This window comes from Sylvia atricapilla, chromosome 1, assembly GCF_009819655.1.
Source record: "Sylvia atricapilla isolate bSylAtr1 chromosome 1, bSylAtr1.pri, whole genome shotgun sequence".
In the NCBI taxonomy this organism is placed as follows: domain Eukaryota; kingdom Metazoa; phylum Chordata; class Aves; order Passeriformes; family Sylviidae; genus Sylvia; species Sylvia atricapilla.
Window position 1 is genome coordinate 70,245,743 of NC_089140.1, and position 288,358 is coordinate 70,534,100.

The window sequence follows — 288,358 nt, forward strand, 5'->3', positions numbered from 1 at the left end:
AATTAGAGGTGATAGAGAGGACACTTCCTATTGGAACAAGCACTGGATCCACCAAAGGACTAATGGGGCTGTTGAGGTAACAGAGAACATACAGATGAGAAAGGGAGCTGGAAAATATGGAGAATGACATTAGTATGTAAGAAAATCTTCAGTTTCACATGTTGCAGGAGTTCACACAAGATGGTCTGAAAATAACTGTTGACTAAAAGCAGCTACAAACGTGTGCACTACATGGCTACGATTTTTAAAAATTTGCAATTTCAAAATAACATGTAAATTATTATAAAATTATCTAGTCTAAAAAAGTTCATCAGTTTGCAGTTATGATTGGGGATTATATAGCCAGAGTAGTTTTGCACTAAGAAGGAACAATTATGGAAAAAAGAAGTCTGAAACCAGGTTTGCAAAGGCAACATGAAGGTGATGCAGTTCAAAGAACACAGTCCCAGTCCCCCCAGTCCACCCAGTCTCCCCAGCTGAGGCAGCAAGAGGCTGGACTGCATGCTTTGACCCTGAAGCATGACACTGCTTAGCTGTGCACCTGCACTCCAATTCACAAACCTATTGATTAAAAGTATCGTGAAGTAGCATGTTTAAAGCCTTTCTTCTTTTTCCTCTCTCCATCTCTGAACAAACTAGCAAAATTATTCATTTCTATTATGAGTTTACGGCTCAGTACTATATGAAAAATTTTACATATTTTAATTTATGGGTATAAAATTTTTTTTTTTCATTGCAAGAGCCTGGCTTTATTTTTCATTCCTATCTTTCTTTCCAACAAGGCTAAATACAAGGAAGACAAAAGAGCTAATTTAATCTGTATTTGGTTTAAATCTCACTTCCATACTAAGTTAATGCAGCTTCATCACACAATGAAATTATCTTCAAAAAGTAATACAGCATTAAGAGTTCCACACAAAAACTATATATTTTTATAATTTAAATAGCGTTTTTTTTCTTTTTCTTCTGAATATTTGAATTTTAATTATCACCAGCATAAATGTACATAAGCAGATATTGTTTATCCAGTATCTTTGGATGATATATGTATGGTAATGTAGTTTGTCAGTTTATCATCATTTAATATGATTATGTTGTTCTTTGTCTTTAAAATGTTATAAGAACATGCTGTCATTAAACTTTCCATGTCTGTCTAGTTTATATTGTGAAAAAATAATAAAAGCACACTGTGAGATACTTGTGCATTTGCATTGTTTAGGATTTGTCGATAAAAAGCTACACAAACATTTTGAGTGTAATCCCCTAAATGAGACATAATGTTTCCTTCCTGATAGTTCTATTCACCTGTTGTGCTCAGCAGTGGCCAGTACTCACAGCCTTGTTCATGAAGATGCAGTGACCCAGGTCTGAGTAGCTGCTGCTGTTTGAAATACAGTCCCCAGGTGTAGCCTGCATTTTGGGACCCAAGGACAGTGTCACCCTTTCCCATTCATTTGATGCCTTGCAGAAAGCACAGCAAGGCTCTTCTATTTGTTTACCAAAACTGGTTTTCATTCTTGCAAACAGAAGCTGGAAATGCACATAAGCAAGTTTCAACAGGAGCAGAAGAAATATTTTTGTTTCTCCTGAAGGTTTCCTATGGTTATGACTGGTTTCCAAAAAGTGTTTCGGTATTTTGCTTCTTACAGGCTCATGTTAACTAGCCCTTGGTTCACAGGGGTTGCCTCTTACCTTCTGTGGCTTTAACTCAAGTAGAACACAGCTAAATGTGCTCAGGTAATGAGTATTTAACTGCTTAAGAATTTATCCAACTTCTTGAGTGGATTTTGCAGGCAAATGTGTGCACTGTGCTGTCATAGATGCACTTTTTATGAGTACCTGAAGTTCACAGTTTAATGCTTTTCAAGCACAATTCAGACACATGTGAAAAAATCTACCCTCTGTCTGCATCCATGAAGACAGAGAAGGTGAAGGAAGTCAGCCTGAAACTGAAAGAAGCAGCAACAGAATGCAATCCATGGTCTCTGTCCTCTGAGCTCTGGGATTCAACTGTCCAGCAGAGAGCAAGGTTACCCAACTTTTGCAAGGTAGAAGGTAAACCACATTGCAGTAGGGCAAGTACTACAGTTTGTCTCTGCCATTATTTTTGAAAAAAGATGACAAGGACTTGGAAGAGGGCAGCCTCAGAACTGCCTTTTTTCTAGCTAAAACCTAACAAAGGAAGATGGGATTAAGTTTCCACAGGGAGTTTTGAGCATCCACAGGATGTTTGAAAATGAGGTAGGTGCACCCAAAAAAAAAGAAGTTTTGTGGGGTCAAAACCAGAAAGCTCCCTTGTCAAAACATTCCCGAGTGGTTTCAAGCACAGTAAGTCTCCACTGAAGCTGCACGAGCAGCAGCATACAGTTGTCCCTCTGCAGCAGTAGGCTCTCCATCCCATAGTACCTATAGCTCCTGCCTTTGTCCTCAATTGTCAAATATTTACTGTAAGTCTACAAGTGGTAGAAAGTGATGGTCATTCCACTCCGAATGGCTGGGTAACAGCTGCATGGCATTTAAATTCATCTAACAACTGACCCTAGGAGGAGCTAGCCTTCTGCTTGGAACTAACTTTCTGATATCCAAAACTGCCTCTGAGGGCATGTTACTCTGGGCAAAAGGCAATGGAGTTAAGATTTGTGCACTGCAAGAAACTGATTAGCACAGATGGACAAAGCAACTCTTGAAGCATCCCATCATAGGCTGTAGTTCACTGCTCTCCACTACAATTGAGCACAAGTACTGAAAATGTTCAGAATGGATCCCTAAAATCTCATGGGGATAAATACGTCAGTTAAAAACATGCCTATCTTTCTTTCTTTCTTTTTTAAGACTTCTAAAGGTGCAGACACACTCCTTGCTACCCTGCAATATGCTGAAGAGTGTTTCTGGATTAGTTCACCTGGAAGATGCCTCTTCCTCTCCAGTGGGAGTACCTTTACCATAGGTACTGACCTATGAAACTCATATTAAATGTACTGAGTTGCCTCTTGGATATCCTGCAGAAACACATCGGCCTGCCCTCTTCTGCGTGTGTCCTCCAGAACTCTTATTATAAGCACAACCACAATAGTGGGAATGCAATGCCTTGATTGTGGTGGAGATTTTGCCTCAAAAATGGTCCTGGTCATACAGCTGAAAGTGCCCATTTGAAGCAGATGGTACTGATGCAAACCTTTATAAAGCCACAGGTGTCAGAGACAAAAGTCAGCCAATCTGTTTATTTGGGGATGAGATTTGGGGATTCCATTTCTTTGTCTACCTGATAAGCTACAGGCACTTCTCCACCTGTGTGGTCAGAGATGCTGTCCAATGCCCTAGTTAATTATACCCTTGAGTTTTGTGCCTGATTAGATCTCTCATCACTGGTACACTCCCACTCAAAAAAAATCTGCTGATCCTTAATATATCTGGTAAGTAAACTTTTCCCTTTCCTACCTGTGACTTCTAGATTATTACTCTTCTTACCCCTCTGGTAACACGAAAGACCCTTTGAGAGGTAAGGTGCAATATATGTGGATGACACTGCTCATGGATTATTTACAATAATATCCAAAGTGCATGTTTCAGGCTGTGCTACTGTGAGCGTAAGCACCGTGGAGGTCTCTGCACTGGTAAACTGCTGGGACGGAGAGACATTTCTGTCAAAGCAGCCACAGAGCATGCCAAGGGGCTGTAGGGGGATGAATGACACCTGATCCAGCACCATCTAGTTAGAATAGCACAGCTTTATCCCACTGTATCATGTTTGCATGGCAAGGTTTTGGTAGCTGTGAGGCTACAGGGGTGTTTATGTGAGAGCTGCCAGAAGCTCCCACCATGTTCACTGCTGGCCAAGGCTGAGCCCATCAGCAATGATGGCACCGCCTCTGGGATAACTTATTTAAGGAGATGAGACCACACAATTGCATCTGGAGAGAGGAGTGAGAACATGTGAGAGAAACAGCCCTGCAGACACCAACGTCTGTGAAGAAGGGAAGGACTCCAGATACTCCAGGCACCAGAGCAGAGATTCCCTTGCAGCCCATGGTGCAGACCATGGTGAAGCAGAGGTACTCCTGCAGCCCACGGAGGTCTATGGTGGGGCAGAGATTGACCTCCAGACCATTGAGAGCCCCACATCAGAGCAGATGGATGCACAAAGGAGTCTGTGACACCATGGGAAACCTGTGCTGGGGCAGGCTCCTGGCAGAACCTGCAGACCCATAGAGAGAGGGGTCCACGAGGTTTGCTGGAAAGACTTGTGACCCCCTGGGGGACCTCACGCTAGAGTAGCCTGTTCCTCAAGGACTGCATCCCATGGAAGGGACCCACGCTGGAGCAGTTCGTGAAAAACTGCAGCTCATGGGAAGAACCTGCATTGGAGAAGTTTGTGGAGGACTGTCTCCTGTGGGAATGACCCCATACAGGAGCAGGGGAAGAGTGTGAGGATTCCTCCATCTGAGGATGAGGAAGTGAAAGAGACAACATGTGATGAATTGACTACAACTCCTAATAGCAGTTTGTCTACACTGCTCAGGGGGAAGAAGGTAGAGAAAATCAGGAGTGAAGTTGAGCCCAGGAAGAAGGGGAGTGGGGGGGAAATGCTTTTAAGGTTTGGTTTTATCACTCATTATCCTAACCTGATTTGATTGGCGATAAATTGAACTAATTTCCCCATGGGACGTCTGTTTTGCATGATGGTAATTGGTAAGTGATCTCTACCTGCCCTTAATCTCAACCCAGGAACCTTTCGTGATATTTTCTCTCTGCTGCCTAGCTGAGGACAGTGATAGAGTGGCTTTGGTGGGCACCAGGCATCCAGCCAGGGTCAATCCACTATATCCATTCACCAAAAAGCCCTGTTGCAGGAAGTTTACTTACAGTAGTAAGGAAAACATTTGGTCAGTTTGACCCAGCAGGGGAGAGTTTACACTGGAGAAGCACTTTGTGTAATGAAATTACATAAATGTATGCCATAGAACTACTTCATAATCTTTCAAAAAACACTGTTTTAGTCAAGTATAATGAGTCCCAGAATTGGATTTATTGTTCCACTGACCCACAATAATCATTCTTATGAACTGATGAGCATATCTGATGCAAACACATAAAAAGTCAAGGCAATAGCTTTGATAGACCCTTAATCTTTGTCTTTGTTGGGGCAACTACATCAGAAATTGTGAAAAGAGAAAAAGCTGTGTTCAGAGTAAAGAACAGACAAAAAAAACTAGACTCTACATTACTGCTGCAGTGGAAGCAATCACCCATGATTTACTAAAAGTTTACTCAAAAAACCCCTGAAAACAAGTCACTTGTCACTTGCTCTCTTCTGGGTTCAACCCTCCAGGTCACTAGAGTGACAACACACACCTCCAGTTACCTGAGCATGAATGCTTAGCATTCAAACTGCACAGCCTTTCACAGAATAACAGAATGATTTGGGTAGGGAGGGACCTTCAAAGATCTTCTGGTCCACCCCCCTGCTACAGGCAGGGACACCATTCGCTAGATGAGATTCCACATAGCCTCTGGCCTCAAACATTTCCAGGGATGGGATATCCACATATGCTTGGATAGTTTGAAAAGAAAGCAAAAGAAAACAGCAAAATATTGGAAAGTGAATCCACAAGTCAAATAAAACACCCCAACAGGCATCAAGGCACTTTGGAGATGCACTTCTATTAAGACAGGATGGCTGGAAAAAGCTGAGAGGCATCACACACATGCTGTGCTGTCACCCCACAGCACTGCCAATGGCAAACCAAAGAGACTTTGGCTAAACAGCTCCTCTTCCCGGCCTGCACCACCTCATTGCCCTCCTCCCAGCAACAACCAGGGAACCCACTGGCAGGGCCCAGCAATGCCAAACACGTCAGCCAACCTCAGACGCGAGTTTTGGCAAGGCCACTTCCACAGCGTAAAGATGCCAGCACCCTGTAATCCAGCAGGCGGGCGGCGCAGAGCCACGGGGCTGCGGGGTAATTAATGCTGCCTTTCAGCGGGGAGCCGGGGCACAGACATGCTCTGCAATGTTTGCATCGGAGCCCGGCCAGGAGCCTGGGCTGTCTGCTCCAGTGGCCAGATGCTGTGGCCTGAAAGGGACCTGCGCTGCTCCGTCCTCCGACAGTTCTGCTTGAAGTCAAAACTGGCAGCAAACCAAAGTGTTCTCTCATGAGACTGTAAATTAATGTTGCTGAAGGAAGCTGGCTAGTAGTTCATGTGGCGCTGGGTTTGCTTTACATCTGGTGTCAAACTTTGAATTCCCTCTACAGCTAGGAATAAAACAGGTGAGGTGCCTGGGCCACTCAGCACCCCCTACACATTACTAATTTCCTTTCATCTAGGCCTTAAAAAAAAAAATCCCCAATCAGACTACAGTTTTGAAATGTTATAGAGTGGGGGGTTTTGGGGTTTTTTTTTGGTTTTGGGTTTGGTTTTTTTTTTTACTTAAAAAAGCAGCTGTTATTTCTCTCCCGGCTTTGCAAACATTCTTCCCATTAAGTAATTCATTTACTGCTAACAGCAGGCACAGCTTCCTCCAACTTGCAACTCTAAAAGAAGCTGATACCTTTTACACTTGAAAAACGTGACCATGGAAAAGAAACAGATGCATTTTAAACAAAGATGCTCATTTTCAGGTCCTCCTCACTCCTTTGCCTCACAGACCAGGTACCTAACAAGGCCTTCACTCCAGCTGCCTACCATCTAAATCAGCATCATTCCTTATCCCTGTATTTTCATTAGGGACACAAAATCAATCTTTAACCAAGGACAAATAGCACTGCTTCCAGTTACATCCAAATAGCAGCTTCCAGTTCTGGAATTAGAAGTCAGTGCTGTTACTTTGTAGCTGCTCCTTGCTTTCTGCCAAGATGAAGAGGGAAAGGAAGGGCAGTCCAGAGGTCATAAAAGATACTCAAGAAGTATAAAAAGAAAAATTTATACAATTACCTCCAACAAGAGATGAGACAGCATCCCAGGTTTAGATAGGCCTAACCTCCTCTTCACATCACGTGCTTTTCCAAGCATGCTACCCACTTGAGAACTACTCCAATCATCATCTACTGGGAAACTCCCATCAATATTAACTGGAGCTAGGAAGAGATATTTTAGTACTTGCACTAGAAGTGGAGTCACTGATAGCTGCAGAACAACTTGAACTTAAGGAAATAAAATTGAGGAAGGATCCCGGCTTTTCTCAGGGAGTTGAATAACCTTGTGCAGAAGTTAAAGTTGATTGTGATGGGAAGCTATGTGGCAGGGGAAAAGATCAGCCAGCCATCCCAAATATTGCTCATCCTTTATGAGGAGAAACCCCAGCTGTCCCTTGCAAGCCCCTTTGAAAGCAACATCAAAATCCATAGTACAGTCAGAAAGGTATTAGGAAAATGGACTGTGACACACAGTTGCAATGTGTGTTACAAGTGAGCATGGCACCTGCAAGCAGAGATGTGCCCTGGACTAAGCAGCATCCTTTGCTTTGCTTATTTTGCATGCTTGACAAGTGATGTTTTAGCTCATGCTTTCCCAAGTCTTTCTGGAAGTAATTTTTCTATGCATCTCCAGAATGCCACCAACAAGGATATGACCAAAAAAGCCTCCATTTGCTTGCCTTAAAATGTTCAAGTTCCACTCCTACTGCAGAAATTGTATTTAAAAAAAAAATTAAGTCAAATAATTTTTCTTTTAGTAGATACTTGGAAAGAATTAGCTAGTCAAAAAGATATGTCACTTTTGGCAAACAGAAGTATACACACCCACATAAAAAAAAAAAATCATTCTGTCCTTCATTTTCAACTGTATGTCCACTGCTGATTCATCCTTTAATTACAGCTGACAATTGCACAGATGTCTCCAATGCAGTTTGCTCATAAAGACACATTCATTGCAATGAGATACATGACAGACTTCACACTTAACAGTTGTCAACATAACTTCATTAATGTGTCTTGAGTATCCACTTGCCCACTCCCACCCACTTCAAAACCAAAATTAAAACCCGCTTGTCTTCTGTCATCACATCCTCCAACAACTATCACCACTCACTCAAGTGTTAGGAAAATAAGTCACTGCTTTTTCCATAATCCCCATCAAAAATTGCTACTTCCAACAAAAGCAGTGTACAAACAAACTCAGTCACAAATGAAAGAAGCCATTTTCATTTCCCAAAGACCACAACTATTTATCTTCTTGACCCATCCAATTAAGCGGTATGATTCACCGATGACTAGTAGCACAAACATACATTGATGTGTTAAGTTCTGTCAAAACATTACAAAATTAGCAGAGAGCAGCTACTGTTGTAAATTTAATGATGTACCTATGATGACTGTAGCTGGCAAAACAAATGTTCCAGCATTTTTAGAGCCCTTTTAATACACAAATATTTCCTCTAAAAATAAGCTTGCACACTTAGAAGACATTATCTTTATGGGGTAGAAAAGACCTAAATGTTCTCACTTACAACAGTTGGACAAACTTATCTTATGTATGTGTGGGGCAGCAGGCCCAGTGGAGACAAAATGGGATTCTAAACAAGAAGAATGGCCATGTTTTGTATTTGTCTACACAGGGACTGAGACTATGATGGAGCATGTCTACAGATGGAGCCAATTATCTGAAAACAAGATGTTTACAGATTTCAGTTTTTGATTAGAGACATTTATCAGTCATAACTACTTGTGTCTCATGCCAAGATTAAGTTTTATATTATAACAAAGAATTGAACTACCTCTTGGTGTCATTATTGAGGAGACTGATATTCAACCTCCACTCCTGAATTTTACTAACTTTGCCATTAAGGTCTCTTGACTAGGACTTGGTTACAACACCTCAGTTTTCTTATGCTCACAGGAGCAGAAACAAAATGTTCAACTCTAGTACCTTTTTATGAGTACTTGAACTGAGGGAAGACTTTAAGGGAGAGGAAGTAGGGTCCTCCCTCTTCATACTGGCCTTTGGATTTTGCCAGATGTTTGCATCTTTAGATGCTAGACAAAGCTAAGGGTGTTGTGAACCTTGTAAGGGTCAAGCCTTTGGTGACCTTCAGAGGCAGGAGAGCAGTACAACCTGAAGGGAATAACGATGCTAGGAGCTGGAGAACCAACAGAGGGAAATTTCCCTTCACATTCAGTTTAGGCTTAGGAGGGAGTCCCTTTGAGTCCCTCCACTGATCTCTCACTTTGCTTCTTTGCTGTCTCCCCTCTTTTGCACTGCAGATGTGTGCACATACACAGCTGTAACATCAGTCCACAGTGCCAAAGAATGTCATCCTTATTGTCACCCATGTCTCCCCATCACCACTTATCTGAGCAAGAGCATTTATCATCACAGATACATGTCCTCATGAAACAATCAATGCTGTGAGAAAACTTCTTCCCTGAGTTTCCCTCTCTCCTACAGCCTCCCTTGTTTGGTGGGAAGATGGAACACAGTAAGGAAAGGAAATTATACCACTGAAAGTTCCACAGTAAACCTTGGAATAATTCTTCAGTGGAAAAAAAAAATCCATAGGAGTTACAAAATCACTCTAATACTAATGATATACTAATGATATATCTGTATTGCTGGAAGTGTGTGGTAAACACTTCTTTGTAAATGTGATTTGAATGTATGTAGGCAGTACTGGAAGAAAAATTTGAATTCTGGCAAATGAAGACTTTCTATTACTCTGTATACTCAGCTAAGTAGAAATTCAAAAATACCCACAGCAACATGAGAAAAAAAGGAGTCAGACTGACAAAAGTGGTGGGGGGTGTTGTTCGGTTTAAAATGTATTCATTTTGCCAAAAATTCCATCTAAATGAAAAACCTTAATATGTTAACTATGATGCTGCTATTCTACCTGTATAATCAGTTTAATGTCTCTGAAGATTTAAAGAATAGTGTAGCAATTATGTGATTTCATCTTAATGCCAGCTTTAAAATGAAGGGGAAAAATCACTTCTGTATGCCTCACAGAAACAAATAATTGCTTTAAATCCATCTTCCTTGAAAGCAAGCTGTAAACTCCCCTGTTTCAAAACAGACAGATCAATCTTATGCAATTTGTCTGGTTTCTAATTATTAATATAATTCATAATAAAAAGCTGGAGGGGGGTAGAATTAGGTGCTAGGAAAAGATGTTTGGGCACACACATCAACCACCAAAATGGATTAAGATCAGATGAAAAAGAGAGAACAGAACAGCTATTAAACTTCTGCCTCGTCTTCACAGGGGCTCTTGTTAGAATCTTGGAGTACAGCTGCACTTAATGAGTTTGTGTAAAAGCAGACATTATACAAATGGGAGAAAGTAGGAACTTCATCCAATTAGATAAGAGAATTGGCCAGCAGCCTCCAATGAACTGAATAGCTCTTCCAACTTTAGGGATGAGAGCTAATTATAACTCTGTTTTTGTGTGTGTACAATGCCACTAAATTATTAAGAAATATTGTTCTGTCAAAAAACTATGTCGTATGTACTGATTCGATTATTACAGATAGAGGATTTGCCAGAGACAGGGCTGGAAAGTGATTAGCCTTGATAAAAAAGAGAAGTCATTTTGCCATCAGACTTCAGGGTTCAAACAGCTTTTTTTCTCGAGTTTCTCCCAAAATTTGGGCAATCGGATGGAATGGCAAAAATTTTTATTTCTTCTTCTTGGTACTTACGATGCAAGGAAGAGAGGCTGACATAGGTAATTAGTGCCTGTTAAGAAAGGTAGCTCAAGAGATAGTCACTTGAAGCTAACACACAACCCCAGGTACTGTTTCCTTTTTTTCCTTTTTCTTTTAAACCTTCAATAAGAAAAATCAGAAATAAGCTAGATATAAATGGGCACATAGGTTTTCACTTTTGCTTGATAACAATTAAATACCTTGTTCAGAGAGTAGACTGAGGTACAGAGAAAACAAGGAAATGATGTTCCATCTCCTCCTTCGTCACTCCCAAACATGCCTCCTTAACACACAATATAACAAGTACTAAGGGTGTGCAACTCCCAGTAGCCACGGCCCAAACACCTTTTTGGACTCCATGGCCAATTAAGTCTTCGAAGCCAGCTCCAGACTGTCCATCAGCTTGGGCAATTTTCAAGAAAGAAGTGACATTTTACATGAGGGAAGAAAATGTTTGAGAGGGCATGTGCTCATTCTTCCCTGCATGCCAAGGACAGCAGAGAGGGAAAGTGAAATGAGGGAATTTATTAACTTAGAAAACAAGTTCAAACCCTGGACCCTGCTATTTCACTTCACTCATGTCTCCTTTGGAATAAAGACTACCAACAACTGCCAAACAATGTCACTCCTTATAGTAAGCACACCCAGGTCCTGTGCTTACTGACAATCTGTGCACACTGTCCTTATGAGCATGAAATGTAGTTTAGTTTTTTTTTTCAGGACAAGGCTGAGCCACTAGTCTCCTTGAAAGAAGCCAGAAGAACAAGACAGAAAAATCTCAGAGCAGACAGAGCACACTGGAAGACTGAGACTGCTAATGGGACAGCTGTAAACAAGGATGAAAGACTCAAATTCAGCATTAAAAAGGGCAGTGGGAAGAGTCCAGAAGAGCACTGTGTAATATATTTTACTTCAATTATCCTTGAAGCAAAAAAAGAAATTAACTTAGATTTAAATCTTTAGCAAGACAAGCTCTCAAGAGACTTTCCACAATCTTTTGGACTTTGAAGGAAGACTACCAGTGCTGGTCCTAAAACTAACAGAGGCACGAGAGAGGTTTAAGGCTCCTAAACGCAGATTCAGCATGTTGATTCTGAAATGCTAAATAAAAGCACTGGTGTCTTATTAAACAAAAAACAAATCACCAAGAAATCAGCTTTCAGGGATGTACTGAACTGCCGCATTGTACTTGCTCAGAAAATTACCCAGCAGTTTTTTCTGAACGAAGAAATACAAATCAGTTTTGCTTAGCAAATGCAGGAGCCAAACTCTTCTATTGTGAGGGTTTCAATAGACACTCAAATAACTTTGACAGCAGCATGGAGGGGGAAGGGTGTCTCTGACCCAGTTTCTGTATTACAGCATCGCTTGGGTGATGGTGGTACGAGTGTTCACAGCAGAACCTCTTTTCTTCAATTTTCCTCTCCTCCTTGCCCACCATCACTTTGTTTAAATAATCCACAGATGTTATCATGGGCACAAGAATATGGTTAATTGAGCTTAATGATTGCTGGCAGCTTCTTATATGCATTCAGCTGGTGATTCTTCAGCAGAGAGCCCTTTATACAGTGTGAGAGGAAAATTTGTTTTTTTCTTTGGCTTTCTCATTTCATGGCCGTTCTGAAAGCAAAGTTCTCATTTTTTCCTGAGATCTCTGCCCAAATCCTCTTAACATGCTGTGGGAAATTTTGAAGATCAGGCCCACTTCACCCAGTGGAACCTAAATGATTTTTTTCCAGGCTCTTCAAGAAGTTTCTCGCTACATCTCACACCACTGATTCAGGAGAAGTTTCAATTGCTCCTTTTCGTAGAGCAACAAAAGCCTGGAAAGGCAGGGAAGTGAAATACTGAACAAGTGGATAAATACATGAAAGAAAGGCCTCACCTACCCAGGCAGCAGGGAAATGGGGACTCCACATGTGCAGACACCTAAGGCCAGTATCCCTGCCAGGAAGCCAGGCAGGGATAAATGAACTGGGATGAAAACTCTGAAAATCTGAGCAAGAGAGGCAAAATTCAAAGGATGCCCATAAAGCTAAAACCACAAGTATTTTTCCCACAGCAAGGCTGAAATACACTTCTGAGTCTGAATATACACAATGAAAATTTTCTCTTAAAAAGCCTCTCACTGCTAGCTATGTTTCAATATGGTTTTCAACAGATCTTGAATTATTATGAACCTTTGCTTGTCTGCTTTTGTGTCACAAGCCATCACTAGCCTGACAGCTGTCTGGCAGTCTTTCAAGCATCTTCAAAAACACAAAACTAATCTTGCTTTTAGTGTTACTTCCAGCTCCTAAACCAAAATCGAACTCAGAGATTTGAAAAGAGCAGAATCAGAAATAGATTTTTCACAAATGTCCTGATAAAGAAAGCTGAAAGGAAAGAGTTACACTGTCAAAAGCAATGGTATATTGGCAGAAGAAAAGCAGGAACAATTTTATGTCAGACTGTACGCCGCACAGTGTCCTGTGTACACCACAGCCAGGGGTATGCAGCCTTTTAGAAGCCCACAGATAATTCTGCTATACATAGACTGGGATTATACCAGGGGGATCCCAGCAGAGGTGCACAAATCGGGAGGCTACTGCACAATGAGAACCCAGGCGATGGAAGGAGGTGAGCCAGCAAAAATTGCTAAAGAGATCCCTGTTCTACTGGACAGTAAAGCAGCCAAAGTCACAAGGAGCCACTGTCATCAGCCATAAGACCTTTTCCCAGCTCACTCTCTCTCAATTTCCTTGGCTAATGAGTGCTCTTCAAAGAGACGGTGCAAATTTATTAGGGTCAAGGAGATTGGTCTCCCTTGCACTAGTCAGTTAAAAAGAAAAGACTAAAACTGGAGAGAGGAAAGCCTAAAAAAAGATGTACTTTCAATTTTCCACAAACAATACATTAGCATTCTCATTTCATTGGAGAAAGCAGGTTTCTTTTTTTGCTTTCTTTCCAGGTTTTCTTTTTGTTTGTTTTGTTTTGCTTTGCAGTTTTGTTTGTTTGGGGTTTTGGTTTTTGTTTACACTAGAGAAAAAGACCAATCAGAACATTTACATTATAAACCTTATAAACCTAACTCATTCTTGTTCAAATCCAATAAATTTTACTTCACTTTCTCAAAATAAATACATTTTCTGCAAGCATCTTGTATCATTTGGAAATTCACATTTGTTAAGAAAATAGCGGTGGTAAAAACTTTCGACCATTTCTAGTGATTCCTTCCTTATGAGAATTGTGGCACTTCCCTGGAAAATGTCAGCTTGTACACTAACTTCAGTACTGCTAAGTTCCCTCAGGTGACAGAACCATAATTTCCTCTGCTGCCAGAGACTTCCCTCTTGACTTTGGGCTATTCACTTTGCCTTTGTGCTCTTCAAATCCAGCTATAAAATGGGTATAAAACTCGTACTTTACAGAAGCACCACGAGCATGAAACCATTCATTATTTGAAGCTTTTGCATACTCTTTAGGAAGAAGGTATAGAATACATAAAAACTCACTTGAATTAGGCTGTAGAAAGATGCTGGGAGTTTGATGGACCTGTCTGAATTACTGTGCTCAACTGAGCAAAGCAGTGTTGCTTCCTGAATAACTAAAGCCTTAAGATCCTCTTAAGCTTGCAAATAGCACTACAAAATCTCTAATGGGCTACAGATAGGCAGGACTGCTGTTTTATAACTCAGCCAAAAGACAAGAATTATTCTGCTGCTCAAAAGGCTACAAACATGCAGTGGCTCAAGCAGACCAAAAGGAAAAGTACCACAGAATAAAGACCAACGAAATAAACACCATCATTCTCAAAGCACTTTAATTTTATCTTCAGTGGAAAAGCCAGGTTCTGCTCTGCTTTGCCGATGGTATACGAAGAATTTGCTGCCTGATGCAGTGTGTCTGTGATGTCACTTCAACACTGGACATTTGTAGATCTACTCCTGCAACTTAGAACATGTTTTTTTTTCTGAACATAGCCTCAGCTAAAAAACCCTTTCTTGTCCAGAACTGATCTCATTCAGTTGCTGGTCTTTGATATCCCTCATCCAGATTCAGAATGGTCTGTTTGCCTTTCTCTGAAGGTGGAGGCACAGGTCAGAGTTGAGCTCGACATGGCAAGGTCGGTAGCATCCCACACAGACACGCTAACAGGGAACAGCCGAGAGCCCAGTGCCCTCCTCCGCCGCCAGTTATCAGCAGTACCTGGGATCGGAGCTAGCTGTGCAGGGGGAAAAGGGAGAAAAAACTGAGAAAAAGCGAAGCCGATGATTAAGGAGTAAAGAATGGCAGATGAAACTAAAAATAGTCCCCTCGGCAGTTGTAAAGGAAATTCGTTTGACAGGAGGCTGCTTCTTTTGTCGAGAGCGGTTTGTTATGCAAGAGACGATACCAACACCGGCTCTTCTTATCTGGCTTGTCAGTTTAACTGACAAAAAGGAGCGGGGTTAACATCTCTGGAGCCACTGCCAGTCTCAACATTTGTTTGTTTTTCATGCATGTCCGTGTTTTAAGAGGCAGCCCGGGGATTAATACCGTCCAGAAACTGTGGTGCAAGCTCGGTTAGGCAATTCCACAAAAATCTTCAGAGTACTGACTCGTTATTAAAGGCAACAATTGAGCCCCTGCCTGCTGCTGGTTTTGTTCCCTTGCCTCCTGCTTCAGGCATCACATGGCGATTTTCCTGCACAACAGAAAACTGAATGCCCACAGGTTTTTCCACGCACAGGCAGCAGAGGACAACTGCCTCTACTCTGCTTTTCCAGTTCTCAAGATAGATGACTCAAAATGTGCACAGCCTCCTGGATATGAGAAAATGAAAAACTAAACGAGAGAAAGTTGTTTCATTTTGCCCCCACTCCTTCCTGATTCTGAGCCTTCAACTAACACCTCTATGTGCAAAGGTAAGTAGGAAGGAAGAGGCTTAAAAGAAACAACCTTAACACCTCCTTTCTTACAGAAGAGAAGCCACCATAAAACCAGGGGGAGAAGAAGTAAAAGTGAGGCTATCAGCAGCTTGCTGGCCAATCGCCCACATGACTGCAGGTGAGTCTGTATGTTCCTCGTTAACGTGCCTTCTGGCATGCCTGAGAGCTTTTGGAGAGAGCCTGGTGGTCACGGCTGCCAATATCTGCTGGTGAGGAGGTAAGCAAATCACAGCCCGTCCAAGTTAAACAAGTTAAAGCCAAGACTTCCAAAAGCTCAAGTAACCCACATACCGTGTGCGGGAGTGAGCACTTGGGTATGATGTAGGTGCAAGGGAAAACAACTCTCATTTGTCTTCTTTTCATTGGACTTCCCTGAAACATTCATTTCTAGATCCAGGATGCTGCACTAAACGTGGGTTAATTAGAAACAGGAGTCTCTCCTCTATTCTTCATGTTCATCAGCAAAAAGACAGCAAAGTAGAAGTCCTGTCTCTTTGGTGAGTAACTGAAACCATCCTCTCTGTCCCAAACATCAACGTATTTGGCAAAAAAAATAAGCAGAATAAGATAAAGTGGTGGAAAATCCTGGTTGAAAAGTATATAGCAGCTTTTTACTTCAGGTTTTAAATGTGCACTGTGTTGAAATATTCTGGGCTTCTTCTGTAAACTAACTTAGAACCAACTCGATCCATTTCCCACTCAGTGAAGGAAGACCTTGGTGGCAGATTTTGCCCTAAACCAAACCCACCTGCCATGAACTGCTTGGGCCACAGGATGCCACTGTTGCATTTCTTTTTCAGGAGGTTGAAAGAGTGACAAATTGTTTGCATGAACAAGACACCTAAATTTAATACCCCTTTTCCTTCTTAACACATACAATTGCCAATGTTTAGAGCTCCAGACAAACCATCCAGATGTAAATAGCTCAGAGCTGCACAGGAATATGTGCTTTCTTCAGGAACAAAATGTTTGAATACTTTTTAAGGCTCGATTACTGAACCCAGCACCTCTGTACCTTCATAAATTTTCTATGCACAAGAAGTCTTTCCAATGACTGCCCAATGACTCCAATTCTGATAGTTTTATCCACAAAATAAATACCCTGTTATTGGATTTTATCTGTGTCCAGATGAGAAAAGAAAAAGACTAGATGGGAGAGTAGATTAAAACGGAGAAAAGGCAGGCTGTTCATAATTGCTACTTGTGAAAGAACAAGAGCCCCTATCATGTTAATAAAACTTCATAAATATTTTACTAATATAAAATGGAATGCAATGGATTCATGCCAAGAGACAGGGAAGTGGCCTGAGCTCCCAGATAGCTGCTCTTGCTGCAATTTTGTGCCATTTGCAAACTGGCAGGCAGAATCAGAAGCCCAGGACTACTGAGACCTCTGGGACAGTCAAGACAAAAAGCGCTGCACAAAGTTCCACCATGTGAATTTTACAGCATTCAAGATTGCAGAAATCTACACAAGGGTCTAAAAGTCCTCTGACAGCAAATTTCAGTCCCGACATATTTTCACATTGAAGAGGGAAAATTAGTACAAAAAACTAAGTATGGAGTTGCAGACAGTCTCCAAGATCTACACAGACAAGGGTTCCCCCAAGTTCAGCACAATACAGATTGGAATTTGTGAGAATGGGTTGTTAAGAAATGAGGGAGCAATTTTAATGCTAACAATTTCTCAGACTTCAAAAGCCATTTTGGTTTTGCTCAACATTTTAGAAGGGAAAAAAATGGCTTTAGCCTACTACAACTCCATTTAGGAACAGGGAAAAAGAAAATGAATGATAAGGTTTCAGATACATCTTGGGTGGCCAGCAACAGAAGAACTTGAGGAAAGCCAGCATGAAAGTGACAGCTGTGGTGATGCAGAGCATAACCGAGGCTGGTGTTACAGCTCTGTACTTCAAGCTGATGTAAATATGAAGGGGCCCACAGATAACAGCCTTTTAGGATTCAAGGCTTCAATAGAAACATCCTCACTGCCTTCAGCCTGTTTTGGATGAGTCCCAGAAACTGGCTATTCCCCAGTCAGGGTCTACATTCAGTGAGACAAAATCCCTCTCTTCAGAAAGCCGTGTTGTAAGATCTCTAAATCAGAACTAGACAGTTACTCAGAAGATGCTGGGAAGGACTTCTTGTAAGAGAAATAACTACCAACAAAACATTCACACATTTCCAAAGACAAAAATAAAAGAAGTCCAAGGACTGGTCCCATTGCTTTTAAAATTAAGTATTTATAACAGCACACACTAAGGATACAATATTAATATTAAATCAGTCGTGACTGTCTACATTTCTTTTCCTGAAGAAATTTTCAGTGTTGTGATTTTTTTGTCATTAGCACAGAAAAAAATTGACCACACATAACCAATTACTTAGTTCCCAAACTCAATTTACCTTCCATTCCAAAGACCATGGATTTCAAAATCTCCTTAAGAAAGAAAAACAAAAAAAAAGCCTTCAATCCAAATTCTTTTCTTGTTGTTTATAGCAATAAACAACAGATTTCATACAAAAGCAGCAGCACAAGGGTAGAAAATAGTGTTCCAAAGCTAATTTTAGTCCTGCTGATCTCAGGAGCTTAGTGTTCCTGTCAGACTGAACAGACTCCAGTGGTGCCCTGCCTGCCTGTCTGGATGGAGAAATCTGTCCCTGGAGATCTATTTATAGCACCTTGTACCCTGTACCTAGATTAGGTTTTAGGTTTTTTGTTTTGTTTTGTTTCATTGTGTTTTGTTTTGTTAGGCAGGAACATGTATCCAGGACTACATTGATCCAAGGCACAGATGTGACCTACTCGAGTAAATTACCAGGAAAAAAAAGAAAACAAACGAAACTGTTCACACTTCATTTTCTGCACATCAGTCCCTCTGGACTTCATCAGCTAGCCAAAATTCAATCCCAAAGGTTATTTCTATTACAAAGAGAATTTGATGACAGAATCGAGTGTATCTTTGATATAAACCCATCTGCTTACACACAACACAGCATCCTTTCACCTGCAATAACGTAAGAACAAATGATCTGATCTTTTTCCTTGGTGGTTGTCATTTAAATTTAGCCCATACAGTATCTAATCCCTTCATTATTTTCTCCTTATTAACACACTCTTACTCTTACATTTGAATGTTTTTCCCTAGTCAGCATGATTTTCTGTGGCTTGTTTCACTGGTTCTTATGTCATATATAGGCAACTCCAGCAGTCACTACCTATCTTGTATATTCTTTATGAGTTTCCAGGGAAAAACCCTTATGTCATAGAGTTAACGGGTTTTTTTTATGTAGATCTCACCTTGTAATTCTGGGTTGGTTGTGACTCTGTTATTCAGCTACCTGGTTCCATAATGACTTTAAAGTCTTCAAAATACTTACTTTGCCCACCAGCTTCATTGAATTTTACCCAGTTCATAACAGCATCCCTCCAGTTCCACCCAGTCTTCCAAACCAAAATGGCCACACCTGAACCCTTTCAGCCTAGGAAAAAAAATGCTTTAACAAAACTCTCCTCTCCTCTCCTCTCCTCTCCTCTCCTCTCCTCTCCTCTCCTCTCCTCTCCTCTCCTCTCCTCTCCTCTCCTCTCCCCTCCCTGCAAACAGTGTCAAGAATGCTCTTATATTTCAGCCCCTCCAAAAAAAGTCTCTTTCTAGCCCTGACTCCTCGTGATTTTCCAGCTGTTTGTATGAAACCTGCCCATCAGAAGGGAGATTTAATTCCTCATGCCCTCCATCAAGAGCAGATATCCTCTGCTGGATTCAAATGCTGAATCAATTTCCCAAAAATTTGTTATCTAGACAGGAGAACAGAGTTCATGCAGGCACCCTAATCTTTGGGCTAAAATATGCCAAACTAGCTGAAACAACCTTTAAATAGAAACAGTAGGAATTAGAAACAAACAAAACTACAAAACAGTGAAACACTCCTGCTATTAAGCTGCCTTTGCTAGCCAGATGACTGCCCCAAAGTGAGAAGGCATAGCAACTGATGGGTAGTGGTGTCTCAAACTGCAACTTCTCATCAGGGCTTCAGTTTCAGTCACTCACTGCTGCCAAGAGAGGTAGCCCTCTTCCCCCATCCCTCCCTCAGTTTCTTCCCTGTGGGACATGTGCTTCTGCCAAGTCCTTGCTCCAGTGCACATTTGATTGCAGCACAAAGCCAATTCAACTCACTAAAACACCAGAAAGTAAATTGGTTTTGGCTGGAAAGCAAGCAGAACTGGATTATTATGTGATCAAGCAAGCACTAGGGTTGGTGCAAGACAGTGAGAGGGAGATGAAGTGTACAGCTGAAGGCAGGAACAGCAGAAGAGGTCCAGGCAAGGTGAGAATGGTAAACAGCAAAAGAAGCTGTTAACACAGTTCAGCCTGAGCAGGGAATCACACTTCTGCCACACTTCAAAACACGTGCTCTGAGCATTCAGTTCCTGTAGCTATCTCCTCATTTCAGGGACAGCAGCTCCTCTCTTACCTGCATGTTACAGGGGATTTTGGATTTACCTCTGCCATGGAACTGCACTAACAGCTACATTTCAAAAGCTCAAACTCACAAAGCACTGGTACCCCAAGCATGCTGCTGTGAAAGCCCTGGGAAGGAAAGGGATTTTCTACTCCCTGCTCTTTTGCAGGACACTGCCACAGCACAGGGAAGCTTTCCAAAGCTCAAGATTAACTGGGCACAGTGTCATGTTAACACCACCATCCTGTTTCCCAGGAACAGACTGCTTTTGTGTACAGGAGTGCACAACCAACAAGCTATTTGCTGCAATTCTGGTTCAAGAGCCTGTCCAGACTCTCTCCAAAAAGAGATTATAAACGCCAACAGAAGGCATCCTGAAGAGACCAGCACATTGTTCCTCTGTAAGAGAAACAGCACAGGCTGGCAGCAAGGCGACAAAGCCCCTGCAGATACACCACAGGGAGGGCTTTCAGCAGAGAACCAAGAAAGGAGACTGCATGCATTCCAATAGCTGATTATCCAAAACATGGCTCTGCACCAGGGGAGAGTTTATCTGCTTACCTCTCTGTGCAACCTGTCTAACACAGGCTGTTCCCACATACCTGCTTCTGGGCACAGGTCTGGCCCATTATCTTGTACCTCCTCCCCTTCGCCCCTCCCTGTTCTGTGGGACTTTCTGCCCTGAACACCGCCGGTCAATGGAGGTGGCTTTGGAAAAACAATAAGGCAACCTGTGGGGACCTTGAATTTCAACTTTATTGACCTTCAGGTATTATATCCTCTTGCAGTTACCAAATTCCTCCTCGGCACTGTAGGGCACAGGGACCTCTTTTATGAAAATAAACAAAGCCTGGGTTGTCTCACACTCCCAGACACCAGCCCATTCCCAGGGCCCTCGTTCCTTTTCACTGACCAGCAAAGGACAAGGAAGCTGGTGAAGGGTCTGGAGTGCACATCCCACGAGGAGCGGCTGAGGGAGCTGGGGCTGTTTAGCCTGGAGAAAAGGAGGCTCGAGGGTGATCTTATCACTCCCTACAGCTGCCTGGAAGGAGGGTGTAGCTGGGCGGACGGCATCTTCTCCCAGGGAACCAGTGACAGGACAAGAGGAGCCAGGCTCAAGCTGTGCCAGGTGAGGTTCAGGTTGGACATCAGGAATAATTTCTTCATTGAAAAAGTGATTAGACGTTTGAATGAGCTGCCCAGAGAGGAGGTGGACTCACCATCCTTGGCGGTATTTAAGGAAAGCCTGGACGCGGCACTCAGTGCCACTAGTTGACATGGTGGTGTTGGATCACAGACTGGACTTGAGCAGAGATCAGAGATCAGTAGGTCGTTTCCAACCGAGAGCACTCTGTGGTTTTGTGAGGGCAGGGGCAGGGAGGCAGGAGGGCAGGGCTGGCGGGGAAGGGCCGGCGGGGCAGGGAGGCAGGAGGGCGGCAGCAGGGCTGGCGGGGCAGGGAGGCAGGAGGGGCAGGGAGGCAGGAGGGCGGTGGCAGGGCTGGCGGGGCAGGGCTGGCGGGGCAGGGAGGCAGGAGGGCAGGGAGGCAGGAGGGCGGTGCCGGCGGCGCCGGGAGCTGCTGCGGGCGGCACGGAGCTCGGCGCTCCCTCAGGTGAGGGCCGGGGGTGCGGGGCCGGGCGCCGGGCCCGGGGGAGCCGGCGGTGGGGGGAAGCGAAGGCGGGAGGTGCCCGGCCGGCCCCAGGCCGCTCTCGGGGCGCTGAGGGGGCCGCATCAGGAAACCTTTCCCTGCGGAATGGCTCCTGCCCTCCGGGGAGGGCGCCGTCTCTTTCCCTCTTAGATGTAAACAAATAAACATTAATTTATTCCTTTATATTATATTTCTATATGTTTATATTTATTTAGTTTATAACGCCCGAGGGGAGTTATCAGGCCTGATCGGTCCAGATTAAACCGGCTGCAGGGGTGTTGAAGGGCTGTGAGGAAGGCGGATGAGTCTAAAGATCGCTCAGGTGTTTGAAGTCTGTGTTTCCCTGTTTTACAGGTTTGGGCTTAAACCGTATCGCGCTTGAAAAGATAAAGACACTTTCAGCAAATAACAACCTGGTAGTATTAAATACAGAATTGTCGGGCTGTAGCATCTTGGCAGCTTACTTTCAGCCCAGCGCGGCTTCGCCCGTGCCGAATGTTTATGCAAATCACAGACGGCGTTTGGTTCTGGCGCTGCTTACACCCACCTCTAGAAACTCCCTCCTCTAGAAACTCCCGGGACAAAGGTCACAGCCTGCTCTTCCAGACTTCCCTGTGCCGGTGGCAGCTGTGTGCACACTCATCAGTGCACTGGCACTTGCTGGGCTTAATGCTTTAGCTGAGACACAACATTGCAGAAGACAGGAGTCAGTTCTTGGTGGACACAATCCCTTGTCCTGGCAGCAAAAGCAGGGGAATCAGAGCAGACTTAGTAAATAAGCTAAGCGCAATAAATGTCAAGTATAGAAACGTTGCATTTACTTGATGAAAAGGAAAAGATAAAGAAAACCCTTCTTGCTCTAATGAAGTTACCTTGTCGTTTACAGGGGTTTACTTCCTTCACTTCTTAAAGAAGTCTGTACTAATTTTGAATCAGCATGAAATGAAAGTGAGTGCTGGTCAATGAATAACTTTTAAGTGGAGCAATAAAATGAACTGGTTTTGTTTCTCTGGCTCAGGAAGTTATTTTAGAAGGAGAGAATACATCTGAGAAACAAGATGTCTCATGCCGGGAGTCGATACCAAGATAAGCAATACAGGCACCATGAGAACCATAGATCTGATAGATACAAGGAAGACAGAAGACCAAGAAAACCGTACCCATACAATGCGAGGTACGTCTTTATCTCCTCAGAGAAATAGATCACAGCAGGTCTATAATGTCTGCCTTCTCTTTGCTTTCAAATAGGCTTAATTTACAATAGTAAAGAAAGCTTTTACTCAGCCTTGAAAACATGACCATACTGCATTTGGAGCTATTTTACACTTAGAAATTTAACCTTTTTTCTTTGTTTTGAGCTTGAGACAGGACAGAAAGATAGCCTGTGTAACACAGGCAGAGATGTGAATATCCTGGGATGATCTGAATCAGGTTGGGTGACAAGTAGGTGAAGTGTGACCGTGAGTCTCAGTACAGTTCTTGAAGATGCAGGTCAGCAGGTGACATCAAGCTGTGGCTTGCCAAATATGCACTGCTTAAACGTGAATGTTACATGACTGAGACCAGCACAGGGACTTGGTGAGCTCTCAGGTTCCTCTAGTTCAGCCGTGAACATGTTCCTATTAATCTGAAATAAGATAACTTTCAGTAGTCGCTGTCAATAGATGAGTGATTGTTGAAGCGTCTAAGGCTGTTGGCAGCACTTGAGAGTGGGTCAGCCCCTATCACCACAATGAGCAGATCAACTAATGGGTTTCCAGTGCCAAACAAACTCTTAGGAGTTTACACACTTCTCCTTCCAACCTGGCCAGGCTGCAGCACACCAGACGTGAGCTCAGGCTCTTTTCCTTTTAGGTCATGCCAGTGCATGGCTGCACTGTAGGAAAGAGGTCTGTAGATCAAAACACTACTGGCAAATTTGCCATGGCAGCAAGAGTGTTCATCTCTGCTGTTTAGACTCTGGGGAGGTGATTGTAGGGGAATTTAAGAATAAAGGCAAACAGGGAGAGGAGACAAATATAATGAAGATTATTGAAAAGCTGAAATACTGAAGTACTCCCTGATAATATGCATTTTAACAAGGAAAACAGGATGACAATAAAATGAGCAGAGAAGAGCACTGTATGGACCACAAGGAATACTTATGGCTAAGTATAAAACACTTGGATAGTGGTAAAACTTACCTCGTGGAAATAGCTAATGAATTTTTCTTCAGTCTCTCCTAAATTACAAAAAATTGAAGAGAAATGGGAACAAAGACCAGCATAAGAATCGTCCTCAGAGGCTGAATGCCTGTCCTTAGCAAAAGCAGAGAGTGTCAGGCAATATAACTAAATTATCTTGAACAGAAGTGGGAACAGCTAATGCCAGTAACATATTAATAGCACAGTGGAGAGAAAAAAAAAAACCAAAAACAACAAAAGAGTTGGAGGTTTGCTGTGGGCTTTTTTTTTTGTCTTTCATGTATAGCATAATATAAGCAATGTGTGAAAGGCTAGCTATAAATTAAACCACCACTTTTTAATAAAGCACTTCTCTGGATTTCTTGGGTTTGCTGTTAGTTTTATATGTCTGGACTCATAGATGGAAAATGGATGGATGGACCATAAAAGTTCACAGACATCCATGTATCCACCAGAGATTAGAGGAAGGGAAGCTGCAGTTGCAAATCTCTAACAACCATGAAGATAATTCTTAGAGTCAAGTCAAGCATCTGGGGGCCATCAGACCCCACTAAAACTAAGTGAAAAACTTTTCTGTCAGTTGTTTTGAAGGAGTTTGGCTTAACCTAACAGCACTTCCTCTGCTTGGTTCTCATGGAGTTCTCATGGGTTTTGGTGAAAACTTTGGCTGATTGATCAGAAGACCACCAGACCCTGTAATGAAATACATGGGAAGACTTTTGTGAAAGCTGCACTTTGGATGCCTAATACTTTTTTTCCGGATGAACTAGACTTTCTAGCCAGATTTCTCTTTCCAAATGCATTTCTGTCTGAAACTCCTACAACAACCTTCCTCCCACTGCTGAGGAGAATTACCTAGAATGGTAAAACCCTCAAGGAAAACAGCAGCAAAGGTGGCCAGAACAGGCCATAGTGAGGAAAAAAAGGCATCCAAAAAAAGGATTTCTTTTTTCCTAAATGTACTCTGTTGCTGAACATTCGGGGGGGTTGGTTTGATTTTTTTGTCTTGTTTTGTGTTCTGGCAAGTAACAGGAAACAATAGAGAAAAGCAGCTGCATCAGAAGTACCAAAGGGATTGCTTTCAAGTTACTGGAAGTCTTATAAATCACACAGCTTATTTAATTTATGTGACACAGCTGCACAGGATGCTTTGGTAGTTGCACAAGACATAGGACAGAGGTCAGAAAAATCAGAAATGTTTCAGCCAAATAGAGCTGTTGGCAGCTAAACACGGAGATGTTAGCATTGGTCTTGTTATTGAATGTCTTAATTAAAATGTAAAAACTACAAAGAACATGATTTAATGTGGATGAACGAGATAATATTGAGTCTAGAATTGGATGAAGATAAACCTTAGTGAAATGCAATGATACTAGGAGACAAAACTACAGTTGAAAATGCTGATCTGTGGATAAGAAATTCAAGATAAAAAAGGAATACAAAGAAGACTTTTAAAAATAATAATGCTGAATGAGACTTAGAATACCCTTTCATAACAAACTCACCCAGCTGTACCTTGAAGAAGGCAAGCTCCAATTCTTCTTCAAATGAGGGAGCAAATTTCAATTAAACCAAACACAAAAAAATTTGCATCCAATGTTTCTTTTAACTTGAGCGTTAGCTCAGTTTAAAAGGAAAATTGCACTTTTCCTATAAAATAACCTAAATCTCACCAGCTTTAAAAATCATCAGACTTCAGATATGGAGCTGTATGTCATTGTAGAAAATGACATTATATCAACAAAGGTATAATAGACCATTATATCAACAAAGAAACTAATTGGAGACAGGAGAAACTGATTTTTTTGCAGAGGAGGGTTGATTTTAGTTTCTTCTTCAAATATCCTCGAGGACCTAAAAAATTTGAATAGGCTATTTTTTCTCTTGTTTGAAATCTTTATCTGTTTATTTTAATAGCTTTTCTTCTTTCAAAAAGGCATCTTTTTAAGAGACACTAGTTGGAAATACAAACTTGACAAAACACCCGTGAAATACTTGTGCTACTTTGCACGTTTATTATGCCAAAATTTTTCTCATTTCTATTATCTGGCCTGATAGAGACCAGCTAAATTGTTTGGCTTTCATGAAAAAGCTGTTATTTCCTCTTTCTACCTTTTGCCAGTAAGCTAAACAGTTCAGCCAGCCTACCCAGTGAGTACACTGTTTTCCAAAATAAGGACCGTTGAATGTAAATATCTTTATGGACATGCATTTATGCAAGGGTTTGGGATATTTGCTTTCAAAACAGGCAAGCAAAAAAGGTCAAGATGCCTGTGAAGCAAACTAATTGCTTCCACTAAGAGGAGCATCTGAAAATTTCTCATGTTCTAATGTTCAGGAGAGACTGTGACCTAATTAGTAACCATCAGTCATTTACCCCATTGTAGAGACATCCAAGGTGGCCAGCACTCAAGGACTTCTACAGTTTGCTCTGACCCTTACTCTAAAACCTCAGGAGCAGCACAGGAATATTTTGGCCCACCACCAGAGTTTTATCCTCCCAAGGAAAGCTTCTCAATGAAGTGTTCAAAGGTATGCACAACAAGAGGTATGTGAGACTCTTATTGCCTGCCATCCACCCCTCTCCTTCCAAGAACTTCTCGTATTTGGTTTCTGTGTTTACAACAAAGTAAAGCTGGAGGAATATTAAAACAAAAGAAAACAAATGAGAAAAAAAAAGAACACACACACCCCAAAAAAGAAGGCCCACAAGGGCTGACAGAATTAGTAAATGGCATAAGTGAGGGTTATGCCATTTTAGATATCTAAAGGCAATATTTATACAGATATTTAGATACTTGAAAATGCATCTCTGGAATATACATCCAGAGCATGAGAGTGGGCCATGTGTGTAATCAGCCAGTCTGTACAACAAGAGTTAACCTTTGGGATTTAGTAGTAAAATAGACGTTTGCATCTGTGAGCAATTTAGAGATGGATGTTGAAGGTTTGATGCTACTTTATTTCTGAATCATTCTTCTCACACTTTTTATCAATTCTGAATTTAGTCCAGTTATCACTCATACATCTTTATAAAGCATCATTGCAGGAGACTATTTTTTTTTTTTCTGGACAATAAATACAGTTTTGGAGAAATAACTTGGATTTTTCTTAGGTAGAAAACAACTGCACCAAGGACAGAAATGAGCCTTAATGTGGGGGAAAATCAGCCTAAGTAAACTTATTCCTGTTAACTGAAAATAAGAAGTCACTAAAATACTTATTACCCCTTGAAAGTTTTCCCTCTTTCAGGGCACTGATCATTCTCACCTTGTCTGTCGGAAAGCTCCACTGCAGTGTGAGTTGAACTTGAAGCTAGGTGCAAAGTCTTTGGCTGATGTCTATAAATAGACTTTCAGTGTCCTCCAGCAGAGAGAAAAGTGAAGGGATTAGCTGTTGGAAGTAAATTAAAGCACATAATGTTAGATTATTTCTTCACTCCATGAAGCAAAGTTAAGGAGCACCATTATTTCGCTCTTAATATTTCTCTGTGTGTGACTATGTGAACTATTTTAAGAGTGAGATTAACTATTTTCTCTTACAAATATGTTCTGTGAATTAGTATGCAGTTTGTTTTTCATTTACAGTGTAACTGCAACCATTAGTAAAGATTTAGTGACATGGAGCCATACTGATACTTTATCCATGATAAAATTGTATCATCAGTTTCTTCTTCAACCATACTGAATTATTTTAAATTGTCTAAAAGCTGCAGAAAACTCCATACGCTATTTTATTAATCAGAGCTTTAGAAAAATTCAGTGGCAAGTTAGTTTTCAGTTTCACCGGTTGTTTAGACTTGTGGATAGCTTGATGTGAATTTCTGTGGGTTTTTTTCCCTGCATTTGCTTTTCATTATTTTGGTGCATTAAACAACATTAACATTTTTTAAATGTCCTAGTTTTGGATGCATCAGATGGCAATCATGATTTTACTCCCACCCCTCCCCCAGGTATTGCTCACTGTTTTCCAAAAATTTGATGTCTGAGCTTGCAGTGGAGGAGGGAAAAGAGATCATGCAGAAAAGAAACCCTTTTATTAGCATCCTTATTTAAAAAAAACGAAAACATATTGAAGGTTGATAAGATTATGAGAATGTTACTCCCCTGTTTAGTTTTTGGAAGTACCAAGATTTAGCAGACTTTACTAGAATTGTTTTGCAGAATTCTGTATTCCCTTCAGTCGTGGTAGATACTGTAAATGAACTACATGAATTGTTTACTAAGGAGTCAGTACATGGGAGCTGCAACACTTTAGAGCAAGAAAAGTTCCTGTAAATACTTCTTAACCATCTCTTTCTTTTGCCAATGATTTATCAGCACTCTGGTGAAATTCCCCCTTCCCAATCACCATAATTTTAAAATAAACTAGATTCAAACAAGTCTGGGAAATCAAGTGATGAAACACAATCTTTTCCAAAGCAACAACTGAAATGTGAACCTTAGTTTCTGCGGTCCACTGAGTAGTTGAGCTTTGAGTGTTTTTTTTTTCTTTTGTCTGGAACACCTAGATTATGTTCTTTATGCATTTTGGGCAGTTTAACTAACTAGAGAGGAATTCTATACAACCAGAGCTCTGGATAGTGTTTGCTTCACCAAGACAGTGCCCCCTTCATCTATGTTTTTTACCAGCTATATCCCAAAAAGACTAAAGCTGAATTTGAGAAATAAGCAGCTGGTTTTTAGAGATCTTTTAAACAGCTTAGGACCTTAGGACACTTTAGGACCTCATTCTCCCGTTTTTGTTATTCCTCCCTTCCCTCCCTATTCCCTGCCCCCTTTTTCTTCCCCCTACAACCACATTAGGACAAGAAACCCAACCCACATATAATGGAAGAAACAGCTGATACTGACCCCTTTTGCTGGTAGGAACATTTGATACCATCTAAGAAACTTCAAAACATTCTGCTCTTTTTTAATCCTTTTATCTTGAAATCAGAAGAGGGAAAGAGGTCTGTTAAAACATTGTATTAGGGATACCTATTCAAAGCCATTCAGGTGGAATCACATGGATAGCAGTGCTGAATCACACAAGGCACTTCATCACTCTTCCTCCCAAACAATGAACTAAAGTACAAACTTAGGAGGACCATCAAAGTTTGGACCAGTAGAGAGTAAGCTATCTTCTGGAATACCCTCCAGACTTTGGATTGGTGGAATTTCCTGAACTGGAAGACTGCACTCACATCTGTTGTGTTTAATACCTCTTTACAGACCTATCAAATTTGTTTAATTCTCTGCTGGATCGCTTTTTTAAATGTTTGACCTTCACATTACCTTAAGATAAGGAGTTTCAGAGTTTCACTTAAAGTACTACTGTTTCATTCCTTAAAATGTTTTAAAGAAGGTGTTTCTGATGATAATCTCATATATTCAGCTTCTCCATGAGATTTCTGGTTTTACAGTGAAGTCTTCTCTTTTTCCCTGTGCCCCTATTGCTTCTTCACAAATTGAACAATAGCCAGTTTTGGTCAGTTTTCCAGTCTTGTACCTTTTCCAGATCCACCACACCTTTTTGAGATAGGCTGACCAGAAATGCAGTAAAAATTCCAGATAAATTGCCAAAAGAATCAGACGTCTGCCTAAATGTAGGCTCTGCTTCTGTAATGCTATTCTAATGCTTCCCACCTTTTGTGTGGTGTTTGACATTCAGTGAACACTGGGCTGATGTCTCCAAAGAAAGCTACCTGAAATGGAAAATGCTTTGCTTAGAGCCCTTCTGTGTGCTCTGTTGACAGGGAGATTTGTGTTCGTGAGTATTTCTGTACAACCATAACGTGGAGGTTGCTTATTATACACTGATTTCATTAATTTCTCATTCAAGAGCATGAGCTCTTAGCAGCCTACCAATTTTACTGTTGGCAGGCATGAAGAAATTTTCAGTTTTCAATCTTTTTAATTCATTAATTCATTTAATTCATAGTAGACTAGTGCACCTACCATAGTATTTAGGTATGTAGTTTTGAGCTGAACCTGTTTGGAACCTCCCCTTACAGGTCTCTGGGCCATATTGCAGAGCAGACCCAGAGTGCACAAACTCTATTTTCTTTGAATAAAACTAAATGAGAGGGTGAGCTGTAACTACTAGCAGGCACTCTGCCCTTTGGACCAAACTACAGCCAAAATGAAGTACTTCTCTCTCTCCAGAAAATGCCTGTTCTGTAGCCCCTGTGTCTTCAACTCCACCAGTTTGACTCTGCAAATCCCCTCCCACTGGGCTGCCAACATGGGCATACTGGTGAGAGGCAACACAAACCAGAGATTACTCCCTTAACTCTAGTTGCCTGAAAACTGGCTGTTTCCTCTTTATTAGCCTTTAAGCACTGCTAACCAGTGAGAGGATTGTTTGTCTCACAGGAGCTTGTGTCATTTAAGAGCCCTACCTTTCTTCCTGTATCTGCTGATTCTTTGAAGTGACTCCCCTATAACAAACTCTTGACTATTCCCTGCTATGCTGTCTTTATGTCTAGTTTCTACATGTTGGGTTATTTTCAGTAGGAAAGCTACACTTGTGGGCCTGCAGATTACAGATCAAAAGGCAGTAGAAACAGAAGTCTGCCACCTTCTGTTTCTACAGTAGTGAAGGAGATTTAGGGAACAGCTTATAGACTGGTGTCAAACTGCCTAGAGGCACTATATAATTTATGGGAACTTGAAATAAAACTGTTTGTGATAAAGACAAACCTTCCATTAATTAAGGAACTGCTGTTTGCAATAGCCATTTCTTACTGCTTACATACAATATATTACACATGCCATTTAAAGCAGCACAATGTTGAAAACAAGAGTTTTTTGACCTGGGAATTCTTAGAGCTGAAATTCTGTTAGAAGTAAGCATTTGATTTGCTTTTCACAATGCAGGTAAAAATTCTGTAGCTCTCCCTTCTGTGTAGAAAACTTAAATTAGTGATCATTTTGCCTTTCAAATAACCCTCCTAGATATATTTGAAAATACAACCAGGTTCAGTGCTTTTGTTTAGCAGACAGAATGTAAAAAGTGTTCAAGGCTGGCTGATGGCAGACTTCACCTCAGTGAGAGGAAAATTTGAGTTGACCGCAAGAGTGAATTGCTGATCATAAATTGTTCTCTGATATTTGGTCACTTGACCTTAAAAACTTTTCATTTTCTTTCTATTATCTGTATTGGTGTGAAAGAGGTGGAGCAGTGCAGTTATTGGATAATGCCTCCTGCAGTTTTGCCTGAACAGTGAAGGTAAACTAAGTTTCTCCCATCTTTGGTCAGTATGTGACTCAGAAAATTACCTGTGCTTTTTGCCTTCTGTAGAATTGTACTGTGCTGGTCATGATTCCTGAGCAAATAACATTTTTGGGTTTTGGGTTGTTTCTTTTTTATTTTTCAACCCATTTGGCATGTAAGGGAGACAACACTGAAAAGGTTACAAAACAGTTTGTGGCAGAGCAACTATAATTGAATCCCTGTTCTTTGCTGCTATGAATACAGCTTTGCGCCTTTGAATAGTGTCAGATTTCTTAAGCATATTGTAGGCACTTCTAAACAATCATGCCTTTAGCCTAGATTCTAACATCCACAATTGTTAAAACCTTCAGACCAATTTCCTCTCAGAAAAAGACAGCATTATGGTTTGTAACAACATGAAAAGTCTCCAATTTCAAGCATAGCCAGGAGGAAATATCAAACTGAATTTATTTGGAGGAGGAAATAGAATTAGGGAGCAACAATGACTTTCTCCAGGATACATTCATGCACTAACAAGCCAGCATTAATTCAAATGTAAACATCTATAAGCTTTTGTTTTTACAAAACACAGTCAGTTTTTTCCCCCATAGCTATGCATGCTGGGAAATACTCATAGACTAGAAAAGAATACTGAGATGAAAAGTTAGCCAAGACACAGAGTTCACACTAATAGGGACTCTCTTTGAGTTATGCCATTGTTCTCAGCCATAATACTGCTGTCGTTTCTTTGCTGTCTTATGCTGTGATACGGTTCCTCCCGGAATCAGACATTGGAGCAGGAGGGGAGAAGCATTTTGCAGAGCACTCGTATCCCTTTCAGTGCTGCAGAGACATTGGGGGAGAATCGTGGTCTGCAAGAGGCATTGGACTGAAGTAAAAAAACCTCCTGTAGCTTCAGGTATGCACATTCAAAAACACTGAAGGGTCATTAAATGTGCATAGTGCAGGTAACTCTGTGTGTGAAAACAAGCATTTGACAATTACATTCGGCAGCACGTTGCATCTTTTTGTTAATGCAGGACACCGACTTTCCTGTGGGGGTACCCAACAGGATTAGAAACGGTTGTGTTTTATAGTCATCATCTTCACATTTTGCCCTCACAGTGTGCTGTGCTTAGTTCCTTTAAATTGTGCCCAAAACTGCTGTTCACTGTTCTGTGGCAGTTAATTTCCATGTATCCATAAATTCCAGATATATTCCTACCTAGGAAAGGAGCACTAGGGCCCCCTATAGTCTCATTGTAATTAGACGGGTTCCCCTTCTATCTGTTACAAAGTATGTGTTCAATACAGTGTGACTAACAGACTGAAATTGCCATCAAGTTTTTTAATCTTGTAATTGTGAAGACAGACGATTTTATACGGAACCTTAATGGGAATTGGCTGGAGCTGTGCAGATGAAAATAATCCCAGTTATTCAAAATGCTTAATTAATGTAGCAGAGTAACAAAATACAGTGGCAGAGCTGCAGGTAACCTTTATTCCTGTTCTGATGGTAAAGTATTTCATTTGGAGCTCAGTCTTCTTTGCTGTGAAATACAAACAGCCTTGAGCAGTTGGCTCTATAAAAACACACAGGGGAGCTACACTACTTGCAGATGCCAAATCCTACCTCTAGCAAACTGTTGCCTTGCCAACACACAGGACTTCACTCTGCCCACGTTTTCATCTGAAATTATTTTCATCCACCTTTTGGCATTGTGCTAACATGCACACAGTTGTTTTTAGAGAAGGGAGAACTGCCACTGAGAAGATTCACTAAAGTTGGCAGGGGAAGGTACTGCCAAAGTTGCTGATAGCTGTTAGGTGTGTGTTAGACTCCAGTCCATGTTTCCCGTACTGGCACATCTTAGGTTTGCTCCCTGCCATTTCAGAAGAAGAGTTACACCATCTTTCCTGTAAAAGAACCAGGTTTGTCTTCCCCACATCTGACCCAAATTATGTGAACAAAGGGAAACTCTTCTCTTTAAAAAGTGGCTCTCAAAGCCAGCTGATACAGCAGACAGACTATCTATTGAATGTAGCTCTGTTTCTTGAGCAGGTGATCCTAGCTCTCTTAAAGGAGAAAAATCCACCTAGACAGGAATGTTGCTCACCAGGTGTGACAACCCATGATTGGTAAAGTGAATAAGAAGCTCAGGTTCACAGGTGCCTCCAAGCTGACCCACCTTAAGCCAGACTGTGATTACTTAAAGAGCAATAACACCCCAATCTTTGTACTTTCTAAAGGTGGCTCAGTTTCAGTTCAAACTGAGGGAGTGGCCATGGAAAGTTGGCATACGGAACAAGAGCGTTTCATTGTTTTCTGAACTCTTTAAAAAAAACCCAAAACTCCTGCAAGCTGGTTTCAATACCAAGACACTTGTTTACTACTTGAAATAACTATTGGTACATTAAGAAAAAAAGGATAAGAAAGGCCATTTCCTGAAATCTAGAATGCGAGGTAACAATACAGAGACCTATCAGTGCTACAAATAGAATACAGCTTTTTACAGTTGTTACATTTAAGCCCTACTGTCAAATACTACAGTTAAATGCAAAATCTTTTGCTTCCCACCCTCTCCAAAATTAGGAAAGATGACTCATGCTCAATTAGCAGGAGAGAAATCAAGAACATTCTAGAAGCAATGCTTTAAAGAGCTACTGGGTACAAGTAAACCATAGCTGTTGTTCCCAGGCAAGGGCTGGGTTGTATTGAAACTGTGTCTTACAGTGCTGGGAAAATAGGGGAATAGAGGATGATGCAGTAATTCTACAATTTAAGTCCACCCTTTCCTGTGAAAATTGGACAGCACTGTTTAGAGGATGGGAGGGTATTAAGCAGAAAGAATAGAGCAGGTGGGATAGTTGTTCTTTAAGGGAAGAGGATACACAGAAAAAACAGGATAATACATTTGGATCTGAGCACTCTGTGAATGCAAGATTTCTCTGAGTCATTAAAACCAAGGCTGGTCATCCTTTGAGATTTCCTAACAGAGTGATTATCTTGACTAAAGAGAGACAACTTATTAAAAGGTAATAATAAAGTTGGTTTTTTTTCTAGAGCACATAAATCATTTAATTTTCCCAGTTTAAAACTTTTTTCAGTGATTTCCAGTAAGACGGATATCTCAAACAAGCACAAGTGTGTTGGGCACATCCGTGCAATTTAAATGCAGTTGGCTCTGAGTATGTGCATCCCTTGGGTCCTCTGAAAAGCCAAGATGTTGTTGGTGTTACATTGCCTAATTCTTGTGTTTTAGGGTTGGGTTGTTTTTTTTCCCTGCCTTTGGTTTTAGCCTGGATAAGTGAAAGCTAAATCCCACCACTGGCTGAAGAACAGAGACCTGCAAAAATGATAGTGGTGTGGGGGCTTGGGGGGCTTTTCTTTGTTTATGACAAAGCTGTGTATTGCCCTTATTCTGCTTTAGTGAAGCTGGTTAAATTCTTGTTACTGGTTTCAGTAAGATCTTGCTTTCTACATAAAGGGAATAATACTGTTAGAAAGGTATTAAAATATCTATCCAGATTTTATATTTTTGATCTCTTAAAACGGTTGTCTTTTCTCTTGTTCAGTTCTCCTCTGTTTTGGTTTCTCCCCATTTCTGTCCCATTTTATCGCCTTTCAAAAGCAGAGCCAAATCCTGCTTTACTTTGGCATTTTCTCCCCTTCACCTTAACTTTTTCCTCCTGCCACCAACTCAGTTTAGCAAAGAGGTGACCAAAGCTGCATTGATCTGTGCCTTCAGTCTCTGGGGAATGCCAAACGTGCACTGGCAAGAGATGTTTTCCATTTGAGATCTTTTTCAGGACTGGCTGCTGCTTTTGTAAGTCACTATACATGGTCAAAATACTTGTCTGTTCCTTTTGGGGGGGTAATAAAAATAAATAAAATGAAAGATTATCTCTGAAAAGCAGAAAGCTACCCAGATTGGGAGGGGGGAAGAACTAAATGACAACTTGCAGTGAAAAAGACTTAGAGAATAATTTTTCATGTGTGTTGTAGCTTCGAACTCCTCTCTTCCCTTCTCCTGGAGCGACCCCTAATGGGATGTGACATGGGCACCACTGACCTGTGTGTCACCAGCCCTGTCACTGGAGTCCAGGTGCCCAAGAGTGGCAGCCACACACCCCCAGGGCTGCCCCTGGGTGCTGCTGGTCCCAGTGGTATGTGGTCTGCAAAGGACGCAGAGGGAGAAGGCAAGCCAAAGCGGAGAATGGTAGATATAGAATATTCTGGAAGTGCACAATGATGTTCACTGAAGAGGAGGGAATGATACAAAAAGAGACAGGAGGAGGAGTCCATGTGCATTCAACAGGAGAAGAAGATTACTCCTATCCCAGATACAGTGGAGAGAGACTTTTTGAAGGCCTTTTCCATTAGTATGGGACTCATGGGGTCAGAGGAGTTCAACAGAAAGAGCCAGAACTGTCTGTCCTGCAAATTAATTTATGGCAGCTGCAGAAACAAAGGAACAAACAAGAACTGACCTTTTTACTTTATGTACATGTGTATACACACACCATGACCTCCACACCTGAGCATCAGAGCTGTCCTGCCACAGTGCCTGGATGGAAATTCCTCTTTTCAGCTTCTGACACAAGACTTGAGTGCATAGCTGAGTTACTGGGTACCACACATTCAGCAACAGTGTGGTTTTATGAGGCAGAGCATGCAGATTTAACAGTTTACCTCACCTGAGAAGGGGAGTTTCTGGTCCTTCTCTGCTATTGCCCTTGCTAAACTCATGCCAGCATGATTGCTCATCAGATATGCTGTGAGTCACCTCAAGTTGCTAAAGTTGCAGAACAAAACCAGCAGCACCAAAGAAAAGAGTTAAATTAAAATAGAAGGAAACTATTTATTTGAACAACTCTTAGAAGGGCCTAATGGGTAGTTAACAGAGAAAAGTAGTGACTGCTCAGCCAAGAGTTGGAGCTGTTAAAGTCAGCTGCCTGTGGGTCTGTACCCTTAACCAGTGCACCTGTCATCTTTGCTGGATGGTCAACCCCACCATTTGACAGAAGATAAAACCATTGTTCAGTGGGTTGATACCATGGAAATAGCCTAGGAAGGAAAAGAAAGGGAAATAAAAAGTGAACAGTAGATAAATAGTATAAAGGTGCTGTATTGTTCGTTATAGCAGGAAGGGTACTCACAGCAAAAGACAACTGCATTCAAGCAAAATTAACAAGTATGATACAGTGAAGCTACTGTCCACTGCAGATTTAGATTTTATGGAACGAATGAAACAATGCTCTAGAAAGCTCTGGCAACACTCACTTCTAGATTGCAGCCATTCTCCACACCTTCCATGCTGAAAAGTGGTGCAGGAAAGAAGCATGGGAAGAGAAATAGGAATCCGGGAGCCCTGACAGGAGTCCTGTAACTTGTTCAAAAGGAGAGGGTCAGTTCCTAAAGCCAGCTGTTGGATGTGCTGATTTTAATACAAATGAATAATATTTTAGGTAAATCCAAAGCTGTTGAACATGAGAAATAAGTAAACCAATTGAATTTAGAGCTGTTCAGACCTCCGGTCATTTTACACTTAAATCTTGGAATGCATTCGTTGTTGCATGGGATTAGGGAATTACTGTAGAGATAAGCAACTTCCCCATGGGAAGACCTTTTGGTTTCTGCAGGTATAACTCCAAGATGACATGGCTAACTGGCCAGTGAAAGCAGAAATGGCAGTGCAGACTCAGAAGTGTGGCTTGTAACTCAGTCTCTTCCACCAGCAGCACACTTCTTGACACAGGTCACTGCTAGGATGTGTGTGACCATACCTTGGCAGAGCTAAGATTCAAAACTTAACTGTCCTTTTATTCCTTACTTCTCAAATCTGTTTCTATCCTCTTTATACTAGTAGGATTTAGTATCAGTTGATAACTATCACAGATTAAGGCTGCAGAAGGCTTTTGGGGTTCCTGGGTTGGAAAATAGTGTAAGGTTTAATATTTCCACCAAAGCCCTGATGATTATACAAGGTTTTAGGCATTTCCACTAATTGTCTGCTACATTCAGCTGGCTGTCATCATGGACCTGTAATTCATTCTACATACTGCTTATCACTTTAGAATTGTCTTTAATACAGGAGGCTTTGTTCTTGCACTTTCTTTAAAAAAACAACAAATTAATGCAAATGATACAAGTGACTGGTGGAGTAGCTGCTGCTGAACCTCTCTCCATTGTTTAGTCACTCTTAATCAATTCTACAGCAGGCATGTGTTATAACTGTGCAGGTACATACAAAACCTGTCCAACCTGAATGCCTTGTCTAAGGAAAATTTTCAGGCATGCCTTTAAAGCATCTACTGCTGCAGTTAAAAATACAGTAGACCTGCACTGATGACATTTGTCATCCCATTATCGGTAAGCTCAGCAAAGTTAAAGGGTGGCATACAAAATGTGTGTGAACACATAGAAAGTTTTGGAGCAGCATCACTGAGGATTGGGGTAATTTATAAATGGGAGGAAGTTAGCAGCAGGCAGTGATTACTTTGAGAAAGTTGCCTTTTCCAAAGCTCAGCAAGGTGATGTAGACAAAAAATTGATACTGAGCCGGTCAGAGGGCCTCAGTACACAGAGGAAAAGGAAATTCTAAGTCAGCAGCTGACTGACCATGAATTCTCAACTACCAAGTAGCCAAACAAAATTTATGTTTCCCTTAATCAAATTATCTTTCCTCCATGTAGACTTGTAAGAACTGTTTCCCGCTGGAGCATCTGAAATCAGTATTCAGCCTTTAAAAAGGGAAGTGCCCTTCTGCATCCAACACTGTCACACTGTCTAAGGGCCCTGAGGATCTAAGTTGACTCCCTGTACTTGGAACACATAATGTACAATTCAGCCGAACAGACGAAAAAAACCCCACCTGACTGAGTTCCAGTTAAGGTTCTGCACAGCTACTTCTCTTTCAAAACACTATGAACAATCCTAGTAAAGTGATGACTCTTTACCTATTAAAAATGATGAGTCTTTTGGCTGCATTGTTTGAATTTGGTACAAGGAGTTCCAAATCCTAACTCCAGGGCCAAAAGTTAAATTTCTCTTTACATTTAGCTTCACAAATACCTCCTTTGAAATAACTGAAGCCTCCTCCTGAAGAGATTTGGTAACCAGCACAGTTATTGCCCTGCTTCACAGAAATGGTTGTGCAGAAGGGTCAAAGAAAAGGCAGGCTGTCATGCAGAAATCAGCATTGCCTGTAAGGAACACATACACAGAGCTGCTCACTTGGTTCCTCTTGAACAAGGGTAACAATTTTGTCTGCTCTAACTAACACTACCTTCCTATGCAGAGCAAATGGCAGCAGGAAAGGACTCATTACCTTAGCCTTCTGTGGAAGGGAGTAAGAAGGGGCAGAACAGGAATATCTGATAATCCTTCATTGTGGTTGTCACTGGCTTTCTTTGGTTAGAAGCATCTGGCAACACAAGAGAGGAATTTGTTTAATTCCCTTGTGTTCCTGCTTCAGCCCTTCCTTTTCAAGCCTATACAGCCTTGACAACAACTGAGCCATTGCTCAAGAGGGAAATGCTGTGCGGATCAGCGCTAGCAGGATAAAATGAAAGTCTGTGTGCAAACCACAGATCCTGCCCCACTTTAAAGACAAATATAGGACCACTGTGTCGAGCATCTTACATTCTTGGCTGTCAGACAGCAGTGGAATAATAAGATTTACAATTCTGTAATTAACTTCAGAACTTTGGAGCAACACTCCTGGCATGCTAAGGGTTTTCATTTCCCCAGCAGGCAACTCTAGCTGTGCCATGCTTCAACATCCGTCATGTTTACTAATCTTAGTCTGACCCCTAGTGAGCTGTCACAGAATAATCGGATTTATCAAACATGAGGCAGCTTCCTGAGAGGCAGCTACCACAAAAATAAGTAATTTCTCCCCTTTTCAGTTCTGGGGTTTGTTTGTATTTTTTCCCTTGAAAATGCTTGGTTATTATTACTTAGTAGCCTAACATAAGAAAAAAGTGAAGAGTCAACTCAGAAGTTGTAAGGCTTTCTTCTGAAGGTCAGGGTGTGAAAGAGCACACATGACCTAGCGTCAAATTAACTTATTTCTGCATATAAGGTGGGTTTTGCATATGTCTCCATTTTTTTTTTTTTGTGCAGTCAGAATCTGCTTCTTCAGAGTTATGAGGGATTTATGTCTCTGAAGGAGACAAAGTGCAAGTTGCATCTGGTTGGATAGTAAGTTTAAATTAAGAAATACCTTCACAGAAAAAAAAAAGTAAGTTAAAGCAGTAAACATGTTTTGAAGGACCTAAATAACTTGCACGATTTTTCAGGCTGTTAGAAGCTTCTAGGTTTTTGTCAGCTTCAACCTCAGCATTTTGTTCTTACTGGATATTTCTTGCTCAGTGTGTTTATGCCAAGTAGTTACAGGCCAAAATATAATCACTGTGCGCTTGCCTTGGCAGTAACACATGCACTGTAAAATTTTTATGGATTTTTTTTCACTGCATGAAGATCCATCCATCAAGCACACTGACAAATTAAAAAAAGTAATTTTCCCAACCTCCAAAATGTACCCGTGAGAGTTCAGGCTTCTATTTTTTTTTTTTTTTCCAAGTGCTTCTCTGTAGCTGTAGCCAAGAGGAATATCTCAGTATTACTACTCTGTCATGGTTTTGGTGCACTTCTGTCACCCACAGTTTGCACAGGATGTAGTTTTGACACCAATTCCCATCTTCCTACCCCTTGCAGGCATTTTGAAGTTTGTGGAAATCACGGTTAACCTCCTGGTGCTGATTTGCGTGGGCGCTTCCCAAGCCTCCGTTGCAGGCTTCACGTCCCTTGGAGGCCTCGGATCCTTTAACCTGAATTGGGCCTACAGCCCCTTTGAGGGCACGGAGCTGCAGGAGGTGAGGGAGCTGGACATGCAGTTCACCCAGATGAGAGCCCCTTGCGTGTATGGCGGAGTGGCCTTCAGCCTGACGGCGGCCACGCTCACCCTCGTCTTCCTCGTCGTTGGGGCAAAACCCATCCAGCAGCTCCGGACAGGGCTGCTGGTAGGCGAATGTGCCTTCAGCCTGCTGGCTGGCCTGGTGTACCTGGTGGCCGTGGGGCTCTACCTGCACTTTGTCATGCAGGTGAACGCCACCGAGGTGTGCAGGAGGCGCGAGCGGCTCTACGCGCGCCGCGGCTACACCTCCATGAACTGCGCCGTGCAGGGCGGCGATGCGGCCGTCGGCCTCTTCGGGGTCGTCGCCTCCTGCTTGTACTTTGCCAGTTTTGTGGTCTGCATCCTTGCTCTCCGCACCGTCCGTGCCTTCCAGAGCCACGCGGCCAAGGCTCAGCACAGCCCCCAGGGCAGCGTTAGAGACAGAAGCGTCAGAAACCACCACGCCGTGCACAGGACCTCTGGAAGCTCCCACAATGTCCAGGCCCTTGCCACATTAGTGTGAAATCAGCTCTGGGATTGTACCAGAGAACTGAGGCTTCAGCAAAGGATGGACACTGGCAAACAGGCAACCAGCCCACAGTATGTTTTCCTACAAGGTGCTGAAGCGTGTGTTGAACCACCAATTATAACCATGCTGCTCCAACATGACGTAATAAAATCGACATTGAGTGACTGTTTTAACAAGGATTTTTGCACCAGTCTCTCAGGCTGGACTCCTGCATTTAAAATGCCTTTGATTGTAATGTTTTCATCCTGCTCGGAGTAAGTCCAAACAGCAGTGGGCTTTTAACAGGTTATAGCTGCGTTGCTGCCAAACTTGTGCTAACAACCACTTCCTTTCCTCTTCCGTGACATAGGGAATTGAATGCACAGCTAGGATGGGCAGCTTTCGACAGATCCTGTGCCTGTTGTGTGTCCTGCTCCTTTATCCTACACTGCTTACAAAGCAAAGGACACCCGAGTGCCTCTCAGAATTGTGTCCAAAATTACACTTGTGACCTTTTTTGCCTGGACTAGTGAAGCGTTTTATCTTCTGAGTCACGGGGGTTGACACATGCCGATCATGTGCTCCCTGAGGAATGCCGCTGGGGGGAAGTAGCTGCAATGTCAAAGGCAGCATTCAGGGTCCTTATCCAGTTTCCTACTACATTCTCCCATCTCACTGAGCACAGATCAGAACCTGAGAGGCATCACACTGGTCAGGTATCAGCTTAGTAAAGATATCATTTGTTTCTGTAAGCACCTAAAGAAGGTTTGGCTTGCCGACTCAACAGCCACTGGTGGGGAGAGCTGGGAACGTGCTGCCTGCCCTGGGAATGCTGTAACAATGACATAAAGTTCACGTATCCTTCCAATATCTAAACAGGCAAAGCATGAGTGAACAGCAGTAATTGTATGCCCCAGGGCTGAGAAAATAAATTTAAGAGAACATCTTTCAAGAGTCCTTTGTTTGAGGCAAGTGAAATAGATCACTGGTCTTCAAAGATGAGGGAGTGAAAAAAAGAAAAGGCTGTTCTTGAAGTGCATAAGATCTGTCAGGTTGAGAGGAGGGAAAGCTCTGGCCATTTTCATTCTTTTCACTTTTGTCTGGCTCACAGTCATTGCTCAGATGAAGCTTTTTTGAACCACAGTAGAGCATATTTACTGCATACTTCATACATACACGTATGTATAGACACACAAACACACAGATCTCAAAGGATTGTGTTTGAGGCCAAAAAAGAAAATGTTGTAGTTCTGATTAGAAGTGACTACATGAGGCTTTACAATAAGTATCATTTATCTAATTTCTTAAACATCTCTTTAACACTTTGAACACCAACAAGCTCCACAGCATTATTATGCTTACGGAGGGACAGGAATAGAGTTTTTCCAAACTTGCCATGACTCACAATTGTCATAGAATCAGGAAATTAGGACTTTGATTTCTAGCTCTTTGCCAAAGCCCAGACCTTCTTTGGTATGCTGTAATCAGCTGTGAAGTCTGTTCCAAGGATGTCTGGCATGCAGCTAAAGCTGCAGCTGACCACTTGTTGGGCATCTCTGCCTGCACTCCTGTTCTGTGCTACCTCTACATCGTGCACAGTTTGAAAGAAGGCTTAGTTACACAATGACACACCATCATTAACTTATACAAACAACAAAAAGCAGCACCTTGAGGTGACAAATTCAAAATACTAGAAAATCTTGTAGGTAGGAATGCATGAATTTAAATTTGTCCTTAAATACATGCACAATATGAATTTTAATCTCAGGGCTTCTAACTCTGTCCCATTCATTTTTTGGATGCTTGCTTGCCATTGCTGTGTAAAAGCAACAGTCTTCTTGGGAGCATAGGGGTGGGGTTTTTGTTTTGTTTGTTTGTTTGGGGGGCTTTTTTGTTTGTTTGGGTTTTTATTTTTGTTTTTTTGTTTATTTGGGGTTTTTTGTTGTTGTTGTTGTCTCTTTTTTCCTTGTGTCTGTGGTAAAGGCGTCATTTGCTGCAAGGTAATTCAGTCTTTAGAAAATGGTGCACAGAGCTCCACTGTGGACTATTGCTGTCGTGTTCCTCCCTTGGACACCTGGGTCCCTCACAGTCCATCCATTTTGGGTCCCTTTCCTGTTAGCAGGAGCAATTTTCTGTGTTTTATGTAGAGAGTCAAAAAGTAGGTGCTGAATACAGGTCAGTCCCAGTCACATTCTCTCAGCTCCTCACCCAGTGGCTTCCCTGCACTCATAATCCCTCACATTTTTAACTTTTACAGCCTCAAGTTTATTCCTTATAACAAAACTAATTCTACTCTCTTTTAATTTAAAATGGTTCCCCCTTATCCTGTCACTATGGGCTCTAGTAAAAAGTCTATCTCACATTTATCAGTCCTCTTTTATATAGTGAAAGATAAAAGGGTTTTCCCAGAGCTGCCTTTTCTTCAGGCAAACAACCCCAACTTTCTCAGTCTGTCTTCACAGCCAGACTGATCATTGCCCTGGCCCTCCTGTGGACTTGTCCCAACAGGTCCATGTCCTTTCTGTGCTGGGACCCCCAAGCTGGATGCAGCACTCTGGGTGGGAGAGATCTCATCAGAGCAGAGGGGCAGAATCCCCCCCTTCACCCTGCTGGGCATGCTGCTTTTGATGCAGCCCAGTATGAGAGTTGCTTTCCAGGCTGCAGGAGCACACTGCCAGTTCAAATCCATTTTTTCACGCACCATTTTTCATCCCCCCTGTTCTCCACAGGGCTGCTCACCATCCCTTCACCATCCAGTCTGTACTGATACTGGTGATTGTCCCAACCCAGGTGCAGGACATTGCACTTGGCCTTGTTTGAACTTTGTGAGGTTCACATCAGCCCACTCCTTAAGGCTGGAGACCCGGACAGGTGGCTGTGGATGGCATCCCTTCCCTCAAGCATTCCAGCTGTCAGCTTGGTGTCATCAACAAACATCTGGAGGTCCTGCAACACTGCAAGCAGAAGGACCCCAAAGAAAGCCACAGCCCAGTGATTGAGAGTTTCTTGAAAATTTTGTGCCTTGAATTTGTTTCCTTCCCTGACACCATGAAAAAAAGATTATTAGGAAATATTTGTGCAGAGGAAATAAATAGTGCTGTTTCCTCCACTCACCTTCACAGAGGGAAGTGGAGGAGAGGAGAGGGGGAAATCCCAGAAATACTTCTCAGAGGACTAAGGCAGAAAGGAGCTACTTTCTTACCTGTTTAGGTGAAGGAGAACCCAAATACCACCAGAGCAATCCAAACCACTCTGTAACAACACCATGCTTGATGTCCTCTGCAAGACATTAAAGTCTTGACTGTGTGAGCTGGGAAGGTGTAATACAAGAGCAGAGATTTTCTAGCAGACACACATGACTAAGGCCACAACAGGCTGTCATCCTCAGCTGCCATTGCAGGTGGTCCTTTTTCCAGGGCAGATTAGCCTTCCCACTTTCTGCTGGAGATGGCTGTGCCTGATCATTACCTCTGAGCAGCAATTGCCAGTTGGTATGGGACAATAATCCACGTTTGGACCAGTGAACAAAGCCAGGGCAAATGGCTCCCATCAGCCATACCATTTCTTTGAGCCTTTCTCTGCTGCTTGCCCTGTGTATATGTGTGTGTGTGCATTGCCTGCCTGCAGCTCTCAAGGTCGGCACTAAAAAAAAGTTCAGCTGTTTCTCTATCACAGCTCCTGACAGCCTAATTCAGCCTGCAGCCAAAGGAGTGCACACAGCCGTCACCCTCAGTTCCTCTTTGGTAAGGGGGATCCTCAGGGTGTATCCAGCTTGGCCTCTGTGACCACCACAGCTCCTCACCTGCTGTGAAGGAAACAGGGATAGCAAAGGCCAAATCTGCCCTTTTCCAAGAGGCTGTCCTGTGGGTAAACAGCACAGCATCTCAACCTCACAGACTTGGGTACAGCAAGAAGTCTTCTGGCACACCAAGCCTTTGCTGAACCTTCACAAAGAGGATTAAAATGGCCATCCCTGGAGATGTGAGGAAATGGATGCAGGTTGCAGGCTGAACTGGAGCTGCCTGGCAGGAGAAAAGCCCCACTGCAGCTGACAGGTCACTAGTGAAAGGAGCTGGGCTGAGTAGCTCATTTATCTTAAGAGTTACCTGTGAGACTCCTGGCCAGCCCCTTTGGAATTTAAACCATCCATTTGCACCAGTCTGCTTCAATGTGTGAGCAAACAGCTTTAGTCAGTCAGAGAGAAAAGCCTCCAGCTGAGCCCCCCAGCATTAGCTACCCACAGAGAGACCCCCCCTTCCCCACAGAAGAGTCTCAAAGAAAAACAATCTGTCTTTGAAAAAAATGTGTCTCCATGCCCTAGTCTTGAGGAAGAAACAAAGGACATAAGAAATTTAGGCTGAGAAAGAAAGAAAAAAAAAAAGGGAAGTAGAGAGCAGGAAGGAGGGGAGGAAATCCTCTCCCCTGATCCTGCATCCCAACACTGAGTAAACTGCCAGCTTAACATAACCTTTACATTTTCCAAATAATTAATGTATCTGGATCTGGAAATCTGGTGCTGCTGGAAGATCTGCATGTATTAGGGCATTGCCATCCCGCTGCAGAGCAGCTGTAAGGGGGAAGGATCTTTGTACCCATCCGCAGAGAGGAAATTTTCAGGTAAGTGGAAACAAGAAGCTCTCCAATTTTCTTAATGACAAAAGATAATTAAAAGAAAATTCCCAGACTGTAATATATTTTATCCCAATTTAAGCTTTCTCCATGAGTCCTCCAGAAAAGAGTTTGAGTGTATCCAATGTGCAGAAACAGCTAGGGACATAAACCAGTTGTGCAACAGCAGAAACTGAATTCAAAGCTTAGCATTAAGAAGAATCAGGATCTCAGTTTACATGGGAAACTGCTTTAAATTGATGAGAATACATACAGGGATTAGAACACTAAAGAACAGTTTGAATGGAGTTTTTATTTCATAATCCATGTATTTTACTCCTAGTGCAGACCTGCCTTCATTTAAGTTACTCTTCTGGTAGTTTTCCACCACGACTTACATTCACCATAGAGTTAAGCAAAGCTACAGATACACCTTGAGAAACTCAGATCCCTCAATCACATTTGCCGAACGCGGACACCTCCTTTTCTTTTTCAAGACTCAGGTAAGTTATTGAAGGGCACTTTGAGTGCACTGTTTATGACAGCTGTGACATTTGTCATTATTCTTCTCCTTCAAATTGTCTGTCTCCCAGAAATGGTGGCGCTCAGTGTATTGCTGCAGCTTAATGCCAGCACAGCATAAAAACTGTCACAGATGCTCAGCATCACCCGTCATAAATAAAACATGAGACCCCTCACAAGGTCCACCAGTTGTCAAGGCGTTTGATGTAATTGGTTCGGGCATGTGACAGTGCAAAACGGGCAAGTCACAGGATGCCCTTCATCACCACAAATGGTCTATTGATTTCCGGGGATGCCTTTTGCACACAGACCTGCACCTGCTACTGGGCTCCCCAAAACTCTCAGGCCGTGCTGAAGGGCTCAAGCCTGGGAAATGCCTGCATGTGTTTTACAGGTAATTAGTTTTTCAGAAGGATATAGAAAGGCTCACGAGACAGATGCACACAGGGGCAAACAGGGTGTTTTCCTTGCTTCAGAGTGCAAAAGTAATTCCCCAACAAGATGGCCCTATCACAGAGTCATTAACGTTGGAAAAGACTTCTAAGATGATCAAGTCCAGCTGTTAACCCAGCACTGCTGTGTTCACCTCTAAACCATGTGCTCAAGTGCCCACAGCCACATCTTTCAAACACTTCCACTGATGGTGATGCCACCACTTCCCCGGGCAGCCTATTTCAGTCCTGAACATACTTACAGTGAAGAAACTTTTGTAAACCTCCCTTGGTCTAACCTGGGGCCATTACCTTTAATTTTGCTACTTAGGAGGAGAGGCAACCCCACCTGGCCTCCTTTCACCTACAACTCCTTTCATGCAGTTGTAGAGTGGTAACATCTCCTGAGTCTCCTTTTCTCCTGAACAACCTAAACAAAGCAGCTCGCTCAGCTGCTCCTCAGCAGACTTGAGCTCCAGACCTTCACCAGTTCCAGTGCTCTTCTCTGGACATGCTTCAGCACTTGTGCCAACATAAAGAAGATTCAGATTTTTGGACTGTTGTGAATCAGCTCTGAAGGTGAAGATTTGGCAGTTTATTGGTCCAAATAAGTAAGACATGCTGGGATCAAGTTCTCATTGCCAATGGTTTGCTAAGACTACGTGAGACGTTGCCAAGGCCCTGTCTTACCTGGCAGCACTGCAGGTCCTCTCCTGAGCAGTATCAGGTGTGGCTTTCCTTGGCTCCTTCAGCCCTCACATCCTTTTTCGGACCCACAGCAAACACTTGTAACACTCGGGAGGCTTCTGAGAGCCCTCAGTCTGTGCGAAGCAGACTCCTGCTATGTCAGTGTTGCTGCCTTCCTAGCTCATGTGAAGAAAGGCTGCTGCACGGCTCGCACCAGGGAGCACAAGGGTGCGGGATGCAGCCGCTCCCCGGCGCCGCCAAGGAGGATGCAGCGGTGCCGGTCCTGTCCCGCGGTAACACGAGGGGGAGCCCTTGCAGCTCCCAAGTAATACGGACAGCAGGAATACGCCTTTCCCCGCCCCACATATAAACGCTCGGTTCCTCATCAGAAAAAAACCAGCAGAAACAGGAAAGCCATCTCTGATCATCTTCACAAGGGCATTGCTCCTTCAAACACGTGCAAGCCACAGACCACTGGGAGTGGGGAAGGTCACTAGCTATGGATGGCCCTTCGTACACGTCCCTATTTCTGACGGTGCAGGATGGTCTGGGGACATCCTTCCCTATGTTCTTATTTCCAAAGCATTCAAAACATGCCAGGGAATGACTCTGCTGATACCTGAGCTGATTTTGAACGGCAAAACAACAAATTCTGAAAATTTGTGGTCAAATTTTGCCCAACACAAATGAGAGAACAGAAAAAAAATCTCTTTACCATAGATGACTTGGCAAAGTTTGCTTTCAGGAGGGCAGCTTTGGCCACTTTAAAAAAGACAAAGCAGCTTTTGCTTTTATTTGCCACCCGATTTTACATACATTTGAGCAGAGTACTTCACTATGGATTCTATGCACTATTCTGTGCACTATATGTCACTATATATTCATAATTTCAAGACCAAGGTAAGTACAAACTGCAAGTACACCTACTGCAGATTTTTTGTTGTTGTTGTTTTGGGTTTTTTTCCACAAAATGCTGGCATCTCTCTCCTTAAGAGGGATTAAAATGAAAAAGCATCTTACAAGTCATAGACTTCTGCTACACCAGTCTCTCTTCATAGTTCTGCATCCCAATTTCCTTTAAAGCATTCAACAGCATACATTTAATTAGCAAAACAATCCCATCTGTTCCACGAGTCAATACTGACAACTTTACAGTTAAAACACATTTATTTCTCTTGGTGCAGCTGTGCTGAATCTGACGAGGGGAGAACCTGCTGTGCTCAGAGCATTGTGTCTGGTGCCCAGGCTCTCATCACAGAGCTCCTGAAGTCCTCCAGAGCCCCATCCCTGCCCACTGATGGCCCCTGGGACACCTCTAAGTTACCTTTACATGCCCTAAACATAAACCTCCAACGACAGTTCTACAGAGCCACTGGTAAAAGATCCCTTTTCTGTCTGTTTCCTTAAATTTTAATGAGAGACACAGAAGAACAAGCTTAAACAAAAACACCAAACGTGCACCAGAGGCTGTGATGAGCAGCAGGGCATTGGAATTGAGACCCTAATGGCAACAGGGCAAGAAGAGCCAGCTGAACTTCAACCACCAGAAGGAACGACTTCCCAGCCTTGGGACTGCATACTTCATCCTCTTCCCCAAAGCCTGACGTGCAGGAATCCACACTCTGACTGTAAATCAGGCACCCTGAATCTCCTACAGCAGAAAGCCTCAGGGGATCACCTGCTCCTGCATCTCCCCTATGAGGGAACAGACCAGTCCTGCCTGTCCCAGGTCTGTCACACTGCAGTTATTATTCATCAGCTTCCTCATGCCATCATGCTTCTGGATGAGCTCTTGCAGTTTAAGTGTCTCTCTTTGTCTTACAATATTAAAAAAATATGGAAAAAGATGAGATAGTGTCTGCCTCGTTCAGATCCTGCCTCAGTCTCAACCTAGAGGGCAAGCTTAGCTCATGGCATGAGATAAAAGGTAGGACGAGGTATCCAAGTCAACCGCAGGTGAATCCAAACCTGTCAGCCTGAGAAAGGATGATCTAAAGGATGAACTGTTGACCTCAACAGGAATGGAAATACAAATAAAACGGTCTGGATAAAAGCAGGGACCAATCATTTAAACCAGGGACTTGGAGCAAACAAGGAACTTTTTCCGCACTGATGTCCTAGATAAATGGTACACTGATTCTGCCCTGGGGCTGCGGCTAATCTATTAAATATTTGGGGGTTTTCCACCCCCACCTTTTCATTGAAATGGCTGCAGAGAGTTACTTGCTCTCAGGCAGCAGCCAAATTTTAGTTTTCAGCTTTCCATAGAAGCAGCAGTCTTGTTAGGCAGGGCACTTGAACACTTAATGCATCAGTGTAATGCATAGGAAAATGCAAGCAATCAAGAAGAAACAGATTGGTTCATGCAGCACCCCATGAAACCCTCAGTGCAGCACGAAGGTAACAAATCTGTAAGACAAAGCAATTACTGCAACAATAGCCAACGTTAGCCCCAAACAAGTCAATTGAACTAACAAAGCAGGGCAGTAAAGCAGTTTAACAGAGGAAAGTAAACATAGAGTCATTTAACAGATGCCAAGACTGTCCTGGTTCCAGCTGAGCCCAGAAGATATTTTTACCAACTTCTGGCCATGTAGCTCCCCCCTGCAGCCAAAGCTCTGAGGGACCTGACCCAACAGCACTGCTGAGAACTGTTTGGCTTTCAGTGCCTTCTCCTCTTAGAAAAAGTGCATCTCTCCACCAAGGGCTGGCAGTGTCCAAGGAAATCAGGCGGATCAGGCTGAAGTTACTGCTCTGTTCACTCCTTTGAATCCTGCTGCTCTGTCTGAATTGATTCAAGCCCTCCTGCCCCCCATCCCAGCACACCCTTCACGGGGTTATCCCAACCAACCCACTCAAGCGCACACTTGCAATCCCAGGCCTGCAAGGCTGCACCCGAGAGGCACCATCCATGACTAGTGCAGTGATGCAGAAATTACCTTCAGAGCCAAGTGTGACATTTCATTAACACCCAGACCCACAGAGAAGCGCTTCCAAAGTAGCAAAGTTATGCTTAAAAAATAAATATGTACAATTTGCTGGAAAATTACGTGTATGAGTTGCAAACATGAGGGCTGATGATGAAGCTGAGTTTGCTACGGAGACATGATATAAAGCAAGACTTTTGGGGCACTACAGTAGCAGCACATTCTGTAGCCGTGAGGGAGACAACCCACATGGATGCAGCAGCACGCTCCGAGGCCAGTAAGCCAGAGGAAGGCGACGGCACCATGGCACTGGTCACCATCACAGAGGTGGTGGTGCCACACGCTGAATTGCACAGGCAGGATACCAATAGGCTACTCTGCACAACAAAATGCATTAAAGTAGAGCACTATGGGCAGAAAGCAAGAAAAAAGCTTTTATGGCTTTTAACAAAAGGCTTGTGTTTACAAGCACAGAAGCCACTCAGTTACTTCTCAGTAGTACCACAACTTTCTGTTTAAAATTATCTTTGAGGAAATAATGTGAATATGTTCACTTCTCTGCCATCAGCCATCTACCTCCTCCTATTCATGCATTTCTGCTTGTCTCAGATCCAGCTATCAGCAAGTTTCAAAGGACATGCAAGGTTTCATTATAAAGGTAATAAGGTTCTACATTTTCCATGGCTGAAAGCCGCCTTCTTTTTAGCTCCCAATCATTGTTCCCTGCTACAGCTATCAAGTTCTGCAAACAAATCCACATCTCTTTGAGTCAGATAGTTCCCAGTAGGTCAAAACTGTGCAAAATACTCTGTGAATATAACCCAAAAATCCTGTCCAGTATTAGTGCATGTAGATGTAATCAGTGACGTTAGCTTCAGCCCCCATGAAGTAAGAACACACTAACCCCCTTTTGTGAAACAGCCCGGCAATGTTCAGAAAAAATCATGAGTTGCAAACACTGTACCTTGTTTTTCAAGTCATAGTTTAAAGCCAGGACAAAATAAATGCTATTTACAAACTTGCCAAACCTACCAATCTAGCCCAACACGTGACACAAAGCCCAGTACAGGGATGAATGCATCAATCCTCCACATTATGACTTGCTAAGAGAGGCTACTATCACAGCTACCTTTTTCAAGGCAGAGCAAAAATCCAAAGGTACAGCTTCCTCCACCAAAATCCTGTCACTCTGCTGCTACAGAAGCCCTGACTCCAGGATGCTGCTGCTAACTTTACAGAAGGCACCAGGAAAGGGGCAGCCTCCAGTGGGCTGTCAGATTTAACCATCTACACTTCCAAGTAAGGGCATCAGGAGGGAAACCACAGCATCTGTAAGCAGTGAATGCCACAGGGGCTGGCAAGTTTTTGGGAGTCTGTCCTTCAAATGGAGGGAAGGGAAAATCTTTAGAGAGCCTACGTGCATATCCTCCTATTCACATGAGAGAAGGGGAGTATCATTTGTCAGCACTGAGCCAAAGTTTAGCTCACATGAAACGGTTCCCCTTCCACCCCAGTCCTGCCCTCTGCTCCTCTCTCTGGGATACCCCACATACAGCAGAGCAGAGACACCTCAGCACAACGACCACAGACGGCGGCAGCAAGGTTACTCCTCCACCAGTGGCAGGAAAATAAAGATAGTGTCTTTGCTTGTTATCACCTTCAGCCTCAAGCCTCACCAAAACAGAATAAAAGAGAACATTTTCCAAGGACAATGAATCGATTCAGCAAAATCTAAAATATACAAAATGATTACCAAAGAACCCTTTAAGAGTTACTGACCAATAAACCATAAAGCTTTTTTGTTTAAATACATTATTTAATGAGTTTTCTTTAAGAAAGAGATATTTTGAAGCTCAAATTACAATGAAGTACAGTCTTCTAGATCCACAGTAGACAGTGCTATAAACATTTATAAACCAGGTATTTTAATGTTTGCTCCTCTGTTATTATTATTAAGGGAAAGTAACCCAAAATCTTCTGTTAACAGCAATCCTGTTCTAACTTGGCTATTTCACCCTTGAACAGAATAAGGACAACAGCCTGTCACCACAGTCCTCTTCTCAAATACAGACCAAATGCCAAGAAGGGACAAGACACTGTCATGACTGCACACTAATTCAGCTTTTAAAGAATGAGAAGTAAAATGGAGCAGTTGGCTGAGGGCAATGCTGTGAAAGGACACTGCTCCTTTCCCACAGGAATCACAAGAAGATGCCCCTTTGCTACCGAAGTCTGATTGCCATCGAACTCATGTTCATGCAGCACACTGGAGCAAATTTACATAGGTAGTTTTAAATTCATTTTTCTGCCTTCTCTTCATAGTTTCTCTCTTCTCTCAGTATCCAATGCTTGCCTTCTACCTTTTGTTTTCCCTTCATCATTTCTATCTTCAGTCACTCAGTCCCAGTGGGACAGAGCCAGAGCACACCGCTCCTCTTCAGTCTTCTGGCATTGTCAATACTGTGGCAAAGGGCAAATCAATAGTGCTGAATTAGTACCGAGAAAGAAAAAAAGGAAGAGGTCAATTCCTCAGAGAGTTGGTTTGTATCTTTTAAAGGCCACTTTCCACAACCTTTGAATTCTGAAAGTACAAGTGAGCTTCTGCAGTTAGTGTAAAAGTGTGATCGAGCTGAAAAAATTTCAAGACTTCTTTGTTTAGCTGAGCAGCACACTAAGGAACCACAGCAAGCAGCTGTTTGAGAGCTGCTGCTCAGCTAGTCAGACATAAAAGCAGACATCAGGTGTAAATTTCATATTTATTATAACAAAAATTATGACATGTTCATTTGTGCATTCAGCTTTAATATAACTCTTGGTATGTAAATGTTCTACAGCAAATGAGCTCTATACAATCATGCTGGCTGTGGCAGCAGTAAGGAACACAAACAAAACGTGTCTGTAAAAGTAAGGAAAGAAAGAGACCGGAGGAAAAAGTGGGTTTCTTTGAACAGTCTACACCACCTGGGCTCTAGCTAACTTGTACACAGCCACACAGTCCATCACGCTTAATGACCATGGCCCAAAGAGTCGCTTAAGAAAAAAGGTCAGTTTTTCAGGTTGTGTCCTTAATGCCAAGGCTACAAAACATGTAAGCATCACTATACAACACTGAGCTATTTACAGGAATTTCCCAATCAACTGTTCTCTCAGAGAAAATTAGTGAATCTCAGTGACTTAAGTCACCTGAAAGAGTAAAGCAACTCCTAGGAGTTAGTCTCCATATTCTACAAATGTCTATCATTTTCAAGACCAAAAAAAGCCTTTTCTCTCAAAGAAATACAGTATTACAATATTACTTAAATCATTTAGCACTGGCTACTGCCCTGCTTTTCAAACAAAACAAACAAGCCATTTTAAAAAATATTACATCATCATCTGTTTCTCAGCAATATATTAAACTTTTTTCTTTTTTTTTAATTTTTTTTTTTTGTTTTCCTGTTTTTACATTTGATATGTTAAGGGAGGGTTAACTATTTTAAACTTTACCAGTCAAGCGTCTCTAGAAGAAAGTCAATGAATATTAAACCTAACAAACTGAAAAGCTGCAGTTATCTGTAGTGGCAGGATAAGGAAAATGAAGTATATAAAGGAAAAGTATAAGGAAAACCCCTGCTGTAATGCAAGCCCACTGGGTCTCACAGTCAAGTCTCCTTATTTGTTAGTTTATTTCTGAGCAGAAAATAGAGTGGGTCATAGTGGTGTGTCGTAATAGTCTGCCAGGTGGTCCATTGGATACTGCCTCTGCTGCTGCTGTTGCTGCTGTTGTTGTTGTTGTTGCTCCTGGTGCTGCTTCATAATCTCCTTGACTTCTTCTTCGAGCTCTGGTGGGATGATGAACTGGTCATCAGGATCAGGTTGTGCTGGAGCAGCAAAGTAGCCTCCGGTTTTTCTGAGCGGCGCATCCGTCGCAACTTCAATTAAGTTGTGGCTCCTCTCGTGCGGTGCCACAGAGCCGTTGCCCCGCCGGCGCCCTATTGTGCCCACGGCAGAATACTCAGCTTTCCTGGGAAGGCCGGGCTCATCTTCATTGGCACTGATGACGATACCTTCGTCACTGGCTTCCACTGGCACTTGGAGAAGGTGCTTCTCCTTCGCTCGGCTGCAGTGGATGTCCACCTCCACCTCCACGCGGCTGCCGTTGGTGAACACGCCCTCGATGGGCTCCTCGTCGTCGCTGTCAAGGCCGTTGTCGGAGAAGGCGCTGGAGAAGGTGGCACTGGAGAGCTGTCGCTGGAAGGAGTTGGACAGGCAGACGGGGTGCAGCATGCAGCGCTGCTCCCCCGGGTAGGCCGGGCTGCTCTCGTTCATGGCCACCTGGGGAGGCTCGTCCGAGGCCGTGGACCCCACCTCGCTGCTCATTTCCGAGGTGGAGATCTCGCTGCTGATCTCCGAAGCCATGCCGCTGCTTGAGGACGGCATCCCGAGCGCGTCTGTGGGCCTGTCCTTGATGACCACGTTGACGGACTGGGGAAAGATGCCTGGGCTGGGGGGCGGGACCCCATTGAGCTCACAGCAGCAGAAGCTGTCTTCTGTCACGTTGAGCTGAACCACAACAGTGCTGATGCTGTCGTTGCAGCCGTAACTCTGGGCCAAAGTGCAAAGCTTCTTGGCAGCCGCCAGGGCATCAGGCACGTTTCTGACGGCCTCAACTGCTTCATCCATCGAGAGACTGTCCCACAGCCCCTTGCTCCCCAGAATGAAGAACTCATCTTGTGGAGTTAAGGTGATGGACTGGACGTGAGGGCGCGGCACAACACTTGGGTGAAGGAAGGTGTACCCCAGGATTCTTGTTGAATCTGTCACACCATTCACTTTGCCATCCTGAAATTAGAAAGGACAGGACATTGGCAAAAAGACACACAAGGATATACAGTACTTGCCTCTCCTTGAACAGCCTTCTACTGATGGCTGTTTTTGCAGTACCCCCCCAACATTGCCGTTCACAGACAAGGAGACAGACAAGCAAAGTGACTTGCAAGGAGGTGACAGAGCTGGAATTAGAGTGCAGCAAGAGCTCTCTTGCAATCCTGTGCTGCACCTCCTACACCAAACTGATTTGTCATTGGCACCACCTATGCACAGACCAACAAAGCAGAAGGCTGCAACAAAGAGCCATCTATTCTGCTCCTGCAGCTGCAAGAGCCAACTGGACAAATCTTTAACCAGTGAGTCAGACTTATCCCTCCTCCACCCACGGTATCTGGCTTTAGACAGAGCAAAGCAACACACATTTGATATAGGGGCAGGTCATTCTCTGTCATCTCTTGCAGCTGTAACAATTGTAGGTTTCATCTTGGCTCATCACTTTAGAAACCAAGGTTCATTTTAAAAAACCCTTTAAACTAAGCATGCAAGGCAAATGTAGCAGAGACCAAGTCCACATTTCTCAGTCAGCTAAGTTGTAGTGAAATGTTTTACACGCCCCAATTACTTACTACATTTCCACTTAGATATGACATTTCCAAAGGGAGGAGGAGTAGTATCTGAAGGGATAACATCAGTAAAAACGGACGCATTTGGGAAAAGAATCCCATGCACGTCCAAATCCCAGAATCCTGTCCTGGTTAGAATCCAAGCTGCCAGAAGAAGCAGAGCAAGCGTCTGAAGCAGCAAGTCTGGCTATCTGTCAGCCTGCTGGGGATAGCTGCACCCTGCTAATTGCATATTCAAGAACAGCAGCAAAGGTGAAGATTTACACTCTTTGGGTCCAGCTAATAACTGTAGGGGTTATTATAAAGCAGATAACCACGAAAAAGCAAACCAAGACTAAAAAAGCTTCCTCTTTAAAATTACTCAAAAGAAAAGAAAAAAACCTCCCATGTCAGCTTGTTAACTTTCCCATTAGAAGGCTGACAGCAGTGATAAGCCATCAGTGTGCATGAAATCAGAGTGTCATCTGAAGATTCAGCCCAGAGATTCCCCTTTTTTTCTATGGAGCCACAGAATGAGCATGCCTCCATGAGGCACACTACATTTGAGTGATTCCCTTTCAACTTGTCATGTTTGAGATCCCAGCCCTCACCTTTCTCAGGCAAGATGAACAGGCACATGACTTACTCCACACACACATGCCCACTCTGCTCTCAGGCACACAGCAGGGAGGTTTCTGCCCTTTCCCTCACCATTAGGAGTAGTCGATATTTTTCTACTCCTCTGCATGTGTCACACAAGGCAAAGTAAAACTGACAGCAGTGGCTTCAAGCTTCTAAGAAAGGAACAAATAGTTTTCTCCTCTCTCATGGTTCAGCCGAGCACAGGGTGAGTTTTCCTTTTGGGCAAGTGCTCTCTTCAAAAGCAGCCTGTCAAAGGGCAGTTCTGGGAACATAGCTCAGACAGCAAAGTCAGCCTGCCAGGAGCAAGGAGTCTCCTAAGGGAAGGACGGCATTGCTCCAAGTGCTCTGCCCTCTCATCCTTTTTAATTAGAAAAGCTCTCCATGACAGTTCCAACACAGCAATTCCTCTCCCATTAGAAGGAGAGTATCTGCTTTCCTGTTTCAATGCAACATGCTCACAGCTGCTCACTCTTAAAAGCTAATCAAAATCCAGCATGGCAATGGAATGGAAAAGCAACTTGACTCCATGCTATGAATCACCTTGACAGGATAAGTGCAACTGAGGAACCCACACCATGAACACCACCTCCTAAAGGTTACTGATATCAACATGTCATTTCATGCACTGCTGTGCTCTTCAAAGAAGCTGCAAGTTGCAGCAGTCCCCAGCTGTTCTCTAACCTCTGTGATAATGGCCTTATGTTGCTTAATCCTCTTCAGCTCTTCTTCACAGCTCATCACGTAACACCTGGACAAAGGCAGAGGTTTCCCATTCCGGCAGAGAACGGTTTGGCACTTCCCCACGTTTGCTGAGGTTAGCGTGAAGCATCCACCAGGGTCCATGGGATCATGTTTTATATGGCAAAGGACAGCAGAGCCTCCAAGTTTCTGTCCAGCTGTTCCAAGTTTCCTGGAATTTAAACAAAACAGTGATTGTTCTTTAATTGGAAAACAAGTATTCGGGCACTACAGAGAAACAGCCCCTGTTCTACAACCAGAAACATCCAGGGCACTGCCTCTATTGAATCACTGGGACTGAAACAAAGTGTCCACTGAAGATTGACACTACAGCAGCAGCACTGCAGGGATCCCACCTGCAATTCTTATCCAGGGTGTTATTTTCACATATGCAGATACTCAAATATGCTCAATTTCAGAAAAAAAAAAAAAAATCTTTGTACTTCTGAGAGTTTTCCTTTACATCTAATAGATACTTGTTTTAAAGGCCAGATAGAGCTTTGGCTTCTGAAGCTACAGATCTTATTATAAAAAAGGAAATTCTGACTGTAAAAAACCTCTACTTTTGAGCAAAAGCAGAAGGCGGAGGTTTACTGTTTTGTGATATCTTCAGGATAATGCTCTTAAAAGTTATCAAATTATGACCAAAAAAAAAAAATCACAATGGCTGTGAATTCCACTGTAAGAAGGTAGATTTTTCATTTATACTGTCAGGTACTAACCTGTTCAAAATTCTTAAAAATGTTTGGGCCTGCTTTTTCGGCAGAAGCCACAAATAGAAAAAAGGGGGGAAAAATGGATAAAATTGAAGTTTTCAGAAGCTTGCATTAAAATGTAACTAATGTCAATATCAGACTGTGAAAAAAGACCCATTCTTTCCAGTATCTTGTATATCAGGATCCTGCTCCTACAAATAATTAGAAAGCTAATTACTAATATTTATGTTAAGGGTAGGTATAGCTAATAAGAACTTTAGATTCAAAATCCTGGGGACAGAATGGACAACTAAATTTGCAACCAAGTCTCAATGTGCTTTCTACATTATTATTTTACAAATACACTCTTGGAGTGCTACAGATCATCTGTGATCATCAGTGAATGGCTAAATGCAACTGGAATCAATATAATCTCTATTTCTCCAAAGAAGTGGTCAGCTGACTTTGCTTTGAGACCAAAAGGGGAAAAAAAAAAAAAAAAGCTTTTTGCAGGAATGCCACATTTCTCATAAATTGCATTAGTAACAAACAAAACCACTTAGTAGGTACTTTCAGTACTCAAGATTTGTTATTATCTTTGAATCTTTTAAGTATATAGCAACCACCTTCTCAGTTAGCAGTCTGAGGCACTGTAATAAGCAATTATGGGAAGGGAGTGTTTTCTCCCTTGTGTTTGTAAGATTCAATGCCACCCTACTGCTTCCCTATCTTCCCCAATACAAGAACTTCAGTATTTTTCCTTTCTGACGATGTAGCAATTCAACAATAAGCAATGCTACTTTTAATTTGATCCATTTACTCAGTCTCTAAGCTGCTTATTTGCTTTCCCCTCTCTTTCCCTGACCTCTTCACTCTCCTCTATTCAATTTCCTTCATACTCCTCCTTCATCCAGTGTCTCCCTAGGCACAATTTCTTCTTCTGTCCAGAACAACACAGTTTCCAAACCACTACACAGAACTACTATTACACTCACAGCTATTGTATCACAAGCTCTCTGGATGGGTCCTGCTCAAATAATATTCAAAGGCCAAAGGGATTTCTAAGAACTCAGACTACATGTTTTAAATATTTGTGTAGCCTTAAATAATCTGAATTGGTATGTAGAAACAGAAAGGATGAGTTCAGGCTTTGCAGGGAGTTGTAGCCACGAAGTTTAAAAATATGATCAAGACATTTATACCACTGACTTGGTTATGGCCAGTTATAAACCTTAAGACTTGGAGAGGACACCAAAAAGGAATAAACCTCCACCCACCACTTAATAATGTGCATTTTAGTAACTTTGCAGGTGGGTTGGAATTTTTTTCTTTGGCTGGAGAGGTGTTGGGGTTGTTCTCCCCACACCTGAAAGGAACTGAGGCAATATTCACGAAAACAAGCAATAAAACACTGTAGCTAGATACCAAAGCTTTTTTCTCCCTCTCGCATTTCTTTGAAGCAAGAGCAGGTGCCTGACCCAAAAGCAAAGAAACTGCACTGTAAGCACAGACAAGGTAAAAAAAAGCTTCAGATCCCAGACTCACCTCTGCATAACGATGAAAGTGTTGATCATGTATTCCTCCTCATTCTTTGTTTTCTGCAGCTCTTCAGCCAGGATGTCACTCATGGTGCACTGCAGCAGATAGGGCACCTCCACATTGCGGTCCCCATCAAACACACCGTAAAGGGCCTCGCGGTTGTCACAGAAGTTGTTGGCTGAAAGTGCTGCCACACACAGCCTAGGGAGCAAACAAAGCAGGAAAACATCAGAGGTTCTATCCCACTACTAGTTTCTCGTCATTTTGACCAGAGAGATGCAGCCTGGTCTGAGCGCCAGCTTTAACCACCTCTGGTCACAAGTGTTCCAGGACTGCTTTCTGAGCCGCATGGACAAGTCAGACCACCAACAGTGCTAAATCATGGACAGAACTATACTGCAAGTTCAAGCCAAGCCCTAAGGATTCTTCCTACTTCTCAGCACATGAGCAAGTCCCGCATTTGTAAAAATGGGAAGGAAAGCATCTCTGAAACACCACCACCTTAAACTGCTCTTGCTGCTCCAAAAGCCAGCCTGGGGATCTAGCATGCTGATGACCAAGTTGTGTGTTAAATCAGTTAAGAGTTAGGAAAGGCTTGCTGGCACTTGCTACAGAAACCTAGGTGCAGAAGATTTCTAAAAAGGTATTTGAGGAACAAAAAGATTCATCACATTGCCAGCAACACAGAGACTAGCAGACTCTTGGTACATTATTTGTCAGTGCTGCCTTAGTCACAGGAGCGCCACACACTATGAATATTCAGAGTTTTGGCCATTCTGTCTCTTCTTTAGTATCTCTGATTTGCTTGGTAAACATCCTTTGGTTGAAGATAAAGAAGCTTTGCAAAGAGGGAAATGCTTTTAAACACTCAGATCTTTTGCAAGGAGCAGAGTCTTGCAGAGACCAAATGTGTCGGCTACCCTTGTATCTTAGCAACTTCCCATAAAAAGACCTAGGGGGAGAGCCAGGCAGGAGAGCTCGGTACACAAATGGAGAGACGTGGCTTGGCCTCTGCCAGCCCTAAAACGTCCCCAGAACTTCCAGCGAGGAGAGGAGCCCTTTGTCTCGGCCCAGAGGCGCTCGCACAACCAAACCCGTGCCAGGCCGTACTTGTTCTTGACGCCGGACGCCTCCGTGTAGCCATGACTCCACACCGCCGGCGCTCCCGACGCGTCGCCCGCCGACGGCTGGTCGATCCTGAAGCACCGGATATTGCTGCAAGGAGAAAGGAGAGGGGAGACATGCAATAGATGGACTTGCTGACATGCTCCAACCAAAAATGTGAAAAGAACACTCTTTTCTCTCCCAGTTCTTAGTAACACATTTAATAGTAGAAAACGAAGCAGGACATCCAAAGTGGTTACCTTGATGTGCCTGTATACAAACAACAATAACTGAGCCTCTATGAGGGTGTCTAGCTGCACCACTTTGGTTAGCTGGCCTGTATTTCCCTGCCTTCACCCCTGAGCTATTTGGTTCAAACCTGGTCCTGTAGGAATACAATGCGAATTTGCCACTAGTTTGATTTTCATCAAACTTCGCCAGTACAGCAAAGTAACTTTTTAAACTTTTTTATTTCTCCCAGCCATTTTAACAAGTCTCTGTGCTCTTTTCATTGTATTCAAATGAAATCTGTATGACCCACAGCAACCCTTAAATGGAAAAAAAAATAATTGTTTAGAAAACAACATGTAGTAACATCCTTTCATGAAAACACCACAAAACAGCAATCAGCTCCATCATGATCCCGCACCAACCTGCAAGAACCAGTCTGTGGCCATGACAGCAGGCATAGCCCTTCTGCATTCCCCAATTGTGCAGTTCAATTTTCACACAGGCCCTTGATCCTCTACCCTGCAATTTACTACCAACATAGCCTTTAGCCTGAATTTCAAGTATCTCCTGGAGCACAGTAAAGACTTAAAAAGGGCCCAGCCCTCTCTGTTTATACTCTTCTCTTCGCAGCCCTGGTTTGCTGGGGAGAGATGACCTACCCCCTGCACCCTACTGCTCTCTTCCAAAGGCAGGAAAAGCGAGCTCCCCACATGCTGCAGACACTTCAAAGGCACCCAAACCTTTCATGCACCAAATGAAACATAAAAGGACACAAGCAGAAAGGTCTAACTGTTCACTCTGAGCATTCGTTTTTCCTCTAAATCTCCACCTGACCTGAACACACAGGAAAGTCTTTTCTGCATTGCAAAGCCCTCCTCAAATAACCTAAAGTACTGTCACATCCAGTTTGATTTCTTTTTACATTAATAGCCAGGATGTACATCAGTGAGGGCAGACTAAAAGCCAACAAATTACATCAATAATGTTGGAACCACTTGTGTTTTAAGTTCTTGGTTTTGCAGCCCTCTGTGTGACAAATAGGAGGCAAACATCTTGAATATTAAAAACATTTAACTAACCCCAAATCAAACTGGAAACCTGTATCTCTTCTCAAGTAGCAGATATTTTACTTCTGTTGCACCTGCAAAGCAGGGCACACATCAGCAAACACACTTTCTTTGCAGACTTCTCATACAAGGCATTTATCTCCAGGGCAGAGGAACCTGGGTCACAAAAGTTTGTTTGTTTCTTTTCTAACTGGGTTGACTGACCACTGGCTCCTGGGCAGGTCAAGGGCCAGAGTTGTCTCAAGGTCTCCCAGAAGTGGTAAAAAAAAAAGAAAAAAAAAAAAGCTACCTCAACACACTGGTTCCAGCCTCCTTAGGGGCACCATGATACCCAGCAGAACATCCTATGCTGGCAATACAGGCTAAGGCTTCTGGAGAGTCTGAATTTAAAATGAATGTTACAACTGAACTAGATGCTATCTCCTAAAAATCAGAGTAACAGCATTTTTTTTCTTTCTTCTTCTTTTTAATTTTAATTGCTAATGAAAATACTTACATCCAATAAATCACTTGGCAACATCCTCCCAAGTATGCAAGCTTCCTTTAAAATCTCCAAACATACTAAAAAAGCAAGCATGTATGACAGGACTCTTCTCACCAGCACTGAGAATACATATTAACCTACTACCTGCTTGAATTCTGCCAGGGCACAGATGGAGAGCTGCCTTTCACATGCAGAAGAAGGATATAAAAAGTACCAAGTGCACAAGTATTTTTGTGCCTGCCACAGAAATCAAGTGAAAGAAGCACCTCCTCCCTCACAGTCAATTATAGCAGTATACCATAAAAGTAAGGGTAGCATATCAAGACACTGAGAAACCCCTCAGGGGGCCTGAAACATCTGATTGTGCCTAATGAACACTAGTGAACAGAGCAGACCTGTGATTTTAAGAATAATTAATTTTAAAACCCAAAACTAAAAAAAAAAAAAAAAAAAAAAACAAAAAAAACCAAAAAAAACAAAAAAAAAACAAAAACAAAAAACCAAAAAAAAACAAAAAAAACACCCAAAACCAAAAACAAAACCACCCAAACCCAACAAACCCCACAACAACAACAAAAAAATCAATCAAAAAAACCTCCCAACCAATAAACAAACAAAAATGCCCAAAATCCCACGCACACTGCCAAGGCCAAAACAAGTAGCAAAGGAAAGGCACATGCAGGAGGGAAAAGTTTCCTGTGAATTAAGGACCACACATATGCCAGTGAGAGTATGTTGTATAACTGGGCTACACTACTCTTCAACTACTTAGAATTTACATTTGTACCAGAATGCTACCATGCATGATGCCTGAATACTAACATGGCAAGAGAACGTGTGCCCATCTTGTCTGCTGGGTTTTACACAAGAAAATCTCACCTTTCACTAGGTTTTGACACCATTCATTAACTCTATAAAACAGATATATCTTTTCCCCTATGAACCAGAGCAATACTACACAGTGCTTCTTCAGGAGGATTTCCTGAATGCAACAGAGCAACTCCTAAAATAGAGGCATGCCCCTTCTTTCATTGTCTGCTGCAGACCATGGACTCTTGTTTTTATCTGTAAGAAATCATCATTACTCAAATTTCCACCTATATTTTGAAAACGTGGTGATTCAAGCTAAAAATAAACTCGCGCTGTAAATTTCCCTTGCTTGCACAACAGATGAGGGTTAATACTCCAGCGTCCAATCTTAACCATTTAAAAGCAAACAACATGAAGTAACTGCTCAACCCCTAAAAAGTCAATCAATCCTCCATGGAACCACTTGATGTTTAAGAATATAAGAAATTTAGAAGGAAACATAGAGATGGTGCAGTTTCCTAGAGGACATGAGAAAAGTTCAAGGCAGCACCGCTGTCCACACATTATCGGGTTTACTCCTACAGCTCCTCATCACACTGCAGAAGAAGGGGCAAAGCACTTGGGGAATTTCAGTTATGGATGACACTTAAATCCCAGGGCAGGAAGCAAACAGGTAGACAGGAAGAAAACTGAGGGTCCCAAGGCAAAGGGAACAGTTTTTCTGCAAACAGAGTGCGAGATGCAAGTCTTTAGCAGTTTAAATATAAAAAACCCATATAATTTCTAGCACAGAAGCAAACAGATATGAAGGGGTACAAGAAACAGTATGTGAAGAGGTACAAAGCAGCACAATGGCAAAGACAGACCCAAGCAGGATGAATGCAACAGAAAGGTACAGCAAGCAGCTACTGGCATCTCACCAGTAGTATAAAATATGTCTTTTGGCTGAATCTAATGTCAGAAGTAAAATGGAATCAAACTAGCCCAACAGTGGTTACACCAGATTAGCAGACCCCTACAGGAGTTACAGCTGAAAGCAACTGTACCAAAATGGGTAAAGTCACCCTCTTCAATGAAGCAGCAATTTCTGACCTATTCACACAATCTGTTACTTTCTGATCCATTGGCAACAGGTAACCATGTTCCTTAAAAGAGATTCCACTTCTATGTATTGTGGTTTTCACATCTAGAATTGTTCTGCTCCTTGTCCACTCTGTAAGGAAACTTACTTCAGAAGCTCTAAGGTTTTGTGATCCAGGGCTAATCTGGGATTTCCAGTCAGGTCCAGCTCCTGCAGTTTTGGAGGCAGGTTTTCAGGCAATGTGACTTCACTCAGTTCATTGCAGCTTAGGTCCACACACTGCAAAAGGAAAGCAGCCAAAAAAGCAAGAGAATTCAGCTGTCATCAAGATCATACAAATTTTGACTAAACGTGGTAATGCGTGTTTCATGAACAATAAAGGCTGCAATCAAGACCTAAGACTATTCATTTAAGTAAGTGGTTCCTACAAAAGAAATTCTTACGTGGCATTTAGCCATCTAGCCAGATGTCTGGGACACCTAGAAATATGTTCCTTCCATTTCCATCCCTAGTCAGGTGTCATCTTGTTACAAAACCAGTAAATTTTGTCTGCTCTTCACAGAGATAGTCAGTGGATTTTCAAAGTAATTAAGAAAAAAAAATCTTATTAATGAAAACAGTCTCTTAATAGACAAAGGAAATAGAGATAAGTACAGCTGGGGCATCTAAGCCACTTGTATCAGGCTCCCAGGAATTCAGTATTTACTGAGGGACATGAAAATAAGCAGTTTTATTAATGCATGCGGAAGGGAGGAGTAGAGGGAGGAAATATTAGAGCAGTTTTAAACGTAGTTTTAATCAGTCATCTTAGATGGATTTGTATTTAAATACAAAATTAATTTTAAAAAGAGTGAAAAAAATAAACTTTAAACAAGTCAAAAATACAAAACACAAAGAAACAAGTGCACTAGAACGATAAAATCTCCAAACATTGTTTAAAGCTGCATATTCAAATGAAAGTCAATACACAGGGAAAAATATGGTATACAAGAACAAAATCAAATCTCCAAACTACTACAGGTTGACTAGTGTAGTATGTCCCAAAAACTGAAAAAAAAAAAAAAAAAGTAGTTCTGAGAGGACAGAGCAGACTGGTATTTAATTTAATAGATGACAGAAGAACTATCCACATCTCTCTGAAAGGCCATTTTCTACTTTGAAGTTGCAAAAGTGAAAGACTTCAGAAACTTTTAATAAAAGAGCTGAAAGGGGCAGAGGGAGATTTTTTTTCTAGCTGCACATTTTGACCATTATGTAATTTCCATCAATACAAGACAGACACTTTCATTTTTGTAGGTATATTCAAAGACATCAGCTCCTGAGCTGGAAGCAGATATAAGATAACCTAATAAATCCTGGAAAAGAACAGTCTCCAAACGCTTTATTAAATAAGCGCAATGAAAATAAAAAATTTCTGACCCAAATCTTGAATCCTGAGATTGTCTAATATGGAGCCTTTATTATCTATGAAGAACAAACTGCTGACGTTATCTAAGCCTGATAAGGAAATCAAAGTTTAAATCGGTCACGCAAATGAAATAGCAGACAGCTTAGCAGCAGTTATTCCAGCTTTTTCCCTCTGCAAAACTCCTTGCTGCTTCCAGAGAGCCAGTAATTGCTTTGCAGATTAAGGAAGCTGCCAGCAGGCCTTGCTGTGTTCAACACCTCCATGCCATTACATATTTGATGGAAGAGCATGCTGGAATGCAAAGTATAAATTCCAGTAATTTCATTGTTCTCCTTAAATGCCCAGTGTATCAAAGACAGCTACACTACAGCATATCCCTTGGCCCCTAGGCACTAGCAAAGATGGTTTATTTATCAGGTTGGAATTTCTTAGGTGTTACTTGTAGTCTTTGAAAAATAGGCTAAGAAGGACTTGCTGAGGGTCTGTGTTAAATTTAGTCCTTGTTCTACTCCACAGGCAAGCAGGAAAGCTTATTTCCTATCTTATCCCAATTTCCTCCTGTGTTATTTTAATGCAAGCTGGTTTCGCCCCACCCATGCAGCACCAGAAGAACTGCAACTGCATACAGGATTTTGCACTGGATGGGCCAGCTGGAAGACAGGGTTTAACAGGGAGCATCTGCTTAGGCTGCTGCTTTCACAGCTTTGTAATTGTTGTGCTCAAGGGTGAAAGAGACTTGGGTTATTTCCGCTTGTAGCTGAAGGTGGTCATACCAATACTATCCTATTTGGCTTTTTTCTTTTGTAAAGCAAGGAAATTGAAGTCACACAACAGCTGCAGGGAAGAGTCTGCTGGGGCACTGGCTCAGGTGTGAGTGCTTCTAGCTGCTCAGCTGTTCACAGAAGAAGACATTTTGGTGTGCACAGGGCAAACCTAACTCTGACAGTACAAACACCTGTGAGAAAAGACAATAAAACCCCTAAAAATGTATTGTGCAAGGTATTGCCAAGGTCTCACTGGGCTCTTTGAAAAAGAGGACAACACACAACTTCTGTAGCCTTGACTGTAGTGTGTAAAAAAGGCTGAGAGACAATTATATCTTTAAAATTACCTTGTGTCATTTTTTCCGGGAGTTACTGCAATTGTAAAAACATCATCATTTACACTAGTCTTCCTTCTGAAATCATTTCAGACAGCATAGTAACTGCTGCTACTAACTGTTTCAGTGACACTGACACTGCCACCAAAAACATAATACGTCAGCCTCAGGCTAATTAAATACAGAAGCAAAACAGCCATTACCTCAGGTAACAGAGTTTCTCCAGGAGTTTAGAGTGAATGCCACTTCAGTTAAAATTAATCATCAAATATGATACAATCACAGAGGTGACATTAGACTAGATGACTTTGTGTTTTGCAACAAACCAGCTTATTTCACCAAGTGACCCAATCCATAGTTAAAGAAATGAATTCTGCACTTTGGCATATTTTGAATGGCTAAGAAAGAGCAAGAAATGGATGCAGGCAGCACAAGCTCAACGTCCAGACTGATAAACACCAACCTTGACCCTGAGTTAAAGAAATCACTCAAAGGCCAGTATGTGCAACAAGGCACCTTCCTATCTGGCAACTATATGAACTCATCTCATGCAAGTCAAAACTAGGCTTGAGTACTGACCAGGCATTTGCCTTCCACAAAGGTGGAGTTAAAGAATACTTTGCCCTCCTAGATTAACCCACACTTTATCCCTGCATTCCCAAAAACACTTAGTGACTTCCATGTCTCTTTTTTCTGCTGAAGAGAACTAAACCATAGGGAACCAGGAGGAAGAAACTGCCAGCTCTTCCAAGAGCATTTTGCTGCCCAATCTGGCCAAGTAGCACTTTAAATATGACACTTCTTTAAAGCGTTCAGTTTTCCCCAAGACACACAAACAAAAGGAAAAAGGCAACTGTTCCCTGTCACTATGTTTAGATTATTTTTTTATGTTAACACCACCCTCATATTTTAAAGAAATGTTTACCATGCAGAGCCTTGCTCCCCCACCCCAATTCTTCCTCTAAGAAAAAAAGGCTTTATTTCTGATTGATTCTAAATGGCCCTCTGCTTCCTCTGGCCATTGTTCCAAAGAGGGAGGAGTATTCAAATACCCAGGAGTTTGTTTGAGATTTCCTGGCTGAAACCACAAAGCTCATCTTTACATATACTCACTTGTCCAACAGAATTATTGCTCCTGCTGCTTTCCATGACCCCAGACACTGAGGCACACACAGCAGGCTGGGAACTTAGCCTTTTGACTTCACAAAGTGCCAGAAGGACACTTAAGTTGTTTTGAGTCCCTGAATAGGTAATCAGTTCTCAGCCTCAGAGAAGGACAGATTTTTCTGCTGTATCACAAGATTTGTATGCTGTGAGACAACTGCCTCCCAGCTCTGTCCAGCAGAAAGGGCACACAGTGCAAACTTCTGCACTAGAGCCATGTGAGAAGCAGGAACTCGGCTCACAAAAGGTAAGGAGTAGTGCTCACAGTCTGGTCAAGTGAAGAATGCCTCCCTCGAAAAGAAGCGTTAGAAAAAGTAGAGAATTACTTCTGGAAACACAGATGGGAGACAGATTAGCTAATCTTCCCATTGTGTAAAATATGACTGCAATTAGGAAAATGAAAGTAGATTGCTTCAATACTCAAATCCTGTGTTCCCCAAATTTATCTCTGTCCCCAAGGCCTATCCTGTTCTGCAGCTTCAGCAGTTTTTCAAGACACACTCTAAACAAAGTCCATTCCTACAGAATCAACCAATTGCTAAGGCATCAAGAGTTAATTAGGCACAAGTTCTTGCCAAATGTTTAAGTTGTATCAAAACAGACTGAGGAAGACAACCCTTATCTGGCAGAAAAGATACAGTGTAACCAAGGTAAGTCTAAAATCAGATTTTGAGGCTCCTCTTCCTGGCACTCTGAGGCTGTACAAGGGCAAATATTTTGCCCATGACTTCAGAGGAGAAAGCAGTTGTCAGATCCCCATACTCTCTGAGAATATACTATCCCATAATATATGGGATAGAGAGACTCGAGGGAAGAGGAGAATTGGTAAAATTGCATTATGCTTGCTTTTTCCAAAGCACATTCATTCCTTACCTTTATTTCAGAAAGCTGCATGACTTCTGGGAAGACTTCAATGCAGTTGGAGTGAGCAATTACAGTATGCATACGTCTGCAGTTCATGATGGTTGTTGGAATGGCTTTCAGCTTGTTCCCACTAATATCGATTTCCTCCAACTCTTCCAGCTTGGCCATTTTGCTACGAAAACAAGAATTTGAGATTTTTTCTTTCAATAGACGTATATTTTATTTTGAAGCGGTGATAAGAGCAATGGTTTTTGTTACTTTAAGAGAACAAAATCACAGACTTTGATTCTTGTTCACAGCAGTGCCTGTCAGCTCTCCTCATGTCAGATGCTAACACAGTTGTGGAACGAAATGTGTACTTCTCCTGTCAGCGTTTGTTAATGCTACCTTTCAAATTACTTATTTTGCTTGCATCCTCTCTGCTCACCAGCTCACTTTGACTCTTTCCTCCTTTCTTCCCCTTTCTACCACCCCTAGTTTCTCACTACATCTCTCCACCTCACGTTTTCCCCTCCCCCTCCTAGCACCCCACTCAGCCCTTCCCCCTGAACTCATCTCTGTCCCTTCTCCTTGCTGCTGAAGCCCAGCTGCTCAGAATATCACACAAGGACAAAGATGCCTCTTCCATTATTTATCAACATCTCTTTTTCAAGGTTGTACCCCATCAGTTTTACAGCACATCTTACACTTGAAAGATTTCTGATTAAAACAGAGTGAACTGAAAAACACAGAAATTGCTGCCAAGGCAGAATCTCCTTCTGGAGTTGAGAGGATTTTTCTCTAGTGGAGTTTAGTCCACTTCCAGAGGACATTTCCAGCCGGCTGTGCTCACAAATCTCTTGTGAGAAGAAGCTCACCAGGTGTAAGAAAAGTTACCAAGCCAGGAAGAACAGAAGACCTCCTTGCCTGACTTCCGAAAGCAAAGAGTAACCATGCTGAACTAGTCCAGCTGAAAAGAGTTTCAAGCACCATGAAAATTCACCAAGTAACAAGCATCACCCACTTGTCTGTACTGCAAGAGAGGGTAGCAATGTGCAGGAGGGGCCTAAGTGGAGGAAATCCACCCACTGCTGTACCGCTATACCCAAAATGCAGCCTCTGCCACCACATTCTTGTGCAATTCAGTTCTTGCTATGAAAATACTTCATGATGCCCACCCATCCGTGGGCCAGAGGCAGTGAAACGAGTTCCTTACCTTGCAGGGAAGCTCTGTAGGCGATTGTAAGCCATGTGCAAGATTTTCAGGTGTGGGTGGCCTGTTAACAAGGGTACACATTTATCTGTGAGGTTGTTATTGGTCAAATACAACTCCTGCAAGATGCTATGGGTTTCTTCAGACAGGGTGGCTGGAGGAAGCATTTCCAGTTTGTTGGCAGAGGCATTAAGAAATCTCAAGCTGCAAAGAGAAGTTACATAAGGGAGTTCAGTCAAACATCCTGCAGGTTTTGTCTAGAAGTATAAATAAAAAGCTCTGTTTTTAAGAGTTAACTTAAGATCATCATAAGGTAAAGGTCAAAAGCAACAAGTTGGCGACTGACCAAAAGTCCAGCATTACATGAGCAAAATTTCTGATCATATTTTTAATGACCACATTTGTAAGAACAAAACATCAGCAAAAGGTGCAAAGTGCCTCTGTCTTGTTATCAAGAGTTCGGTATCTCCAATATCACTACAGCTGTAGCTACAGGTAAGAACAATAACAAACCACATCATTTCCATACTCATTACAGGTAAAAACGAGTTCGGTATTCATCATCAATGAACCATGAGAGTTGCCATTCAAGTGACTAAACAAGTCAATGGCAAAAAAAGCAAGTCAATTTTTCAGTGTTTTAAATATGTTCTAAGGTGCAGACATTATTTTGTTTAAACCTGCAGGCCTGAGAGCAACTACAAAATATGAAAAGTACTCTTTGACTATTTGGATAAAAAAAGATGCATCAATCACAACAAAAACCAAAACCTGAGAGCAAGCAGTAATCTGTTTTAGATTTTAAAGAGAGTGTGCTAGTAAAAACGAAATTTTAAAAGTTACATCCTTGCTTGCTGATGTGTGTAGCAAGAGAGAACCTTATCTCTGCATAGCTTTTCTGAGTGCCCTTCCCCTGCTCCCCAACACAGAAGCCCATGTTTTTGCAGTCCCATCACAAGGAATGGCTGAAGGAGCACAGAAATGGAGCTACTCTTTCTCCCCCAGAGGCCTTTTCCAGGGTGGGAATAAGACCTGCTGAGGTATATGCACTGCCCATTCCTGCCAGTGAAGTTCTGTGGGCAGAGGATTCATGTTTGTTAGGGGAGTGTGGTGACCACAGCAGCATTGTAGGTATCTTGATGGCTAGAACTCACACCAGCAATTCCAAACAAATGAAAAAATAAGGCTATTTATCCTTTAGTAACCAACTCTGGCATGACCATGCCTTTTCAACAGATATGGGACCTCTCTTCCTTCCTTCCTTTTTGAGAAAAGGCTGCCTTGGAACAACGCAGAACAAAGTGTCAGCTTGCCAGCCTGCAGTGACCACATTCAGACCAAGCTGTCCTGCTCCTACCAGCTAATGGGAACAGGCAGCTGCAGTGGGCAAAGCTGCATTCAAGAAAAAAAGACTCATAAATGTGCTATCTTCAAGCCTGTAATGCCCACTAATGAGGACATAAAAGGTAGGTTCGTTCCTGTCATCAATCTTAAGAGAAAGTGATAAAATATTGATGGCTGCTCCCATGCACGCAGGAGTCCACACTGACCTTTAAGGTCTATTAATGAATGAAGTGGATTTGCAGGAGGAGCAGCTGGTTCAAACTTGCTCAGCAGTAAATAAGGGTCAGACATGCTACAGGAGTCACGTGGAATGCCGAAGGATTGAAAAAACCCGGCTATTTCCATCAGAAGCAAAAGCCTCTCAGCACTGCACAGAACTGAAACCAGGTTAGCTGCTTCATACAGACAGAGGAGTCCACTTCAGAGAAACACAGTTTAATCCTCAGGCTCATTCATTATTCACAAGGGTGCTAAAAATCCAGAGGAGGAATGGAGGAGAGGAAGGATTAGTACAGAGAAGGAAATAAGCAGCTGAAAGAGGTTTTTAATTTATTTATTTATTCTAAAAAGATGCTCAGTTTCACCCTTTAGCTACAAACTAAAAATATGCTAAGCTCATTCAAGGCTAGATCATTAAACCAAAGCATACCGCATCAAGATCCTGTGCTTAATTAAACAGCAGCAAGTACAGCTATTACTAAAGCATAGACAGTTACTCCTTTGGCAACTTGAATTTAGTGTGCATGGTAGTCTTCCCTCTCCACACAATAAAGGCATTTTGATTAACATTAAAGCCACAGTATTTTTTGTACCATTCATAGTACAAAATGGTCACCTTCAGCTCAAGCTAGAAATGCTTAAGTAACAATTAGGTTTAAGGCTGCTGGGAGAAGTGAATTCTCGCAGGAAAGATGGGGATAATAGATGACAGCAAAACACACCCTGAGAAAAGTCATGCTCTTCTAAAGAAGAACCTTTATCTTAGTTTTGTTCTCGCAAGCTGCATGAGAATAACCTGGAGTGTTTCACAGGTACCAGCAGCCGAAGAGGTCATTTTAGAGAGCATCGTAGCCTATGGCTGTGAAGTCTGATCAAGAACAGCTAGAGCAAATTATAACTAAAAGCTTCAATTAAGAAAAGGTACATTACCCTAATACAGCTGAAATTAATACAGTGTACTATACTGTAGCCATTTTTTAATTCAAAAGAAAAATTAATCCTTCTTCTGTTTTTAATAAACTTTCAACATTGGTGAAATGTAACGAGGTTTCAATACCCTTACTGGTAATAAAAGTGAGTGGAATCTGTGTGTTACTGTCAGAAATAAGTTTTGATGCATTTATTTTCCAATGGGGAAGAGAGAGACGAGAGTTGATGCTCCACACACACAGACCATTCTCCTCACCCTGATCTTTTGCTAAATCTTCCAGGGAGTGATACAATGACACTGGAAATAAATTCCCATTATCCTAACCTACAGGCTAGTGCCTTGTTGTGAACAAGTTGACTAGCAAAAGTCTTGCTAACACCTCAGAACAGGAACCCTGCGGTAGCAGGGTGTCTCACTTGAAATAAATGACAGTCAGGGTCAAAACAGTCACACACTCATCTCTGTCTCTAGATGACATAATTGGAATTAAATCAGCTTTTGGAAATTAGTGTGTTGCTTGCTTACATGTTTTTAGACCAGCTGTTACAATAAAATGGCAAAAAACATTCTGAAATAATATTTCTTTCAAAGTATTGTCTAGCTATAAAAAAAATGAAGTAAAATAAAATAGTGACACTATTCTTTGGGCAGAGAGCAGAATGAGCCATCAGATTGCTAGTGTCAAAGACTTATCAATTCTGCACTATAATCTTATGTTAAAAACAAAAAAAGAAACAACACAAAGAAACCCCAGAACAAAAACCTAACAATAAAAAAACCCCAGCAAAACCTAAAATTGTAGTTGCCCATCATGTTTTCCCTTCTGCTGTTTTAACTCAGAAGTCTTCCTCCAGGTTATTTCCACTCCCCTGTTTCTTCATCCCTGTGCAATGTGCCAGCTGCTACCTTAGAAGGCACATCTCATAAATGCCCTCCAGAGGAGTGGAAATTTACTTGGGCACAACTGTTCCCATCTCTCTTGTGCATGGACTTAAACTGATTCATGTTCCTTGAAGATATCCCACTCATACTGCTTATCAGATGGAAGCAGAATGTCAAATATTAAAGCTCAGTCCAAAATTAATTGTTTCCCCTTTGCAATTCCACCCACACACTATACCACAAGCTCATGAAAAAAACTACAGCATCACTACAAAGACCTGACTTCAGCAGCCTGCACACATAGCAGAGCACAATACAGCCAGGAAAGCATGAATTAACAAGTACTAAAAGAGCGACGCAGATAAAGAAAGAAATGAAGGTGCTGGCAGGGAGATGTCTGAATTCTTCAGCTTTGACAAGATGAATATTCTCCTCTGGAATAATAACATAAACAGTAATCTCTGGCTGGAATAAGTTACCTTTGGTTTTTGGGGGTATTAAGTCCCTCGCTGGACTTAACGTCTCCAAGAGACAGAATAAGAAAAAAAGACTGTCCCAAAGAATAGGCTAGAATCAAGGACATGGATTTAACTCAACTGAAAACACCTAATATGCAGTCATGTCCATTCCCTATTCATAACCAGAAGATTCTATCTCAATTTGAACATCTAAAAGCAGAGGAAGAATATATTCTATAAAACTGCAAAAGGTTTGAACTTTGCCTATCAGTGCCTACCTCTAGCACATACAAAAGCTGAATACAGATAACTGGAAGACACAGCACCTCTGAATTCCTCACCATTTTGTTTACAGTGGGCTTGACAAATTTGCCTTGCTGGGTAAGACACAGCCATCACTGAAAAAATGTATGTTCTCCAAAAAGCTTAGGAGTGTTTGACACTAAGAAAAGGAACACAGACAACGGCATTCTTTGGTGAAGCAGCAGCAAATCAAAACCACTGTGTTTAGCTTGCAAGTACTGATAAGAGTTGGAAAGAACACTGCAGTTGCAAAAAGAGAATATGCAGAGAAATCAACATCTCCAGTTTAGCCCATGTCCCAAGATCTCCATCAGTACAGAACAATCAAAATACAAAATTTCTTCTTCAGTGCCTTCTGCAGAGACATGCCCTCAATTTCTGATTGCCTAAGACTGAAATAATTTATGAATGTGGTAGCAGGTGTGCGAGGAAAGAATCCTGTAAGCTAAGCATGTCTGGGAGGAAAAAGGGGGGGGGGAATCAAAGCTGTTCTGCCAGCCTGTGCAGAAGAGAGTATTTCTTCTTTAAAAAACAAATAAAATAAATTAAAAGATGGAAATACTCAAGTGAATCCCCTTCCTGTTGATAGACTGCCAAAAAAACACTTAAGTACTGCTCTCTTGTCAGCTCTTACTTTCTAACCTATGTTTAGCTATTTTATTAACTGGGATTTCCCCAGTTTCTCAAGTGACCTGCTTGCAATCCTTAACCTAGCAACAAAGAGACAAGTGCAGCTAAGCATTTCTGCAACACAAGCATGTGCATCCAACACTCAAAGAGCATTTGGCATTCATTTGATTTGGTTTCCTCCCTCACACTTCCCCTGCATCCAGGATAGGACTGAATCCTTGCATCACAAAGACGCAGCCACAGTGGGTGGAAATGGCAAATATCAAACGAGAGAGGATTTAACTGGGTCACCTTCCAGAACTCCAGCAAAAACCAAACACAAAACAAATAAAATAAATTCAAAACAAACAGAAAATAAAATGAGGTAAGAACAACTGAACAAAGCTGAAAACAAAAACCACGAAGAGTCTAGACAAGCTCTGAATAGCTGACACTGGCTTAACCACCACAACTGGCCATTACCAGACACTGCAAAACAAAGCCCAAGGTTTAAGCTGTGCATATCACAGCTACACATCTTCACCACACAACTGCTTTAAGAAGTCAGATGGCTATTTTGAGGGTTGACTCTGCAAACATTCATTCTAACCGGAAAGAACATTTAGGCATGAGACAAACCCTTGCCCATCTTACCACTGTGCTTCTCCAGTTTTAACTCTGCCCTGACACTATCACTGCTTTTCTACTGCACCTAGCTAAAGCCCTTGAAGACTCATTGGTCTCATCTGGAGAGCACTTAGTGCAACAGTTTCCGTGCCATTAAATGGTAGTTTGCTTGCAAGCTGCTCAAGGAAGGTGCTAAAAAGCCCGTAGGAGAATTGGACAGCAGAAAAGGCACCACAACAGATAGAGCAGAGGATAGAAATGAAAGGCTTCAGGAATGCAGGTGCATGAAAAAAGGTTCAGGATTCAGTTTGGGAGTTTTCCCCATCAGCTGCAGCACTTGCATGAATTCTCTGTTTTTCCAGCATATGGTAATGAGAAATGAAGAGATCATCTGGCGGCCTCTGCAGCACTGATCTTGCCAAGAAAATCCCCACCCCACAGGAGAAATCCTTGCTAACGTGATCAAGATGTGCATACTTCCAGTGCAATAAACAGAAACAAGTTTTATCTCGGTCAGAGAGATGTTTCATAGGCTAGTCCTTAATTTTTCCTCGACTAACAGTTTAAAGTAGAAAATTAATTAAAAAGCAGACGAAAATATATCGCTAATTACACTCTTCAGCAGAAAATAACAAGTTTTCATTGTTTTTTGAAGGATTAAGGAGAAAAAAAAAATCAATGTTCACAGATTCCTTTAGGAAGAGAACTCACGTTTTTCAGTATTTGGGTTTGGTGGGGTTTTTTTGTGGAAGTGATATTCTCTCTTTGTGCACCAGTGCACTGATTTCCTTCCCTTCCTCAGATGTTCTAGATGTCAAAGCCCACCAGTGCTTGTGCTGAAGTTTGCCCAAGGCAATTCACACCCACTTTGTCAAATATTCAGGATTGAGAAAGAGAAAGCGTTTACAATTCACAGCATGAGACTTCATATCCAGACAAGATATCATCTGTCAGTTGCACAGACCCGAGTACCTTTCAAAAAAACCAAACCAAAACAAACCCAAATCTTTTCGAGGCTGTAAAAGGCAAGTCATTTTATGCAGAGATAAAGGTTCTGTAAGGTAAAGTGATTTGTCCAATATTACACGCTGGGTAGAGACCATGGCACACCTCTCAGGAGAAGCAGTTCTCTTGGCACGTCTGGCAGTACAGATTGTGCTTCCCAGGGAATGCTTGGAGAAGAGAAGCATTTTACCTTTTTAAAAAGCAAAACAATCTCCTGAATGCCTTTCCAAACCCATTTCTGTTGACACTCAGCTGCTGATAGATGCAAGCATTTGAAAACAAAAGTGAAGAAATTTTATGTAGGAAATTCCAAACTTAACACTCTGACATTGTACACAAATATATTAACTTGTACTGCTGTTTTCCTTCAGAGTTCTCACTTTTGCAGCAGTCATAGGAGAACCACGATTTAAGATGGTATGGCTTGTCCAAGTTAAAGGGTAGGGACCAACAGGGAAAATGCTACCCAAGCTAAGTGCTTCTACTGTCATCACAGGCAGGGAAGGCTGCATTGCTGATGGGATGTCAGAATGGGTAAACTCTGTTTATCTCCTGTGATGGTGCATGACTTTGTTAAGACCTGTAGAAGACTTTGAAAACACGAACCTTCTACTGTTCAAAAGCTGCAGAGGAGAAAGGGGAAAAAAAATTCCCAAGCCTGAATCAGCCACTTAACACTGTTATTCAAAATATTCTACCTCTTTTCAGCATATTCCTAGTAAACTTCTTTGAATCTATCCCCAAGCCTTGTTTTAGCTTGTAGTTGTTCATTTTAGCATTACAAAAAACAAACAAAGAAACGCATCACAAAAAACAAAGAAACCCAACCAACCTCTCCCTACAGATGAGCTGCAGCACAAGAAAAGCCAGGTTTCCTCTCTGCCAAAATTGCACTACACTACATCCTAGACCTAAAATCTGGTTTTAATACATATTTTGCAAAATTATTTTTCTCGTTGCTTTCAAAATACCAGGAGCTCTCTGAAAATTACCTAAAGGTTTATTTTCTTTCCAAGTTAACAGATTCAACTTGGGACAGGTAAAGAGTTTATTTAGAAAGCATCTCAACCACCAACCTAATTCTCCAAGTCAATTCCAGGAAATTTAACCAGAGGCTCGTGACAAAATTAACAACAGTATAAAAGGAGAGGTTTTGCAATACTCTTAATTGGGAAAGGAGCTGTGCCAGCAAGATCACCACATCTTTTGCTTCTGCACCTCTCAAGAAAGCCAGGAGTTATGCATTCCTTTTGTCACAGTTAGGATCAGAAATAAAACCCCACAGCACACAATCTCACTGTCTGGTAAATTATACATGCATTGAGCACTCAGAAATCCCATGACTATATGTGGAAGTGAAGAGGTGCAAGGAATGCTGACACCAAGTGGGGCCAGCCCATCCACCATCCCCAGATGGCTACCAACCTCCTATATTCCAATCACAGTCACTTGAAGGATATATTCATATTCAGAAAAAAACCCAAAACCTTGAAGACTCTGATACTAAAACAGCAGCATAAAAATAAGAATCCAGAAAGCAGACCAAGTGGTGACACCAGCTAAATTAGTGACAAACATTTAAAAAGCGGAGAAAATAATTCAAAAAGCAGGGACAGGGAAATAACTGAATTATTCTGACAGCCTTATGCACAGATTTTGTTTTGTTTGACAGGTATAAATAAGTTCTAGCCTCTGACTGAAGGGGAAAAAAATAAAAAAGCTTTCACACTCCATCAAACAACCCTAACAAATATGTATTTAAAGAAACTGCCACTAAACCATTTCAGTATACGTTGTAGAAAATAGCATGTGCTTAACTCTACAGCTAGATTTCAAGAAGTAGGTGTTCAGCAGGAGCTTGGTGGGGAAAAAAGCAGCAACCATATAAGGAAACAAAACTAGAATAAAAAGAGTGTGTTTTGGTGAGTTGGGTAGACATCTGTTCTTACCACACAAGGCTTGGCAACTTCCAAATCACGGGAACCTCAGATTACCCTTTGAACCAGGAAGTAACAGACCAAGCAAGGTTCATCACACACAAGTCAAAAGGATCTCATTTCCTTATAATTTTACCTGTCTGCTTTCAACAGCAGATTAGATGGCAGTTCCAGGAGCTGGTTGTGCTGCACGTCCAGGACCTCCACCTGCGTTCGTTCGAGCCGATCTGGGAGCCTCCCTAACATGTTGTGTCCTGCCAGCAGCTTCCGCAAGCTACTGCTGTTAAACAACCTGAAGAGAAATCAGTAACACCAAAAATGAGAAAAATTTAAACTGAAGAGTTTCTTTGATAATTTAGGTATGGTATCATGCATGGTTCATTACAAGAAAGTGATTCAGCCAACTGATTAGCAGACATGGTATTAATTATGCACAGATCCAAGAATGTCTTCCCACTCTCCACCAACTTCTTCAAAAGGTTTTCAGAGACAGGGAAGGAGGTTCACAGATGATTCAGGAGTGAAAGTAGTGACAAAGGGTTATTTTATGGCACTGTATAAAACATGAATATAGAAGCACGACAGTGAAGGAGGTAATTACTAACAAAGGCTGCAGTAATCTGCACATGTGGGATCCCCCTAGTTAATGCAAACACTTCAAAAGTGGGGGTGAAATCACCAGTCACCCCACAAGCTTTACAGTGCTCTACTCATCATGTGCTGACTCATAATCCAATGCAATTCCCCACCCCCACAATTTTTCTTTTCTGTTAATACCAGACTTACATAAAGCCTCCTTTCCAGTTCTACGGCAAATGAAATTTATCTAATCGGCTTTACTTTCTTGAGCTTTTACAAGCAATAGATGACCTCGAGTCCCACTCCCCTGCTCCATTTTTTGTGGGGCTGGGGAGAAGAGGGCAACATAAAGAAAAAAATAGCTCTTCTGATCAAACAGTAAAGCTTAAATTCACACAATAAACAATGGAATGAGGGTATGCACCTAAAGACACTAAAAATAGAGCAACTCTCAATTTTGAACAGAAACCACTTTCAGCAAATTAGGAAAAAAGATTATTCTTCATCTGCCACATGTCTTACATCTGTCTTACATGCCTGCTACTGTACTGTTTCATCTGGTGAGCTCATGCAACATGCTGATCTGCTTCAACCAAATACTCTCGAATTATTCAGCATTAAAGCAAAAATCTTCCCTCTGTCACAATGACCCAAATACACATAACAAACCTCCCTGTCCCTTCCCTACAATGCAGCAGGTCATGGGATTATTGTGCCAGAATCATCAATCAAGTACGCTGAGTATTTTCCCCTTGACAGATACCGTCACTCCCGTTATCTGCATGCCAGTGTTAACAGTTATCTCACTTGGCTGGATTGTCTGAGTTATGAGCATGGATACAAGTCAACAGCCAGCCCTATCATCCCAGAAGGCTCAACAAGGGGTGCAAAGACTTACCAAAGTAATGAGCCTATCCATTATGGTATTTGTTATTTAACCATTTTTGGTTTACTCTCTTTTTACTCAAAAATCTCTCGGTTATGGATTGGCCTTTGTATTCTATTTCTTGAGATCAGCTAATACTGTCAAACACCAAATATCAGGGTAGAAAGCAGAACTGGTTGACAGCAAGAAAAAAAAATTCCCTTTGAGGTTTTTTTGGGATGGCTGAGGGCATTTTAAAATTAAAAAAAGTACAAATTGTGGCAAAGTCCTCAGAGATTGACATTATTCAGGAGGACTGAATAAATCTTTGGGTTGGTTTTTTTAAAATTTGCTTTCTCTTATTTTTCAAGTCACACAAGCACTGAAGGACCTGGGCTGGCTGAAAAGAGGTTGAAGAACGTTTAACTAAACAAGCTCCTGATGAGTTTGGGACACCTAATTCTCAAGCTGGGTGGGGAACCAAGATGCTGGGACTACTCTTCCATACAGGCAGCTTTCCCACTTGCCCAATTCCCACTGGAAGTTTTGGTGAAATCAATAAATTCTAAGGACAAGAACGTCATTCATCATCAGCATCTTCTCAGAACACATGGTTTGGTGTAAGCATTCTACCAATTCCTTTTGTAGGCAACTCTTCAAAAGAATACAATGTTGAATGCAAATAGATCTTTTTTTAAAAAACAGATAAAAAGGAACAAAACCAAATATCTATTCACTGATGATAACAAGGTCATTTTGGCAACTCCTAATTGAAATATTGCCTTTCTATTTGGCAGTATGATTTTTATGAATTTGACCTAGATAGCTAAGACAGAGTACTCTTTTTGTTATTTTTTCAGTACTTTGAAAGCTAAAGCAGTTGCATTGTAGTCCAGGGGACAGTTCACCTTTTTCCTTAATTGAGACAAATGCTAGTACAGAAACCTCTATCTCAACTGCTCCAACTATTTGTTTTCAAGGACTATTTTTCTGTTTCAAGAGGGAAACACACATCATCAAGTGGAGTTTGTTTAGATCAGATGCAACCTTCACCCTACCAGGAATATGCACTCAAGGCTTGAACATTTGTGTTTAGGTGTCACAAGCAGCCTCCTAGGAGAACCCTGCTGATTCACTTCATGGGTTTTCAGAATGTCATTCCATATAGAAAAAAAGAGTACACAGCAGTGCACCTGAACACACTTATTGAGCATTTACTTGATACTCAGGCATGTTGAGCCATTTGCATTTGAGTCCAGATTCAAATTTCCCCTAAAGTTTAACAGATATTCAAAGCCTGCCTTTTGAACAGAACAGGACCCCAAAACTGAACTGACTTATTAGGAGCTAAGCTATCTAGACATATACTACAAAGAGCTTTCAAAGATAAGCTGTTTCCTGGGGTTAATGATAAGATGGCAGCAGAGACAAGTGGGATGTTGACTGTACCTAATTTCAGCTAATCATTAATCTCCCAGAGATATCCGGTATGCCTTAAAAATCCTGGCTGTTATGAAGTGCAAATGAAAGAAAAGTGAACTTTTGCACTCCCACCTTCTGAGTAGGCACAACTTCATTTTTTTTTTGTGTGTGTATGTATGAAAAAAAGAGAGGGATTAACAGTCTGCCCATCGGCCTGTTATATTCTGCTTGGTAAATCTCTCTACATCCTCTTCTGCCTGTATTTCTGAAATCTATTCTCTTCCCATTTCTGACATTAAAACAGACAAGTTTACACCATCTTAAACATTCACCTGACCCAGAAATTAATCATCATTCTTGGGTTTTGATGCTTTTCTGTGCTGTACAGCTCCTTAAGGAAAATATTTGTACTTGATGATCCTTGTGGGTCCCTTCCAACTCAGCTTATTCTGTGATTTAGTAGCTCATGATACATCATCATCTTTCACAACATCTCTTTCAAAGTGCACAGAACAACCTAAAATGACAGCTCTCTTCCAGTGAAGGCAGGACTTTAAAAATGCCCAACATCACCACCTAAGCAGTATAACTCACCTGGAACAGACAGCTCTCTCTAGAACAAATAATAGCAAGATTCATTTATTATTTAAACTCAACGCCTATTTTGCTTCCTCTTGACTTCTTTTCTACCATGTATATTTATCAATTTTAAGTTTAGACTTCTGGAAAAGAGATCATCTTGGTAGTAAAGACAATTCCTCTCTTTGCAGGAGTTTACTTGCTTGATGAGGCTTTCCCTTCTTCAAACCCTTTTTGACTCAAACAGGGCTGTGAACTGGAGTCTCCAAGCACCACTGAAACTAAGTTACAAGCGCTGGATCTCTGAACTGTCATGCAAAGTTATGTCTATAAATATTTAATATTCAGTATTAAAAATGAAGGGCTTTCCTGCCTGAACAGCCACATGAACAGCTTTAAAGTTCAAAGGCACTACTTTCTCTGCATGAAAGTAAAAGAAGAAAGGCTGGGTGGAAGCTTGAGGCATGAGGACACTCCACAAGGTAAAAATAAAATCAAACAAAAGATAAAACAGCCCTGACAGTCACTGGAACAAGCCAAACACTGAGTCAGCAATTATTTTTGAATTGTTTATCCTGTTCCACATTGTGCAACTGGTCGGCAAGACTTACCGGGCAGGCAGCTCACGTATCTGATTGTGGCCAACATCCAACACTTCCAGTTTCCTGCTGTCACATACCCACTCAGGAAGGTTTTCCAGGTGATTTCTATGAATAAAGAACACCAAGAGGGGTAACTAAAGCAAAATTGAGATATAAAGGCTATTAAGAATACAGCTTCAAGAGAGATACAGATATCTGCAGGAAACAAATCTGCTACATAGTATGTTGCCTGTGAGATTGTATCATCCATCCTTCTGCAAGGGCATTACCGGTGCAGTCAAGCCCTGAGTGAGGGGGCAAGAAAGCTAACAGCAGTGTTATCTCCCTACATGTGCAGCCACTAAGCATATGGAACAAAACTGCTTCCAAATTATTAAGAGTATCGGAGTACCAAAGCTGAAATCTCTCCACGGAGAAGAAAATTTCTGAGATGCTCCTCAGAAGATATTCACACCTTACACAGTTGAAATAGCTCTTCAATCCCTCAAATTCACTGAAATCCACTCTACCACTCTTTGGCTACCTCACTGAACAGAGCAAAATGCTATCGAGTGTATCTTTCAAGCCAACTGTTTTGCTTTTCTTGCTTTTACCTTCACAGAAACAAACCCTTTTGGAAACTAACTTCTTGGAGGCAAGGTTTTCCAAATACTGCACCCAAAACATTCAAATCAGCATTGTAGGGCACTCCTGCATCCTGCCTTAAAGACAAAAATTAGCAGCACAAAACACATGGAGGAGATTGTGTGCAAATGTATGCACATAGTAACTACTTCAGTCAGAATATACAGATGCAAACTGGGTATCAAATAATAGGCACTTGCAGACATGAAGTTCAGGAATAGGATGCTTAAGAAGCATGAATATAAATCAATCATGTACTCATTTCCTTTTAGTTTATTCCTGCAATAGTCCTCAATCAAAATATGCAATGGCAACCCAACCCCTCTTCTCAGACAGCTTCCTTTATGATCTCAAACAAGTTTTCCAAATTCCAAGCAAATCAAAAAGCTTGACAACACCCTATCCATTTAGTTACAATGGCATCATCTCTGCAGTGAAGCACAAAAAGGGTTTATAATCAAAATCATGCATTCTGCACCAATTTCATTAACAAATAAATGGAGAACACAGCTTTACAAAGATTGCTTTTCAATAAGTCACTTATTTAGTCACACCAGTGTGTTACATTTAGGACAATGTGAGTACCTCAGGGCTGATGAAACTTCCAAGTTGATGGCTGCTAGCCCAGGTTAGCTCACTAATTGTTATGATCACCCTCAATAGCGTGAGTGCTTTAAGCAGGTTTTTTAATGAAAGAGATTATAATTTTAAATGCAGGTGAGTAATTTCTTAAATACGACAGCCATTAAGCACGTGTATAAATGTTTTCCTGAGTCATTCCTGGAACTGTACAACAAACTAAAACACCCCCTTTTCCATTTCTTCCCTTACCCCACCTCCGTCATTAAGGTGAAATTTACGTACGCATTCAAATGGCAACTGCAGACATCCCTGCAGCAGCCAGGGCTGCAAAGAGGAGCTGCAGGAGCTGCCAAACTGATGAGTAAACTATCAAACCATCACCTACGCTGGGCTTACGATGCAGACATATCCAGAAAGTAACTTCTGTACAAGTCTCAGATTGGTGTGCGTTTGAATCATCATGTTCTAACTCCATAAGACAGGAAATCTTTAAATCATGGAAATTCTTTAACTATAAAGTAATACAAATTTTGCTTTGGGCAGCAATTAAAAAAACAACAAAAAATGAAATCTATAAAAAGGAAATGGGCAAAAACTGACCAGCAGAAAAAAAAGCATCCTCTAACTCTGAAAATTAGTCTTTTCTTATCCCAAGGTCCAATCCCTACCCCCATTCCCACTCAGTGAGATGACAGTGAATGTCATTGTTCCAAAAGTCTATTTGATTTATATTTTACAGGTCCAAGAAAAAACACACTCTTACCTAGAAATATCCATATAAGCCAGGCAATTAGGAACAGGATACACATCAAGGTGAACAAGTTCTAGGGGGAAAAAATGAATATATATAAAGAAAAGTGGTGATAAAGATTTGCACTTAAATGACTGCTCCATAAGAACTATTTTAAGAGCTAACACCCAGAGATTTCAGGCCACATTAATAACCTAAAAGATTTCTGAAGATCTGGACCTTTGTGAACCTCTTGTGAGCTCTGTTTCTTTATTATGTCTTAGCACATTTGCTGTGTCACATTGTACTTGCTATGACTGACACTGCATAACTAATCAGAGACAAGAAACTGGAGGATTTTAAAAGTTTCATGGCAAATTCTCATTTTTTCCATTTTTGTTACAAGAGCTGCAATGTCACCTCCATTGCCCTCTGCCCGGAAGAGTCAGTCACAAAACTGCTCTACTTTTTTCTCACTGGTCACTTGAGATATAAGCATGGGATGGGAGCCTCCCCACTCTGGAACAGCAAGTTACAGAATACCAGAGTCCTTTAGGTCATGACAAGATCCAGAGTATTTGTCAACACATTACATAAGCCTTGGCATGCCTGTGGAGTTCACAGTTGCAGGCAGTCTTACAGTGCTTTCATAATGCAACTACAACCAGTAAAGTTGCTATTGAAGGAATCAACATATAGTTCATATCCTAAGGTTTCAGGTAGCTAGTGCTTAGTGTTAAGTTTGAAAAAAAAAACCCCAAATACCAGACAGACATTTATTTAAGCCTACCGAAAAATCAACTAAAGTGCAACTGCAACAAAGCAGTTTCTTTGGAAGATGGAATGAAAACAAGGTGGCCAAGGGTTCAATGAGAGGACAAGCCAGGAGAACAGCAAGACCAAATAGGCAGCTGGTTGCAAGACAGGGGTTGACTTGGATTCTCAGCCCACATTGAACAGCTTTGAACATACTCAGATTATGTTAACTTTCTCAGCTACAAAGATCCTGGTATGAATACTTAATGAAGGCACAGGCTTAGATATTGCTAAGATGACAGCCTTTTAAAGGCAGTTCAGACTGCTCATCAAATTCACAGTTCTCCGACTTTGCATTTTCTTTATTCCACACTAAACTACTCCAAATGATAAAAATGGTGGTGCAAACTGAGTATTTTAAGTAATAGCAGTTTACAGAGAAAGATCAAACATATCCTGTTCATGAAACACGGCAGTTATTCAACTGTAGAAGGCTGCATTATTTTTATTATCAAATAAGAGTAAATGAAGTTACCATTATGAATTTCATAGCTTTTTGGACAAGGTTAGCAGCTAGAGGGAGGAGCAAAAATTTATAGCTTTGGTTTGTCTCTCAAATGGCCACTTGTTCAAACTTTCTCAGTGCAGGGAAAAGCAGTAAATTCCCTACTGGTTTTAACAGAGCAACACATCAATGCAACCGAAACAAGTGACAAATTCAAGAACCCTCCCTATTGACACAGAGAAGAATTTTTAAGATTTTCACAGTTCTTAGACCTCCAAATTATGTTATTATTTCCAAGTCACTTCCAAAGCTCAGAACTGCCAGTAGCACGACACAGCACACGTGAAACCCTTTTATCTAGGACTGTGTCAAGAGCCTCCTGATGATGTGCACTACATTCCACAAGCATCTCACAGAGAACCAGGTACAATGACAATACCACAGCTGCCCTGAGGATGCACTTACCATTGCAGGAAGCGTACAGTGCTTTGAGAAAATAGCCACTGATTTTGAGGGTCACCAGCTGATTCCGTTCACAGTGTAACACTTCCACGTTGTTAAAGACTGTTGCATCCAGCTCCCCAAGTTTGTTGTCTCGCAGGTCCAGTTGGGTCACATGATGCAGAAAATCTATTTCATCAGCCTCCAATCTCCTAATTGAATTCAATCTTGCAGACAAAAAATGGAGATTAGGTGTAGTTATAAGGCAGGCTCCTGCTGATAAACCATTGCTCGCTCTACAGTCAAGCAGCTGCACTGGATTAAACTAGCATGCTTTCAGGCTCTGATCAAGGTGGATTTTTAATATTTTCCCCTTTTTTTATATTACGGTTTTCATCCTTTGAAAAGCAGGATGGATATGCTCTGTAGCTTTATCCATCATGACAAAGGAATGATGACACCAAGCTCCTTTCTAAACTACTTTGAAAACTACTGATGAAAAGCTCTGCAAGAAGCTAAGTATTACTGTTACTGTGCCTATAAAAATAAAAGATGATCTGGCTGTTATTTGTTCCCAATAGTCTGGAAAAGTACAAAACCTCTACAGTTCTTGCAGGCCTATCATCTGCTGGAAAAATCCAGCACATACAAGTAACCAGCACGTATTGAAGACCCTTGCTTTATTGGAAGACCAAATTAAGATGCATGAATTCCCATGTATTTGCTTCTTGCCTCTCCATGTTTCACAGCAAACAAATCCAGAGACCTGAAAATGTGTGTTGAAAGAAAACAAAGCAAAAATCCAAGACAACTGGGTCTGACAGATAAAGAGGACAGGTTTCACACATCTTCACTGCAGTGCATTGATGCTCTGATGCTCTTAATATTCAGCAACTTCTCCAGAAGTTATACCTGAATGAGATTATCTACACCTCAGCAATGTTTAAGACTGCAGAACACTCCAAAGAGTTCAGTTTCAAATTCCCAGCTCTGAGCAGAATGCTAAAACCAGTACAGTAACTTCTGCTGGCCCATTAGGCCAGCTGAGCCCCCTCTACAGCAGATAAAGACAAAACCTTGGAGTTCTGCTGCTGCTCCTGCTTTCCAAACACTGCCTTCTGTGTAAAAGTTCTGTTTTTAGAGTAGCTACATTTTCCAGTTAAAAGAATAAGAGCAATATGTCCCCTCCAACACCACCTTACCTTTTCTATTTTCAATTTGCAAGCAGTGCTTCTGTTTCATTTCACTGAAGCAAAGCACTTCATTGTACAGCAAGTACAATATTTACTGTTTCAGGTAGTGCCACAAAGAACCACTGTTCACTGCTAGGTGCAGAAAGGATGCAGAAGATGAGAGGGCTGGAACTGCACTGCTGGAACTCATGGCCAGGTCACCCACAAGATCCCTTCTCTGAGGCCAATTTATTTGCTTTTAATCTATGCACAAACCCTACCAGAAACACTTCAGAATTCACCCACCTATTTTAGCTAAACTTATGCCAGCCCTTCCTAGACTGCAAAGTCTGACAGCTACACGGCAGTAGAGTAAAATTAGTTTTATCTTTAGCTTAACCACATGGTTCCAAAATTCACTGTTACATGGCCCTCATGGTCCAGGCTCTGACTTGAGCCTTGACCAGCTGATTGCAGAATTTGTCTTCCCCAAAGACCAAAACAATAGAGAACCACCTCGTTCATACCAGAGCCATTTGTAACAAGGCCCTCTTTGGGCTCTTCAGAGGGTACCAATAAAATATCATTACTCATGCTGGACAAGGCCTTTTAATACACCAAGAAATATTAAAATATCTATTTTTGCCCTTTCACCTTCAATGCCTTTTTCTTCACCTCACAAATCTGTAACGTTTCAGATAAAAGCCTTTTGGGCCAGGGACTATCACATCTATTGCATTCATACTGCAGCAACAAGTACTGCAGGAATGGCAAGCATTCCAGGCTCTGTTTTGTTTGATCCTTTGGTGCAAACATTCACTTCCCCTAAAACTCATTTTCTACCTATTGATCCCCCTAAATACTCCAACCTCCTCAAAGAAGAGTGCTAAATCACAGCAAGTGCTGGCAGTTACATAACACCACCAGAAACATGGTTCAGTGGACAAACACAAGAGTTTTATACCCAGAGGCAATTCTGACAGCCAAGGAGAAGCCATTTCAACACAAATAATTTAGGCTCACTTATTCTTCCCCTTTTCTGACTACCTACCTTAGATCCACATGCTTAATATGAGGCATCCTTTTTAACACCTGTAGGTTCAGGGTATCCAGGCAGTTTCCTGACATACAGAGCTTATCCATGGCAGTCAGCTTCTCCAGCACTCCAGGAATGTCAGTGAACTCGTTGAAGGACAGACTCACATAGCTGAGTTGATGCATATGCTCCAATTCATCAGGAAGGGACTGGAGAAAGTTGCCATCCAGCAAAAATGTCTGCAAGCTATTAGAAGAGGGGAAGGGAGAGTGAAGAAAATGAGTGACCTGTTAAATCATATTTCCTTCCTATAAACACACTAATCTGCTGCAGTTACAGTGACATACAAAAGGGCAGCAGAGAGAAAAAATGCTAATGAATAATGCTGTAACATCTGCTACAGAAGATATCCACCAAATAATTTAAAGGTAGGCTGTTAGACAGTTCTATCTCCAGAACTACAGTTTGTATGACAACTGAAGAACATAAGCAAGAAGGGTTAAAAGATTTTTTTCACTGTGAAGGTGACCCTTGTGTCAAATGCTGGAAGAGCTCTGAGGCACAAAGTGTGCTTTCCCTCCATCCACAATTGCTTCCATATGGATCTACAAGCCAGTCTGCTTTGACAGTAAGTTTAAACTGTTTCTCATAGCAGGAGTATGCAGAGTAATGAAACTACTTGTTGCCTTTGTTATTTGTCAGGCTGTGCATGTGAAAGTTCTAAGGAAGTACTTGCTTGTGCATTTCGCCTACAACTGCTGGAATGCTTCTGAGGGCATTGCAGGACACGTTGAGTTCTGTCAGGGTTGGGATACTGCAGACTGCCAGTGGGAAGTCTCCTAAATTATTATTCGAAAGGTTAAGGCTCTTCAATTTGGTGAATCTAAAATGAGATAAGAAAAAAAAAAGGAAATAAATAAGTAATCCACACGAAGTTACCTCACAATGATTAATATAAGGCAAGTCTGATTATGTAAATAAAAATCACATGCATTTTTAGTTTATATGCTCAGAACCAGGGAAAACTACCAGACATTCAAATTCAACACCACTTGTAAGAGTTCACTCATGTTAAGCTGACAAAGAGAAACAGACCCTCCTGAATAACACATTAAATGTATCTTCCAATGAGTGTAACAAAAAACAAATCCCTCACCATCCTTATTATATATTTCACTTCTGTGGCATTTCACCCTGTACTAAAGCATTGCTGTTTTCCTGAACCCATTTTTTGGTAGTAAAACTACCCTCCTGACACAGGTTACAAGGTGCAGGAAATTCTCAGACTATCTGAACACTATTTTTTTTGTGGTGCTGCTGACCTGTGTGCTCAGGACCATTCATGTTTGCCTTTCAAACAAAAATTCTCATTAAAAGAGACTGTTTGGAATACAAGTAGGAAACGGGCTGAATTAAAACAGAATTTAGAAAGGCTTCTGTAGTGACAGAGGCAAAATTTTGTCCTTGACACATCACAGAACTCTTAAAAGCCCCTTGGTTTATTACATCAGCCAATAAAGCAACTTGCATGTGTTTGCCTTACTAAAAATGACCAAAACCATTTAAACAAAAAAACCAAGAAGGGGACAATCCAATTAGCCAGCCTGCATGTTCAGCAACATTATTATGGTTGCCTGACAACCACTGGGAGGTGTGCCTAAAGCCAAGTGAAAGGATGAATGAAAAGATCTGTGTCAGATTCCGATAGATGGGAGGAAGTTTCTTTTCTGGCACAGCTTATACCAGGACATTTTATCTGGATTTAATTTTCCCTTCATTAAGGATCAAGTCCTTTATTTGTGTGAACAGACTTTTATATAACTTGATGGTGGAAGCAAAACTGCACGAGTGCTGCTATTCCACGTAAAAGTAATCTCCAGCAGCATGCGCCAGTGTATCCATAGCCTCTGCACCAGCCCAATCCTACCTCAGAGAACTTTGTCCTCCTTCACTCAGAAAACATGGAGAGCCAATGCATCAAGCATTAAAAGGTTAAAGAGTTTTAATAACAAGACTTAAAAATCCCTAGCAGCTACTGCAATCAACTGACACACATTTAGTATTACCTAAATCAAACTCATGTCACTGACTAAAATTCAACTGCAAACGTAAACAACGCCTTTGTATGGTACTTCAGAGAGGGCTACTGAGCCCAAAAGGCAGGCTGTAAAAACACATAACATTCACAGAGGCTCACAGCAAGCAAAGGAATGCTGTACTCTCCAGTGGTATTTTGCTGCAATGATGGCAGGAGAAGAAAACCCAGAAACATCATCGCCAGAGTTATCACAAATTTTGAACACCTTGTGCCATGCTGGAGGCAGAAGTAGTTTGGCAAAAAGTTAGATGGAGACTAAAGGAAATCTTGCAATTAAATTAGTACTGCAGGAGAAAAAATGCTACTGTGCAGAAACAATGACTAGTCTACCTCTAAAGGGAGAACTGTAAATTAAAAAGGTGGCAAGGGTAAGTTAACAAGGGCAGCTAGCCAGAAAAATAAATACACACTTTTTAAACACTATACCTTCATATTCCTCTATTTTGAGAGAAAGGACTTAAAAATCTTGAACCTAGAACTGAAACACACAATCCTGCATTTATCTTGAAGATAACTGTAGATTTAGGCCACAGATAACTGCCTTGAAATTTGGGCTCTTTCTGTGGTAGAACAGCTGTCCCACATCATCCTCAAAGTTAGCTGCAAATAAAAACAAGAGTGCTCCAAGCACTGGACTCTGAGCCTCTAGAATATTTTTCCCAGTATTTAGGCAAGTACAAAAATAGTAAAAACGGGAAGATTAAGTCAAAATAACTAAGCTGCTGGAGAACATCAAAATGTAATCTTTCCAATTTTTAAGTCAACCATGAAAAGAGAATGAACTCCTTTAACAACCACACCAAGGCTACAGCATTCACCTGTGCTGCTCTTTAGTCTCAACAGGACAGTCTCAGGGCTTTTGTTCACTAAACAATCTATTGGAAGATCCCAAACACAACATTGAGATAAAATTACAGGAGATCAAACTGACAGAGGAAAGAGGACTGGGGCAGCAGGTGGTAAAGGAAGCTAAGAAATTCAATAACTCCAGTGTCATATTCAGCATCAAGGTTTTTCTGCATACATTCTTGTACATAACCGCCCTAGGTCAAAAAGGAGGAGGGGGAAAAAAGCTCCCCCTACCCAACATATCTGGATTACATCTCCATTACTCTAATGTATGCTGTAATGTGTGCTTATTAAAGGTCTTTGGTGAGTAATTTAACTACTCAAGACACAAACTGAACTGGTTAACTGGTCTATATAGTGTGTGAGTTTATCCAGTATTGGATTAACTCATACAAAATATACATAGAAGTGTACATCAAAAAATCCACAAATCAAAGTTCATTGTTGAATCACATTTATGGAAACACTGAAAGGCAGACACGATAGTCTTAAAGTTAAAAGACTAGTTTCAGACATCTGACCAGAAAGAAGTATTTTCTTCCTGCATTGCAAACATTCATTTAGAAAATGCTAAAGTAATATTTCTTCTCACTGAGCATTGTCAAAGCAGAACACTACTGAGACAAACTAGCAGGTGTTTGCTCAAAGTTAAGATCTAAGTCTACCTCTCATCTCTGGCCACTTCCCACTATCCACATCACAAACACGCCAGTGCACTTCCATTATGGAGTGCTGCCACGCTGCACATTTAAAATGCTGAATTGTTTATAGCACTTCTTATATAGACAGATTTACAGTCAGTCACAAGAGTATCACTTGTATATCACATCAATATAAATAAAGTAGGAGAGAAGTATTTTACAGACTCAAGATTTCTGTTGCGGCTGAGTTTGCAAAGCACCAGGTTTCCAATAGATTTTACAGAGCAATATCTTTGTTGTTTTCTCACATCCAAATCTTTACTCCTATCAGAAGCAGGCACACACATCAACGCTGCCCACATGACATTGCTAGAAAGAAAAAAAAGGCACAACACTGCTTGTTTGAGGCATGACAGTGTAATAATCTCAAGTCCATACATAAGCTTTTCATCCTCTTCTCCCTTCTTCCACAGTTCCAGACTTTGTTATCTCTGTCAACCTGAAGAACAGCATCTCTCAATACACTATGCTCAGTTAGCTTACTAAGCTTTTTATTGTAATGGCCAATACTTGAAACACTCACTTTGCTGAACAAAAATAGCCCTACTTTAAGCTAGTGCAAAATGTTGACATGTCAAGCCTTGGGTTTAAACATGCAATATGACTGAACACTAATTGCCCTAATTGAGCCAAAACCTGCCCACTTATTTAATCCTGAAGCTGCCACTTCAGGAAGGGCTTTCATTTGACATATGCAAAATAAGAAGAAGTACTAATAAGAGAAGTTTGTATCATGGCAAAGCAATGAACTGACTGCCATGCTAATTTCAAATCCAGATCTATCCAGTGTGAACAGCAGAGGAATTTCCATCACACAGTACAGCATTTGTTTTCCACTAGGTTTGGGGCAAGGGGAATAGTGTATTGCAACTGGTGGTCTTACACCATCACTGAAATCCAGCCATAACAGATTCATCTGACAAAACTGGTCTTACCCTACTCTCATCAAAAACAACTAAAAAGCAGTATTTTACTACACTTGCAAGGGAAGGCATGGCTTAACCAAGAACTCAGTTGAAGGAAAACAATCACTTTTACAAATCTATCTCCAGAACCTGGGCTTTCATAGCTGTGCTGTGGGTACAGCTCAGTATAATTTTCAAGCAGCAACGTAAGTGTCCCTCAGTTTCAGCACCATTTCTGAGCAGAAAAATGGCCTTTGCTTTGCAGTGCTGTCGCAAGCTTTAGAATCGAACTAAAACTTGCCACCTTCTTGAACATCTGCTACTTCGGCCACATAATTAATCATGAAGAGAATTTCCATAAAATTCTGCCACGGCGATTTCCTCCTTGGAAATAGAAGGTGCAATTTCTTCCCTTCCTGCAGTTGGGTTGGATGCCCTTACTATCTCAGGGAGCTGCTAGCCTAGTGCCAGAAATACTGTCATAGCATTTCCTTTCCAGAAAGGTGTCATTGCAAAAGTCTTAAATTAGTAAGACAATTCAAATGAATAAATAATCAGACATTAAGTCAAATTCAGACTATCTCCAAACTTAACAACAAGAAAGCTTTTATTATATTACATGGTTGGTAAGAGTACCATAAAGACAAGAGAACCAAGTGCATGTTTTGTTAGTGGAAATAACCTGAACCTACACTACTGCACAAGGTAGTGTTCAACCTCTGCACATACCTACCACACACTGCTTCATATGGGGAGAAAGACTCAGAGAAAGGACAAAATTCTTAGGAAAAAATAAGGAAAATATATATTCACTTCCTCTCTATTGAAAATTAATAGCTGAAATACAAAAGCATTAACTAGGGGTGGATTTCCAACTGAAACATGTTTAACTACATGAAAAGAAAACCCTTACTTTGGAAGCCATATCAAAAAAACCTAAACAAGTAAATTGAAGACTGATACACAATAACTGGATCCCATAAATGCGTTTGCTTGTTGAAACATCACTTGGAAGAGATACTGTTGTACTTAACTCTTACAGTTCACTGAAGTGAATCCAATTATTTGAAATGCAATTTCTACTTTTAAAATACACTATTTTAAAAAATGCTAATTTTATAGCATATATCTTACTGCCATTTATTTTTTTCATACCACTATTAAGCTCACTGTTCCACTTTAAAAAATAAAATTAAAAAAAGTCAATGTGTTTCAGGCATTAAACCGATTTTTCAACTGTTCTCACTTAGTCATTTGCAGAGACTTAATTTTATGACTTAATTTTTCTTTAATTAAATGTCATTGATTTTTGCTGGGTGTTCACGAGGGCACTTTCTTGAGATCACAAAGATACACAAGACTTAAGCACAACACAATCATGAAGGTTTGGAAAGATGCAATAACAAAAGCAAACTCTTTCTTCAACATCTTTACAAGTTGGATAAAAGAAAACAGTGAAATTACATAAACAACACACCAAGTGCCATCTTTAGCATTACAAATATTTTTCAAAAAATTTCCAAAGCTACATAGATGAGAAAATAAGTGTAGCATTAAAATATGGCAAGCACTGGATGGGGCTTGTTACTAGTAGATCTCCGGTTGTCAATACCATGCCAACCTTTCCTCTTGCCCTGCTGTTTAGATAGCTTTACTTCAGTGTTTGACTTCACTTGAAGGAGGAGAAACTGTATAAAAGTAAGGTTTCCTCCTCTCCAAGACCAACAGAGTTGTGAGAGGAAGCTCCCCACACCTTCACACATCACGGAGCAAGCAAAGTTAGCACGCTCCACATACTAGGATTCTTTGAATATAAAAAAAAAATCCCCATCCAACCAAAACCCAAACCACTAACTGCCCTTCCCCCAAAACCAAAACCAGAACAAGCCAAATAAAAACAACAAAAAGCAAACAACAACAAGAAAACGAAAACAAAACAACCCCAAACAAACCCAAACTCAAAACCCAAACATACACGCCCCAAAATAAAGGGGATGGGGCGGGAAGGACATAGCTCAAATTTTTTCCAGTGCATCTACTGGCAGTAGATGGGGCCTGACAAGGGGGAAGATGTATAATTAACGCTCATTAAACCATCCAACCCCCTCCACTAATCTCAGTTTCATACACTAATAGCAATAATCACAAGGAGCACCTCAATTCACTTTGAGGCCAACCAAGTGGCAGGCTGGTGACCTTCCGACCTGCTCTTCAATCTCTAGGTACAAGGTAAGCTCCAGCTGCACCTCACAGTGACTTGCAGCACCCTTGCCTGCTGGGTTCATACCAGTTAGGTTGGCAATACTGGTTCCCCCTCGCTTCCAAGTGTTCTCTGAACAAAGATTACATTTTAAATTACCTCCTAATTGCACAATCAATTTCTAAGGAGGGTTTAGCTTGAGGTTGCCTGAAATCCTGCGTTTTCAGAGAAAAATTGGAAATTGCAAGGGAGTTCAGAAACACTTGCATCAGTAATTCAGAGTGCTCTAGCCTTCTCATAACCTAGAGATGCATCTTCAAATTTGTGCCACTAGCTCCAAAGAGTTTTACCTGAGATGCCAGAGAAGAGAACTGGTTAATTTCTGTAAGGGCTCTGGGAGAGAAATGATACCAACTCATTTTAAGATAAAAATCCATATAATCACTGTCAACAGTTAACAACCACAATCAGAATAATCATTCATTCTTTAGATAAAACTAGCAAGCATAATTTTATCTATTTTGAAAACAACTTTGTGCCTTATTATATCTCCTTTTTCTTTTAAATCTGCAACAGTCTTATTTTAAAAATCCACATACTGGTTACTTACTTTTCACCATTAACAAGAATATTCTTGATGCCAACCACTTCTTCCAACACTACCAACTGAAACAATTACTTATAAAGTGTTCTCAGTCCAGTGAAGCAGAGCAACAGTAAATAAAGACTATGGTCTATTTTTTTGCCTCAAACCCAGAGCAACAGTACTCTGCAAAATTAGCAAGCCTGAACTCTTGTTAGCATTTCAACTGGGGAACCTCCTCTCTTCTCCAAAAGAGAAACATCCTTTCCCCGTAGTTTTAAAAAAGATTCGGTGAGGGGAGAACAAGTAGCATCATTTGCTACTTTTTTCAGCAGATGAATTTTCATACGGCATACTTGTATACACAGCATGAAATTTGCATTCCCTGATAAGTAGGGAAAAAATAAGAGGTAGCTGTATTTACCTTTCAATATTCAGAGAGTTTGGTTATGGAAGTTCACAGCTGCAGAGCATCTACAGCAACAAAAGGGGGTTGAGTGAACAGTAAAGCAAGTGAAAGTGCAGCTACTGGGAAAAAGTACATCTACACCTCTGTACACCTTCAGATGCCATGTACTAATAAGGACTGAACATTTTATTTATAAATGCAACAAATTATATTATTTTAACAACTGAAAGAAGCAACTGCATAAACAAAAACAGATATTCCTTTTTCCCAAATACATTCCTGACTGTACCTGCCATGTGAGTGCAGTAGTCAGCATGTCATTAATGTGACCCAGCTGCTTGCAAGTCTATTCAGTAGCTGGCTGAGAAGTTATTTTATTGTGTCTTTGGCACACTTGTTCTGAAATCCAGGATTCATTAAATTACCACCCAGAGTGATTTATTAAGAGGACTGCAGCATGAAGAACTGCTTATAGCAAGACAGATTTTCCCAGACTGAGTTGCTAACCAGGTTTTGCTTTAAAATTGTAGCAGAAAAGGTATGCATATAAATGCCAATGTGTTTTGTTCACAACATCCAAGCACATGGCTATTTTGGAGCCTTAAATACCTGTAGGCTTGATTCAGTGACTTTATGCCTCATGTGCAGCTCCAATTTAGCAACTGATAATTTTATAGAAAAGCCAACAGCACCAAAACAGCACAGATTCTGTACTTGCTTTCCTGTGATTTGAAAGAACACAGGTGAACCAAAAGAGACTGTTGGTTTATTCAGTGAAGTTTTACCTTGTGCAATCCAAATAAAACTGAAAATGGTTTTATGGGATTGGTTTAAAAAGAAAAAAAATAAATCAGACAACATGTGTCCAAAAGAACAATGAGCTTCTCGTTACACATGTTTTGATACTGGGTTTCACTAGTAATTTCAAAACATACGGTGCTCTCCTCTTTCTAGATATTGGTGCATTTACTCACTAGAGTAGAAATCAAGCTGGCTCAAAGCATTTTGGGAACACGAGTAAAACTCAGGTTTTCCCACCCGAAGGAGAAGCCACTTCTATGTTTCTTAGGGCAGGAAGGAGAATAGCTTGGGAATACACTCCAGGGTCAGGGTCATGCTTTTGCTGCAGTAGGGAGGCAAAAGACAACCAATGGGGGATACCACTTTTCCTAATCCTCAGCAGGAACTACCACTACTTCACAGAGCCCTTCCCACTGGCACAGCAATGGAAGCAGTGGCAACAGCTTCCTCCAGCTACTCACTGGCTGGGTGATGCCACCTGTGCTGGATGAAGATAAGGCTGGAGGACATCAAGCAGACAAAAATACCAAGGGCAGGAGTTCCTGATGAACAAACTCAGATACACCAAAACAGCAATGTGTAACCTCATTTTTTTTCCTCCAGAAGTTCCCTTGTGCCTTTTTGCCATGCTCAAAGCAATGGAAGCAGAGCAGACTATTACTTGCTTACAGAATAGGACCAGCTCACAGAAGAATGAGAATCAATTCTGTACCTCAGGTATATGCCACTTCTCCAGATTCTCCTCATCTCAGAAGAATCTCAGAAAACAGGAGAGTTATATCTTGTCACCTGAACTCTTTCAGTATTTTATGTTCAGGCTTATGTTAGTAAAAAAAGTGCAGTAGTTTATTAACTATCAGCAAGACTCATAAGCTGTTCCTACAACTGCAATACCAAGAGAATATTAAACAGAGAATGGACATTGCCCATCACATTAATTATCAATGCTTTTTAATCCCAAACAGAATTAGCTGTAGGTACATGGACAAAGCAAAATCAACTATGTCCTTCATGCTTTCTGATATTTTAAAAGAAAAAAACTGTAAGAAGTCATTAAAATTACAGACATAGATTATTTGTCCACATTCATAGTTAGCTTATGCTGAAATTCCACTCACTATCTGGACACCTATACTGGCATTCATAGTCTAGTCAGAATTCCTCTCCAGACTGTGTTTATAAGGCCTTGGAATAGCTGCCTGCTTTGTTTGTGAAGCAGATTTGCTGGGTTCATTCATCTTTCATTATGCCAAATTTTTTGTTTTTCCAAAATGAAATTGGAATGATATAAAAATACAACAGCCCGCATAATCCATCTTGTATTTTTCAGCTGCTTTTCGAAGAGGAAGGGATTTAGAAATGTGGTTTAAAACATTTTGTTTGAACAGGACCATCCAGAAATATCATCTTGAGGTATTCTGCAATTCAGTAACCAGTGAAATTAAAATCACAGCTTTATATTCAGTATGGGAACATTCATCTTTCTGAACACAGAAAGCCTGCTGATTCCACAGAACACATACATTAAATCACTCAGAGCACCAATCATGCTGCTGTCTACCCATTTGTTACATCCTCGGATGAGCTGCAGTGGAAAGAACTGGAAGGTCACAGATAGCAAGAAAGAAGAATTTGGACTGAGCAGAGCAGAAAGAGGACAGGAACCAGAATGAATTTATGAAATCAGGGCTTTCTTTGCTTGGCGGGGGTGGGTAACAAAAAACTTCTTCACCTGCTAACATGCAGTTCCTACTTCCCTACTGTTCCTACCTAGAATGGCTGCCTTTGATGGGCAGCTCACCAACTCATGCCCACTCACACAAGTCAAAGGCTGAAGAACTACACTCTGGCCTCAGTAGGTAGATAAAAAACACATTATGAAAATTGCATTTTGGGCTGAAAATATCCTCCTATTTACAAGAAAAACAGGAAGTTTCCTATGAAAGCCAGTCTGCTTCTAACACACAAAGTTAACCAATTTCTGAAGCATTACAGTCAGGCCAACGTTCCACAAGAGGAGGTAGTAATTTTTAGGAAAATTACTGCAGATCATGGCTCCAAGGACAGAAGAGGAATAGTAGAACCATACCACTTTACCTTTGTAATTCACTAAGCGCTCTGCTTGTGGATGGGCTGGGGTTTAGCCTCAGGAAGTTCTGCTTTAAATTGAGATGAGTGAGGTCTTGGCTATAAAACAGGTTGGCAGGCAGGTGCTCCAGGCTGCAGCATGAAAGATCCACTGAGCTGATGCGTTGTGATGCAATCTGGAAGTCAGGTACAACACCAATATATTAATACAGTAATAACAAAAAGAACATTTCCTTCACCCCTACCAGCACAAGATAAACTGTCCTTTAAGTACAGCAGAAGCTAGTGTTGGCATATACTGCTGATCTAACATAGTCTAGATAATTGCTGCAAGTTATGCCAGGATCTCTTTCTCAGCCTCAGTGGTTAAAGGTCCACAGACAGCTAGCAGAGAGAAAAGAGCAAAGGTTTCTCAAATAAATACATGAAATTAACCCATTTTCATTTATGAAGTTATGCAATAATAGCCAGTAAATAAGGTATTTGACATGAGCTTTGGTTTACTCCTTTGGGTAATGTTGCCTCCTTCAATTAAGTGGAAGCAAGGCATTAGCAGTCATCACCACTGTGTTGGTTTCATATGTCTAAGATAGGTATCAAATGACGAAGAGTTATCCCTTTTACACCTTACTGAAGAGAAAAAATAACTCCGCAGCAAAGCATCGAGCACTCATTTCTTCTCAATGAATAAGAAGACTGTCTAAAAGTGATTAAAAATATGACAAAAACAAAACTGAAATTTGGAGGCTTAACACTGTTTTCTAGAAAGAGGAAGGTAAAACAAACAATCTATAGAGGCTAAAAGAAATCATACCACCTAGGAATATATGTGTATAGCTAGCATCAGACCACATAGACCTATGAGCAACTTCTTCAAGTAATGACAACACTGTCTCTTTCCATATCTCCAGGATACATCTCACTGAACTACATCTTCCTGATTTACTTATTTACTAGACTTTACTAAAAAGAAATATAATATCACCAGCAAAATCAAAAACAAACCCAAGCAAACCCATGGCAAAGCACCACCACACAGTAATGCAAGGCAGTGGGGATGGTGGGCAAGGAAGAGGAGCCAAGTGCTAGAAGGAGGAGAGGCATTTTTGGAGCACGCATGGTTGAGAGAAGGAAGAGAAACAAACAACTTCACCACCATTTTAGACTTCTGGGACCACACCAACAGTGCTCAAATGGTTATGGTGTTCTGTCAGCTGTTCACACCAAAAGCAGCTATCCTTTCACTAGCCTTTTATGCTGGAATTCTGGAGGTACAAACACCACATCTAAGGGGCAAAAAGAGGAAAAGACCCAACAACTCCTCAATGCCCTGTGACATAAGAGCTTCTCAACTCCGATAAAGTACACACCACTCAACCTTCTGGGCACAGACAGAGTCCCTGCTACAAAGTACTCTAAAACTAGAGGCACCAGGTTTGGAGGAAGTAAGCAAAGTAGCTTGCCACTGAAAGAAAAGCCACAGAAATTCTTTTTCCTCTCCAACACAAGCTACACAGGCCTTAGGGTAAGTGGCTGCTATTATAAAAACACAGCCATAAGCTTCAAGGAGAATAGACAGTGCAGTGTTTTTCTCCAACACAACCGTTAATAATCCAGTCCTCCCACATCCATTAAAACACTTGAATTTTTGTTACTCAATTAGTTCAGTCCTTTTGTTACAGTAGCTAGTATTTTTCTTCCCTTTGTAGTATGAGACAAGAATTATTCATAGGCTATACTGAGCAGTCATCTCTGAATGCTGGGTATTCAGTCTGTTTATGCCCAGTACTGTATACTTCTGATCACACTGCAAACACAAGAGATGAAAAACTGCTGACACTCATTAAATTAAAAAGGAGAAATATTCAATTTCAGGTGTAACACTTGTATATACACTGTTGCTCCAACTACTTGTTTGGAATGCAATATGAACAGCAATAAGCAACCCAGCAGTGCTTAGCACGGCACATCACTCTAAAAATATCTTAAGAACCAGAAATGGCAACTCTGAGTGGGAATCATGATAATGCAGCCAAACAAAATCAAATATACAAATTCTACTGTTGCCTCAAAAAAGGATGCAAATCCTTCCTTAAAACTGTCAAACCCTGAGAAATAAATCTAGTTAAAAGTAAGTTTGGTTTTACAGGCTGTATGTACTGGTCATTGTTTGACTTTTTTAAAAAGGAACACTATTATACAAAGCACTTAATTCCTATTTTCATGCATTTGACAAATACTGAACGATGCTTCTACTAGACAGATAATTGTAAAAGTTAAAACCATATTTTAAAAGGTGTTAGTTTTGGAATCAATGGTAATTTTATCAGCCTTTCTGTTACCAAACAGTTCTCTAAGAATTAACTCCCAAATTGTTACAAGGAAGGATATGTTTATTCATATAAACACACATAGTTATTCTAACAGGCAGGGATAAGCCTTTTCTCTTTTCATTGCTCAATACTGTTCTATCACAAATTCCTACAGAATAGAGCAACAAGATTAAAAACAAGAGTAAAAAAAGAGAACAGCATCTTAATACTTTCTCTCATTCACCAAAAATTTTCACCAGTTATTTTTAAGTTGAATATCGAAATTCTGAAAACATATTGTTCTGAAATCAATCTGGCAAATGTCTACAATTGACTTTTGCGTAGCAAGACTGCTCATGCTTGAGTTTGCTACTGTTTATTAAAAGCAAAGAAATTTTTTCTAAAAGATTATACAGTTCTTTAATAAAGCACTGGGTTTCCCTGACTCACTGTGGGGAATCACTGCAGAGATAAGCTGATAAAGGGTGGGAAAATACTGAGTAGGAATATCCTTCATACCCAAAGAATAAAAAGCATCTGGAGAAAAGGACATTATCTGCAGAAAGTCCTGCTTCCACTGGAAGAAAACAAAAATCAAACTTTCCACTGTAAATAAATATCCAAACAAGTTCTCTGGGCTGTGTTGAACACATCCATGCTCCTACAAAAATGGTGAAGAGAGTTGGCATGGTAGCACTACTAGAGGGAAAGGCTTTTTGCATACACAGGGAACCTGCATTAAGTGCTTGTTACGGTTTGTTTGGTTGCAGAAAACTCAAGTATAGCTGTTTGATACGCTATATGTACACATATAAAAATAAAACCACAAGCAGCACAATTCAAAACTCCACAGGCAGAAACCACCATGGCCCAAAACAATCCCTCTCAAATACCTTATCATATCCCAAACTGCAGAGACCCTTCACACTTGCCCCCCCACCAATAACACCGAGGAAGTGGCTGGGGCAATGACCTTCTTGGAAGATGGTACATCACAAGCTCTCAATGATAAGAGCTACAGCAGGAGCTGTAGAGTCAATGCTTGTCTCTGCAAGACATGCAACATTTGACAGCAAGGCAGCTCAAACACAAAGCAAGATCTCACACTTCTTGAAGTCTGTGTTTTGGTTAGGATATTTAATCATCAAAAAATATAAATAAGCAATATGAAATATGCTGCTTTCTCCATTCCCTGGATACGATTTCTAAATACTTTACAGTCTGTCATTGTGTTGCAATGTCCCCCACTGTAATACCAGAGGAGTTGTGCTGGGATAAGGCCACGGTGATTTTTATACATCAAACCACAAAGTCCAATGGAAGAATTTTTTTCCAATTCCTGTTGCAACCTCAGTTATGCATCCGAAGCCTACACTGTTCTAATTTTTTCAGTCTTCACATGACTATGTCAAACCAGCTGTAGTTTTGAAGAAGCAATGTAGCACATGTACTACAAAAAGCCCTGGGTCTACCCACTGCAAACACCAAAAACCTGTCATTGTGCTTTTAATTTGCACACAGCAGCAACAAAATGTAGATTCATTCTGCAAATACTCACAAATAATGCTGCTGCAGAGTGCTCTCTCTACCCTGTGCAGTATGCCTCCTGCTCCTCCCCATCTGAGAGCTGCACACACACCAAAGAAATAGCAGATTCCCTAATATGAAAACTCACTCCTATACATGTGTTACTTGTGCCACAAGACACCTACAAATAAAAAAAACCCTATTCAAAAAATCCGGCAGTACCTCTGATGCCTAGATTCCCGGCAACAATTCAAATAAAAAAAAAGACTCGCCGAAGTGTTTTGATTTTAATTTTTTCTTTACTTACTATTTTTTTAAAGGAAACAGTATTTCAAGACTTGTGAAAATATGGTACGGGTTCACTGTAAATCTTTATCATCTGGCAACAAAAATACAGAAAAATATTTGCATCAACCCACATTCTTGCTGCTTCTTTGCTACACAGGGCTGAAAAACCACTTTGCTTTGTCCGTCAGAATAATGACACCTCTCACTGAGCTATGCAACAAGACTGATTATCGTCTTTGTTTTAAAGCCTTGGCTATACTACAAAAATGATCTGTTGCTGACAATGGATGTCAGCAATAGGCACAGCTGAACCCAGCTGTATGAACATGAGTCTTGTTTACACAAGGACATCTTTTGGTGTGACCTGTGGTGTGAATTTAAACCAATGTAATTATGTCTTTTTCCTGTTTACCCTCATCCCATTTCTTATAGCTCTGCTCAGATAGGAAATTACCGCATAGGACTTCAACAGAAGACAAAATAGCAAAACAGCCCACACCGTACAGGCAGCCAAATTCCCAGTCTGTTTGAACTGAGTTGACAGTGTTAAATTATACCTGCTGTAGACATGCAATACAAAGGCAGATTAGTTTTTCTCCTTTAGGATTTGTTTTTAAACAGTTTGATAATCATCACATCCCACCAATGCCTGCATAAGCCTTAACTAAACAGTGATACATTGTCCTGAAACACCTAAACTAACATGGAGGAAACAGGTTCTCCTCACCTCAGAACTAACCTTGCTTCAAATCCTAATTCTTCTTTCTATTCAAACATCAAAGCCCTGCTCAACAGAGAGGCTTCCCTCCACTGAGCTGAAGCCCACAGCCAGGAAACACATCAGAGCCCTCAGCCACAGCCAAGAGCTGAGGAACTGTTTAGCCTGGTAAACAATCTAATGCCAGAAAACTTCATGAAGGGGAGGGAAGAATAAAATATTTGTTTTTTCTTTAAAGTCATATATTTCTATTTTTAAATGACAACTGTTAAAATGGGTTGAGCCCAAGGGTAAAAGGGTAGTGGCTTCTCTGGCATCTCCTTTTTTGTTTTCTTTCAAATGTTACATTAGATACACACCAACTCAAGCTAAGGGTCTTGCACAGAAAATATAAAACCCAGCAAAGGGGTTTTTTTTTTGAAAGCCTGTCACTCAGAACCACAAATCCAAGAGGCACTGCCAGAGGTCACAGTAGTAATTTCCTATTAAGATGCAGGGCAGAAGTGCATGCTGGTGTGGCAGTACTCACAGGGCACTCTTGCCCCACCTTCTCCTCTGCAGGTGAAGCAGCCAAAAGCCTCTGGTAAAAATATCTCATGCCAGCAAGACTCAGGGGCACAAAATTAATTTAAACTTGTCCCTTCTCTGCTCTCTTTATCTCTGTACAAAGTTTTATAAACAAACAGGTCACTTCTACTTTTGGCCCTTGTGCAAACCACTAACTGAAAACAGCATTAGAAAACACATGTGGGTAGGGAGAAATGTGAAGGGGATTAACAAGAAGTTGGGCTCCCTTACCGTTCATGATAGGAGACCAGAAAAAAAATTCATAGATGTGAAAGCCAGTGTCCCAAGTTTAACATAAAGATCTTGACAAAAAGAATTTGACAAAAAAGTGACATTGATCATCTGTCGTTTGGAAATGCTGAGTAGTATCTGAAGTAATTACCAGAATATGAGTACTTTTGTTCCTCCTGGAGGAAAAGTACTCTTCTTTCAGAGATCATGTACTGGTATGAATATTACCCAAGGAGCGATATCAACTCTGTACCTTGGTGGTAGTCACACTGGGATGCTCACACTGCAAGGACAAGGCTTAAGATATAACTTAAGAGTTAAGTGACAGTAATTAGCTATAGCATTAAGCTACTTATAATTCAGACATGTGAATATCCTTTTGGTGGAGCGAGGAATATTAACAACCTCATAACAGCTTGACTAAAAATTCATCTGTAAATACTGCCAAAGAGGTCACAGTCTCTATTTTAATAAAAATTAAGAAAAGCCCCTTTTTCTTCTTACTATTCCTGTTAGATTAATTTTTTTTTTCAAAGACAAGCTGCTGTACTGCCAAGCATGCAGACTTTGCAATGAGCAGGCCTCAAGCAAGGACTTTCAGCATTTTTTCATTTCAGCATGGGAAAATCACGCAACAGATCCTCATGGAAGAAACGCTAAGGCACGTACAAAACACTAACTGCAAATCATGCCTGGCCAATCTGGTGGCCTTTTTATGATAGCGTGACTGCAGCAGGCAGCAAGGGAAGACCTGATGTCATCCATCTGGACTTCTCTAAGGCCTTCAACATAGTCCCACACAACATCCTTATCTCCAAACCATAAAGACATGGATTTGAAGGGTGGACTATTTAGCGGATGAGGAATTGCTGGATGGATGCAGCCTGAGTTGTGGTTAACAGCTCTCTGTCACATGGAGGGTAATGTCCCCCAGGATCACAGCTCTTGCAACTAGTGCTCTTTAATACCTTTATCAATGACACAGTGAGATCAAGTGCATCCTCAGCAAGCTTACAGACAAGACAACAAAAGGAAGAGATGCCATCCAGAGGGACCTGGACAAATTTGAAAAGTGGGCCCACAAGATCTCATGAAGTTTAAGAAGACCAAGTCCCAGGAGCTGCACATGGATCAGGAGGCAACCCCAGACATAAGTACAGACTGACTGAAGTCATCACTGAGAGTAGCCCTGTGGAGGGGGACTTGGGGGTACTGGTGGATGAAAATCCAGACAGGAGTCAGCAATGTGCACTCACAGCCAAGGCAGCCAGCTACAGGCTGGGCTGCATGAAAAGAGATGTGGCCAGGAGGGCAAGGGAGATGATTCTCCCATTCTACTCTGTCCTTATGAGATCCCACATGGAGTGCTGCATCCAGGTCTAAGGTCTCTAACACAGTAAAAATGTGAACCTTTTAAAGCATGTCCAGAAGAGGGCCACAAAGATAATCTAAGGCTGCTCAGAGACACTGCGGATGCCTCATCCCTGGAAGTGTTCAAGGTCAGATTGTATGGGGCTTTGAGCAACTTGGTCTACTGGAAGGTGTCCCTGCCCATGGTGGGGACTTTGGAACTAGATAATCTTTAAGGTCTCTCCCAACTCAAACCATTCTACGATATACTACAGATTTCAGAGTCTTGCCAGTAAGACTTACACTGGAAGTTCGCCCACCTGAGTTTCCCCATTCCCATATGGAAAGGGTGGCAGGGTTTTTTGTTTTTGTTAAGCAAGAGATTATGCTAGGTCCTTGATTTCCGATCTAGGTTCTTTGACACAGTTGTATCATATGGATCAATTCTACAATGAGATGAACTCTTTTCATGCCATTATTCCACTGTAACTCAGAAAGGCTGTCTGGCCCAAGTGTTTTGTAATACAAATTATCATGAATATAGCTCTACTGGCCTGCAGCCTAAAACTGGTCTCCAGCACTCACTCTCTTTTCTCCTTGGACACTTCAATCCTTCACTGACTACAGAAGAGGCCTAAGGAGAGTAAACGTCCCTAAAGTTAGGTTTTGCTAATAACTCCTCTCCTTTCTTCCTTGCTGCTACACTTTGCTTGGAATGGTTTTCGATGGCATGGCCATTCAGTTTAAAGACCAACTCCATTATCACCTTACACATATCAAAATACTGTACAGTATGTCAATCCCTGCAATCCCCTCTCATCTTATGGGATGTGGTCACTGCAAACACTTGGTTCCCCTGAGCTTCATTAAGAGCAACATTACATTCATTCTGCCATTTGTTTCTATTCTTCTCTTCCAGAGATTACTGAAAACACTTTGGGATCCTTCTGGATTGAACACACCTTAAAAGGTAACACGCAACACCTCACAGCTTCCAGGTAATGCTTTCCCATATTTATGCAAGAGCTGCACAAATTCAGCTTCAATAACACCAGAACCTGATTTAGAGGCTTCAAAAGACAGTACTTGAATGTTATTCCAGATGTGTGGGCGATACCTAGTTTTCTGTTCTCACTCTTGGCTGCTATACCTCAATAACCATTATTAACTGAAGGCAGCAAGCCCAAAACAAGAACCACAGACTCTCTAAATTTCAGCAAAAGAAAAATAAAACAGTGAAACTATAATTTCTCAAAAAAAATTAAGAGCTTGAAGTCACCATTACACTTCAAAAATCAGCTGAACTATTTAGACATGCAAAATTAATCAGCTGAAACAAAATACCAGTCTTCCCTCCTGAACTATTGCTTCGTGCGCACAGAGAAAAGGAAGTCAAGTTCCGCATGGAAACCAGAGGTTTGTTTATATTTGAGTATTTGTAATCACCACCAAAAGGAAGCTGTGGGTTTATTTTTAGGGATCTATTTTTAGCCAAAGCATTATCTCAACATTGTCATTTTATGGTATTAGATGTAAAAAATGGCTTCCTTGTACTAAACTTAGAATCATCATATGTCCTGTAAGAAAGGATCAGCTCAAAAAATGAGAAAATCCTGAAACCCACTGAAAAATGAGAAAAGCCTTCTGGGTTCTCTTTTCTTGACTAGATGTTGAATCAACTTTTCTGACAGGCTAATGGTGCTGCTTAGTCTCAACTGTGAAGAAATCCAAATTGTTATCCTCAAAGAAAACAAGCTTTGGTTAAAGGCCATTGTCAAAAGATGCCCACTGATGTTGGCAGTACACTAAACTAATTTTTAGGTCATATTAGAATAGTAACTCCTTTTCCAGCCTCCAAGCTCAAAACTGGCATAAGAAACAAACCAACTACTTCGTGGTCACCTTCTAAGTGACCAACCAGCATGTTCCTCACCTCCAACCTGTCCCCAAGACACACAAAACCAGGCAGCCCAAAATCACAGTGGTACATTCAAACACATAGGCTAAGACTATAAAGCTAAAAGGAAATACCAGAAGCCTCTAACTGCGACACAAATAGTCTGTTGCACACACTCATTCCCTGCAGAATGACCACAGATGAAAACCAACAGCAAAATGTAAAAGCAAAAATACCAATCTAGAAATTCAAATTGCATGGAAAGGAAAGTTCTCCACCGTATTCCTCCAGAAGAAGGTTGTCCATTGCTTAGAGGGCTTAACAGTCACTTGGAGAGGAGACAGTGCATCCAGTGACATAAAAGTATGAATTGTCAGCACTGCAACAAGTAACATCCCAAAAAACTTAAAATAAACTACTTTATCCTTGCATATGATTTTTCCCTACACTCACTATTGGTGCTGCTCTGTCATCAAAGCTCTGCAAAAAGGTATTCTGAGCCCGTTTTGACCAGTAAGCATTAGAAAAGCCTGTCCCTAATGCCTCCAAAAGCAACTGTAGCTTGGTAATAAAGATCACTGCAGTGATGAACTCTGTGAGGACAGCTCTTTACAGCATCAAGAAATACAATATGGAATGGGTCAATCACCTAGAGGGCAAGCCAAGGCAGATACAATGTAGAGTTAACTTAAGCATGAGACTGGTGGCTTCAATCCTCCTTTACAGACTGGAAGTTGTATTTTGTATTAAAAAGCTCTGTAAAAATCTGTGTTCCACAATTAAGCTGGTGTGGAAGTTTCTGACACAACTTTTCCTGGTTGGCCATGGCTGACAGGAGAAAGCCAAATGCTAACATCTCAGAGTATCTGAAATAAAGATGAAGTTATATGCACAAGTGGATATGCCTTATTTCCCATCACTTTAATTAATGAGCAGAATCTTATGTGCTGAAAGAAAAAACAGTCCCACAGTCGATGATCTATCCCTATCTCAAAGGTGGATGAAGCACAGCTGAAAAGCACTACATCTTGAGCAGTAATGCTCAACTGTTGCTCACTGCATTTCCTCAGCACAGTTTCGTGTAACACACATCAAAAAGCTAATCATCTTGGTCTCCTATTTTGGAAATACTTTTTCAGATCTGCAGTCAAGGTCAGGAGTTAATTTCTAAATTCTGCAGAATTTACATATATAAACATGGACTGTAGCAGCAAGTATGTCGGCAGAACTCAAACCTTTTCTCCTCATCAGAAATAAATACCATATCACTAGAGTTATAGATCACCCTTGTCCTCTTTACAGGGCTCACACTCCCCTTTTACAACAGTCTCTGTACACAATCATCATCTGTACTGAAAAAATAATTAGAATACTGAGGCAGATGGTCAGAATTAGACAACTAGAGGAAAAAAAAGCAAAAAGCAAAACCAGTAATTTTGTACTGTTGCTTCAAGTAGATCTCTACACAAGTTGAGGAAAGATGGAGACTACAGCTGTAGAGGCTCCTGCATTACTTACTTGTATAGTATAAGCTGAATCATAATCTGTTCTTATTTTCTGCTAGCTCCATAGTGCAAATAAATGTATTAAGAGAGGGTTCTGCACTGACATGAAAAGAATACAGCCAACATGACAGCACAACTCTTCTCAGTTGAATTTGCTACTCCTGCTATTTTTACCATGTTTTAAACATAATGTACACTGACATCATCATTTAGTCTCTCCTTTTTCACAGGTAATTGTTTGGAACACCACACACTTCCACTACGGACTTTAACACAGAAGCGACCGAAACAGGGAAAGGAAAATATAAAAGCACACAAGAGAAAACTCTTGAAAATCATAAGTTTTAAATCCTATTTTTGTTCATTTCTTGTATTTTCAACAGCAGGACACTCATGTGTGTAGGCACCTAAACCCCACACAACAACTTATTCCCAGCCACAGCTGTCCACCTCTGCTGGATGGTGTGCAGAAACACACGGCTCTGTGCCTGTATAGCTCTCCCTACCTACACAGACATGCACTATTTACAGCCCTTGTCCCTCATCGCCTCTCTCTTCCTCTACCTGCCCCATTGAACCAAGCACTAAAGCAGGAAATAATTGTCACATGAAGATGTTGACACACTTCCTGCTCTCCTGCAGCCAGGAGGGGAGAAGTTCTGCAAGGTCAAGTAATTCATCCCGGCATGCCCAGGGATGCCCCGGGCCCCCTATTTCCAAGAAGATAAAATTCTGTAATGCATCCTGACATAAGTTCTGCAATACTGAATTTCTGAAGCAGACCTTGACATCCCACTTTAACTGCACGCCTTGGAACATAGAGGACTGCTAATCCTTTTATACTCCAGCCAAACCATCCATGTCATGAATTGTTGTCACAGGCAACGATTGCAACAGAAATTTCTCATGTTGAAAAATAGTTAGGTTTACCTGTTAGAAGCATCCAACAGCAGACCACATCCCAAACAAAAGCCTCACAACAGCAAGTCCCACTACTCCTTAACACTGTATGCATAATACCTCTCTCTCTCTTCTACATTAAGGGCGTAGCTTTTTAGCTTTTGGAAGTGGCAAATGAGGAACATCCTCATCACATCCTCTTCACTGTTAAACACACCTTCTTTTGCCCTGTCCTTCTGCATTTGACATTCAAGTAGCAAACAGTGGCAGATTTACTGTGCAAGTAATTGTGCCAGTTCCAGGACCATCATGACAACTTTATGCAGATGAAATCCTTTAAAGCTGTGAAGATGTTCCTTCCCTTCCCCTCTGCTCCTCCTTCCCAGTTGCATAAGCTTATTTTTCAACATTTGGCAAGTGAACGAATGCATTAGATCACAAAGGACCAAATCTGTTGCTGTTGTTTTCCTTTTAAGCTTCCTTAATTAGGCCTCCAGTTTTTGGAAAGTAAAAGGAAAGAAATGCACTGTGGTATAGAATTATCAATATTAACGAACAAGACACATCTCCAGCTTTTAAAAATATTCTGTTTGAGGCTAAATCAGCATATCTAAAAGTGACCTATTTGGAATAAGTATGTCACCAAGTTCAATATTTAGGTCAGTATTTGTGAATAATTCTAGTCTGTCCTAAAAACAGAAGTTCTGTTCACCTCAGGACACATATATACAGGAAAACCAACCCTAACACCTATTCACCTTCCAAAAATGTACAGAGGCAGAGCACAAGAGCTGTCTTGGCTATGACAGATTCCACTGCGTAGAATGGATTTGATTATACAGGAGCGATGCTTATTTTTAATTAAATTAAACCCCAGCCTCCGCAAACATGAATTCAAATCTTTTCTAGCATACACGCATTTATTGCAGGAGCGATGCGTTAGGATTTGTCTCATTCTGAAACACCACTAAAAAGTCAACATTGCCAATATTCTGTGGGGAGAAAGACTGCAGAGCAAGCATTCTTTGCAAGTCTCCTTTCAAGATTGAGCTTGTTATTTAAAAGTTAAAATAGCATCAACATCTAGCTCTTCTGAAGTATACAGAAGACAGACATGAATTTTTTTTTTCATAGTTAAAAATTGAATTGAGCAATTTAAATGAAATATTTTACCAGGGATTTCGGATTTCCTTCTAAAATTTGAATTTAAATTAAAACTTACAGTTAAAGCTTTCATTATGCTAAGTAAGAGTCAGAAGCCTCAGTTTTCAGCAGTACATATCAGGAGCACAAAGGAGAAGAACTACTCTGAAGAACTACCACTGAATATAAGTAAACACAAACATCAGTTTCAAAACAAATGCCATTAAACAACATTTATATTTATATTTAAAATAGTCTTAACTATTATTCATAAAAACTCATGAAAGTGCAAGGACTATATACACCACCTACAAGTATTAGGGAAGAATCTGTAAGCACCATGTGACCTAGCCTGTAGCAAGCAACTAGAAGTTAAATTTCAGGGCTATAATACCTCCCTTCCTAAATTTCCTTGCTTTTAGAAACACAGTGCTTTACCCAGTCTTTTCTTGGTTAGCATGAATATTTCAGCAGCTTTGAACTTGATTAGTTTCCAAACACCTGAGGCAGAACACCTCATATAAATGTTGGGGGGTCTTCCCAGGGTAAGAATGTTAGGTCGTCTGAACTACAGAAGTGAAGATTCAACTTCTCATTTCTCTGTACATGTAAATCAGGTGTGGTGCACCTTACAATTAAGCACTTTGACACAAACAGCACCAGCTGGAGGAAATTTGAGTTACTTTTGCAGCATTACTAGTTTCCCTGTTTCTGTTCTTCAGACATTGTGCAGCACTTCCCACACAACTGCTTGCATACAATCATGCTTGTCTCTGTTTTTCAGTCTCAGGAAAAGAACCCCAAACATCACCAAAAAAAAAAAACAAACCCAAAAAAACAACACCTTGAAGTGGCAAAGTACTGTTTGAAAATCCATGAATGCAGAATGCCAAGTATCAGGTTCGCGGGCTGGGGAGCTGGGGAAAATGCCTTGATTTTTCCTTGAAGCATGTTTTACCAGCAAAAAGAATAGCAGAGAGTTTCTTCACTTCTGACAGCCTGAAAAGATCCTTGAAACTATGTATTTTCTTTCTCCACTTACATAAAAATGGGAGGTTATTGTGAGTGCATGGGGATATGTTCTCATGCTGGCTATCATCCCGATGCTGTTAGTCACTTGGGTGAACTAGAGAGAGAAGCACAGCATGGCACAGAACAAGCTTTTGCTGCCAGTGATTCAGAGGGGCTTTCTGGCCATTTATCTCTAGCTCTGAAGTTCATTGTTTTCCACTGTTTTCCTCACTCATTAGATTTGCCTTTCATTTATGTGATGTCAAACCCTCTGGAGATGAAAGGACATTACTGTCCTAGAGACAGCCCCAAAGCAGCAAGAACTCAAAAACCTGACAGACCGTGCCTCACCATCTCATAAAACATGCCTTGGGGATTTCTACCTTGAGGCTTAACAGACCTAAGCAGATATGCCAGAACAGCTTCTTTAAAAAGAATTTTAAAACTTACCAGAAAAAAAAACCCTAAAGGACATTTTAAATGATGCATGTGCCAGAAGCTGCAATAGTTACTGTTTGACGAAAGTTTGACATATAATCAAACCTCTTAAAAAAGCACACAACCTAGGCTGTATCATTGGCAATCAGCTGGATAATACATTATTTCAATCGAAAACCAAAACAGATCTAGTGCTACAGGAGTGTCTCCAAGTACTGCTACATCAAACTAGTAAAGAGCATGGAGAGGCCTATCAAGTACAAAACTAATGAACAGTTTAGGCCCAACTACAAAACCAAAAAGAACATGCTGACAGCACAGGAGGGAAAAAAAAAAAAACCAAAAAAAACCAAAAAAAAAAAACAAAAAAAAACAACACCACCCTCCATTGTAAAAAAGTGTGAAAAATAAAATGGTTCAAGATATATAAGGCTTTAGCAAGAAAGTGGTAGGGATAAAGAGATAAAATGGACAACTGCAAAAACACCTTTCAACAACACAAAGTGGAACTGAAGAATTAAATTAAATAATTCAGGCCCTAAATTCCTATAATTAATTGTGTTCTAAGCCCAGTATAAAATTTGCTTTACAGAGGTTCTAGTTAGTAACCTTTTTCCACTGACATAAAATAATTTGCTTATTATAAATAACCCAAAAATCAAATAGTTATTAAACTGGAAAGAGGTTCAGCAGCACTTCAAAGCAGGAAAAAAATTCCCTTATTCTAGCAATTCAATATTTAGGTTCTGCGTAAGGAATGAATTAAAAAAACCCTGACATTATTTAAGTTTTAATAACACAAAAAAAAAACAAAGCAACTTTTTAACTGAAACGTTAACAGTTATATTTGTCATCCTTGTTGTTACAATGGTCTCAGTAGATCCATCCAGCTGATAAGAAAACGGAATAAACTCAGTACAGCACTTTGTATACACAACTTCAGTAGAAAGAAGTGTTGGTGTAAATGCTGAAAAATTCACCTCCTTATTTCCCGTTACCAAGAGATCTCAAATTGAATATTTCCACACAATACTAACAACAGCCACAGCAGTTCTTGGCAATCAGCCCATCAGAGGGACAGTATTGCCACATGGAGAAGACTGAATTGGGGGAAACTCTCCAAACATCCCACTCACACTAGAGTTAGCAGCCTTCTCACCTTTGATGCTTGTCGCAGCCATCGCAGATATTCAGTGAAGTTATCGAAACAAATATAGTAGGTCTGGCTTTGAGGTCCAGAGGAGCTAAATGCTAAACAGTGCTGGTGCTTTTTCACTTCTTCCACCTACAGCAAAGACACAAAATTGTGAGTTAACAAGAATTAAAACTCTCTTTGCAAAACTCCCCAAGGCAAAGTTAAAATGTGCCCAAGAGGACATCATCAAATAGAGCTGGATTAACCATCTCAAATACCCAAGCTGGATCTTGGCTGTCGAATGTTCATGAAATCTACACAAGCAGGAATGAGAACAGAAAGAGGACAGAACTAACAGAGAAAACCACCAAGAACACAAACATTTTAATAGAAACTGAACACCATAAAAGGTTTGCCAGTAAAATGCATTTAAGGCTGTTTTTATGCAACCTAAAAAAATACAATTTATACTCCCTGGTTATTAAAAACAGGCTTAACAAAATGCTTCTCTTACAGCCCAATTAAATTCTTTGGCATTTCTCAACTTGCTAAAAAACACCCAGAATACATCATTCTGCTACCATACACGAGAAGTCCCACACAACTTATGGTCTCAATGTCTCAGTACAGCATTCTGGAAAGCCTTAGCAAACCAGGAAGTGCAGAGTATTTATGGGGATGAGGAAGAATATTTTTTGAGCAATAATTTAAAAAACACTCAGTTCTGTGCCAAGCACCCTCCTCCCAAGCTTTGTCAGCAGAAGCCCTAAGTACATTTTTCTGAGCTTAGTTATCCTTTTCTTTTAAAATTTGTTGTCAACTTTCTGCTTAACAGAGTCTGCATGTTTTACATCACATAAGGCATTTCTGTGCAAAAACGACTTAGGAATTCCACATTAAGCAATTAAAATGGCATTATAATCTTTTCCCTTTTTAAATTAAAAGAAATATATTGAGATGAAAAGAATATTCATCTCAAAGAGAAAGCTGATGGGAACCTTAATCCCATCCTTTCCAGCAATCTACAGCCAGGAATACAATTCACTCCCAAGAGTTCACACACTGTTGCCAAAAGAGGACAATGTTTCTACTTCAGTATCTCCCAGGAAGAGTTGGAGAATCATGTGAAGAATCCCAAAAGAGCCATGAAAAACAACTTGTAGAAGGCAGCACTACTTCTCACACTGCTACTGTAGAATATTAATGAATCAACTCTAGTCTGCATATATAACATTGTGAAGCTTGTTTCTCTCCAAATAACCCTTTCAACTTAATTCAACTTAATTCAACTTACCAGTACGTAAAAGAGGATTACTTAAGGTGTAAGTTCATCATCAAGATGATGATTCTCTTCCCATTCCCTCAGCTAAAAAGCCAGTAATAGTTTTCTGAAACACTACTTAGGCTAAAACAGTGATGCTGTGATCTTACTGTCTTCACTACAGTTTCACAGAAGAGTTAAAGGGACCACTAGAGGTCATCTGGTTCAAGCCCCTGCTCAAGCAGGTCCGCCTAAAGCCAGCTGTCCATGTCCAGATGGTTTTGGTAACTATCTCCAGAGGTGATGGATATGCCATCACCCATCTGGATAACCTATGCCAGTGTTCAGTCACCAATGCCATGGGAAAAAATAAATTTCCTTACGCTCAGTCTGGAACCCTTGGGTTGTTGATGTAATCTACCAGAAAAAAGTTCTGTTTCAGCTTTTTTTCACAAGGAAAAATGTTTGTTGCTGTTAGCTTAAAACAGAGCACTACTCGTACAATGCTGAATACTCGAAACTCCCTCAATGTTCAGAATAAGCCCATGCCCTTATTCGTTGAGTTTCAGAATTTAAAAGTGAAACCCAGCATGGATAAAACCTGGATGAGGAGGAACAGCACAGATCATACACAAAAGACATACACACATCCTTTGGCTGCATGCTACTGCATATATAAACCACTTAACACTGTACACAAGAGAAATACATTGATTGTGCATCTGTTGCTTTTCTTTGTAGTTTTAATTCAAACATTCTAAATTGTTAAATATGACCGATCATAATCGGAAGTCATTTATATACTTCGAAAATCCCATTTCTAGAAACAAGCTTTTGGAGAGTCAGAATCATCCTAATTGAATGGAATCTTCTCTTCATAAAGAGACACAGGTTAACCAAGCAAATAAATAAAATAAAATATCTTACTTTTCCACCAATTAAAGGGAGGACATGCATCTTTCCAGTCTGGCTTTCTTTTACTGATGAGACAATTAGGCATGTTCCACAAAGGATAGCTTGGCGTCTTGTCCATCTGTTGACTGGCAAATGTATTTTCCCTTTTCGAACATTGTACATTCCTGAGAGCTGAATCCGTTCGGAGCTGCCAGTGCTGTGGGGCTTTCCTGAAATAGAAACAAAAGCATCCACTTAATCACAGAAAAATCTTTGCCTTTTTCACTCAAGTCATCCTGAGACTTGATCAGCAAATTTTCAAGCTACAAGCTGCAGCACTACAAATATAATACAGCTTCAAAACTATACAAGTAGTTAACTTAATATTAGCTTCAGTACAGTCTTCTTCCATAGGTAGAAGGATATGACAAGTCTGTATCATGAGGAGCAAGTCACATGAAATAATCTGTAATAATCACAGAAGCCCTAATTAATGGTATCAACCTTCTCTACGGAACCTGGAAATCAAATGTTCGTCTGCAACAATAAGTAATTTGTTCCTGTTGAGTTCACATGGCATGTGGTATCTGCAGAAGGGGTGATGTAGTGCATGCTGACCCGTATCTTTGCTTTTCCGTGTTTCTTTCAGCTATCCTTCAGGTCACGGTTCAAACAGCTTCAAAGGCATCCCAAAGAACACAGGTTCTACCTTCCCCAGCCCACAGTGCTCAGTGCAAACCCCATAGCAGAGGCAGCACTCTCAGCCATTACATTAGCAGGTACAACCTGGATGAAATCCCTCAAAGACCCTGCTTTAGTCTGAGCAGAGATTTGGAAAGAGTGAAGTTCTTTTGTATGTAATACAACGAATTCATTATTTTTAGTAATTCAGATTATTAGCATAACAACCAATTAGGCCAATTTTGTTAAATGACTTTAAATGTCTCAGATTCTATTAATCTAATCAATTAATAAGATTCTACTCTACAGAAAACATCATGAACAACGGCAACACAAAGACAAACATCTCTCATGTCTGCTCTTTCAGGATATAAATGGGAGGTACAATTTACTCATTCTAATCTGATTTATCTACACCAAGTTACCCTATCAAACCCTAAAGAGTCCAGCCCAGTCATCCAAATGTATCTAAGTATTTTGCAAACAGAGACAAGAGCTAATCATGTTCAGGTTAAACCAGTCCAAATTTATGTAAGAACACTGGTGTTGGTGAACTTTGGGAGGGAGCTCCCCTGAATAAACAAATCAAAGGGTATGTAAATTCCAAGTAGCTTCCCTATCATGATAAAAGATAAATCACTTGTTTTCCTGTGATAATGCTTACCAGAACTCTTAAATACAAAGAATTAATAGCTTATTAGGACTCCAGAAAAGCAAACAGTTGATTCTAACACCAGTATTTCAGAGCTGTGCCTACTGATCTCCAGCAGTGACAAGTGCTGCACACGATTACTTCAATTCGCTATTTTTCCTGCTTGCATGACAGCTCATTTGTCTCAATGAGTCTGCTCTTGCCTTCAAATTATCTATAGAAAGATAGAAGACACCTACCACATGCCCTACCCACTGCCATTCTCTCACCCCTGCCTAGCTCACACCAATTCTTGTCCTTATCTTTAAAAGCAGTCTTTTTGAATCTTCCTGCCAATTTAATGAGCCAACACTTGGCATAGTTACCCTCCAGCCTTGCTCTGCTCTAATAAACACTAGCATTTAGGCTACCAATGTCTGCCAGTTTGGATCTGAAGGAACATCAATGTTGCTTGAAGCTGAAACACTGAAACTTTAATGCCCACAAGGTATCGGCATCAAATTCAAAAATCAATGCTCCAAGAAAGCAGTAGTTACTCTGCCAAGCAAATTCACATCCAACCACTGAAGTTGTGGATTAACTTTTTGCCCAACAGAAGGAAACGGGACACCCGTTCTATGCAAGGCCTCAAGACAACTGATAGAGAATACAAGTGAGTAACTTAAAGCAACTCAGCCTTAACAAAAGCTGAAATGAACATTATATTTGGAACACGAAACATTTGGTCCTAACTGAGAATAATACTGAGAATAATAACTGAGAATTTACCTAGCCTGTGCAGAATGATGGGCTTCTTGCCACAGAGCATGAAGTAATGGAGTAAAAAGTGCCTGGTAAATACTAATAGCAGAACTGCATGAGGAATAGCTGTCAGGGATGAGTGCAGTTGCACCTCTAAAATTATGTTTTATGATCATCTTCCCAGGTCTATTTTCCAACTGTGTACTCTCTAACTTCCCAGGAAAAGAGGAACATGCTGCTGATAGAATTCCTTAAGATTGCAAGGCATAACCTCAATCTCTCAGGAAGACAAGTTCATTTAGCATTTCAACATAACCAAATGCAACTTCCATGAACATTCAGGAACAACGGACATAATTTGCAGTTAATATGGGCAGACCTGTGTCCTGGAAAACACCAAACCTCAGAAAATTTTCAGGAGTATCATGGATAGTAAAGAGTACGAGCTCTGGCCACAACACTGCAGCCAAGAGGTTTGGTAAGAAATACAGCAGCTTTCTGGAGCAATCAAATAGTACCATCATCCTGCCTAGTCCAGTGGTAAAAAGACTACCACCCCAGGTACTCACTCTTCACAAAGGGTACTGAAAACTTAGTTTTGAGAAAAGTTACGGGGGAAAATAAATTCAGATGCCTGAGAAATCTGCTTTCTAGGACCAGTCTCTCTTGGACTAGGTACATGATGTTAGGCACAGCTGGACCTGTAAAACTACTCAGAAAAAGTAGTTCTTAAAATTTCATGTAAATTCACAGAGTTTGTAAGTCATAAGATACAGTAACAATTAGTATCATTATTAAAGGTTCACTAGAAAAACTAGGCTAGAGCTACCACTAGAAGTATTCCTGCTAGATATGAATTGTATCTTTTCTCAAACTTCACATTTGACTGGAAAATTACGGGAATAAGAACCTTCAGTTATTCCTACAAAAACAAAAAAATAAAATTAAATAACCCCCTTAAACTCAAAGGAACCCTTCAAAGGATTTAAGGTGCTTTTTCCCAGCAAGTACTATCCTTTGCTAAGTGAAAGGCAGAAGGTTCTTGATGAGAACACACAGAAATAAACACTGGACCTATTTCATTAAAGCAAATGGTTCCTCTCTTCCTATTCTTGTCTACTTCACCACATAACCAACCATCTGGTTGGACCAGATGATCTTTCAAGGTTCCTTCCAACCTGAGCTCTTCCATGATTCTGTAACTTGAAAAGCTCATGTTTAATATTGGATCACATGTTGTTGCCTGAGACGCAATCTGCTCACATATTCAGTTTGCTTCCTGCTTAAGTAATAATTGATACTTGATAAAACACTGTGATACTATTATCATGCAAGTGGGGGAAAAAAAATAATCAAAAGCCACTGATTTTGGCTTATATTGATTTTAAGTAGAGGTTAATCAAGGACATACCAACTAGCTGTAGAATTAAATTCCTAGATTCCTAAATCTGCCCAAGTATTTTTTGCAGGTAACTGTGAGCAAAAGCTGTCTGAAAAGCAGCACCCCTGCCTACTGAAAAATAAGCTTGGACAGAATGAGCTTTAAAGAGCTCAGGTATTAGCTGCCAAGAGAGCATAAAAGTAGGAGAAGTTTAAATGACAGTGAGCTCTGCCACAGCAGAAGTGGGATGGGGTTTGAGAAGAGTGTGAAGCGATTTAAGGCTGGCTGTTCCTCACTTCAGACAGGAAAGCAGCAGGTGGCAGAGTCTCCTGCAAGAGGGCACATCCCTGACAGGCTGGGGAGTGGAGGACAAGGGAAAGGGTCAGAAATGCACTTGCCTTTTCTATAAAATCAAATCAAAAGGCAAGTGATCTTTTTTTCTTCCAAGAGTACAGAAAGATGGGGAGCAACTCGGACTACAACAGAATGCCTTTAGGCTACGAATTAAACACCAAAAATTATGGCATAATGACAGCATCACCACCAAAAATCTGTTGGTTTTGAGGTACCTTGTCTCAAACAGTGCCAGTAAAAGCACTGTTTTCAGTAAAAGCATCAGCAGTTCTGAAATTATGTTCCTCAATCTGCCTCACAGACCTCCCATTCAAGATTTAGAAGGCTGCATAAGATTCACATACAGATTATTCTTCAGTTTTAACTAACCTTGAAGGAAATGAATTTTCACAGGGGCTTGTGATAATATACCAAAGCCAACAGTTGTGCCGATAAAATGGTAATGATGATCCTTTGTGACTTCAAACATAAATTTGAATCCTGCCAAAAACTTTAAATATAATTATTGTTGCACTGATCAGAGTGAAAGCAAATAAGCCAGAACATCCAGAAGAATCGCATACCAGAAAATGTTTTTCAAATGCTAAGCCCAACCAAAGCAGTTTGATTATGTTAGCACGAAACCATAAAAAGATTCTTTTTCATTCCTGTCAGGTCTCCAAGACTACAGCAACTCTTAAGCACCCCCACAACAGGACTTTTGTTCTGTGCAACGCATTAGAAGAGATGCCTCAAGGAATTATGAGCAGACCACTCATTTAGCTATCTTGACATTCATGGCTAAATTCCTCTCAGTTGTAACTCCTCCCAGGTCCTAGAGGGAAACTAGCAGTATTCCCAGGGATAAAGAAAAGCAATGGATTTGATTGAAACAGTAGGACTGTCACTGGAACACAGAACCTGCCCTGCTTCATAGGAAGGAGGATGGGACAAGAGTGATCTTTCCATGATGTTAAAGAACTAAGACCTCACCACAAGCAGCCTGAGGAAGCTCCAGGAGCACACTGACATCCTGCCTGGTGCAGAGACTTCAAACCTTATTAAATAAATACCCACAAGCCACTTGCTTTGGATTCTGAAGTAAAGCTCTTTATCCCAGCAATGGAAAGCATATGGAATACATTACCATCAGAAGTTATAAAATACCAGCTCATTATGGGACATAAAAGTACTTGGGGAGGAAAAAAACCTCTCTTCAGCTATACGGCTGATTAAGTTGCAAGTACTTAGTATTCCCCCCTGTTTGAAAAGTACAGCCAATAATGTCTGCCTCTAAAGAGAGACTTAAGACATTACCAAAATAAGAGCAGGGGAAAGTGTTGACATAAGAAACACGTTCACTTCTGTGCAGCAGGTCTTATTTTTATTACTAATATTGGTTTGATGGAATGAAAACTAAAAATTCCTCGTGACCTGCACAGTGCAGGCAGCCCGGCCAGCTGGAGAGACTGCCCGCCCTGAGTCGTCTCGGGTATTTGCCAGTGGTAAGAGAGGCTTAAGTTATTATTCAGCAGGAATAGTGTTGAAGTTTGAGACTTTTCAGAAGTGACTGAATTAACTCTGAGTGCCTAATTTCGGGATGTACTTTTCCTGCTACAGCTGGGCAGCTACAGAGGTCATCATCCTCCTCTGCACAGTGTTGGGCCCCCAGCCGGAGGCCAGCATTGCATCAGCCCCACCACATCAGCTGTTCCTCGCGAGCTGCCCCCAAGCCCTTTCAGACAAAACAGGCTGCTTTAATTTCTTGCTTCTCCTTTTGACTGAGAGGCCTTAGGGACAGCTCATGGTGAGTAGTTCAGCATGGAGAGCAGAAGAATGGCACGTAGGGGCAGAGCTGCGACACAGTGGCTGCCGCTGGAGAGGATATGTAATCAAACCCACCCACGGCTTTCAGCAAGTCATTTCAGAAACAAGATGTTTCACACACTAATATTCTGTGAATATCAATTCTTGCATGCATTGGAGAAAAAGAACACCCAAAAACCACCATTCAGTTTTGAACATTTTGATCTGAATCCACTTGGGAAACGCTGGGCTATTTCCTAGCTGGTCAGGGGGAGCCAGCAGGGTGGGCGGCAGCGCCCGAGCTCCTGCCTGCAGCACCATCCCCACTGCCCCTCTGAACTGAAACCAGAACAACTCATCCCACCTTGCCCGCAAACTTGCAAATCAAAGCTCAGCACTGCTCCTGCCTAAATATAAGTGCAAAGAGGCCTCAATTAGCTCAAAACACTGAAAGCCCTTGAATGTCTTTGCCCACCTTTTGGGAAACTATGCCACAATTGCTGTTGCTGAAACCTTGCTGCCAGATCATTCTGCAGATTTCTACTTTTGCTCAAGCCCTTTCATTAAATACATGTGAAGCTACTGCCTGCAATGTTTCTGAAGCTTTTCAGTCATGTAAGGCTGCTTCCCCTTTCATTCTCGTCAAACTAAGGACAGAGTGATGACTTCAGGCAAGCCCCAGTGCAATGAGATGTATAAAAATAAAGCAGAAAGTTGGATTAAAAAAAAAAAAAAAAAGGAGGTTGACAAAGAAAGCAAAAAAACCCAAGTAAAACCTCAAACTATTGCACTGCTCTCTTTTTTTATTTGAAACTTACAAAGAAAAGCTACATACAGATACATGCTTATTAGAAGTATTTTTTCTTGTCCACACTGTCAAAATTTAGGAACAAAAGCAAAGAATTAGCAGGTTTTATATTTAACTAAGACCAAGAATTCACCTCACAGTCTCTACGAGCAGGCTGCTTTTGCAAAGGTAACAGACCAGGAATATATATCAAAGTTTCACCTGGCAAATCATTCCAAAATCAGCAGTTGAATTTTTGCACTCGAATCTAGTTAGATTCTTTGAAGCTTCCTGCAAGATTTTACACAAGGCTGCAGATTGATTCTGTACTGCTCGGTCAAGGAGGGACTTGGTCACCATTATACTGTTCTTAAGGGTATGTAACTATCAGCATAGTTCCATAGTTTACTCATCATACTCCTCATGTTGCTGCACTCTGTATTGTATGGGTGCTGGGGAAGCCTCTGAAGTAGTTAAGTTTCTTTTAGGTATTAGCAGTTCAAGCTCTACTACTTGAAGGCTGTTACCTTTTCCCCTGAGAAAGAAAAGCAGACTCCAAATGATGGATTTTGAACTGTGTTAAACTCATACTTTTCTTTAAGGAAACGTTCACCGAGACAAAACTGGCAGAGTAGAACACAGACAAGCCTCTAGTCTTTGTGAAACATGTTCCTCCTACTTTACAGGAAGAGCTCCCTTAAATGGAAGCATTACCACTACATGATATGACACAATAAGTCATAGTTAATAGTTTTATAGCTATAATCCTGCCTTCCACTTCAGAGTAAATCACCACTGGAGGAAAGGTTTGTATGTATTTCATAATTCAGAAAATATCCCACTTTCCCCACTGAGACAGAGTTCAGTTTTTGTTCAGTTGATCACTCCCTTTACCTTGTTCTCAACAAGACTTACCATCTTGACAGGGGAGCCCTAAAACCATGGTATCAACACTTCAAAGGATATCATGGGCAAAATGTTACAAAATCTACTTCTCCGAAAAGCTTCTCTATCAAGTATCATGTACATCCATGAAAGACGGCTGTAATTCCTCTAATGTAAAAAACAAAGTATCAAAGTATATAAGCATACATAAGCAAAAGCTTCAGAAGAAAAACCTAACAATGATTCAGCAGCATTCATTGAAGAGTCATTGTTAACCAGCACAACTCCTACACTAGGACGACCTAATAAAGGCAACGGGCTGAAGCAGGATATGTAGCAGTGGACAGGATGCTATTTGCAATTAAAAGCAAGCAAGCACAGTGGAAATTCATCTGGATTACTATGTAGAGACAGCAAACACAAAGCCTTGGAATGCAATTGTTCTGATTGTCACAACTGACCTCCAGATCTAGCCGCTCCAATGTTATTTTGACAGATTTTAAAGTTCAGTTTGTACAAGCAAATGTCCATAAAAACAGACTCACCCCTAGCAAACTGAAAATCCACATGGTCTTAAACTCTTCGTCGCATCTATCCCTACAAACCGCTCCTGCAGCTGAAACACAGGTCCTTCATATTCAAACTCTCAGACCTACGCATTCCCATTCACTTCACTTGTCTGCAGGAAATCCAAGCAAGTCACATGCAGTCAGGGTTGTTTACTTAAGCAAAATAAAGGCACACTTGACGTCCAAACTTCTGCTAGCATTAAAAATACAATGGAGATGCAGGATGAATTCTGTTGTATTGTTGAATTATCTCATTTTCAAGAAAGCTTCTAAAAGGGAGAGATCCACCTGCTTTCCAGTAGCAAAACTCAATACCAACTCCTTTGGGAAAGAACCATATGTCACCTTCCAAGAAGAAATAACTGAAATATCCTGAAAATGTACCATCAAGAAAAAAAAAAAGTCATCTTCCTGCTTTAACAAAGTTGCAAAAAGCTGCAATATTGGTCTAGAGGCTTCCAGGAAGTCTTATCTGAAACAACTTTCCCATCTTGAACTTAGGATTCATTTAAGGAAGCTACTGACTAAGTTCTTCACTGACACAATCTACCAAGTATTTTTGCTCAAAGTAAATTTTAAAAAAGAATTAGTCTTATACTGGGAAGACTGGCGCTAAAATCTGGTCAAACTCCTTACATGTATTTCTTTAAAAGAATATTTTAGTAATACATTTCAAGTTATTCCTTAAGATGGCCTCAAAAAACTCCACTTTGAAGTTTTACAGTTCTATGCATTGATATTAAAGAGGTGAAAATGTAATACATGGGCCCCACATAAAAATACTTAGAAACTCACCAATACTTGCCATGACTTTTATGACAGCATGTACAGCTTCTGTAGGATGGGACCTAACAAATGCTCAAGTTTCTTCCCAATTCAGCCCCTATAAAGAGCTGAACAGCACAGCTGAACAAAATGCTGGAAATGCGCATTTTTTTTGGTGAAGTCATGCAAAAATTGACTTCTGCTTGTTATACTCCCAAAGCACAATAAAGCCACAAGCACAGTAAAATCCCTGGCATTCCAAAGGATACTTATCCTGTCTAAAGCAATTGCTGTACTGGCAAAAGCTCTGAGCTAACCAACTGTTTTAGGCAAAGCTTGAGTCTTGATGGAATTGAAGAGCAAAATTACACTGAAGTTAACAGCAGCTTTCAGGTTTTATCTGTGTTAGATGTTCAACATGAGGCATGGCAATGCAAGCTCAAAATAACCATCTGAACGCACACTCCTCTGAGAAGGAAGAATGACAGCCCCTGGCAGAAGTTCATCTGTATGTCTTAGCAGTACAACAGAAAGATAGAATCCGTGCTCCTTACCAGCAGAAGTTGAGCAAATCCCCACATGCCCTTGCACATACCTGCCTTGCCCCAAGGATGGAAGATGTGGGTAGTCAAACATTTTAAAAAAATGTACAGAGGAACACATGTGCATGCTAGGTCAAGAATTGTTTTGTATGAACTTCTTACATAACACACGTCAACTTTCAACATATTCTAGACTAAAATTCCACCAACTGCAAGATGATTAAGCTATTTTGTGTGTTAAATGTATTCAAGTTCCAAGTAAGTGATTTTTCTCCTTGTTCTTTCATCAGAAGAAACAAGTCAGACATCCTACATAACTAAAAGCATGTAGTAATCTAGAAATCCTGTTAAGGTAAAATATTTTAAGTATAACACTTCCTACCACTGTACCAACATTGTTGCACAGATCAAAATCTAAACTCAAGATTTATCATAGGACCCAACTGATAAGCAGCTTATGTCAAAACAATTCTGTAGAATATCGCAAGGCTATTAGTAGCACACCTCAACTACATCTAGTTTAAAAAAAAAAAAATCACAAATTACTGGGATATGAAATAATATTGAAAAATGTGTAATTTGTCCAGTCAAGTCCCTCCAAGGTTTAGCCCTGCAAAAAGAAGGCCAAGATGCTGGATTTGGAATTTGCAACACCTACAATCAAAAGCCACAATACCTAATAAATAAAAAGAGGAACTAGTAGGTAAAGACTCAGTGGTTGCTTTAAATTGCACAAAGACAGAGAAATACAAAAGCCAGAAGAAACAGCACAAGCAATTAGTCAGACTTATCTGTCATTTAAAATTCAGCTTCATTAATATGAGATTTCCAAGCTACTGCTAGAAAGAATTCTGGCTGACCTTATAATCCAATCTTATTCCATCATATCAGCCAGTGTGTTCACAACTTGCTATGTATGCTTAGTTCATACACATTATGTTTATACCTTGGCTGCTTTTCCCCTGCACTACTCATCAGTATCTGTACCTGCATGTGATTTTATGTAGTATGTTCACACAAACTTTTTATAAGGAGCTAGTCAGAGTAAAACTGGTTTTGGTTCTGACTTCAGTAAGCAGGCGCAGAGTACATATTCAGCTGAGAGCGAGAGCTGCAACAAGCCACAAGGACACTCTCGGTTGCCCCTTTCTCCCACTCCTACAACACTGCGGAGACCGTTCCTAACACCACCCTTAACAGCCCTTTTTCACTTCTCTCTTATCAGCAAGAGCAGCTTCAAAGACTCACACAAGCCTGGATGATTAAAACAGAGACACGATTTGCAGATACCCTTGGAAAGCTTCACTACCTGGATTTCTCCCTGCTTACAGCCATCCACTTTGTTTTCTTGCTAAAGAATGCCAACCCTTTGATTCACACTAACTTGACTTCAATCACTCCTTTTTTTCAAATTTACATGACAAAGGTTGAATTATGCTGATATACATTAAACATGTGTGTCAGCAGCAAAATTCTGTACCTCAGACCACATTCCTGAAGGAAAAAAAAAAAAAAAAAAAACCACCAAGACAGAAGGAAAGCTGATTTTATAAAGTGTGAAGAAGGAAACATTGGGAAGAGATATGCATCATGAAGAAACATGAAAGGGAACATTTTCTCAATGCTTTTCTACACTTGGAAACAGGCATAGAAGATTTATCACATGCCCACAGATATCAGGTTTGACACAGTTTCTTCTCTTTCATACCTCAGAGACTAGAAGTAACTGGATAGCATATGGGAATTGTCTAGGAGTGCACATCATACGGTTTTATTACAAAGGAGAGGAAAAAACCAGAAGAGATTGGCTTTTTCCATTCCCTTTTTAAATTAAATCAACTATCACACATCTGAGTCAACTCCAAACCCATCAGTTTTCAGTCCAAAGCACTCCATGGGTCTGTGAAAGGATAATCACAAGTACTAGCTCATAAGCCTGACTAACTCTTAAAAGTTTCTTCTTTGATGCTAGACATCCCTATAAGAAAAACATAGAAAATTCCCACACCCATAGCAAGAGCAGGAAGAAGCCTGTACAAAGATCCAGTTTTACAAGTACACAGTCTGATTTAGAGCTCCTGAAGCCTCAGGAAGTTATCTAGGAGAAATCAAAACAAGTTCATAAATTTCAGCTTTGACAGGAAAGTGTGTGTGCTAAAAACAACCTCAGGAACTTAAATTCATCAGAGCACCACTTTAACTCTGGTTCATGACAATTTTAGAAAGGGATCCATAAATACCCACCATGAGTACTTTGTACAACACTAGTAGGATCAACTTGAAGCTAGGGTTACTTGTCAAAATTTTCTCCTCTCTCAGTGAACATACCCAGACAAGTCTGAAAAGCCCACCTACATATGGGAGGACCCCATCCTGAAAGTCGAGCATCATCTCTACTGGCATTTAAATCCAAGACCTCTCAATACCACAAGAGCAGCCCAGCTGAACAGCGTTCAGTACAACACACAGCACAAGTAAGTCCATTTAAGTATATTGACTGTGGTCAGACCATAATAGTATTTCATTTTTCTGCCCTAGAAATTAATGCTTTCTCTACCACTGGAAAAAATACTGCGGCTACACAGAGACACAGTAGTTAAACTGTTTACTTTGAAAAAAGCTGAGCAACTGAAACTGTTCTACTCTCCATCCTTAGCCAATGCTAGCATCTAAAAACAAACAAAAAAACCCCAACAAAACCAAAACCATTCCCCTCCAAAGCACATCCTTTGAAAGTTCAGCACATCTTAACCTTATTAAAACTGTATTGAACCCTCCACTCTGTAATCAGGGGGGAAACCTAAAAAAATGCAAGATCTCATTTAAGCAGGCTTTCCATTTTGACTCACCTACTCTCACTGACCAATTGCCTTTAGGGCCTGGCTCCTTAGAGAGGAAGGGATCACATTTATCTTTCTGAAAGCCATTTCACAGGTCACCTCCACGCAGAGGAATGCAAATGGCCAGTACTTTATGGTCACATACCCTAACGGCAGAAAACCACTCCGGTGCTATCTTACCTGAATAGAGGGGAGGAAACAAGAGACAGTGGATCAAAATCCCCTCATTTACTTCACCTTTCCAGAAATCTACTGTATGAGTGGACACAGCCGCTCATCCACAACAAGGATCAGTATTAAAGCTCATTTCTCTATAACACACACGAAACTTTGCTGTGAGAAAAACTACAGGAAAGGTCTGTGATGCTCTCTCATTCACAACCATTTGCAGGATTAAGTTTGAAAAACATTTGGACAGATTTTGAAAAGAATCCTTCCTAAAATACTATCATTTTGACTCCTCTGCCCACTAATCCCTCCTTTGAGGGAGAACTGAGACTCCTGAAGACTTTTTTTCTTTTTTTTTTTTTTACTCTTTCTATTCATGTTCCAAACATCTTCATCTCCACACCTCAGCAAGAAAGGAAAGGAAGAGGTCAAGGAGATATTATACTTGCAGCACTTTAATTTAGAATATCACCAAAAAAAATATTCAGTGAATTTATTAGTAAGAGCAAAACAATAATTAATTTTAATTACAAACTATTTACTTTGCACATGGGAAGTATGTTGGGTACAAAATGCCAAACACTGTCAACCTCCAAAAAAACATAATTCTATTATACTTCAAATCAGTAGAACTCGCATGTTTTGAATTTTTTTTTTACATGGAAGTTTCATAGACAGTATTGCTCCATTAACAGATTTAATGAGATACCCTAATTTATAGGCATTTTAACTAGTAGATGATTTCTAGATAGCTAGACAGATCACGTTTGGCTACATAAGGAAAATGAGACTAAACTGAAACACCATAAAATTATTCAATGCAACATTTTTAATGAAAAATAATCAGATCACAGAATTACAGCATATGCTGAGTTGAAGGAACCCATCAAGAGCCTTAGGTCCCACTCCTGGCCCTGTACAAGGTCACCCTGTTCCTGAGAGCATTGTCCAAATGCTTCTTTGAACGCTGCCAGGCTTGGTGCTCTGGCCACTTCCCTGGGGAGCCTGTTCCAGTGCCCCAATCCCCCAGGGGAAGAACCTTTTCCCAGTATCCAACCCTGCCCTGAGAGAAGGCTTTCCCTGGCCGGAACACTGAGCAGGGAACCTACAGAGCCTCTATCACAGAAGAAGCACCTCCTCAAAACTTGAGGGATCAGCTGCTTGGCAACATAAGAAAAAGGCAGCCAGTCATCAGGATCTGTTTTCAGCTTCAAGGAACATTGACATCTGCAATCTGGTTTTGCTATCAAACCTAGATAAGGAGAAGGCTTGAGAGCACCATGGGAACATCTACAAATGTGTAATGGGAAGTAGGAAGGAGAGGGAGAATTGCCCCTCAAATGCAAGAAAACATTGCCCCTTATTGGTCCAGTTTGTCTTGCTCAACATTTTACTCTAATCTGAGTTTTTGTAGTGACATCCTGCTGATTCTTGAAGCAAATAAGCCAGTGACCCAGAATGTAATTAAGGGAAAATAACTGTACAGTTTACCTCATCCAATTTGCATTTTGTGCATACTAACTCATAGTATGAAAAGCTGTTTAGACATACTTTCTCTCACTGCTCTACTGAACTATTCTCTATTAGAATTGTTAATATAATGTGAGAACTCACTAGGTGAGTTTATAACCACTTGATTCTCGTTTACATTAATCATCTTTTTCCTACAAAAGCATACAGTTGTTTAGACTGTTCACAAGCACAGAGGCTTTGAGCAAACATAGCAACTGTACTCAAACATTTATACAACTTGGCATTTCAGCAATTCTCGGCCAGTTGTTTTACCCTATAATCACTTTCTTTCCATCTCCTTGAAATGCTTTTGCTAATCCTTCGCCTCAGGTTTTGCTGCTTCCAGGGCAGAATTCACCACTGTCTCCACAAGCTGGCTTCAGCAATGGTTCATTGGTGCTCCCCAGCAACGACATGAACAGACCAAAGTCCTGTTTGGAAGGCTTATCCCATAAACTAAGACCACAGCTACTTAACATGGCAGTGATCACTTCCTTGAAGGTACCTTAAATTCATGGTAAAAATTATACAAAGCACATTACTAGACTAATGCTCAACCTGAAACCAAGAGTCACATCAGCCACTGAGGCTTGACAAATTTCCATATTTGAAATAAGCTATGGAAAGCTTGTCCTAATAAACTGTAGAGAAAAGGCCCTCAAATTTGTAGAACACCCCTGGGAATGCTGGCCAGCATATTCTAACATTCAGTAATACACACAGCAAGCCAACCAGAACTTGCTACAGGAACAAAACTGGCTGCTCTTCTTTAAGAAATAGGCTTTGCTTGAATTTGAACTTGGAGAATTCAGCTCCAAGGATGCAATGATTTAGCAGCTGTCACAGAGGTCTTGTCTTACTGAACCATGAAGTACAGTCTGAGAACTTCACATAGTTTCAAAATCCTTTGGAACTTTGGAGTATCTTCGGAAAATAAAGTCAGAAATCCACCAGAACCTAATCACTATAGGAAACATAACTTTTAAACAACTTAGCTTTTTAACTGAGAAACTTTTTTTTTTCAAACTCCAATTTGTAAGAGATACTGGTCTTAACAGCTCTAATTAGAAATAGTAAAAAAAAAAAAAAAAAAAAAAAAAACCAAGACACAAACCTTAGTAAATTTTTAAAAAACTTGCTAATTTTAAACTAAGAACATAAATCGCCTCTGAAGAAGACTGTACTGGTGTACTTGATTTGGGTTTTTGTGTTTGGTGGTTTGTTTTTTGGGGTTTTTTTTGGTACTAGAAGCAGTTAATTCATATTAAACACAAAGATGATATTTTCCAAGACATTTAAAGCTAATGCAAAAAAGACATTCTGAATCCAGATACGGTATTAAGTTGTCACCACACAGAATCCAATGCATGCGAAGAAAATTCTCATTTTCCCTCAGTAAAGCTTGTTTGTAGAGAATGTAGAAATTATCTGAGAGCAGAGGGCTAGGCCTCAGGATATGGCACTGAACCCCAAACTTCTATCTCTGCTTTTCTTGACTTCTAAATGTTATGCATTGTTTACCATTTCAGGGGAGGGGGGAAGAGAAAAAGGAAAGAAAGCACAAGCACAAAATTACTTGTAAATCTTCCTATGCAAGCTGCAAGCTGAGCAGCTGTGTTCATCTAACACTCATTAGGGGGGGAAAATTGTTTTGGAACAAAATAAATACAATCCAATACTTGAAGTTAGGTTTCAAAATCTATTGGCAAACTTCACAGTCCTAACTAGGTACTGTCACAATGATAACCTCAGTATAACAGCTCAGGACTACATCCACATTTCTTGGAAATAGCTGCAACAGTGAGTTTCCCTGCTACTAAATATAATCTTCCCAGAGATGCATCAGACAGGTTCCTAACTCTCCTGTAAAGGAAACCTGCTATAAGGTAAAAACGTGACAGCAGCAGTTTTAGAGAGGGATCTGGCCAAAAGGTCACTATAATGAAAAAAGTACATTCAAGAAATCTGTCTTTTCAAAGCATGGGACTCTTTATCAAGTCACCTTCAGCTTCATCTACACAACCCAAATAAAAAAAATTCTGGTTGAATAAGGCCATTATTTGGTCTATTCTTCTAAATTTCTCCTTAAGATAAATGACAGCAATGCTCCAAGGCAAGGCTAAGTTTATTATTTAATGAAAACAAAAGAGGAACAGAACACATTTAAGACACATTTCTCTGATGTATATTACTGAAAGACAAAAGATACTGTTAAGCACAAGACTTATCTAGCATGGCATAGACAGCTTCTTCCTGCAGATGTACCTCTGACAAAAACAAAACATACCAGGCTGGAAAACAGGGGATGCTGCAAGTTCCAAGGCTGCTGCACACTTTTCACCTATCCAAAACGTCTCTCTGGTATATTGTCTTGTTGAAAGGTTTAAAAACCCTACCCAGCTTCGACAGAAGCATAAAGCCACAATACCACTAATTCACAGAAGACAACTTCAATTTATTAAAATTACATAGCTACAACCAACTCACATACTTATATAAGTTGAGTTGCTGTCTCCTCTCCTTGAGAGCTAGCCAGCACTGCAGGGTAGCAGACCAGAAGTAACATTTTAAAGAGGACAAGCCAACAGCATTATACCAATCTGTAGAAAAAAGTACATGCAGTCTTTATCATCAGAGATTTAATCTTCTGGTACTGTTCCCTCTAGTGCAGCACATAATATGTAAGCACAGAGTCAGAAACGTTAAAGAAACCCATGAGTCTACCAAACACAAAAATACTCTGTGACTAGATCTCTTGACCTGGAACTAATGCAGATTTGTCTAGATTCTGTAAAAATCCCAATACACTGAAACTTAGTGGGTTTTTTGTTATCAATTCCCTAGTTTAGGAGTAAATTACAAAATACTTAAACTATGTTCAAGCAAAAGGTGTGAACTTTCTATGGACAGCCACTAGCAGTTTTAGCTACCCCTCAATGGACATCCTACATCACTATGCATCCCTAGTCCCATTCTCTTCTCTCTTCTGTATCCAGAGATAATGATCCAAATAACATTTTGCAGTCTGCTATTATAATGCAGTTCAGCTGATTTTTTCTGTCTTTTTATTAATGCATTACCCCAAGACTTGTCATCCCGCTGCTCTGAAACAAAAATAGTACACTTCTAAAGAGAACCGAGCCACTTGTTCTTATAAAAAGATTATCATGCCAGTACAAAGGTTGTTGTTTCTAACCGAGTTACTCAAGCATCCTGCAATAAGCCATTCAGAAGTTCATCGTTACTTGTCCAAACAGATTAGTCATATTAGTGCTGAAGCAATGGCATTATGTAAAAGACTGCTTCTCTCTGATCTGCTTCATTAGCTCCAAATCATATTTACAAAATGCAGCATGCTACTTCAGCATGTCCGTGGCAATCAGCAGTTAAAACACTTTATTTTACCATCACCCATGATTTATGAACACATGGGTGGCCAAAGTATAGCCCACGGGTGCTGGGCTCTCACAACTGCCTGGTCGCTTAGAGCACAAAAGGTAGAGCCCATGGAGAGCAGGAGCTGTAGCTCTCATCACTTGATCTAGTTTTAGTGGGTTTGTGCAGAGGGGTAGCCCACAGACAGACAAAGGCGGCAACAATGGGCTGTTCCATTCTCAAGAACTTGTGCACATTTCTATCTGCTGATGAAACTGAGCCGTTCTCCAATGGACAGAACTTAGATATTTATTCAACTTGACAGAAACAAGCTATTTAACAATGGGAGGAGAGCAGAGATGAAATAATGAGACTAGGATGTTATGAAGTGGAGAAGAGGTAGAATAAATACTGACATATCCCATTGTAATTCTCAAGCTGACATTATTGAGTTGGCTTTGGAAACTAGGACAAGTGATCTGAATCATGACAAAAAGGCTTTCAAATATACACTGTCTGCTCTTTGTTTGGATTTGAAGAAAGCAAGCAGCTTGCCTGAACTGGTGGGTACATTCTCAGAGCTCTTCTCTTTGAGAGTCATTTTCAATTTACCTACTAAAGATGGAAAGTTTTCCACAGAAAACAATCAAGCAAGTTAGCCTTTGGATTTGTCTGCTGTGAGAAACCACATAGGTTATGGATGTGCAGTCAGCAAGATGCAATATACAGGCCAGACAGAATTTACTGGGAAAAAAAATGCATTATTGTTTATAGAGTGATAGTATTATATCAGGCACCCTAAACCTGGTTTCCCCACAGCTCACGGCTTGGTGAGGAGAGGTAGTAGGAGCAAGACGTGTATCTCTCACAATAAGTAAATGGAAAACTTTGTGGTTGTTTCAGTACCTGATACTGCAAAGACAAAACTATGTTCCTTCAACTGATTAAGAAAATTCATACCACACTGACAAACTTAACCACACCACTACTCCTCCTCGCCCATTTACGAAGCAGACTGTATTTTCAAGGTCATTGAAACTTCTGATTCTTGATACTGGCATGAGCCACATGACAGCAGCAGAGCTTTGATGTCTGCCCCTGCTGCTCTGCATGCCCCACACAGCAGCTCAACTCAGTCTCTTCCACCATGACACTCCCAAAGACTACCAGAGCCTGTCCCAAGCCTACTTACATGCCTACAGGCCTTCTTAAACAAGATCTATCACTTTCTGACATATATATTTGTGCATATTTAAGCTGAAAGATGGGGTTGGCAGATCCACACAAGTTACATGGGCAGGAATATGTACTGCTTAGCTCAAACTCTTAGGTCTACTGCATCAGCTACACAGCAGTTATACCTACCAAGTCCCTCTATCAAGACCAAGATGCTTTTCTGGTAGATGTAGAAACAGACAAGAGTCTACACTGTGAATAAAGACATACTTTCCCCAAAGAATGCTTGCTGGCAGTGGAGGAGTTAGCTCCACTCTTGTTCAGTGTTCAAGAAAGTAATTCCCTGCACTTCAGTTTCAACTGAAGAAAGGAAATGCTGTTCAAGGGACTAGGCTAGTGAATAGCTAATGGTAAATGGTATTTTTGAAGAAGGGTGCACACTTGAAGCAACAAGTGCTGTTTCCACCATCATCTCTATGCTGGAAACAAGAGGGTTTTAAACGTGTGTAAATGTGCAAGCCACTGGTCCTCAAAAAGACCTGGAAAAAAGGTTCTACCTAAAATTCTGTGTCACCATTCCACATGCCTGAGTTTATTTCCTAAAAAGGACCAAATCCATAAAAGGCAAGCCATGCAGTTTCAGGAATTCTCCACCTGTGATATTAAAACCAGAAATGAGACTCCATATTTGGTGCTTTTCCTTTTCATTTAGGTTTAAGAATCTGGGGAGAGAAGAGGTAGCATCAGATTTTGCTGGACAGTGATACAGTACTACAGGCATTAGTACTATTTAATTTCACAACTTGCATAAATTTTCCATCCTTCCATTAAAGCATAAGATTCCCCAGTTTAAATACTCCCAGATACAAACCCCAATTAATCCAGCAACTTCAGCCAGGTTGCTGTAGACAGCAAGAAAAAAAACTCAAACTCAAAAAGCCCCATTCCCAGCCCAAAAACAAGCAAAACCCCAGAACATCCCCACTTTTTAAAAAATCATTTCCAAAATGACAGACATACACCAGACAGGCATCTTGACTACTGATTCTCTGACCAGACTGGCTATTTCTGGATCAGTCTTTTTGGTATGTTCTATTCTCACAGACTCATGAAACTATTTCCCACATGCCACAGTACGGATCCTAGCACCTGAAATACCAATGCTATGCCAAGTCATGTGATAGCAAGGAGGAAAAAATAGTGTTACACCAAAACTAATAGTGTCACATACCCCTCCTCACTATGGTCTCCTACTGTTTCCTTTTTTTTTTTTCTTCCCCCCATCCTCCCACCATGAACATGAATTTTCAAGCTCAGTCACCACTGTGTAAAGCACCAGAGGGCTGTCAGAGTTTTAAGATGCTCAAGGCAGATCTAGTCTAAGAATACTGCTTTAGATTTGCAAGTAGTGGCTTTTGCTTCTTACCCCATCTGCTGTAGAGCACAAATTTTGCCATCCAAGATTATCCTGCAGAGATCGCCAGGAGGGCACAAAGCTCCTTCTCAGGAGTAAAGGAGCCAGCAAACCTCCACCATGCACAGTGGGGGATGCACACCACGATGAGAAGTGGCACTGAGAGACAAGTAATGACACCCACGTGGTGTCAGCTATCAGAAAAGCACATACATGGAAGACCCCTCTGCTCTACATGGCGTGCTAACCTGCTACTCCGGTCTTCAAGCGTAGGAGAAGTCACCTGTTTCAATATAAAGTTCTCTTTGAGACTGATTTATTTTCATCTCTTCCAAAGCCATCAGGAAAAGACAAAATCATACAAAGCTAGCAAGCTTAAAGTGAGCTTGCCATGTTCATTTCTCAACCAGAAAACAGCTCATAAGTCTTACTTGCACATGTACTTTTCTACTTGCTCTAGAAATGCCAGTGGCAAACAGAAGCATTAAGCAAAACAGTTCCATGCTCAGATGAAAGATATCTTTACTTCAAACACGGATGAGATTCCACAGCACATGTTGTGGTTTTCAGGAACAGAAAGCAAATCTGTCACTTGGAAACAGATAAGCCCATCTTCTGAAGGGCCTTGATACTGACAAACTTCTGCAGCTAAAAATCCAGCTCAGATAAAGTTTCTTTTCCTGAGCTAAGCTACCTCAAAGTTTAGGATGAAGTATGCTTGCAACAGAACTTCAAAGCAGCTGTGTACAAAACAGAAATAAATCACATTTCCTAGCAAAAGCCAGCCTGTGTGTAATGCTCAGTTTTGATGAAAATGGGGGATGGCCCATTGCATCCACAAATTTATGGATTATGCAAGAGCAGAGTCTTCAAATTGGGAGTACACTATTTTATTAAGAACTAGATAAAGCTATTTTCATTCCAACATAAAACTAAACTTACTCAGTAAGGCACAAGAAAAAGGAACCACCTGCAAATTTGAAGTGTTCCAAATTAAAATCTTTGTCTATGGTCTCCTGGAGACAGCATTCTTCTGTAACATTCATAAAGCATCATTTTGTCCCCAAATCCCTGTGCATTCTTAAGCCAGAAAAAGAGTAATGAGTCACAGCCGTAACTTAAAACAAGACTCCTAAAACCACACTAGCAACTTCAAAGTGGCAGATCAACTTCACCACCTTAAAAGGAAAAAAAAACCCAAAAGCTGAAGGCTGCTGATGTTCAGTATTTTCAGAGCCACCTCAGATGTGGCATCAGCAAACACTGCCCACACAGAAATAGCTGATCCTCACCACAGCAGAGGAAGCAGAATTCTCAGCTGAGCAGAAATGACAATATTGCTCTTCAAATATCTCACTTGAGTTAACACCTATTGCAGCCAGAGACTACACAAATTCAAATACATACAATCCCTATTTATGTCACAGCTGAATGGGAAATAGGCTACTCTGAAGCAAATGCAACTAAATTTTTGTTGGTTCGAGTTGTTCCTGTCCATTTACCTTTCCTTTGATATCCTTCCTCAGAAACTTGGGGTATTTCACACCAACTTCATCTAACTTTAAAACTGGTCTTCATGACAAAGAGATTATTATTCCTACAGACTGATAAGACTTAGGACTTGTTTTTAAACTACATGAAATCCCACTCAAGTCCTGTAACTTGTAGTTCCCTTTTTACAGTTTGAAAATCCTCCAGCTTTCTTCACTGCTGGATTTAATCTCTTTGATTTCTCAGGCTTTGTTATTAAAGCAACAAAAGGACATTAAGGCTCACACCCACACCATACAAGGAGTACAGGACAACAGGACCAACCCAGCAGGGAGAAAAAAAAGCCACAAGTGCTTCTCAGCTGCAATTCACTACATTGTCTATAATTAAAGTGAGGGTTAAAACACTAGTCTGCTCTCCTCCTCTCTCAGCCTTCCTACCAAAGACCTGCCATGTGACAGATTATAGATGTCTTTCTTCCCTCAACTTCCACAGCTATTAGTGAGGAACGCAGACAGGCTACAGAAGACACATTAACACACCCAGAATCAGCGGCATGAAATGGAGGCAAAGAGCAGAAACAACAGCATCATTCAAAGAAACACCAAGAAATTTTTTCTGAATGTTTTTTCATCGGTAGTTTCACAACAATATAAAGAGAACTGCAACACTGCATTCTTTAAAAAAAACCTTTCTTCTTTATTTTTACTTTATTACAGTAAAACTGACTATAGGATAAATTATTTGGTGTAATAAATAGTTAAATAAACTGTTAAACTCCACTTACCAAACAATAAAAATATCTAGTCAACAGTTAAACAGTTAAAAGCTAGTGTTTAACAATTATCCATCCTTTGACACTTACAACAACTAAACATTTTCAGCCTCTCAAAAAACCACAAATCTGCTGCTTTTTGTACTCTGCTTATTGAGTTTGCCCATTTGATTTCTAAAGGCTGTCAGCTTTACCAAGTCTCATCTTTTCTAATTAAAATTGCAATAGATCATGTATGCTTAGGATTATTTCAGCATTTCTCCACAACCATACAAGAGCTTGCAGCATAAACCACAATTCCATCTCCCTTGAACTGAAAAGTCACTTTCACTGTGGGGGAGGAAGTGGGGACAAAGGACTAAAATCCCTTGTCCTGATAATGACTTATCAATGTAGCAGCCTGATAAATTTTTTTACAGCACAGCCAACCTAATTCATCTTTTAAAGTAAGGGAAGAAGTTACTTTACAACTGACATGCTCTTAAAACTTTTGAAGACAACTTCTGAAGCCATCAACTAATACTTTGAGTAGTTTCACATTAAAGAAATATACAGGGAAGCCACTCTTAAAACTTCTAGCACAGGTAACCATTTGGTACATTCAACATCAGCTAGAGCAGACAGAAGAGCAAGTATGCTAGTCACTCAGAACAACACACTTCTTGTATTGTAGGAAGAAACAGTGTATGTTTATGCTGTTGCTGCATTAGGCAGTCTAGGTTGCAGTGCTGCTGCTATGGGGCTGTTTTGTCAGCAATGATGAAGCACTGTATTAATCTTTTAATAGTATTTCACCAGTAAAGCACATCAGGTAGGTCTCAGCAGAGCAGCATCAACAGTGTTAACATGACTTTTGCAAATTGTTGCAGCCACTTGTCTTTATGCACAGGCAAGCAGAGTCATGTGGGCTCTGCAGAGAGGTGACTTATTTCTGGCTCTTTCTCTTCCATACAAGCAATTCAAATTGTTTCACCATAAGGTTGCTATCTCCCCAGCTTACCTCTACAACAATTTCCTCCTCCCTCTCTCACAACCCAAAGGATTGCTCCCTGACTTGATTCTTTTGATGACTGAAATCTCCATTAAATGCCCAGCCATCAGCTGCATGTTGTTCCTCAACAACCTAACTTTAGTAATATTGAAACAGAACAAACATTGTCCCCCACCAAAATAAAATAATATTTAATAAATCTGTCAATTCACTCCATATACAGCCACCTTGCACACTGCCTCTGCACTGGGAACACATCGTGCTCATTCCCTTAGGGTTCTTCCTCAGACCACGGTTTCTTAACATCATGTCACCAGTTCAGCAGCTGGACCATTCCAAAGGTATTGTCATCCCTTCTACCCCCACTTACGCAGTTAATTTCCAGTGTTCCTTTCCCTTACCACCCACAGCCATGACAGTACACTTGTTTGTGGGAACACACAGTTTGTCAGACCATGAAATTACCCTGCTAGAAAACAGCTTTCTCTTTCTAGTTTTTCTAAGCTGCTGTTGTTCGTTGAATCCTCTCAGAATCCAACACCTTGCCCATCTCTTTTTCACCTTGTAATTTCCACACCTGCTAAGTGCAGGTGACTTCTCTCACATGGCAAAATTCAAGAGATAACAATAGGTCAGACAGCAAGCTCATGAACCAAATACTTTTGATCTAAACTTCCAAACTAACCGTAATCACCACACAAAGGTTCTTTCCATCCATCCCACTATATAAAATTATACTTCCATCTGCAGAAGTGATGGGAATGTGTGGTTTTCAGTGGAAACACAGAAGATGAAGGAGTTCCATTAACGGGACATGTAGTAGGAAAACACTCAGGGCAAGAGGTTCTACATGTGATTAGCCACATGTTCATTTGCATGTCAACACCCAAATCAGAGACCAACAGCTGAAGCAATCTTTAAGCTCTGGGAACAAACTCAGGAAAGGTAAAGAGTAACAACCAGCTGAATGTAACATACCCAAACCATGTGGGCTAAATTTGAACCTTTCCCATGCCAAAACACCACTTAGGGCACGTACAAAGTGCATATTGGTCTCTATAAACTACAGCTAGGGAAACCCCCAAGCACTTGCACAAAACCAGTTTAGATTAAAATTACTTACCTATTAAAGAGGAGCACAAAACCTACTTCAGATAGTGTTTCCAAAAGGCAGAAATCGACCACAAGTCTTCATTATCTTATAGCTCCTATTTATTTGGGAAAACTTGTCCAACGAGTTGCTTGCCTGTGAAACAAGGCATCACTAAATGTTGCAGCATTAAAGCTAGCACATTCCAGACCTTGATGTCAAAGCAGGTCTCTTGTTCCTTGGCCACAAAAGTCTCTGTATTATTCCTTTCAAACAAACAAGCCTCCCAGCTGATACACTGCATCAGAGCACGCTGATTTAAATATGTGTCAAATCTTTCTCTAAAGTAGAAAGGCTGCTGAGCAGAGAGGCCACTGTGATGAAGTGAACAGCCATGCAAAAAGTTACATTACATGAATGTGCTAAAAGGAGCTCATGTCCTGCTTTTTGAATGCTCTACAGGCTCCCTGCCTATAGGTTTAGGGCCTTGAAAATGCCACGACAGAAAAGTGGGCTACTGTATTAACTAACTAGCAGGAAAAGCAGCAACAGCCAGGAATCGCACTGAGCAGCAAGGTCATGGAAATTGAGTGTTACAGTCTAGCATCTCCATCAGATAGTCTGACACCATTTGGCTCTTTCAGGTAAATATCAGGTAATTCAACTTCAGTTTTTACTGGACTAATAAATGCATAGATTAACAGATCAAGTTGGTATTGTTCATATAAGAATGATATAAACTAAGAGGAGAGTCTCACATGGCTATTTCTGCTTAGGCAACATGTCCTGATGGAGTTATTTTTATGCTGCTGTAAACAGACACATTCCATTCCACCTGTAAGGTCAGCAGCAGCACCTCTGCGCTCCCTCATCCATTTGTTTTTCATAAATTTGCTCCAGGTTGGCTTTCGTTTTAAATAACTTGCAAAGAATTTTAAGCTTTTCAGAAGCAAGGAAAAAAGCAGCAGTTGGATTTTACTGTGTAGCAGTCCCTAAAACAATAGGTACATTGCAAGCTAAACAGACTGCAATTTTGGTTAGCTAACTAACATTGGTTTTAGACCCAGGTGCAAGAGAAGAGAAAGGAAGAATGGCAAGTTTGCTAATGTTTTCAGTTTTCACATTCTGGAGATTTATTATGCTAGGTGTCTGTGATATTGAGCAATCCTCTCACAAGGGAAAAAGACTAAGAGCAGAAAAAAAATATTAAATTTCTTATTCTTCCTGTAACCCCAAAATAGTTTTCTTATTCTCATCAGAGCAGCTGTAGTATTTGTAAGAAATAGTGACAGAAAAGGCAATAAACATGATGAATTGGAATAATGCTTGCAATTCACTCATTTGTATATAACTTTCTGAATGACAACAATTTTGGAAACTTATCTTTCATCTCTTAAAAGATTTTATAAACTAATTGACACAGAAAGGTGAACATAGAGTAAAGTGAGTATATCAAGAGAGGAATTCCTCAAGGCTTCGTTAGTACTTAATTTCCATGACAACATTTATCGCCTACTTCTAAATCAATCAGTTTATAGAATCTTTTAAGAGATGCAAGATAAGCTAACAAAGTTATACACAAATAAGTGAATGCAAGCATTATTCCAATTCATCATGTTTACTGCCTTTTCTATTACTATTTCCTGCAACTATTACAGCATCTGGAACTAGTGCTCCTTCTGCTCCACAAAGGTTACAAAACCCATGAACTATTACAAGGTATCCTCAAACTCATCATGAAGGTTTGCTCTTTCATTTAAATAACTACTTTAACCAACAGCTGGAATAATTTAGAAAATTCACTGAATTCAGATAAGACATTTAAATTGTCTCAGAATCAAGTGACAAGGCATCACAAGCTGTAAACAAAACAAAACCACCAACAACAAAAACACATTGAAACTACTATCCACAGAAAAACTAGACTTTCATCCATACTAGCATGCCTTAAGCACATTAATCCCTCACCCCCCTACACTTGCAAAATTCTTAAAATATCACTTCTACATTTGCTATTTATTGTTTGAGCCCCCAGGCTGCTTGGTCTCAAACCTCATTTCTGAGCTCTAGTGTTAATTCGAAGAGTCAGATGGAACAGCCGCAGCTCCCTGGTGGAATATCCCATTCTTGGTTAAGCTCCCTTTTTAATACTTAGTTTAGTGCCAATAGCACAACACACCAGAGATTGCTTTACAGTTGCAGTTAGTCTTGGGCCAATTATACTCCTGGTAGCTTCTTCCAAGGGGCATAAACTTGTCTAGAGAAAAGTGAGTGAAGAAAAGCAAAAACGCTGTTACCAGGCTTAGCAGTGTTTTCTCTGCTGGAGGCTCAGGTATCCTCCATGCACGGGAGTTCTCCAGCATTGACTTCAACACCCGTTCTACCCTGCAGCAATCCTGCTTCAGCAGAGCCACAGCTTCACGTCTCTGCTGCAAGATGGAGGTGAACCCAACTTGGTACGTTCTCCTAAGACATTGTCCATCCACAAAATCCTCCCATGTGATGATGTATTTGTCCACTGTTCACATCTCCTGCCCTCCTAACCTAAAGTATGAACATTAGAAATAATTAAAAAAAAAAAAAAACAAACACCAAAACTACCATGGCTCTGGTAGTTTTCTACCATTCACATCTTTGATAGCTAAGACTCCTTCTTCTTCACAGTGCTAAGGTGATACCTATAGCATTTGTGGCATATTTCGACAACTACAGAGTGCTTGAAAGAGCCTTCTTCCACCACTCAAGATCACCAATCAAGGTGAGACAATGCAATAAAAAGAGCATACAAGATACAGGACTGTGAGGTTACACATTGCAGCCTGCTCCATCCACTACACTAAACAAGAAAAGGTATTTCTCTCTGAAGCGATAAAGCATGGACTTCCTCAGGCATTTCCAAGATGGAAACATTTAATTACCTCACTGCAATTACCTACACAAAATCAACCCAGGACCATTGAAGAGAACTCCTCTTCAGAGACAAGATAATCACCTTTGCACCCAAACACCAGGGAAATCTGTCCTCTAAAGTTCACACCATCTGCATCTACAAGAAGGGATGCTGCAGTACTAGATAGATTGTATAATGAATACGAGCATTACTTTTAGAATAAATAACTTAAATAAGAAAATTACCTAAAGACATTTCAACAGCAATTAGACAACATTTCAGTGACTCGTCTTATTATAGCAGACCACAGGAGACGAGTGTTCTATCATTAGGAAAGCTATAATGATTCACAGGCACCACAAGAGGGACAAGTGTGATTCAGCTTTAGGCCCCTTAAAAGAGGAGAGACCTCAGAAGAATCTCCATGTCCTACAGAGCACTGGTACTTCCAGGTTCACTGCTGGCAATGTGGGAGCTAGATGTCAAGCCAGGAGTGACGGAAAATTCAATTTCACAGCCTTCCACACAGCATATTGATCAATTTCTCTCAGTTAAAGCAAGATCTTCAGCAACACCCTTGTCACTAAGCAGCCATTTGTAAAAGAGGCAGGGGAGAAAATATTTGTTTTTCAAATACCAAAGAACGAGGGAATGAAGAAAGGGTGAGGGAGAACCACACAGATAAACAATTGCTTTTCATCACACCAGGAAGTGCATAAGGACAACTTGTAATTGGTATAATCACTGCCTCTGCTTCTCATAAAGGATTAGTTTTTCTAATTACTGTAAATATTTTTATTGCCACAGCTCACACTGAAGAGCAAACAAAGCTGGGGAAGCAGCTCTCACAGTCCAAAGGACAGAAGGAACATATCTCATGGTGCAGTCATTTCAGACTGCAAGGAAGCCACTGCCTTTGTCAGCCAGCCTCATCCTCACTCCTCTTCCTCCTCCAGCCCTCCCTCTAATAGACTGAGAGGCAACGGCTTGGTTCTTAATGCCAGACGTGATTTCTCCCCCACTACTTCTAAATCCAGCTTCTCAATAGCTGACTGCAACACTACTCCCACCTTTCCCTCCTGCTCCCCTTCAACTTGCCTTCACTTCCTTCCATTAAGTTAATCCACACTTAATCGAGACCAGAAAGCAACACAGCTGCCTAGCAAACACACCTGCCCCACTCTGCTTGTCACCCTGCTTGTACTGCCTTGGGTTTGTCTTGCCTATACACAGAGCTCAAGGGCAGCAATCAGTATTTCATACAACGCCCAGCATTGCAGGAACCCAATCAAATTATTCACAAGCACTCCTGCACAATATGTTATTAAATGTCAGCTTGCCTATGTACCAATTTTATTGTTTTAACAGTTAGGCAGAAGCTACATTCCTAACTCTGGTTATTGAAAAAGGCAGGTTACATTTTGAAGCTATAAAAACCAACCAAACAAAACACAGGAGGAACAAAAAAACCAAACAAACAAAAAAAAAAAAAATTCCCAATGAAACAAAAAGACCCACCAAACCACCAACCAAAAACCACCACCACCCTGACTCCAAAAAAAAAAAAAAAATCTTTGCTCTTAAGCCACACCTATTCATTCTGTGATGCTACTGAATTAGAAGAAATAAAAAATATAAAACAAAAAAATAAAAAATCAGCACTGGAGGAAAGCCATGCCTTTTCCTAAGTGAACTAGGTATTTAAGGCCTTCTAGGCTGAAAAACAGTCTTTAAACATACTGTTTCATGAAATGACAAAATAAATCCATTCATATCAAATCAACTTGTTTTTAATCAAAACAGATGTAAACTCATCCCTCCAGAAACACAGATCTTTTGCAAGCAGTTGAAAATGGTAATTCTGCTAAAGACTTCTAGCAAGCTTTTAATAGCTTCTTCATACTGTGCAGTAAAATATGATGCAATCAACTGGTCAGCAGGCCATAAAAGATGCAGAAGGCTCAAGACGAGCCAAGTCTCCTGAGGGCCAGCAGGGATGCTTTCAGTGACAAGAGCAACAGAAGTCAGAGGAAGCAGCAAATAACTGAAGGCCTGGTCATCAATATGCTGCCAACTAGATGAGCTGCAGAGGATGAAACCATACACCAGTCAATGGGTAAAGAAGCCATGAATGAATGTGTAGCTTCAGGTAGCAAACCAGCTACACCTCTGACAGGCATCAGAGGCCAGAGTACCAAGGACAGCTGTAACTGCATCTCATTAACTTGTGATTTCCTTCCCAACAACTACTGCCACTACCTTGACTGGTGACTCTCAGTTTTGCGGGTGATGTTTTAAGTGGAACATCACTGTAAATCCACAAAGAGGTGTAAGGAAAGTGATCCTATAAAGACTCCTCTTGAAGAGAGTTCAGCCAAAGACAGTCATGTAGTGCCAACAGAATATCTAATCCAGCGGCAGCTATGAATGGAGGGGAGGAAAAATAATTTAAAACTGTTTCTTACAGGCTAAGCTGAGAAAGACAATTGTGCAAAAGTTACAGACCCTGGTTTCCAGAAAACTATTAACAGGCCTAGATGAAATTCAGATCTCTTTGGCTAAGTGGGAATGGCTATCCATCACAGCCAGTACATGAAATATTTTGAAGCCGTTTAATTTAGAAAGACCTCCTTTTACTTCTATGCAGCCGGGGAAAACAAACAAACAAAATAAAAAAAAAAAACTACAACGACAACAACAAAAAATACATTCAGCATGTACCTAAAGTAGCTAACCCAAGACACACACGGTGGTCTTGACAACAGCTCTGATTTGACATCCCTGTGTAGCAATTTTAAACATATGAGTCTGGTCTGTTTTCCCACCTGACTCAGAAAAGCTCCATGCTGCTAGGTCAAAAGGGCTGACTTCATCCTTGAGAATATAAATAGACAATAGTAAATAGGATTAATAGTGTTGTAGTACTGGTACAACTCCTAGTGAAAAACCTAAGGCCAGCTCTGAAATCCACAGTAAAATCTATGAACAGTGATCTATTTAGTTGATTAAAAGGAAAAGGGGCAACTCAGTATTCAAGTCTCTTCCCTCCTAGATGAAAAATTCAAGAATTTTTCTTGAGATTTTCTTGAAATTTCTCAAGAAATGAGAAATATGTAACAACAGAGATTGATAAAAGCTGAAATTAAACATGTCAGACTACAAGACAAAGGAAAGCACTTTCTTAATAGAGAAATAGCTTGGAAGTCCCCCCAAGAATCCTACAGGATACAGTGTACATTTTACACACACTGCAGTTTTGACTGGGTGCTAGAAACTTTTCTAAAACAAGAAGTCTTTCCAGACAAAACTTCACGTAAAGGACTTGTAAAGCTTAAGCAAGAAGCCAGACTAGCTCATAGGAATTTCCTTTCACCATGCAATTGATCACTGTTCTTGCAGGCTCATAGCAGAGAACCTTGCTGAGCAGCAGGGAGCTGAAAATACATGAAGCTTTGTTACACCAAATTTGGCGTCAAGTCCGGGCACTCCGCAAATCTTCAAAGGCTGGGCCCCCCCCCCCAAAAAAATCTCAACCTAAGCCATTATCAACCACAGCAACAGTTTAAGTCGTTACAATGATTTCCACCACAGATGCTAAAAAGACTCACTTATAGAGTGCATCCTCCCAGATGTGTAATGCCTCAACACTAAAGCTTCCAGTTCTTTTAAAAACTTCAGAACAAGACACCAGATGTGCTTTGCCAATAAACATTTCCTTTCAGGAATCTATACCTTTAATGGAAATAGTAGACAGATATCACTTGGAGCTACTGAAAGGAATCTATCCAGAAGACCACTCTGAATTTTCGAAATTGGTGGCTTCTGTCCCACCTGTATGGCTGATTTTGATTTTGCAGTTGAAGATTTCTTTCCCCTAAACTCAGTTTTAAAACTAATACTCCACCTAAAGAAAAAGCTGATACCCATTCTTAGTGTTTCTCACTTTTTCCTTTCCCTTTAGAAAAAAAAAAAAAAAAAAAAGGGAAGAAGAAAATCTTTTCTGACAAGACAGCATACACAGATATGTTGTTAGAATTTAAACGACTTAACCTTCTTATCAATGTTATTATAAGTAACATACAATTCCCTTTCTTGCTCCAGGAAGCAAAAAACAGCAGTATCCCCTCTGGTCTTACAGCAGACTGGACTTCTGCAAGAACAAATCTAGTCCCTCCCAGATACAAGCAAAATAAGTGTCTTATTTTCTTCATATTAAGGACATCTTAGGGCAGCAGGGTCCCACAAAGACCTTTTTTTTTTTTTTTTTTTTTTTTTAAATCTGAATTAGAAAACAAACAAACCAGCCTTAGCAGAAGAAAACACAGCAGCAGAGCGAGGTAACCCAGACAACACACAATTAGTGCTGAAGGTGCCTTCAGCCACCACAGAAGATTCCAGGCAACATGAATTCAAAATTAATATATTGCCTTCCCTTACCATCACGGAACTTACATTCAGTCTAGTCTTCCCTTCTTATATGAAGTACTTTGCAAGTTAAGAGCATGCAAGAATGCCAGGAACATAAAAGAAACAAAATACCTCAAGGGTAGTCTCACACCTTTGTATTGTGTTTTGTGAACCTATCAAACAACACTCTTTGCCACAGGAAATACACTTCATTGATTTCCTTCGCATGAAGAGGCCATTCTTGAAAACTTCTGTGACTCTAAAAGGAAGGTCAACAGAGTCTACAAGGATGGACTGTCTACATGCAGAATCCCAAAGAATTAAGTGACTTCAAGTGAGTAATTGCAGACCACCTTCCTATCTCTTTAGAGAAGCAAAAAAAAAAAAAAAATAAAGCCATGTGCCAGCAAGGTATGACTAAAGATATTTCACTACTCTTCTCCACCATGCTGTCACCACATTGTTCATTCTCAACAGCTCTCATCTAAGCCATCTGCTTTAACTGTTTACCTGGTTTTGAGTATTACTTCACTTTGTAACACCTAGGAATCCTCATCATAGTACAGGAACCCACCATGCCAAGTGATACCTAAATACAAGCAGCAAATGCACATCTACAAGAAAAAAAGCCCAAAAAAGGCACACGTGCACACACGAAACACATGCTTGTCCCAAACAGCTTATTTGTTCAAGGACATAATTCCTCAATACCTCCACGTTCCTGTGAAGAACATGACTTGAATCTTCATGTAAAACACAACTAAGAAAATAATTGTCACACAGAGTGATTCTACTTGGTAGTTACTGGTTTTTACACCTTCTAACCTCAGTCACAGTCCAAATGTACTCCTCTCAGAAAACAAGATTTTTACATAACAACTACAACTTTCTCAATGTGAATTTGCTAAGGAAGAGAACTTAGCAAAAATAAACTGATTTGTTGGGGTTTTTTTAGGATCTGGAAGCTGAACTCATGTTAGGAATATATTATGAAGCGGGTGCGGACAACTGTCTGTCATCAGTTACTTGCTTCCTGAAAAAAGGTTTTGACAACATTAATTTTCATTTCCAGTTCAGAGCATTATAATGAAAATTGTCAAAGCTGCACCCACTCAAAAGATATTCTAGATCAACTCTGTCAATACTAAGAGCAACAACAAGGAAAGAGTTTCCTACTTCCCAGATGTCAAGAGGACATGAAGAAATAGTAAAGTTCTTCTCACTGGGCCTCACAAGTGGCATATGGTTCCTTCCTTTCACATGCATTATAGCTGTCAGCTCCTGTTATACAACCATTTTACTGTACTCAATGAGAGCTCATGAGCTCAAGCTCACTCACAAGCTCCACTAAGTATCAACAGAAATTACTAGACTTGCAAATATTACTGTCATATAAAAAAACAATCCCATGCTGCATTGAGTAGTAGTTAAGATGTTGATGCTACCATCAGTTAGGCCTTCAAAGTTTTTTTAAATTATCAGGCCAAAACTTAACATGAGTACACAAGGGAGGTATTAGAAAAGAAAGGCTGGAAGAACCTTTCACTCTGCTAGCGAACATTCACATGTCTGAAAAAGGAGGTTTTCTTGGGTAAAGCGCTAACCTCAGAACACAGGGTGTCCTTCTCTGGAAATGAGACAAAATTATTTTATCTTCTAGTTAGCAGCCTCTGCCTTACTTACTCCTTAGATGTACAGAACACTTCATTTCTCCAGTATCACATTAACTGTCTCACATGCTACCAATTACCACCACAAGAAAAGTATCATCATCATTCTGCAGACAGTTAAGGGAGACAGCCTTGCCCCAGGCCACAGTGAGTCAGCGGTAGAAGCAGGATCTCATCATCTCTCACTGCTCAGCTCCTTCCTTCAGACAGCAAAGTTTTACTACTCCCACTGTCTTAAGAAATGGTATCTTGATTTGCCAAAGTACAATTAAAAAGAAAATCCAGAAACCAAGAAACAAATAACTGCCAAAACCCTGCTGCTTAAGTAACTCCGTAAGTGCCTTGATAAAAAATAAGGATATAAACCAGTCTGTTTCTACAAAGCTAACTACAAAAACACTCTCTTGCCTGCAGTCACTGCATCTCTCACTTCTATCACAAAGAAAGCATAAGCTCCACGACCTATTTCCTTGTCATTACAAGTCTGATTTGTGCACAGAAAGTCTTCTATGCTGCCTGTAAAAGGTGGACAGCCACAATGCACGTCTCCAAAAAAAAAAAACCAAAACACCTTCCCTTTCAGTTTTCCAAGTGTTGTCTACTAGAATGGTATTTTTAGTACAACTTATGTAATAATCGGATGAAACTTGGGCATTTCAGGACTCGATGACAGTCATAGTTTCTCTCTGGTGACAATTTACATGGAAGTCTGTTTCTGCAGTTCTCTATAGTTCATTTGCAGTAGAGAAACAGGAAACTGGAAAACAAAGCAGCAAAGCCTAGTTCTGGGCAACACTGCCCATTAAAAATGAAATTTTCTTTTTAGAAACGTAAAATGTTGTTATTGAAAAAATGCTTTGTTGTTATTGAAAAAATGCTTTCAAGTCTTTGATGATGATACTCCAACACACATTAAAATGGCAATTGCTCTGCATATGACTGAGTTGACAAGGCTCTGCAGTACTGGTGTAGCACTAGAGCTTTTACCAACTGATTTAAAGCTTTGATGTGGCTCAGGCTTTATAAGATACCCTGACAGCACAAAGTCTCTGCTGACAGAAATAGCAAGAGTTCCTTCAGCAGCAGACTTTGGCTGGTCCATTTTAAACTGCAATCTCCATGGTAGAATTTCCTCATCTGCATCTGACTGTTCTGCTAGCAGCTACTGAAAGAGTGCTTAAGGGGATATCATACAGTGTTTAAAGCACTGCACACTGGACTACCACCCTCCCGAGATGACAGAATTAAAAATAAGTAACATTTACTTTCACTGTCTCCAGGAACAAGAGAAGAAAGCCTTTACCTGTTTTAGTAAAATACTGCAACATAGATGACACAAATAACAAGCTAAATTAAAACTGTTTCAATAAATACTGCCTTGAAACAGTAACAGTTGCTTTCACAGCCTGTGTTGCTCCTGTGCTATGGAAATTGTGTATGTATTGTGTGAGCAGAGGAAAAGAAAAAAAACAGAGAAAAAAAAAGCAGTGACTCTCAGCGATTTGTATACTTAGGCATATTTTCCCTTTCATCTTTTCTGTCTGTTCCATTCCATACCCCTCATTGCAGTGTTCCTGCTTTCTAGAGTCCCAGCTGCTGTGAGAGAAACACCAGAAGTTATCCTTGTCTTCCAGCTATGACTGTCAACCTTTGTTTTCCCCATCTGCTACCAGTACAGCACCCTTGCATTAAAGAACACTGATCATCTTACAGAACAGTTTGACTTGAGACTCCTGCTACTTCTCTAACACAGTTTATTATTGACAACAGATAAAGCCGTGCTATATTAACAATCAAGTTAGCCACACGAATTCAGCCACAGTGCTCCAATACCAACTTGCCTGACACAATGGACATACCAGCAATAATTTCCCAGAGGGCTGATGGCATTATAGAGGAAGAGTTTGTTTCTCCCCGTCAGAACTGCCCATGATGATAAACCTCTCAATTCAAGACAGCAAACACTCACACACAAACCCACACAGAGAGAAACATGCCTCCTCCTATTTGCCAAAAAGCCAACCAAGCCCTGAAGAGAAAGCCAAGGGGGCAATGGTAATCAGCCAGCTGCTCACTGAGAGATTTCTGTACAAGTCATTGAAGCTTTGCTACTCCAGGATCCCAGATGAAAACTGCCCTAGGAAGGGCGTGGGTCAACGAAGAGAAGACTCTCTTTGGCCAGTAAATACCAGTAACAGTTATTTCATACCGTCCCCTTAAAAAGCTGTTGACCATTCAAAGTGTACCTGCCACATACTAGTGGCCAGTTTGACAAAAATTTAAGAGCTATCTTGCTTCTCAGAGCAAGCAGGTGATATTCAGACTGAAGCCTTTTACAGATGGATACATAGGGTTTCCTACTAACCGATTTCATGACTTCCATGAAAAAAAATTCTGTCTACTAATCAAGCAATGCAGATAGATTACCAGGGGACAGTAATTTCTAATATTAGAAATGTCAACTAGAGGCCCACTACTGAATAATTCAAAGCAAGAAAAGGTCTCTCTCGCCTCTTTGTCATCGGCTTTGAGCTATTCTTTTGGCAACATGTAACAATCAGTTTCAGTAAAAGGTGGCTGGGTTGAACACAGAATGAAAGAGGCACGTAAGAAACAAAACCCCATGAAATGAGGAGAGAGAATCTCACCTGAACAAAGCATATGTATGAACTCTATGGCTTGAATGAGAAGAAACCATCTTTGGAGATGTCTGAAAAATTCCATGTACAACTGGAAGAGGACTAGCAACCATAATCTTCTAGCCTCACAATGCTCCTCTGCTTACTAAAGTAGCTCAAAGTTTCAGAAATGAAAACACACTAACGTGGTTTTTTTAGGACAAAAGCATAGTTTGACTAGAACAACAAGCAAGCTCTGACATATTTTAGTAATTTCTTCTGTAAGTGAAATAAAATTTCAAAGTGAAAGAGAAATATCAATTATATATCTTGTTAAGTTCCAACATTTTCAGGCCTGAAAAAATTATTCTTTCAACTTTCCAATCCTTACCTCAATAAAGTTTTCTCCTTTTCAGTATCAGCAGTCTCCCCAGTAAGAAGCAGCTTAAGAATTTGACCAATATTGGCTTAGTTATGTTGGCAAGTTCAGCAAAATCTGCTCTTCATATTGTGTCATAACAAAACCTGAAACAATTGGGTATGGAAGGAAAACTGATCTTAAATCTAACAACAGGGAGCAAATTAGGAGGAATTCTCTCAGATTTTCTCCACTCCCTGCTAAAGATTTTGCTGAGATCCATCCAAGTTTCTCTCACCCTCCTCATAAAACACAATCTTAAGGACTCTCTGCATAGCAGTTAAGACGTCATTGTTGGCAAAACTTCATCTTTACGAGAGAAACCAGTATTCCAGCAGCTCACGGTACTAACGAGTTCTTTAGGAACATTCAGACGTGGGTTTGCAATTAAATTTAAAAACCTGTCACCAGTCTTTGTAAGCCTAAATAGGAAAGGTACCAATTACAAGAATTCCCCATTATTCTTTGACTGCTAACTTAGCATGAGCACACACTAGTAAGAATTCCCAGGGACATGGAACACCATTCTTTCCCACTGAAGAGCTGCAGAGAAGCTGAAAGGAGTGATTTTTTTTCCCTGCATTCCTTCTCTTTTTCATGATTTCATTACTTAATTTCTCAAAGCAATCCTATTCTATTTTTTAATTTAAGCAGCTATATTTGGAGAGAAACCACACAATTATTTAACAAGACCAGAACCATACAATCTATTCATTTTGTGTGTCAGAGAGAGTGCAGTTACATTCTGAAGCCTAATCCACTCTCACTCTGGTTAAGACATTAGTACTTTTCCAGGCTTGTGTACAAAGAAAATCACTTCTGAAAGTTCTGCTGAGTACTACACAATGCACAACACAAAAACCCCACAATCTATGTTCATCAGGCCCCTCTGTCTTACAGAGAGCTGGAATCAACTGCTCTATGCCTGAATTTTTCAATTTGCCTGAAAGATTTGAGACAGCAAGACAATTCCTCTTCTCCCAAATCTCAAACCCTCTCACAGTCTAAAAATCCCTTCAACAGATTCTTTAGCTACAAATGAAAGGTCTCAATTTAAAATACCGGAAGCAATAAAAACCCAAGAATAGCCTGAAAAAACCTAGCCTAGAAAAAAATCTTGTTCAAAAAAATCATTCATCTGAAGCCTGCAAGTGGCTTTCTTTTTTTGCAGTAAAGAAAACTAGACTTAAATTCCTGTCTGTAATGATAAATAACAAGGGACCCTCTTCCACAATAAACACACATCAAGCTCGCTCATTTTGTACGACTGCCTTAAATATTCAGGCAGAAATCATGCAGCAACTCCTCCTCTTGTTTTAGGATGAAATATCCCTTAGTCTACACCAAGTCCAAAAACTGGAGCATGAGAAAGAGTTTATCACTGGTACCTGAAGCCTTCATGAAGCACAAGTCATTTCCTAAACCCAAAATATGCATGAAAATTAATGAGGTTCTATGGGGAAAACACAGCACTGGAGACATGTCATCAAAGGAAGCTGGTTACACCTCAAAGCCTTTGCTGAACACTCAAGAAAAGATGGAAATACAGGGGCAGGACATACACATTTGAGAAATGAAGATCTACAACCTACCAAACAGTCCAACAATGGACCATCATCACAGGAATGAAATGGATATCTAAAAAGCCTCAAATTTAGGGGAAATACCAAGATGGTTCCTCATTCCCATCTGCCAGCAAATCAGACTTGCAACCCCAAATATTGCCTTCGAAAAGCTAAAACAAAAAAGAGGAAAACAATATACTTCTTTTCACTGGCATCCTATATAAAAATAGCATTTTTTGTATCCTGTATGCAGTCTAAGTCCTCATTGCATCTCGGGGGGCCAGGAGCTCAATGTCTGACACAGTTGCTATCTTACAAGATCACTGTTTCCAAACTACATTACCACTAATTACATATAGATTTTTAGATTTAGTGAGATTTTCAGTGACTTGAAAACTCATATAGAAGTTTGATATTTCCACTGAAAGAGTAAAATGCACACTGTCGCACATATTTTTTATTTCACCAGAACACCAAAGTGCTAAAGCTGTTAACACTCCTTCCCTCACCAAAAACACATACAGCCCTACCTCTTCCACAGGAAGACAATTTAATTGCTTTAATCTTTCCTGACAGTAGTTTAAATATTTTTCTTGAGGTTTTCTAAAAACAACCCAGAATAAAGCAGATACTCTGTATGGAAAATATAAGCTCATACAGTTTAGCCATCTTACCAGCAACTGCATTGCTGTCTCTTCAAGAGGAAAGGTGTCTGACACAGCAAACAAATGCAGGATCACTACTGGTTTTGACTCTACTGTACAAGCCATAAAATGGAAAAAATTTAGTCCTTGAATTGCTTTAAAGACCCTACCTTCTTTCTTTGCCACTTTAGCTATTTGCTGCAGAGGATGCAAATCCAGACATCACGGTCTGTGTTTTATTAGAAAGCCTTCTCCATTTCCTTTTTTACTTTACAGGACAAAATCAATCAAAACAGAAAAAAGTAGGTATGAATCATACACCTTAAAAGAGAGGGTCAGCCTCTGACTACCTAAAATAAAAGCAGAAGCATCTTTAGAGACAGCACCTGCAGCTCATATGCACCACTCTGACACCTCAGCTGCCTCTAAGACTGATCACAAAAAAGCTGTGTAGCATAGTGTCTCTACAGGAGGCATCAGAACTGCCCTAATATAATACCCTCGCCTCCTCTTAGAAGGGACTTCAAACAACTCCACACTGCCTGCCCATGGAAAGGGAATAGACCTTGTCCAGTACTGTCCCCCAACACCTCCATCACAGCTCTTTCACAGCGCTCAGTCACATGGAGAACACTCTGAAGTGCCTGCTCCTGTCACCACCCTCATGAGAGCAATGATGCTTCCCTGCACTTGGATGTCTGGAAAAAGCAGGGACCCATATAATAAAAATCAGCCACTGCTCCTGTCAAACCTCTTATTTCCCCTCTTGGAGAAGGAAGACATTAGAAAATACACCAGTGAACACCAAAAGTTCTTTCAACCCTTCTTTGCTAAAACCACATTCATTTCTCAAGGAACAGGATTTCCAAGCCTATGGTCAGTCATTTCTCAGGATAACTAATCAGCACTTCAGTGCTGCTGTGATTAGAGACCAGAACCAGGGAGTGTACTCTCAATGTTCTCACTCTCTCACAAAGCAGTCTGAGGAGGAAGATGTTACTTCCAGGAACATTCCAGGATGGGGAGGAAAAGAAACAAAACCAGAAGAAGCCCACACCTCCTAACAACCAAGCAAACTAACAAAAAACAAACAAAAAAAACCCACCATTCAGTACTCCATCACAAGACATCCCTTTTACCTCTAATTTAGCTGCTAGGCTGCCAAAGCCTGCAAATAACTACCATCAAAAAACCTATAAAGTACAGTTAAATAACCCCAGTAACTAAACATCATTACAGAATCAGATCTACAGCTCATCTTTGAGCACCCAGGTTGGTGAGCAAGAACTAGATTACACCACTTTCTCCACTTCAGTCTGAAGCCCAAGCCCTCCTTCAAAGAGACAAATACTTGAAGCTGTGATATTTTCAGGAAGCTGAGCTACTTGCTGCAAAAAAGCTGCTTAGGAGACTACGCTTTATCTTTTGGGAGGTGTGATGAAATATTCATTTTGGTCTGTTTAAGGCATCCATCATACCATATGGATGCCCATTAGTTCTTGCACAGAGTAACAACTCAGGAAGAAAACCACAGAAGCAAAGCAGAGAAGCCCAAATTCCCACCCTTCATATCGCTGTTGCAAAAGCCATCAAGAACTCTTTTCCCCTTTCACCACACCACATGCTATCTTGCAGCTCCGAGTACTACACAAATGAATGGCCAAGATTTAAGGTACCAAAGAAATGTAGGGACTGAACATCCCAACTTGTTTCTGGGAAGACAGGTCTGTCAGGATGTCACCCACTTACTGAGCAAGAAAATGACTAGCAATATCCACTGATGATTGGGAGCCTGAAGTCTGGATGCTCAACTGTTCCAGGAGAGAATTTTTCCACATGAAACCACACATCAGGGACATGGGGACAGAATCTTTCAGACATAAATACATAGTCAGTCCCAGCCACAGAAGGAGTTAAAATATACCTTTCTAATTGGCAATATTACACACCATTTTTCACCTCGCACACCTTCTCAAAACCAACAATATAAACAAACCTGGCATGAGCTCCCATTACTTGAAGGACTCTGCTAGACAAAGTGAGAAGGGCAGACTGGAATAAACCGGTATCATACTCTTCTGCATGAAGTGACAGCACAAGCGCTCTCTACAGCCTAGATGACTGCTACCCAGGAAAGCAGCAGAAAATAGCTTAGTTTAAGAACTCAAGCGTCCTCTTTTACCCCAGAGTAATTACAGAACACAGCAGACATTCATTCTGGAGAGCAGAGTACAATAGCTGTTTGTTACCATCAGCACTACAATTTAGCATTTATCTAAGCCTATCACACACAGAACAGACAGCACAAAAAATGCTTGAGACAGAACTCCAAAGCACTAACTGTAAGAAATTACAGGTGAAAATCCAGGCAAGCACCAGGACTAGGGCTTGGCCCACAGCTCACAATTTAACCACCCAGTAATCTATTAATTGAGCATATATTTATCTAAGCTTCATCTAAAAGCATTAGGTGCAGCTGGTCAGAGAAAAAGCAGCAGAAAAACATTTAAAGCATTACAGTCTACTGCTGCTAAAGAATCCACCTCATCTTATACGGCAGAGGCACAGGCTTTCTGAAGAGGAAGAACATCCATACGTGTTTAACATCAGAAACAATGCAATAAACTCACAAAGTCCATAACCAACAAAATTAAGGTGTCTATGCCTGCATTTACTTTTTTTTTTCTGCTGAGGGTCTCACAGATTTCTCCACATTGAAGCTCAATCTCAAATTTTGAGAAGCATAAGCTAATAACTTTCCACATCTTACCCAGGTAAGAAGTCCAGATTCCTTTCCTCCCCCCACCCCCAAACATCCTATAGCAGTGTTGACTTAGACCTTCATAAATCAGGAACTTTAACACACTAAAACAAATCCTGCCTCAATGTCCATATTTTACAACCACTACCAAATTTATCCACGTAAGGACTCAGCTGGAGAAAACTGTTATCCCACACTGCAAGGCAGGTTTTAGAAAAATCAGACTCCATCTTCTAAAACAACATGTAGCATTTTAAGAGCTACCTTGTTTATGTTAAAAACAAGACTGAAAAACCCAGTTAGACTGGTGTGAGCTCCCAGTTCCCTCCTTACTTGCATGCCCCTACCTTCTGCAGAGGAGAGTAGGACAACGACACTAATATACAGCATGGGAAATAGAAAAAAGCAGCATCTATCCCATGCTCGATAGACTTCTGTCCCTAAAGATCTTCAGAGGACAACAGAAGTAAGAGGATTTCAGAAGCTAATCTGCTACCTGAGTAACCTCCCACCAAGAAATAGTAAGAAATTCAAATAATGAATTCAAATAACATCAGGACATACTTCACACTTTCCTCTATCACAGAAACATGCATAAAACATTTATAAACATTATTTCTAAATATATTCTGTTCCAAATGAGGAGACTAACTGTGCTACTTAATTTACTGTGGTAAGTATATTTAAGTCTCTAATTTTTAAAGACTGCACATTGGCTGAAGGAATGCAATTAGCTGAATACAAATACTTGTTTGGACTCGTACAGAACAGCAACACATACTTTTCTAGAAGGGCACACTGGATTGAACATGTAATTATAATCTCAACCTTAGCAGCACAAATAGACTAAACAAGCACTGTTCAAGTTACTCATGCTCAGTTTCAAAAGTTTGACCCCTGAAGCCAGAAGTACATTCACGAAGGAAAACCAATTTTTCCAAACTGCCAGAAATACAAACACAAGTTTAAGCAAGCTTACAAATCCTGAATAATCACAGTACCTCTTTAGTCAAGGCTAATTTCTCCACGTCAAAAGTTTCAGCTCAGGCACAGAATTAACAATTCTAATTCCCTTTCCAGTGCTTATATTTTTCAATAGATGGCCATAACAATGGCATCAATAACAGATAATTATTCCATTTTAACACTAAAAACATATTTTAAGTAGAAGTCAGACCTTCCCAGACAAACTTTTCCTACCTCTAAAAATTCCAAGATCTAAGAACTCTTTTGCTTAGCAACTTCCTGCCAGAGAACACTCATAGCTTCAGGAGACAATTGTCTGTATTTTGGCTCCTCCTATGAAGAAATACATTTAGAGCCAAATGACCCGCAGCTACAGCTCTTACTAAAACCTCCTAAAAACAGGTACAATTTTCATTTTGTATTTCTAGTAGAAGCTAGCATTTGCAGCAGTATACAGATACTCCCTATGTTTTATTGCAGGTCTAAAACAAACTACTTCTGTAGTTGACAATAATTCAGCTCCCGAAGTTTTATGAGAGAACTATGGCTCCCTACTAAATCCATACAAGGTTTATCTTCTTGAACCAAAAAAAACCATTAAAATGACACGCTGAAGACAAGACTGCTGCTGCTCTGATGTCATTTCTCAGAGAAAAAACTGAGTCTAAAAAGTGTCTGAGTAAGGAGCTGCACACATGCAATAATGGTCAGATCTGTAGGCTAGAAAGTACAGATTTTCAGAAGTTCCAGGTACAGCAGCATAAACTGCAATAACCAGTCCCAGGTTCACTGGCAATCACACTGGATTAAGATCACAGACACAGTAGCTGGAGCAGAGGTCATCAGCCCCACTACCCTCTTTGGGTGGCAAACAGCACGTCTCTCTGTAAGAAACAAGATCTGGGGTCTGTCAGCACAACCAAAGCCACAACACGGCCAGTCCTCCTGGAAGCCATTGCTGGCCACCTGAACAACAAGGATGTGACTGGGACGGGCTTAGACTGCACTCAACCAACCTGACTGCATTCAAGAGACACAAGTAGGCACATGTACAGGCAAAGGAACAGCAGTGGATATTTGTCACTGCTATTTTTGCAACATCTTCTGCTTGTTCTCCCATAGCATCCTCTCAGTGATACGAACTAAGTGAACAATAACACCAGGTTCAAGGCTGGTAATCACTGGTACAAAGAGCTCAACTGCAGGCTGTCCCATTTCCATGGAAATAATTCCAAACCTCAAGTAAAACCTTGAATAACCTAACCTAACCAGACCTGACCTGCTCTGAGTTGGAAGCGATGCCAGCTGAGACACAGAGATCCCTTCTGACCTAGGTTATACCATCATCTCTGCTTTGGGTTTTTAATTAAAGAAAACTCAAAATGTCTGTTGCAGCCTATATTTGCTTTAGGTCATGCTTCTACCACCGTGCTGGTTTCAGCAGATAAAATGGACTAAGAGCCACAACAGAAGTACTGTGGAAAAGGACAGTAACTGTTCTGCTTAAAATATTCACAAGTCTTTCTGAAAAAAGCCTCAACACTTGTATTCTCAAGTAAAAAATCTCAAACTTGGTTCCTACTAGGAATTAGCAACAATGAAATACCCAAACAAAACCCTCACAAGACCTGCAGCTTAAGTGCTAAAGCAAGAGAGAATACCATGTTTATCACGGGACTCTTGCAACAAACATATTCTGGTAGGTATGTCAAATACATTTAGATCATGCATAATTTAGGAAAAAAGGTCCCAAAACAGAGTTCTTACAGAAAAACAAAACAGAAACCAAACACAAAAACAAAACAAAACAAAAAAAAAAAACACCCATAAACCAACCCACCCAAACCCCTCCCCCTTAACTCTCTGCTTACCCAACAGAAGTAAAAGAAAAAGCACAAATATTTTTTATCTTTTATTTTTATCTTTTATCCTGAAAGAGCACAAATAAAACCAAGTTTCCATCTTGCTTTTTAAACTGACAGCAGTACCTTATCGAGGTATCTAAAACTGAATAGACAACTTCAGTTCACCCTCTGCTCTGACTGCATTAATTCCCACAGAGGGACTCTGGTATAAGATTTTAAGCACCAGAAGAAAGAGAAGTAATGGCATCATTTGCTGGATGGAGGCCAGGATCTCATATATCCACTCAAGCTTGCATCTCTGGAGACAATGTTTGCTCCTACCATAATTGAGTTATGTTCTGTGCAATGAGAAGGTGAATCAATTATGTTCACCACTAAACAAAAAAGCTTAAGTATTCTCTCAAGAGCTTAAAAATTTGCGCAATGGCACCTTCACAATACTGTTTACGCTCCTCTTTTAAATAAATAACACCACTTCTATTCAATTTCTGCTCTTCCTGAGAACTCCTCAGCTTACAAACCCATGAAATGCACTCAGGTTTTAATCCAGCAGGGCCTGGCAGCTGGAGCTCCCTATTTTTAAGTTTACACCAAGTTCCTGATGGAGTAACTTATGTTAAGGGCAGCATCAGATAAAAATGCCATCTAAGCCTTTTCTAAGGCATTAAGGAAATTAGCAAGGACAATCATCATCTTGGACATTAGAGTCACATTTAAAAGGAAGATTTTAATCACATGCACAAAGAAAAGTATTAGTCCTGTAAGGTCAATGGATTTATGGTATTTTAGAGGTTAATCCTCCACAAGTTTTGTAATATTGGCTCATTACATTGGAATACAGATACAAATTGAACAAAAACACTGCAAAAAGGCATTGACAAGGTGCCAGTCTTCTGTACTTCAAATAGGATGCAGAAGTGGCCTTTCTCAGAAAATAAAAATCCAAACTGAAGACAGATTTCTGCACTCAGTTATGCATCACAAATAAAATCGATTTTTGTTTAGTCACAGAAGTCAGCACCAATCTTTGAGTCTTTTCAGGCACCATCCCACAGACAGGAATTAAGCTTCACATACTACAAACAGATACAGGTAGGCACATTTTTGGACAACTTTTTAGCTAGAATAAGCAGGCACAAAAGTATTTCAACCTATGAATATTCAAGTGCTGGGTATGTTTTGAGTTTTTTCATAAATAAAGACTGAATTTACCTGTAATCAGATTAAATATCATTACTAGCAAATAAAGCCAGTGTCATTTCTATTGCAGTGAATACCCAATTCTGAAAACTAATCAACACAAATGGTTTATCTAAGATATATTTACCACAGCTTACAGAAGATAGTGCACTTATTCATGCTATCCAAGGTAAGATAAATCTTAAACATGTCCTTATAGCAATTAAAGAACCCCTCAATAGAAGTTGTCTAAGCTGTTTTAAAAAATATGCATAATATTTGTAAGAAAAAAAACAGAGTAACTACTTGGAAGTAAATCCCAATCCACGTGGATTTACCCTCCATCTCTGACAAGGATAATATTCACATAATTGAAAATCAAAATAAAAGGTAATTCCCTACTAATCTTACGTATGAAAAACTACATGGACAGGGTCATCTAGAGAAGTCAGATAATAATACATAGTGCTTTCTGTAAGAATACAAAGTTAGTTTTCTAGATCATACAGCTGAAGATTCTGCTATTAAACTCCTCCTGTTTATATTTTTAAGCACTAAAAATGAAGAAAAAGAAGTCTATAGGAGGTACTGTGTCAGGTAAGGTGTAGTAGACTTCAATACAAATGACTCACAGCACTTTCAGCAAAACTTTCAGCTTTCTTACTTCAATAAAACAGCTGTAGAATAGGAGAGGACCTACAATAGCCATGAGCTGGGGAATGAGCCTTGCAGTTCAAATTATTGCTGCAAAAGCAGCAGAATACTTTTACAAGGTTTGCCAGTGTCCCACAAAGTTATTTCAAATCTCCTTGGGATACCTGTTCTTCAACTCTGAAATAGTTAATATCTTTTAAAGGCAAAATACCATATTCTAAAAATATCAAGAAATTAATCCACTGACACTGAAAGCTTTGCTTAAAACAGCATGAAAGCAATTTTGCACACAAATGTACTAATTTGGACAAGAAAATATATTTCCATGCAGAGTTGCTAATGAATCTTAACTTCTAATTCACAAGAGACCTAATTTCCAATTCAGCAATACAAACATTAGAAACCTGGAAAGATATTTTTCTCATTAACATGCAGCTTTCACAGTCTAAGTTATGAGCTTACTGTTTATTATTAGATATCCTTTACACACATAAATCTGGGTAAAAGACCCACCACTGACAAGGTCTCAGAACTCTAACAACATCTCTGAGCTAGATCTGTTTAATCCAGCATCCCATTTCCCCCCAACTCCACACATACAAATGGTACTCCCCTTGCTTTCTATTCTTGGAAAAGCCTCAACAGTCTGGTCTAATTCTGCCTCCAATTCTTCCTGCACTATATTCAGCCAACTTCCATACAGACACAGCTCATCTGTGAGAAGTCTACCTTCAAAAACCTAAGTATCATACCCAATGGCTTTTGCTGTGCAGTGCCTCCACCTCCTATGCAACCTTTGATTAGAACAATTTATTTCTTTCCAGCTCTTGAGTTTTTCATGCAGTCTCATGAGTGGATTCATCCCTTCAGCTGGACAAATTCATCACTCATCCACCAATTAGTTTCCTCCCACTTAAAACAATGTTTTATGAATGTAATAGAAATGTAGAATCCAGCTGGAAATGTTTCTGAGTCTCCTCCTGAGCTGATAGCATCAAAGATGCACCTGCACAGTCACATGGGCAACAAAGGACAACATTTTAAGCTCCAAGTGAGTCCAGCAGAAAAAAAAAAGACAGTAAAATGTATTTTACTTTACTGGACCTTTAAACAAAAATTCAAGACTCTCATTTGAGACAGGTTTACTGTGAGATACCTGCCATTACCCCCTACAGATGGAAGATACCTAGATAAAAAAGATAAACCAAACTAGACAAATCATGGAATAAAACAAAATCCAGAAACCACATAAAATCTTATTATTACCTATAGCAGTACAGCAGAAACTGAAACTTTTCCCTCTTTTCCCACAGAAGAGGACTCTAGGTACCCTCCCTGAAGTCTAACATACCAAGTATTCCAAGCTCCCCATTATCTACATAACTTGCTTATCATAAAAGGCTGTCTCTGCAGCAACATAAGAATTACATGTTCCTGAGTGACTCAAAAAGATCAGAGACCTAAGCATTAGTAAGGCAACCTGATTTTAACATTGCAGTTCTACACTTGTATTTTTGCTCCTCTATAGATATATATACACATTACCCATTTCTAAGACACACAGTGGCAGGCTGCTACAAATTTTCCCCTTCCATTTCAGAAAGTTCACAATTTTCCCTCCTAGACTCTTCTGGTACACTTCAATGGCCTTATGCACTGTACAAGAAATCAAAACTACACTGGGGGACAAGAGAGAGAAGAGTAAGTACGATACAAAATTAGTCACCAATTACTTTCTGTAATTATGGCAAAAAGATAGAAGTACAGAAGTGAACTATTAAATGCAGGTGGCAAATCTATGACAGTAGCTATAAGTAAAAGACAGCAAATCTGCAAGCAAATCTGGTATTTAAAGGCTTTCAGAGCTGTTAATTCAAGCAGGGATATTGGAAACACCCACAAAAGAACTCAGATATAAAATCTGACTTTCCAGGTTCAGTCCCTTCAGGGAAGTTTTAATACACATTTTCCTGTCCTTTACAGCTGATCTGTTATTGACTAAAGAGTAGCTGACTGGGCTTAACACAGTCAAAAGCAACTGTGCTTGTGGTGACCATGAGACACTGGAGCTCAAGATCCTGACGGGAGTGAGGAAGCAGAGCAGCAGGTTAAGTACTCAAATACATGAAAGCTGACTCTGGCTTATTCAAGAAGGCTGTAGGAGGAACACCCTGGCAGACACCTCTGAAGCTATATTTAATGGGGTAGAACTCATCCCACTGACAGGAGAAAAACGTCACATTCATTTCTTCTCTAGGAGTAAAAAAAAACTTCAAAACCACGGTTTTAAATAGGAAAGATCTTAACTGCTAAGAAGTGGTGCAGCACTGAGAGATGATGCTAAGCATCTATGAAAGAGTATAATATGCACAAACTAATGCTTCCTTTTCTCCCTGCACATATCATTTGTCTCCAAGGCAAATTCTGAAAATCTCATTACAAGAAGTAGTTGAGGAACTTTGGGACAGACATAGCCCTCAAAAATGCTCATTTACAGAGTCAAATCACATTTATTTTCCTTACATTTCAGTTCTCAGTTCAGAGATGGCTGAAACAACTTTGTTTTAGATAGGATGAAAGCACTGAGTTTTGGACTGTATTCAACCCCAAGCATTTACATGTAGATCAAATCCTTCCCAAACTCCATTTTGCTAGTATCTAAAGTCTCCTCAACCAACTTTGTAAATTCCATTCTCAATTACTTGAAGCAGTTCCTTTCTATGATAGGCACCTCCATTGAAGGAGAAGAACATGGAACTCCAGTATATGCTGTACTTTTGAAGGGATCAGTACAATGCATGTTTCTTTCCCCATTACACATGAACACCTTAATACAGCCTTAGGAGAGTGCTTCCTTCTGGACACAGAGCTCATCATGGAGACCAGTGAGGAAAAAGGGACAAGGTAACACATACACCCCTGTTTCTCTCTCCCTCCCCCAACTCATCTTTATGCTTAAACATGTTTCTCTCTTAGCATTAAAATCTTAGCATAAGAATACGTAATAGCCACCAATTAATTCTGGCTATAGTTTGAAGGTGAATTTCAAGGAAGACAATAAAACATTGTTCCAGAAATTCAAGCAAACAAACCCAGTTTCTTCCAAAAGTGTCTGAACACACACAATCCTCCTATTAAAAAACAGCTGCCCAAGATACCCTGTTAGCCAAGTAGGCTGTTCTCTAGCCATGATTCTGGGAGAACACACAAGCACAGAACATACCCAGAACTGCTGGATATGTTTTATATGTATATATGCTGGATATATTATATATATATATAATGCAGACAGAAAAAAGACCTTCTTGAATCTCTCATAATATGTCTGCCTTAAATATAAGCAAGCATATTTGATTAGTATAACAACCACCCATTTTTAATTTGTTTTAAAATCTGTATTTTACAGCCAACATGTTCTACTCTGGTAGTCAACACTCTGTGTGAGCATTTCACATGCATGTTAACAGAATTGCTGCAAAAGGTGTTAGACACCGATTTCATATGGCAACATTAGTTAGTAACTGGACAGCTTACTCAGTAACTGGTCAGCTTATGCAAGCTGATCAATTTTAGACAAACCTCAGCAAGGCAATACTGTCCAAAAATAAGGCTCTTTTAATCCACGCCCCCCACCCCCCCGCCACAAACACCAGACACCCAGAAGAAATATGGAACTCCAAAACACCTAGGAGATTACTTCTTCCCACTGCAGTTTTCTATCTGGTGATCTACTTGCTTTGTCATCAAGGCAGGCCACAAGAACCTTTTTCCTCAAAGGGTCTCGCAGGAAAAACAAACACACTCCATGAAGCAAAAGAACCTCCCCCCAAAGATTTTGGCCACCTGCACAGTGGAGAAACTGAGTGGCAAAAAACCAAAGTACCAGTGCAAAACGTTCAGTTTCAATCAACCTCCTAATATCATACCATTATCATGGTGTCATGCCACTAATTTCTCCTACTTTTGAATCCTTCCTATTGACCTCTGGATCCAGGGGATGCCAGTGACCTGTCAACATGATACTACCACTACTGTGCAAGTTACCCTCAAGCAATTCTCTAATCTGCACCAAGTGCTACTTTGGACGGATTGTTTTGTTTATGCCCGGAGCTTAAGTCTTTAAAAGTTATGCAAGTTAGGGCATCCAGGCTTAACCTTCAATTTTTGTGTTTAGAAGTTCAGTCTTCTTGATTTCAAATTTTTCCACATCACTGGTGGACAATTTTAACTAGTCATTTGTAAGTTTTGAAAATGTTTTCCTTAGCTGTAACACATCATATAGTACTCTATAGTAAGAAAACTTTCTGCAGAGTTAAGCATAATTCAAAACACCAATTACACAATTAGCAAATCTCTGCAGGCTGATAGCCCAGCACCAGCCAGGTAGGGAAAATGAAGGAGAAGATCAACTTTCCCCTTGTTTCTGAAAAATAGGAAGACAAGTTTCTTTTACCTATTATATTGATGCAGTTCCCCTTGGTTTAGAAAAGAAGTTTTATAGGTGCAGCCTTCATGCACATTTTATGATTCCTATACAAAAAAAGCCCAACTGACAGAAGGGTCTCAAAACTCCAAATAAGACACTGCAGATGTAGTGTTCTAGCTTTGTCCCTTTGTATCCCTACAAAAGTTGATAACTAAACTGCACACAACTTGTCGTTTTTTCTGCATCCAGACATTAAAATAAACAAAGGTGAAAAAGACTATAGTTTCAAGGTTTTGATTTATTAGTGCTAAAATTACATTATTATCATACTTAATATAGAATAACAGCAGAGGTTCAACATATTACTAACTATATCCTGTAATAGGTGGATTGGATGGTATGCAGCAGGAGTCATGGGAGGACACTCACGGAAAAAGGTAGCATGTAAATATTTACACATTTATTTTTAAGAAGGCTTAAGTTAGAAGTCAGAGAATTCAACAAATGTTAGTGATACAGGCAAACTCCTTATTTTAGATACTTCAAAGAGCAGGTTTTTAAGATGTTATAAAAACAATGTCACATCAGTACCTTCAATCAGTACCTGATTCTGCAGTGACCATTACACCAAACTTTTTTAAAACCAAAATGCCCACACACAAGAGTGCACAGCTAGACAGCACTACTCCTTGTTCAGATGTACAAAAGATGCCCAGAGACACAGGTAAATAAATGGTACTGACACATTCCTTTATCTTGAGAATTTTCTGTAGCCGCCAAGTGCCAATAAGGTAAAAATGAGATGGCAAGATGCACTGCCTCCTGAAAGCTACAGATCTGACCCCCAAAACCACGTCTTTCAGACTCAGTGTCTTACAGGCATTAGGATGGAAGAACTTGCCTATGGAAGGTGACCCTGAAAGTGGCATATCCTGGTGAGCAGTATCAGGCCCATGCAAACTGCACCAAGCTCAAAAGGCATCACTTCTGGGTGATGTCAAATCAAGGCCTTGTTACTGCAACTGAAGGTAAGAAATTAAAAAACAAATTTAAAAATACTCAAAACAAAATTCATCCATTATAAAGCAAATCTTGAAAAAAAAGTACTGAATATTACTCCAGGGAGGAGTAAAAGAGACTATGCTAATAGAGCACAGAAGCGTTACACACACCACAGTAAAAAACCAAGCCAGCCTAGCTAAATACATCCAGCCATTCAGCCAAAGCAAGATTCTCCCTTTCAAACGTTTTCTCCCATTCCCACTCATTTCTGTGGGCTGGAAGAGATAGCAAACAATAACTATCCTTTCAAGGCACAGACAACATACATTTTACTTAGCCATGCCCAGCAGCCTAGTAAGAACAAGACAGGGTGTTCTTTTAATGCAGATTCAGAAGAGGTGAGGACAAAGCCCCACCTTAACGCAGAACTTCTGACAGTGGCTGCTTCAGGAAGCTTTCCAGAAGAAATGTCATAGAGTGCTCTCTTCCGTACAGAAATCCCTTGAAAGGAAACAGATTTCATTTTCATTCAGCCCAGACCAGCCCTTTGGCACTCAAAGGTCAGAGCTGCCTGAAGCTGTGCAAGCAGTGACTGACTCCCCAGAGCTTCCAAGAACAGTGGTCCAGGACAGCACATCAGAAACCATCAATCGAGTACCCTTCCCTTGCTGCAAACAAATCTGCCTTGTTAAAAAAAGGGGGATTATCCCTTCTTCCACACTAATTAATAATCAGTAATTTTTAACAGGCAATAGGGCAATGGAGTTGGCAAAGCACTCCATACTGCCTCCCCCCTCGGGAAATTCTGTATTTGTTCTCTACATGCCCTACTGCCTGCCCCTAAAACCATGACAATAACAACGCCCTTGCTCATGACTGCTTTTTTTTTTTTTCTGCAGTAGAAAGTACACACAGTCAAAAATGCAGCTGAAGTAAAACTCCAAAAATCACAAATATTTAATCTCAGTCATCTAGATAACTGCATCTGATCTTGAAAGCAACGCCATTAAGTCTGATTAAGATTTAAAGTGTACAAAAATTAGAGCAACACACTTGTGATAGGTGGTGTTTACCTACCCTGTTATGAAGCCAGGCAGAAATAGAATTTAAAAGCTAAAGATGTTAAAAGAAAATAAAACAAAGAAAATAAGTTAAGGACCAAAAATAATTTCTGTTTTTCAAACCCCTCTCAGCTCCTCCATTTTTTTTTGTATAGAATTTACATTTACAATCTTCAAATTCTGGTTGTTGTGGGTTTTTTACATGGAGAAGTGAACAAAAAGGAAGAGCTGAGTTATTGAAGCAACAACTTGATTCCTCAGCAAGTTAGGTTTCTGGAAAAGTGCTCCAATGATTTCTTGCAACTGGATTATAAGTTAATAGAAAAACAAGGGATTTGTGGCTACTGAACTTTTGGATTATTTATCCCAGCAATTTACTAATGCAAGCTATTATATGTTCCAACATCAGGGCAACATAAAACATCTGTTTTGGTACTCACAACCCAAATGCAGTTCTGGGACTGTCCGGTCGCTTAAAATGGAAGAGTGCTTGACTACTTTAGATAATGCTATGACAGCACAGCATCATGCCCAGTCAATTTGTTGGAAGGTTTCCTGAGGAGAAAGTGCCCACACACAAACACTACAGAAACCAAAAGGCTGCTGGTCTTGTGACTTTCCATAATATTAGAGTCATACTACAGAAGAAAGATATCCACCTTGCAAGCATCCAGCTTCCAAGACAGCACTCCCAACAGGACAAAAATCCAAGGGTTTCTGGGTGTGCTATGAAAATGAAAGGGAAGAGGAAAAGGAAGAGGAAAAAAGTAATTCACCATTTCCACCAGTAGTTTTAAGATCAAAACTATGGAAGAAGTGTGTATGCTAAAATGTTTCTCACCACTATCAGGAATATGGAGAGCAAAGGACCAGGTGCCACAAAATTTGCCATGTTGCCCAAAGCCCTCCTAAACAATTTTTCATCTCAAAATACTTAAGAAAAAGTTAAACATTAAAAGAAAAATAACACGCAACACAGTGTATCCACTAAAGTTGCCTTCCCAGTTTTTTTTCCTTCACAAAAAATATGTGAGGCAAAAGAAGAACATGGTACTGTTCTATCAGTAAGATTATACAGTTTTATCTTTTATGGACATAAGAATCCTAGAGGAATTTTGAGTCTCAGCTAAATCAGTGTCTTTTATAGTCATCATAAAATGCAAACACTGAAGACCTGTGAATGAATATATGCCCGTACTTTCCAACTTCTAGGGTTTAAAGTAGAGAAGCTAAAATATTTTCAAGAAAGGAGCTACACAGTTACTACAACAGTTTTTAAACTCACAAGGAAACTGAAAAAAAGGACAGAAGCTTGCCAGGTGACAGAACATAACAACATAACCTCCATCTGACTGTCCTGATTTGCCCCAGGTTTGCTACTAGTTTGCATGTTATGCTCTTGCAAAAGACAGCACAATGTTGACATTAAAAGTGAAACAATGACAGATAACTATTATCACCATAATAAAATGTCTAAGAGCTGGCTAAGTCAAACAGGACCAAAGGGAAATTCCAAAGCCTAATTTTATCCTCTTAAGTATCTAGATACATAGACATGTTTGCAGAAATATTTTCCATTCACATGACGGCTACAGCATTAATTACTATCTTACAACATTCTGCTAAACATACACACACTCTGACAAATTTAATCTTACAAAGGCATATGTTTCAACAGAGCAAATCCTACACCACTGACGGTCAGGAAAGGAGACATGCAAGAAAAGGCTTGCAATGAAAACCAAGATGGTTTTCATATGTAAAGCTCTTCCACATAGTACTAAGCCTTTGACTCCTACTTTACCCGTGTGATGGTCCCCAATATCAGATTATAAAGGCAGAGGGAACAACACAGTCCTCTGGAGACTGGCACTTTCAGGTGATAGTATCTTGCACAAAGCATCTTGTGGCAAGCGCTCAATTTGCTTATATAAGCCAGAAGCTAAACAAAAAGACTTGGCATTACAACAGAACAGGCAGCTCTTGTGCATTCATCTACTCACAACGGTAACAGCTAGGAGGAGCAATAGCATAACTACACATTCCAACACCCCATTTTGTAACAGCAATCATTAACTCAACAGAACATGCTAGAACAATTAAAAAAACTATAGGAATTACACTTTCTGTGTAGCCCAGCTCTCCTCTTACTCACACTACTGTCAGACTTTGAAAGGCAGTAACCTTAACTTTAATATCCTGTATTTTGGAAGGTGAAACAAACTAATTTCGAAACAGTCAAGTTTCTCTTCACACTCTTATTATCTCCACTGTCCACTCTGCTCATACAGCAGCCCATAATTTGCACTCATTTCCAAGTGATGCCAACGCACTTCTTGGGCTGCCTGGCAACAGGAGTTTTACTTGTAAACCTCCCCTCAACTGACACACTCCCCTCCTCCAGTACTCAAGAATGTGTGGAATAGCTGAAGCTATTTATCTTCATTTTGCTGAAGACTTTCACAAGGTGTTGAAAAAATACCAGAAAACCAACCTCGAAGCAAATGTGTGCTTGCATGCACTTTTTAGTCTTGTTATGAAATTGGGTTCACAAAGTAAGTTTAAGTAGTGACCTTCTAACTTTGCAGAGATTAAAACCTTATACATGTGTAATTTTATACATACAGGCAGGCAGAAGGTTTTAACATAAAGCTGTAAAAAGTAAAGCTACCGCAGTACTTTTAGAGCTTAAAATGGTAAGCTGTTCTAAAAGGAAAGCTGCCACAGCTATTCAGCACCAGAATTTATAATAGAAAATAGAATTCAAAACTCATAGTTTGAAAGTTGGGAGAAGGGAGAGAAGTAATATGAAGAGGCTATCTACCAGCAACAATTTTTCACTCCTTGCTTCCTTGTTTTTTTCCTAGAACAATCCAGACACTTGGCATTATTTTCTCAGTTGCATGCGTGGTAACAGGTGTCATAATCTGTATGTAAATGTTCTTAATGTACTACGGGTCCAGAACCAGGGACCCCTTGGGAAAACTACTTCATTCACAAGACTTTTAATCTCATGAAAAGTAATTCAGACTGATCTCTAAAACTTGCATGCAGGAGCATGGAAAGAGAAAAGGACAAAACCCACCTAAATACTCACTGACAGAGTATAAGCACAATGCTTTTCCTTCTAGAAACTATAAAGGAACAGAATGAAACTCAAAAAACACATTGCAGTTTTCAGGAGAACAGGAAACTGTCCTACAAAAACATCAGAGTTTCAAATTAAGTCTCACAGCAGGGCAACCTTTGAGTCCTACACATGCCAGGATCCCAATAAAGGTGGAATCTAATGAAGGTGATTACTTAGCTTTAAGGTAATCCAAGTTCAAAACATTATTTTTAACTGTACATTGGCTTGCAGGTTTTATACTCCAGTATAAAAATGCATACTTTGCCACATGCTATGAGCCAGACACACAAACTTTGTGTTCCCCACCTTCAATTCAGTTTCCAGATGAAACATGTTAGATGTAGCCCACTCTGCCTACATAAAAAGCTTTTAATCTATGGACTTTCTTGCCATTCAGGTACCAAATGGTGTATATCCACTGTTCCATCAAGCACTTCTCTCTCCATTTCGCAACAGACAACCCAGAGACATGTTAACAAGCAAATACCAGGAGAGTCTGTACCATCCCAATTCTGTTTGTTTTGGTAAAAATGGCAACTTGCCCAAATCCTGCTATACTCATCCTAGATAGCTGTGTGCTCTCCTCAATGCCTCAGCTGTAGCAGCAGAAAACCCACACCAATATGTCACTTTCCCTTTTCCAATGCCCTTTACATGTGTCAGTAATGTCCATCACCGTGGTATCTAGCTATAAAGATTAGATACCACAGGTCAGAGATGTGAGACAGCTCCTGAGAAGTGAAATGAATGCTCAAGTTTGCAGAGCATTTTGTAGTTTTGACTACTAGCTTTGATTTAGTCATTGTTTCCTCCGTTTTCTTTGCCCTTCTTGTCCCCTCTCTCTCCCCTTCCCCAAACCAAAGCAAAGCCACTATTACTAGCTTTCTTCTCACCAGGCAGCAAATACACTTCCTCATCCCCTCCTTGAGAGAGCGCAATACATGGATGACAAACATATTGGCTAGAGCCTTAAAACTCAAAGAGAAAAAGAATTATTTAACTCATGCAAGTTAAATGTAAGCAGCCAGCTACCACATGCCAGCATAAAGTTTTCCTCATCAAACTCAGCACTTCAGAATATCTACGATTACATATACTACCAAAAAATACTAATCTGTCCCTGTTCAGACAAATCTGAACATACCAAAGGATTCAGCTATCTTGGGGCTGTGGACTGTGAACTTCTCATGATTCTTTGCTCTTTCTCAAGAGCTGCCAAGTGTATAAACTGTTCCCATTATTTACTCACAGATTAACAGTTGGTAAATTGGTCCCAGGGAATTTCTGAAGAATTTTCCTTATAACCATTTCCCTTGCTTACCAAAAAAAAAAAAAGCCAGCCACACAACGCCTTCCACCCCCAACCCCCCAACCCTGAATGAATGTGAGAACTTCCTGCACTCAGAACAGCATGAATAGACCTGGCAAGTAGTCAGGGAGATAGTACAGGCCCATGAATACTCTGAATTCAGCTTCTGTGCTGCCGCTAAATTAAAGGAATTCAGGAGCCTCACAAAGGCTTGGTTATTTAATTATATTATAAAATAAAAGGCTGAATCTATTAGACAGCATACGAAAGAAACCCTTTCCCCAGTGCCTGCGCAGAACAAGCAGCCCCAGTGACTCTCCTCAGGGTGATGTCACCACCCCGCCGCTGCCAGAGCCAGCGGAGCTGCCGATGGAGGCAGAGCACTGCTCTACCTGCAGGCAAGAGCCCCACCAGCTAGTCTGAGACAAGCCGTGCTTCTCTGCCACATGGCGTGGTTACCTTTGCTCTTCACTCACCACGAGACTCGTGACACCTGCAAGCAAGCTACAACTGTATTTATCTCTGTACCTTAAACCCCTAACTGGATGAACTCATACGTCAGCATTCAAACCCTCTTTTGACTTCAAGTCCCTTCAATAAAAACCAAAGCACACACATGAATAAGAGTAACAACCAGTTGCAGCAAGATGCAAAAACTTTTTTTTCCCCAATCATGTGCTACCTTCCCCCCCCCCCCTCCCCGCCTTTATAACTACCAAGGAATAAATGCACTCAACAATTTGCCTTGCAGGTCATTAGGAAACAAAGTCAGGGCAGCTGCCTCTAACTGAGGACTCTGTTGCTCATCAAATCTCTCGAGAGCCTCACATACACATGAGAAAATGGAAAGGGTGAGAATAGCACACAGAGGGAAAGATCAACACGACCCAGAGCACTGTGCACTCATTTTTGCAGTTCACCTGGCCATGCTGGTAATTTAGGAACCCAGGCTGGTACACGTGAGACAGCAGCACCTCACCCTTGTGCCTTGCCAGAAAGGTGACAGCCCTGTGTCTCATCAAATCACAGTGAAATTTTCAGGGTAGTGGCCATGTTGGCCTAAAGAGACCTACAACCAGATACCACCATGCTTTTCACTACCAAAAAGGGAAGGAAATAATCCCATCCAAAGCAAAACTGCCAGGTGTGCCTGCCCACAGACAATCCCACAGGGTGCATTCTCCTCAGCAGCAGCTGCCAAAAGGACAACTCTAACTCCAGTGTGGAGAAGCAAACACACAAGAGAATTCAAAAAGACAGAACAGGATGTTTATGCATCAATGATAAGACAAGGTTTGTCTAACATTTCATTAGGAAAATAAGGGTATTGCACTATTTCCCTGCTACAGATGAAGACATCATTATATTCAGACATTTCTGCTACAAAAATGTTGGTGGGTTTATAAAAATAAAAAGTGGGCATGAAAGACTTGAAGTCACAGCATTTGTTTTGGTATGGACAGCATCTGCATTAGGCATGAAAGTCAGACATTAGTCTCCAACCATCTTTGGACAACTATATACTGCAAAGCAGTAGAGTCATGTCTACAGAGAACAGTCCAAAGGACTTCCAACTGAGAACATGCTGACATGAAAATTAGTGGATATGAGCTAAAGTAAAATCTGAATGTGAAAAATGCAAAGAAAATGTGAAGAAAAATCGCAGTGCGACCTGAAATATATAGTGCCAAGGCACAATGGCCAAAGAACCTACTGAAGACCATGTTAAATACCATCTCTAATTAAGGATTGCCAACACACAGAGCAACAGAACAAACTTGGATGAACAATACCACATCTGGAAGGGCAATTCCCCAACTCTGAGTGCAACATGATTAAGAATCTCACAGAATAAAGAACACATAGATGCCAAGAACAGTTCACCTCTACAAAAACTACAGCTGTTCTTGTGTTCACCAGTGACAAGAACACATAGAATCACAGAATATTCTAAGTTAGAAGGGACCCACAAGGATTCCAGAAGTCCAACTCCTGACCTGGCACACAACAGCCCCAAGAATCACACCATGTATCTGAAAACGTTTTCCAAACACTTCCTGAACTCTGGCAGGCCTGGTGCCATGACCACTTCCCTGGCGAGCCTGTTCCAGTGTCCAGCCACATTCTGCTGGTTTCCTTACATCCAGCCTAAACCTCCCCTGACACAGCTTCATGCCATTCCCTCTGGAGGGATGGTCATCAGAGAGAAGATCAGTGCCTGCCCCTCAGCTTCTCCTTGGGAAGAAGCTGTAGGTTGCAGTCAGGTCTTCCCCTCTGTCTCCTCCAGGCTGAACAAACCAAGCTGACCTCAGCCACTGCTCATAAAGTTTCCCCTCTACATCCTTCACCTTCTTTGTCGACCTCCTTTGGATCCTTTCCAATGGCTTGAAATCTTTCTTATACTGTGGTGCACAGAACTACACACAATACTCAAGGCAAGGGTGCACCAGAGCAGAGCAGGACAATGCCCTCCCTCAACTGGCTGGTGGTGCTGTGCCCAACGCACCTCAGGATGTTGTTAAGCCCTTTTAGCTGCAAAGGCACATTGCTGACTCACATTCCACTTGCCATTGACCAGGATCTCCAGATCAGTTTCTGTGAGGCTTCCCTCCAACATCGTGTTCCCCAGGTTGTGTGCACATCCAAGGTTCCCACATTCCAGGTGCAGAATCTGCCACCTGCCCCACTGAAATTCATATGGTTGGTATGCAATCCTCTTCTGGACAGAAGTCTGAACACTGAGTTCCTGGGACCAGCCTACCAGGAACCCTACCTTTTTCAGGGCTAAAAGAGGAGACTAGACATTCCCTGCACAACACTCCCTAGCAGCACTTTCCTTCACAGTTCATAAAGGACAATGGTTGTTAACTGCATGCTTTATTTGACTTGTCTAGTTGATCATGCCTAGCTTAGCTGGTGACAGCAAACACGAGAGCAGTGCCAAATGCTGAATCTCCTCCATGTGTGCTGTACACATTCCTAAAAAGCAGAAGCTTTAAGAATGTGCTGCATATAATACCAATGTTGACAAGTCAGTCTAATGCTAAAGGATCAGTACATCCAATTCTAGGTTCAAAGACTATAACAGCATGAACTCTTCTACCATCAGCCATAATTCTCACTATGCAAAACCAGCCTTTTTTTCCTTTATTTCATAACCAGTTTACAAATTCTTTTAACAGACAACCCAACTCTTGCCTTTTAAAATCATACATTTGCTAGAGATGCTCTGCTGGATGAAGAACATACATGTGACACAAGATTTTTTTATTTAAAAAAAAACACTAAAAACTTTTCAAATGCTTATTCCTGTAATATAAAGGTACAGTACACATTAAACTGTTTTAAGGCTCTGTTCTTTTTATCTGTTTTGACTACTATGGCCTTATCCTACATTGTTGACATATCCAGACAGCAATTTGTTGAATTTGTTACAGCCATGTGCTGTGACTCTCTGGAGAGAATTTTACTTATTTTTGCAGCCCTGTGTTAGCCATGCGAGAACAAATGCTCTTCTCCACAAGCAATACAGTGGTACTGTTTGATAGACAGCCTTACAGATACAGGCATGGGAGAATGAGGAACACACAAAAGGCCTGCTGATACATGCATATTGAAAAGAAACCCTTCAAAATCTTCAATAAGACGACTCAATATGTACAAAATGGCTGAGTTGGTAAATGCAGCCAAGAATGTCCAAAAACTTCCAGTAGAAAAAGGAGGAGGAAAGGGGGGAGGAAAAAGTAAAAAAAGGGAGGGAAGAGAAAAAAAAATAAAAAGGAAAAACAGAAAAAGAAGAAAAATAAAAGCACTGCAAAAAAGGCAAGTAAGAAGAAAGGAGGACAAAAAATAAGGCAAAAGGGGTGAAAAGTATCTAGCTGCCTGTTCTGGGCTGAAAGCCTCTACAGTTGATCTCTGCTTTGCAATCTGCTGACACCCTCAAGACAGTGCTGTTCACAACTAAGGTGACAAATCTACATTCCCCATTTCCACAGTGTAAGTAAGTAGTATCAGTTATTGGCCAGAACTCAAAATACATCTCCTATTAACACAGAACTGAAGCAGCAAGAAGTGCTGAAACTGCTCACACTCCAATGGAGCACTGGAGCAAAGGATCACATCCCACCCAGTGTTGCAAATCAAACATCAAATATACCTCAGGCTCTGGCAGACCATTTTAACCAGAGAAACATTTACTCAGACACTCACAGAAGAATATGACCTAGTCCACTGCAGGCTACAAACTGTCGTAATTTCTGTACTACAGTATCTAATGATACTGATCAATATATTTTCATTCTAGGTTTCAATTACAAGAAGCTGCAAGTCGCAAAATAAACCAGGATCTTTTATCACAAATATCCAGAAAAGAAGCATTCTGAAGCATTTTTCTTACAAGAGACACATCCAATATGCAACCTGTAAACAAAATGAGTAAAATAATTTCATGTACTCCTCTCATATTAGCAGCAATTAAAATTGTCATTTGATTAAGGAGATTAAAGAGACACACACACCAAGCAGTGCTATAGTCTAAACATAGCAGGGATGAATATGCTTATAGAGATGATATCATTGTTCTGGAAGTCATGAAATGGAAACACTTTCTGTATTTGATAGTCTGAAATGTATCACATGAATTTTCTGTTTATTCACATGAAATACGCAGACCATAGGCTCTAATTGAATCAATATAGAGAAGGGATATGATTTTGATGCCATCAAAGAAACCTGCTCACCCCCCTCCACAAGAAAAAAAAAAAGGTAAGACACATCCCCAGCAACTTCCTAGAGCTTGGACATTTCAAATATTTTGAGCCAGTCCTTTCTTTTATTAGCTAGGACACCCAAGACAAAAAGGTTAACTGTTTGCTCTGAAAGGATATAAACTCCGGTCTACTTCTAAATAATCAATTTTTAATCCACGCAACCATGCTTCTACCAAGACAGTACATTACAAGTCCTCAACTCAGGAATAATTTTGTATAATTACATACTGAACAGCTTTCAACAAACTCCTGTTGGTATTTCTGAAATGCTAAATTGCATCTCCCACACATACATGATTAACTTCTCTTTGAGACACATCCTGTTTGCAACCTGCAAACTATCATGCTTTAGTGCTTGTGGCCACAAAGCAGTACCAGAAGAAACCAAGAGCTCCTAGACTGTTAACTTCAGTTCATTAAACACGCTAGCCATCTTCCAGATGTTCCACCACCTCATTCTTAACACTTTGTCATTAACTTCTTTATTTCAACAGACAAGCTTCATAGCATGAAAGCAAACAGACGAAGATGCAGAAAGTCAACAGTGACACACAGTAATTATGCCTGAGACAACCCACTAAGTTTCAAAAATAAGATGATTGCTCACTGATGTCCCCTAGAGGTCTGTCTGTCCCACCAAGTAACACAAGAACAAGGAGAAATACCTTCCTCCTGTCCTACACTTGAGCGACAACAACCCCATGCAGAGCTACAGGCTGTGGGCAGAGGCTGGAAAGCCGCCAGGTGGAAAAGGACCTGTGGGTGCTGGTTGACAGCAGCTGCACATGAGCCACTGCATGCCCGGGTGGCCAAAAAGGCCAAAGGCATCTGAGCTTGTATCAGCAGTAGTGTGGCCAGCAGGAGCAGGGCAGTGATTGTCCCCTGTACTTGGCACAGGTGAGGCTGCACCTTGAATTCTGCATCCAGTTCTGGGCCACTCACAGCAAGAAGAACATTGAGGGGCTGGAGTGTGTCCAGAGAAGGGCAACAGAGCTGGTGAGGGGTCTGGAGCACAAGTCTGATGCGGAGACAGAGAGCTCAGGTTGTTTAGGCTGGAAGAAAAGGAGGTTCATAGGGAACCTCATCACTCTCCACAACTGCCTGAAAGGAGGATGCAGCCATGTTGGTGGTGGCAGCCCCTTTTTCCAGGCAACAAGTGACAGAGCAAGAGGAAACGGCCTCAAGCTGGTGAAACTCAAGTCGGACATCAGGAAGAACTACTTCACTGAAAGGGTGGTCAGGCATTGGAATAGACTGCCCAGGAAGGTGGTGAAGTCACCACCCCCAGAAGCGTTCAAGAAACAACAGGACACGGCACTTACTGTTCAGTTGGCATGGAGTCGTTCAGTCAAAGGTTGGATTCAGTGACCTTGGACGTCTTTACAACCTCAACAATTCTATGCATCTGAGCCAATAATCATAAAAGAACTCACAATAAAGAGTCACTGGTTCAGCTGACCAATCATCTAATAAGCAAGTAGATTGCATATATAGGTAGCTTTGCTACTTGTAGGACTCTTAAGCACAAATGCAGTGCTCCTACTTACTGTATGGTGTAAGAAAAAGGTTAGAGAGGATCTGGAAGTAAGACAGAGCAAATGCTTGAATGAGAACAACAAATGTCACTGTACACAATTCTGATCAGAAAATTCACTGTCCACTTAGATACTTACAACTTTCAAAGGCAGCTTTAAAACTGATGAGAGCTGCTTAGACAGAGCCTCTCCATAGTGTATACAAAAGCAAAATTGCTGCTGGTAAGGACTTCCAAGCTTTTCTGTACCATTTATATTAGAGCCAATAGTAGTTTGAACTAGGCATAGTTATTGTTTAAAGAAGCATGCAGCTTTTTCAAAGGAAAAGAGTCAGAATTATTCTCATCAACTGAAGGTGCCTGAATCACAGGTTTTGTTCTACCCTTAATGCTGCATCTACATTTTCTCCTCCACAGAGCACACATTCAGAAAGGAGTGGCCTGCTACTTATCTTAATTACAGGTCTTACTATCTCTTTCTCTTTGGACACAAAGCTTCATAAATCAAACAAACAGGAAGAGAAATTGCATTCAGATTACATAATGAGGTTTATGCAAATTGCACCTACAGCCCAGGGTCCTGAACTTCAAAGGCATTCCAGCTCCTCATTACCCCCTGGACCAAGGCCCATTGTTTTGTCTTTATTCAAATAAGCTGGCAAGGCATTTGGAGTGCTCGAAGATGAGAAGAACTGGTTCAAGTGGCTATTATGGTGTTTTGAGAATTATGACTACAATCCACAGCCTAGTAAAGTTGAAGATTCCTATTGCCACTGCACAAGACCAAGAACAATTAATACCCTGCAGAAGGACAAATTTACCTCTGGCCCACAAAAACACATTGAGTTAACTTCTAAAAATCTTGCCCACTTACACAACTTTCGTCTTCCTTCTACCAAGAACTGAACTAGATAAAACCAGAGAGAAAATCTCCCTGAAACGCAGTATTTTGCATCAATATGTAAACAGTTATTCTTAGCTGTCAAATCGAGGAACACACAGTTAGTTGAGCAATGAGTATTTTCAGCATCCCTCCAAATAAGTCAAAGCCAGCTGGAAGAAATTTTACTTTCCTATCGACAGAAAAAGCTTCAAAGAATAGTGTGCTACATTGTGAAATTAAATTACTTCACTCCATGAGGTCTGTCTTCCTGATTTTATAGTTATAATTTTTAAATGCAATGTCCTCCAAAAAACAATTTTTGCCTGCTAAATAATGGGGGGATGGAGCAGGAAGGGGAGTACACGTCACCCAAGAGATTATGTACCATTCCCATATTTAATCACATCCATGGGAGCAGAAAGTCTCAGCCATCAGACCCCAAGGTCAGGACTAGCTAGCTAGCTAACCAGGGAAGCAAAATTGTCCCTGGCTGGGGTAAGTGGCATAAAGAACTTGGACTATCCACTAAATGATTTCATGTGACAGTGGCAGGGAGCACAGAGGGCCCTGGTGACCACATCCATGGTGAGTAACTGACAAGACCCCAAAAGGCGATTACTGACAGTGCCTTCTTTAAAAAAAAAAAACCAAACACCATGGTGGATATGCCAGCACAGACACCACAGAAAACCTGTTCTACCATTCATTTTGCCAACTGAAATCCTGAAGAGAATTTCAGCAAAACACAGTATTGTTACTCATTTAAAACCCACATACATCCCCCCGTGATGGTATAACAGCTGCTGCATTCCAAACAGCAAGTAAAGTTCTTTCTTCACATTAACAGTTTATCATATTGCACACATGATAAAAAGTAAACTAAGAGTTAAATAAAATATATCACAAATAACAATACTTAAGTAAATTCTCAGATACTTAAGGTGACTTCAGTATGTAACAGCAATCAGTGGGAAAATGTTCAATTCAAATTTGCCACGAGTTATTTTTAGAAAGTGGTATCTATGTTAAGATACTACAGTGGATAAATGCCAGACTAATTGAAAAAAAAAAAAAAAAAAAAAAAAAAACAAACAAAACAAAAAAAAAAAAAAAAAAAAAAAAAAAAAAAAAACCACACACTAATCTACAATGAATACAGGTTATTTTCTCTAGTGAAAAATATCCAGATTATTCTCACAAAAAAAGCCAACACTACAGCTAATTCAACTGCCCAGAAAAGCTATTTAAGGACAAAAGTTACACGAAGAATAAAACACAATGCTTTGGAATGAAGCACAAAACTGAAAAATCTAGAATTTTCACAGAAATCTTCTGCCATAAAATTTATAGACCTTAACTACCTTAAATCTATACATATACAAGTCTGATAGTACCATGCAGGTGTAAGTTTAACAGGTTTCAAATCTCTCAGATTATTTTATAAGAAAGATACCATTATATTTTATTTAAATGAGGACCATTGTCCTCCTGTGATGTTTCTTAAATATCCTGCAAAGGGCTTGGATATATCCTGCAAAGGGTTTCAGAATTCCTGTCTTAGAGTCAAATACAGAAAAAGTTAAGACACATTCATTTTTCAATGAGTTTAAAACTCTTGAGTTGTTTCTGAAGGTCAGTTGCATTTCTCTTATAACATCTCAGAGAAATAAAATCTAAGCTAGAATCACATGGCCAAGACAGTGGAGTTTACGAACCTGAAGATATTTTGGTACACCCCACCCTACCCTTTTTTACTTGGGTTAAGTTTCCCCACACAAACTGCAACTGACTTGAAGTGTCAAAATCTATTCCATTTCAATACACACACACAAAATATTTTACCAAAATACCCTCAAAGCTAAGTACAGCATTGAATTCTCTAGGTTAAAGAATAGTTATTACAGAGCTACTCCAGACAAACAGCTTCCCAGAGTGCAAATCCTCATTTGAGCACAAAAGTTCTAAAATAGAGCAACGAAACTGACTCAAGGGAAGCTGAAAACAAGCACACCAGCACTGTGATCTGAATTAAAATGCCATTGTGCCCCCTTCCACAAGCAGTGAAATAATGAAACACTGAAGACTAAGTCAAACTATCTTAGCTTCTGTCCAAGGAAAATAGAAGGTTAGGTTTTGGTTTATTTTTCTTTTTTTTCCCCCTAAAGTAATATTCTAATAGCTTAAATAGTTATTCATAATGATCACCCCTTAAATGCCAAGGGAAACGAAGCTGTAGGCATGTGAGGCACAGGTTCCCTCCAAATTAGAAAGCTGAGTATAAGAAGTAGCAGTATTCAGGATTTCCAGCTCTAAACTTCTATTCTAGGGAATTCTGTATGCATAAATTTTTCAAATTGACCTGCAGGTATCTTATACCTGCCTCTTTTCTACAGGACCATTTAAATAACAAATAAATATCTCTTTACATTATTTTATAAAGAGATTTTTTTTAACTATCAAAGTAGGTTTGATACTTAAGAAGCACACACCAGTTGATAACACCAGACCGAATTAATCCTTTCCTTTTCATACTATTAAGCAGTACCTTCCCAAGAACCATGTAGTGCCTTAGATGCACAGCAGTCTGTCAGTGTCCTAATAGAACAGATGGATGCTTTAATTAGAGAAGGGCTCTTAGGTATATCAGCAATTCCATCATCAAGAGGATGTTTGTACAGCTTTAAAAAAGGGGGGAGGGGAATAATTGATAAAAATTGCAAGAGGGACAGTATCAAAATACATTAAGAGAAAAGAAATGAAAAAGAATGCCATGTTCTGTGCTGCAGCAGTGAAGAAATTCAGCTCCTGGATGTACCAAATTAGGTACTACATGTTTAGTATATATAGTAACTGCTATGCACATCACACTAAAATCTCCCGTGTCGGTACTTAACACGTACTTAAGTTATGGATGCTAGCCAGGAGTACAACAGAATTTAAAAGTTGCAAAGACCACTGCACTTAACAGCTGTCACATACCAAAGCTCAGCTGCGGCCGCACCAACATTCCAGCATTATCTGCATGGCTCCTCCTTCCCGAGAGCCCTCCTGAAAGCTGCCTACCTCACAAAGACCCCATTCCAACTGGAGATAAGCAGGTGGAGCCAGCCAAAGGCAATGCAACCATTTTAAACTTTCCTGCAGAGCAGAAATGCCATACCTTGGGACCGACATGGACCAAGCCCAGATTTAAACTGCTATGTAGCTGAAATGTGAGTTTCCCAAAGAGGAAAATTTTAGGTATCACTTCTCTCTGCAGGAGATGCCAACACATAAATGATTACAAGGTAAAGAATGCTCATCCGAGTCACGTTAGGAAGAAAAAAAGAATCAGGATCACGGCAGCCCTAGGCAGAGGTTGTTTTTTCTTTTGGTTTTAGACAAGTTCACAGACACCTCTCCTGTCCAATCACACCTGCAAAAAGACATCCATTCAAATTAATGTGAATTAATTACTTTCATGTTAAAGATATGAGATATCAGAACTACGTCAAGTGCTCCAAAAGCAGCTCTTTAGGGCACAGCTGTTCTCCACACTCAATAATAAAAAGTGTCTCGGGCATGATTCCCCCCCATAACAGCACTCAGTCACCTTAAATCGAGTTTATCAATGTATTAAATAGCTGAACTGAGTTATTCAGCAAGTAGCACAACAAGCAGCCAGCAATTCAATACATTCCACAAAGCTCTGCATTGCCAGGCCCCTGGCACCTTCTAAACTAAGCATCTAAAACCGTGTTTCCATCCATCTAGCTGGAAGTCTCATTATGACCCCAACTACAAGGTGTACTTTCTTTAAGGAAGGCAAGCAAACGCAATTGCTCTGAGCACTGCAACTGATCCTGACCCAAGATCTTCCTCTCCTTTTCTTTACTGGACAGAACAACATCCCTTAAACAGATTTCAAGACCAAGCTAGACTCATTTTTCTTTTTCACAGCTTTCTAAAAGGCCACGTGAGCCAAAATGATCTCTTCCCAAATAACATCTGACAGCCAGATGCAAAATTAACACCCTTAATTACATCTGGCATATCTTAGTATTCTGCCTATAGGCAGTCACCTACTGAAAAAGTGATATATTTGATGACACTGGCAGGTGCAGAAGCCCTATGTCACATCAAGGGGCAGAGAATTTAACGGTGGCCAAGTGCCAGAATCAGAAACAACATCACCTTTCATCGCTAAAACAAAAAAGGCTCAAACGTCCATTGTACTGAACCAGTCTTCAAGACCAGGATCGTATTACACACGCCCCTTGCCACAGAGAAGCTCCAGAACACAGCACTGCATATAATTCCATGCTTAGTTTTGATCTGAAACAAATAAGCGGTTTTGCAGCTTTTAATGAGATTGCTGTATCAGTCTGGTTTTCCTTCTACGTGTAAATTATCGGGTCATCAAGGCCACTGGACAACAATTATTTTTACAAAGCAATAAGGAATACTGTAACTTGTTTGCAAGAAGTCTTCTGGATCACAGCCACCCTGAGGTTTTAGGAATAGTTTAGGAAGTCTGACCTAATCGGTCTCCCAGCGACAATATCATGACTGTAATTGCACTATGGATTCTTACGCAGTTCCATAACTCAGTCACACAGAATCTCAACAGAAAGATATTTAACCATGTCCTTTTAGAGATTAAGTATTTCAAACTTTGAGGATATTATCTTTTGTTAAGATAGATTTCAACAGAGAGAAAAACTGACATGCCTGACCAAACGCTAATGCTCAGTTTTGCTCAAACTGATGTTACAGGAAGTAGGATCAGCCCCTTAAAGCTGTAAGGGATTTTGTTTTAGCAGTGGTGTTATCCATTTAATGCTTAAGAGTCAAGACACTGACTGAAATCAACCACATACACACTCTTAAGGAAGAAAACGAGAGGAGACACCAGAATAAATATGCACTAACCACATTCTGAAACAAACCAAGGCAACGTACAGGAAGCACTTTTACCTTCTTAGTGTCCCATTTTGGTTTTGAAAGACCAGATATTTCATTTACAGAATATTTGTGGACTGCTATTTATTAAGAAAACTCTTATGTCATAGTAGAAAAATCTGATTCTCTGCAGTTCTCCTAGCAATAATTTTTTAATCTGTGTTTTCCAGATGCCACAACAGGAGAAATTACCAGCCTACAGCAATCACTGAAACTATTTGCTGTATTGTCTTATGTGGAATTTGTAATGGTGAATTTGTAATTCAGTACAGTCATCTTCCAGTCTTAAAACTGTCTAACCTCAGAAATAAAAAAGAAAAAACCAAAATCATCACTTTGCTCTCTTCTTTCCTCCCCACTCCAGGGGGATTAGGTGAAAGAATTCCTTTTAGAAGCAATTCAATAAATCCAACCTAGGTTTATGCCATTTCACATCAGTACAAGGCCAGTAACACCAAATCCTACTGAGACAGCTTGCAGGAAATTACAGGGATAGAGATGCTAGTGGTTCTCTATCCATTGGGACAAGCCAGGCCACTTAAATCAACGAAGTCCTAGGCAAACAGGAAATCACTGTTTTAAAGCTTTCCTTAGGGTAAGATCCTGGAGGATCATTTATTTAAAAAGTATTTCTCCTAAGCAAAACACTTAACTTTGGGGCCAAAAAAATTGCTCCCCTTTCCAGTGTAATTTGGAGTATATTCTTTTTAAGTGTCTCTCCTTCCCGCCCTTTCATCTTCGGGTGGTGTGTGTATAAAATAAGGAAGCAGAGATAACTTGCCAAGACAGTTACATAAAATCAGTATGATTACATGTCAGTAATATTTTCTTAACTGTTTTTGGCTAGTCTGGTACTTAAGATGCTGCAACCTTTCTGTTACAAGCACCTGATCACAGGTGTTTTAGATGTTGATCACAGATCCCCTCAAAGAGATAAGGATTTCAAAACACACTGCACTTTTGAAGTACAGAGGCATACTTGTTAGCATATGAACTTGCATAAGAAATTTGCATTAATTTAATCCTATGTATGCTCACAGAAATACCCTTCTATCCAGTAGTTTTGTACAAGGAAGTCTAAAATGTACAAGCCATGTTAGCAGTCAAGTTGAGACACTGAAATAAAACAGAGAGTTTCAACATCCTCATTTAGCATGTATAATTAATCATTTAATACATTAAAACTACATGCAAACAGGCTTAACTGTGTGTAAGGCTTCAGTATGTTTCCTGATTGTCTTTCCTTTAGAACGCATCCTGTTAGAAAAGGAGGCACACAGCTGTCCCAATTTAAAACACGTGTGTGCAGCCCCATTTAACGCTGGGGTGGGACTGGAAATAAAGGAAGCAATATCTCTTCCAGCATCACCTGCTGACTTCCATCCTCAAGAGCAGGCAGAGAAACACAAAAGACCACAATCATCATCTGAAAAAAAAAGTATTTTAAGCTACTTTCTAACCCAAATGCATCTAACCTATTTCTGTCAATTCCTTTAACAAATGCTACTTTTGCACTCGTTAACCCAGGGTCATTGTACAATCAGAAAAATCTGAAAAAAAGCTGAATTGACCACTTGCCACCACTCCCACATTCTCTTCTGAATAAAAAAAGGGCACTTATCCAGCATACTGCTCTCCTTCCTACCCCACCATTAACGACTCCATATGACATTCAGCAGAATTCACTCTAGAAAAGAATATCTGTATTTTTCGGAGTTGAAGCACTGAACTCTCACGGTTCATTGAAGGACCATTCTGCTCAGCCAACCCAGCAAGGAGATGGATGGCATGTGCTACTTTGCTAGTATGACCTCATCTCAGGATATCACATTTACGTATTTCACAGAAAATCTTACAAGGTATTTGAACGCATACTTGGACATTAAACAATGTCTTCTTTTTGAAGAGATGTACAGCATAGTTAAAGCCCAAGAAATTATGAGATTACAGTAAGTCTTCTACACAAACCAACTCAACTGACACACAAGGTATTTTTAAACCTCCCTAAAACTGCAGAAGGTTGCATAATTACAACGTGGGAGCTAACTTTCCCACCCAACACTCTCCAAATTCTGTGCTATACGTTTTAACAGCACAGCTGCATTACAAAGCTTCTTCCTTTTCCTTATAAAGGTTTCGACCACTCCGCTTCCAAAGACCATGACCTGTGTCTCCCCTACTTCTCTCGCTTACTGCCCTCAGTCTCTCAGTGAAGTCCCACTACTCTAACGGGAAAAACTGATGCCAACAACGCGGAAAGCCAAGCGCAGGATTTTGTTTGCAGGAATGCCCGCTCAGGAGCCTGCACGGCCCGTACTGCCGTAACCCGCTCCAGGAGCAAGACCTGCGCGGGGCTCTCCCCCTCGGGAGCGAGCCCGCCGTGCCCACGGCCCCGCGATGGGGCGGGCTCGGCGCTCCCCGGAGCGGGCACGCAGCTCCACTAAGCCGCCAGCGAGCTGCCGGCATCCCGCAAACATTTGGAACAAACAGCCTTCGACCTCCCGCGCCCGGCAGCGGCACCGATGCAATTCCTCGTCACCAGGGAAAGCACTAGTAGATTAAGGCTGATTTAACCTCTAACACCCAGTGCTGCTGCTGCTGGGAACGGAAAAACAACACAAGCGCGACCTCCATTACCGAGGCGGTGAAGGCAGGGGAGGCTGCCCTGGGCACCGCGCTGGAGCAGCCCGGGCGCCGCCGACACCGCGGCTTCTCCCGGCAGCCGGCTCGGGGCAGCGCTTCCCGCCGCCGCCGGGGACCTCCCGGCACGGCCCCTCCCGGCGCGGAGACACCCGCGGGCCGCCTTCCCCGTGACAGGGGACAGCCCCGGGCCACCTTCCCCGTGACAGGGGACAGCCCAGCGGAGCAGCAGCGCCCAGCCCGCACGCCCTCCGCTCACCCCGGCGCCGGCCGCGCCAACAGCAGCCGGGGCGCTGGGCGCGGCTCCCGCCCCCTCCTCACAGTCACCCCCCGGCCCCGCTCACCGGCGTAGAAGCGGATGAGGCAGCCGGTCTCCGAGTCCATGCCCTCCTCCTGCACCCGCCACAGGTCCCGGAAGCCCAGCTGGGAGAGGTAGTCGTTCTGGATCTGCAGCGGCTTCTCGTGGGCCTCCAGCCGCCGGCTGGTCTCCCCGTGCAGCTGTACGTACAGGGCGGGCGGCCCCGCCGGCTGCTCCCGCCCGCCGGCCGCGCCCGCCGGCACCCCCACTGCTCGCCCCGGGAGCAGCTCCCCCGGGCAGGGGGCGTCCCGGCCCGGCCCCGCACCTGCTTCTTCCACCCCGTCGGGGGGCGCCGGCTCCACCTCCAGCTCGTCCGAAGAGGACGAGCCGCCGCCGCCGCCGCTGCTGTAGGGGTCCAGCCGGTCGGAGACGCTCTCGGCGCTGGGGCTGAAGCTCTCGGTGTCGGAGCCGGTCGGCCCCAGCTCCCCCAGCAGAGAGGGGCAGGAGAGCGGCGGCCCCGCAAGGTACAGTTCGGCCGGCGGCGCCCCGGGGCTGAAGTCGGAGGGCGCCGGGCTCGGCCGGCCGCCGGCCAAGTCGCTCTCCTCGGCGCCGCTGCACAGCGGCAGGCGGTCGGGCCGCGCCGCTTCCCCGCAGCCTCCTCCGGCTAGCCCGCTCCGGGTCCCCCGCCGGCTCCTGGGCTTCTCGTCCGGCTGCGGCCGCAGCCCCTCGGCCGCGGGCTCGGGCGGCGCCTCGGCGGGGCCCGCCGGCGGCTCGGGCGGGGGTTGCGGCGGCGGCGGCGCGCCCGCCTTGCCCAGCACTCGTACCACGCTGCTGCCGCCCCGGTGGCCGAGCTGCTGTAGCCGGGCGGCCACCTCGGCCGCAGTGGTCTCCAGGGTGCAGAGCACCGGGCGCAGGTAGCAGTTCATGTGCCGCTCGTAGACGTGGACGCAGCCCCGCTGCAGGTCCCGCCGCACCCAGTCCCGCTCCGGGGGCTGCAGGGGCTGTAGCTGCCGGGGCGGCTTCAGCAGCAGCAGCGCCTTCCTGTCCAAGCTGCGGGTGCCCAGCGAGGGGGCCGGGGCGCCGCCGGCAGAGGGGGAGGCGGTGGAGAGGTTCCTCTTCAACCTTCCCCGCCGCAGGAGCAGGGAGTTCGCGCTGCCGGCCCCGCCGGGGGCCGCCGGAGTCCCGCCGGCCGCCAGCGCCGCGGGAGGAGCGAAGCCGCCGGCTCCCCCTCGCCTCCGCCGCGGGCCGCCGGTTGCTTTGCCGTCCAGCTGCCCGCCGCCGCCCGACGGCTCCGCGCCGCTCTCCGCCTGACTCCTCCTGCCCGGGGAGCCGCTCTCCGGCTCCCCCCGCCCGCTTCCCGCCGCCGGGGCTTCTGCTGCTCGCTGCTGCGCGGGCTCCATCGCCCGCGGGGCCGGGGATGCCGCCGCCGCCGCCCTGCTGGGAGCGCCGCTCGGCACGGCGCGGGGGGGGGGCCGAGCGGAGCGCGGCGCCGCGTCCCGGGGGTGGGGGGATTACGTAGCAGCCGCGGGAAGCATTCCGCCGGTGCCCGGCTCAGTCCCGCTGCCCGGCTGTCGCCAGCGCCATTAGGGAGGGAGGGAGGCAGGCGAGGAGCGAGCGATCCCGCCGCCGTCCGCCGCTCCCCGCGCGCGCGCGGCTCATGAATATTAACCAGCCCACGGGGAGCGAGGGAGGCTCGCGAGGGTGACGCCACCGCTCGCGCGGCGGGGCGGGGCCTCGCCGATAAACACAGCGTGACTCCCAGCCGGCCCGGGCGGCGCGCGGGGGCCGCTGGGAGCTGTAGTCCCGCGGCGGCCGCAAGTCCCGGCAGTCCCGCGGCTTCCCGCCGGCGCCGCGGCCGCGCAGGCTCCGGGCCGGGAGCGCGGGCGGCAGGCCGGGCAGCGCCCGCGGTGTCTCCGCTGGCACGGCAGGTGTGCAGCTGCCGCCCGTCACGGCGCGGGGCTGAATCCGTGTTAAAATTATTCCAGGACTTTGTCCCGCTCTCCGTGTTTGTGTTCCTTAGGTGTGGTCGGAGGGTTGGGCAGGTCCAGTGACCGCACTCGCCCCGCTCTGCCCAACCTGACGCGTTCTCCGCCTTCGCTGCCTCGGCGCTGAGCCCAGGCAGTCTTCCCCTCCGAAGAGGGAGACGGTTTCTCTAGATCCAAGATGGAGAGAGACATGGAAATGTGGGTGGAAACGTCTATGTGTATATACGCGCACAGACCGTAAAGAGAGCTGCTTTGTGAGTAGACGCAGAGAAGGTTTCAGTGCCATTAGGCTGTCATTGTATTTCAGGGACTAAACTTACCTAAGATGACGACTTGTAGAAAATTGCTGAGAAGCAGCCGTTAAATAGAAACATATTTTTTAAAAAACATGTCCCATGATTTCAAACAAATTACTGAAAAGGAAAATCAGGTACATTCAATTAGCAATGTAAACGTGAGGTTTCATACCGCAAGGACACCATACTCTGGAATTCAGAGAAATCTCTTGGGCTCCTGGAGATGTTTTAGCTGAGTAATGCCTGCTGGATGGGACTGTGACTGCCTGAGATCTCTCTTTAATCCATTTTGTAAAATCACAGCAAAGCATCTTGCCAGATATTCATGAAAAACGCGATAGACTGCAATAAATTGAGAGTTCTGGGCAATTGACCAGTTATGTCAATATTAGGGGAGATAAATCATCACTAAGAACCCGGAGATAAACTCTAAGCAAAACATTATTTTTAGCTAGTTGGTCTTTTTAGTGCACACGTGTAATAAAATAAACCATAGTAAAATTAAGGTTTACCTTCCCTAATAAAACATTTCTCCACACTTCCACATTACCATGTTCGTACTGCATAGAAGAAGATGAAACAGGGCACAGAAAACAGGTATTCTCCAAAGAATGGGGAAATCACATAGCTGCCTTTTAAAAGTTTTTGTAACAGCAAAGCTGATGTTTACTGTGTGTGAAAACCACCCACTTTCTGAACAGAACGGTCTGAAATTTAACTGGTCTGACTGTGGAGTTTGTGCCGAGCTGTATCTAGAACTGCAATGACCAGCAGGAACTTCTTGGGAATTCAAGAGAACAAACTGACAGAAAATGACAGCAGCACTTGGCCATTAAAGACTTAAACTGGTGCCCAAAACCTCCTCTGACAGTAGCAACATGCAGCAGAAGTCAGAACTGAGTAGATGAGCTCCAGTTCTGGCTGTTTGGTGTATTCTGATTTATTTCTACTGCTTTGCACCACCCTTGTGCCACCTACTTCATAGAGGTTACACCAGGTCCCTTGATTTAAATGTGTGAGAGAAATGTTCTACATGCAAACACACACACAGAGACACACACTCAGAAGGAGACAGCAAGCTCTAGGCGCCTCATTGTTAATGATGATGCTTGAAATGTTTCTAGCAAACAGCTTCCAGCCCTTCTCTTCTTTGGTGGGAGTGGTGAGAGAAAAGATCAACCTTTCTCAAACTGTTCAAATACCTGAATGTTCATCTACACACAGAAAAAGTCCAGAACACAGAACCAAAGAGATGTCTCCTGTAGCTTCCAGTTTTCTCCCTTGTGGCTGGAGATACCGCATCCTACATGTTAGTGAGGTCCCCCTAACACAGCAGATAGACAAGTTTGAACATCACTTTGAACTGAGCTCAGCTGATTTGTCCTCTGCCCTATCTGGAAGACTGTCCTGGGGCCATCCTGTCGTCCCTGTTGGGAAATTCCTTCCAATTTTTGGCCTGAATTTTACACATTTGCTATGCACATACCAGCATTGCATTGCCCTTTGACTCGAATAACTGTGGGGTTTTTTTTTGTTTTTGGTTTTTTAACTCTAAAGCCTTTACCCCAAGGTGCTTAGAAGCAGCAACAGTATTCCCTGGCAGGCTTTCTTTTCTCTCTTGGGTAGACTTAAACATACTCTCGTTGTGTCCTCTGTGGACATAGTTCCCATAGTGTAGGAACACGCAGTTAAAGTCATTTGGACAGCTTTGGGCCAGATCCTCCATGGGGTGGCTCTGGATTTTCTCTGAGTCCTCATGGAGCAGCCGCTGTGGGCAGTACAACTCAGAGAAGTGGCCAGGCACTGAGCTGACCTGGCTCTCCCTCTTGCCCAGCTAACGCCCTGCTGCCAGCAGCTCTACTCATCAGTGCCTTTCTGCAATTAAAAAACAAAGTAGCTGTACTAAAGTCCTGAGGGAGAGGGAAAATGTTGGATTTATCTCTGCCCTGTGAAATTTGTTCAGGAGCAGAAGGCTGCAATGAGGCTCCCGGCATTCTTGAGTTGAGCTGTGAGGAGAAAGGGGAGCGTGCGGTCGATTTTCATACTTTGCTGAACATGAAGGCGGCAGTTTCTGTAGTGGCCTAGCACCTCCAAATGTTAGCAGCACCCAGCCTGGTTATTTTTGCGTTGTGCAGGGAAGTGTGCTTGAAATCTCTAAGTACATGCATATTTAAATTGAACTCTCCAACTTATGAGAAAGAGCTCCTATTTTCCATTTCCCAGTATCTCATATATACTCCTAAACTTTCCTGAATTTGTGAATTTTGATAGGTATTAACTGACGTTGTCAGACATGGGAATGGAGTTTATGAAATTGATGTTTGACTGAAGGAAGTGGAAGGGTGAAATACACATTTCCGTTTTCTAAAGCTGGATTGATGACAGCTGTTTGGGAGACAGGTAAAATGAAAGAGGATGGTTTGCAATCTCAGTTTCCTGACCAGACCTGGACAATCTTGAGGAGGAGTTGACAACAAAAAATGCAGGAATAAAAAGTAATTTATCAGAGATTACTATAAATTACTCCATACCAAAACTCCTCATACTGAATGAATGAAATGCATGAATTATACACTCACACACAGAGGTGCAGGAAAATGCCAGGTCTTGAAACCACAAGACTTGAGGACAGTGTTACATCCAGAGTTATCAGACCTTATCTGAAATCCTCACAGAGGCTGGAGCTGTTGTGATCTTCACTGTCCACGTTTCTGCTGGCAGCTGCTACAGCTACAGCAGGAGGCATCAGGCTCCATACACATCCCCAGAGCTGACTGAATAACTGCAGTGGTGCTTGGAGTGTGTTGATTCGTGCTTAGCCTCTTCCGAAGTCTGCCTCCCCCAGTTCTCAGAGATTCCTTTAAAGCCCTCAGGGATACACTGTGTTGCTATTAGATGTTTCTGCAAGGGAAGGGACAGATTATGGGCATCAGCTGGTGTCTGTGCTTTTCCTTACTCTTTCATTGTGAATGTAGAAGAGAGGACCAGGTCCGGTTTTGATTCATATTGCTGCTGGTTCTGTTCTGTTCTTTGTTAGCATTATACCCCTTCATTTCTGGTAACATCTTGGTTTAGCTACAATTAATATTTTGCCAGACAATTCAATGATGACTTATTTGTACTGTCTAATTTTTCAGAAATGTCTGCTGCAGTGGGATAGTAAACAGCTTTTGTAGACTCAGTTTTATCATGAACTATACTCAAATGGATTTTTTTTTTTTTTAGTTATATCAAATACACAGTGAACACCCAGTTTGAGTTTTGTTTTCAAAGATATCATTGCAAAATAATATGCCATCATTAAACAGGAATTGCTTAATCCCCAGTCCTTGACTACAGAAAAATGGACTGACAAGTCAGTTGTGGATCAAAAGCTGAGTGCTGAGAAATGCTAGTGTGGGAAAGATTATATTTATACTTTCTCTGCTATAAGTCATCTTCAATGATGCTGCTAAATGTTCATCTGTGTTTCAAGAAGGTATTAATCACTTTAGTGATTCCAGTTAACATGTGAAGGTGGAGAGGGAGCTTAGAAAGAAAGAACTTAATGTCTTTCAATCCTGCAGAGTGTTAGGGAACTTACTCAGCTCTCTTCTTTAGTAGCCTGTTTTGGTTTTTTTTAGTAAGGAAGAATTTTTCTCCAGATGACAAAGCAAGAGATGAATTTCAATGTCAAAATGCAAAACAAAAGACATTTGCCGCTGTATATGTAATTCAGAGACCAGGAGATGGATGAGCAAAGGGACCATTTGAAATTAAACAATATAGTAAGAATAACCTTCTTTCTAAAGAGAAATTGAATGTTGTCATATTGAAATGGTTCTCAAAATAATATTTTATGAGTAGGGATTAATTTCATTTTTCAAAATGCTAGGTATGCATCTGTATCCCTCATTCATATTTGCAATTGCCACAGCTATAGGAACAAATTGGATATATAGACAACGAGGAACTGAAACTTTATGCTGATTGTTGCTCCAGCTGCAAACTTGAGCACAATAGTGTCTGTATGTTCCATGGCAGTTGTGCTCATCTTGACATGTAAGGCCTTCAGTGTACTCAGGTATTTAAGATGATGCATATTCAGGGAAACATTTACTTTTAAAAGTGTTCTTATATTGAGGATATTATTAAGAACTATTCTTGAACAGGGAAGTTTCCATTACTCAATGCCTGAAATAAAATCTAAAGGCTGTAAGTGATCTTAAAGTTGTTGCCCTTTTGTTTATATACTCGGTAATGCTGGATTCCTATGATCCAGGAGGTTATTTATGCCTACAGCTCCCTAAATAATTTTCAGCAAGGTTTGATCTGTGTTTCTGATTCCAAAACCACTTCCATGCAAGTAATATCAACACCAGTACATGTTCTTCAACAGTGCACTTCAAAGCATGTTACAAGTGAGGGTAAGTGTAAATATTCTCATAATATGGAGAGAGGAGAAAAGAGGTGAGTGCCTTCTTGGCTGCACATTAGACTACTCTCAAGGTGATGGGCACAAGTCAGGTTCCTGTGTTCCGAAAGGGGAGTACCAGGCTGTGAAACTTCCTTCTTGCTGTACTAGAGTCCTGTTCCAGCTCCCTCTGGGCAGAGGGGCCGGAGCCAGGTGCAGAATCTGGCTGTAAGGTTGTCCAAGTGACTGTGATTCTCATTTGCAGTACTTGGCCACTTGAATTTCAGTTTCTTGTGGAGCTAACCTGTATTGTTTTCAGCAAGGCAGGGTTTTCCTAAGCCATCAGCAGCGGCAGTGGTGATCCTTTGATTACACAAATGTTTCCCGTTGTGACATGCACTGGCTGAGCTCTGTTAGCATTGCAGTTAAACAGTTGGGAGGTGCAGCTTCCTTAGCAAATTTTGGAATTTCTTCTCCAGCACAAACTTCTTGTTCCCATCATATGAAGAAAGAAAGGAAACAGCACCACCTCCATTGCAGTTCAAGGCAATGAGCAGCTGATCCTGAGTTAACTCAATGTGGCTGAAAGCCACATGCAGAGGAAACAAACTTGAGAAAAAAGAAAGGAAAAAACCCTCAGCTTTTTTATACTTGGATTGATTACAGGTCTATGTTATACATTCTAGTGTTTTATTAGATACTGTGTTAAAATTAAACCAGTATTTTAAGAGATTTTGCCTTTAATTTGTGTGGATGCTAGTTGCAAAGCCAGACCTTGTAATTGCCAGTAGACTCAGCAACCCCATACACTAATCCTCTTACTGTGTCTTTGACTCTTCCATTTTAAGCTATTTGTTTTGTTTGTTGCTTTTTTTAAAGAAAAAGAGCTTTGCTGCCTGTTAGATATTAAAGCACTAAAAAGATTCTCTTCCAGAACCTTATAAATCCTTCCTTGTAATTATTTCTTTTTTATCTTACTTCCTCATATGGCGTCTTAAGCCCTTTTTGTTTCAGAGCTCTACAACTCCTCAAGGTACAGTATTCATCACTACTGATAGAGATGGATTACCATGGATTCATTAAGCTGCAGCCAACACAGTGACTTGAATGTGATGATTTTACATAATGCCCTAAATAGCATGAGTGGCGCATTTGAAGTGACCCAAGAGATCCCAACATTTTTGGTATCAGCTTTTCACGAGGTTAGTCATCTCCCATTAATTCCCTTGTAAATATCTTGGAGGAAGGATACTGTCTGTTGTTTAAAGGCTGTGCATAAAGCCCTTTCATGTGAGACTGAGGATATGTTTCCGCCATACAGCAGGTTTGGCAACAAAGTTGGCTTAGAAAGGTCATGGCCCTACTCACTTGTGTTTGCCTCTTCTGTGTGATGTGTTGCCACTCTGGTCTGCGGAGCAGCACCGCCAGCAGCGTGATGGAATGTTCTGCATTAAAACAAATCGTGCCTGAAGAATCTCAGGTATCCCTTCAATACAGTCAGAATCTACACATAAATGCAAGTTATGTATTTGTGAATGTCATAAGCAGTGAAGTGAGGATAGCACAGGGGAAGCTAAACCCTCAAAATATGTGTTAGTGAGGATTTATCCTAGTACAGAGTGCTATCAACAGCTGCATCTACAGCACTTTGCTTGAAGTATAAACAAAGACGCACATTATGCCCTTTGAAGGAGCCTTTTTTCATTTATTTCTTCAACACCAAAGCTGTCTCTTGTTAAGAGTAAACATGGAGATACTTGAAGGAAATTAACAAAATAAAGCCTTATACAATTAAAATATTGGCAGGATCAACGTAAAAGTTAATACTAAAATAGCTCGCTGACACTTCTGTGGCTCCCCAGGCACTCCTCTCAGAAGAGCTTTGAGGAAATCTGTAGGGACCATATCTGAACTTTGATGAATTTAACCATAAGGAGTTAAATCTAGGAGAGTAGGGGGTTTTTTCCAGTGACAATTGACTTCTAGGCTGGCAGCCATGAACTTGTGTGCAGAATCGCTTTCATGTGCCATTGTCAGCAGCACATGAATGTGGCTACCAAAGGTGCCTTGGCTTCAGAGCTCCACCCCTCCCTTGCACACTCACTCAGCCATTCCAGCTATGACTGTAGTCACAGGGCTGTGACATGTTGCTGCATGAGATTAAGAGAGCTCTTTGTAATACACTGGAACGATGGGAATGGGCTCAGTATTTATGGGTGAGGCTAAACAAAACTTCCAGGAAAATGAGTCTATCGCTTCACCGACAGATCATGTGGCTCCTCATACAGTAAGCCACAGTGGGGGTCACTGTGCTCTCTTGTCAGTCTGTGCAGAAGCTGGCCTTGGACAGCCAGGAAGGGAAATCATAGGAAAGGGAGAACAGTGAATATTTTAGGATCGAGGTTTGACTGAGGTGAAAGTGTGCATTGTTAGCTTTGCAGATGTTGGTCAGGATACACCAAACTACAGTTGTGTGTATATAATTGGCATCCAAACTCTTTCAGAGGCAGCATCATCCTGCTTTGGTTTTCTAAAAGTGTCCTTTGCTGCTTTTTAAGTGCCAAGAACAGATCTGAGTGATCTGTGAGACTCCACCTGCTGTGGTCAGAGCAAGGGTAAAACCAGGTTCTCCAAACTAATGCAAATTCTCACTGCTAGAGTAGAATAAGCTCTTAGTTTTCCCAAATGCATACATGCCCAGGCACTGTCACTGGTGGCATGTTCTCCAAGATAATCAGTGCCTGTGACCTAAGCACTCTGCAGATCAAGACATGCCTTGAGGTTAAATTTTCATCAGCCTCTTCATAAGACAGGCGGTGAAATTGTGAAAACCCGTTGGTGGCCCCCACACAGTTGGGAAATGCTGTGTTTGAAAGTCAGATGGATTTTTAGGAACATTGTTTCTGCCAACAGGTACTGATAACCTGCTTTCATAATAATAGCACAAACTTCGCCTTCCAGCAACTTGACACACTTCTTTGCCACACCAAACAGATATGTCCTGCACCAGTAGTGGATGTGGAATGCCATACTGCCAGGAACCAAAGCTTTCCAGCATCCACTTTCTGACACACAAAAAAAAAAAAAAAAAAAGGTGCACAGGGTGAAGCGTTTTCCTGCAGAGTTGGAGAGGCAGAGGAATGGAGCTGCTTTGGTATCTGTGACTCTGAGCAATCAGGCTTTTGAAAGAAGCCCAGCATGGTGGGCTTTTCCATGGGGTTGGTCCATAGTCCAGCACACAAGAGCCAAGCAGAGAGCTCCTCTCCTCAGCGATTGCAGTCAGGCTGCTGGCCAGGGTTCACATCCGCCACGGCTTAGCACAGCTGGGCTGCAGGCGTTTCTGGGTGATAGCCAAGTATTTTGTGTCCTAACATTCTTGGCTGCCCTTTCATATTTTCTTCATATCAGATCCCAGCATACAAGGGACTTGCAGTGGATTTTTAGGTGACTGCTGGAAACCCATTTATCACATCATTCCCCACATGGTGGCATTGCTTGCAAAAAGTATCTGCTGTGTGTGATGTTTTGTTCTCAGGTGCTTTAGCCAGAGTTCTGCTGCCTCGAGGGAGTATTTACCATCAGGCATGCCAGCTCCTCTTCACTTTGACAATGAATGCTCTTCCAGATCAGACAGACCATGGAGGTCTCTGAGACCAGCAGCCTTACTCAGGAGCTCTCAGAGAAGCTGTCCTTCTGACTCTCCTTCTGTCATCAGTGGTGCAGACCAGCTGTCAGAGGAGTGGTCACACTGCTCTGGAGTCACCATGGAGTGACAGGTGACAGGTGAGGCAGGCACAAATGCAGGCTGCTCCATGACCATCTCTGAAGGGATGCACTGACTGAAGAAAGCCAAGGAATTTGGAAAGCCACTGTATGAGATGTCTAATGAACACATCTCACTGCAGAGAGGTAGTATTGGTAAGTAATGTGCATTATGGTGGATGACCTCTGGACAGCCTTCCAGGAGCAAGGCAAACGTCAAAGTGAGATCACACCACCCAAGGCTTCACAGTGCACAAAACCTCAGTGAAGTTCTGGCAGGCTGGAATTAGCAGGCTGAGTCACTCAGGCAGGAATCAGTTGTCAATGTGGTTGCTGTTGAACGAGTGTAATGACAGATTGTCAAATACCTAAACAAGGGCTGCTTTTTGGCAAGAGTCGGGATACTGAAATGATTTGTAAATCATTTGCAGAATTTCCTACCTACATCTTTTCAGCAGCATAAGTGGATTAGACTACTGGTCCTTCTAGATAGCATCCTGCTGCAAAGGGGTTGTCACACACACTTCAAGGAAAGATGAAAAGAAAGTGATGGTAGATGGGGTGGAACAGCCAGTCTCAGAAACCTATTCCCAAAACTGCAGTGATTGGAAGCTGCCCAGAAGCATGAGTATAAATCCCTTCCAAAGCTCTTGTTTATTTTTATGCATGTATTAGCAGTCCTTTTTTGACTCCTGCTAAGATTTTGGTTGTGATGATACTAGGTAGGAAGGGATTTGGCTGAGTAATTGCGTGCTGTGCAAGAAATTTATTTCCTTTTTATGACTTTTAAAAGTGTCCTTTTTCAATTCAATTGAATATTCCTTTGTGTTTATACTGTGGAAGGGAAACCAGCAGCATGTATTTGTGAGTGGATTTGCTGGACAAGGGCTGGGATTGGTTTCCCACTGCTTCAAACCAAGGGAAATCACAACAGAGTGAATATGCAAATTAAGGGTTCTGGTTAATCAAACTCAATAGTAATTTGGAACAAAAGGAAAGTCTTAATGGACTTTCCTTACAACACACCCATATTTTTTGCTCTGCTTCCTTTCCCTCTTTTTCTTTCAGGAATGATTCAATACAATATCTTATGAGAAACTTACCAATTTCTAATTGAGCAAGCTAGTGGAAGGTATCCCTGCTCATGGCAGGGAGGTTGAAAATAAATTATCTTTAAGGTCCTTTCCAACCCAAACCATTCTGCGCTTCTATGACTAAAACTCAAGGCAAAAATCACAGCAAAGTCAGTCAAACACCTTAACCCTAATGCTTTCTTCCAGTTGTAAAATAGTCACCAGAACAACCCTTATACCCTTATTGAAGGGGCTAATTAAATATGATCCCTTTTTCTTTCTTGTAGAGGTTATTGGAAAGCAACCCAAGCATCGTCTTTGTTATATTTTTGCTGAGAAAGTTCCTTCTTTGTCAGGGGAAGGGTAATTGTGATAGCAAGCTGCTTCTGTTCCCAAATTCCCTGATGTGCTGGGGTCATGTTGCATATTTGCACTCTCCTTTAACAAGGAACAGCAACACAGACAGAAGGGCTTATTTTTGGTGTCACTACATTTAGAGCAGATGTTATAGGCTCAATTATCCTGGTACTTCAGCTGTAACATTGCATTATTCTCTAAGCTCCGTGTCTGTGGCTGAAATTATTTTGTTGGAAGACATTGCTTTCTGAAGGCTGGTGTTTCTGCTCCTCCACTTAGTATAGCCTGACAGCTACCTTCAGTAAGCAAATTTATCATTTTGGATTGTTTCTGCACCGTAGCTACAAATCACATTGGATGTACTGCTGAACAAAACACGTTTTATAATGTGGAGCATCTGCCCATTATAAGAATATCTAGCATTTTAACACAGGATCATTAGTCACCAAGAGTAAATTGATAGGTTATCAAGTTCTGCACGTTTCAGCCAGAGTTAAAAAAAAACCCTTCTTGTGTGATGCAGGAATATTCTAAGTTCAGCATCCTCAGTATAGTTGAGCATCTCCATATATAACCGTGTTGTGAAACAAAAAGACACGTCCTGCAGCTCCTGAATCACAGCCTTGAAATGCAGCATGACAATAGTTTCATTTCGAGGCCAGTGGTGATGAGCTCTGTCAGCATGGCAAGTAATTAGAAGAAATAAGGATAATTTGACTCATCTTTTCTTCCTGCCTTTGCCAGGCTTTAAAGATACCATTTTCACCATCTAAAGCCTATTTCATTCATTTACTGCATCATATTGTTCTGGAGTTATGTTTGTGAAAAGGGACTCTACATTTTTAATTTGGAGGGTTTTTTTCTCTTTGAAGCAATAAAACCATTTTAAATGCTTTCTGTAAAGGTGATATTATTTAGAATGCATAAATTGAGATGAAAATAACTAAAAGTAATGACTCAAGCCAATAAAACTGGCAGAGGAATCAGCCAAATGGTAGATCAAAGAAGGCAGATCACATATTAAAAAACAGTGTAAAACTGCCACATCTTGCTATACATTGTAGTGAAAGATTCTGCCTTTTTTCCAAGCCAAGTGTATGTGTTCATAATGTAGAAGATGTGGGAAATGTTAGGTGACAGAAATAAGGAATTGCATGTCTAGCTGAATTTTTAAAAGAAAATTATTCAACTGTTTCCCTTATTAAGCAGTGTTATAACAAGAGGGGGGCTTGTTAAAATTTTATTATTTTAGGAGCAGCATTCTCCAGAAAAGTACTCATATATTTCCTACACTTGGACTGTCTGAACAGATTATCCAACAATTACATATTAATTATTAATCACTCAGTGCTTCAGAAGCCACCCCCGTGGCTCTCTAGTGCAGGAACTCTGCTGCTTTTGCAACCTATTGATATGATTTTCCCAGCTGCGGTGTTGCAGTGCTCAGCCAGGCGGAAGGCTAATGACAGAGGGAGACATAAAGTTATAGGGATGCCTAAGGTTGTGCCTCACCTTGCTTGGAGGAGGTTATGAAACACTAACCTAAACAAATTCAGCAGGCAAAATACAGAAAGCTAGTTAGATTACAGATGATAGTTAGAATTGGAGTGGACATGTGTTCTAAGTGGTCTGTATAGGGATTAATGGAAATTAATATAGAGAATATAACCTGAAAACAAGCAAGTAGGGAAGAAGATCTTTTCCTCCTGCATTCCCCAATAACACCTCTTCCAACCCCATGTTTAAGTGGCAAGCCTGAGAACTGTGATTTGCATTATCTGTACACATTCTTGGCTGTACATGGTTACCACTCAGGAAAACAAGATTGATTTCTCATTCTCAAGCACATTTATAATGTCTGTGCAAATGAATGTAGGGCATATCCCAGCTAGATCAATATTTATGCAGCCTACTTTAGAAAGCAAGGGAGTCGCTTCTGAGCAGCAGGGGATCTTGTAATTTCTTTTCCTACGGTTTCCTCTTTTCCTCGTTTTCGGTGAAATTTGTCTGCATAATGCTCCATGCTCGCTGACAATTAAAGGGAGTTTTCACGCCGGCTCCTGCAAAAGGCCGAGCTGCTGCTTGGCCCCGAGGCAGCGCCGGCACCTGGGGGCTCACCGGGCTGGAGGGAGGTGCAGGTGAGCCCTGGAGCTGCTGGCCCCGGGAATGTGCGGTTGTGGCGAGGTGTGTGAGGGCGGCGAGGGAGCGCAGTGCTGCCCCGCGAAGGGACAGGGTCTTTCCTGGCCAGCTGCCCTCCAGCTCCATCGAGCCACTTGTCTTTGGCTTTGCGCACTTCATTTAAGAGCAACAATTAATTACCCTAATTAAACCCGACTGCAGAATATCGAATACTGCGGTTTGTTTCATTCTTCTAGGCTCACCTCTTCCGCGCACACATTCCCCGTGCTGTTGTCACAGCTAATCTCTTTCATTCATTTTGAAATGGTGGGCAAGGGGCCAGGGGAGAGCGGAACACATAATAAATCAAAAGGCAGTAGCAAAACATTAAGAAGAGCCAAGCTCCCAGCAGTATGCCGGCATCTATGTTTAAAAGGATCTTCCTAAACAGCTGTTTTCTCACAGCACAGCTTTCATTTTCTTGATGCTTAAGAGGAGGCGACTTCACGGACCCAAGACAGAAGGTGGCCTTTGTGAATACCCTTTACTTTTCCTTCTGCCATATTTACCAGGATTTTCTTTTCTTAACCTGACTTGAAAGGGCCTTCAAATGCCCCTGGTAATGCAAGTTCCCAAAACGTGATGCATGTCCTTGGAAATTATTTGGGACATGATAACAAGTAACTTCACAATATTGGTATCTTCTGATTGAGTGTCAATTTAATTTGCCATCTAATAAAATACACTTTACATATATAAAGTATTCCCAGCAAGTGTTTTTGTTGGTTTTGGTTTTGGTTTTTCCTAATGAAGCTCCTTCGTGATGCAAACGTGACAAACGCTAGGCTATTAAATCATCTTGGCTTCCATAGCACTGAAATGCAGCATTAGCAAATGCAACACATTGAATGCATCTGTAGTAAATAATGCCTTTTTTTTTTCAAGTAACTAAGTAGGCAATAAGAACCCTGTCATTTCTGTGTTGACAAAGTATCTTAGTTACTGAGTAACTATAGAGATGTTTTCCTTATGCTTGACGTAATCATCAAAATGCCTTCCAATAGCTGGGGAAAATGTTAAGGCTCAAAGAGTAATTCCTAGAGTGAGGTTTGTTATTTGCTGGGACATACAAGATAAGGCTGCACAGGCCAGCTGTGCACCCACAGCTAAAAAAGATCTTCAATGTATTTCTTCTTGCCATTAGTCCCTTTAGAGCAAACTGGAACATCTGATGCTGCCCTCCAAATCAAGTTTCAGTTTTGGTCAGCCTCAGGCACAAGGCCAGAAGAGAGAGCCACAGACACCCTAGGGCATAAGTCACAAATTACTTTGTTTCTCTTAAAGCTCCAGCCTAGGTAAGGACTTCAACTCTGTGATGGCTCATTCAGAAAGAGAGGTGCAGTTCAGAGTATGTGCAAAGCTTGCCCTAGGAGCCCCCAACCCAAAAGTATGCTGGTTTTCCTACTTCCCTGATCTGTACGCAAATCTTTCTTCACAGTCCCTGGCCTGTGCTGTTTTAGTACTTAGGGATGGTTCAGATTTTGCCCTGGTGCTGTTAACTCTCTACAGATCTTGACTCTCTGGAGCCTCTGGCAGACACCCCAAAGCTGGGTGTGTCCTATGGCCTGAAGAACATGGACTAGTGCACTGTGGTGGAGGACGTTTACTACTTGGCATTCATGCTGAGCTCTGCTTGGGTGATTTTTCTCCTGCAAGTGATGTGTAACATGTAGAATTTCAGTCTGAGCTGTGCTCAGTGAGGAATGAAGGCTGGAACGGATCCCAGTGGAATATTTACTGTCTCTTACTGGCTTAGAGTATTATAGATACCATACTGAAATATTACTTATAGTATAATGTCAACAATAATACATAAACTATGCCCATGCTGTTCCAACAGGTTGTCTTTTAGATATGCAGTGGCTCCATCGCCTCCATGTCTGGCTGCTGTCTGTCCTCTGCCCCGCTGCCCTGACCAGCTGTAATTATGTCCCAGTGACTAACCCGAAACTGCCTTGCTGCCCCACAGGCAGAGAGCAGGATAATTGCCTTCCGCTCTGCAGCCCCATGTGTTGAAATACCCTTCTTTCCTTCTTCAGGCAGAGCAGGGGCAGTGCCTTTGGAATTGATCATAGGTGAGGTTCTCCAGGCCTCCTGTCCACAGCTGCCCCTGTGTCCAGCTGGGATGGTCTTGTTCTGGGAGAGCCGTACCCCAAACCCAGCCTGACTTGCAACGGGGTAGAGGAAAAGGGCTTGTGCCTGCACCTTGTAAGCTATACTCTTGTTGGTACCTCTGATGCCTTAGATTTTAGCTTTCATGTTTTTCAGATTTTGTGCTGTCCAGCAGTGTAGTTTTCAGCCCTCATATTAAGGGTTAGTAAGCCCTCTTCATGGAGTAGGTAGACAAAACAAATCCTTTCCTGCTGGAGACCGAGGACAACTATTACAAGTTTTCAGGCCCAAAAGCACAAACAACAGTGGACTGAAGAGAGAAAACAAGGATGGGACTTCATAACCTGAAGCTGTAATTGGACAATATGCAATATGCAAATGGACCAAAGCTTACAAATATGTAAGACCTTGTGACTGGTCATGCATTTTTGTGGCCATTTTAAGTCCACCTTAGGTGTAGCCCTAGCCAGGCTCTTGTCCTGCCCAAGGTGTGCCCTTAAAGGCCTTTCAATAAATACCTACTTTATTCTCTAGCTCTGTCCAGTCTCTGTTCCAGGTCAGCCTTCCCAAGGCATCACATCCCAGTGTGGTGTTTGCCTTTGTCTCAGAAACATGGTGCTCCCAGACTTCAGCTCACAAGCCGCATTACTGCCCAGCAATCTGCCAGCCAGGCTATTGCCTGACTGGATTTGTCCATTATTCCTGCCTGATAGCACCACCTCATATGAGCTTGTCCCAGTTCTGAATTGTATCCTGTGTTCCCCCCAGGCCAGCACAGCGTCCCCTCAGCGACACTAGTGACGATGCCAGCCCTGGAGCAGCCTGCCCTGCTGCTCCTGGGACAGCCACTGCGCCTGCTGTCACTCACCCTCTTGCTACAATTTGACAAGCCTTGTGTCAGCCTCTTGTAAACTTCTCTTTTGAGCTTACTTATGATGAGAATGGCAATCAGAGACGCTGTCAAAAGCCCTTGGAAGACAAGATATGTGACATCTACTGCCTCTCCTTTCTGTAAGACTGATGGTTGCCATAAACGGAAATAAATTTGCTTTAGCTCTTTTAGTGCTCAGGCCTTTTATCACCAAGTGTGAATTAGTCCATATTTGATATTTGCTCCAGTATTTCCAGGGCATTGACATGAAGCTGGCCAGTTTTCTCCTTTGCCCTCACTTTTAAAGGCAGCCACCCTATGTCCATCTCTCTACCAAGTCACAGTTTCACTCATCCTCCATCAAGTCTTACAGACAACTAACTACTCATGGTCCAGAGGTGCCATTAGCCAGGTCTTCAAGCATCTGAGGTCAAAGTATCACTGCCAATTTGCAAATAATTAACTTCTGCGTGAACTCTTTCCTTGTTAGAGTCACCCATCTTTCCCACTGGTGGTGCTGGTGTTTGTGTTACCCACCCACATGCAACTGGCCTTTTGGGGAAGAGAAGTAGAAGCTGAAGACACTGAACACTTCTACAAAAAGGAGCACTATGAAAGCATCCCTGTCTCAGGAATTAGAGACCGTAGGATCATAGAATGGCATTCCTGATGTGATTCACATTAGAATCACGTTAGAATGTGGTTCCTGATGTCCCTTGACAATCCCCTCTTGGCTTACACCTTGGCCCTTGCTTGCCCTTGCATGTTGGGGCAATGCTTTGTTACATGCTTGGCTTGCCAGGTGTCCTCTTCCTGGGCATTTCCCTCCTGTGCTGAGGAGGGAAGACAGCAACAATTAAACAATAAAAGATTTTAGAGAGCAAATAAGTGAGTCATGCCCTGGTACGTGTCACTGTAAGTAAAATAAAACAGTAAATCAGCAGATTTCATGGAAACAGCATGGCCTAGGCTTTGCTCGTGGAGCCAGCACAAGAGATTTGTGCATTCACAGATCCACACCGACGTGGCCATCCCTGGACCATCATGTCCCACCCCAGCTCGCAGGAATGATGAGGCCAATTTCTCACAGTGCTGTTTCATTGAAAGGAGTCAGTTCAGAGTGAAAAACATTTTCCTGCAGCATAAATCAGCCCTACAGAAACTCAGTGCTCAGCCATACCATAAATGCCAGAGCTGTTGTGCTGCTTTGAACTGGGGAGGAGGGACATCCCCAAGGAGGCACAGGGAGAGGCAAGGGGAGGGTAACAGGAATGCCAGGGTGCAGGTATTTGACATAATCTTTGAAAAAGGCCAGTGGCTGCTCTCTGCCACTCTGCCCACTATATCTTCCTCCTCTTTGGCTGACCAAAAAGCACAAGCCATCCATGTTTCATTAATAATGAAGAAAAATGGCTCTTTGTTGACAGAGCTGCCACTGAGCATCCCCAGGAGTTCCACGAGCAGCTCTGCTCAGGAAAGCTATGCCTGATTAAACTGAACCCTGGCTTCCAAAATACTGGAGCAAGGGCTGTTGTGGGACTTCATCCAATACAACTGTGTTTTATTTTTATTGCTCCTCATCTGTTTTCCCTGATTTTGATAAGGCCAGAGAGCACCTTGGCTTAGTAATCTCTGCTCTCAGCAGGAGGAGGAGAATCGTGCTCTGAGTAACCTTACTGAGGTGCTTGTCACGTAAAAACCCTTCTGCCACAGAGAGTCCTGCCTGCACCCACTTTTCTCTCTCCTTCATGAATATTTATGGTGGCAAAACTAGATATTGCATGAATAAGAATGGAACTTTAAAATTATGCAATGAGCAATTTAATATAGAATGAAGCTCCTTGGCAATTCTTCCATATAGTTATATCAGTAAAATTCATTCCTGTGCAATTCCCAGGGTGAAACCAATTTTACTTTATTTTTTTAAGGAAAGGATAGAAGACTAACGATATTCCACACACACTTTCATCACCAGACTTTGCTGGTTTCCATTCTACTGTAAAATGGTGATAGTGCCTGCCACTCAATTTATATTTTCCCTTACCCGCACATTGCTTTCCTCTCCCTGGGATCGTCAGTTTCACCTTCCCTTTGTTTCCTTTTTCATCTCACATCTAAGATCACTGTTTTGTTGTGAGACAGAAATATTTTTGGGTTTTCCTCAGAAATGCATCAATAATAGAGAAAAAATGGAGGAGCCAGTCAACGCTGTGGTAGGCGGGAGGAATAAAGTAGGTTAGGCAGTTAGCATTCATCAAATATTTAGTGAGTGATACAAGCTGAGGCCAGCTGTACGGGATCTTGATATGTTTTCTCTTTGTACGACGTGGTTAGTCCATCACGCAGGTCCCTGCAGAGCACCCCAGCACTTACCCGTGGCCCTGACCTACATTTTGCACGGCGTGTGTCTTTCCCCAAATGGCAAAGCCCGGTTTGAAAGAGGGTTTTGCTTCCATTTCAAGGCACCTGCAGCTATGCACAAGCAGAAACCCAGCATCTGGCCTCTGCCCACCCTGGCCGTGACATGAGCTGCTGTTGTAGGTAAACATTCCTAAGCCCTTACTGTAAAATGGTCTCTGTGTTTCCCTTTTTCTTATTCAACGCTTTTTTCATCCTACTTTTTCCCTTCTTATAGCAGACACTGCTCTGGGAGAAGCCAGCATTTCTCACTGGTAAGATCAGCTGAGCTCACATAATTTCTCTAAGCCACAGAGCTGGAAGGTTGGGTTTTGTCTTCTGCTGGGCTTTTTTTGTTTGTTTGTTTGTTTTTGTTTTTCCCCCCAAACACTAAGGATAAAAGATATTATGCTATAACATCATGGGAATGGTTTATCAATTCAAAAGGGCTTTAAGATTCCCAGGGAGATGAAACCCTGGAAGCACTGTGCCGCAGCAGGCTTTGCCATGCCACCCGCAGTGTGCCGGGGCTCGCTGTGCCTGTGGGGCCAGGTCGCTCCTCACTCCGGGTTGTGTTACACTGCAGGGGCTGTGCTCGTTCAGAGCCCGTAGACTCGAAGACCCGGGGCAAACTGCCTTGCCTCATTCCTTAAATCCCGCAGTGTGCCTTTCCACCGCCAGGCTCTTTTCCTCAGCATCCTAGTGCAGGTGTGCTGCTTTACTCAACAGCACTTTGCTGGCACGTGGATTTGTCTTTACAGCGAGGCTGAGGCTCCTGACAGCTCCTGCAGTTTCTCTGTGTGTCCCTATCCCCCCTGGCTCAGCTGCCTGCCAGGAACCCGCACACCTTTTCGGCTGCCGCAGCCCAGACTTGGGGGTTCCTGCTTAGCAGGCACCTGCTGAGGGCATCCCTCTGCTCTCATTTCTGTTTCCCTGGGTCCCTCTGTGCTCCCGCCCTCTGCCCGGCAGCTCCCTGCGCGTCGGGCGCAGCACAGAAACACGAGGCTGCGGGATAAAGCAGCGAGGGCCCAGGAACCTGCTGCGATTTGCTAAAATTGCCTAATGAAGCCTTGGAGCAGCAACTACAGGCGCTTGCAAAGCATGTAACAAAAGTAGCACCCTTAGGCAAATATAACGCTATTTTCTTCACATAATAATTAAAAGGGCAAATTTAGGAGAAAATAACAATCCCTGTCCACAGATTACTTGCTTTGCTCTTTTACTCCGGGCTAGAAATATCAATGGAGTTAAACATTTGTCAATGCTTGCACAAGCACAGCCAGAGCAAGAGAGCTGAGTAAAGGCAAACCTTTCCAAAAGAGAAGCCAGAGCCTGCTGTCGCTGGCAAGATGCAGGGTTCGAAGGAAATGAAGATGAGTGAGATTGCAAAACTGAGATGCCTGCACTTGCAAATTACTTGTAATGGCTCCAGAAACGACTTGCCTAGTGCTGCTGCTTCACCTTTTACCTACCGGTAGGTATGCACCTCAGCTCATTAAAGGGTTGTATCGAGACATATAATTTGTTTACAGCTCGTTAATTGCCATTATAATAACAATAGCATGATACATGCGAAAGCACGCTGGCGTTTTGGTGGAAGCATGCAGCAGAGCCTCCCGACGGCAGCTCATTGCTTGCCCAGAGCCCGGTTACAAAACACTATTTAGCCCTATTAGGAGTAATTTCGGGGGCAGATTGGGGAGCACGAGTCTTCCCTTTGCCACAGACAGAACGCACGCAGTTTAAACTTGTTTCCTTCCTAATTGCGGGTGAGCAAAGCACAGGCACTGTTCTTTCCATCTGGGTCATTTAGGGTTTGAAAAGAAGCTAGTGAGGAAGCCAAGGAATTATAACATGAGGGTGGTTCTCTAACTTCTCTGTACCAAACATGCAATTGTAGAACCTCTTTTGCGGCAGGAGCAATGCCTCCTGCTCCCAGCAGAAGATCCTAAGCCATTCCACTGGGTACCAGCTCAGAGGTTACTGCTTTCCTTTGGCCACAGTCCTTAGGCTGACTTGGTGTGTGGGGGTAAGGTAGTGAATCAGCTCAAAAAAAAATGACAGAAAGGGGAAAAAAAAGGAATTGTATTGCTGGCTGAACCTCAGGTGCTAATGGGGATTTGGCTTGCCTGATGCAGGGTGCAGATTTTGACTGGGATGCCATGAATCCTGGTAATGTCCTCCTCTGGCTTGGTGCTTCTTCTGAAAAAAAAAAAAAATCAGATCTCAGAATTTGGAAAGAGGCTTTGCACTTATTTTCTCTTAAGAAGAGTTGAAAAATGCAGGGAAGTAAACAGGATTCAAAGCTTTTACAAAATATACAGACAAATATTTCTTTTGCCCAGCTTTGGTAAGTACAGGCAGGTTCTGACTGAGGGGCATAAATGCACTTTTTGGAATGGAAACATTTTTCCTAGTAGTTTACTATTCTCTGAACTTGTCATGAAGAGCAGAGCAAATGTCAGCAATGTGCCTCATGAACACAAAAATATCTTGGACAAACTCTAGCACAAGATTTTGCCTTTCAAACATTTTTCATTGCAGTCATCACTGTTTGCCAAGAAATAAAATATATAAAGAGAAGAGGTTCTGCTTGGTTCAGTAGTAGATCTAGAACTATTATTTTGTGGTTATAGAAAAAGCCTTGCTGTTTTTACTGTGCATCTTGAGAAAAATTCTTTCTTGCCAAGAGATTTTATGAGAAGCACAGGCTGTGCTATAAAATCATGCTGTATTCTTCATTTAATCACAGGGAGCTGATATAAAATGCAGACACTGAAAGCAAGAGATGAAATCTCACGACTTTGTGTGAACCCACTCTTGTGATGGAAGACAACTCCTGACTTTGGTTTTCACTGCAGTAATGTGTAAGTCCTGACAAACACTTTCAATTCATAGCATCTGCACGAGCTTCATGCTACAGCTCCAGAGCCAAGTAAACATCATATCACAGCAGTGGATTTCCCCATCCTCATGACATCAGCTCCTTAGCAGGGTATTTAGTGGCTGAATGCTTCAATCTTAAGTGTGGCCTCTTTCTTGGTCATTTTTCCCAGCCTGACTCCAGTACCAGGCTCTTTCTGGCTTCCCATGTACAGCAGAAATCAGTTTCTGTTTTCCCTGGAGCCATCACCGGATCTGTATTTGTGGCCAAGGCTGCCTCGCAGGGGGTTTCTGCAGCAAGGGAAGAGGCTGCCAACACCGACTGTGTCAGCCACAGCACATTGCCAAAAGCCTTGCAATGTGCATTATGCAGAGAAAAGTCTTCAGCCCTCCTAGTCTGGTCTTGTGAGGCTCCTAGCTGAACTTAGGTGCCCCTGCCTGGAGGTGGTTGTCCTCTAGAAGAATCTATGGGGACATGGCAGAAGATGCCAACTTCATCTCTCTCCCAGAGCTACCTGAGGTGCTGCAGCTCCAAGGGATTTACAGCAGGATTTTTCTAGAAACAACTGGAAAAGGATTATATGACAGAGCTCACCAGGGCTCTTCTAGATCATCACTCTCTCTATAAGCCAGATAAATAGAAACAGCCAATTTTTTTTTCCTATGATGTGCTCCTGTGGCAGCATGGGTGGCCCTGGATACATCTGGTATATCTTGAGGAAACCAGGTTTGATAAGGATTGCTTTCCCTGGCTTTTCAAAGTGGGAAATTTAGGTTTTACTGTGACCACATGCAGAAGTGTGCTTTTTGGAGTTGTCACCATCATCCAATGCACTTGGATTTTGCTACCACTTTGACTTTTTTCCTGTGCTCACAAATGGGGTCTCCCTGGAAAGCTATTTAGACACCTTGTATCTTCCACTGGAGCAGACACCACATATTAGTTCAGAAGGGTCATCTTTGTTTTCTCAGTTATGCCAAGCACATTAATCTTGATACAAAACAAATTAAAATGTTGTCATCTATACTGGGGCAGTTGTGAGGTAGGGTGTGTGTGTGTAATGTACCAAGCTTCCACTGTTCACAGTGTGCTTTGTTACCTGGAATAAATTAGTTACAGTTTCTTGATCTACAGTAGGGGATCCAGCTGTTGTGTAACTCTGGAAAAACGTTCTGTTGTTACACAACATTGTTGGTATCACCCCCATCTATGACACAACCGTGCAATCAAAGCTGTGATGTGAGCACAAGTGCATTCGGACACTGCACAATTCCCCTTCCTGCCCGATGATATGCAGAGACACATCAAACATCACTCGCTTGTTTGGGCAAACAGGGAACAATCCCCCTCTTCCCACAGACTGTGAAGGAATTGAGGTCAGAAGCTGGAGCAGGTTCATCACAATGATGATTTTGGTTTGAACTGCATGGGTGGATGCTGTTTTACTCACAGGAAAAACTACCAGCCCTTGGCCTGAAAAACCAAATGGCCACATGTCCCCTGCCCAAAATGAGCCTTGCAAATGCAAACATGGCTCCTGAAGCGGCTGTGCTTCCCACTCCTGACGTTTTCCATCTGGGATTCATAAACCCTGGGTCATTCCCATTTATGTCACATGAAAAGAGGAGGAGGAAACCCATTTCTGCTGGCCACACACCAGCACTGGCCAACCTTTGTACCCAGGGTCAGCAGAGGTTCTGCCACGCAAGAGGTTTTGCTCCACCCAGAGAAGGAATGAGTCAGGTGCCACTGTCAGTGAGCACATGGGGTCACTGGTGCCACCCAGGGCTGTGGGACAGTGAGTGCCAGCTCTGCTGCAGCCTTCACTGGGGATGGGAATGTGCAGTCTGATAACGAGGGGTTTTATTCTCATCAAGCTCAACACTTTTTTAGGAGGGGAAAAAAAAAAGAAAAAATAAAAGAAAAAGGAGGAAACACTTAATTGGTGTACCTTTCTCCCACACAATGCTGTGGATGTGCACACAAGGACGAAGAGCCCTGCATGGAGTAGGGCTGTGTGTACACTGCTGCCAGTGGCTCCCAGCAGGCTCGGGCTCTGGCACCAGTCACACAACCTGACAAAGCATTTCAGCTTCATTGGAGCCCTTGGCTGCACATCACCAGAGCCCATCCCTGGTCACTGACATTGCTGTCTCTCTTTACAGCCACAGACCTCAAGCTGTGATCACTATCTCCACACAACGACAAAGTGTGAACACAAACATGTGGCAACACAACTCCTTATAAGGACCCTCAGAGAAGAGCAATAAAGATCAGTGCTCATCATTTTACAAACGTGTAGGGACCAGTCCTCATCCCAGAGATCTTGCAGTGCCTCACAGGCAGCAGTGAAGGAGAGAAACCCCAGCAAATGTCTCCTGATGGTGTTTAAGTCCTCAGCTCCCAGGCTAGCTTAGGCCTTTTGATTTCAGTGGAAGTTCTAGCTTGAATAAAGCAGAACATAGTCACACTCCAAGTAGCAAAGTGGTAGAGAAGATACCAATCCTAAATCTCCTGATTCCTAGCCTTGTGCTCTCTCCTCCCAAGTTCATGACTGCTTAATCTTTGAGAAGCTTACGCTAAGATTTTCATGTTTCTTTAAAGTTTTAAAACAAAACCTAATCACCTGCAGGCAATCCTACATGGCTTTTTTTTTTTTTTTTTTTTTCAGTCCCAGATGCAAAACAACACTAAACCTGCTCTGCAGATCTGCTGACACAGAGGAGATTAAATGCTATTTTGCTGGTCTCTTTAAACCCCTTATTGATTTTTCCTGGGTTCATGTAGGGTTCACAAGTGAGAGTGTTAGTCCTTCGAGTACGACTGCTTGTTTTAAGTGGCACTTCCTGCATTAAAGGACAGGCTGCAAAAAGGGCAATATGGACAGTAATGCTGAAGGGCTTGCTCATGGCCCAGAGCCCCACCAGCTTCATTTGAGATATGTTTTTCACCTGATATAATTAAAACATCACAGAGGGTGGTGTAGAGGTCACAGCCATTTTAACCATGCATGGTGCTGTTGGCTTCAGAGCGATGAATCCAGAGCAATTGGGCTTCTATTGGGTGGCAGAGGGGAAGGACCTACTTCCTCTTGGGCCTGCTGTCCCACCTTGGTTTGTAATTGCCTGATTGGCCTTGACACCAAGACCTCAGACTCTGTCCCCAAGGTGTGGATACAGAGCCACTGCAGGAGCCACAGGCGCCCTCTGGGCACCCAACCCCTGGGGGCCAGGGCCACATTTTGGAGATGTGAGGGCAGGGCTCCCACTCAGAGACACCCACACATCACTGTCACTGTCTGGGAAAAAGGACCACCACAGAAAGGAGACCAAGGAACTGAGCTCAAGTGTGGACCTTGATCATCTGCATGGCTGGAGCATCAACCCTGATAACCCTGTCAGCCACATCTGCTGCAGGTGCTGCCTGGCTTCCAAGCCACCACCTGGCTTCTTGGTCATGGCTTTGTCAGAAATCTCATTCTTCGAAATACAGCATAGAAACTGAAACAGCAAAGGGAAAGAGATTAACATACTGAAGGAAAAGATACTGCACAAAGAGCTTCACTGGCAATTTCGGCATAATTGGGTGGTATCTGGTAGAACCACAAGGAAGTGAAAATGAGATGTTGGACAATGGTGATTACACTTACAGTTGCCTGGTTACAGGTATACATAGAAATTAAACAAGAAAATCAGATATGCCTATAAACAACACATAAACTCACACCATAAATAAGGTCAGAAGGGACCGTCTGGCCCAATCCATACCCAAAGCACAGCCAGCGTTCAAGTCAGAGTAAACCTTTGTCAGGAGAGCTTTGCACAGCCCTGCTGGAGACACTTTGACCACCAATCCTGTCAAAGTTGTTTGCTGATGTTTAATTGGGATTTCTTTGTACATAACTTCTGTTTGGTGCCTTTCATCCTTTCACTGTGTACTTCCAAGGTGAGTCTGGCTCTATATCTCCTGCAAGGTAGTGTCAGACAGCACTGAGGTCTTCTTTCAGCCTTCTCTTCTTCAGGCTGGACAAACCCAGTTCTCTTGTCCTCTCCTTGTATGCTATGTCCTTCTCCTGGACCTGCTCTGGTACCAAGGACCATATCACTGGAAATGGCACACTTAGATGTGGCCTCACAAACCCTTCGTGTTTTCTTCCAGAGAGGCTGAAGATTTGTTTGGTTTGGTTATAATCTAAGTTCCCTAAATGTAAGAGGTCTTGCTTTTCCTGCTAAAATATGCTACTGACTGATGCTGGACATATGATACCCAGAAGGATCCTCCAGGTGACCCCACTGGGCTGCTCCCTTCTTTTTGGCTGGTTTCTAATTGTCAGAGCAGGGAGGCTCCCGAACAACCTTTCATTGAGAGAAGTAGGACAACATCCAGCCTAATTACCACTCTAGCAGAGCTAGGGCAGTCTGGAACAGAAGTCGACAGTGAGCTGTGGGTGATGGAAGAGGTTGCAAGGCTTGCACAGGGGTCCCGTGGTGTCTCTTAAGCCCCTACATTCCTCTTTACCGTTTTAAAACGCAAAACTTGTGCTTGCCCTCACCTCCGTGCCTGCAGAGCAAAGCAAAGCGCAGCCTGCGGCAGCGATCTCGGGACACTCCGCTTTGTGCCGCTCCTCTTTCCCTGCGAACATGCGGAGTCACGCCGGGCCGGCCAGGCAGCTTCTGGCATCCCGCTGTCCTTGCCCCTCCAGGCACGGGCGCTGCTCCCACACGCATCTTCTCTCTTCCACATGGTTCATTTCCCCACCATGGTCTGACTGACACTTTTTTTTTTTCTTTTTCTTTTCCCTTTTCTAACAAACTGCCCCTTAGCTCTGCGAGAGTGACACAGGCTTCAGCCCACAGGGTGCGTGGTCCGGTTTTCCCCACACGTTTCCTTCAGGGTGGCCTCCATGCGCTGGGAAAACATCGCAGTGAAAGCTGACCAGGATTGAAGGCTGAGCTGGCTTTTATTCTCATAAGTAATCAGGTCGCAGAAAGGCTGCTAGCCGTGATCAGCTGCAGGATCTCTGCCGGCAAGTTCTTCAGCAAGGAGGGCAAACCCTTGGGTGCTCTGCCTCACGGCGGAGCCAGAGCTTTGAGCATTCCTTGGCCAAGTCCTACCCCATCTGAGGCAAACACATTTCCCTCTGGGCTGGGGCTCTGCAGGCAGCTTTGCAAAGCCTGGCTTGTTCCCCTGTGCCCTTCCCCCGGGACTCCGTGCCTCCATCCATCCATCCCTCGCTCCCTGCGGCTCTGGGGCAGGCTGAGGCACGTGGCCAGCCTCTGGAGCAGGAGCCAGCGCACACCAGCAGTTTTCAGCCTCGGGATGTTTCCCTTTGAACAGCTTGACAGCAAAAGCTTTCATCCTGGGGAAGACTGACTTGCATCTGCCCGTCTTACTGGGATTTGCATCCCAGTGGCTAAAGCCTGGCTTTGGCTTTAAGGTCGAGTGCTCGAGTGGGGCGGATCTGCCGAGGTGGCCTCGCCCCGGCTTCAATCCCCTGCCTGAAAGGTCTCACAGGACAGCCCCGGATATATGGGATGCCTTATGGCTGAATTGCACTTTGTCACCTTGGCAAAGCAGCTTAGTATTCGTCCTTCGGGGCCAATTGCTGGCTATCATACAGAGCAGGGGCAATTCACGAGGAAGAAAAGGAATCTTTTTGAAAAATAAAGTGGTTTGGGTTTTTTTCCCCCCTCCAAGAAGCCTGCGAGGCAGAGTGACAGCATGCATGAAGGGAACATTTATGCAGACGAGCAGCATGGCCTATTTAAGAGCAAAGTGAAAGAGCAATTATTCTGCAGCTCCATTCTGATGTTAACCAAAAATAAAAAACGTCAGCACTCGGCAAAAGGACCACACACAGCCAAGGAAGCAGCACTGGCAGTGGGGGGTTACACTGGCAAAGGGACCCTGAGTGGGAAGCAAATGAATGCTGAGGCTCCCACTCACAAAACCCAGGGTTTGCAGGAGCAATTGCCATGAGTAAGAGCATTAAAACTCCTCTGCGAGGCAGGCTGGAGACAGTAGGGAATAAAGCCAATTGCTGTTGTGCTCATTTCCCCATCCAGGAAGTCAGGGCTCACTCTGCCCTCTGTTTCTGGCCAGCTGAGCCTGCACAGCCAGCGCTGCACCTCAGACAAGGCACGTGGCAGAGCTGCCCCAAGTCCTATAGGCACAACCCAGCACCTCTTAGGAAAAGGCTTTTTCTGCCTTTGCAGAAGCCACCACCAATTTATGGTAAGAGAGAGCCGTCAGTTTGGCCTACAAAACAGCTATTTTCTCATTTTTTTTTATTTTGACCCTTAAAGGAGCTTTTATTTATCCAGGTTTCAAAGAGGGTAAGAGGAGACTAAGCTGAAGGGACAAGGGCACTTGATTTGTTACACAGGTTTCTGAGCAGAAACCTCACCAAGATGAGCAAGAAGAGCTCACAGAGGCAAAATACCTGTGAGTTTCAGCACAGATGCCCCTTCATCCCCACTTACACCCTCCACTCTCTGCAGTGGTGATGTACAGTGGAATTCCCTGATCCCGTGCATCTGAAAAGTGACTCTTAAAAATGGACCTGTGCTTGTGAACTCTGAGGCCCTCAGATGCAGATTCTCAGAGCACTCTGCTAAATAGCTCCCAGATAGCTTAAGGTTAGCTCTCCTTAAGTCCAGAGTAGCAACTCTGCTCTCCTTTGTTCTCATTAGACTGAGAAACAAAGTCAACCATTTCATGATCACTGTGGCCCACCATCACATCCCCCACGAGTGTCTCATGCCCCTTGGGGCAGAGGGGTCAGCTGCTTGCGGCCAAGCTCTGTTGTCAGCCCCATCCCACAGCCATCAAACAGGTTGGATTCAGGAGCATGGACGTAACCCTGGGCTCCTGACACCAGCTGGACACATTTCTCCCGGAGCAAATGCCTGCTGCAGATGAGAGGACTTAAGCTTTCAGCCTCACACTGCTGTTTACAATCAGTGTGACGAGGGACAAAAGCATCTCTGTGTCTCATGGAGCCATGGAAGTAATTACAAAGAGAATTCTTAAATGCTCGGATAACTTGAATGTTAAAACATGTCTACAGTGTAGCTACCTCCTTGAGTCATGGTGTGTGAACTCAGAAAGAGAAGGGAAAAAACCCCATGCCTCAAACATCCCTACACCTGGATACTGGGAGAATTGGACAGCTTTCCCTCTGAGCAGGACAGGGAATGATGCACATGCCTGCATTCACTCTTCCTCTAGGAACATGTTTACAGCAAAGGAAAAAGCGCTAGAAAGAGAAGGGGAGTGCACAGCAGCAGAGGTATACAGGAGCCCCACTAGAAGCAGTGGTGTCAAGCTTGGCTCTCAGACTCCAGCAGGTGTGCCTCCATTTGGATGCAATTCCATTTGTAGGTAGTATGACTAAGCGAAAAATTGATGAAAATAGATAAAATTGGTAATCAGTTGGTAGTTGATTATTTTGCCCATTGGTCCCCTGTGAAGGGTGTGCAGCAAGGCCTCCTTCAGCTGCCTGCCCCTGGGTCTCTCACTGCCACCAGAGCCACCCACAGCTACTTGTGGCAGCAATGCAGAGATAGGAAATAAGGTTCAAGACATACAGGAGACATCCACATGCCTGGAGAGGCAGTGGAAGGTGTGCTGGGATGTAACAAGCTTCCTCAAATGATGCTAGACATCTATATGTGGACTACCTTAATCCAGCCCCTGTCTACAAAAAAAAAAGAGCATTAAGTAGGACAGGAGACAGCATCTTATCAAATGATAAATATCAAAGGGGAGTCTCCTATAGTTCTTGCTTTGCCAGCTTAAAGATGACATTTGTGTCAGTGGTGGAATGACAGGCCTGTCATTAAACCTCTAAGACCTGGCAGCACTGGCTGGGTTGCGCCAGGAGATGAAGACACATTCCTACCTCACCAGCATTCACTGGGAGCTGCTGGAGACACAATCACAGAATATTCTGAGTTGGAAGGGATCCACAAAAATCATTGAGACACACAGCCAAAGCCTTGAAGGCGGGGACAGGGAAGGAGTGAACCGTGTGCTTGGCTTGTGATTTGTCTGTGTACAGACAAATTAATCTGGAAGCTTTTTGCTGCTGTTTTAGTTTCAGCTGTCACTTCAGCATGAGGATGCGAAATTTTAGAGAAAAGGAGAAGCACTCTTAGCCTACCTTCAAACCACAAGTTGTAGTTTTGTTTAAAACGGCAAAAAAGAGAGAAGCCTGGCAGGGAAGGACAGCCTCAACCCCTAGGTGTGGTGGTGGCTTCAGCGGTCCTTTTGGCCCAAGCTCCAAGATCCCTCAAGTACCTCAGGGAGGACAAGAAGGCAGCTTCCAGGCAGAGGAAGCAGGAGAAGGGCACTGCTGAGCCCCTGAGGTGCACCTGTTGTGCTGGGTGAGAGTTCCATCGGTGCTCATGTCCAAGCCTTGTGCTTCTCCTGGGCTGTAGCACAGCCAAGTTCAGCCCTGCTTTGGCCCTTGGGCAGCAGAAGGATCCAGAACACACGTGCACTTCCACCATGTGCCATGCCAGTGTAGAGCTCAGCCACCCTCCTGCCACCACTTAGCTCCAGTGACCAGCTTGCCTATGCCCGAGTTTCCACTTAAATGCCACAAGGAACAGAAACCACAGTGACTGTCTAATGCCCCATGTCCTGGACACAGGCAGGCCTTGTCTCCTCACTGCAGCTGATGCTCCCCGTGGGTGTGAAGACAACAGCAATCTGCTTCATGCTCAGAAGAAACTGAATCTGGAGAGAGAGTTTGTCTCCAACTAAATTTTCTGAACTTTTAGAGCCCTTTGAGCCAAAACATGACATTATCCAAACAGAACATGATGCTATAATAAACAACACAGAATGAAAATACATAAACTAATTAAAAGTGAAATAACTTACAGCCAGTGAAACTCAAACCAAAAGGATGGAGCAAGGTCACTGTGGACACACTGAGGCAGACAAACAGCAGCATATGAGACTCACAAGGAGATGAAATGGACGGAAACCGCAGGAAAATGGCACAACCAGGGAAGAGAAAATATTGTCCAACTCACCCAGCAGCAGATCTGGAAGCTGGGATTTTGTGGCTGATCCCATTGCCTCTCTGTGAGAGAAGTGAGGCAAGCACATGGGAAGTGGTAGCACAGTATGGTTTGTGGCCAAAAATTAGATAAGACCCAACAGAGGCAGCACAATTGAAGTGGAGATGAAAGGGAAAATGACCTTTTCTCATTTGGGTAAGTGTGCCCAGCTGAGGCCAGGTTGTTCCTCACAGGTGCTATTGCACACCCCACTGGTGAGAGAGCCCAGCCAGAATCACTCTGCTCTCCACAGATAAAACAAAGGGCAGGCAAAGCCCTAGACTGGCAGCCAGGAGCCTGTAGGATTAGAACGTCTCTGGAAATAAACAAACCACCACTCAATGCATTTGCATTCACATTTGTGAGGCAGCACCACAGGATTATTGCTGCTCCTTCTCTCAGGGAGGGAAAAATGACATCTTAGACCCCAAGTGCTGACAAGTGCAGGCAAGTGAGTTTTTAGCTGAGAGTACAGTATCTGTAAATTAGAGAAATCTATTTTGCTTTCTTTGATAAGGCAACTGCAGTCTGAGGCCAAATCTGCCCTCTTTCACCTGTCCCTGCTGCCTCAGGCACACCGTGTAATACCTTATTTTAATAGGTCTCAAGTGAGCAGTGAAATCCATAAACACACGGTTTGATGGCTTCCACAGTGCTGCAAGAACACTCATCTAGAGGTGTGGCTGCAAAGCCCCGTTTGCCTTGCTGGAGGGCCCCAACCAGCACCAGGTTCCTTTGCCTCTCCATTTGTTGTGTGACAGAAATCAGCTCCAGAGTACCTGGGACTGAGTTTGAACCTGAATCAGCCTGAAATAAACAATATTGAGTGACTCGATTAGCTACATTCTAGTCTGAGTCCTTCCATCACTTCTTCCCTCTGCCCATCTCAGTTCTGCCGTCTGCGAATTGGGTGACCTCCGTCTTTTTTTACCACTCGCTGTTTTTCAGTCCACAGCCGATACAGAACCAGCAGCAAACCTTGACTTACCTGGGAGGGGTTGTAAGGCAGCACATTGCGGAAGGGCCCTCATCCAAGACGGAGCGGTGCAGGACACTGGGGCTGCCCACGAGGGAGAGGGACCCCAGGCTCCCCACAGCCCCAGACCAAGAGCAGCAATGGGGCAGGGCCGAGGTCCGGGCAGGAGCAGGGGAAGAGGGAAGCGCCCAAAGCCGAGGCTGAGACCCACCTGGGAAGAAGCCGGCACTCCGCCGGGATGCGGCACACGGACAGCACCAAAGGCCCGGGCTGGGCTAAACTGGGGCTGCTGTGCCCGGGGGAGGCGGGCAGGCTCCTTAGGGCCCATTAGTGCTCCCAAGGCCCAGCTGTTGGCTTTGCCTCAGCCTTGGCTCCTTTCCCCCCGTGCTTTTTCCCGCCGCGCAGCTCCCGCCCCGGACAGCGCCGGCAGCTGCGGAGGCTCCCCGGCAGCCCGCCCTGCGCCCGGCCGCCTCCCAGCTCTCACGTTTCCCTCCATCAAAGGACGGCCAGCTGTAAAAATAATGTCCTGGCACGGATGGAACAATACGGCACAATATGCAAACACCTAAGCAGAGCAAAGCGAGGCGGTGCGCGGCGAGAGAGAGAGAGAGAGTGTTTCAAGCAAAATTAATTTTGTTTAATTTTATTAAAGAACCAAGGGCGCTTCCCAGCTTTTAAGTGGCAACAGGAGGAGCCTGGCATGTCCCTCCATCAGAGACAGACGGGAAGAGCTCACGGACCAAAGGGAAGAGAGCATATGGAATGTGTTATACATGTCTGTCATTGAAGTACGGAGCTTTAAAGAGTCCAGAAGGAAACTAGATACATTTCCAAAAAAAAAAAAAAAAAAAAGGCTGAAAAATACAGGGTGAGTGACAGTGCCCAGTGGGGAGGGGAGAGGGCTCCCATCGCCTTCCCTCTGACTGAGAAAGCCTGGAGCACTAAAGTCTTTTGAATATGGAAGTTGTCTAAAACTGGTTAAAGATGTGCACTGAAAGATGAAACTTTAGGGCATTAATCAAGAAGGCCTTTTTTGGAAATTAAAGGAGTAAGGCCCCAAATAAATGGTTAAACTTTCTAGAAGCCCACACTCTGGCTGTACACACCGTTGGAAATGTCAGGCTGGCTTGACCTACTGCATCCCAACCGAGGCTGTCCTTGCTTGCAAGAAGAGCACTGGCTAGGTGCTCCTAAAATATGTCAAAAAGCAGAAACAACCGAAGTTTGTAAATGAAGCTTCTGCAGCACGGACCACCAGCAGGCAGTCGTGGTGTCCCCGTGGCTCCTGATCACAGCACCCACTCCTCTGCCAGCAGGAGCAGCAGGATGCTCACCCCCACCCCTGTGCAAATCAAAACCCGCTCCGAAGTGCTATGCATGTCACCTGCCCTGCCCGAGGGGCTCCCAGGTGCTCTGGAAAAGGCAGAGAGGTGAGGGAAAACCGTATTTAGCTAAATGCAGGTTGAGATGTAACCTGCAAGCCACAGGCTGGTCCCTGCTGAAGTGAACTAAACAACTCCTGCTTCTGTTTCTTTGCTGCTGGGGCTGTTGGTGCAAATGAAAACACAGCTCACACAGGTGCCTGGAAAAGCTTCAGAAATTGGACATCAGCATTCCCTTTCTTCACGCTCCCATGCCAGGTTTTGGGCAGCAGTCCCTGCTTCCTGAGCATTAAGGCAGAGCACTGGTGAGGGCATGAGTGCCCTGCTCTGCCGGGTCAGCACTGGGCAGGGAAGCACAGCACCTTCCCACCAGTTGTCCCATGCAGGCATCAGCATTAGGAACCTGCTGCCAATAGACAGCAATAAAAGCATTATAGTATTCCCTTCCACAGTCAAAAACAAAACTTAGGAAAGTGCTGTTGTTAGTCTGCAGCAGCTTGGCTAGACATCTCTGGCTTGGACAAAGTGACAGCTTTGTCACCTCAGGGCAGCTGCTCTCCCCAGCGGTGCTGGAGGCATGACAGCCTTTGGGAATCAAGTTTTGGTTGTAGAGTATCCAAGCACATTTGCTTTCCTGTCAAACTCTGAATTAACATCCTGTTCTTTGCCTCCTCCAGCTAAGAACATGCTAGAAATGGGATATCCTCCTCAGAAAGGAAGAAAAAAAAGTGTTTTCAGTGTGCAGAGCAATGTCCCAGCTACCATTTAGTTGCCTTTGCAATGGCAGGCACTGGCACAGGCTCAGACTCTGATAGCTACTCTCTTGCACTGGTTATTGTATTTTGAATTAGCAAGTTGTACTATCATTTAGGAGTTTCCCAATCACAGATTAAAGCATTTCGAATGGCTCTCCACGTCCTTCATAACAATGTTTAAGCCATGAACCATAACATTACAGTCTCTGTCACCTTCATCATGTGCATGGTTTTAGCCCACCTAGGAAAGAGACTTAGAAAGGCTAACCAGAACAAAAGTGAGATGAAAAAAAACCCTGGCAAACATGAGAAATGTAAATAAAATCCAAGGGAGACAACAGCCAGAAGAGTGTCCTAGCTAGATATTTGTAGCCATAACAATTATTTTGAATGCATTGTTCTAGTCTGTCCCATGTCCACATCACTCAGCCCTATGCAGATTGCTGGAAGGGCTCATCTTCTCTGCTATGTGTCTGATCTGGTCAACTGCACTGTGGGGACATGCAGAATTCAGCTGGTTTTGTACCAAATTGATGCAGTTGCTCTTTGAAGTTCAGTGCTATGAAATTGATCTGAGCTGCGGTAAGGAATCAAGTGATGTGTGGAAATTGCCTCACCCCAATGCCTGTTCCTAGTTTTTCTGGTGCTGCTGCTGCTTTCCCCTGCTCTTCTCTCCTCGTGTTACTGCTCTTTTAATCTCTGATCTTTATTTTGTATGCTGGCAGAGGCCAGGATTTACATGGCTGGTTTGAAATTCCCAGGAGTCTTTGTCAAGATGCACCTCAGAGCCAATCTGTTTTTAAAGGAGCAATTAAAGTAACTCCCATGATGTTCTCATCCAGAAGCCTTGCAAGTGCTACGCTGTCTGCTCTTTTGCTGGGGCATGTACATATCCTGCAAAAAAAGCATTTTAAAGAAAGGAAATGAGCATTCTGATAGCAACACAATTACTTTTGTACATTATATTTACTCAGCCTAGACATGCCATCAGTTTCAAATCTTAGTTTCGGTCAAAACAAGAAAAAATCTGAAGATGTTGAAATGGCATCAAACTACAAATGATGTAAAATAAGATTATTTCAATGTAATATTTTATTATATAAATACTATTTTATTATGTATCACATCTTGTTTTCCAAGAAGTTCCTAAGCAGTATCTTAATACCAAAGCTAAGTGGCAAGTAAGTTTTTAATGCAACAATCCCCATCTTTCTGTAGTCAAACCAATGACCATCGGTAGGAGTTAATTCTTATCTTTGTATCCATCTTCAACATTCTCTGCCTCAGCAAAAAAGCAAACTTTAAAAGTCAATTAAAAACGGACATTTTAGATCAGAGGAAAGTTCTAAGATGAATGCACAAGTGGTTAAGATACAACTTTCCTTTTGGCAAGTTCAGCACTTTTTCAGCCTATGCTTTTGTACCTTGTATTGTTGACTCATTCATATAACAGTGACCCTGTACACCAGTCAGGGAACACATATCAATATTAAAAATAATAGTTTTATTATGTTCTGTCTCTTGGGCAAAATGTTCCCGAGCATGAGATATTCCAGATAAATGTCTGATCTGTGGACCTTCAGGCTAAGTAGAGAGAGATAAGTAAGAGACATTATCCTCAAAGATAACCAGACTGCCTCAGGAATTACTCCTAGAAAAAAAAAAAAAAAAAAAAAAAAGCTTCACAGTGCTCAGAAAGCAATTCTCATTGTATGAATGCAAGTCTCTAGAACCATTTTAAATCCTCAATAGTTCTTAAGACACAGCTTTCACATCTGGCTGCAATTCTTTGGATCTTCAATATTCGTTATGACACCTGGGCTATTTTAGCTCTGGCTTGGGTTGGCAGGGACCTTTAAAGGTCAGCTAGCCCAACCTCCCTGCAATGGGTAGGGATGCCTTCCACTAGATCAAGTTGCTCAGAGCCCCACCCAACCTGACTTTGAATGTTTCCTGGGATGAGGCACCTACCTCCTCTCTGGGCATCCCATGCCAGTGTTTTACCACCCACAGAGCAAAGAATTTCTTTCTAATATCTAATCTAAATCACCTTTCATTTAGGTTAAAACCACCTTCCTGGTAGGCACCCTTTAAGCATCAGAGGCCACAATAAGGCCTCCCCAGAACCTTCTTTTCTCCAGGCTGAACACTTTCCAGCTTTCCCAGCCTTTCCTCATAGGAGAGGGGCTCCAGCCCTCTGATCATCTTTCATGGCCCTTCTCGGGACTCACTCTAGCAGGTTCACATCCTTCTTAAGTGAGGGAGCTGTCCCAGAGCTGGACACACTACTCCAGTTGGGATCTCACCACAGAGGAGTAGAGGGGGAGAATAACCTCCCTCCATCTGCTGGCCACACAGTTACCAGGCTCATTTTTTTGAGAGGTAACAAGTAGTATGCTCATCATGTGAGGAAATATACAAACATGAGAAGACTCAGCAGAAATGATCATTACAAAATCACAAATCAAAGATTACCTAGATGGCATGAAGGTGCTAAAACCAAGTTAAACTGAAGCATCTGAGATTACCTCAGTTGTTAAAGCATGGTGCCAATAACACCAAGATCGTGGGGGGGTTGATTACTTGAGAGCTGGACTCAATGATCCTTGTGGGACCCTTCCAACTCAGAAAATCCTGTGATTTCTGTGATCTTCAGTGGTACCTCAGAAATTCCCATATATTCTACTGGTGGAGCTATGCTGCCACCTATTGTGAGGATGAACCTGACACTCGTCATTTTGCTAGGCAACGTTTGCAATAATTACCACTTGTCTTTCTCTTTTTTGTATTAGAAGTATTTTCTTCTGAAATATCTGCTACTGATCAATGCTGGTGAGAGGCTGCAGGCACAGGTGGCCTTTCAGCTGGACCAAATACAGGTGTTCACACATTCTGTTCTCTAATCTACCACAACAGATAGTTCAGGGAAATATGGGACTGCTGCTCTCAGCTCAAAAGCTGGGCCAAAATGAGAACCCTACTTCTCTGCTCCCATCAATGGTGGAAAAATGCAGCCGTGGGCAGAGAGGCAACGTGCTTCTCCCAGCATAATGCTCTGAGATGTGCTTTTCCTTCCTCCCTCATGCAAGGAGCACAGGACTATGGGTTAGTACACAAAACTGAGACAGCACTTGAGCTATAGTGTAAAATCATGACAGTGCCTTTAGGACACCTCTTCTTCCCCCCCCAAGCACAAGGGCAGTGCACGGTGGCCTGTATATATATATAGTGCCTGACTCCAGCAGCCACACTTACCAGCACTGAGCAGGGAGCTCTGTTGCCCAAAGCTGATTTTTTCTGCACACAAAATTTAGGAAAACTTATTTCAGGAGAGCAGCCTCAAGAGGCCCAGGCCAGCACACCTCCAGGGGCTCACACCATGAGCAAAGCTGAAACAAACTACAATAGTATTTCCACTTCTCTAAAATTGAAGTCGCTTGTCATTGGTCAAGTTCTGCAGCTCTCAATGTACCTTTCCCCACCTTTTTATTTCCCCTTTGCCTTGGCACAACAGAGTTGTCTGTTCCTTCACCTCTCCAGTAGTATCAGCTGTGCCAAGACCCAAGCACTAGGCCACCCCTATCATCTTAAGGTCACTTAGGAGTCACTCCTGGACAGCCTGGATAGCTGCTCAGGCCAACCAAGTAGCAGGATTTTCTCATTTATCTTTCAGGCATCCAGCAGCTCCCAAGGCATCCAGTGGGAGAGATAATCACTAGAGCTGCATCTGCAGTGAAACATGATTGCACAGACAGCAGTGGCGCAGCCAGAGAGGACAGCTGGGTACAAGTACAGTCAGCTCTCCTGCAAAACCAGCACCAGAAGCATGAGGTGTTTCTGCTGTTTGCTGTGCCACAGGGTACGTGTTTTCACACTTCTGAATTGAGTCCAGCCAGGATCTGTCCAAGTCAGGGCTGCTTGCAGCACAGAGGCAAGCCAGTATACCAGCAACTCAAGATGGCACTGTAAGTAGCAGATGGTGTTTTCAGAGAGGTATCACCATTTACAAACTCCTTGGACAGGTGTTTGCATTCCCTTGAGTCCAGGCAAGGGACACGGGGCACTTGCAGCATTGGAAGCTGTGTGATTGTGTGTGTGATGCCCGAGTTCAGTACTCCAGCACGATTAGGGGAATTGTCCTGAAAAAGAAAGGTTGGCCTCATGGGCAGCTTTCAGCCTCCTCATCACGTGAACTGGCTTCACCAGAAGTTCTGGGGATTAATCTGGGATAAATATCCAAGACAGTCTGTGGCCCTTGGCTCCACAGATAAACTGCAGCTAAGCAGTAGGAATTAGAAGTACTCTTTACAACGAAGTGAGATGAGAGTCCTCAGTACCCTTCTCTTCCTAAGTACAACCCGAGCACATCCTCACACAGCATTCCCATCAGACCCTTCAACTGCCCTGCAATCAGGCAAATCTTTCCAAGCTTCTTCCCTGCTCCCAGCAACTCCTGTTGCCCCTCCGTTTATTTTGGAAATAGAAGATCCCACCTGGATTTTAGCCCAAATGCAGAAGCCATGAGGTTAGGATAGGCTTACCTGTTCTGAAAGGGCTGAAGTCCAAGTCCCGGGTCTAACACACAAGGACAACCTATTTCTACCAGGAGATCTCCTATATCTTAAAGAAGTTTAAATTGAGATACAGTATCTTGACTTCAGACATGAGACTGACCTCAGTTTAAGTCAAATACTCTTGGCTCTGTCTCAAAAGTGACAAATTCTAACCAAAATGGTAGCTTGCCAAAACTCTCCATAATCCCATCCCTATACCCAGCAGCAGTGATTCATCATTCTCAGTGATAAAGGACAGTGCATGCAAACAGGTACTTTTTTTCTTTTTTTTTATTGCTGTTAATTCAAGGAAAAAGGTTGCATAAAATCCAATCTCTTCTAGAAATATAAGTGACCTTTCCAGTACATTTCAAATATCAAAGTATATGGTAAACATACAAATAAAGAGAAGGTAACATACCTCCTATTTACAGTACAGTATTTTAAATCATAAAATAAGTTCCATAAAGTACAACTGGCAGGTAATTCACAATACAAGTCCATTGGTGGTTTAACACCCTCACTTCAACTCAAACGCAGTTCATTCATTTCAAGTGGTCCAAAAATACCCAGATCAAATAAAAATTTTAATCAAAATAATTTTCATTTACTACTTAAACTTTTTTTTTTTATTTTTTTTAAATTAAAGCTTTCATCTACCTCCCTCCCCTTCCCCGCCCCCCCCCCCCATCCCCCAAGAAAAAAGTTTCAAAATGTACACTGGTGCTATAAATATAAATGCTACCTATGAAGAAATGTAGTAATCAAGCTTTTTTTTTTTTTTTTTTTTTTTAAACTTCAAGTTTTTTGTTTGTTTAGCAATTTATTAGACGGTTGAACCAAAGACTGATTTTGTTTTTTCATCCCTCTACTGGACACTGGGTCTGATTTTAAGAAAAAAAAAAAAAACATTTCTGCCATGAACTGTGAGGAATGCCAAACCCTATGGATATACAGTGGTAGTTGTTCATCGGTGTTGAATGCAGCAGTCAAAAAACACACTCGTCTTCCAGATAACCTCAGTGCACTTTAGGAAATCAAATATTACCTGGAAGCAATTTAGTACATATATTGGCTTTTAAAAATAAAATAAAAAATACAGCAGCATTAAACTTACTTACTCATGATACTGACATGTTTAATACCATCTTAACACTCATTTCAGTCTTTCACATTATACCGTAATTACGCATAGTGGTAAATTGTTATAAAATAGTGACTTTGCTATTTGGTAGACAGGTTCTAATACTAATACCTGACTATTTTGTAGAAAACCATAGCTTTTGTTCAGTTTGAAATAAAACATTTACATTCTAAGTACAATGCAACACTGTAATAGTTTAGGAAAAAATATTCAATCAAGTAATGTTCATTCTGTGTTGACACGATGTAGAATAGCTTTAAAAAAGGAAAAAATGCTGTCAACTTTCATTACAAACGCAAACACACTGAGTACAACATTCATACCATTTTTTTTCACCTTTGTTGCTGAACATACAGGCTAAAAAGCTACAAGGGGAGAAAAATCTGTCAGTTTAAGCTCTTTCATTTTTCTAAATCTGTTCCAGTCCACACAGTTTCAGCCCCTTCCTGCTCTACGTATTTTCATTTGTTTGGGCCTCTCGTGAGCTGCGTATCTGTATTATTATCAGGTATAATACACATACAGTATCGTGTTTTCCTTTGGACTCTGCTAATAGGATGTCTGAACATCTCCCCTCAACTCATGAGCATTAAATTTAGATTATGGGCAGGGTCTGTATGAACTGCTAAACACTCATGCAAGTCCAATGAATCCACGTGGACAACCAGGGAAAGAAAAGAAAACAGCAGCATAAGGAGAACAGGGAGGGAGGGAAGAAGATTGTGGTGGGGAACATGACCAAGTTTCTTCTTTCACCATATGGCTGCTCCACCAGTGATGTCAGAGGTCAGAGGAATTTATTTTGTTTTTTAAACTGCAGTAAACATTGCACATGTCTCAAGTCTTCAGTGCAAAAGCATGGTTCGAATGCTCTGTCTGATTGTTTGGCTGTGTGTGTGAATTACATGCATTACGCAAGCCTCTTGTAGAACCAGGAGGAGACCAAGGACTCAGCTTTCTTCTTTTGTACGGAACAGAGGTGCAAAAGCAATGAAAAATTCCAAAAGAATATAAAACCGGGAATGTCCCAAAACACAAGACCAACCTCCCCCTCCCACACACACCTTCCCCCAATTTCCCAAGCTTCAGTTTAAGTAGGCAATGTTTACTTGTTTCAGTCTGCAGAATCCAAGGTATCATTGGAAGGGGGAGGGGGAGGTGCGTATCTCAGTCTGTAAGTGCCTAAAACAGGAAAGAGAACTACTAAGTCACTGCTCACAATTAAAATGGATTACAAAACCACTACAAGGTATCAAAATGGACATGCTCTTCAAAAGGCACTATCATCCTCCAGTCCTTTTAAAGTAGGTCCTCAGATTTTATCCTATTTTCTTCCATCCTCTTGCTAGAACTGTAAGTTTAAAATAATGATATAGAGTGTAGATAGAGGGCTTGAGCTCCACTGGAAAAATGAAAAGAAAAGATGGTCCCCCATCAAGGCTCATCTTTCCTGTTCTGGTCCAATCAAACTATTAAAGTCAGAATGGGAACAAGGGCAGGAATCAAAAATAGCTTGTGCTCGAGGCAAATCCTGCATTTTCCCCATTCTTCTGGACAGAGAGAGAAATGGAAGCTACTCTTTTTATATTTAGTTCCAATTGCTTTCTGCCTTTTTGCTGCAACCTGTCTGAAAAGTTAAATGTATTGCATGACGGGGCACAGAAGGATGGCTGATTGTGCAAAGGTAAGCCCTAGAAAACATCAAATATCAAATGGCCAGTCTATCGGTTTTTCTTTCAATTCTCAAAAGTTTTCGGAATCCAAGGTCACATCATTGACAATAATTGATATTTTTCCCTTTTCACCAATGAATTCTCTCAAAAAGCACCCCACTGAATGGGAACGGGAAAACTGAAACAACATGCAAGTCTCCACATAATGCCAAAATCAAACCAGTGGAAAAGGAATGACAATTTAGGACTGGTATCATTTGACTTTCCAGCTCTGAACCCATTTTCAACTCCACGCTGTGAACCCCGTTCCCTCGCACTGTTCTACAAGATTTTCAGGCAGAGATAGGATACTTTGCAGTTTTAGAGCAGGTCACTAGTGCACAACCATTTACACGAAACATACACACGCACGCACACCTTTCTGCAAGACCAGAAACAGCACATTCAGAAAGGTAAAGAGAAACTGCTAAACTCAAAAGCAAGTCCGCTGGGAGTTATCGTGATTACCTTGTTGACTGGCCTCCATGGATGACTGCTTACAGTCCTGCGCATAGTGTCCACTTACACCACAATTGTAACATGAAACGTTCCCATTCTTCTTGGGTCCCGACCCATTTGTGTTGGCAACTACGTTAGGTGCTGGATATACAGGATAGAACCTCCCGAATCCTGCCATCTGCTGCATACCATAGTTGGCTTGGCTCCCCATCACTGGGTCATGCATAAGCCCGTTTGCATACGGAGACTGAGGCAGGAAGAACGGAAGTTGTGTTCCATTGCTTTGATGTGCTTGATTGAGGTAGCTGCCATTGCAAAGTGATGGCAGAGTGAAGAAAGATGGAACTCTGTAGACTTGTCCATGAAGTGGGTTATGATAAAAATAGCTATTAATCTGAAGGCTGCCATTGGTCCCACAGCTACACCTACGTCCACAAGAACCGCAAGGGCCAGATCCCAACTGCTGCGGAGGTAACATTGTCCCGTTAGTGTTATTATTCCCAACAGCGTTTATGTAGGATGTGCTGTCACTCTGTGCAGTGCTGTGTGTTAGAGCGGGGCTCGGGCTGGGGGCAGGGCCTGGCGTGTGTGTCGGGATTGCAGGAGGAACAGTGGACTGGACCTGACCAACGCCGAGGCCAGCGGACTGAGGTGGTGAGGAAGTTGCTCCAGTGCTCAGCACGTTTGTATTCTGGTTGGGCAACACGGTGGTAGCGTGAGGGCTGCCTGGCAAAGTGTACGAAGCTGGTGGAGGTGGCGGTGCTGCTGTGGAGAGACCAGCTGCTGGAAGAACTACCTTGAGATTGGTAGGCTGAGGGATTGCTCCTGGGTTTCCCTCAATGTGAGGCACCATTTGATTCAGTCCTACCACCTGGGATGCAGGTTTAGTGATGGGATCTGTAGTAGGAACTGGGGATCCTGGGAAACTACCTGGATTGTGGACTGGGATAAAGGCAGTATTTGGTGATCCAATACTTAAGTTTCCTGTCGGCTGCTGTGGTCCATTAACTGTGCAACTTTCTGATGATCCCTGTGGAGAGGGGATTTTCAACCTATGTATTGCCAAATGCAAAGCAGGGCTACCAGGCTGGACAGAATGCGGAAGGAAAGAGGATGGGACTGGCAAAGGGGAAGCCATGAGCTCAAGGCGTTTCTCAGGTTCACCAGAGGTCACTGGGCCCATTCCCGCAGGAGGGGAATTCGCAGACTCTCTCACCGGCGAGACAGCGACGGGTGTGGTAACCAGCATTCCCATGGTTTTACCGTCTGCAGATATGGGTGGTGGGACAACTGCTTCAGGCTTTTGGGCAGCGCTGTGCATCACACAGTGTAAGGCAGGCATGAAGGAAATATGCTGGAACTTTGCATTCAAAGGATCTTCTGAAAGGCTCCCATTTTCATTATTCACTGCAGAGATCTGAGCAGATGATTTGTTCATATTTGATGAACTGACAGCACTGTAGCCTGTAAACCTGGTTGTATTTTGATTCCCAGAGTCCTCAGAATTGCTGTCTGTATCTGTGGGGACAAAAGCATTTGTCAGTCAGAAGAATGAATCTCAGGCAGCAGAGAATCCCATGCCCTGGGCTCATTTACTCATATGAAACCTATGGGGTTTGATGACAGGAATGATAGTTATGTCTTCCCAAACTGTGACAACTTCGAGACTCTTTTCATTCATCCAAATTAAGCTAGGTCCATTTTAATGACTTGCCTATACCCACCTGCCTAACTAGCTACTGTGCCTTTGACTCGTGTATATCTGCAAATGTGAAGAGTAGGACACAGAATGAATTAGCAATTTGCATCTGTCTAGAAAGATATTAACACAGCCTATTAAAATTTACGAGTGGAAAATTCTCAGTACAAAAAGATGGAGCTCCTGGACATGCCATGCATAATTTCATATAAACACAGCCCCTTTCATGCCTAAGTTTTCCACATTATTGTACTGTGGAAATTTCCCAAGAGAGCTATATCACTGAGGCCAAAAAATTATGACATATGTTTAGTAACCTAAAACTCAGTGGTATTTAAATGGTGCTAGAAGCCCTCAAACCGCCCAATCATGAAATCCACAAAGAAAAACGTATTCTGTGGCTAGTTCAGAAAACTAAATACCTAATCAAACTGGAAAACTAACAAAAAAAAATGCAAGAAAGAGATTAGTCTAGGAATAAAGGCATTCATGCACACTCTCCATAAATACAACCTCTGTCTTTTTCTTCTTCACTATCAAAGCTTTCCCGCCCATCATGTCGTGGACTAGAAGGAGAGCTGTAACTTTCAGATGATGTTTCTCCACACGTATCGTGACCAGATCCAGCATCCAAATTCAGATCTAAAAATAGATGTTGTCAGTTTTATTTTTGATCTCAGTGTATGGAAGCGAGGTTATTTTGGTTTTCTCACATTTCATGCTAGTTGAGATTTTTGTCTGTTCCTACTTAATTGCATCTGTCCCCTGTATTCCTATCACTTCCACTCCCAGCACTCAGGACTGGTTTCACCCCTAAATTTGTAATGAGTGAATCCTTGGCACTAAAGAAGGTGATCCTGAAAATTGTTATTTATGCAAAGCAGAGAAAAGAATGATGACTCTGCATGATTCCTGTGATGTTTATACCAATCTGTACTACAGCACCGATTTCCTCTGAACAGCAGTGATCCAGCATTTCCGCTGGCAGAGCTGCAGCGCTCCTCAGTGACACCAGCACAGGCAGAAAGCTAACTCAGCAGGACACGGCAAAACAATGCATCACTTCACAGCTCACTCTTCCAGAACAGGCTTTAACCAAACTCTATCAACAAATCCTGCTTAAAGAAAAAGAGATGAACAGAAAAAGTGGTAAATTGTTCTCGAAATTCTGAATGGATCATGGGACACCCGTTTGCTGAAAATCAGCGTTCAGGGTGGGTAGCTACTATGGTTTGGCTTTCAAGTTCAGCCTCAGAGGGGAAGAAGAATGACAAATTCATCCTCTCAGGATCTAGGACACACTAGCTGGAAACCTCAGGCCACAAAACCTTGGTTAGCAAAACTTCAGGACAAAAACTAGAACACTAATTATATTAATAATAATAATAATAATTTATAAATAAAATAATTTCTCTCCCCTTTTTTTATTGCTACTGTTAGTTTAACATGTTGGGATGGCTCATCAAAAAGTTGCCTTAATGCTTCAATTCTTTAAATAATTTCCTGGATTAAACCCATAATTGCTTAAATTATTTTAACAAGTACTTTGAACATCTAATATAACCTTAACTATAGCTTTCCAAAATTGTTCTAGCTTTGCTAAGTTTGTGAACAATGAGTTCTTAACCTTTTAGTCAAATGCCGTTTGTAGAAGGCAAAACCACCTGCCCATAAAACATACAAATAATTTAGAACGGGATCTAGCTGGAACTCTCCAAGGTAAGAAGCAGTGAGAAGAAAGAATGAAAACTTAATCAAGATTGTATCACAAGTGGAAGCAACAGAAAGACAAGACACTTTTAAGACCCCTTTCAACACTTAGGCCAATTAGGTGGTGTAGAAAAAGGCAAGCTCTTTCTCAGCCTTCTGTTATGAGAACTACATATAGGAGAGGCAAGGGCACAACTGATATCAGGAATTTAGAAAACATCACAATAGCAAAGTCAATGGGTAGCACAGACCTTTAGATATTTGTAGTAAAGCTTGGAGACTCAGTTTACTAAAGGAACACAAATGTAGTTTTGTCTTACAACTGACTGATGTACACAAGTCTTGGCCTAGACATTACATTTAGGAACACCCTAATCTGAAAACCCTGCTAGGGCAGCATACACAGTACTGTGTTGTACCTCAGTGGTCACTTGATTTAAACACTACAGTTCATCAATGGTTCACACCACAGGTTTTATACAGGTTTCTTGTGAACCACTACACAACAGATGAAGAAACAAGTAGGTGCAAAGAGTACCCTAATGGCAAGATGCTCCATATCCACACTTAGACAGCTGTATTTCATATGGAAGTAGCCCAACAGTGGCTGCTTCTGCTTTTACTCCACCCCATAAGCCAACTTACGCAGACTCACTAGTATTTTGCCACCTATACACAAAGAGACACACCCCAAGCAACTGGATACACAAGAGTAAGTCTAGTGCATTCTATATAGCAAATCAAAGCACAAATTGGACTGCCAATATACTGACTTGCACCAGAACATTTTTCAGACTTGTGCTTTCCCCTTTACAGAAGACCTCAAATAAATCAGCTACAGGTTCTGTTTCTTACTAACAGCTTTGGAAAAAGCACCTCACCTTTTGCTGTTCCAGTACGGATGTGCTGTGATGCTGCAACTCGAACTCCATTGCTCCTGTTAGTCAACCTGCAGTCAGTTTTCTTTGCTTTCTCCCTGTGTAAATAATTTCATGGCTTTTTTGCAAATGCATGAGCACAAATAACCAACGATGAATGAACATGGAATGACACTGGAGACGAAGGCAGTGACTCCAGGCCACAAAGTGTAGATATAACAACAAATTTAAATAATGAACAATTAAATAGAGGCTGCTGGTGCAATATACCAGGAACTAAGCTGCCAGCAGCGTTACTAAACACTATGAATAAAGATCTATATAAGAAAAGACACCAAAAAGGAAATGGTGGAGCAGACAGTAAAGTCATTTTTGAAAGCTGATGTGTGTAATGCAGCCCTACACCAGTCCAGCACAACAGCATCTGGAAACTTGGAAGTAGGCAGAGTATTAGGTAAGGATGGAAGTGCTTTCACTTCTCACAGTGCAGAGTTGTGTAGCCTGCAGGAAGTTGTGAAGCCCTCTGATGTGCAAATTATCTTCAATAAGACGTTTCAGCCAGTTACCACCCACTCCATAATGTGAAAGGCTGCTGTCAAGCCTCATTTGATTTTCAGTATATTCTGGACAGCTTTACACCTTTTAAGTTTCAAATAAATATAAGGGGAAAAAGGTAATTTAGTATTGGTTAAGAATGTACTTCCCACTCCATCTTTTTATTAAATGCCAAGTGATATTTTAAGAAATTAAAGTATTCACTTAAACTCTATTTTTTGAGTTACTTCTTTACAGAATATAAAATAAGGACTTTTATGCAGCCTAGCCTCACACTATTCCAGCTCTTATGCCACTACAGCAAATAAAAGTACTTAATTGACTGCAGACTCTGTTATCAGAGTGAATGCATTACACTTAATTTCTGGATTACTGGTTACATTGGAAACCTACTTTTCCAGCTGTGGCTTTCCTTTCTTCTTGCTTACTGTGGACAGACTTCGTTTTTCCACTGTGTGCTAGACAGAAAATACAAAGACACCAGTCAAACAACAGAATTGGAATGGAAGCCCAGAAAACACACCTTCTAGACCAACAGGTCCTCCAGTCCAAGGGTAGTGTGCTCACAGGTACTATAACCACCCAAACAACCACTTGTTCCATGCATCCAAGCCTGTAAAATAATGCATCATGTCTTGTGTTTACACGAGGATCAGCAAAACACTCAGCAAATTACTACTTGCAAATATGCCAGAGATATCAATCAAATTATTGTTTGCATGCTGTTCTTCCTCCAGAAGATAAAAACAAATGTGTTTCATCACATACCTGCTAAAAAGGCTGATCACCAAGCTTAAGGAGCTACAAAATTTTACAAAATTTGTTGATGTAAATACAATTATTTGATAGTTGGAGGTGGGAAGTACATGTCACAAATTATTTCTACATAGTGACAAGCAGATACCTACTATTAAACTGGAGGTTTAAGCTGCTAAACTAAACTCTAGAATAAAATACAAGCACGTAAGAAAAAACATAGGACCTACACAATTTTTAAAGTATGCTATTACTAACTGTAATTAATAACTCATATTTGGCATGGAAGTAATACTTATGAAAACTCTGAAATAATCTCTGTCCAAATCACTGTATCTGGACTTCCTTTAAATAGCTTTCCCTCTGCTTTAGTAAATTAACCCTTTTCTTGCTTCAAGCTTGCAGTATTTCAAGCTTTGATGCAGCCTACCATTTCATGTTTAGAAGCCAACCTCAATTCATTACCCTGCTTTATAAAATAAGGAAACTATTTTTGTTTGGCTTGCTATTCCACACATAACAATCAATAACCAAATTCCAAACATAAATAAAGTAATATCAAGCAATTCTAACATTCTGAGTTTTTAATATATAAGCAGTGAGCAAGCTTCCTTCCCCAAATTTCATTAGTAGATACTTTTATTTATAAATAACCATTCTGCTTAGCTATATTCACAATGAGATTGAGCACTGAAGAGACACAAATCTCAGACAAAGTGTATATACATCCATCTATTAACTTTTTTCAAAGATTATTACTTAAATAAGGCAGGTAAAATAGAAAGAATATGTTTAACCTGTTGTACCTACTGTAGCATTAATACAGATTAGCTACTAATATAGTTTCTAGTTTGTTCCTTGCAATAACAAAAATTGCCCAAGTGTTCTGGAATCCTCTCTGATGACAATGCTACAGTAACAGGAAAGTGCCTGATTAGAAATTAACATTAGACTTCTGATTACTTCATTCTGCTGGGAAATTTTATTTAGAAATTCATAAACAAAATATTCAGCTTTCTGAGATAGTGGTAAGGAATTATAAAGGGTTTTCTAAACAAGGTAAGTCAGCAGCAACTTCAACACTTATTTTGTATCATTTTAGGAGCACTTTTCATCTGTGAAAGCTAAATCTCATCATGCGTAGTGGACAGTCTTCTCAGGTGTTTCAAAATATGGTTTTAAAGAATAAAGACCAACACACCTGGTCAAGTAGGTTAGTACAGTGTTCTGGGTGCTGCTGGACAATACAGCTTTTCCTCCTCCAGTCCATTACCCCATTCTGCTCCGAGTGCTGTATGTTAAGGCTATCCAGTGAAGAACATTTTGCACTGCTAGTGCTGCTGAAAAAAAAAAAAAAAAAAAAAAAAAAAAAAAAAAAAAAAAAAAAGCCCTGGAAGTTATGCTGATGGAAACAAACCTGCAGGCTTTTCTTACCAACATGCAAATTTTGCATCATGTTGGGTAATTCTGCTTTCAGAAAACCCTTGGAATTTTCAAGAGATTTAAAAATATGTAAATTACAGCAATTCTTGTGCTCTGAAGTTATGATCTGACCATAGCTGGAGTTCCTTTTTCATCTACTATAATTTGATGTAAAATTCAGAACAACAGAATTTGTAGAAAACAGTAATTGAGGGAAGAGTTTCCTTGGATATTTCTACACACAAAACCTGCTATTTTCATACCAGATGTGTGGAAATATTCCAGATAGAAATGTATTCTGAATTAATTTTCTTTCTTCCTTACCATTAATGACAAAACTGGAAATACTTTGCAATCCATTTCAGAATTCATTAGATGTTTAAGGAAAGGAGCACACAGTGGCCTTTACTTTGGACTTTACAGTGATTTCCACTGCTCTACAGCAGTTGGTCAGAAGCAATATTTAACTAGGTCTGGGACCACTGGTCAACAAAAGCTGCTGGAAAATAGTCAGGGCTCTGACAGAGTCAGTAAGGCACAAGGACCTATAACCTTTTCATATCTCATACAAAATCATGTCTTACTGCTGGCTGGATGCAAAAGAAAAAAGAGTTAACACTTTTAAATTCTTATCTAAATACTTATGGTGGTAATTGAAAGTGCCTTTTAATTCAGCTGTTGGCAAGCTGCTTCACAAAGGTTACTGCAATATGAAATGTTACTCAGTCCCCATGATGGCAGAAATCCAACTCACTTGAAAGCACAAGACATGCTGAAGTTCCAGTAGCTACTTATCAAATACCTCTGTGAGTAAGGGCTCAAACTACTTAAAAGATGCACAACAGAATATTAAAAAAAAAAAAAATATTAAGAAAATGGCAAGAACCCAAGAAGGTCCCAAAAGACAGACATCAGCCCCTGATTGCAAAGATAGAAGCAAGGTCACTTTAGAAACTTCTGTCAAGCAGAGGTAAATTATTTCACTGCCAAATTTGCAGTTATCTCATGGAAACTGTAGGATTACTTAAGTTTTTGTTTTCTATGTGTGATCTCATTCCTACCAGTAATTTTTTTTTGACTTTTCAAGAGTAAGGCTGCAATACTGAATGAAAACAAGAGGTAGACAGATGCACAATGTACCAATGCTATTTCAGATGAACTGCTTGTGACTCTAAACAGCTTTATGTGTATTTAAAATAGAAAAGTTTCATTCTGTGCCATTTCTTTACAACCCATAAACAGGCACAGATTTTAAGGAGACAGACACATAAACCAAACAGGAGAGGACTAACTGACCTCTAGCAGTCAAGGAGTAAACACATTTACTCCTTGACTGTACCCTCTTGGATAAACAGAAAATAATAGTTAGCTAAAGGAATTTCTTTCTTAGAACTTTGTGGAAATGTTTGTCCCTCTCTTTCCTACCTGAAAGATAGATCCTAAACTACAGTCAGCCTTACTGTAATTCATTATACAAGAAATAAAAAACAACAATTTCTTTTTTAATAACTATAAGCTACTGAATTTGGATCCTGCTCTGATGACTTTGTAGTAGGCTGTATACTCAATCTGTGATTATACCAAGTGTAATCACAGATTTTGTCAAGATGAGATTTTCTTCTTGAGGAAATATAAATTTAGAGTAGGCCAGTTAAAAGCCAAAACAGACACAAACCACCAAGTTGTCTGGTGGTGAGTCCAGAAGAATTTTGTCTGTTAAAGATCTGTGGACCTTAACCAATACTGTTCTGTGCTCCATTTATATTCTAATTACTCGAATTACAGGTAAATTTTCACCACAAGATAATTTTCACCTTTTACAAATAAATCAACACTGAACAAAATTGCAAATCATAATAAATTTTGTATCCATTTCCCCCCCTTAATTTAGTTGAATTAGTGCATAACTATGTGCAAACATATCTGAAGTTTTTAATCAAAGTACCTTAATGAGTGAATTCACATTCGGTACTTCAGGGATCTGAAGGCATATATAACCTACTTTAATATGGTCAGGAACTGCTTCCACTTATAATGGACACAAACCAGCAAAGTGTGCATGCATTTGCCAGCAAGCAAATAAAAAGCTCCTATTTGAGGTTACTTCAGCTTCTAATCAATAGCACTGGAACTTTTTAGTATAAGCATGGGGGTATGTGACATAGGAAAAATACATGCCATACAGATTGATGCTAGTCATCTTATGAAAATCAAAACATCAATTCAAATAGTGCAGATTCACAAAATTTGGGGAAGAAGAGCTATCCAAGTGACCTAGACCTGCAGATTTAGAAATAGGGTCTTCTGAACTATTTTTCTCATAGCGATTAAGTTAACAACCTCCCAAACAATCAAAATAAGACCAGAACACCCCACCACAAACAAACAAAAACTCCATAAACAAGCTTTCACCTAGAAGGACACATACTCTCAAAGCACTAACAAATTTCAGTTCAGACATGTAACATGGCCACATTACATCCTAGTACCTACTTGGCAACAGGACTTTTTCCATTATGTTTCTTGTGTACTGCTGTGTGTTGCATTACATCTGGAAAAGAAACCGAAAGCATAATTTCAACAGCAATTCAATTTCATCTTTTAAATCAATCCAGCAAATTCATCATTCCATCATTACCAGGCACATAGCAGAAGACATCTTCATTAAACAGGCCAGGCTTAATTTACAGTGCTGAAATTAGCAGGCGTTGCATAGAAGACAAATCAGTTTATACAGATGATATAAACAAGACTCTTTACCTTCCATTCCACAGAAGAATGAAACAGAGAGGAACTATGACAATGTTAATGTTTGCTCACCTCTATATTTAATTCTAAGCACTGAATGCATGATTGAGTATCACCCAGTATAAAAGAACAGAGAGAGAAGAAAGGGATGAGTCAGAAAAAAACCACATTTTGTAATTTCTTCTGAACTACTGAAATTAATCTCAAAACTACATCACACATTCTGACTAGCAAACAAAGACAAGTCCTACACTAAAGTACTGCATCCTGAACTTGAAAATTCACTATGCAAGTAAAGCTTTACAAATGACATCTGATAAAAAGAGATACTGCCTCAAGGCCAGGCTGGGTAGGGCTCCAAGTAACCTGGTATAGTGGAAGGTTCCCTGCCTGTGGCAGATGGTTTGGGACTTTAAGGTTGCTTCCAACCCAAACCATTCTAAGGGCCTATGAAGAAAAACTAAGAACTTCAGAGACACAGTCTACTGTTTTCTTTAAGGCAACCCTTAAATTTTAATGAAAGCAACTTCCCTTAATTCCAGCTATTGATGATCTTAGTATTCTTGCTACTTATGATTTTGACTGAACTCCTGTCAATCCAACATATAAGTCCAAATTATGGTTTAAAAATTTGAGAAAAAAAAATCCTGATTTTTAAACTTCTGGTAAGCACTTCACTAAAATGGCACAAAAGGTGTTCTGAAATGCATCTGTAGTTTTACTAGGTGAAGAGATTTATGTGTTTTTAAGAATAGTATATAAAAGACGATTTGAGCAAATACATTGCAAATTTACTTGGTCTGTTCTGAACCGTTAAGAATATGGCTATGATTATTTTCAAAAGAAAAAGCTGTTCAAACTGCATATGTTGACTACTGAATCCACAGAGTTCAAGAGCAAAGTTCTTATGTGAAAGAGGATAAGAGTGCTGTCATCACTCAAAACCCAATGTAAGTGTTCAGTGGTCCATATTCACCCATCAGTACCCTTTCCCATCCTTTCCACCCTCCAAGAGCTTTTATTTATTTCCTTCCAAAAACAATGCAAAACTGGCTTGCTGCTCCTTTCAGAATTAAACTACTGACCAGCCACCAGGTTGCTACTTCCACATGTGAACTGCTCTTGAGGCATTTAAAAAACACCAGCTTTCAGACTGTAATCAGTACTCACTACAGTACCAAACTTAGTAACAGTCCAGGGTAACAAAGCAGCATTGGTTAAGAATAAGAAGAGGAAAACGTGAACATCATTTCTGTGCGAAACTAGAAGCTAAACAAATTTGGCACATTTAAAGTAAAACAGTCTGCAACCCTTGAAATACTGCATTTAACTCTGAACACTGGTAACTGAAGAATAAATAGGTAAAGGCACAGAAGTCTATAAATAATCTTAGCTGAAGTAAATTGTGAAGTATATATTCCTGGTTGTTCAACACAGCTCTGAACTTCTGCCTTCGAGCTGTCTATGAGTGCTGCCACTTCTTGAGTTACAGAACAAGCTCTTAAGGAAACTGCTGAAAGTACACAAAAATTCTTCATTTGCATAGCAGATTTCATTCAATTTTTGTACCACTTAATACCAATGAAGAAATCAGTCAAAGTGTATGATTTCCAGAACTGAGTGTGGTAAAATATCTCAAAACACCACCTTTGAGTACACAACTACCTTCCTCCTGACTTGAAGCTTCTGAACTGTCCTCCTTGAAGTGTTCTGCTGTCTTAACCGTCTTCAAAGAGGGTTGTAAGTTACCTGCAGAGAATAAAGTTCACGTAGTAACTTTATAGATCTTGAACAACTGGACAGTTCCTGAATGTTTGCACTAAACTGGAAGCTAGGGAAATGGAAGACTGAAATTACTGGTTTGCTTGTGGCAGCAATTTGAACATTGTGCCCTTCAAAGCAGGCCATCTCCAAGAGTAAAGGCTCTTAATAGATCCTTTTATTTTGAAGAAAATAATGTTGAAAATAATTTTAATGCTATGGCACCGTTTCAAAAGGCTGTGATTGTGGTAATTATTAGAGATATCCCTACTATGTTTCACTTCAGAATTTTCTTTTTAATCATTTTGTGTTACAGCCAGAAATGGGAGGAGAGCAACAATAGTAGCATTCTTATGCAACAAATTTTACTCCTCCCCTGTCAAATCATTCATCTGCCAAGAGAGACCTAATTTGGGCTAAAGTCTTCTAGTGCCCTTAGCACAGTCTTCACACACCATTTTTGCCTTTTTATGCCACACAGGATGAAAAATAAGTAGGAATAATATTAACAGTTTTGTTGCAAAAATACCACTTCCATGTTCTGAAAGAAGACTTAGCTTGTTAAAGAATCCAACTCTAAGAGTCTACTCTTCCCCTCTCAAAAAGTTCAAAGTTAGTACAGGTAAAAGCATCCAAAAGCTCTTGCTTAGGAGCTTGAAACACTAGTAAGAAGATCCTTCTGAGTATCATCTGCATTGAAGACACTAAATCCCCAGAGATCATGCTCTCATGTTGGGATCAAAAGTCTTACTCCAACCTGAAAAATTGTCCAAACAACTGAAATTATAAACCAGGAGGGAGTTGATTTATTTCTTCCTTAACGGAACCACAGCGGCATAATCAAGCTTACTGAATATTTAGTGTGAAATCCCAACTATTATTTAAGGTACAAAGACCTTTCACCAAACACAGAATTTACTTCCACATAGGTTTTACTAAATAACTTGGTATTTCTGTGAAAAGATATTTTTACTCCTGACTCTATATAGCGACCGAAGACCAATTTAAGCCACAAATGCTCTGTCTATCAATTAATCCTGCATGTTCTATTCAAGAACTAGATGAGATTTTTCTTAAATATATTCTTCCTTTCCCAACACCGTCACCACATGCAAAACGTGCCACTACGACTAACTTGCAGTAACAAGTAGCAAGACTACAGGAAACCTAAAAACCCACAGAAACTAACAATAAAAAACCGTCACGGGCTATTTAACTGGAGTGATTTTGGCAAGAGGTGGGGTGAATACTTTTGTCTTACTACAGCCAGCACCACAGGAAATGTGACTGTGGGCTACCCTGGACAAGTCATCTAGTCCCCCTCCTCAAAAGAAAAACAACTATGCTTATATTTATCACACTAATTCTCTTCACCAAATGTTTTCTTAGTATCTAACTCAATGTCAGGGCCTGAATCATGCCAATGGGCTTTGCAACTCTTTCCTGCTCTCCCAAGAGCTTCACCTGCCCACAGTGAAGATTTAATCTGGTACAGTGCACTTTTGCAATTTTGGGTGTGACTGCTGGGAAAAGGACTGGCAGATGCCTCACCCAGGGCCTCCATCCTTTGGCCTGAGAGCTGCGTTTGAGCTCAGGCCCTTGCCTGGGGTGCACTGCTAGCACACCTGTGCCTGGACATGAATCTTGCTGATCCTGCTCTTAACCGTGACCCATTGGCTCATTTTTCTGCCTTGACCTCAGACCTGCCTCACTACTCTAGACTTGTCTGGCAATCACCAGGTTCTTGCCTGCTCCTGGTCCTAATCTTCCTCGTAAGAAGTTAAGCCTAATGCTTTCTGTCTTATCCATCAGAGAGAACAGATCATCCTCTTTACATTAGGACTCTTTAGTATTTGAAGACTTAAATCATCTTCCATTTGAGTTTTTCCTCCCTCTCCTAAACAATTAAGTTCCTCATCCTGTCTGTCATACATTCTACAACTGACAAGTCCTCATGAACTTTCATGTCATCAATTATTTATTATTATAAAAATTATCTCACATTTAAGATCACTTTGTAATCTGTTAGACCTCTGACAGAACTGACATTTGTCTAGTCTCCTTCTGACTTACCCTACCCACCCTGCAGATCATTTCAGTGTCCAGTCAACTCTGTCTTGATGCAACTTGGCACTGGTTCTTTTTTGAAACCATTTCAAATTACCATGTACAACAATGCATTTCCAAGTCTTTCCCAACCAGATCTAGTCTATGGTCTAATACATGCATACCCTGTCCAGTGTGCCCATCATTAACAAGAATCTTTCCGGGCTTTGGAAATTCCTTCTTCCCCATGCAGCCTTTCAATAAAACAGAGGTGTCCATTTTTACAGCAGTAAATTTCAGCCAGCTCCACAATCACCCTGATTGTTATTAGCTTAACATTTTCACAAAACTGCCATGTACCAATGTACTATTCAAAGTGACCTACAGCTTCAACCCTAACCACAGTGCTTCCCTCTCATCATGGAAAGAATCACACACATCATTTCAAACTGAAGTCAGCTGTCATTCCTCTATCTTTTTCCAAACAAATACGAGCAGTCTATTTGGAATCTCTAATCTATTCAATTCCTGACTAAGATCTTTGGCAACTTCTGAGGCCTCACAGTCAGTGCTTCAAATGCCATGGTGTATAACATGCACTGAAAGAAGAAAAGATCCAGTGGAAATAAAGATCACATCCTAAGGCATCCATATAGAGAAGCCAACTTTTGGTTGCACAAACAACTGCAATACACCAAAGAAATCTCTGCAATGCAAATGCTGGAACACAATTCTGTATGTTCTGAAATTAGGGACATCCCATAATTTATGTACTCAAAACAAATCTTAGTTTAAATATCAAGACAGATGTTTCATCTACAAAAGAAAACAAACAAAAAGCAGATGTGATTTTTTTGGGTCAAACTTTTTGTTTCAAAATTTAAGGTTTTGTTAAAGGAAGAAATGCCAAACTGTTGAGCATACTCAATTTAAAATAGTCTATTTGAAGAGCATGATGGTACAAGGAAGGGAAAGGAAAGAAGGGGGAAAAGGGAAAGGGAAAAGGAAAAAGGCTACATAGCATGTTCCCACTGTCAAAAGTATGAGTATCTGCTCAAGAAACTATTCACTGACAAGGAGTTCAAATACAAGTGGAATACAACACACAAAACCAGAATTATAAAACTGTACTTAGGAACAGCAGCAAGAATAGCTTTTTATAGACTTTTCATTATATAAAACAGGATTTGGATATTTCTTACTGTGAGTGTGCAAAGATTCTGATGAAATTGATTGGAAGAAGTTGTATACTCTCTGATTCTGCAGAAAAGCTTGCGATGTATTTGAAAATAGCTGCCTGAAATTTAAGTGAGAGTTTGTTAAATTAAATAACAGAATCATAGGGAGAACACAAAAACTTACTGCACTACCATTGAAAAGGAAAATAGGCAGTTCTTAAAAAGTTCAAACCCTTCAAATTGCACACTGAGCATAAACAATGTTAAAAGCTACTTTTGAGCTTTGCTGTTAAGTGCTAGTGCAAGCTTGGAGTACAGCCACTATAAGGAACTGGTATGATGATATTTTTGAATTTAAAAACTAGGTACTTTTGAGTCATCCCAATCCAAACATTTTAGTCCCTTGTAACATTTTATTAAAGAGGAGTTTGGACTGAGTCCAAAAGCACTAGACTCTATATTTTTACTTTTTTTTTTTTTTAACTGAGAACACATTTATTTTCCCAAAACAACGCATCTCTTTATTAAATACATTTGTATTGTTAAATACAAAGTTGAATTCACCTACAAGGTCAGTATACGAATTTCATATTCAACTCTCCAAGAGCAAAAGGTGGGATTCTCAACATTACTCTGCACTGGTCTGAGTCAGTTACCAAGAGGTCAGTGATAAATTCTATTAGCTTCCAATGACAAAACAGGCCAACAGTGAATGGTTTTCACTTCCCATAAACCAAGGTTTCAGGTATTACTTGCCAGGAGGCACTACCCTTATCTTTGGAGGAGGGGCAGGGGAGAGCAATTTTTTGGCAACTGGATACACATTGAAACCCCCAAATAAGTGTATATTTATGTTAAAACTGACACTGGAAAGAAAAATTAATTTGAGTGCAGGAATGATATTCTCTTGAGATTATTCATGTAGCACTCCTATATAGTCACAACACCACCTGCAAATTGTAATTACTGTTGCTTACTCTAACACAGTTGTGTATGTTCAAAGGTTATCTTCAAAGTGAGTCTCTTGGGTTTGTAATTCCGGTGCAGTGAGGCTTCACAACCTTTCTGTATTACAATACATTCCCTTCAGTCAGCCTCTAGATTTAAAACCTCTATGTTAATTAGCCAAAATTGTTCACAAAGATTAATTTTGGGGCTGACAATCAATCCAATAAAAACAGACAAATATTACGGGCAAAATTTATTTTAAAATTGGCACAGGGGTGGTTGAGGCTCAGAGTGGCTCCACATCTTCTTTAACTAAAATACTAGGACAAAACACTAGAACTAACAGAAGATTATGAGTAGGAGTTTAAAAAGCAGTGCCTGATTCCTCAACTACCCCAATTCAAGAGACACTGCCTAACATGATGAATAACTTGTTTTCAACAATTGTTCAGGGTTGAACAATCCTGATTGAGAAGGACAAATATAACAAGGTATCTGTACCAAAAAAACAAACAAAAAACCCCCAAATAGGCAAACTCAAATCCATATTACTGTTCTGAGTTCCAAAATTTGACCATGAAGCTCTTTCATCACTAAAGAGCAGGTGATGAGGTATGGGCCATTTTCTTACTAATACATGAGCTACTTTTAATTTTATATACATGCTTCACTATCACTGTTTAGTCCTTTTAAATTCTGTTCTGTCTCTCACTCTATCCTGTCATAAAAAGTAGAACATATGTCCTCTGAGTTAGTGTTTCTAGTATTTCTAAATATACTCTTGTGTAAAAGAGGTAGCATCCTTCCACAAGTGCCAATCACTACTATATAATGCTGCTTAGAAAAAATATTTTCATAATTGTACAATTACTTCTGAAGAAGTAATTCTACGAAGTTTAGTAAAAGTCTTAATTTAAAGAAAATCTAAAAGAGTCAAGAGTATCTTAGATCACTGCCTTTCCACTTTCTTTGCAAATTTGCTTTAGGTAGCAGAATTTCCACTGTCCATAGGAGTCATCTAGCTTGAACTTCAATCACTTTTCAAGCAATGCATTTCAGGCTATTTGCTAAAGTATTTACCTGATTACGGGCTCAAGATCAGTATGCCTTCGTTCTTCCCTCTTCTGAAAACCCTGATTTAGTGCTCTTAAAATAGTCTTGTCAAATGCTTCAGAAGACAGTTCCTTTGGGAGCTGAGAAAAAGGTTAATGTGAAAAATGAGTAGTTGACATTTTAAAGACTATATTTGTTCACTACGAGTCTTTATACCTTTTGGTGTCAACAAGAGACTCAATTGCTCCAGTTTGAGTGATGTATTTTACAGACCAAAGGTACAACAAATCAACATCCAGTTTTGTAAGAGGAAACACTTTGCTGTAAATCCTCACAGCAAATTCAGGCATAAAACTGTTTAATGCTCTATTTGAAAGAATTACATTCTGAAATCTACCAATACTATCGTCTTTTCCAGGATAGTTTACAGCCTTTTTAAATTTGTTTCTTTAAATCTTTCACACATAGAAATTAGTTCTGAAAATAACATGAAAAAAATAACCAGGCATGACTGAATGCACTGTAGTCACTATCATCACTTAGCTAGATTAAACTATTTTAAATAAACAGGAGAGGAAGCCATTTCAGTTATTTAATACACTAGACTTCAGTGGGCAACACTGAGACTAATCAATAGCAAGTCCCTCCCCACTTGCTATTAACACTGAAACTTCTTCTCAGAATTCATTATAGCTTTCCAATGTCAATACTGTTGAGAAAGATGGGACAGGAAGGGCTTATGGATATGATTGTCTGGTGAGAAATACTGGAGATACAAAATCTGTGAGTGAAACAGAAATGAAGGCCAGCTTTGAGATGTAGGCATGGCAGACAGGAAGATGGTGATTAACTGGAGATAGGTTGAAGGACAGAAAACAAAAGGGCCCAAGAATGCAGTCCATCTCCCCCCTGCCAAGGCATCAAGGATAAAGTAGATAAGAGTAGTCTTTAGAGTTTAGAATGTAGGATGGTATGGTAATTTAGTAGTTCTCGTAGGTTGCATGCAAACTTTGTCGGTTTTGTATCTTGTGTCGGTTGGTCACTGTAAATTAGAATATTCAACACAAAAGGAGATACAATGTGTTGGAACAAGGTCCTTGCTCTCTTACTCTCTCACCTCTTCTCTTCTCGCCCCTTTTTCCTCTCTTGCCTCTTCACCCCTTCTCTTGCCCGCTCTCTCTCTCTGCTTCTTCTACCTCCCTCTCTCCTACCGCCCTGACCCCGGCACTCTTCTTACCTCCCTTACCTCATAGCCCCCCTCTCTCTCTCCCTCTCTGTTTAAGGGCTTCCCTTCAGCCGAGGCTGGTGGCTGAAAGCAGCCCTCTTTACCCATGACCCTTGCAATAAAACCACATGTTTCCAGAATATCTCAGGTCTGCAGAGTACCTTGTCCCTGCCATCCACGGATGCCCCTACAAATACTGCAAAGTGAGGTCTTCTGATTTTCTAGTTGAGAAGGCATAATTCTTGCTACTAAAGAACACATCTGTTTTAAATTAAGAATATTCCCCAGAACAAAGTTTTTTTTTTCACCTTTACAACTTCCAAATATTGTACTTAAGTACATCAAAACTGATCAAATCTGTTCATCTACATGTAAAAAAATATTTTAATATGGGGCAATTAAGAGTAAACTGCCACTGAAAAATGCTTTTCTTACTAAAGTTCAAACCTATTGCTAATGTGGTTAATATCTGCCACCAATTATGATCAACAGCATCAAGTAATTTACACTAGAGCAGCATCTTGCTCTTGCATATCTGGAATACACCTGACCCAGAATGCCAGCTGGATATTGCATCCTGCCTACATCCCAGCACTCATCCTTTCACTGAATGAATTGCTACTAACAGAGGGATGCTCTGTCTGATGCAGATAATTGCTGGGTAACATACATAAGAGGAACTTGTGGAATCCAGACAGACAGGTGCTGTTAGTATTATGTTAGTACAATGCTATAGCACCTGAAATGTCTTAGATATAAAACCACAATGGGCTAAAAGCAGCTGTACTTAACATACCCTTTGGCTTTAATGTGTATTGCTAGAAGAAGAATTAGTCAGGGTTAGCCAAAAGGTACCAGAAAATTACTGCAGAAATGTGAGAATGAGCAAATCTCCTATACTAGTATTTTGTATGTAGATTTGTCTCTGGAAATAGTTAACTTCTTGTCTTTAAAACTCTCATTAAAAGGAATGCAATTCCTTCTGTAGTTAAAGATTCAGTTATATGAACCCAAGATTAGATGCTCAGCTTAAGGTAATGGGATAGCCTTGTTACTTAAAGGCTTATTACTCCTTCCACATAAGTGGGTAATTTCCTACCTGCAAAGAATTTTTCATGTTTATTACATAAGAGAAGCTGGTCTTTAATATAAAGCACCTAAGTTACGCCATTTACTACCTTATTTTCCCACCAATGCTTCCATACTGGAACAATTTTTACCATTATCTTATTTTCCACCAAGTATTTTGACCATTCTTTTCTGTCCCTAGGAAAGTGAGCATACTATTTTTAACAATGCCATGTAGATTGGAACAAAAACAAAAAGACAAAATGCAAGGACATATGAAGTGGACACTTCCACTTTATGCTTTTTAAAGCAAGGTATAAGTTCTATCTTGCTTTATTTAACAATTCTCTCTTACTTCTATACTTATGGTTATCAAACCAACACAAATCAAATACATTTTTCAGCTGTTCACATTTTTCACAGAAGACCTCAGGAAGCTCAGGGCCTTGTGGTTGTCTTCCTCTTGTTCTGCCATCTCCGAGACTGCTGGAGCAGTCAAGCCAGCACATGGAAGACCCTACATCAGTCAAACAAACACAACCCTTCAATGCTCTGGATCATGTCTGTTTTCCCGGCTCCTCCAGGAACCAAGTAGATTCTAGGAGGTCCATTTCAGACACTGATGTTTGTCTTACGCAACTGGGAGAATAGGAGGTATGCATATGAATGCTCATCCCAGAGCTGTACAGGACCCTGTATGAAATGCTGGTTTTAGGGTTCTCTTCAGGTGCAGATGCATGTACCCTATGCTGTGGGATAGCCCACCTGCAACCAGACATGTCATCCATAATTCAAATCCTCACAAACCAAGCTCTGGGAACTCTTGGAACCAGATATTCAACTAGATTAAAGCAGTTGTGAATATTCACTGCTTCATTTCTGGAATACTGGAAAACAATGTCAATAATTTAGACAGTGAACAAGACAATGACCTTTGTACAGTGACTGGCTTTCTGCTCGCAATTAACACTGCAGTTAAGAACACCAGATGCCATCAAAACATGTCAAAAACAGATCTCTCATCATGGCCCTGGATAGGGAAGAGTTTAAATACAGAATAATTTCCCAGAATAGGTGGAACCCAAAATATTAGGCACTGGCAATAAACACACAGTTTGAGGTCATCCCACTGATGGGGTCTGCACATGGCCTATGCACAGAAATGTATTCTCTGCTTGGAGCAGAGGGGAAAACAATGGAGAGAACTTTTAGTTTTTTTAAACATGGACACACACACATACAGTTGCTAGGTTTTCCTCAAGTCGAACTCCTTGTGATGATGAATAGGCCTCCCTTTGTTCTACTGAAGACAATAATAGGTAAATTAAAAACTCTTCTGCTTATGGCTGTCTCTCACTAATTCAACATGACAAATGATACTCTCTAAGGTCCTTCTAACAGGAACACAAGCAAATGACCAGTGGTTGTACCAATACATGAACACTGTGGGGAATATTAAAAACTCATCTGGTAGTTTTATGGTAGTTCAATTAAAACTCCAAGTGCCATTTCGGATGAGACAATCAATCACCTTCTGGGAAACTCCCCAAACATTCTGCAGGGCTGCTTCTTCTGTCAAGATCCTTCATTCTAATGTACATAATTAAATGGTTCATACAATGTACAAAAATCTGGTAGCATGCTTTTGTTTCTATAATTACACCCCAGAAATCACAGCTCTCCTAGACTACTTCTGAAGTTATAAACCTGACATGTAAACACTACTTTCATACTTGAATACATACTTTTAGCAGGAATTCCTGAAGCTCCTGATGTGTTTTTGTTACACATGTTACTGAAAAATCGGACCAGGTTACCTAGAATGAAGGAAAAAAGAATGAGGAAAGTTTCTTTTTCCAAATTTCATAGCAATTAGCTTGTCAGAACAGTTCCATAAATTCAGCAATCTCAGAGTTAACATTTGCAATTAAGCAAACATCAGGCAAAACGGGATAGGGCTGTACTTTTTCAAAGACATACTAATTTTGAGTGTGTATTTTAGGATCACCTTCATGGTATTTGTGGCTAAAGGGAGCATAGACAAATTCAGGGAAAAACAATAAAGTCCCTGAAGAGTACTGCCTCATAAAAAAGCCAGGCATAAGACTGTAATTATGGGACTTGCATCAAACAGAAATAATGAACCACAAAAAACAGGTACCAGAGAAAAGGATTGAAATACTGGATTGAGCTCTCATTGTCATTACCAGGAGTCAAAATGAAACAAACAAACAAACCTCTGTTTATATTACCTATAAAATAAATTTATCTGCCTCAGATTTAACTCTTAAAAGAGTCATACAGAAGTTGTTTTAGGCTACAAGTCATAAAAAGTTACTAAAGAAGGCACTTGAGAATCAGACAACATTTTGGCATATACCTGTATAAAATTTCAGTAGCTTATTGCTGACACGACATGCAAGTAGTAAAACAGCACCTTCACATGCATGTTTTCAGTAAAAACTAAGTAAGCTTGGTTAGATGAGTGCTGCCCAGCTTTAAGCTCACTTCTGGGCCGAATATTCCAATTAGTTACATGGGAAGATTCAGGGTAATGGGAGTAGACATAACAATTATAAACATTCATTAACTCTCAAGAGTTGATAAAGTAATGTCAACCACCAACTGCCCTCATCTTAGTCCCCAGAAATGCCAGCTACTCTTGGTGCCTCAGCTAGGAAGCCACGACTGCAATTGCTGTTACAACCTTAACAAGGCAGTGTCTGGGCAAGCACAAAATTATCTACAGTGAAGAACCCAGTATGTGCCTGCACAGATGAGGAAAGGAAATTCTTTCCTAAAAGAACTGAGGTGGAGTTTTGATATTACTGAAATACTTGTGAGAATATTTCCACATTCGCCCTTGAACAAAAAACCAGTCAAATCTGTCTACATGCTGAATCTTCAGAGTAATTTTTTGACTTTTAAATACTGATAATCCATATAGGCATTTTGTACAAATTTTCCCTATCTCCTACTGTATTTGACTTTGTACTCACTTCACATACTATTTGAAAAAAAAAAAATCTATGACATGGTTGAAATACTTGGCCAGGTTAACCTTAAAGACTTTCCACATATCAATGTCCTCAACAAAAGAAGAGTGCATCCATTTAGAGAATACTGTATCACAGAATACAACACCAAACTCTGGGATCAACGCATCAACTTCCAGTTCAAAATGGCTTTTTTAAAGTTTGCCTCTTCAAAGACCTCCTGTAACCCATGTCAAATGACTAGTTAGAATGTTTGATGTAAACCATTTTTTTTTGGGTGAAAAATTTAACTTTATCTTCAGATCTGGTATACTACCAGATTCACATCTATTGGCACAATGACTCATAGTGTTAGTCAGTCCTTGCTAAGAAAATTACTACTTTGATTCAATTAGAACATCACCACCAACAGCCTTAGCAATGATTATTTAATACATGCTGCCCTTAGCTACTACAATAGATGAAGAGTATAAAATAGGAAGGCCTTCCAGTTTGTGGCCATTTCCCAGCTTGTCTGATTTTGCCTTAAGAAGCAAAGTCCAAAACAAAGGAACCAACCTTCAGTTTTCTCAAAAAGCACAGGATCCATCCTCATATGGTAAACACTGAGAAACAAGATCCAAGATGACCATATGACTCCAAGGAATCTACAGCTACAGACACAACAACTGTGCTCCTGTGCCACTTGAGCAAACAACTGACTAGTTTTACAATTCTTATGAATTAGGAAAAGCCAAGTTTCCTGAAGTGATGTCACACATCCAGCTATGGCTAATGTTTTACACCTTCCCACCTTACGCCCTCACACTTTATGCCTACCGTTACATAAAACACCTGATTTGCACACAGAATTCAAAAGAATTACAGGATAATCCAAACAATCTCAAAATTGCCTTCTGTGTAGGTTTTTGAAACAACCTGTATGTATCTACAGTACATAGACAAAATTTTAACATTCTGAAGGTTATTTGCTTACTTTGAATGTGTACTCCAAATGTTTGTCAGCCCTTTTTCTTGATACGTCTTTCAGGGTTATCTTCTCAATGTGTACAGCTGAAAGAAAAACACCTTATTGTGCACTCCAAAACTGACAGTTTGCAAACCATTCCCTACTTCCCCAGGCTCTCTGAGCATGCCTGTAAGCTAAATCCTAATGCACACAGCACAACTCTTCCTTAGGAGGCGTTTTATTGCAACACACTGCCGGGGGGCAGGTAGAACCTTGCTCTCTCCAAGTATTTCTCTGGCTTAACTGACAACCTCTTCAGTGCACATCCTGGGAATCTGTGCATTACCCAAGAGCTTATTTAGACCAAATGTCACATATCTACAACAATATAACCACTATAAGTGAAAAGACAATAAAAGGAAGTCAAATTTTACTCTAAGAAGTAGCAAGTGCTGATAAAAACCAGACAGCGCCTTCTACACATATGTGTCAGAAACATCAAGTATACATGAGGGCGAACTAAGGCCAAATAACCACATTACTGATGGGTACTTAGGGGGAAAAAAATAGTTAGGGAAGGCTTGAAGGAGACAGAGATGAGTGTCAGCAAACAGAAAACAAAGAGAAGAAGCAGAAAACTACTACAATTGTACTGTAAAGACTGCCATTGAACTGAACTGAGAAGAAGAAAGGTGCTGTAAATACTAGCTACTTTAACATTCCTTCCCCACAGCCTACTGCACACAGCAACAGGGAAGTTCTGGCTGTGACCTGGCAAACAGCAGCACCATATGGTTTTCAGGGCTTGGAGATTTTCTTGAAGGCACACAGTACTGTTCAGGTAACACTCCATATAAAAACCCCTATGTAGCCAAGACAGGCTTTTTGCTTTTGCTGCTATGCTGGCCTAAGTATTCAACAGAATTTTTTTTCTAGTGCAAGCCTGAACACGTCTTTATATGTAAAAGAAAATGTATTTAAAAGCAGCTCGACTCGCCCAACATCATCAATGCTTCCTTTCAATGCTTTAGAAACTCCCTTTTTTTGGAGGGAGGTGGATGGTGTTAACAGTTAATGTTTTCCTCTCAATTTTTAACTGCATGTTTACATGGGATATACTGGGAACTAGTCATAACAACAGTATTTTTTCCTAAAAAAAAATGACACCTCCTGCAACTGTATTTTATAAAACTTATTAATGGATATGGGCTAATTACCACCTAATATAATGTAAACATTTTTAAATTAATCTTGTTACAGTTACAATTCAAGTCTCATCCCCATCAAACATAGCATTTCTAAGAGAATTAAGTACTGGCAATTTCCATTAAGGAACAATAAGCCAGCAAATAAGCTTAGTGGTATTGCTACAGCTTCCAATTTTCTTGTAGAAAAGAGGAAGAAAGTGCTGGGGTGTGAGTGTGCTGGTGTACACTGGTTGTATTCCTCTAGCTGGGAGTTAGGAAGATAGACAAGCACTTCATTTTTCCCAGCTAATGAAGATTTATTATTACAAAGGAAAGAAATCTGAGATAAGCTAAGGATGCCAGACAATATCAATATTTTATGAAAAGACAAATTAGTGACCTTAATTTTAACCTGTCTAGTACAGATTAAAGTGCTGTTAGAAGAACTATGGCACAATGAAAGTTTTGCTGCAGTAAAATTTCTTAATGGCTAACATTCAAACTGATACTGGAATTCATATTCATAAGTTAATTAAGAAGTTGATTCCCATGACTGGAATTGAGAATAGTGGTTTAAATTGCATACCACTACAGGCATATATTTAGCATACACAATTAGGAAACTAAGACTATTAACATTCACAGACAAGCTTTTTTCCCCTAATGAGACCATGCTTATTTTAAACTACTGAGAGTTCTCAATGCTAAAAATTTGTCCTCAGGTGTAAAAAAATTTATTACACAATGGAGTACCTTCAACTTCCTTAACTTCTTTCTGCTGCACGCTTCATCATAATACACGATACAGCAGGTAATTACACTGTTGTTGCTGCACAGATTTGGTTCTACAGTTTCAACAGACTCTTTTATAATTCTTGTCTCCACAATGACATTTTAAATATTCTAAATGACTACACCAGAAGAAAAGTTTGAATACATAAGCAAATGAAGCATGTTACAGCTCTACATCTATTCAGGACACAGCACATGCATTCAAGACGATTAAGTAAAGCATGTATACATGACATTGCTTCCATTCTAAGTCTAAGTCAAGATTTTAAAAATTCATATTCATCACAGCTGAGAATAAAACACAAGTTTTACTATCAGTGGTATTTCTAACCCAGTAAGGAGATTTCTGCGGCAGAGAGTCTCTAGCATGTAACTCTGTAGCAAGTATCACAAAGTTATTTTGATCCTTCACTGTGGCTTCTCACTATGATAATACAAATGCAGAAAAATATTTAAGCTCTTTGCTAGATTAAATTATTCAACGTTTTTGTGATTCTGTTACTTAATTTGAGAGTGTTACTAAAGAGATTCTTCCTCTTAGGTTTCTAATTCATGAATACAAACACTTTGAACTCCATAAAAGGATTTGAAAAAGGTTTGTTGTCTGTAATCTGCCATAATCTTTCTCTGTGTTTCTTTCTTTTTCAAGGAATCAAAACCTCTCAAAATCCCTGCCTTCAAAGTGCAGTTAAGTCTCCACACCAGAGACAAAAGGTCACTTATGTGGACAAAATTAATAGCAATCGTTTTCTCATATTGTTGTCTCCTTGCTATCTGCAGACTACCTGTTGACTAATTTTGAGTAGACAAGTGACTTGCTAATCCTCTTGAAGAATAAAGGGTGAGAATAAATCTGCTTTCTATAGTGCTCATTTCTTCAAAGAGAAGAAGAAATTCTGCTGGCAATTGTATATCAGAGTTTTGTTTATGCTCAGAAGCCTTGTTCTTATTCTCCAATAGAGCCAAAACACTGACTTCTATAAAGCCTTTCACTTCTCCAAACTGCCATTTCTATAAAACCTGCTAATATGTGGTGGTTTTTCTTTGTTGTTTTTTTTTTTTTTTCATTTCATCAAATACAACCAAATCAAGCAGCAACATCTATCGACTGCTTCCCAATATTTTTGTGTTTATTTTTGCTTAAAAAAAATCTAAATACTGTTAATACAATTGCATTAAGCTGTTCTTGTTTTCTCCCAAATCCTACACCTTTTTTCAGTGGGAAGCCCATTTGCAGCTAATTTTTATGCATGCGTTCACTAGTAGTTAGCAGCTAACACAAACGACAACTTGTTATAGCAAAGAAAAGACCGAGTAGGTGGCAGAGAAGCTATTTTACTTACCAGTCACCGCAGCTTCTTCTTCAGATGAACAGTAAGAGAGATAGCCTGCAAGCCTCTCTGCAAGAGGCTAAACTCTAATCTAATCTTAAACTGAGGCTAAACTCAGAGTTTAATGCTCAAGGAAACCCTTAAAGCCCTCCTCAAAAGGAAGCTCAGACAACATACCTTCTCTCTGAGGTCTATGGGAAGCCATCGGGAGTCCATCATGAGGTGCTGTGGTTCGTTCTAGCAAACTGGTCTCATTACTTGACATGCAGTCACCATGGGAAAAGTCGTTCTAAATTGAGAAAGAGAAAAAAGAAATGTCTCAATAGAAGGTCTGTTACCAAAGCTTGCTCTAAACAGCAAATATTACAAAGAAACCCACAAACCCTTTATCCGGTATTCCACAGGACAAAAACCTGAAACTTTTGACAGTGGCAAAAAGGAGGTCATTAGCCATTTAAGTTCTTACTTTATTTACGTGTTTATCAAATGTCACCTATAACCTCCAATGTTTCACTGACCTTATTTTAGAAACAGAACAGGGTAGGGACCAAGGTATCTCAAGCTGGACAATCCAAAACTATTAGCTCAGAACTTCAGTAATAACTTACTATCAGTATGAACTCTTTCAACTACTAACATGTCAAGTCATCTACTCACTACGTTCAAAATATATTCTCCTCATTTATTTTCATGCCCTGTACCTTCAGCCTGCCACTTCTTCTCTACAAGGAATCAGGAGTAACTGCTTGGACAGTTTATGAGGACACGTGATCCACGCATCTCTTACCAATTAAACATTTGAACACAAGCAGTTGCCACCAACACCCTCACTTTCATAGAGAAAAGGACAGACCGAGAGCTCATCTCCCCCACACTTACATGCAGACTTCAAAATTATATACCAAGATGTATATAACACGGAATCATAGGAGATAGATAACATGGGCAGATAAGTAAGAGAATAAAGAACAATCTAGACTAATTTTAAAAAAAAGTGTTAGAAGAGCACGGACTACAAGTGGTTTCTCTAGGGTAACAAGAGCCTACGTAATTTTTTCCAAATTAAGATGAAACATTTATGTGTCAATTTACACATTCTTCAATGGCCAGGTCTTGCTAAAACAAAAGCAAGCAAACAAACAAACTGACCAACCAAGCTAAAACTCAGAAATATTTTAAAACATTCAGTGACATTACATGTGGCTGCTTAATTTCATGTCCAAGGAAACAACACATTGCCTTAGAACGGTAGATCCACAAAGAACTAGGAAATACAGGAAATTACTAGCAAGTTTTTGCTTTAATCTGTTTTAAGTAAAGCACCTTTGTTTATCTTTAACAAGTAGTATAACATATGAGCTGATTAAATAACAAGTTTGGGAAAACTGAATGCACCAGAAACATTTAGGAACTGGTCTGCATGAAAACTAGGTTTTTTCATTCAGGATGAAGACCTTCATAAAAGATGGGTAGAGAAAAAATATAAATCTCCAGAGAGCACTCTTTATTTTTAAATGCAGGAAGCATAATATATGTGCCAGAATATATGTGGTTTGTTGGGGTTTTTTAAGGACTTGTGCAACCTGATGAGAAAAATCATCAGCCAAGATCAGTTACTGTATTTGTGGAAGAGGACCCCAAGACTGTCACAACAGAAAGATCAGAATGAGGAAGCACAGAGGCAGCAAAAGACATCGGAATCCCCTGCCAATTCTTCAACAAACTTCTTCAGATGTGACAGATATATCAGCTAAAGATGGCTTCATCTTATTAATCCAGCTTTACTTCATCTACAGCACAGGTACAAACTGTGGCAACTCTTAACAGTATATCCAACACATGCAGACCCAGGAAGTGTCCAGGCACCAAGCCTGCCCTGGGCTTGCTGGTAACCCAGCTTTGATCAGTGACACCAATAGCAGCACAGTTAGCAAGTGCCTTTAGACTGTGCTGCAGGACATTTCAGCTGTTTCATCAAACTGGTGTATGATTTATGCTCTGAGCTGAGCATCAGTAATTTCAGGTTTCAAAGCCATCAGATTTAAAATATAAAGCCTGCTTTGTTTCTTCAAGATAAAATTCACACCAGTGTCCCAGCAAACAATCTCAGCAAACATCTAATAAATTCTAAGTGCAATGTCAGATATGGAATAAGAAAGGAAAACAGCTCTATGTCAATGAGACTGCAATTTTTAACACCTTTAGCACATTTTCAAGTTTAGTTTACTAAAAAAAGCCCCAAACATGCCAACACACCAGCATGCTCTGGAGAGAATAATTTCCAGAACTCTACAAAAAACTTACTGGTAACTGTTTCAGCAGACATTTCATAACAACTGTGGACTGAAAAAGTGGAAGTACTTTGGTTTGGTTAAGCGTTAACTCCTGATCTAAAAACAATCAAATGTGAAGTCAGACCTTCTTTTGAATTCAGAGTCAGGATATTTGTTCTGATTAATGGAAAACAAATTACAGTCTATCCTAAAAAATAATTGCCAGTTAGAAAGTCAAATAAACTGTGTGCAGTTTTTAGGAGATATATAGAAATAGGATTTACTTCAAAAAAGTGTTCTGTTCAGCTCATGTCAAAGAAGCATTAAATACTGCTGCTACACCTTCTAATACTGGAAAATTGCTTCTTACCTAGCACATACATCATCTTTGTAACAGCATCCAAATACTTTTGCAGTGAATTATTCTAGAAGGGTTATTTTTCTATCCATGGCAGCAGGCAAACAACAGGCAAACTGTAGTAACAGGCAAATTACAACCACATTTGAAGACTCCCTCTAAACTACAACATATTACATGTTTCAAAACTTACTTAAATATTTATATTTATGATTATGAAATAATTATAACTACAGTTCCTAATTTATTGAACTTGAAGAATTCTTCACCTCCAAAGTTAACCAGTAATATGCACTGTGTGTATCCTGTGACTGCTGACTTTCACAATAGCTAGTGCAATGCAGGAGGCAGACAGTGGGAAATCCAGAGCAGTCATAGCTTTACCTTACAGCCTGCAAAGCTCCAGATCTTGTCTTAAGCTGTGTTACAACTCTTCACTTTTGGCATTACCTGCTGTGACAGTTCTACATCAAACTCACAAGTAACTGAAATACAGGTGTCACTGTCAGAGCAGACAACTCTAGGGCACAAGTGACTGCAAAGTCTAGGCAGTCTGAAGGGCCAAAGAATATTAAAAGTGGCATCGTGTGTTGCTACCTGGTACCAGTCACATCAGGAACACAAGTCCTTTAAAGCCTGGTGCCCTGCTGAGGAAGGTCATGCTGTACAGAAATAGCTGTACTTGTCCTTTCTTGACAACGAATACAACATATTCCACGGTCACACAACACGCACGAGCATAAGGGTAACTCTCACATAAGCCTTTGTCACTGTGGGACTTCACTGCAGCTCACAATGCTGCTGCTAATGATTAAAATATAGTGAAGCAGGAAATGTGGGTAGCCCCAAACCAGCTGCCAGATAATTAATTTGATAATCACACAGATCTTCGCGATGAGCTGGAGGATTAACTACATTTCTCCTTGAAAGTGAAACGAGCTAAGAGAGCACCCCCAAAATTATCTGCTCTTACAACCTAAACCAGAGTTTTGTATGGAACAGATCTGTATCACTTGAGACATTTCCCAGGACTGTATCATACAATTATAGAATGTTTTGGGTAGGAAGTGACCTTAAAGATCACCTAGTGCCAACCCCTCAGCCATGGACAGGGACACCTTCCACTAGACATGGTTGCTCAGTGCCCCATTTAACTTGGCCTTGAACACTTCCTGGGATGAGGCATCCACAATTTCTCCAGGCAACATGTTCCAGTCCTTCACCTCCCTCACAGTAAAGAATTTTTTCCTAGTATCGAGGATGTGGTTAGATTCTAGCCTGCAAGCACACTTTGCCAGGTCACATTGAGCTTCTCATCAAACCACACTCTCAAGTTCTTCTCCTAGGAGATACTCTCAATCCATTCTCTGCCAAGCCTGTATTGGTGCTTGGGACTGTCTCAAGCCACCACCAGGATCTTGTACTTGGCCTAGTTGAACTTAATGGAGTTCACAGAGATTTCTCTCTCAAGTTTGTCAAGGTTTCTGTGTGACAACTGCACCACACAGCTTGCTGTCATTGGCAAACTCGCCAAGGGTGTCCCTGATCCCACTGTCCCTGTCACTGACAGAGGCTGAACAGCACCAGTCCCAGTACCAACCCCAAGGAACTCCAGTTGTCACAGGTCTCTGCCTGGACCAGGAGCCCTTGAGAACAACTTCTTGAGCCAATTCCTTATCCACTGAGTGGTCCATCTCGCAAATCTGTGTCTCTCCAGGGACAAGCCATCATGTGGGACACTGTCAAATGCTTTGCACAAGTCCAGGGAGATGAGGTCAGTTGCCCCTCCCTTATCTATCAACACTACCACCCTGATGTAGAAGGCCACCAAATTTGTCAGGCATACTCTGCTCTTAGCAAAGCCATGTTTGCCACCAAATGCTGCCTTATTTTTCATGTGCCTTAGCATGGTTTCCAGGAGGATGTTTCATGATCTTGCCAGGCAGAGGTGAGACAGACCAACTTCTAGATCCCTGAGTCTTTTTTATTTCCCTTTTTTAAAATGGGGCTTATGTTTCCTCTTTTCCAGTCAGTGGGAACTTTCACTAGACTGCCATGAACACTTCTGAAATATGATGGATAGAGGCTGAGACACTTCAACTGTCAGTTCCCCCAGGACCCATGGATGCATCGCATCAGGTCCCATTGTCTTGAGCACCTTCACATTCCTTTAGATGGTCCGGAACATGCTCTCTGCAGTTGGTGGTTCCTCATTCTCCCAGGTCCTGCCTTTGCTGCTGTGATTTCAGTGGGGTGGGCTGGAGCACTTGGTGAAGACCAAGCCAAAAAAAGTTATTGAGTACCTCGGCCTTCTCCATGTCCCAGGTGACCAAATATACCACCATTTACTTTTGAAGAGGACTCACAATTTCTTGAGTCTTCCTTTTACCACCAATGTACCTACAAAAGATTTTGTTGTTGCCATGGGATATGACACCTACCCTGGCTAGATTTAGCTCTATCACGGCTTTAGCTTTCCTAATCCAATTGCTCAAAAAACTTTATTTCTTTATTTATTATGTCTTTATTTCTCCCAGGATATCTGTTGCTGCCTTTTGTAGGCTTCCCTTTCATGTTTGAGTTAGTCCAGAAGAAACTTCCTTATCAACAGAGGTCTCCTAGTATTTTTGCTTGACCTCCTCCTCACTGGGATGCACCACTAACGACCTCAGAGGAGGTGATCCTGTAATATCAGTGAGTTCTCTGGGGCTTATTCCATGCTACTCTACCAATCAGCCTCCTGAAGAGAAGCCCAGGAGTGTTTGTGTCCTAAGGTCCAGGGGTGCTTGTCTGTAACACAAGCACCAAATATTTAAAGTGGCAAGCCATCCTGGTGAGAAGGATGTTGCTCTAATGCCACGTGAGCTGAGCAGATCTCAGCTAACCTACACATGACAGTTGTCCAAACTCTGCCTCCTATCAATGTAGATGACTGATCAAACAATGTCATGCTGGCATCGCTTTGGCAATATGCAGTGAAATCTGTTATTGGAGAGCCTACTAATCATCACGAGCAAGCAATTGATGTACATAAGTCTTCTGATGCTTGCACTGCACTTTCATAAAAGAACTATTCATTCATCAGCTGTGACGAGCACTAACAAGGGAAACATGCTTGCAGCAGCTGGACAGCTTGATTAGTTCTACGTGCCCAAATATGAAATATTATTCTTCTGCAAGACTACAGTAAATGTGCTATGAGGGACAGCACTACTCAGCCTTGTAGGCTATGCAGATGTAAACTGGCACAGCTTGTTTATTCATCTACAAGTGGGAACTGACAAAGCCAGATGAAAGAAGCCATTTTGGGAAAAATCAAAGTCTAACTCATGATTGTGAGTTATCAGCTACAGCCTCTGCACCTTTGAGAAAATTGAGTGATGTCAGAATAATCATTAAACAGATGTGGTGTCAATTACAAGACCAAAGCCATTATTTGCTTACAACAAACCTTGCAAGCTCCTCCTCTCATTGCTTCACAGCTGTGATACACAGATGTATCACTACATAGCTATGGTAGCATAAAGGTTCAACATCACCTCTCCAGAAGCAACAACCAGGTGAAACTGCCTGTGTACTTGGGTGCTGCTGAACCCTCTGCTGAGGACAACAGCAGCAGAGATGAAGCCTTACTCAACACTCTGAGCAACTGTATCTGCATGCCAGGACTGTGAAGTGTGGCTTGGATACAGGGATAGAACATTCTTGCCATCTTAAAATGGAAATCCAGCACATGCATTTAATGCTCACAAATGCAAACATATAGAGCAGCAATGCTTCAAAACCTGTTTACTGCTGACCACTGCTGATACAACAGATTGTCCTCTAATCAAAAAAATCCAGAACTGTCTCAGACAAGCTGCTAGGCAAACGCAAGATCAAGACTGCAGACAAATACCCAGCTGACACTGCTGCTAAGCTATGCTCCAATCTGCAAATTTTGAACTACGCAAAGACACCATCCAACTGTTCTAAGATTCAGGGAGGCTGTTCTGCTCTACAAGACTAGAGCAGAATCAACCTCAAGATCTAGGACCAACAAATTATCTCTCTTTTGGCCAAACCAACCAAGAACTTGGATGTTTCTGTGTTAATTTATCTTTTAACATCTAAAATCAAACTCCAGAACAATAATGCTTAATCCACATAGAACCACAGCTGGAAAAATGAGCTGACAGGAATCTCAGAAAGCTCACCATGGGAAAGTGCCAAATCCTACACCTGGGCAGGAATAACTACAGGCACCACACACTCTGGGACCTAACAGACTATAGAGCAGCTTTACAGAAAATGACCAGTACACATAAAAATGTATACATATGTATGTGTGTGTGTGTACACACATCCGAAGGGAGGGTGCAAAGAGGATGGAGCCAGGCTCTTTTTAGCAGTGACCAGTGACAGAAGCAACAGGCGGAAACTGAAACACAGGAGATTTCCTCTGGACATCTGGGAACACTTTCATCATCAGGGTGACTGAGCACAGTTTGCCCAGAGATGGTATGGAGTCTATATCCTTGAAGACACTCCAAAGTCATCTGGACATGGTCCTAGGGAATAAGCTGTAGGTGGCCCTCCTTAAGCTAGATGACCTCCAGAGGTTGCAGCCATACTCGGTCCCTTCATGGTTCTGTGACCAGACATAAAATCTCATAATATGTGCAATCAAAGCCTGACTGGCTGAACATACAGTTCCAATGGATAATGTTCAGCTGCTCTAGTAACACATATCTAGTTGGCTGCACTGCACAGAGAGTATGCCTAGAAGTACTTTAAAGCATTTGTTCAGTGAAACTATATTAAGAGCTTGCCTGTAAGAGTCAACAACAAAATGCTATGACAGAAACCTGACAAAACATCAGCTGATTCAGGGAGGAAAATGAGACCACGTGACAGCTTCTGCAATTACTTACTCACTAACTTACAGCACTACCAAATCATAACAATTTTGAGACAAAGGGCATACCGACCATTTTACATCACATGAACAAATTCAGCCTGTGGCAATTATATTTGAAGTACTAGACATGGCAGCTACACCTACAATTTACAGTGCTGGGGGAATAATGCACCTTGTGTTTGCTAGAAACACAGTGTGTTCCAAGTCTCACCTCCATCTAAGCTTTTAACAGGACCTAAACCACAGTTTCAGTCCAACCTAGCCAGTCCATAACAAAGTAGACAACCTGAAGCTAGAGCCAGCCAAGCACCAGTTCAGTTGTCACTGTATCCCCAGGTGATTGCTCATTCAACAGCTCTGTGCAACTTCAGTACTCTTGCTATTGTCAGCTGAGTGAATCAAAATAAAATTACTTGAATGTAGCAGTTCAGGCTAATTAAAAAAAATATTCCCATAACAGTCTAGAGTGACAGGAAGATTTAAAAAACATTTGCCTCTGAAGAGTAGTTCACTGAAGTACAGTCAATACTGAGAAGGGACAATGCCTTCATTACTACATTTAATTACCATCAGAGGGCAATGTGTAATTTTGCCCAATCCTTGAACTCCAGCATAGTTTGAAAGCATTCCTCTATGTACAGCATCTCTGAATAACAGAAAATCTCTGTCTAGTGGCTATCTTGCTCCTAAGACACTTCCAAAGACACTAAATTTTCTTTGGCTGTTCGAAGTATTTCTACTTTCTTCTTCCAAAAAGACAAGATTAAGAGGTTGAGGAAAGGCGAGAAACTCACTAAGGAATGCAGTTTCTAGCCAGATCTCTGCCAGTTCTTGGTCTCCAGAATTATAAACCCTTAGACTTGAGGATACTACAGAAATTCACCAACTCTTGAGAGAAAAGTAGGTACTTTTTTTAAAATTACCGTAATGAAGAATCAGCTGTCGTGCTTTCTAGGACAGCTATGGTTAGAGACTGATAATGGCAAGAAAACAAGGTGACAGATTTAAGCAGGCAGAATCCTACAGACTTCAGAAGTTTCACAGATACAACCATCTTACTGCTGCTCTCTGCACCCTTTTCTGCAGCTCTTCAGAAAAAGCTGAGAGTCCTCTGCACTCCAAGCCCAGTGAGATCCTGCTACCTATAATAAGTCAACATTGGGCAACCCTGAAAACTGGGCCACAGCTCAACTACAGCAATCGAAGCACAAGCATTAGGAAGTCAGGGGTATACTCTCAACACCCTCAGTACTCGTTTACAATGCTGGAGAACAGACTGTCAGCAACAACAGCCTCAACAGAGGCTGATTAACTCTGGTAATAATGGGACTGGGAAAGGCTACAAACTTGTGCTAACACCTCATATTTAGAATTAAACAGCTAAAATAGCTCAAAGCAGTGAAAGCTTTTACTCTGCAATTTCCTGGAGCATCAGCAGGCACATTTGGATAGAACTCATTCATTTTAGTCATTGTCTTTTATCTAGCTATGACTTCCTTTCCAGAAGACTTCCAGTAATGTTTCTGGAAATTCTCCTGTTTGGAGACAGAGAAATTCCTGTTCAGAGACAAGGCTGTTAGGTTCTCTGAGGCAGCTGGAATACTTTTCATGTCAGTATGCAAAATTTGTAAAACATTTGTATTTCCCTGGCGTGCACCACCATTTAAAAGATCTTTGCCAAGAGTAAAATGACATTTTTTATCTTTATGTGTCTTATTTAAACCAGACTCTGAAGACACACTTTTCCTTATACTCAACCCTATGACACTAAAATCAGTGCACTGCAGACAGAGCTCTTAGATTCTAAAATTAAATTCTACTACCTTATTCTGCTGCAAGTGACTGAAGATCAATTATAAAAGCACTCTTCTAATCTGCACACAAAACAGCCTATAAATAGAAGTGTACTAAGAAAAATACTCCGTAAATAGAAACTTTCCCTTTGTTTCTAAGTAGAGACTTTTTTCTGTGAAGAATCCTCCAGCCAGCTAATTATAATACTATTCAACAAACCATTATCTCCAAGAAATTGCTTATTTCAACAGAACCTTGGTTCTAATTCCTGTCAAGTATGCCTGATAAAATGTTCCAGTGCCTAATGCAAGCCACATTTATTATGTTCATTGATATTCAGGGCTCCTTCAGTATTTCAGCATTTTGATCCCAGACATCCGATGGTATGGAAAAAGATGAACAATAAAGTTAAACTGCTTTGATAATGATGAATTTATTAAACAAAAATAATGGACACAAGAGTTAAGCTGTGTGTTCTGTTACTTAAACCAATATGCAGAGGTATCAACAGGATCTTTGCACATTAACGCTTCTTTTATTCAGCAGTGAATGTTGCTGATTTATTCTTATAATTCAACTTTAAGTTCAAAGTTGACATTCTGCAGCTTAATGCACCAATGACTTTTTTTCCAAAAAATGTTACTATAAGCCACGCCTTAAATTAAGAATTTGAAAATAGTATCAAATGTTTCTACTTCGAGTATTAGAACTCCCAATCCTTAATTCAGAACACTTCAGAAAGAAACAAAATTTATCAGCTCTAAGGCGATCCTAGCTCTGTGCATCCCACTCCAAGTTTCACCTCCCACAGCTTTTGAATGCCTCCATTTTGAGCTGAATTTGTTAAAACGTATCACTAAGAAATGTTACATTTTCCAAAACTATTGAAGTAAGATACTTAAAATAGCAACAATCTTATTAACCCTTTGTCAGGAAGCAACTTTATCGTAGCTCAATTTCATCGGAGAGCACAGACCCTAACCAGAAAGCATACTCCAAATAATGGAAAAAAAACCCCCAAACTGCTTTATGTTTTAGTAAGTCACCCACAAATTCTTGGCAGGTGAACCTCTCAAGCCTTGGTGTTCACTTAAGCTAGGTGTTACAGCTCCTTGAAACCTCAAACCGAGCCATTTTGTTAGATATGCCACGTGCAATTGGACAGCCCTTTGCCCTAAAGAATTCAGAACTGACAAACCGCCTGATTCTACTCCAGGTCTGAACTCCCTCACGTTTGCCGGCTGACTTCACATCGCTGCTGCTACACAGGAATACATTAGTATTTCATGGCCCAGGTGAACAACAGCTCAGTGACCACCTTCGGACGGCTCAGAAGCCGGGAGCGCTAGGCACGGGAAGGGCAGAGCAGAGAACCGCAGCGGCGCCTTCTGTTCCCGAGGAGCGGGCGGGCCCGAGCCCCCCGTTATGCAATGGCGGCACCGCCCCTTCCCGGCGGGACGGGCGCCGCCCCACGGGCACGTGACCGGGAGCCAGCGCCGCCATGTTGGCCGGGGCGGGAAGCGGCGGCCGCCATCGGTCATCGCATCCCGGTCCGCGCACCGGGCTGGCGGAGCGGCGCTGCGCCCCCGCCGGGGCAGCGGGGCTGTGCCTTCAGGGGCGATGCGTGACCCGCTGCCCGCCCCGCAAACAGAGGGTCACCCCCTTTCCCCTGGCCACGACGGCGCTCGGTGGTTGGAGCCGTGCCCACCCCCGCTCCCGCTGGTGCTTCTGCCCTCGCCGCGCCCGGCTGTGCCCGTCTGACTGGGGAGGAGGAGAAAGTGCCCGTGCCCCTCCGGACACCGCCTGCCGAGCACTTCTCGGGCGGCCGCGGCTCTGCCGAGCTGGGCTGCCCGGCACGGAGCGCGTTATTCCCGGAGATGGAGCCCAGCCGAATGCAATTTCAGAGAGGTCTTTATGAACCGTTCTAGTTCACAAAAGCAGAGCCCTGAAGGCACTCAAATTTCAGAGATTAAAGAAGGAGAAGACCCGATGGTTTTTTAAATCAAGTTCACTGTAATGCTACGGCAGCATTTTGCCAGGGAAACCTTTAACCCTGCTACTGGCTCCATCTCCTCCGGCGTTTTATCTGCGAGGGTCCCACCGTCCCCGTGGAACGCTGACTGCAAATACTCAGCAGAAACCCTCTGTTCCCTTATTTCCCTTAAAGCAATTATTTCCCAGAAAGGCTGTGCTGTATTCACAATTAGCCATTAAGAAAGGGGGAGGGGAAGGAAAGCCTACGGAAGCGTCGCCGTTTCACTGCTGTGTCGACTACGGAGTATGTGATGTGCATGTTCAGCCAAGCTGACTCGGGTCTCTTGGTGTTCCCCAAGTAAACAAAACCACAACTTGGACAAGCTGCTTTTATGCTGAAGCCAGAACACTGCACAAAACTGACTTCAATTCCAGCAGTTCACTGGAGCCTGCTCTCCCAACTGCATTTGGTGGGACACACTGAGCAGCTACAATTGCTGTGCCAGTTCCAGGCAGGAAGTATGTTTCCGGTTACTAGCACTTTAAACCCAGAAGGGACAGTGTCCAGTCTTACCACTTCCTGCAATTCAATCTTTTCCCCGGAAAGATGGACTTTTAGGATTAATTCTGGGACAGAACTAGACTTGATGCAGGCCAATGAGCCAAAATAAACACTTTTTAGACTGAATTCATTGTCGTTTCAGTCCTGTAATATCTGCTCCTTCGTTTATGACCAGCTCAATGCTTTTTGGCCTTTAAATGATATAAGCATTTAGTTAATATATCTGAAGGCTTAGAAATTGAGGCCTATCTCCTTTGAGTACTCAAGAGCATACCCCATCTTTAACAAACAGGAGCCATTCTTTTTGTACTGCAGGCAATGTAGAAGTTTTCTACGAGTGGCTGAAAGGGATTCACTGCAAGCAAACTTAGAAACAAAACCCCCAAACCCTTACCACTTTTGTACCCTTTTCTGTCAAGTAACTCATGAAAACCTGATGGGTTCAGTGGAACAGTATTATAAACACCCATCTTGCAGCCCTTCCTTCCCCTTTGCACGAGAGGCCATCTATAGACCAAAAACTGCAGAGCTCCATGAGGAGGCCTGGCTGCATAAATACGGGGCAAATTTTAAAGCAAATGCTCATCAAGAGGGCAGCAGTGAATAGCACCGGGGGGGAGCCTCTGCTTTAAACAGAGCTACTGCACAGGAGAATGCTTCCGTTGTCACTTGCTCCTTCCATTGTCACTCACTACAACTCCTCATCCCCGGTGACAGCCACATCCTAGCAACAAGTGGCACATCTGCTTTCAGGATGAGCTTTGCTGTTTCCTGACAGCCACCCAAAAAATCAGTTTTTCTCTGCACAGGAGCTCCAGATGTGACATTTTAGTTTGTTTCTTTAGGGGAAGCATTACCACCCCTTCTCCAACGTTGTCAGCCATTTCACTGAACCTGGTGTTTCAGAGAACCAGCCTTAGAGTTGGTGCCCCGACTGCTGCCCTGATTCTTGCCAAGTTCAAGCCTGTGCCTTATTTTAGGAAGGGGCAAGGAAGCAGGCTCCATATAAAAAAAACATTTCAACGTGTTCTACTGGTTTGAAGCCCCTAGAGAATGCTCTGTTAGGCAATCTGGTCTCTATCTAGCATTCTTATTATTTCTATTTTTACAAGCTTAGTCAAGCTGTTGCTTGTACTCCTGCTTTGTACAGTGGCCTACAGCATATGAGGCAGCCACTTCAGTACTGTGCACCCTGCACTCCAGCACGGCAGAGTTCCAGAAAAAAAAAACAAAACCCACCATTCCAGAAAGCATGGCAGGCTAGGAACATCAGCCCTTCCCCCCGCCAAGAAATTCGTAGTAGACACTCTGCAGCAGGTTGTGGGGGCGGCCGGGGCTGACACCGCCGTGGCAGGGGGAGGACGGAAAGGACCACATCCCAATGGGGGGGATTCGGGGAAAGCAAGCGGCCGCTCCTACGAAAACGGGAGGGAACGATGGAAGAGAAGGACGAAACCACCCGCTGAGATGGCGCAGCAGGAAGAGCGCAGGACGCGGCGTTACCTGGGCTGGGTGGCGGCCGAAGCCCTCCTCCTCCTCCTCCTGGTCCCCGCACAGGGCCCTCCGCAGCCGCTCCAGGTGCTCCCGCAGGGTGACCCGCTGGTGGAAGGAGAAGGCCGGGTGCAGCGAGGCCATGGTGAAGAGCAGGAGCAGCTCCTCCTGCGCGCCGCAGCCCAGGCCTTGGGCGGCGGGGAGCCCGGCCTGCCCGTTCTCCGCCGCTCCGTCCATCACCACCACCACGTCCCCCTCCTCCTCCTCCTCCTCGTCCTCCTCCTCGGCCGGGGCCCGCCGCGCCGCCGGGCAGCTCTGCAGGATGGAGTCCACCTGGGGCAGGAGGCGGTGCAGGCGGCCGGCGGCCTCGCGGTTCTCGGAGCCCAGCAGGGCCAGGTAGACGATGAGCTTGGAGCGCACGGCGGGGTCGCGGAAGTCGCCGAGCTGCCCGGGGTCGCTGAGCCCGTTGGCCTTGGCCTCCGAGTCGCGGAGGCAGTGGTAGTCCTTGCGGGCCAGGTCCTCCAGGCAGGAGCCCAGGAATCGCAGCTCCAGCGGGTTGCACAGGTCCAGCAGCCCCACCATGAACTCCAGGCGCTGCGCCGAGCCCAGCACCAGCCCGAACCACTCGTACACCGTCTCCTTGTCGGTGCGGGCGGCCGCCGAGCCGGGACCGCCGCCGCCCGGAGCGCCCAGCGAGGCGGGGGGGGGCGGCGGGCCGGGCCCAGGCCCCGGCCCCAGGCCGCGCAGCCGGCTCGGCCTCTCCAGCCCACACCCCCTCCCCGCCGCCGCCGCGGCGCCCCCGCGGGCCCGGGGCACCTGCTGCTGCAGCGGGAGGTGACAGTCCAGGGCACCGCCGGGCTCCTTCAACCCCGCCGCCGTCGCATCTTCCGCCGCCGTTGCCTTGTGGCTCGTCTGCTTCAGGGGCAGCTTCATCTTCAGCATCCTCGGCGGCGGCGCGGGGGGGACGCGACGCCCGCCGGGACCCGGCGGCCGCAGGGAGGTGGCGGCGCGCGCGGCGCTCAGGCGGAGCCGCTCATGCCGCTCATGCGGCCCGGCCGGCGCGGGAGCGGCGCGCGCGCACGCGGAGCGGGAGGAAAGGCGGCCGAAACGGTCCCGGCGGGCGGGGAGCGGGGAGTGGGCGGGCGGGGCGGGGCTCGCTCGCGGCGGCGGCGGCGGCGGCGGCGGCTGTTCCCCGTCTCCGCCTCTCCCCGGCGCGCTCCCGCGGCGGTTCCCTCTCTCCCCGCCTGTGCCCGGCGCCCGCGCAGAGCCGGTTGGCGCCGGCGGTGGAGCGCTCGCGGCGCTGGGCCGGCGCGGCGGGACCGGCTGAGGCCCGAGCTCCCGGCGGGGGAGCGGCGGGGGCGGGGGCGGGGGGGGGGTGGCGGGCGGAGCGCGCGCGCGCCTCTCCGCCTATGGGCGCCGCCCGCGTCAGCGCGCGCGCCCGCCCGCGGCCGGGGGCCGGGGGCCGCGAGGCGGGGCGGCGCGGTGTGCGCGGGGGCTGCGCGCGCGGCGCGCCCCGGCACGCGCGGCCGCCGCGGCCCCGCCCCGCCCGCGGCCCGCCCAGCGCGCGGAGCGGGGACCGGCGCCCGCTTCGGGAACGGGTGGGGGCTCCGGCTGTGCCCGGCGAGTTCCATCGGTCACGCCGATGGGAACCGGTCAGTAGTTCGCCTGGGACCAGTCCGAGCGAGCCTCCCTATCTCCTGGAGAAAAGGTTTCCCCGAGATGAGGCCGCGCGGTGGCTCGTGGCCGTGGTGCGCAGAGCCACGTGGGTTTGCCCAAAGCCGGCGGGAGCGGGCCCAGAGCTGTGCCGTGCCGTGCCGTGCCGGTGGCGGAACAATGCTGAGCGTCGGAAACATGGCTGCTACAGGCCTTTTTAACTTTTCGGTTCTATTTTCTAAATTCTAATGCAGATGAAACTTCTGCTATTGTAAGATGTCTCCTTTTAAAAAATTACTGTTGTTACAGGATCGTGGCTTTCCACTCCGTTTTTTTTTTTTGTTGTTTGGGTTTTTTTTGTTTTTTGTTTTTTGTTTTTTTTTTACAATAGAGAAATAAAGGGAAAATTGCAGAAAAAAATATAGTACAGCAAAATGGCTTAAGGATATTCGGTTAGGAAATAGCAGGCTTGCTGCACTCTCATTCTCCCAGTTGTGTTCCCAACTGTTGTGTTCCACGATGAAGAGCCTACAATGACAAGATTACGCAGTGCTCTGGGTAGTCAGAAAGTTGCAATGCTCCTCACTTTGATTCCCCGACAGTTACATTAAGGAAGTGTATTTAAAAGGAGAACCAAGGCTTGCCCAACAGCACAGTGAAGAATAAAATTAATTTTAGTTACAATTATGCAGAACAGCATCCCTAAACTGCTTACAGCCACAAAGTATAAACTGCTGGAGCTGACTGCCCCTTATCTGTTTGTCCAGAAGCCGATGGTGCTATGAGGAAGAACTTTATCAGACAACTAAGAAACCGACATTGCAGATTATAATAGTCTTGTATGCATCACTCAGACTTGCCACAGAGCAGTCTTGAGTGGTGGTTACAGACTATACCATTTTCTGTGTTTTTATGTCTGTACAGCAAACAGATATATTTTATTTTTAAAATTAAATTACTTACTTGAAGGTAGGTCATGTTGGGTTTATAAGTTCCTAGTGGCTGCTCTGTCCTCTTCTAGTGACACAAATGGACTTGACCCTGACTCAGTGCAGCTCTCCTAATTCACTGGCATCACGGGAGCAATGTCACTGTCCTCACCAAATCTTTAGGAGTGGAATGGGAAGTGAGAAGTGGGTCAGACCTTATCCTTCCATCCCAGGCTGCCAACAGTTCTTTGCTGGTCCCAGGACTAGGGAGCTGAAGAAAAGTGTCATGAAGTCTCATAAACTTGTTTTATCCTCTTTTATTTGATTCTGTTTGCTGGGTAAGGCTGGGCTGGACCTGTGAATCACTTCAGATCCCTGCAATCATTAGTCAAAGCGGCTATCATAATGCCACAGTAAAATATTTTCTTATGTTGTCATTATGAAGCAGTAATTCTAGAATTACAGCAATTCTCCTCATATTATTGTTGTATTTTTTCTCAAAGAAAAACTACTGTGACTGTCTTGAGGGATGTGCCAGGCTGGAATTGTGGAAGCACAGGAATAAGGCTTGAGTTTTCTGCTTAGTAATTTGAACAGATATTGAGTCTGAATAGAATTCACAAGATCAGAATTACAATGATCCAAATGTTAGAAATAACATTTCCTACTTTAACAATCTGTGATTCAAATAAGATGTGACATAGTTCCAAACAGATAACACCATGGGCAGTGAAAAAGGAATTTATTTTTGTGGGAATGAGTGGAAGGGGATGGCAGAAAGAGAAGGTACGCTAATCCATTCAAAAATCCACAAAGGTAAGGTAAATCACAAATTCATGAGGGTAGTGGTTAAACGTACACTCTCCTCATCCAGAAAACACTTGAAGCCCATCCCTATTTGTGACAGTTCCCAAGCTGATTCTTAGTTTCACAAATAAGCTTAAGAACCTAATTAACTCAGCCCTTCCTAATTTTCCCTTCTTAATGGCTTAAACTATGATACTTGAGGAAAACAGATAAGAAAGATGTGAAGTCAGGAAAGAAAAAAAAAAAAAAGGGAAAGGAATGTTATGAGAAAGCAAAAAGAAGACAAAGATATTCCAAGTGGCTATCCAATTCAGTAGCTGAGGGAGGTGTCAGCGAGGGAGAGGGCAGTGCTGAAAGAGAACTGAAACTTAAGTGCCCAAGAGAAATGAAAGTGAAACTCCGGACGGTGAATGGAACGAGGACATGAGGGGGAAGTGCTCAAACACTGACAAGCTAGTACAATAGGAAAAGCTACTATAAAATTATCTTGCCCCGGAGGTTTTTCTAACCTGGTTTTCTTTTAAAAAATGTATAGCTTTGCATAGGTCTTTAACGACTTGGGCCCACGGTCATGCTGACTTAGGGTGAGCATGACCCTGTACATGTTATCCCTGTACAGAGCCTTAGAGGGAAAAGTATGTATGTAATCTGTCTGAGCTGAAACTCTGATGCAACACAGAGCAGGCAGAGGAACAGCAGGATGGTGCTGCTGGTTCAAGAGCAGCCACTTCTCTGGGAAGTGGCTTTCTTTAGAGTACAGCAGGGATCTGGTCTGACATCCCAGGACAAAGGGCAAGAAGCCGAGTCCAAGCGAGCCATGGTTGCCACTACTGGATTTGCAGCAAAAGAAATAGTGACTTCTCTGTGTCTTCCCCACCTGCTCTCTTTTCATCTGTACATCATAACCTTTGTTTATCAAAGTCCTGGAGCTTTCTGAGTGCACAGAGGCTTCATTGCCAGTCTAGAAATGGGCAGGTCCTTCTTGTGGGACTGCTTAAATTCATGAGCTGTGCAGAGCACCAGGAGACACACAAGCCCTGGAGAGGCAGTTTCCTGCACTTCATGTGTCACCACACCAAGTAGAAGCAGCCACAATATGTCTTTTGAGTGAAACTTCCTCCCTTACTAAATTCTTCCAAAGAGGTCATTGACATTGCAGAATTTTGTTCAACAGGCCTAAAACTTCCCCAGCAATGCTTTTAAATGGGGAAAAACCATTAAGAAAAATTAAAACTACAACACTGGGACACTGGACTGAGTGCTGAAGCCAAGGGAGGAACCAACAAAGCAACCTTCAGCTCTACCAACATACATTTCTTTGTTTGTTTGTTTGTTTGTTGGTTGTTTTTTTTTTTTTTTTTTTTAATTAACTTCTCATTCAGCAACATATAAGATCATTTTCACAGTCTCTATTCCTTTATTGCTACCACGGATCTGCTAAAATTGTTTTGTAGGAACAGGAATGAAGTTGATCTGTGACCTATTTAAAAATCAGATAGGGACGCTGTAGGATATGTAGATATAGAGCAGAGTATATATATATATATGTAGAGTATATATACACATGTAGACTAGTGTATGTATATATATATATATTTCATATATATCAGGGTTTTTTTTTTCATGTTGATACTGTTCCCCAGGTACTGTCTCTGCTACTAAGTATTTTCACTTTTACCAAAGGCTGTAACAAATCCTCAGTGAGGATCTTTGCATGGATGCTCATACTACAGGGTTGAAAATACATAAATAAGAAAAAAAATCTTCCTATCCTCCTTTCCTCCTTTATTCCCTTTCTTCCCTTCCTCCCCTTTCCTCCCTTTCCTCTCCTTTCCCAGACTGTAGGATGATCAATTGATTTTTTATATGAAGTTTGCAGATGTGATTAATCTGCTGTCAGTAATATTGTCAGGTCTCCCAGCCAAACTCCCAAGGTGTAAGGAAATAATTTCAGGCAATGTCAGACAAATGTCACACAAAGAAAACAACCTGAAAGAAAAGATAAGTTCCTTGATAAAGCTCTGGAATGATTTTGCTGGCTCATGATTTGTCCTTTATCTCATGACAGTTGGCATTTTTTGTGTAATTTACCTTTTGTTAGATAGGAGGTAGTTACCTTTTAGCTCTGGGATCTGGAAGTAAAAAGCCTTGAGAATACAAGTGACAACTTGAAATTCACTAAAAACAAAACCTGTCAAATTGATAAGTTATTATTACTTGTTTTTTAGTTCTAATTGCTGTGGTGGTTTTTGAATATTCAAGCTGGCTTATTCTTTCAAACTTTTTCAGCAGGAGTTGAGCAAGCTTATGTTTGAAAACTGAAGACATGTTTTAAAAAGTGCATTTTTAATATGCATGTCTGCAATGAAGACCTGCATATTAAAGACATTTAGGACATTATATTCAATATGAGTAGTTAAAAGCAGAAGAACGACCCATAGTCCTAATTATGTTAGCATCCAGTATAGGAATAAACATAACATTTTAATCATAGTTTAAATGGTTCAAACATAATTTTGGATTTAAAGTTACTGAAAAAAGTTCAGTGTAGGAAAAGAGTGTGTTCCCAGGATCAGCTTCATTATGAAAGACTATTTCTAAAGTCAAAGTTGTTGGTTATTCATTTGCAAAGGTCACCTATCCCAGGCCTCTTTGGCAAGCTTGCCCATAAAGGTACTGTTATGAAACATGGTTGCAAATTTCAGCTCCTCGTTCAAGGGAAGCTGAACTGAGGCTGCAGTCTATCTTTTACGTAACTGTCAAAGGTGAGTTATTACTATTTTCAGCTGGATCCAGCTCAGAAACTTGTGAAAGATGGAAACGTTACCAAGCTGCTAAAATAGGGAAGCCTATTTCAACTTCAGTGCAGTGCTCCAGCCTGTGAAACACATGGCCATCATATTGGTTTGTTTTTATCCTTGTGAAGTTATCAAGAGAATTTGAGAAAAGTTAAATGTGCAGAAGCACTGGTATATTAATACCCTTTGGGTTTTCTTCCTGGCCAGTGGTTTCTTTGCACTGACTGAAATTATCCATCACCGAGCACAGCTTGAGCTGATTTGAGTCCCCCTGAGTTAAGGCTGGTATAAATTGTGCAGTACCAGGATACCTTGTACCTAGAACTGAAATTTGCACAGAAAGCTACTACCCAATCTAGAAGACAATTCCATTTTGGGCAACAAAGCAATGGACTTTTCAACACCATTCAGCTTCAGGCTGCCTAATGTTTCAGCAAGGGCAGTGGTGAAATGCCTGTGATTCCAGGTTGTTACAGGTGAACCATCACTGTGTGCTTTCACAAGGTACAGCAAACTAACTCACGAATGTGAGCAGCCTGCACACACAGCTCAGTTAATGTGTGTTAATTGCTGTCAGAGAAAATACCACCTAAATAAGACCAGTAGACAGAAGACCATTTAAGCGGATGCCCAGACCAGTCTGTTCTAGTCAGCAGTGAAGTACATCCTTAAGTATAAAGCACTGAAATACAAACACCTACTCAAAGAAGAAAAGACTTGGGCCACCTTAAACATCTGATGAAAGTTAATTGAAATCTGTTCTGAAATAAGGTCTTGCAGAAGGAATGTGGGTGTGGCTCAGGCACCAGGCCTGCCTGATATTAGTCATGTACATGATAATTATGTATGCAACGAGCACCCGGGAATCAAACTGAGAGGTTTATTGGCTAGATTATTTCATAATCTCTACACTTGGACCAGAAGGAGGAGAAGAGCAACCTGCTGATCAAACCATATGGAAATTACCATGTGTCCTGGAGGTTCTTCAGAGAAAACACTCACCTGTATGGATTCCAAGGTACCAGGGAGAAAGCACTATATCCTGACCTTTAAAATGTGCAGTTACAGTCAGAAAGACCAAGGGATGCCAGCGTGAGCTGTAGAAGAGTCATGAGTCACTTGTGAGATTTGTGCTGCAGAAGGAACACGTTATCCCTTTGCTCTGCTGGTAGTGCCAGTCTCTTTCTGTCTTAAATGATCCATCTGCTGCTGCCCAAATTAGACACACAGCTCTCGCCGTCACTGTGAAAAGCCATCACTGACAGCGCTCAGAGCGTGGTGTTCTACGTAGCTCAAGCCTAGCTTAGCATCTCACCTGCAGATAGGGAACCCCCTTGTGCCAAGAATAGCTTCTGTCCCACTGAAGCCCTCAAAAGAGGAATTGTAGCCACAAGTGCCAGAGACAATTAGACAAAGCTGGGACCCTGTAGGTCTTTGCCAGGAAGCCCAGCTGAAGGGCAAAAGGAGAGATCTTCCTCTAGGGTGGGAGTTGCTGTCATAAGCCTATGGATGAGACTGGGTCTGGTGGAAAAATAAAAATCTCAGCTGCACAGCCCAGTGCTACTGGAAGTGTGAGGTGGTTGTCTGCTACTTCTTGTTTGTCTTCAGCTCCACGCCACATTTTTTTTTTTCAGGGCACACATCACTGTTAAAAAATCCTCAAGCCTCAGCACACCTCGGTAGGCTGTTACTGTTTGTTTGTACCCACTGTATGCATTATCCTGAAAACAGTGCAGGAGTGCTCACCAGAGGAGGTGTTACACACTGACATTCAGTTATGGTAAAGTAGGTTGTGAAAATAAGAACGACCAAAGAAGCAACCTTCACTTTCCTCATGCTCTCTCCCACAAGATATGTCTTTATTTTGAGGTGTCCAAAGTTCAATTGTTCTTGAGAGTTTTGTCTTTGGGGGTGTCCAGTATTCAGTTTGGCTGTGAATCCCTGCTTGTAAAACAGGAGTTCTCCATTTGGCAACATCTTGGGAATAAAAGAAGGAATTGGAAATCTCTCCATGTGTAGGTGTTTCATTCTGGAGGTGTTTCTGGCTTTCCACTTCTGAAGAATGAGTAGGTTGCCTCGAAATAATGACATTTACGGAAGCTCTTTAAGTCTGAGCTGTATTTATTAGGACTATAGCATATAAGCAGGATGTCTTACAATCTGGGGTCTGTGCATCACAAAATTTACTCCGGAAAAAGAAAAAGAAATAATTCAATGAATAGCTGAGTGAATACCTCCTACAGAAAAGAAAAAAAAAAAAAACAAAACAAAAAAAAAAAAAAAAAAAAAAAAAAAACAAAAAAAAAAACCTACATAAGCTCTGGTTCCTACTGAAATTAATAGCCCCACTTTGGTGGTTTCTAATGGTCCAAGGCATCAAGTTTGCTGTTTAGTGTCAACATCTCAAATCCCGAGTAAAGCTGAAGTAGGGGAGTGCAGTACAGAAAGTACCTAAAGCATGTCTGGGCACTGAACAGCAGCTTGGGTACCTGGAGTTAGCAATGCAGTGCCCTCAGCTCAGCCAGGCTCCAGCCTCACCCCCTGGGGCATCGAAGACTCCCACCACAAGGCCCTCCCCTGGCTGAGTTCAGCAAGGGCACTCCAGCACGTGCTTAGCTTGAACTTGCAGGTAAAAGTGATGATGCTTGTGACTTGTTTAGCAAAGAGATGTATTTCATGTGGCTCAAGCCCAAAGCCTTACTCTTTCTTTCTTTTTTTTTCTTTTTTTTTTTTTTTTAATCAGTTCAGGCTGTCATTAGTAATTGAAGAAAAGGGAAGGGTCACAAATTACCCTATTCCATCCTTACCTCAAGGGATGTTTTCAACAGGATATAATTATCATCAACAATTATCTGCTAACTCTTGAAATAATAGTTTTGTCATGCCTAGCTTTCTCTAGCATGTATTGAAAGAGCAATCAGTGTTTAAAAGAGGAATACCCTTTCTTTCCCAGAAAGCTGTGAAATATTGCAGGCTCTGAAGAACAAAAAGCCTACTTGAAGAGTCATTGGCAATAGGCTAGTTTTTAATTAATAAATTTTAAGACTTTTCCGTCAAAAAACTTCTTAGCATCTTCTTCTCAACTAAGCAATTTCAAGATTTTTCTGCATTTATCCCATGTTTTCTTCTCTCTGGGCCATTTTATTCATGACTGCTCTTCTTTCTTGAATATTTGCCATTGGATATCAATGAGCTTCAAAAGTTTTTTGCTGGGCTTTGAAATCCATTCCCTTAATAAATCTACTCTTGGCCCAAATGATGCTTTCTTGCTGTGACTTGTGCCAAATCTCTTGGTCCCTTCTGCTCCAGCCATCGCGTTCTGATCTTGCAACATTGACCAAATGAGGTTGCTCAGTGTCTTTCCTGCAGAGGTCCCAATATTGCCTGATGCAAGGGAAGACATCACACGTAGAAATCAGGCTGCCTCAAGGACAATGTGGCCTACTGTGTTTGCTTCCATTCAAGAACTTCCTTTTCTTCTATGCTATATTTCTACATTCAGTTTTGGCAATAAACTTACCTGGCCATGACAGAGACTTCCTCTGTGTTTGTGCAGTGGCCAAAGCATTGATCAATGTTTCTAGAAAGTAATAAGATTTATAATAAAATAGAAATTAAGAACTCCTCTCTTTGGGACGTGTTGCTTTCTCTATCTTTAATATGCCTGATGCACTTCGAGACAGTGAAAGAATTGCAATCTGTAATGCTTTGAGTTTGCCTGAAGATGAGAAAGCCCTGATGATAGAAGGCTCAAATTGGAAAACGTTGTGAGCACACAGTCCACAATGCAGCACTCTTATCTGCCTTGACAACCTGCTTTATCACCTCCCAGAGAAAAGGTGGCAAAATCAGTTAAATCAAATGAATTACCATTGCAGCCTTTTTCAGGATCCTTAAAAAGGCACTCCAGCTCCTTGGGAAAGGATGTTCTGTGCATGCATTTTAAATTATTTCAAGAGTTTAATTTGTTACCAGTTTAATTACTAATCAGTGTCAGAAGCCAGTTGCAACATAATTCTGCCCAATTCTTTTTTTTTCCTCTACATTTCCTGTTTTAAAGAGTCTCTGGGGATTGCCCTTCCTCAGTCCTGAATACTCTGTTTAAATATGTTAAAAAATAATCTTTGAAATGTGAAAATCTAGCTTGGATGTGTAGTTTAAATATGGCATCTAATGAATTCCAAGGAGTTTCCAGATCCCTCAATTCCTCTGAACATCACATTCTGACTAATTTAAAAATTCTACTGTCCTAGGAGCTCATGTTTTTTAAGCACTTAGAGAGCATAGTAATGAACACAAGAGAAAAGCTGAAAGAATACGCCAGAGAAATGAATTTCAAGCAGCAAGTGCCAAAACCCCTGAACATTACTTTTGCTTTTAAATAAGCTTGTAACCGTAAGAGAAGAAAAAAATTGTTGAAACTGACTTGAGACATGCAGCTTAACAAGATGTTTCCTCTCACTAGGTCTCTGGAAATGCTTGGACTTCTTTTGCCATCTGCAAAATGCTTTTCAAACATTGTTTACTTGATCTTAACCTTCTCCTGGGAGACCAGTGGGAAATTAGTGCATTCTTTTTCAAGGTATAGAAATTGGAACAAACATGGTTAAACCTCATCATTTAGGAATTCATTCCCAGTGGATGCAATCTCTTTGGCAATTCTACCTTCAGAAGTGATGGCTGCAGGGAGCAATTGGAGAGGACAAGAATGGGGAAATTAAAAGGTTTCTAGAGGAAAGGATCTTAAATGATGAACAGAGACTAAAGAAGAGTATGTGTACTGGAATTGTGCTGAGGAGTAGGAATGGTTACTTGGAAGTTCTGTGAAATGTTTGAGAGTTAAACTAAAATGCAAAGGCCTGGTGGGGCAGTGGGAGGTAAAGCGGTGCAGCAGGGAGAGCCTGTGTGCTCTGAAGGAGGCAAAGGGTGAGTTGCACAGCTTGCCTCGGGCTGTGACACCAACCCACCCTTGTCTCATCTTCCTGTCTCCTGTCTGTGAAATGGACCTAATATTTAGGCAGATTTCCTCAGGCAGGAAAGCAGGAGGACATTATGACAGAAGAGAGAAATGCAGCTGCAGCTCATTGCCTGTGGTTAGCCAAACACTGACCCACCACTCACCATTGCCACTGCCAGGGTGGATATGCCCAGTACACATTTTAACAGTGTCAGTTCTCTTGTTCTGTCCTGGTCAGAAACATTGGCTTGCAATAAAAAAACCTGCAGGCTGAAAAACGTTGATAGCATATCTGAGGAATACATGCTCACCCTGTCATGCAACATCATCAGAATAAAAGTGGCTTCCTTGTTGCCTTTAAGACCCAGAAGACAGCATCTAATAGCTTGTGTCCCACTGCCTTGTCTCTCCTGTGGCCATCTCAAAGCTTTAGCCCAAGAAGGTTGGCAGAATTGGTCCACAGCGTGCAGTTAATCACAGATTAAAACTGCAGATCAGGAACTTTGCCAATGAGATAATGTGAGACAACGAATTTAGGCACTCAAGTAGATTGATTTATCCCTAAGCAGTATCTGCCCTTTTAGATATCATCAGAACAGTCAGAACTTTTGACTTAAAAAAAAAAGAAAAAAAAAAAAAAAGAGCAAAGCTTTTGAAAATTATCCTGCATTTCATTCAGTGTGAATTAGTGAATGGTGTCAGACTTGAAAAGTACTGTTTTTCATAAACTATATTATTTGCAATAAATCCTCTTTCAAACTGTCATTAGGGACACAGCAGAAGCAGGACATTATGTTAGGAATTATTCCTAACACCTATTGCCTAACCCTGTTGACAATCAACGTGAAGATCCTTTTACTGCACTGCAGCCATTTAAAAAGGATGTTAAAGTAGAAGTAAGATGATTTGAACCAACAAGAACATCCAACAAAACAAATTTGCATTGAAAAATGTTGTCTTGTCAAAGCTGAACTGATTTGTAGGGATGCATTGGTTGTGATGAAATTCTTGATGGTCTCTGAAAAACTACAGCATTACCTTCTTACTGTTGACCAGGGTGTGAACAGAAACAAACATTGGAGCTTTTTTTAATCTTGCAGTAGATGCCTCGACACAATTTTGTTCTGCTGCATAAAAATTGTTTCGAAACCTAATGCAGCTTGATAACACATTTCCAAATGGTGGGAGGGAATTAATGTCTTGAGTCTGGCTACAAATTATACTCGTGTCTTCTTAAGAGCCCATTTACGTGTCTATAAGGCTGCAGAATTGCTGTTGTATAAGTGAGACTTGGAGCACAACGAGTATAATCTCAAGCAGAGCCTGCATGTACACCCACAGTATAAGTATTGGGCACTGTTTGCTTTTATAGATGTGGCTTTCTGTGCCAAGAATCCTATAAACCTATAAAGATGACCAGCACAGGTGTCATCAAGGAACAGCTAATAAAATATGAACAGTTAAAAAAAATAGACCCTGCACCAATCTGTATCATAATTTTATGTATCAGAACCCCTGTCCTGCAAAGTCCACGAAACTAGCCAATTCCAGATACTGTTTATTGTATAGGTATTTTTTTGCTGGGAAGTGCAACCTTTTAGGCTCATGCTGTCTTTAGCATACAGAAAAGTCTTCCAAACTTCCAAATTCCAGACCTCACCAAAGGGAAAAGCAGCCAACAGGAAAGCCAGTGGCATCACTTACAGGAGGCAATTACAGGAACAGCTGGAAAAAGAAAAATGCAAAACAGCCAGGTGTCAGCCACACTGAGGGAGACAAAATGGAGAGGCTCTGAAAGAAAGTGAGGTCAAGAAAAACGCATAAGACAAAAAGAGGTGCCAGTGATTTCCAGTGCTCAGGAGAGAAGCCTGAGCTCTGCTCCTGTGTCTGACTTGTTCATGTACCTCAGCTGTGTAATGCTGCTGGACAACAGTGTCTGTTGCTGGCATTTTTCTCTCTCTACTGCAAATTAGTTCAGGCAGTTGATTGAGGAAAAAGTTACAGGATTTTTTTTCCCCCCCAACTTAGTAATTTCAGGTTTTTGTCTGTTAATTTTCTGGTTTGCTCTTTGAATTGTTCTCATCATGAGACAAACATGTCAGGGCAAAGCAAGTGCCTGGCTGGACCTGTGCTTGTTCCAGCTCTGACTGCTCTGACTTAGACCAGCTTAAGCTGTCACGGAAATACACACAAGGTGTTTCTTAAGTCCAGAGTGAAATCAGCGAGCTCAGTTCAGTGGTCGTGGCTTTAGAGCTATTGCTAGCTCTACACTGGGAATCTGTTCAAGGTCAAAACTTGGTATTTTGCAGAGATCACCAAACAGACAACCCAGACATAACAGTAATGAGCTATCACATCTGAGCTTACCTAAACTTGTAATTGATTTTGCAGAGGCCTCATCCCCTATTACACATGCTTTGAACTATTCAATCTCTATTTTCAATCTCCTTTTTATTTTGAAGGGAGGTGGTACTTCAGTCACTTGTCATATTGAAAACAAGAATTTTTGTACAGCACTCTGGTGGCAGCGGTGGTGGGTTTAATAATTTGCATGTCTAGTTTTGGTCAGCACTTTGGGCACATGGCCACGTGTGGTGGTGGTGGTGCTGAGCTGATGTGGACGGCCCCGGTGCCAATCCAGGATTCCAGCAGAAGAGATGAGCGGTGCTCTCAGTAGCTGAGCTCAAGGCACTTTGACGTTTTCCTCATCGGGGGCTCTTCTCGGAGTGCTGGGAGGAGCCAGAGCTGGAAAAGATGTCGGTGATGGCATCATATGACTGTATGATTCCTGTCTGATGGGGCAGAGCACAGACAGATCTGTGATGTCTGGTGCATGCACAGATCTGGGAGCAGTGCGACTGCTCAGCATGACAGTTCATGTCCATTCTTTGCAGAGTTTGGGGTGACCAAAGGGACCTGGCAGGGCTTCAGATTCCAGGAAGGAGAAGATGGGGGAAGGTGGGGTGTGAGCATGTGTGTTTGTATGTTAAATATTACCCGAAGGCTGAAAGAAAGGCAATCGATACACTTTCTTGGTTAGGTGATTTCTGCTTTTTCAGACAGTCTTTTTTTACCTGCTGCTGGGTGGAGGAATGTAAGAAAACCCTGAGTTATTCTCTGTAGTGGTGCTTCCTGCTGCTCTCCTTTCTACTTACCTCCATGAGGTTCTTTCGTCTCCAGAGCTATTGAGAGAGAGGAAAGAAGCTTATCTTTCCAGTCTCAAGTGAAGCGAGAGGGGAGCTTATTTATTCCTCAGTTTTGTTGGGGAGAGGGGAGAATTTCTTCCTATGCTAATTCTCTGAAGATCTGATTGATACGAAGCCACAAACTTGGCTAGGTGTCACTCACTGACACTGTGGGATGACCTCCTGAATTTGTAACCACACAGCTTTATAATATCAGGGTGAGTAGGTATGAGTTTTCTTGAAATCAGTACTTGATTGACTGCAGCCAGGTTACACACAGAGTGCATTCTATCTGGGCTCCCTTTTCGGAGACATTCACATAAGGATGTATGTGCTAATGTACAGGTAAGTTATCCTGCTCTGTGAGAGCTGTAAGACACAGATTTACATGATTTGGATAAGTTATGAATGCTTATGAATTCCTAGGAGCATCCATTTCCTGTGGACTAGCACAGTTAAACTTGTTGCATGTTCTCTGACCTACCATTTGCATCTGCCAGCAGAGAGGGAAGGGACTGCTTTGACACAGTAGTACTGCTGTGGACTGAGAGGAATGCTCACCTACGTGGGGGGCTGGTAGGAGAAGTGGTCAGGATGAAGCGACATGGATATGTGTCAGACTAAAGCATAAATCACCTGAGCAACTGGGTAGAAGTAATGGATATATACCACAGAGACGAAGGGTGAAAAATTACACAGGACCGAGGGGTGGGATGCTATCACACAGCGGCTTGATCCCAATCATTAGTTTTCATGCACATTTTAAGCATGCAGTGTGAACACAAAATGTCTCCCACCACTCCCCTTTGCTGTTTGTTACACTTTTTACTGACTGTTTACTGACTGGTTACAAAAAATGCAGTGCTAATGCATTAGCAGCACCCAGAAAAGAATTATTTTATGTTCCGGCAAACCTCCCATCCTAAGATCTTACAGCAAATTCCCAAGAGCAATATGATAAAGCTCAGAACATCTAAGACAGGTGGGCTTTTTTGCCATCTGACATTGCAGGTAGAAGGTTGAGGTGCTGAGAAATGTTAAGTACCTGGGTGAGGTACTACTGCAGAGGCTTGAGTACAACCCAGACCAGTAACTCCCAACTATGACTTAGCTCAGCAAAATGAGAACCCTCCTTCCCTGACATAATGGCTTAAAAGAGGAAGCAAGAAAAGAAAGCTGCTTCAACCAAATTTTAATCTTAGTTTTAAATTAGAGTGAGTAGATGATGGGAACTTGAAGAAATTATTAATGAATGTGCGTATGGAGGGGAAGCAGTGAAAGAAGGTAGGCTAGGAAGAGGTGGTGGGATTAAACTGATGAGATGATTTTCTACTAGCTGTGACAACAAATTCCCCAACAAAAGCATAAAGGAAGGACATAATGGTGTGAGTGGGATGGAAACACACACAGGCCAATTCAAATCCTGCTGCCCTAAGTAACAATGAGAGTAACAAAAACTCAGCAGTGCAGATGTACAGAATTAATAAGCTGGTGGGGACTTGTTGATTCCCAATGCATGTAATACTTGCTCCTTAGGGCATTCCACAGCTCTGGGTTGCAGTGTCAGTCAGGGCATTGCTGCCTGGTGGGTTTCTGCACGCTTTGCCACATGGCCAGGATGGGCTCTCAGAAAAAGGCCCAGGCACTGACCTGGCTGGAGAAGGGCTTTACCAGATAGGACTGATGAGAAGATCCAGACCAGCCAACCAACTATTATAAGAAATGAGTAGGGTTTTTCCTGCCTTTGAGGAAGAACCCTTGCCTGTTGCTTTCAATTAGCCAAATGATGGCTGTCATTGTGTTCTGCAGCTCATTAAATACCAGGAGTCTGCTTCAAATAGTATGGGCAAATCAAAGAGATGGACTTGATAAGATTCTTTCTTTTAGCCAGAAAAAATAGGACTGCTATCACACTTCACTGAATCGTCTTTGTTTCATCCAACCTCACTTTTCCCCTGCATTACACCTTTCTACTAATATCTAAGGACTTTAGTGGTGCTGTTCTCATGATAGAAAGAAAAAAAAAATAAAGTGACATCAATAGATGGACAGGCATGCTGACCCCTTTCTCTTGCAGCCAGGGTGTTTGAGTACTGCATAGCAGCTATCATACAGGCTTTAGTTCAAGTACACTGTATGACAAAAACACTTTTCCACCATTCCATATTGGCCATATTTTTTCTTGCTTTGCTGTTTCTCTAAAGAAAGTACAGATTCAAACTTACTTAGATTGTAAACAATTCACTGTAAAGCACATGCTTATATACAAAAAGCAGAGGGATAATCTCTAAATAAAAGGTTTCCCTGTTTGAATTCTGTATTAGTTTTTTAATCCAGCCATAACAACTCTTGGTAATGGATAAGTTAAAACTATTCTTAAATATTTTATCATAGGAATTTTATTATAGAAAGCCTTTGGGATCTTAATCAAGGGTGTGGATTAAGATCCACATTGTACTCAGCACAAATCCAGAACAAAAAGACAGAGAGTTCACAGCACACATATGACGCCAGATGGAGTGAACAACAAATGGACAAATATATGGAACAAATGAAATCATATTGATCTGTGTGCTGTCCTGGTCTCAGCACCCCGGTGGCTTAGCCCTTTTCTTTTCTTTTATCAGCACAATAGAAAAGCAAGGTTCTTTAAGGTTGCTAGTGGAACCAGTTAATAAAAGCCTTGTGCATGCCTTCAGTAAACTCCATTAAAGGAGGAAAAGCAGTGTCAGAGAAAACCTGGTAGTGTTCATTTCCTTGGCTGTTCAGAAAGTGGAGACAGTGCAGGGTCATAGAAGATCACTTCAAGGGGCTGTCCCTTTTGGTGGGGACGGGGATAGTGTTACTCAGAGCAAGGGCACATAAAAAAGGTAGAAAGAAGGGGAAAAGGAGCCCAGAATCAAAATCAGGGAGGGAGGCTAGGTGGGGTCAGTTGGAGAGATGGAAGATGGACAACATATGGCAATAATATTGCAGGGGATGGAAACAAAATGCTGTGCTGTTTAACAGAGGGCAAAGAGCACAGAGGAGAGAGGTCAGGTGGGGCAGCACTGGATAGAAGCTCAACTCTTCCAGTACATTTGAATCTAAAGCAAAGAAAGGCACACAAGAAGACGTGTGCAATGACTGTAATCACAGATGCTTCTATATTGCATAAGATCCTGGGAACAATATAGCCATGCCTATGTGAGACGCTCTTGCCCATGTATCTCTGTTATTAAATACAAACACACTGTTTACTCTCTCTTTCCCCGAGAAATACCAAGACACCCTAGGGGAATACAGTTAAACTTTTATAAAATCATCAGCATGCTGCTTGGTAATTTTATTCCCATCTAAGTCCTGCTTTGTGGTTAAAGCTGGGCCATGTGCTTCCTGTTAAAACAGAACACTGTGTCCCACCTTGAAAGATACACCACGTCCAAGTCTCCACAAACTAATAGGTCTGAAGGGGCAGCAAATCTCAGACCTACATGACACTGGGCCACTTGTTTATCAGTCTTGCAAATGTGCAAATAAGATACATGCTTGTCAATAAAACACATTACTATCTGATTTTCTCCAGTGAAGAAAAATAAGACATGGAGAAAGAGAAATGCATTTTTGGTGCCTGAATGTCTATCGGTCCATTTTCAAAATCTGCTTTTATTTATCCTCTGGTTTTCATTGATCTCTGGTAATAAACATGCCAGCTGAGAGAACTTAGTTCTAATAGACAGTTTTTCTTCCCTCTGCCAAGAAGTGATCTGGTTTCCTCTATGAGCCATGCTTGGGAGTCATCAGTCAAGTTGAAATATATCTCAATTCAGTGGATTACAACCAAATTAAATACAGCTTTGCTCTAAAAGATTTATTCTTTTTTAGGGTCTTCAAAATTAATTTTCATTCCTTTTCTCTCTAAAACACACAGGTTTATTGACAGCATGTGCTGTTGTCTGAAATCCAACATGTTTCTTATTGCACCTTATGAATCCCTTCTCTCATCTTTCTTGGCCAAGCATCTCCCACCTGCCTGGTCTCTCCTTTGTCTCCTGTTTCCAGACACAAGCCTTCCTCCATCACCCTACTGACATGGTCATCTTCATGTGCCCTGATCTACATATCCCCACTGTGGGACAGAACCACTCTGAACACACCTGTAAGGCCCTTACCAGTGTCCCAGAAACCCCACAGTGGTTTTCAGCCAGATTTTGTGGGCTCCTAGGCCACCTCTGGTTTGCTGCTGCTGGATCCCTTTTCCTAGGATGGTTTCCCCAGCTTATTTCCTCTTGAGCTTCCCTGTGCACATTTGGGTATTTATTTTCTGACAGAAAACATCTCAGAGGCAGCTCTCATTCAACCTGAGGAGCTGAAAATCCCTTTTACAGCATAAGAATTAATTCAGTAGGAAATCCCGAGGAGCAACTGATTTAAATGTTTAATAAAGGAAAAGTGCTTCTCTTACCTTAGATTTGATGCATCCATATACCCCAAACACACAGTCAGGGGTTGAAATGCCTTGATAGGGCATACAGAGCATGCCACATTTGCATTGTCAATACTGGCACTTTTCATGTGAAATAGTGGGAGCAGTGAGACTATTTAGTCACATTTCTCTATTTGCATATGAAAACTTCTGAGTTTTCACAAAAGGACTTCTGAATTTCCCCTGTGACGAAGGCATGTGAAGCATAGGTACATGCCAGAGAGGAAATGCATGTCAAGAATATATTTGTACCTGTGCCTGCTCCATTTGAGTGCTTTTCTCACCTGCAATGACACCTCCTAGCCCATTTAAACCGGGAGGGTTACAGATTCGTTGTTCAAACAGCCCAACATATGACTTGAGTGACAAGGGGTGACTTGAACCTTGATTGAGCTTTGGTGAATCAGGAATTAGTTGAAAGCAATTAACTATGACCTAGTCTTTACTTCACTGGAGCCAGTATCTTGAACCACAAAGGGGATAAGGACATGTAGAGAAGTGATTCTCTTTGAAGCTCTGTTGCCATTATTGTCTGGTTGGTTAATATTATTCATAGCATAAACTAAATTTATTTCACTTGGTAATGGTGAAACAATGCATCTATAAATAATGTTCAATGCCTTATGTAAAAATATTTAACACTGAAAAAAAAATAGCATGAAATTTTACCTTTCCTGAAACACAACTTCCCATCATTACAGAAATTCAATTTTAACATTGTGGTGAAGCCCCAGCAAGCAAAGCAGTACAACTGTTATTAACAGGTTAAGGAAACCT

General features: G+C 41.6%; 3 protein-coding genes across 6 annotated transcripts; 1 reads left to right on the forward strand and 2 right to left on the reverse strand.

Annotated features, from left to right (window-relative positions):
• The first annotated feature begins 21,559 nt into the window (after nt 1–21,559).
• LOC136365504 (MARVEL domain-containing protein 3-like) lies at nt 21,560–41,392 on the forward strand. Its single transcript, XM_066326021.1, has 4 exons — nt 21,560–21,622; nt 22,677–22,832; nt 26,229–26,389; nt 39,761–41,392. The coding sequence occupies exons 2-4, from the start codon at nt 22,717–22,719 to the stop codon at nt 40,459–40,461; spliced, it is 978 nt and encodes a 325-aa protein (XP_066182118.1). The 5' UTR covers nt 21,560–21,622; nt 22,677–22,716; the 3' UTR covers nt 40,462–41,392.
• A 10,966-nt stretch (nt 41,393–52,358) lies between these two features.
• Nucleotides 52,359–188,273, reverse strand: PHLPP1 (PH domain and leucine rich repeat protein phosphatase 1). The gene is made up of 17 exons (XM_066326033.1): nt 186,820–188,273; nt 115,203–115,399; nt 113,039–113,164; nt 98,002–98,168; nt 88,095–88,241; nt 87,374–87,604; nt 85,175–85,377; nt 83,482–83,542; nt 81,522–81,617; nt 77,602–77,757; nt 69,154–69,354; nt 67,968–68,130; nt 63,572–63,702; nt 59,757–59,861; nt 58,653–58,847; nt 56,356–56,584; nt 52,359–54,442 (listed from the first exon to the last, which is right to left on the reverse strand). The coding sequence occupies exons 1-17, from the start codon at nt 188,171–188,173 to the stop codon at nt 53,312–53,314; spliced, it is 4,893 nt and encodes a 1,630-aa protein (XP_066182130.1). The 5' UTR covers nt 188,174–188,273; the 3' UTR covers nt 52,359–53,311.
• A 37,818-nt stretch (nt 188,274–226,091) lies between these two features.
• On the reverse strand, nt 226,092–270,114 carry ZCCHC2 (zinc finger CCHC-type containing 2). Of its 4 annotated transcripts, none has more exons than XM_066326054.1 (14): nt 268,800–270,114; nt 255,613–255,724; nt 252,153–252,229; nt 249,926–249,997; nt 245,915–246,027; nt 243,911–244,005; nt 240,567–240,650; nt 238,647–238,704; nt 235,933–236,068; nt 234,369–234,433; nt 233,424–233,518; nt 231,346–231,474; nt 229,143–230,651; nt 226,092–228,144 (listed from the first exon to the last, which is right to left on the reverse strand). In XM_066326054.1, exons 1-14 carry the CDS (start codon nt 269,727–269,729, stop codon nt 228,077–228,079), a joined length of 3,543 nt encoding a protein of 1,180 aa, XP_066182151.1. In that variant the 5' UTR covers nt 269,730–270,114; the 3' UTR covers nt 226,092–228,076. The 4 variants fall into 4 exon arrangements, with proteins under 4 accessions (XP_066182151.1, XP_066182142.1, XP_066182169.1 ...); XM_066326045.1 differs by having other exon boundaries at nt 235,933–236,071; XM_066326072.1 differs by lacking the exon at nt 240,567–240,650.
• Between the last annotated feature and the right edge of the window lie 18,244 nt (nt 270,115–288,358).

Bases quoted from the DNA above. Each gene is read 5' to 3' on its own strand.
- LOC136365504 (XM_066326021.1), top strand. From the start codon at position 22,717: ATGTCTCATGCCGGGAGTCGATACCAAGATAAGCAATACAGGCACCAT. The intron at 22,833-26,228 runs GTACGTCTTTAT...ACCCCATTGTAG, and splicing joins CCGTACCCATACAATGCGAG to AGACATCCAAGGTGGCCAGC. The intron at 26,390-39,760 runs GTATGTGAGACT...TACCCCTTGCAG, and splicing joins AAAGGTATGCACAACAAGAG to GCATTTTGAAGTTTGTGGAA.
- PHLPP1 (XM_066326033.1), bottom strand. From the start codon at position 188,173: ATGGAGCCCGCGCAGCAGCGAGCAGCAGAAGCCCCGGCGGCGGGAAGC. The intron at 69,355-77,601 runs GTAAAATTATAA...TTCTCTTTGCAG, and splicing joins CTGCTGTTGAAAGCAGACAG to CTTGAGATTTCTTAATGCCT. The intron at 63,703-67,967 runs GTAAGGAATGAA...TTCCTTTTGCAG, and splicing joins TGCAGCTTTCTGAAATAAAG to TGTGTGGACCTAAGCTGCAA.
- ZCCHC2 (XM_066326045.1), bottom strand. From the start codon at position 269,729: ATGCTGAAGATGAAGCTGCCCCTGAAGCAGACGAGCCACAAGGCAACG. The intron at 249,998-252,152 runs GTAAGCAAATAA...CCTTCATTCTAG, and splicing joins ATTTGGAGTACACATTCAAA to GTAACCTGGTCCGATTTTTC. The intron at 238,705-240,566 runs GTAGTTGTGTAC...TTTCTTTTCCAG, and splicing joins AGCTTCAAGTCAGGAGGAAG to ATGTAATGCAACACACAGCA.